The 255,410-nt window shown below is 43.0% G+C and overlaps 3 protein-coding genes and 1 pseudogene across 3 annotated transcripts; 1 reads left to right on the top strand and 3 right to left on the bottom strand.

Annotated features, from left to right (window-relative positions):
• Window positions 1-24,922: 24,922 nt before the first annotated feature.
• Window positions 24,923-80,262, bottom strand: LOC141147915 (uncharacterized). Its single transcript, XM_073635073.1, has 16 exons — window positions 80,218-80,262; window positions 80,110-80,133; window positions 79,822-79,876; window positions 77,014-77,043; window positions 74,598-74,732; window positions 70,320-70,570; window positions 70,120-70,242; window positions 68,235-68,416; window positions 63,937-63,958; window positions 62,567-62,596; window positions 59,369-59,386; window positions 50,108-50,210; window positions 47,638-47,652; window positions 35,894-36,706; window positions 35,660-35,791; window positions 24,923-25,011 (listed from the first exon to the last, which is right to left on the bottom strand). The coding sequence occupies exons 1-16, from the start codon at window positions 80,260-80,262 to the stop codon at window positions 24,923-24,925; spliced, it is 2,067 nt and encodes a 688-aa protein (XP_073491174.1).
• Window positions 80,263-82,128: 1,866 nt separating this feature from the next.
• Window positions 82,129-119,609, bottom strand: LOC141147914 (uncharacterized). Its single transcript, XM_073635072.1, has 10 exons — window positions 119,576-119,609; window positions 117,567-117,596; window positions 115,153-115,287; window positions 106,895-107,145; window positions 106,698-106,817; window positions 100,815-100,992; window positions 92,070-92,228; window positions 89,818-89,832; window positions 82,359-83,171; window positions 82,129-82,256 (listed from the first exon to the last, which is right to left on the bottom strand). The coding sequence occupies exons 1-10, from the start codon at window positions 119,607-119,609 to the stop codon at window positions 82,129-82,131; spliced, it is 1,863 nt and encodes a 620-aa protein (XP_073491173.1).
• A 1,229-nt stretch (window positions 119,610-120,838) lies between these two features.
• On the bottom strand, window positions 120,839-244,248 carry LOC141147913 (uncharacterized). The gene is made up of 14 exons (XM_073635071.1): window positions 244,230-244,248; window positions 239,855-240,076; window positions 198,606-198,629; window positions 189,127-189,156; window positions 186,298-186,432; window positions 182,012-182,262; window positions 181,812-181,934; window positions 180,280-180,457; window positions 163,246-163,404; window positions 160,795-160,809; window positions 126,341-127,153; window positions 126,107-126,238; window positions 121,640-121,663; window positions 120,839-120,864 (listed from the first exon to the last, which is right to left on the bottom strand). The coding sequence occupies exons 1-14, from the start codon at window positions 244,246-244,248 to the stop codon at window positions 120,839-120,841; spliced, it is 2,151 nt and encodes a 716-aa protein (XP_073491172.1).
• A 319-nt stretch (window positions 244,249-244,567) lies between these two features.
• On the top strand, window positions 244,568-246,682 carry LOC141147912 (olfactory receptor 5V1-like; annotated as a pseudogene).
• The last annotated feature ends 8,728 nt before the right edge of the window (window positions 246,683-255,410 follow it).

Here is a 255,410-nt window from a genome sequence, read left to right as displayed (position 1 = left end):
AGAAAGCTTTTGTAAGACATGTACTGTACACTGAAAAAAAAAGGCTGTACTAAAGTTAACCTTGCATTAAACCCCCTATGAAGAAAAGTGTAAGCAATGCAAAAATAAAACTTTGACAGAAAAATATAAAAACTACTAACTTCAAACCCTTTCTGTAGGTACTGCTTAAAACTCCAGGCCTTACCTCAGGATCACATGAAAGTTGAGAACCCCAAGGAAAGATTCTACAGCACGGTTAAGGGGTGTATTCTTATGGGATTTTGACAAAGGAGAAGGATATGACAAGGGCAAAATGGCTAATCAAAGGATTTTTTCTAGCCATGTCAATCCAGACTAATGTGTATTATGAGTATTTTTTTTTTTTTTTTACGTCTATCATGTTTTTGGGAACCATTATTTCATAGGAACTTTGGAATCTTGGAAATATTTGGGGTTGTACTTTTTTCCAGTTCCTTGCAATAAGATGTCCTGCAGCTAGAAGGATATGCATAGCTAAGGAGTGAGGGATACCTTTTATTAGGGTTGCACCGATACTAGTATCGGTATCTGTGCCGATACCGAGTATTTGCACAAGTATCGGTACTATACCTGAAACTGATACTTTCAGGTTTGGTTCTTTGAGCTGTCAATGGGTCTCCCCAGTGTTAAAGAAGTCTGGTAATTGGAGCTGTCAAAAAAAAAAAAAAAAAGCAGCCAGCAAAGTTTATTACCAACATTGCTCAGCCCTGAAACACTAAAATAAAAAAGAAACATTGTTTCTTTTTGTATATTTCTGTTTAGGGATGAACAAATGTTCCTCTGTTTAACTCCTTAATAACCCTTAATTTACTCGAATCAGCCTTAATTAACTCCCTAATCTCCTCCATTTAATTATTATTTTCCTGCTTTTTTTCTTTTGTTCACGTCCATTTTATAAACGATAAACAATTGAAACTTTTTTTTTGTTTGCTTTGTTACTGAATATTTTTACACATATATATCACCATATATTTACACATTTCACATTGAAAAAGCACTAAATTTCATCATAACTTTTCAATGCTTTGTACCATTGCTGAGAGCTGAAGTTAAAAAAAAACAGTTGCGGTAGGTATCGATAATGCCCCGTACACACGGTCGGACATTGTTCGGACATTCCGACAACAAAATCCTAGGATTTTTTCCGACGGATGTTGGCTCAAACTTGTCTTGCATACACACGGTCACACAAAGTTGTCGGAAATTCCGAACCTCAAGAAATTCTGAACGTCCGATCGACAAATTTTGTTGTCGGAAAATTTGAGAACCTGCTCTCAAACATTTGTTGTCGGAAAATCCGATCATTCTGAATGCGGTGACATAAAACACGTACATCGGGACTATAAACGGGGCAGTGGCCAATAGCTTTCATCTCTTTATTTATTCTGAGCATGCGTGGCACTTTGTGCGTCGGATTTGTGTACACACGATCAGAAATTCCGACAACGGATTTTGTTGCCGGAATATTTTATATCCTGCTCTCAAACTTTGTGTGTCGGAAAATCCGATGGAAAATGTGTGATGGAGCCCACACACGGTCGGAGTTTCCGACAACAAGGTCCTATCACACACTTTCCATCGGAAAATCTGACCGTGTGTACGGGGCATATTTGGTATCGGCGAGTACTAAAAAAAAAATATTGGTACTTGTACTCATTGTAAAAAAATGGTATATGCAGATATTCAGAAGAGCGAGTTGCAAATGGGACACAGAGAATGCAGTGGAGTCTAGAACCTGTTTCCAGAAATATATTTTACTCAATATCACCCAGGGCTTTACAAAAGAGGTTTAGAATCAATATTTTTAACTGGTCTATATTAGTGGTCCTGAAGGTCCTGGGTACCCCATGCAGCTTCCGATTCTATGGTCGATTTAGTATTTTAGTGGACTTGTCCTTTGGCTTCACTATATGTAGTGTTTAACCACTTGCTGACTGCTGCATGTACATATACGTCAGCAGAATGGCACGGACAGGCAAATGGGTGTACAGGTATGTCCCTTAAAATTTGCCACCGTGTGGTCGAGTGCGAGCTGCCAGCGGCATGCGCACGACCCTGCCGCGAGCTCCTTGAGTGTGACCGTGGGTCCCGTGGACTCAGTGTCCGTGGGGATACCCGCAATTGTCTCATGGAGAGGACGTACAGGGAAATGCTGATGTAAACAAGCATTTCCCCGTTCTGCCTAGTAACATTGACACTGAGCACAGCTCCCTGTGATCGGGAGTGGTGATCAGTGTCGTGTCACACGTAGCCCTTCCCCCCACAGTTAGAACACATCCCTAGGAGACACTTAACCCCTGCAGTGCCCCCTCCTGGTTAACCCCTTCACTGCCAGTCACATTTACACAGTAATCAATGCATTTTTAATCGCACTGATCGTTGTATAAATGTCAATGGTCCCAAAATAGCACCAAAATTGTCCGATGTGTCCGCCATAATGTCGCAGTCATGATAAAAATCGCTGATCTCCGCCATTACTGGTAAAAAAAAAAATTATTAATAAAAAATGCCATAAAACTATTCCCTATTTGTAGACGCTATAACTCTTGCGCAAACCAATCAATAAACGCTTATTGTGATTTTTTTTTACCAAAAATATGTAGAACAATTCATATCAGCCTAAACTGAGGAAAAAAAATGTTTTTTTATACATTTTTTGGGGATATTTTTAATAGCAAAAAGTAAAAAATAATGTTTTTTTTTTCAAAATTTTGGCTCTTTTTTTTGTTTATAGAGCAAAAAAAAAAAAAAAAATGCAGAGGTGATCAAATACCACCAAAAGAAAGCTCTATTTGTGGGGAGAAAAGGAAGTGAATTTTGCTTGGGAGCCACGTCGCACGACCACGCAATTGTCAGTTAAAGCGACGCAGTGTCGAAATCGCAAAAAGTGCTCTGGTCTTTGGCCAGCCAAATGGTCCGGGGCTGAAGTAGTTAATCAAAAAATTGTAAAGAAGGAGTTACATAATGGGATTGGAAAAGTGCAAAACATACAGTATATTGAATTTTTGGTAGGACAGAGATTTTGAAGGCTACGACCAGGACAGCTCTAATCAAACAAGTCACAAGATCGTAATGGACCATGTTTAATAAGGGGATGTCCCATAGTTGTTAGTTTGCATTATCGGGTCTACTCCCAGATTCAGAATGTATGCATTGACATCATTAGCTTTATGGTAAGAAACAGTACAGAATGTGTAAAGCACTTTACATAACTCCTGAAGGGGAACAGCCAAATTTGTAAGTAGTAAATTAAAGCGGACCTTCACTTATTTTTTTAACTTTCCATCTATTAAATCTTCTGCCCTTGTTGTTGTTTTAACTTTGGATAGAAATTTTTTTTTTTTTCTGCCAGTAAATCCTTTATACAGCCCACTTCCTGTTTCTTGTCTGGTCATTAGCCTAGGCTTATGACATCACGCAAAGCTCTCTCTCTCTCACTCTCGTGATAGTTTTCCAGGAAGGGAGGGTGGGTGAGTCATAAGAGGGCCAATGAGAGCTGGAGGGCTGCTGAGCTGGAGGCGTGCCTCTGTGTGTCTGTGTAAATCCAGGAAGTGATCCGGCAGCTGCTTCAGCTGCCCACAGCTAAAATAGATGCAGCCAGACTCAGTGGAGGGAGATTTTTGCAGCATATTTGGCAAGTACAGAATCACAGTATATATAAAATAATATGCAAAGTGGTTGGAGGGAAGCTTCAGAAAGGCAAAGATGTTTTTATTACAATTTATGTGAGCAGACTGCAGTTCCCTCTTTAACATCCTCTGCAAATAGGTTCATTTTGTGAGTTCTAGTCTTGATATAAAAAAAAAACAAAAAAAAAACGTTAATTTAGCTTCCATTATGAAAGGTAAATATTAACAGGAAAAGGGAGCACCTTCTGGTGATAAGGAAATCTGGTAACAGCATATTTTTTTACTTTTTGCTATAATAAATATCCCCCAATTATTTATTTTTTTTAACAAAATTTCTTGATCAGCTTAGGCCAATATATATTCTTCTACAAATTTTTGCAATAAGCGTATATTGATTGGTTTGTGCAAAAGTTATGGTGTCTACAAACTATGGGAAAGATTTATGGCATTTTTATTATTATTATTTTTTTTTTCACTAGTAATGGCAGTGATCTGCGATTTTTAGCAGTACTGCGGCACTGCGACAGACAGATCGGAGACTTTTGACACTTTTTTGGGACCATTGGCATTTATACAACGATCAGTGGTAAATAAAAAAAAAACAATTGATTACTGTGTAAATGTCACTGGCAGGGAAGAGGTTAACACTAGGGGGCGATCAAGGGATTAGTTGTGTGTTCCCTCAGTGTGTTCTAACTGTGGGCGGGGGATAGGATTTACTAGGAGAGAAGACATATCATTTTTCCTACTAGGTAGGAACAAACAATATGGCTCCTCTTCCCTGTTTACACACACAAATCCTTGTGCCAGTGAACACACTTGGCCAGCGGCGTTAGTGCCCGCCGGCCACGCGCATCGGGTCCCATGTCGTGCAGCCAGCGTGCCCCAAGGAAGCCATTCTGCCGCAGTATATGTGTGTGAGCTGGTCGGGAACCGGTTAACAGGGAATAAAGATATCATGTTTGTTTTCCCCTGTCCATGAGATGTATTACTGTTAAATAAATGAATTATCTTATGGATTTATGTGGTGGTGTAGGGATCATTCAAATACAGTATGTTAATTGTGAAGCATTTAGCTGAGGTAGGTAAATATTGTCAGGAAAGCTGTTAATATTATCTCTCATAGGTTGGGGAATATTGGCTTCTTTATTCAGATTGCAGAGAAAGCCATAGCATTATAAACCTCAGACATGAAATATGAACAAAGTGTATCACTCTATAATGTGTACCTGTCCTATTTATCCACTTCAGACCATTTGGCTGGCAAAAGACCAGAGCACTTTTTGCGATTCAGCACTGCGTCGATTTAACTGACAATTGCGTGGCCGTGTGACGTGGCTCCCAAACAAAAAAGAGGAGAGTGGGAGGTGAGCCCGCTGGCCAGTAAAACCAAGGGAGGGATTATCAGAAGAGGATCCGATTGTGCTATCTGATGCGCTCCTTCATCGGGGTGGACTCGATCCTATCGCTGAAGATTGCAAGTCGTGGGGTCGTCTGGAACCTTCCATCACAGACCGAGAACAGCTTTAACCTTACCGTATAAACAGTGAAAGCCTATATGACTCACCGCCAACGGCCTGTGAGTCCACCGCTTCTGGTAAGGGCACTTCATTTTATTTCCCCCTTACTGAATATAAGAAGAATCACTCTGGATATGAATATATATTGCTGTGTGACCCACATTCATGTCCTATGATCATCTTTGGGACTACGCTTAGATGAACTGTTTAATATCCCAGAGACTTGCTTTATATCTCATTTAAAGTTTAATGGTACACGTGTCTTTTTGTTCTCATGGGATTGTTTTGGCACTACCACACAGTCTAGAAGAAGGACTCTTACTGATTTTTGTGGTTCAATCTTTATTTTTTATTTTTTATTTTCTCCACAGGTGCTGTTATAAGGCCTTTTTTCTTTTTGTTTGATTGGCAGTACTGACTGCAAGTCCATACATGGGTGAATTACACTAAATGTTTACACTTATAATATAACGCTACACTTTTTGATTTTCCCTCCCAAACAAAATTGACGTCCTTTTTTCCCCACAAATAGAGCTTTCTTTTGGTGGTATTTGATCACCTCTGCGGTTTTTATTTTTTGCGCAAGCCACTTCTTAAAGGGCCTGTACGTGCCCTTCTGCCAGCGTATATCGGCGTGAGCTGATCGGCAAGCGGTTAGGAGCACTAAATGTCATTTCTGTCTGCTGGTGCATTCTTCTGCTATCAGCATGAGTCCCTTCTGACAAATTTTCCTGACACCAAGAGAAAAATGGTGACAGGGGAGGGACCTCCAGCAGATTGACAGCCTCAGCTCTGTTTCTGTGAGCTGTGTGAAGGAAACGTGTCTCTTCCACCACTCAGCTCTCAGAGCTCCCCTTACTGAGCATTGTAGTGTGTAATTTTAGCTTTCCTTCCCCTTTTCTCTGAACTCACAGACAAGCTTTGTAAATTTAGCATTTTGAACAGATGTAGAGATGAAAAAATATTATAAATGCAGCGCTCGTGATTAATCAAACCAAAAAAGTGAATGTATTACCGCTTTGATGACGCCCTGGAGGAGGGGCAAAACGCGTCGACACAACATCCGCCTCACGCTCAACCAGTGACGCTTCTTCCTGTTCCCGTGGAACGCACGCTTACAGCGGCGATCGCGGAAGTTTTTCTGATATGCCTGATTGCAACCATGCATCTTGTGAGTAGCGCTGTGGTGCGCAAGTGATCTCTTTCTCCACAATACTTCACCATATTGTTTTTCCTTGTCTTTTTTGGGTTTAATTCGATGGTCCACGCCTCTAAGTCTTTATCCTATTTACCACGATTTTAAGCCATCCATATTGCATCACATCAGAGGCATCATACTGCAGTACTTCAGGTGACTGACTGTCAGCATAGGTTGAAAAGATGCTATTTTCCAGTGAGGCCGCTATCAAGAGTCCTGTACACTAGTTCAGCTTATGGCACTTATCTGGGACTATTCACTGTTAGTGTATTATTAAATTACATTTTATAGCACATAACTTTTATTGTTTTATATATTTGGGATTAATCATTGTCACTTCAATAGCAATTGTCTTCTGTTAGCACGTATCCTTATATATATATCTCATATATTTAGCACTTTATTCTTAGTATGTATGGATTCATGATTTATAGGATCATTGCACAGTGCACTTTCTATCTAGTACCACATTTATGGTTTTAGGATTTAATTTGCCAGCGCTGTATGCGTTTGTTTTAGAATGTAGAGATGAGACAACTGCAGATAAACAGGTACAACTTATGCAGGAAGATTTGTTCCATCTTTGGGTATCACATGAAAATGCGACCGTGTGTATGCTCCATCGGACTTTTTCTGGCTGAATTCCAGCCAGCAAAAGATTGAGAGCATGTTCTCAATTTTTCGGTCGGAAAAAGTTCCTATCCGAAAATGCGTTAGTCTGTATGCATTTCGGACGCGCAAAAAAATCACGCATGCTCGGAAGCATTGAAATTCATTTTCTCGGCTCATCGTAGTGTTGTATGTCACTGCGTTCTTGACGGTCGAAAGTCCAGCGAACTTTCGTGTGACCGTGTGTATGCAAGGCAAGCTTGAGTGGAATTCCGTCAGAAAAACCTTCCAAGATTTTTCTGAAGGAAAATACGCTTGTGTGTACGCGGCATAAGGGTTAATAACTACTTTAACATGTCAGCAGCTTCTTGTGAGTTCAGAATATCATTTTTAGTAGTAGGGTGTATTAAGTATGCTAAAGAGTCGGATGTCTGTTGGAGATGCAATAAGAGTAGAGGAACTTTTCTTCATGTACGGTGGTGGTCTTGCATGTTGATCCAAACATACTGGAATCAGATCAAGAAATGGATAACACACATCCCCAATACTCAACTTAAACCAGACACAGCCTCTTACTTACTTCACATTAACAACTTCACCTACAAACAATGCAAAAAATCATTGACACCTCATCTCCTGAATGCAGTCAAGACACTAATACCACCATTATGGAAAACGTAAAATATTCCAACAAAAGAATGGCTTTTGAAAGTCAATTCTGTACATGAGTTGGAAAAAAACAATAGCTAAAAGAATAAAAAAAAAAAAAAAAGAATTCACAACACAGCTCCATAACATTTGGAAACCTTGTAACATTTTCACGCGTTCTGAGACCTACAAAAGCCTAACTTTTTAATAAATGTGTATTATAAATTATTAAACCTTTTGGCTCATAGCCTTTTGCCAACTTTATAAATTAGTAACAACTTCCTGGAACTTGTCCATCACTAATATATTACTATTACTCCTTCCCTTACCCTATTTACAACTTCCCAAATTTCTACTTACACTTTTCTAGTCAAGATAAGATACTGACCTTTTCAATAATTTTTTTTTGTACTTAACCTGCTTTATTAACCACAAATATGACTTTACCTACAAATAAATAGAATCTACGTGTTAAAAATGTAATATTTGATTTTTTTTTGTTTCATAAATTTTTATTGAGTGAACAAGCGAAAATCATACAACATTTCAATATAACATTTGAAAGCATTTAGGTACAATGAAAGAGATAAACAATCTACAAAAAGTAGGATAGTAATATTTAAGAGTCAGTTCATACTTTACTGAGATATGCATACTGTATTATTCATTTATATATTGATTTTGTGTTCTAGTTTTTAGATGTGAAATTAAAAATTTTTCTTACATTAGTAAAATGAGTTTAGAAAATGTTAATTTGTGCCTATTTTTGAAAAAATATTGCAGTGATATTAGTAAAAAAAAAAAGGGGGGGGGGTAGGGTGAGGGGATCTAATTATATCACAGTTTTTCCCTTTTCCTTATTCTTTTCTATTAATATAACCTGCGTTAAGCATATCATTGTTTATATATTTTGTATATTATTTTCTATGTTACAAATTTACAGATTTATTACAACTGTACAATAAACCTTTACTGAGAAAAAAATTATGCTATGTTAGATTTGTTTTGACATAGTTATAGCTTGTTTGACCAACAATTTTCTGCTCTACTTCCATTAGAATAATAGCCCAGTTTCTGTCTCTTAGGAGGCACACAAATAGAGGAGTGCTAATTGCATTGTACGAGTTCACTGGTATTTTGTGGTGTGGTTAGGATTTGTTTCCTTCCCCTAAGTCATTCATTTTGGCAAGAGACTTTTGTGTGCTGTGTTTATTTATTTTTTATGAAAACCCTATTTTTTTTTTTGTAATTCCTTTATGAGCCAAAGAGAGTTACATGTAACAGTTAAAAAAACAGTACGTACAGTATCTCAGGTAAATAACAAGTAGATAGGTAACCGGGGGCCGAGACCGAAAACAATATGCCCAGAGTTGTGCAGAGTATGCGGCCATAACAGCGTATACTTATTTGCGTATAATGCTCAACGCGCCACACTAGGGTGTCTAATATACATTTATATCAATGGACAAGGCACATACAGTATGCTTCGATGAGTGAAACATTGAGATAAACTATTATAACATGTGTAATATATGGTAGAACAAGGTAACTTAGCTTGGAATTTTCCAGGTAACGTAACGGAGGGTAGTACTCCGCTGGGGCCTAAATCAGTCCAGAGATGGGGCAACATGAAGGCAAAATATAAACCAGGATATACAGCATATCTGAAAAGCATATCCCATCACTGGGTTTCCAAATGGTAACTAAAAAGAGGGGGGGTGTAGGGCGGGGGGAACAGCCAGAGTGGGGAGTATGGGTTGAGGGTAGGAGTCCCAGCGTAGAGGAGGCTGGGTGTAGGGGAATGGAGGGAGAGAAAGAGAAGGCAAAGGAGGCCTCTCGCCCGGGAAGTAGAGGGGGGGGGGGCTAACTCGTATGTGCCATCTCTTTGAAAACCCTATTTTAAAAGGAACCACTTTGAACTTTGTTTCATGGCACAAACAGGTCCTGAACTGAGGAGGGCACACATATTAAAAAATGTTAATTTATTGCTGGGTCATTATACTGTTATAAGGTGTCCTCAATAAGAAGGGGATATAGATAGGTTTGTCCAGTGCGGCGGTCCTCCATAATTGGTATGGAAATAGAAGCATGGTCTGACCATACAGTATCTTTCTCTGACAACAAAGGAATAGTAAACTCAACCTGCATAGGCTCCCTCCAGAAATCCAAGCTTGTTTCAAAAAGGGGATCTTTTAAAAACAAAGCATATTCGTGTCAGAAGGGTGCATTCCTACAAATAACACTTTTCATCCTAAAAAAGTGTTTTCTCAAGTCCCTACTGACACCGGTATGCTTTATTTTTAAAAGATGAAATGAAGATTTTATTTATTCATGGTGTACTGATCATCTATTTTTGAATCAGCATGGCCTGACCATGTGATAGTTTTAAAAGAGAAGTTCAGGAGTTAAAAAAACAAACAAACCTTAATTCTCTCTTAAAAAGATACAGCCACTATTGAAGGCCTTTGTTCTTGCCAATATCCCTATGATATGGAACACAAACATAGAAGTACCCCCCAGTAAAATGGGACTTTAACGGTAAGTATACATATTACAGTATACAATATAAAATGTATTGATACATAAAGATAAAAACATTGGTGCATACATCACCATAAGTAACCATAATGCCCTGTACACACAATAGGATTTTCCGACAACAAATGTTGGATGTGAGCCTGTTGTCGGAAAGTCCGACCATGTGTATGCTCCATCGAACATTTGTTGTCGGAATTTCCGACAACAAATGTTTGAGAGCAGGTTCTCAAATTTTACGACAACAAAATTTGTCGATCGGACGTTCAGAATTTCTTGACGTTCGGAATTTCCGACAACATTTGTGTGACCGTGTGTATGCAAGACAAGTTTGAGCCAACATCCTTCGGAAAAAAAATCCACGGTTTTGTTGTCGCAAAATCCTATCATGTGTACAGGGCATTGCAGAACATGATACCGATGTGGCCCAGAACACTGAGCATATGGTGATGCACAATTCTCTTCCCATTGTACCCAATGCAACTGTGATGGGGATTACAGGAAACTAATATAAAAAAGATTCAGGCACTTATATGAGCTCTTTTAGAAAAAAAAAGAAAATTGTGATCTTTTCATGAAAACATAACTTCATTAGAACATGATTTACGATTGTATCCCTAAAGTTAAGCTTTAATCAACCACAGAATCCACATACTGTGGTTGCAATTGGTCAGTTATTAAAAAGGATAAGTTGCGGGAAACCTCAATGAAAATTTTGTATAGGTGGTACTACACCCCTGTGAAATTGTCTCGAATGTTCCTGACCCATTCTAGCAAATGTTGGAGAAATTGTGACACGGATGAACATATTTTCCATATGTGGTGGGCATGTCCGTCTATGGGTGCTTTCTGGACGGGCATCTCCACACTTATTCAGGATGTTACTAACCTAGCTATTAAGTTAACCCCACAAATGGCTCTCTTCGGACTAGGCCTTTCTAATTGGCCCTCAAAATTTCACCCCATCATCACACACATACTCATTGCTGCCCGGTTATCTATTGCCTGGCATTGGCAACAGGTGTGTCCACCTACTCTCCATAACACCATTGAACGACCACCTAACAATGGAATTTCTGTTTGCGAAGGCACAGCTGACACTTGATAACTTCTATCACCACTGGCAATTAGGGATGAGCTTCGTGTTCGAGTCGAACCCATGTTCGACTCGAACATCGGCTGTTCGATCGTTCGCCGAATTGCGAACGTTATGGGCCGTTCGCGCTAAATTCGTGTGGCGCGTCACGGCCCATAATTCACTGCGGCATCGCAGTGCATTGCTGGCTGATGATTGGCCAAGCATGCACTATGACCCGCATGCTTGGCCAATCACAGCGCTGTCAGTAGAGAGAGCTGTAATTGGCCAAAGCCAGGGTGGCTTTGGCCAATTACGGCTCAGGGCATTTAGTACACACCCCACACTATATAAGGCCGCCTGCACGGCGGCCCTGTGTAGTGTGTGTTCCGGTGTGCTGAGAGATAGAGAGAGAGAGAGACAGTGTCATTTGATTTGAGTTAGATAGATTAGGCAGAACAGTCAGTCAGTTAGCTGCACTTACAGTGTATTGTGTATATATATGCATCCCAGGTGTTGCATATATATATATACACTGTATTCAGTTTAGCTAGATCCGTTCCTGTTATCTTCTATCTAGACTATTTACATTTAATGCAGTGCGTCCTGCTCACAGTGTTCAGCTAGATCCGTTCCTGTTATCTTCTAGACTATTTACATTTAGTGCAGTGCGTCCTGCTCACAGTGTTCAGCTAGATCCGTTCCTGCTATTTACATTTAGTGCAGTGCGTCCTGCTCACAGTGTTCAGCTAGATCCGTTCCTGTTAAATTCCTACTGACCGGCAGGCTTGTCTGGTTACAGTATATAAAGCTACCTGAAGAAAATTACAGGTGTTCTATTTGATCCTATTAGTACCACGGTCAGGCAGCTAGACTATTTACATTTAGTACAGTGCGTCCTGCTCACAGTGTTCAGCTAGATCCGTTCCTGTTATCTTCCTACTGACAGGCAGGCTTGTCTGGTTACAGTATATAAAGCTACCTGAAGAAAATTACAGGTGTTCTATTTGATCCTATTAGTACCACGGTCAGGCAGCTAGACTATTTACATTTAGTACAGTGCGTCCTGCTCACAGTGTACAGCTAGATCCGTTCCTGTTATCTTCCTACTGACAGGCAGGCTTGTCTGGTTACAGTATATAAAGCTACCTGAAGAAAATTACAGGTGTTCTATTTGATCCTATTAGTACCACGGTCAGGCAGCTAGACTATTTACATTTAGTACAGTGCGTCCTGCTCACAGTGTACAGCTAGATCCGTTCCTGTTATCTTCCTACTGACAGGCAGGCTTGTCTGGTTACAGTATATAAAGCTACCTGAAGAAAATTACAGGTGTTCTATTTGATCCTATTAGTACCACGGTCAGGCAGCTAGACTATTTACATTTAGTACAGTGCGTCCTGCTCACAGTGTTCAGCTAGATCCGTTCCTGTTATCTTCCTACTGACAGGCAGGCTTGTCTGGTTACAGTATATAAAGCTACTTGAAGAAAATTACAGGTGTTCTATCCCAGCTTAGTGCAGCTACAGGCCATTAGTATGTCTGGAAGGCCAAGAAGGAGAGGCAGACAGTCACAAGCCAATAAGAGAGGGCAAGCAGGCTCTGTGTCTAGTGCTGGTCGTGGAGACGGTGCATCCTCATCAGCACGTGGCCATGGGACACGCTTGGCCTTTTTTTCGGCAGCTGGCCATGTTGAGCCGCAACATGCGGAAGACTTGGTCGAGTGGATGACCAAGCCGTCCTCATCCTCCTCATCCTCTCTCACCCATGCCCAGGGTGCTTTGTCTGGCAAAGCAGCGGCCTCTTCCCTCAGCTCAATGTCATCAGTGACTCCTTCCCTAGCTCCACCATGTCCTCATGAGGATTCCCTCGAACTGTTTGACCACAGTGTTGGGTACATGCTCCAGGAGGATGCCCAGCGTTTGGAAGGCTCTGATGACGATACTGAGCTCGATGAAGGCAGTAACATGAGCGCGGACAGAGGGGGTGCCCAAGAAGGACAGCAATCTGGCAGTCATGCTCCCCCTGCTGCAGCATACTGCCAGGTTTGCTCCAGTGATGAGGAGGGAGGGGATGATGAGGTCACTGACTCAACGTGGGTGCCTGATAGGAGAGAGGAGGAGGAGGAGGAGGAGGAGGAGGAGGAGGAGGAGGAGGCGGCAGCACATCACCAACGAGGCAGGATGCCCTCCAGGGGCCAGCCTAAGGGCAACACATTGACTGCATCACACCCCAAAGCTCCACATGTGCAGGGCGCTGCAGTCTCTGCGCGTTATTCAAAAAGTTCTTTGGTGTGGGCCTTTTTTGAGACGAGTGCATCAGATCGCACCGCTGCTATTTGCAACATATGTCTCAAGCGTATCTCGCGTGGCCAAAATATCTCCCGCTTGGGTACCACATGCTTGACCAGACATATGTTGACCTGCCATGCAGTTCGTTGGCAAGCGTATCTAAAAGACCCACACCAAAGAACAAAGAGGATCTCTCCTTGCTCCTCATCAGCTGAGATTTCCAACCCCACTAGACCTTCAGTCCTCTCTGAGACCTGCAGTGAGAGGAATGAAGGTGTAGAATTAGGTGTGTCACAGCCAAGTACTTGTGGGCAATCTGCTTTTGGTACACCGACGTCAGATTGTACCAGGCAAATTTCCCTGCCCCAGCTGCTGCACCGCCGAAAGAAGTTTGCTCCCAGCCATCCACATGCCCAGCGGTTGAATGCTAGCTTGGCAAAATTGCTAGCACTTCAACTGCTGCCTTTTCAGTTGGTAGACTCTGCCCCCTTCCGTGAGTTTGTGGAATGTGCGGTTCCTCAGTGGCAGGTACCCAAACGCCACTTTTTCTCACGGAAGGCGATTCCGGCTCTCTACCGGCATGTGGAAGGCAATGTCCATGCCTCGCTGGACAGGGCGGTCAGCGGTAAGGTGCATATTACCGCTGACTCATGGTCCAGCAGGCATGGACAGGGACGTTACCTAAGTTTCACGGCGCATTGGGTGACTCTGCTGGCAGCTGGGAAGGATGCAGGACAAGGTGCAGTAGTGTTGGAGGTTGTTCTGCCACCACGCCTCCAAAATGCTGATTGTGACACACCTCTCTCCTCCACCCCCTCCTCTTCTTCTTCCTCCATGGCCTCTTCCTCGGAACCAGCGGTGCTCCGTAGGCGTTCAAGGGGCTACGCAAGTACGCAGGCCAAAAGATGCCATGCGGTGCTTGAGCTGGTGTGCTTGGGGGACAGGAGCCACACTGGGGCAGAGGTTCTGTCAGCTCTGCAGGGGCAGGTTCAGAGGTGGTTGACGCCACGCCAACTTAAGGCAGGAATGGTGGTTTGCGACAATGGCACCAACCTCCTCTCTGCCCTCCGACAGGGACAAATGACCCATGTGCCCTGTTTGGCTCACGTCCTTAACTTGGTGGTGCAGCGGTTCTTGGGCAGGTACCCGGGCTTACAGGATGTCCTGAGGCAGGCCAGGAAAGTCTGTGTGCATTTCCGCCGGTCATATAATGCCAGTGCTCGGCTGACGGACCTCCAAAAGGAGTTTAACCTGCCCAAGAACCGCCTAATCTGTGACATGCCCACCAGGTGGAACTCAACGTTGGCCATGCTGCAGCGGCTGCACACGCAGCAGAGGGCCATCAATGAGTACCTGTGCGACTATGGCACCAGGACAGGGTCAGGGGAGCTTGGTTTTTTTTCCCCACGCCAGTGGGCCATGATCAGGGATGCATGCACTGTCCTGTCACCATTCGAGGAGGCCACGAGGATGGTGAGCAGTGACAGTGCATGCATCAGTGACACTGTCCCCCTTGTCCACCTGTTGGAGCACACGCTGCGTGGAATAATGGACAGGGCACTTGAGGCAGAACAGAGGCAGGAAGAGGAGGACTTCCTTAGCTCTCAAGGCCCCCTTTATCCAGACAGTGTTCCTGCGTGCCCGCCGATCACACAGGAAGAGGACGAGGAGGAAGAGGAGGAGGAGGAAGATTGTGTCAGTATGGAGGTGGAGCCTGGCACTCAGCATCAGCAGCAGTCTTTAAGGGATCAGTCCCAAGAAACACATGGACTTGTACGTGGCTGGGAGGAGGTGGCTGCGGACCATGTCGTTCTTAGTGACCCAGAGGACTCCGGACCGAATGCCTCAGCAAACCTACGCTGCATGGCCTCCCTGATCCTGCAAAGCCTGCGTAAGGATCCTCGTATTCGTGGTATCAAGGAGAAGGACCAATACTGGCTGGCAACCCTCCTTGATCCACGTTACAAGGGTAAGGTTGCGGACCTTATCTTGCCATCGCAGAGGGAGCAGAGGATGAAACATCTTCGGGAGGCCTTGCAGAAAGGTCTGTGCAACGCGTTCCCAGAGACTGGGAGGTTACAAACTCCTGTTTCTGGACAACGTGTTGCTGAGGCTTCGGTCAGTCAAAGAAGGAGCGGTGGAGAAGGTGGCCGTCTGACCGATGCGTTCAGACAATTTTTTGGTCCGCAGCCCCAAGGTATGATCGGTTCCAGCAACCATCGCCAGCGTCTGTTTTACATGGTGCAGGAATACCTAGGGGCAAGATCAGACTTGGACACCTTTCCCACCGAAAATCCTCTGGGTTACTGGGTCTTGAGGATGGATCACTGGCCAGAGCTTGCACAGTATGCAATTGAGCTACTGGCCTGTCCTGCATCCAGCGTTCTTTCGGAACGCACATTCAGTGCTGCTGGAGGCGTGGTAACCGATCACAGGGTGCGTCTGTCCACCGACTCGGTCGATCGGCTGACCTTCATAAAAATGAATGAGTCTTGGATCACCACCAGCTACCAAGCACCTGATGCTGATGTAACCGAATAATTTTTTTTGAAATCTCAGATCCCTTCAAAGACTGCCTATGCTGATGCTGAGTGACTATCCCTGAGTAATTATCCTCTTCCTCCTCAATCATCACGCTGATAGCTTGTAAGAACATTTTTGGTTCTGGGCGCCACCACCAGTGCCTAAGGCACAATTTTTCAGCCCCTGTTTAACAGGGGCGTGTAATTACAATTTTTGATGTAATACTTTGCAGCAGGGCTCGTTCCTGCATTCCAACTAGAGTGTCTGTGAGGGGTTGCAGTGTTGTGGCACCAGCACCAGTGCCTAGGGCCCAATTTTTCTGCCCCTGTCTAACAGGGGCGTGTAATTACAATTTTTGATGCAATACTTTGCAGCAGGGCTCGTTCCTGCGTTCCAACTAGAGTGTCTGTGAGGGGTTGCAGTGTTGTGGCACCAGCACCAGTGCCTAAGGCCCAATTTTTCTGCCCCTGTCTAACAGGGGCGTGTAATTACAATTTTTGATGCAATACTTTGCAGCAGGGCTCGTTCCTGCGTTCCAACTAGAGTGTCTGTGAGGGGTTGCAGTGTTGTGGCACCAGCACCAGTGCCTAAGGCCCAATTTTTCTGCCCCTGTCTAACAGGGGCGTGTAATTACAATTTTTGAAGCAATAATTTGCAGCAGGGCTCGTTCCTGCGTTCCAACTAGAGTGTCTGTGAGGGGTTGCAGTGTTGTGGCACCAGCACCAGTGCCTAAGGCCTAATTTTTCAGCTCCTGTTCAACAGGGGCATGTAATTACAATTCTTGATCTAATATTTCACAGCAGGGCCCTGTGAGGGCTTACAGTGTTGTGGCCACAGCAACACCTAAGGCCCAAATTTCTGCTGAGTATATAGGGCAGGACCCTACTTTCAAACATCTAACTTACAAACGACTCCTACTTGCAAACGGAAGGAGACAACAGGAAGTGAGATGAAATCTACCCCTAGGAAGGGAAATTCTCTCCTGTAAGAGTTAATATGGGAAAACAATTTCTCCTTTCCACTGATGCTTTCCAATCCTTGTTCCACAAAAAAAACCCAAATTTTCAAAAAACATTTTTCATTGGGACAAAAAAGTGAGGTGAAATCTTCTGAAGAGGAGGAAAGACAGCAAAACAAATGTCACAGGGGTGATAACCCTTCCCTATGTTTTCCAAAAAGCTTAGAAAAGATTTTTTGGCTGGAGCTAAACACGTTAAAAATGTTCAAAATTACAAACAGATTCTACTTAACAACAAACCTACAGTCCCTGTCTTGTTTGCACCGCCTGTATACTGCTGTTCAGAGTATATAGGGCCTGGTGGCCCCACACCTTTCCTTATTTTAATTTGGGTGCGGGGTTCCCCTTAATATCCATACAAGACCCAAAGGGCCTGGTAATGGACTGGGGGGTACCCATGCCGTTTGTCTCACTGATTTTCATCCATATTGCCATGACCCGACATGACATTAAACCCGCAAGCAGTTTTAAATGAGATTTTTTCCTTTAAAAATGACATTTGGTGCAGGGACTGTTCTAAACATGGGAAACACGCGTCACTTTACAGGCATACTATAGACACCCCCCAGGTACGATATTTAAAGGAATATTTCACTTTTTTTTTTTTACTTTAAGCATCATTAAAATCACTGCTCCCGAAAAAACGGCCGTTTTTAAAAGTTTTTTTTGCATTGATACATGTCCCCTGGGGTAGGACCCGGGTCCCCAAACCCTTTTTAGGACAATACCATGCAAATTAGCCTTTAAAATGAGCACTTTTGATTTCGAACGTTCGAGTCCCATAGACGTCAATGGGGTTCTAACGTTCGTGCGAACTTTCGGTCCGTTCGCGGGTTCTGGTGCGAACCGAACCGGGGGGTGTTCGGCTCATCCCTACTGGCAATTCTGGCTATCAGATCATAATGCTCTGCCTTGTCCTTGACTAAATTATCAGGTACCAACTATGACGGTCCATCTCCTGGAACGAACTGAGCCTTATGGGTTTGACTACTGATAAACTTACTATACTACTTCACCTTGTACTACTGAGCACTAGCCTTCTCATCATCTATCTTCTTTCTTCTCCCCCTCCTACTTCTTCTCCCCTTACCTACTCCTTCCTCTTTTTTTTATGCTGTCTTCTGTGGGTGCATACAAGAGGTCAGTACTACACATGCTAATATAAGCCAGGTACTGTAATTCCTACTTTTAATGTTGATGTCAATTGCCAATTATATTTGTCTTTCGAGTTACTGGACATCACCTTAATGCCTTTAACAATACAGAAATAATAAAAAAAAGGATAAATTGCTAACCCCCCAAATGGGATGTTTTCTAAATACACCTGACTATGCATGTATAAAACAAAGCTGCAGTAATGTACTTAGCATATGTGACACCAAATAATAGAAATGGCCATAAAAATATGTATATTGCAATAAATGTAGTGTACCCACACCAGTGGTCATTTTGATGCTGCTTATGTTGGTGATCAGTGGAGAAGGGCTCCTTTCATTAATGATTAGCTGAAAAGGACCCCTTTACATTAGTTGTCAGTGGAGAAGGACCTTTTTACATTGGTAATCAGTGGAGAAGGATGACTTCTATTGAAGGTTAGTTGAGAAAGACCCTTTTTCATTAGTGGCACTGGTCAGTGGAGAAGGACCCGATTATATTGGTGATCAGTGGAGAAGGACTTGCTTTCATTGGTTGTCAGTGGAGAAAGACCTACTTACATTAGCAGTCAGTGGAGAAGGTCCCACTTACACTGGTGGTCAGTGGAGAAGGACCCGCTAACACTGGTGGTCAATGGAGAAGGACCCGCTTACATTGGTGGTCCATGGGACCTTTCTTAACTAAAAAAAAGGTGATCAAATATTTGGGGTTTGATTACACTTTTTAGGTGAAACCAAAGAAAAGATGTGAGTTTTTGGTTACTAGTACAAAAAGACCTGAAAGTCCTGTTAAATATTTTATAAGTTGTAAAACTAAAGGGGTTGTATATATATGCTAGAATGTGTATGTGGCCTGCAGTATGTGGGCCACACTATGAGTATAGTATAGTTAGTTGGGCAGGAGAACTGGGGGAACATTTTATTTTATACTTACATTTTTACTGGGTGTGGTAGCTGTACTAGTTTCTTGTGTTTGGGGGATAGTGCAAAAGGGTCCATATGCCTGTTTATGGGCCACTCAGGCTTAAGGCCATGAAAGGCCCGTGTGGTCTGAGTGTCTGAAAATAACACCTGCAGGCCCTTTAAAGGTTTTTTATGCCGGGAGGTGGGGCAGGGCTTATGGTCATGTGACCTCCATGATTCCCTGTCACGGTGGCCACATCATTGGAAAGCTCCCAATCACAAGCCGGAACTGGAGCTTTCAGTTAGGGAGTGCAGGGCGTGTGCCCTCGGAACAGCTCTGCCGGCACTATTGCATGCAAATATGTGGCTGCTCGGCACCAAGGCCTAGTTGCTGAGAGGTTGCATGTTTGCATGCGCTTGGTGCCAGTGAGTTAAGTTGTCATTTTTTATAGCCAGAATTCACCATGTTCAATAAAGGATATCCGCTTGCTGATATTTTTTGAAGTGCCAGATTTTCTTTGAGTCTTAAAGGGGTTGTTAACACACAGTTCACAATACACACTATCCTCTCTATTTATTAATGCAATCTGCCCCAATCCCTGTGCCTTATAAAAAAAAATGCCGCTATATACCTGAGAGCAACGATTGGCGCTCAGGCAACTGTGGGCGCTCTCCTCTCTCAACCTGACAGCTGTAGTGGGGGGGTTTCCTCGCTGACGTCAATTAGGAGGGGAGGAGGAGAGAGCCGGCCAGTCACGTGAGTGCCAATCAGCGCTCTGAAATCAGGTATATAGCTACTTTGTTTTTATAAGGCACAGGTACTGGGGCAGATTACATTAATGAACAGAGAGGACAGTGTAAATTGTGAAATGCAATTTTAGCAGCAGGAGGGGGCGGGCATGGACACAGAGCTGACGGGCAGGAAGGGGAGGGGGGAGAGGACAGAGGAGGACAGGAGACATAGTGGATGGTGGAGGCACGTAAACTGACCACGGTGTCAGCACTCAGCAGCCATGATAAACTGTGGTCAGTTTATGAGGGGGAGGGCAGAACCAGGCAGGGTCAGCTAGTTATTTCAGGTGTTACAGAGGGCCGAATTGCATAAATTGTTATTCATGCTTTAACCACTTCAGCCCCGGAGAATTTTACCCCCTTCCGTGCCAGAGCACTTTTTGCGATTCGGCACTGCATCGCTTTAACTGACAATTGCATATATAATATATTGATTGGTTTGCGCAAAATTTATAGCGCCTACAAAATAGGGGATAGTTTTATGGCATTTTTATTTTTAATTTTTTTTATTAGTAATGGCGGCAAGCTGCAATTTTTATCGGGATTGCGACATTAAGGCGGACACATTGAACATTTTTTACACTATTTTGGGACCATTGTCATTTATATAGCGATCGATGCTATAAAAATGCATTAATTATTGTGTAACTGACACTGGCAGTGAAGGGGTTAACCACTAGGGGGCAGTGAAGGGGTTAAGTGTGTCCTAGGAAGTGATTCTAACTGTGAGGGGCTGGGATTTAACACACAGGATGGTGATCACTGCTCTTAATGACAGAGAGCTGTGATCTCTGTCCTGTCACTAGGCAGAACGGGAAAATGCTTTGTTTACAAAAGCATTTCCCCGTTCTTCCTTTCCGTGACACGTTCGCGGGCACCCGGCGGACATCGAGTCCGCGGAACCCACGGTCACGAAGACCACGGCGAGCGCACGCCCATGACACCGCTTCTTAAAGGGGACGTACCTGTACGCCCTTTTGCCTACCAGCGCCATTCTGTCAACATACATCGGCGTGCGCTGGTCGGCAAGCAGTTAAAAAACAGGATCCATTTGTTTTTAGGGTAACAAACGCTTTAAATAAAAAAAAACCTCCACATACAGAATCCTATACCCACAGTTAATACAGAGGAAGTCAATGATAAAAACCCTATAAAGTATGGTGCAATCTGCCCCAGTAGTACATTAATTCCTGATCCGCCAAGAGAGTCTCTGTATCAACAATCTCTGGCATTATTATAATTTGACATTTGTTATATCAGTTATATCCAGAAATATTACATTGAATTTAAGGCTGGGCTCCCACTATTGCGAATTGGATGGGGGGGGTGCCGATGCACGTGGCCGGCGGTCGTGATGACTGCCAGCCATGTGCGATCGCGGGCACGAAAGGCAGAACAGAAAGGTGTGTGTGTAAGTGCACACACCTCCCTGTTCTGTGAGGAGAGGAAAGGCAGATCGCAAGTTCCTACAAGCTAGGAACCAAGATCTGTCAATTCCTCCAGTCACTTCCATCCCCCATACAGTTAGAGCACACACTAGGGAACAGAGTTAACCCCTTGATCGCCCCCTAGTGTTAACCCCTTGCCTGCCAGTGACATTTACACAGTAATCAGTGCATTTTTATAGCACTGATCGCTGTATAAATGACAATGGTCCCAAAATAGTGTCAAAAGTGTCCGATGGGTCCGCCATAATGTCGCAGTCATGATAAAAATAGCAGATCGACTCCATTACTAAGTAAAAAAATAATAATAAAAATGCCATAAATCTATCACCTTTTTTGTAGACGCTATAACTTTTGCGCAAACCAATCAATATACGCTTATTGAGATTTTTATTACCAAAAATATGTATAAGAATACATATCGGCCTAAACTGAGAAAAAATGTGCTTTTAAAAAAAAAAAAATGGGGATATTTATTATAGCAAAAAGTACAAAATAATGCGTTTTTTTCAAAATTGGCGCTCTTTTTTTGTTTATAGCGCAAAAAATAAAAACCGCAGAGGCGATCAAATACCACCAAAAGTAATCTCTATTTGTGGGAAAAAAGGATGTCAATTTTGTTTGGGTGCAACCTCGCATGACTGCGCAATTGTCAGTTAAAGCGACGCAGTGCCGTATCACAAAAAATTACCCGGTCATCGAGCAGCCAAATCTTCCGGGGCTGAAGTGGTTAAGAAGGCCAGCTCAGGATGTGTTTGATTTTGTATTTAATTCTGACTTGCAAGTGTGTACAGTGAAAGGCAGATCTAAAGCATTATACAGTAAATTAATTTTGTGGTGTGATGGCGAAAAACATTATTCATAGAGAAAACAAAAAAAGAAACACTGGGTAAACATATTATTTCTCAGCAACACAAATTTAAATTGTAATTAATGCTACGGTGTTAGATTATTTTGAGACCTAAAATTAAAAAGGCAAAACATTGTCCCCCATATACATGTTTTTGTCAGTCAGGCTGAAGTTTTCCTAAATAAAAAAAGGAAGCAAAGAATGGTTGATTTTGTAGTGTGGAGCCAAAAAATGATTTATTGAATTATTTATCAATAACAAAACATGCATCCCCTATACCAACACCGACACAAAATAAAGGAACAGACAAAAATGATGAAGTAGATTGCAGTGTAAGGAAGGAGGTGTTCACATGATCGAACAATGTTTATACATGAAACATTTTCAATCACACAGAAATACAAATTTGCAAAACAATTGAAAGTGTTAACAGTGAATAAATAAAAAAAATTGCAGAATTATAGGATTATTAGCCCAGGTTCACATTTATGAGGGCGGGTTTCAAATCGTGCGAGTTCAGATGAATTCAAACCGGCAATGCAGTCCGACTTCAGGAGCTCAGTTGTCTATCAAGTTGCTAAAAGTAGTACAGGAACTACTTTTGGGAATCTGTGTGGCGTTGCAAAGTCGGCATCACACCGATTCAGACGGTGCAGTTGCCGGCAATTTGACATGTGAAAACGGCCCGATGTGAACGTGGGCTTAAGCAGCATTCAAGCAAATAAATGGACCTTTAAAGCACTGACAAAAATCAAACTGGCCCAAATATAACACAAAACCCATTGGATGGAATGAAAATCAATGCATGCATATAGGAGCAAGAGTAGAACTTTGCTCTCCATGAAGTATTTTATTTTTTTGCTCCATGACGGCTGAATTTTTTTTCTCCACTGGGACACCTCTTCAACTTCCCTGAAACAGAGAGCATGTATAAATGGAAATGAAAAAGTAGAAAATGTTATTTTTTAAATTACAAATGTAAAAAAACGAATGTTCATATTCATTTTTTTTGCAAAGCATTTCAGGTGATTTACTTTTATTATTATTATGGTTGCTGCTGCTCCTAATGCCCGGGTGCAACTGCAGAACTGCTTCATAATTTGAAATAATTGCTTACACATTTCTGCAAAAGCTTTGATGAATTCCAGAAGGCCCAAGTGCAGAGCCTTTGTGGTTGTGGTGTATATGCACATAGGCTTTACTAAATTGATCCCACTATGATATTTATAAGGGTCCTTTTACACAGACTGTCCAGTCAGGTCTGCCTGTCATTTTTTTAGGAGGACCTGAATGGACCTTCAAGTCTCCTCTATGGAGCAGCGGATGTCAGCACATACCCACCACCATCTGGTCCGATCCTGCCCGCAAAATCCAGTAGAATGGTGGCCTTACTTTCCATCCATCTGATGGATCGTGTTGGATAGGATTGGATGGAAACGGACAGGTGGTCCTTTTCCAACTGATTTCCCCATAGATGAGAGTAGGACTGTGTCCATGTCACAGTGAGTGGACACGGACCTGTCATCCGCCTGCTCAGCGGGGATCAGCAGATTGATCTCCCGCTGAGCAAGTGGAATCTGCCACACGGAGGTGCCCATGTGAAAGGGGCCTTAATGTGTTTTGAGGGTATTTTTACAGGTAGGCAACTAATATCCTTATCCTTCTATCCTCATATTGATTAGTGGTTCCAAATGAATAATAACTACTGTAGTAGGGAACAGACACAAAAAGATGCATCTTTCCAAAATAACTGTTCCTTACTGCAGTAGTTATTATTAATTTGGAATTACTAGTCAATATGATAATAGGAGTTGCCTATCTACAACATTTCCAGAACAAACTGGAGACAAAAGAAAACCACTGGTGTTAAATGAATATGTAGGAATCAGTTGCTGTGAGCCCAGTGCAGGACACACGCTCTGAAGACCCCGATAGTAGATTTTTTTGTAGATTTGATCCCGGTTTACACTGAGGATCAAATTGAGGATGGTAATACCCCTACTGAGTATGCAATTATCACCCAGAAGGACACTCTGTATTCAGAGTCATTGGATCCTTTTTCCCCAGCTCAAGAAGTAGAGCTCCATGCTTTAGCAAAGCCTGTGAGCAACTAAAAGGGTATACATTTATATAGATAGTAGATAATTAGAGTGCATGTTTTTGGTTCCATTTGAAGAGCCAGAAGGACTTTGGCAGGTAAACCAATCAAGCATGCTAAGTTAATTGATTGGCTGTCTTCAGCCTTCCAGCTTCTTGTTGCGGTAGCCATACTAGCATTAAAAATCACACATAGAAGCAGACCAGGTGACTAATGATGCTGCATTACAGACCTGGACACTTGCTGGATATGTGCAGCTCACAGATTCCACCCTAGTTCTGGCCCAGTATAGCTGGGATTAATAATTAAACTTTGAGGATCCCCAGAATGAGAAGAACAAGTGATCCACAGGTGGCAACTTCTTATGAAAAGGACTTTGGAAAAAGGTGATCTTTTATGTCTGCCAGACACTCTTTTCCCTCCAGCTTGACACATGGACCGTGTCATCAGTCACAAGCAATTATCGCTATCTTAGTAAATGAGTATGGGATAGTGCCAGGGTTCACCACAGCTGTTTTTATAATGATCACTTTTTGCTTTACCTGTTACCAAACGTGTTACCAAAAGCTGAACATCCCTTCCAGAGCTTCCAAAAAGAGACACCCAGATGTCCAAGTCAGGATCTAACAAGTAAGCATTTTGTCTGTATGGACATGTTTTCTGCATGGCCAGAAGTTTGGCCAGTGGCAAATGCTATTGCAAAGGCTGCAGTAAAAAACATTATCAGAAATAGTTTGTTTTTATAGAGTCACGGAATCTACAGAGAGTAACAGAGTAACATTTTTTTTGGGAGAGTCCTTACAAGAAGTTTTGAGGTTTCATTTGACACCCCCTACTGTCTACAATGTAGTGGAAAAAGTAGAGTAAGAAAAAAGAAAACTATTGTCTGAATGTTTGCTTATATTTTATGAAGCCCCTAAGGGGATATTGGACTCTCTCCCTATGAGATTTGGTTTCGGAGTGTGTTGCTCACTTGTTTATATATTTGTCTCAACAGCTGAAGTTCTTCACTCCTATCTCACAGAGAATTACTGACATGTGCAGTTTGTTTTGTTCCCGAATTTGTTTTTTTAATGTATTAAGACAAATTTGAACATTTTGAAAATTTGTAAATTTGTAAATTCAAAAATTCGTAATTCGAACATCCGAAAACCTGAAAATCCGAAAATCTGAAATAATAACTAACTATTAAATTATAAGTATTGGAATTTCCTTTCTAATTTGAACATAACAAATACGAATTTATCTGAAGTTACTAATTATCCAAAATAACAAATGCCATATCTAAACGAATGGAATGTAACGCATTAATAATAATAATAAATAATAATAATAAAAACATATTATTATTATTTATTATTAACTCGTTCCATTTCTTTAGATGCAGCATTCTTTATTTTGGATAATTCGTAACTTGGGATAAATTTGTATTCCTTACGTTTACTAACAGCCAAATTTGAAAGGAAATTCTAATACCTATAATTTAATAGTTAGTTATTATAAGTTAGTTAGTTAGTTAGTTAGTTAGTTAGTTAGTTAGTTAGTTAGCTAGCTAGCTAGTTAGTTAGTCAGTTAGTTAGTTAGTCAGTTAGTTTATTTTTATTTAGAATTTTCTGATTTTGTTCTTTAGATTTTTCTGATTTTCTTTCTTATTCTCAGATTTTCAAATTTTCAAATTTACGAATTTTAGAATTTATGAATTTTCTTATTTACCAATTTTTGAATTTACGAATTTACAAATTTACAAATTTTCAAATTTACGAATTTATGAATTTACAAATTGCCATCATAACGACTGACCCTAAAAACAAAACAAAAAAAAAACCAGAATGAAACGAAAATGAACAAATTGTTCGGCAGTGCACGTGTCTACAGAGAATGTTGCTGATCTCTTAAGGTTTTTGACAAACTAATTTCTGTGTGATCCTAACAGTTTGGAAGGATCTCATAAACTAAAGCCAGGTGACATGTGGATTGTTAAGAACCATTTATATACAAGGAAATGTTTGGAGACTCAATACAGAATCTATTCCATGTACAGTTGTGCAAAACTTGAAGGATAAGTCAGCTGGATCCACACCAGTCACTGCAAAAATTACTAAATGAAATGATTTCTATGTTTGATTTGTCTCCCTCTTGGAATCACAGTTTGGGGTACTATTTATTCACGTGCTTTAATTGTAAGGGATATATATATATATATATATATATATATATATATATATATATATATATATATATATATATATATATATATGCCATTTTGAAGTCATATTGTCTTTTATAAGTCTTCCATTTAATGCAGAATTGTCTGTGTTTACCTCAGCTGATAAGTCAGCATGTCCACAATTAATCTAGAAGACCATTCTGGCCACAGGAGTGTACAGCAAATTAATCTGTAAATATTTTGTATCAATCATTTGTTTTATGTATTTTTTTAGTCACAAGAAAAAGTCATTTTGTAATGAAAAAGTTGCTCTCAGCTATTATATTCTCCACAATGGAGTTTGCCTCTTTGGCCAGGACTACCTTCACTTAAGCTTGTGGAGGTTCCATGTGAAAGATGATAGCAGGTATAGTTAGTGATCAAAATATTGATCAAAAGAGGGGAGATTGTAAAGGAAATTTGTAATTTCTGTATAAAATTGTATTCTATTTTGTATGTATTGCACACTCCACTCACTCTAATTGCAGCACTAATAATGTTTTCATTACATGTTTGCATTCTTTCAAGTCCTGATTAGAGTTAGCCTGCCTACGTTACTCACCTGGTTACCAAAAAATTACATTTGTAATCCAATAAATGCATCGCTTCAAGATAGAAAAATCCGGATCCTCCGGGACCAGCTTCCTTTCTGGCATGCCTCAATACCCAGACCCAATTCAAACCCAAGTCAATCACACGTTATGTACTGCTCATCTGTATTGGTGGCACGATAATCCCACTGGTACCCTTGGGATGTCACCCTTGATGTTTAGACACTCTCTTATTGATGAAACATATTTTCTCTTCTCTTCTCTTTGCTATTTTAAGAGATGTACCCAACATATGCTCATTGGTTTATTTTTCCTTGTTACTTTATGTTCTTTTCTGTAAAATTTTTTGGACACTGTAAATTTCTGTTGCACTGACTTTTAAAACTCTCATTGTATGTTTAATACTTGAAATACAATAGACACTCCTGATTGAAAAAGTACAATTGTAATATTAATGTGATACCTACATAATCATGTGTATAAAAACCTTCAATTGTGTCAAATAAAACAGAACAGTTATTTGGAAAGATGCTAAGCGTATCTTTTTGTGTCTGTTCCCTACTGCAGTAGTTATTATTAATTTGAAACCACTAATCAATATGAGGATAGGAGTTGCCTATCTATTAAATTTACAGAACAAAACTAAACCCAGCAATAAACAGTGTCAGTAGAAAACACTATTAGCACTAATGACTAATCCCACAGTAACTCCTCAGCAACCAGTAGTCTATCATCACTTCAGAGTGCACTCTATATAGATAGTTGTATATCAATACATGTCCCTAGAGAAGTACCCCGGCTGTGAGTGATTAAGACAAAGTTCCGGGTGAAGCAGCTAGATGATAGGCAGTTCTTAGCTGTAAACCTTCAGCTGGCTAACGGTGGGGTCCAGTCTTTAAGGTGGTGTACATGAGTACTGTTCTTTTTAATTCTGCATGCAGTGATAGAAGACACTGAGCAAATGGACAATCTTTCTATAGTATCATTCTCTGCTAGCAGCAGTGAATCATTTACAGCAGGTGCCTCTCAGCAGTCAGAGTGATAAATGCAAACCTCAGTCCAGCTATCAGCAACCTTGGCAAATCAAAACCTTGTCAACTTCAGTTACAGCACACAGGTATTTGCATTCTAGTTCATAATCTCAGGATGCAGAGTTGTAGCAGGCAGGTGTACACACAAGAACACGGTACACACAATCCAGCCCCCTTGAAGCAAAAGAAAGTCCCCCAATCTACAGATCGGGAAAACAGATCTTTTCTGCTTGTAGTCTCCCTGGCTGGCCTGAGGTGGATAGTGTTACTTAATTTGGCATGATATTCCAGTGGGAGCACAGAGAGCAAATGCAGGACAGCATCCTAAATTGCTCTCTCTCTCTCTCTAGCCAAGTACCTGGCTACATACGGTTGAGATATCTATGGTGATTTCTGTTTAGATATGTGAGTACTGTGCTGCCAATTGTTAATATTTTTTGTTTAATATATTTTTATTAAAGTGAAGTATAACAAAGATATACATATATCTCAGAATGAATGCATTCTTGAAAACACAGCAACAAGAGTTTCAGCACTCACAGATTTCAATGAGTAGTTATAAGCTAACCCTCCAATAATTGGTTCAGAAGCTTAACAAAGTGTTAGTATAGCATAGGGTTAATACTTTGTGAGCACTTGAAACAAACCAAAATGAATATAAAAAGGAAAAAACCTTACTTTGGTATATAGAAACTGAGAGATAAATAAAAGCAGAAGAAATAAAATTAAGAGAAATTATATGAAAGAGGAGAGAGTAGGAGAATAAGAAAGGTAAGAAAACAGAGGGTAGGAGGGGGGTATGGGGGGGGGGGGTTGTTGCTGGCATGCATGTCTACACATCAAAAGGGAATGATATGTTAAGGTGTAGTTGGCTAAGCTTAGACTAGAGGTTTAAGAGGTTTGCGTTATAAGTTCCTTATAAGCAGATGTGGATTGAAATTTTTTCCAAGAATCCCAGGTTAGAGAATGTTTCTTAGAGATACCTCTAATGTCGTGGGTGCCAATTGTTAATATAATTATAAAGAGCTGTTGTAGCATTTTAGTGGTGAGGTCATAGGGGTGCGTACAGGGTGTGCCAGGTGTGCCTGGATACACCCTAGTCATCCTGTGTGGTGCTGATTCCCCCTACTTAATCTCTCCCCCCTGCAGTCCTGCCAGCATCCCTCCTCTCCTCACAGGAGCAGGGAAGAGGCTGGTAAATATTTATTTAACCAGCTCTTTTCTGAATGAACACAATGTGTGATCTGCACCGATCGCTCCTGTCTTCAGTCTTCAACTGAAGCATGGTAAACTATGTTTGCTGCAGGGAAGGGGAAAGGGGATTCTCTGTCCTCAGTTTCTTTCTCTGTCAAAAGTGAGACATCAGGGGTCTGTTTAGAAGAAAACATTTTGTAAAAAATAATTAAAAAAACAACCAACACGGTCCACTGCCCTACTAACACCAATATTAAAGAGGAAGTAAACTCTCCCACTCTGATGCTGCTTTTCAGTTAGTCCATTATAATAAGTAATTATCAAGCTATAGCCACTGTAATCCAGCCCAAATTGCATATTACTTACTGTTTAAAGAAACTTTAAAAAACTTGTTTCCAGGGGTTAGGCAGCGCCATCTTATGTATTGTTTTCTGAGTCCACAGTAGAGTGTATTTCCAACTTACATTGAGCACTTCCTGTACTGTTAACTAAGCCTTCTTCTCAATCCAATGTTTCTATGGCAACCCTGCTTCATTGCTCATAGTATTTCATAGTATTTACTTGTGCCTATTATCTATTGTTTGCCTGTGTCAGTCTTATCAGCTTCAGCTGATAAGGCTGCAGTAATGCTGTCTGATGCCCAAGTTTACACTCCATGTGATGTCACATGGTCACATGGGGTGTAGTAGGAAGCTCTGAGTGATTATGCAGTCTCGTGGGATTTCAGAGTTGTGCTGTAGGAAGATCTGATAATAGACAGACATGTACACTGGGCATGCTCAGTGAAGTCAGTCTAAAGAACAAAAAGGATTACAACAATACTAAGCAAGCAAGGAGATATCTACAAGCAGTGTGTCAGGTCACCAAGAGGCTGGGGGACAGATGCACACCGTTGGGATCAGGAGTGCACCGCAAGGTAGTGGACCCTACAGCTGACTGCTGCGGATTGAACCCTGGGAGGTTCAGGAAGCAGGTCTACTGGATCACTGACACAGATCCCACTGGGAGCTAGAGCATAGATTCCCCAGGGCGCGGAGTCTAAGAGCCAGCAGGTGTTCACCAGAGCCTTTAATTGTAAGGATGGACTGAGCTGCAGTCTGGCTCCAGGTCGCGGCCCCCAGGGTCTCACAGCTCACGCTCACGGTAGACTACAGGAGAAGAGGAAGGAGGCAGCAGGCTGGAACAACAAGGAAAGTAAGGGACAAGCCAAGGTCGGGGCCACAAGCAGACAAGGACAACAGAGTACACGCCAAGGTTCAGGGTCACAGGCAAACAGGGATGGTCGGGAACACGCCAAAGGTCAGGATCACGAGCAGACAGGAATAGTTAAGAACAGGCCAAAGTCGGTAACAGGAATCAGATGTAGGAAACACAGCAAGTACACACAGAGGCTAACACACAATGGTTGATCAGCACTGCTGGCTTGCAGTGCACAGGTTAATATAGGGTTCCCTGATAGGGCCTGGGGTGGGGCCATGCTTAAAGGAGAGGTTACAAAAGCAGTCAGGTGAGGGTCAGCTGGTCTCTAGAGATGAACACATGGAGACAGGTATGCTGATCGATAAACTCTATTTACATAACCCCCTCTTAAGACCTCCCCCTCCCCCGCCTGTGCCCAGGCTTAAAGGGAAACTCCAGATGGAACCTCCTCAATAGATGAGGAGCAAAGACCTCAAATGCAGTGTTCCAAGACCTCTCCTCAGGACCAAACCCTTTCCAATGTATGAGGTACTGAAGAATGCCTCTACGACACCGGGAATCGAGAACTTGACTAACCTCGTACTTAAGATTATCCTCAGAGACCGAAACCGAGGTAGGGAGAGGACAAGAGGACTTATTGAGGGCTAAAGGCTTCTTAGGAATGGGTAAAGGCATAAGAAGACCATCAGGAGTCTGAGCAGGGTCCCCCAGACCCTTAAAGATGAGCTGGACATCCAACACAGGATCATCAGACTGGGCAGAAGTCAGTGGATCCCTGAGGCCAGGTTGTTTAGAAAGTGATGTGTCACAGAAGTCAAGCTGCATAGCTTCACTGGGCATAGGCTGAATTGGTGCAGAGGCCGACTGAACAGCATTGCCAGGTGCAGCGACCACCAGAATCGCATCACAGGGCGTAGCGACTGTGGAACTGGTAGACGAATTAGCCTGGGTGTGTGCGTACAAGGGGGTCCAGGAACAGGCAAAGGTAAATGACCATGCAAACTGGAGTGAATGATCGGCTCAAGTTTACAGGTGGGCTCCTCATCCAGAGTGCCACATGACCCAGAGAGTGCCTCAGCCCGACTATTGCAGGAGACATTCCAGAAATCGCTATATGCAGTGGGAAGAACAGAAGATACTGGGATGGTGGCAACAGGAAGTTTCTCTTTTGGGGTAACCTTGAGTAGGTAGGAAGAGGAACAGGAGGAACTCCAAGCCAGGATCTGTCCGGCAGTCCAGTCAATGTGTGGAGAATGGAACCGTAACCAAGGAAGACCTAATATGATAGGAGATGAAGCTTTAGGCAAGACAAGGAAGGATATCCACTCCTGGTGGAGTGTCCCTACCAACATCTTAACAGGAAGGGTCTGGAAGCGGATAGAACCCCCTGGGAGAACAATGCCATCAATCGCCAAGACCACCAATGGCGTTGAAAGGGGCAAAAGGGTAAGTCTCATGGAAGATGCAGCTTCCCAATCCATGAAATTGCCAGCGGCTCCGGAATCCAGATGTGCCGAGACCGAACGAGAGGAAGCGCCGACATGAAGGAACACAGAAAGAAGAAGACAAGAAGGTGAAGGTGATACTTCAGGGTCTAATACTCCACCTTCCAGATGTATTAGCCCCGATTGTTTTTCCGGACAAAGAGAACAAGTGTCACGAAAATGGCCTTTGGCCCCACAATAGAGGCACAGGCCCAGAGTTCTGCGCCTAGCGTGTTCATGAGGAGACAACTTGGTCCAGCCCAGTTGCATAGGTTCCTCAGCGGGCAGGGGGTGCTCCTCGGACTGAAGAGAAGGGACTGGGAGCTCAAGCTGCCTAAGGAACGGGGAGTGCTGGGGTCTTTTTTCCAGGGCCCTCTCCTGAAAGCTAATATCGATCTGGTTACACAAGATGATGACACCGTCCAGATCAGCAGGAAGGGATCTTCCTGCTAATTCATCCTTCACTCTACCAGAGAGGCCATGTAAAAAAGGTTGCAACTAGGGCCTCATTATTCCAGCTCAATTCAGCTGTGGGGATACGGAACTGAAGAGCATACTGTCCCACAGAAGCAGACTCTTGACGGAGACGTAAAAGAGCGCTAGCTGCTGAGGAGACACGACCCGGTTCCTCGAAGATATTCCGAAAAAGTTTCAAGAAATCATCCAGGCTAGAAACCACTGGATCATTCAGTTCCCACAGAGGGGCAGCCCAAGCTAGCGCCTCGCCGGACAGAAGGGATATAATATAGGCTACTTTTGCCCTATCGGACAGGAAGTTTTGGGGCTGAAGTTCAAAATGAATCGTGCACTGGCTAAGGAACCCCCTGCAAGCCTTGGAGTCCCCAGAGAAACGGGCCGGAGCTGGCAGTTGTAATGAATGTGTGGCTGCGATCGGTGCGATAGGTGCAGCAGCAGATAGCGGTTGAGGTTGTTGAACCGGGAGTCCTAATGAGGCCTGAACCTGTTCAAAATGGGATGCCAAATCCTGAAGGAATCGCATCACTTGGGTCTGATGCGATTCCTGGGTCTCAAATCTGCGAACTAAGCCCGGCAACGGATCATCTGCGGGTAGCGGCACATCAGCCGGGTCCATGGCTGATCAAACTGTCAGGTCACCAAGAGGCTGGGTGACAGATGCACACCGTTGGGATCAGGAGTGCACCGCAAGGTAGTGGACCCTACGGCTGACTGCTGCGGATTGAACCCTGGGAGGTTCAGGAAGCAGGTCTACTGGATCACTGACACTGATCCCACTGGGAGCTAGAGCATAGATTCCCCAGGTCGTGGAGTCTAAGACCCAGCAGGTGTTCACCAGAGCCTTTAATGGTAAGGATGGACTGAGCTGCAGTCTGGCTCCAGGTCGCGGCCCCCAGGGTCTCACAGCTCACGCTCACGGTAGACTACAGGAGAAGAGGAAGGAGGCAGCAGGCTGGAACAACAAGGAAAGTAAGGGACAAGCCAAGGTTGGGGCCACAAGCAGACAAGGACAACAGAGTACACGCCAAGGTTCAGGGTCACAGGCAAACAGGGATGGTCGGGAACACGCCAAAGGTCTGGATCACGAGCAGACAGGAATAGTTAAGAACAGGCCAAAGTCGGTAACAGGAATCAGATGTAGGCTTGCAGTGCACAGGTTAATATAGGGTTCCCTGATAGGGCCTGGGGTGGGGCCATGCTTAGAGGAGAGGTTACAAAAGCAGTCAGGTGAGGGTCAGCTGGTCTCTAGAGATGAACACATGGAGACAGGTATGCTGATCGACAAACTCTATTGCATAACCATGACACAGTGTTCATTAGGGTTTTTATGTTGATTTACATGGGACAAAGTTGTCGGGGAGAGTTTACAACCACTTTAACTCTACTGACACCATCCACTGCTCTGCTGATATAGACGCATGTGTGTTTGTGCTCTGGGGTGCACACCCTAATGCAATAGGCTGCGCACACCAATGAGGGAGGTGTAGTACAGTTTTTTTCCACATTTGATATAATTGTCAATAATTGGTTATAATATAAAATAATATATAATATACAATAATATAATTGGTTTCGGTCTCTGAGGATAATATTAAATACGAGGTTAGTCAAGTTCTCGATTCCCGGCGCCGTAGAGGCATTCTTCAGTACTTCGTACATTGGAAAGGGTTTGGTCCTGAGGAGAGGTCTTGGATCACTGCATCTGAGGTCTTTGCTCCTCGTCTATTGAGGAGTTTCCATCTGAAATTTCCCTTTAAGCCTGGGCACAGTTGGGGAAGTTGGAGGTCTTAAGAGAGGGGGTACTGTCATGGTTATGCAATAGAGTTTGTCGATCAGCATACCTGTCTCCATGTGTTCATCTCTAGAGACCAGCTGACCCTCACCTGACTGCTTTTGTAACCTCTCCTCTAAGCATGGCCCCACCCCAGGCCCTATCAGGGAACCCTATATTAACCTGTGCACTGCAAGCCAGCAGTGCTGATCAACCATTGTGTGTTAGCCTCTGTGTGTACTTGCTGTGTTTCCTACGTCTGATTCCTGTTACCGACTTTGGCCAGTTCTTAACTATTCCTGTCTGCTCGTGACCCTGACCTTTGGCGTGTTCCCGACCATCCCTGTTTGCCTGTGACCCTGAACCTTGGCGTATACTCTGTTGTCCTTGTCTACTTGTGGCCCTGACCTTGGCTTGTCCCTTACTTTCCTTGTTGTTCCAGCCTGCTGCCTCCTTCCTCTTCTCCTGTAGTCTACCGTGAGAGTGAGCTGTGAGACCCTGGGGGCCGTGACCTGGAGCCAGACTGCAGCTCAGTCCATCCTTACCATTAAAGGCTCTGGTGAACACCTGCTGGCTCTTAGACTCCGCGCCCTGGGGAATCTATGCTCTAGCTCCCAGTGGGATCAGTGTCAGTGTTCCTGAGCCTCCCAGGGTTCAATCCGCAGCAGTCGGCCGTAGGGTCCACTACCTTGCGGTGCACTCCTGATCCCAACTGGGTGCATCTGTCACCTGGATACAGGTGACCTGACAATAATATTGGTTAGATAGCTCAGAGTCTTTTGTATATAAAGTATACCTTTAGGATTCTACACTCCATGGTTCCCTAAAAGATTTTTAACAGCTTTTTCTATATGTGAAATAGGGTGAATGTGACTATGGCAGGCCATATGAATGCCATTGACTACCACAAGATGAAAATGGCCCCAAAGCATTAACACATTTCCTAGTTAGTCCTTCATGAATAGAACCCTAATGTCCCGTACACACGATCGGAAATTCGGCCAGCAAAAGACCGATGAGAGCTTTTGGTTGGAAAATGCGACCATGTGTATACTCCATCAGTCTTTTTCTGACGGAATTCCAGCCAGCAAAAGATTGAGAGCAGGTTCTCAATTTTTCGGTTGGAAAATGTTCCTAGCCGAAAATGTGATTGTCTATACAAATTCCGATGCGCAAAATACCTGCGCATGCTCGGAAACAATTTGATGCATGCCCGGAAACATTGAACTTCATTTTCTCAGCTTGTCATAGTGTTGTACGTCACCGCGTTCTTGGCGGTCAAAATTTCAGAGAACTTTTGTGTGTCCGTGTGGATGCAAGGCAAGCTTGAGCGGAATTTCGTCGGAAAAAACTTGGATGGTTGAAAAATCCACTGGTGTGTACGGGGCATTAGAAAAGAGTCCCTTTCAACAGAAAACATCATTTGTTTTAAAACCTACTTGCTACATTTAGAGATTGCATCCCATCAGTAGTATTTGATGAATCTCTACAGTAACAGCCATGAACTCCGTCCACAATTCCACATTCCTCACCGGGAGCGCAGTCCAATCCTGAGCAACTATGATTCGATTCTGGATAAGAAGGAACACATAGAAGGTTTACCATTTATGAATCTATAATATTTTTTTAAATGAAAACAACATTCTGAATTACTTTTATGTGTCAGTACTTACCTGTACAATAGGCAGAATTCCAGGTTGGTGTACCCTGTAGCTTATACACATAAAATCCTTCTGGGCACATTTTTACAGAAATATTACAGGATTGTTCAAAGTAGGCATTACACCATATGGAACCAACTCTCCGATTAACAATGCCGTCACTGACTGTAGGGTGGGAGCCGTTCATCCAAATGGGGAAAATAGTCCCACAGCTGTTTTCTGCTACACAGTGCTCAGGGATTTGCTGGTCATATTCTCCTTTAAACCGATACCAGCCGGATAGTTTATAGTCAAAATGATACCAATCAAACTGATCACTAGAATCAGCTGTATTAGAAGTACTGCGCCAGGGATCATTAAGTATGGTGTGGTTGGAGCAAGGGTCATAACAGGAATAAGATCCAATGTACTTCATGCAGTCTTCATTAGAGCCACACGGTCTTCCTTGTTGGCATTCATTGACCTCACAGTGTCTTCCATCTCCGTAATATCCATAGGAACAAGTACAGGTGTAAGATCCAATATTATTTTTACATATAGCTAATGGGTCACAGTCATTAAGAAAGCTGTCCGCACACTCATCAATGTCTGCACAGCCAAATTCTGATATATATTTAAATCCAGGGAAACAATTGCAGGTGTAAGATCCGATAGTGTTCACACAGGAACCACCAATACAATTGTTGGTGTAATGGTCCTGACATTCATCTATATCATTACAAGTTATTCCGTTTCCAGAGAATCCCTCTTTACATGTGCACTCCCCGTATCCTCCAAACTCTGAACACGTGGCGTTTGGGTGGCAGTCAGAATCTGAACAATTCCCTATAAATAAATAAAATATTATCTCTTGAGGGTGTGGTGGGTTTTCTATATAACATAAACTTAAGGTGAATTTATGTCTTGAAAACCATATTCTTATAGGCTGGATGCCATAAAGCACTTTTTTTGGACAGTTACAATGGGAGATGCTATACATTCTGTGCACTCCTATTGACTCTTGTCACTCCACCTAACGGCCCCTCTGCCCAGCCTGCCTTCTGAGCTAAACATTAGGAAAGTATCTTTCCTGTAGCTGTCGCAATGGTCTCTGACCATAGGTCTGGTGGGTTGAAAAGCTCTGGGGTTTAACATACTATTAGCTTAGGATAGTGTTTCTCAACTCCAGTCCTCAAGGCGCCCCAACAGGTCACGTTTTCAGGCTTTCCTTTATTTTGCAGAGGTGATTTGATCAGTTTCACTGCCTCAGTAATTACCACAGCCATTTCATCTGAGGGAGATCCTGAAAACATGACCTATTGGGGTTCCTTGAGGAATGGAGTTGAGAAACACTGGCTTAGGATGTGGTATCACAGCACCAGATAAGAAGAGTAATAGGTGGACACAGGGTCAGAATGGGGGACACTGGATCAGTGCAGGAACACAGAGGGTCAGATCCAATACTGTTTTGAGATTCATCACCATTATAACCCATCTACCTACAACACTCCTAACCTGTGGCGGCTAGTGCATCACCGGTCAGGAGGGGAGTGGGGCGGCAGGCAAACCAGACATACCCCCCTCTCGCTCCAGCCTGCACCATTCCCCCCCTCACCAATTCGATTACCCTGTGCTGGCAGGCAGCAGGCGGCAGTGGCAGCTACCACCCTCATTCTCGCCGGGTCCAGGGACGCATCTCCTCCTCATAGGCCAATAGGATGGCTTCTCCTTTTGGCCAATCAGGAAATGGGTCTCATGACCCGCTTCCTGATTGACTGTGAGGAGAATCAGTGTGATAATAACGAATATTCATTCGCTATTGTCACACAACTGGGTGGACTCAGGACACAGTGCCTTTGGCCCACCCTCTGGCTCTAATCACGTGCTTCAAACCCCCCCATTGGAATCATGGTCCAGCGCCCTGTATGTAGATCAGCGGGCCAGACGCATGAATAGGGGGGGCGGCATTTGTGTGCCCCTAATGGATGGGCTGACACTGCTCCTAACAGAAACAATGGAGATATTTATCAATTCTTTTGCACAGCCAGACAATGCTAAACAGAATCAACTAGGCAAATGTGTGACAATTTGATAAAGATTTCTTATTCTTAAGCAGCTTCTTTCATAATTTTCTCCATGAGTTGCTCTAAATATTTTATTGGTTGAACTAGATGGACTTGTGTCTTTTTTTTCAACCTGACTAACTAAAAGTGCACTGTGCCCAAAAAATGACCCCCTGGCTACACTGAGTTGTCAGTGAGCAGTATAAAGTGGCAGAGTGTTCAGTGAGCAGTACAAAGTGACAGAGTGTTCAGTGAGCAGTACAAAGGGGCAGAGTGGTCAGTGATCAGTACAAAGTGGAAGAGTGGTCAGTGGTCAGTACAAAGTGGCAGAGTGTTTAGTGAGCAGTACAAAGTGACAGAGTGTTCAGTGAGCAGTAAAAAGTGGTAGGGTGTTCAGTGATCAGTACAATGTGGCAGAGTGGTCAATGATCAGTATAACGTGGCAGAGTGGTCAGTGATCAGTACAAAGTGGAAAAGTGGTCAGTGATCAGTAGAAAGTGGCAGAGTGGTCAGTGATCAGTACAAAGTGGCAGAGTGTTCAGTGATCAGTACAAAGTTGCAGAATGTTCAGTGATCAGTACAAAGTGCAGGGTGGTCAGTGATCAGTACAAAGTGGCAGATTGGTCAGTGATCAGTACAAAGTGGCAGAGTGGTCAGTGATCAGTACAAAGTGGCAGAGTGGTCAGTGATCAGTACAAACTGCAGAGTGGTCAGTGATCAGTACAAAGTGGCAGAATGTTCAGTGATCAGTACAAAGTGCAGAGTGGTGAGTGATCAGTACAAAGTGGCAGATTGGTCAGTGATCAGTACAAAGTGGCAGAGTGGTCAGTGAGCAGTATAAAGTGGTAGGGTGTTCAGTGATCAGTACAAAGTGGTAGAGTGGTCAGTGATCAGTACAAAGTGGCAGAGTGGTCAGTGATCAGTACAAAGTGGAAGAGTGTTCAGTGATCAGTACAAAGTGGCAGAGTGTTCAGTGATCAGTACAAAGTGCAGAGTAGTCAGTGATCAGTAGACAGTGGCAGAGTGGTCAGTGATCAGTACAAAGTGGCAGAGTGTTCAGTGATCAGTACAAAGTGGCAGAGTGTTCAGTGATCAGTACAAAGTGCAGAGTGGTCAGTGATCAGTACAAAGTGGCAGATTGGTCAGTGATCAGTACAAAGTTGCGGAGTGGTCAGTGATCAGTATAAAGTGGAAGAGTGGTCAGTGATCATTACAAAGTGGCAGAGTAGTCAGTGATCAGTACAAAGTGGCAGAATGGTCAGTGATCAGTACAAAGTGACAGAGTGGTCAGTGATCAGTACAAAGTGGCAGAGTGTTCAGTGATCAGTACAAACTGAAGAGTGGTCAGTGATCAGTACCAAGTCGCAGAGTGTTAAGTGAGCAGTATAAAGTGGCAGAGTGGTCAGTGATCAGTACAAAGGATCAGAGTGTTAAGTGAGCAGTACAAAGGAGCAGAGTGGTCAGTGATCAGTACAAAGTGGCAGAGTGTTCAGTGATCAGTACGAAGTGCAGAGTGGTTAGTGATCAGTACAAAGTGGCAGATTGGTCAATGATCAGTACAAAGTGGCAGAGTGGTCAGTGATCAGTATAAAGTGTCAGAGTGGTCAGTGATCAGTACAAAGTGGCAGAGTGGTCAGTGATCAGTACAAAGTGGCAGAGTGTTCAGTGATCAGTACAAAGTGGCAGAGTGGTCAGTGATCAGTACAAACTGCAGAGTGGTCAGTGATCAGTACAAAGTGGCAGATTGGTTAGTGATCAGTACAAAGTGGCAGAGTGTCAGTGAGCAGTATAAAGTGGTAGGGTGTTCAGTGATCGGTACAAAGTGGCAGAATGGTCAGTGATCAGTATAAAGTGGCAGAGTGGTCCGTGCTCAGTATAAAGTGGCAGAGTAGTCAGTGATCAGTACAAAGTGGCAGAATGGTCAGTGATCAGTACAAAGTGACAGAGTGGTCAGTGATCAGTACAAAGTGGTAGAGTGGTCAGTGATCAGTACAAAGTGGCAGATTGGTCAGTGATCAGTAGAAAGTGGCAGAGTGATCAGTGATCAGTACAAAGTGGCAGAGTGGTCAGTGATCAGTACAAAGTGCAGAGTGGTCAGTGAGTACTAAAAACTGGTAGGGTGTTCAGTGATCAGTACAAAGTGGCTGAGTGGTCAGTGATCAGTATAAAGTGGCAGAGTGATCAGTGATCATTATAAAGTGGCAGAGTGGTCAGAGATCAGTACAAAGTGGCGGAGTGGTCAGTGATCTGTATAAAGTGGACGAGTAGTCAGTGATCAGTACAAAGAGGCTGAGTGGTCAGTGATCAGTATAAAGTGGCAGAGTGGTCAGTGATCATTATAAAGTGGCAGAGTGGTCAGAGATCAGTACAAAGTGGCGGAGTGGTCAGTGATCAGTACAAAGTGTAAGAGTGTTCAGTGATCAGTACAAAGTGGCAGAGTGTTCAGTGATCAGCACAAAGTGCAGAGTGGTCAGTGGTCAGTGATCAGTACAAAGTGGCAGATTGGTCAGTGATCAGTACAAAGTGGCAGAGTGGTCAGTGAGCACTAAAAAGTGGTAGGGTGTTAAGTGATCAGTACAAAGTGGCAGAGTGGTCAGTGATCAGTATAAAGTGGCAGAGTGGTCAGTGATCAGTACAAAGTGGCAGAGTGGTCAGTGATCAGTACAAAGTAGAAGAGTGATCAGTGATCAGTACAAACTGCAGAGTGGTCAGTGATCAGTACAAAGTGGCAGATTGCTTAGTGACCAGTAGAAAGTGGCAGAGTGGTCAGTGATCAGTACAAAGTAGTAGAGTGGTCAGTGATCAGTGGAAACTGCAGAGTGGTCAGTGATCAGTACAAAGTAGCAGATTGGTTAGTGATCAGTACAAAGTGGTAGAGTGGTCAGAGATCAGTACAAAGTGGCAGAGTGGTCAGTGATCAGTACAAAGTGGCAGAGTGTTCAGTGATCAGTACAAAGTGCAGAGTGGTCAGTGATCAGTACAAAGTGGCAGATTGGTCAGTGATCAGTACAAAGTGGCAGAATGGTCAGTGAGCACTAAAAAGTGGTAGGGTGTTAAGTGATCAGTACAAAGTGGCAGAGTGGTCAGTGATCAGTATAAAGTGTCAGAGTGGTCAGTGATCAGTACAAAGTGGCAGAGTGGTCAGTGATCAGTACAAAGTGGCAGAGTGTTCAGTGATCAGTACAAAGTGGCAGAGTGGTCAGTGATCAGTACAAACTGCAGAGTGGTCAGTGATCAGTACAAAGTGGCAGATTGGTTAGTGATCAGTACAAAGTGGCAGAGTGTCAGTGAGCAGTATAAAGTGGTAGGGTGTTCAGTGATCGGTACAAAGTGGCAGAATGGTCAGTGATCAGTATAAAGTGGCAGAGTGGTCCGTGCTCAGTATAAAGTGGCAGAGTAGTCAGTGATCAGTACAAAGTGGTAGAGTGGTCAGTGATCAGTACAAAGTGGCAGAGTAGTCAGTGATCAGTACAAAGTGGCAGAATGGTCAGTGATCAGTACAAAGTGACAGAGTGGTCAGTGATCAGTACAAAGTGGTAGAGTGGTCAGTGATCAGTACAAAGTGGCAGATTGGTCAGTGTTCAGTAGAAAGTGGCAGAGTGGTCAGTGATCATTATAAAGTGGCAGAGTGGTCAGAGATCAGTACAAAGTGGCGGAGTGGTCAGTGATCAGTACAAAGTGTAAGAGTGTTCAGTGATCAGTACAAAGTGGCAGAGTGTTCAGTGATCAGTACAAAGTGCAGAGTGGTCAGTGGTCAGTGATCAGTACAAAGTGGCAGATTGGTCAGTGATCAGTACAAAGTGGCAGAGTGGTCAGTGAGCACTAAAAAGTGGTAAGGTGTTAAGTGATCAGTACAAAGTGGCAGAGTGGTCAGTGATCAGTATAAAGTGGCAGAGTGGTCAGTGATCAGTACAAAGTGGCAGAGTGGTCAGTGATCAGTACAAAGTGGAAGAGTGATCAGTGATCAGTACAAACTGCAGAGTGGTCAGTGATCAGTACAAAGTGGCAGATTGCTTAGTGACCAGTAGAAAGTGGCAGAGTGGTCAGTGATCAGTGCAAAGTAGTAGAGTGGTCAGTGATCAGTGGAAACTGCAGAGTGGTCAGTGATCAGTACAAAGTAGCAGATTGGTTAGTGATCAGTATAAAGTGGCAGAGTGGTCAGTGATCAGTACAAAGTGGTAGAGTGGTCAGAGATCAGTACAAAGTGGCAGAGTGGTCAGTGATCAGTACAAAGTGGAAGAGTGTTCAGTGATCAGTACAAAGTGGCAGAGTGTTCAGTGATCAGTACAAAGTGCAGAGTGGTCAGTGATCAGTACAAAGTGGCAGATTGGTCAGTGATCAGTACAAAGTGGCAGAATGGTCAGTGAGCACTAAAAAGTGGTAGGGTGTTAAGTGATCAGTACAAAGTGGCAGAGTGGTCAGTGATCAGTATAAAGTGGCAGATTGGTCAGCGATCAGTACAAAGTGGCAGAGTGGTCAGTGATCAGTACAAAGTGGAAGAGTGGTCAGTGATCAGTACAAACTGCAGAGTGGTCAGTGATCAGTACAAAGTGGCAGATTGGTTAGTGATCAGTAGAAAGTGGCAGAGTGGTCAGTGATCAGTACAAAGTAGCAGAGTGGTCAGTGATCAGTAGAAACTGCAGAGTGGTCAGTGATCAGTACAAAGTGGCAGATTGGTTAGTGATCAGTATAAAGTGGCAGAGTGGTCAGTGATCAGTACAAAGTGGCAGATTGGTTAGTGATCAGTACAAAGTGGCAGAGTGGTCAGTGAGCAGTATAAAGTGGTAGGGTGTTCAGTGATCAGTACAAAGTGGCAGAGTGGTCAGTGATCAGTAAAAAGTGGAAAAGTGGTCAGTGATCAGTACAAAGTGGCAGAGTGTTCAGTGATCAGTACAAACTGAAGAGTGGTCAGTGATCAGTACCCAGTCGCAGAGTGTTAAGTGAGCAGTATAAAGTGGCAGAGTGGTCAGTGATCAGTACAAAGGATCAGAGTGTTAAGTGAGCAGTACAAAGGGGCAGAGTGGTCAGTGATCAGTACAAAGTGGCAGAGTGGTCAGTGATCAGTACAAAGTGGCAGAGTGTTCAGTGATCAGTACAAACTGAAGAGTGGTCAGTATTCAGAACAAAGTGGCAGATTGGTCAGTGATCAGTAAAAAGTAGCAGAGTGGTCAGTGAGCACTAAAAAGTGGTAGGGTGTTCAGTGATCAGTACAAAGTGGCAGAGTGGTCAGTGATCAGTATAAAGTGGCAGAGTGGTCAGTGATCAGTACAAAATGGAAGAGTGGTCAGTGATCAGTACAGAGTGAAGATTGGTCAGTTATCAGTAAAAAGTGGCAGAGTGGTCAGTGATTAGCATAAAGTGGCAGAGTGGTCAGTGATCAGTACAAAGTGGCAGAATGTTCAGTGATCAGTACTAAGTGCAGAGTGGTTAGTGATCAGTACAAAGTGGCAGATTGGTCAATGATCAGTACAAAGTGGCAGAGTGGTCAGTGAGCACTAAAAAGTGGTAGGGTGTTCAGTGATCAGTACAAAGTGACAGAGTGGTCAGTGATCAGTATAAAGTGGCAGAGTGGTCAGTGATCAGTACAAAGTGGCAGAGTGGTCAGTGATCAGTACAAAGTGGCAGAGTGGTCAGTGATCAGTACAAAGTGGCAGAGTGTTCAGTGATCAGTACAAACTGAAGAGTGGTCAGTATTCAGTACAAAGTGGCAAATTGGTCAGTGATCAGTACAAAGTGGCAGATTGGTCAATGATCAGTACAAAGTGGCAGAGTGGTCAGTGAGCACTAAAAAGTGGTAATGTGTTCAGTGATCAGTACTAAGTGGCAGAGTGGTCAGTGATCAGTATAAAGTGGCAGAGTGGTCAGTGATCAGTACAAAATGGCAGAGTGGTCAGTGATCAGTACAGAGTGAAGATTGGTCAGTTATCAGTACAAAGTGGCAGAGTGGTCAGTGATCAGTACATAGTGAAGAGTGGTCAGTGATCAGTACAGAGTGAAGAGTGGTCAGTGATCAGAACAAAGTGGCAGATTGGTCAGTGATAAGTACAAAGTGGCAGAGTGGTCAGTGAGCAGTATAAAGTGGTAGGGTGTTCAGTGATCAGTACAATGTGGCAGAGTGGTCAATGATCAGTATAACATGGCAGAGTGATCAGTGATCAGTACAAAGTGGCAGAGTGATCAGTGTTCAGTATAAAGTGGCAGAGTTGTCAGCGATCAGTACAAAGTGCAGAGTGGTCAGTGATTAGTACAAAGTGGCAGAGTGGTCAGTGATCAGTACAAAGTTTCAGAGTGGTTAGTGATCAGTACAGAGTGAAGAGTGGTCAGTGATCAGTACAGAGTGAAGAGTGGTCAGTGATAAGTACAAAGTGGCAGAGTGGTCAGTGATCAGTACAAAGTGGCAGAGTTTTCAGTGATCAGTACAAAGTGGCAGAGTGGTCAGGGGTCAGTACAAAGTGGCAGAGTGTTCAGTGATCAGTACAAAGTGACAGAGTGTTCAGTGAGCAGTACAAAGTGGCAGAGTGTTCAGTGATCAGTACAAAGTGGCAGAATGTTCAGTGATCAGTACAAAGTGCAGAGTGATTAGTGATCAGTACAAAGTGGCAGATTGGTCAGTGATCAGTACAAAGTGGCAGAGTGGTCAGTGAGCATTAAAAAGTGGTAGGGTGTTCAGTGATCAGTACAAAGTGGCAGAGTGGTCATTGATCAGTATAAAGTGGCAGAGTGGTCAGTGATCAGTACAAAGTGGCAGAGTGGTCAGTGATCAGTACAAAGTGGCAGAGTGTTCAGTGATCAGTACAAACTGCAGAGTGGTCAGTGATCAGTACAAAGTGGCAGAGTGTTAAGTGAGCAGTATAAAGTGGCAGAGTGGTCAGTGATCAGTACAAAGGATCAGAGTGTTAAGTGAGCAGTACAAAGTGGTAGAGTGGTCAGTGAGCAGTATAAAGTGGCAGAGTGTTCAGTGAGCAGTACAAAGTGGCAGAGTGTTCAGTGAGCAGTACAATGTGGAAGAGTGGTCAGTGATCAGTAGAAAGTGGCAGAGTGGTCAGTGATCAGTACAAAGTGGCATAGTGTTCATTGATCAGTACAAAGTGGCAGAGTGTTCAGTGATCAGTACAAAGTGGCAGATTGGTCAGTGTTCAGTAGAAAGTGGCAGAGTGGTCAGTGATCATTATAAAGTGGCAGAGTGTTCAGTGATCAGTACAAAGTGGCAGAATGTTCAGTGATCAGTACAAAGTGCAGAGTGGTCAGTGATCAGTACAAAGTGGCAGATTGGTCAGTGATCAGTACAAAGTAGCAGAGTGGTCAGTGAGCACTAAAAAGTGGTAGGGTGTTCAGTGATCAGTACAAAGTGGCAGAGTGGTCAGTGATCAGTATAAAGTGGCAGAGTGGTCAGTGATCAGTACAAAGTGGCAGAGTGGTCAGTGATCAGTACAGAGTGAAGAGTGGTCAGGGATCAGTACAAAGTGGCAGATTGGTCAGTGATCAGTACAAAGTGGCAGAGTGGTCAGTGAACAGTATAAAGTGGTACGGTGTTCAGTGATCAGTACAATGTGGCAGAGTGGTCAATGATCAGTATAACGTGGCAGAGTGGTCAGTGATCAGTACAACGTGGCAGAGTGATCAGTGATCAGTATAAAGTGGCAGAGTGGTCAGTGATCAGTACAAAGTGCAGGGTGGTCAGTGATTAGTACAAAGTGGCAGAGTGGTCAGTGATCAGTACAAAGTGGCAGAGTGGTTAATTGATCAGTACAGAGTGAAGAGTGGTCAGTGATCAGTACAGAGTGAAGAGTGGTCAGTGATCAGTACAAAGTGGCAGATTGGTCAGTTATCAGTACAAAGTGGCAGAGTGGTCAGTGATCAGTACAGAGTGAAGAGTGGTCAGTGATCAGTACAGAGTGAAGATTGGTCAGTAATAAGTACAAAGTGGCAGAGTGGTCAGTTAGCAGTATAAAGTGGTAGGGTGTTCAGTGATCAGTACAAAGTGGCAGAGTGGTCAGTGATCAGTATAAAGTGGCAGAGTGGTCAGTGATCAGTACAAAGTGGCAGAGTGGTCAGTGATCAGTATAAAGTGGCAGAGTGGTCAGTACAAAGTGCAGAGTGGTCAGTGATCATTACAAAGTGGCAGAGTGGTCAGTGATCAGTACAAAGTGGCAGAGTGGTCAGTGAGCAGTATAAAGTGGTAAGGTGTTCAGTGATCAGTACAAAGTGCCCAGTAGATATGTGCATTCTTTTTCATCCGAATGCATGTCTATCAAAGACAAGTGGGTTGGGTACACCAGAGATGTATATGTCATACAGTGATACTTGCACACAACCTATTTGTCTTTGCATAGACATTTTATTGAATTGTATTCTGTTTTTGTAATAAAATGTATATATTTTTATACTATTTTGGTGTCCACGTCACCTTTAAGGGTCCTTTCACACTGGGGCGGGGGCGTTGTCGTCGGTAAAGTGCCGATATTGTAAGCGACGCTTTACCGTCTGTATGCAGCCAGCGGCCGAGAAAGGGTTAAACCCACCGCAAAGCGCCTCTGTAGAGGCGCTTTGCCGCCAGTATTGCCGCACCGTCCCATTAGTTTCAATGGGCAGGAGCGGTAAAGGAGCGGTATACACTCCGCTCCTTCACCGCTCCGAAGATGCTGCTGGCAGGACTTTTTTTTACCATCCTGCCAGCGCATCGCTCCAGTGTGAAAGCCCTCGGGGCTTTCACACTGGAATGAAAGCAGCAGCTGTTTCGGGTCGGTTTGCAGGCGCTATTATTAGCGCAATAGCGCCTGCAAACCGCCCCAGTGTGAAAGGGCTCTAAAAGTCCCGTCTCCAAAGGGGGTTATTCATTTGCATGGATTTCAATGTTTTATTATTTATTTTTTGAAGCACATGATTAAAGCCCGATGCCCTAATTGGCTTCCAAAAAGGATGGGCCCGGGGCACAGAGTACCCGAGCCCACCCACTTGTGTGATATGTGTGGCAGTAGTTGGAGCAGAGAGGAGGAGTAGAGGAGCGGAGGAGGAGGAGGAGGAGGTGGGGGAGGGCGCTTGGCGTCAGCCAATGAGTGTGCAGCCTCCTGTGTTCTGCCAAAACATCATGGGTGACATGCAGAGGCGGAGTCAAAGCAGGGAGAATAAAGATGGTGATTTCTATCTGGAGCATGCCGCAGCATGGCTCTGTCCACCTGGCTGCTCTCCTACTGTGATTGTGGATGGGGTAAGTGCGATCCCGGTGGGGTGGGTTTGTTTGCTGCCCCCCCCAAAAAATGGAGCACCAGCCGCCACTGTTTACTACTTTTTGATTCACAAGCCCCTCCAGCTTAGATCGTAAGCTTGCAGGAGCAGGTTCCTTCTGTATTTAATATTATTGTTGCTGTATTGTCTCTCTTTATATTGTAAAGTGCTGTGCAAACTGTTGGTGCTATATGCTGTAAATCATGTATAATAATAATATAATAATTGACCTATGCAAGAGTCACAAATAGAGGTGAAAACTACTGCACAGGCTTCGCTAACAGACAAGCCTGATTTGCATCCAAAATTTTCACTAATTTGCCTAAAAATATGTCCCTCAGTGAATGTCTCAGATAATCAGGATATAAAGGAATCATCCAAACCCCAAACAATATAATTAAGATTGATACATATAGGAGTAAGATTATGGAGCTGCAATATACTGTATACATATAAGGAAATCAAAATACCATCATGTGTCTTGCTCACCTGACTTGTCCAACCCTGCAAAAAATAAAAAAAATAAGAACATTAGTTTTCATTCCTCGGCATGTACAGTAATTCTTGCAATTAGCAAGTCATCGTTCTGTATGAGGAGACATTTTGTGCCCAGACTGTAATTTACACTCTGAAAAAAAAAAAAAAAACATTGCTAACACTGTACATGGTGCTGTTTGTGGTTAGCCATTGGGAAGTCCCCGTGCATAAGAGGGGGGCGGGGTCACCCGGGTTCATCACCGTGTGGCCCCGCCCTCAGTTATAAAAGAACTGTCATCGGGCTGTAGCGTCATAAGGCGGGTGCCTCCCATGGAGGCAGATCTTTTTTATTTATTTTTTCGATCCATCAGCGGAGCGAGATAAGAAGATGAAAGGACTTGTCCCAAGATGTGTCTGGTGGTTTTTTTAAATTTTGACACTTTTTTGTGAAATGGTACAGGTACAATGTACCCGTTACCATTTCAAATAGGGAGGGTGGGATCTGGGGGTCCCCTTGTTAAAGGGGGCTTCCAGATTCCAATAAGCCCCCTGCCCACAGACCCCCACAACCACCGGTCAAGGGCTGTGGGGATGAGGCCCTTGTCCCCATCAACATGGGGACAAGGTGCTTTGGGGGGCTACCCAAAGCACCCTCCCCATGTTGAGGGCATGTGGCCTGGTACGGTTCAGGAGGGGGGGATCTCTCATCCCCCTCTTTTCCTGTGGCCTGCTAGGTTGCATGCTCGGATAAGGGTCTGATATGAATTTTTGGGGGGACCCCATGCCATTTTTTTAAATTTTGGCACGGTGTTTACCTTAAAATCCATACCAGACCTGAAGGGTCTGGTATGGATTTGAGGGGGACCCCTACGCCATTTAAAAAAAAAATTGGCACAGGGTTCCCCTTAATATACATACCAGACCTGAAGGGCCTGGTATGGAATTTGGGGGGCCCCCATGCAATTTTTTTTAAATTTTGGTTCGGGTTTCCCCTTAATTTTCATACCAGACCCAAAGGGCCTGTTAATGGACTGGGGGGGATCCCATGCCGTTTTTTTCAATGACTTTTATCTGTATTGCCGAGACTCGACAATTCATTATAGCCGCTAGTAGTTTTAAATGACTTTTTTTCGTTTAGAAATGTCAATTTGTGCAGGGACTGTTCTAAACACAGGAAAAATGTGCCACTTTACAGGCATACTATAGACACCCCCCAGGTACGAAATTTAAAGGAATATTTCACTTTTATTGTTTCACTTTAAGCATTATTAAAATCACTGCTCCCGAAAAAAACTAACATTTTTAAAACTTTTTTTTGCATTGATACATGTCCCCTGGGGCAGGACCCAAGTCCCCAAACACTTTTTATAAAAATAACTTGCATATTGAACCTTAAAATTAGCACTTTTGATTTTTCATGTTCATGTCCCATAGACTTTAATGGTGTTTGCGTGTTCAAACTAATTTTTTGCCTGTTCGCATGTTCTGCTGCAAACCAAACCGGGGGGTGTTCGGCTCATCCCTAATCAGGGGTCAATATCTGCCAAAATATCTGCACTATGGTGCAACTGTTTTACTTTCTTTCACTGAAATTTCTGCAGCATGAGTGAGGCTTCTGTGACCATCAAAGCGAACCACCACCACCACAGTTGGATCCAAAGCTTATCAGAAGTAGCACCTCAAAGCCCATAAGTCAGTCTGAACATGTGTATGGTACAATCTCCATAAAGGTTAAAGTGGTTGTAAATCCTTAGGCTGGTCCGGTACGTCCCTGTTCACCATTTCAGGTCCGATTCCAGTCCAAATTTTTGGCTGAATTCTGACCTGAAATGGACCAGAAGATGCACAGACTCCTATGCAATTCGTTCCGCAGCTGTCCCGGAGCTGTTTGAACCATTTCTATTGAGAGCTGGTCACAGTCTCCTGACATGCGAATTGGATGCGGGGGAACCTGCATCTACAGTATTTCGCAATAGTGTAAACCCAGCCTCAAGGTTTTTCACCTTAATGCATTACATGCATTAAGATGAATAACCTTCTGTACTGCAGCTCCCCCCTTTTTCTCACCTGAGCCAGATCAGATTCAGCAATGTGCACGAGCCCAGCGACTTCAGTCACTCTCTCTTTCTCTTCATTGGACAGATTGATAAAAGCAGGAGCCATTGGCTCCTTCTGCTGTCAATCAAATCCTGTGACACAGGGACAGGGCTGAGTCCCGCTTTCTGTGTCAATGGATGCAGCAGTGGGACTCAGGAGTGAGCCCACACAGGTGCCCCCAGGGGAAGCAGCGTTCTGTGGGGGCACCCAATGAAGAGGAGGTGCCTGGAGGACTGGTGGGGTACCCCAGAATAAGAGAAACTAAATCCATGAAATGTTGTCTGAATTTAACAATATCCAAATGTTGGTATTCTATTAAACAAGTCATTGGAGAGGACCTGTGAGGTTAAGAATTATTCATATACAATGAGATAAAGTAACTTACCAGTAAATCCTACTATTTGAACAGAAAGTGATGAATTCCCCTGAACATTCAAAATCCAGAATCCCGCAGCCGGACTTTTAATCAAATTGGAATTTCGCATTTTCTGCATATTGTAGTAGAATTCATAATGGGTATATTTTTGAAAGGTAAATATTTTTCCTAAAAAATAAATAAAAAATAAATAAATGCACGTGTAACTAAATAAGTATGTTGAAAAAAAGGAAAGTAAAATAAATTGAATTTCTTTATCGTACATCACGGGACACAGAGCAGCCATAGTAATTACTATGTGGGTTATACGCCACCTATAGGTGAATGGACACTGGCAACCAAAAGACAGGAAGTTCCCCTCTATATAACCCCTCCTTCACAGGAAGCACATCAGTTTTTTCACCACTGTCTTCAAGGTGGATGGTCATGGATTACATGTGCTCTTGGAGCATACTTGGAGGTCTGGAAGGTTCTATTAAGAATCTTGGACTTAAATCGGATCCATTTGAAAAGGCTGTCAGCCTAAATGGATGGTGCCCGAGCCTCATTGGAAGGAGAGAAGATTCTTTGAGGTGGGAGTGTACCAGGGGAGTGGACCCCAGATTGAAGGGGGACCCAGTCTCTGAAGGTCTTTTTATGACAAAGCTCGCCGTGATGGGTGAAGATTGGACTCCTGTTATGTACAGAGTCCTGCGGCGGGAATGGTAAGTCTGCATTTGTTTGCAGTTTCTCTTTTAAAAATAGAGAGATCTGACTGTCTGTTCTCCTGGTGGCCACTGGGAGCGGTGTGCTGTTCAACAATGCTATGTACACCTTACTCATGCGGGCTGCTGTTTCTCCCACAGCCACTAGAGGGCACAGGTTTGCGCAAGTCTAGCCTATTATTATATAGGCAGGTAGTGGAAGGGCGGCCATGCCATGTGGCCTTTGGAGACATAGCGGCAGGCCGTGAGTGTGTGAGTGCTTGCTATGGGAGAATTGGGTGCAGAAAAGTCATGATTACATGCTGCATATTTACTGCCTATCTGAGGGGCCTGTACAACTGTACTGTAAGTAGATACACCCTTGGATGATTAGCAGTTCACTTTAAAGGTGTTATTAACTGCTTGTAGGCAGGAGCAGCGTAGTATACTTGCTTGCAAATTTGTTGCTTAAATGCATGTTTTAAAATACATGTTTGAAAAGACATGAGCATGGGTGCATTTTAAGGAGTTGTATCTCCAGTATAGTGCATATGTGCTTGGTATCCTGCAGGTCTAAATATGGGACCAACTGCAGTTGAGCAGGTGCCTGCTTACAAACTAGCTAAAACGCACAATTGCTGGAGCGCACAGTTGCTGGAGCGCACAGTTGCTGGAGCGCACAGTTGCTGGAGCGCACAGTTGCTGGAGCACACAGTTGCTGAAACGCACGGTTGCTGAAGATACATGTTTTTACAGGTTCACATAAATGTACATGGTTATACATGTTTGCATAAAAATACATGATCGTGGGTCTACAAAATGCATGTTTGGACATGTTTGTGTAAAAAATAAAAATGAAGAGAAGAAAAAACAAAACATGTTGATTGTTGATCACATAAAGATGCGTGATCGCATAAGGTGACAGGATCGCTTAAAGATATATGGTCACATAAAGATGCATGTTTTTGTTTGTATAGATATACATGGTTTTACATGGTCGCATAAAGATACAAGCTTATACATGGTTGCTTAAATATACATAGTTATTCATGATTGCATAAAGATGCTTGGTCGCATAAAAATGCTTGATCGCACAAGGATGCTTGATTGCACAGAGATGCTTAATCTTATAAGGATGCTTGATCACATAAGCATGCTTGATCGCATAAATATTTTGATTGCCTAAAGATACATGGTTGCAATAAGATGCATGTTACTACATGTTTGCTTAAATATACATGATTCCTCATGATCGCATAAGGATACATGGTTACATAAAAGTACTTGATGCATGATCGCAAAAAGATACATGATTACATATAGATGCATGTTTATTCATGTTTGCATAGATACATGTTGCGTAATGTTGCATAACATGCTTCATACACGCATGCTTGCTTATTGCAAAGAGGCTTGTTCCATGGGACATGTGTTACATAAATGCGTGTGTTCACTGCACACTTTTCATATTTTGCCTAAAAGCATATTTGTATGAACTCATGCTTCCATAAACACACGCTTCCGTAGAGGCATATTGCTTTAACACGTGCTGCATACATATGTTTATTTACATTAAACATACATATGAACTTGTTTTCTCTGGGACTATTTACCTATGTGTTTATTTGCATAGGACTACAGACATGCCTGAGGGTACATGTGTATGAGCTTATTGACCCTGTTCTGCATACATAAATGCATGAATGGCAAGAATACTTGTATACCTGCATGTTTGCATACCTAGGTACTTGCATACCTAAGGGGTTGCATAGAGCTAAACCAACACTGTTTTAGGCCTGCATCCTTGCAAGACTTTTATTAGGTTGAATAATGTGGTCGCTGCATTAGTTACCTGTTATACCAGCTAAACGGTTCCATAAAAAAAAGAAGAGGCCAGGGGCACAACTCTCAGGTTCAGGGATCTGGCGGTGTCCACCTCCCCCGATGGTGAGTGCATCTGAGCCACCGTGGGGTTTGGCATTGCAGGGTGTCCTGGCGCATTCATTTTTTTCAGACTGCGGCCCACCTTGTTCTTGCCTGATCTCGTTTGATCGAAGCCTGGTTAGTGTATAGATGGGAGACTGCCCAGGGATACCAGTTGCTGTAAGTTTCCCCACCGGAGTGAGGGAGGCATCTGTGGCTGCTGGGTTTTGAAACTTGGCCAGGTTATGTGCACCTCTTGGGAATGTCTGGGTCTGTCTCAAAGTCGTTAGTCTTTTGCCTTGCACTTGCTCTTGGAGCAGAAGTTATGGGCTCATTATCGTTAGACAATTAAATGGTAGCAGTTCCAAAGCCAAACAGGGACATGAGGTCAATATTAAGAGCTCAAGCCGCTGGACATCCTTCTGTTTTTCAGATAGGCTAGACTGTTCAGTGATGACCTCTCTGCAAGAGGTAGATTTCAGGGCCCAGGGGGTTTTTTCATAATCGTCTGTAAGCGCACATTTTCATGGGGCACTTTGATTACAGGCTCATCAAAGTTTTCTGTAATAGCAGTGGAAAGCCATTTTTTTTCTTTTGAAATCTTCCCTTTGGGTTGACCACAGCTCTAGAGGGTTCTCACAGCATTTAGCCCCAGTACTGGGCTTGCTGAAGACACCTCAATAATCTTTGCTCAAGAAGCAGTCAATTCCAGGGGTTCCTTCGATATATTTCTATAGGAGGAAGCTGTGTTTGGGTCAAAGCACGTTCTCTACATACAGCCCTACTTCATGCCTTGGTAGAGGTTCATTCTCGGTCTGGAACTTGAAGATCTAGGCCTTGCATTGCTGGAAGGCTCTGCTTCTGGGGAATACAGAGCGAAAATTGGTGCTTGATATTCTTCTTTTTTAGTCTCTCTAAGTTGACTTGAGGCTGGCTACAGTTCAATGGGCTTGGTCTCCACAGGGGAGAATACTGTCCAATAGCTTGTAATTTTTTGGACAGTATGCCTAGGATAGTGGCTAGGGGAACTCTGCAGGGGAATCTTCTAGATTCCAAATTCTGCAACAGTTTGGGACAGGTGTGTCCGGGACAAGAGACCCACTGTCAAAAAGGGTACATGTACCAGTAACACCTTAAGGTTTGGTTCTCCCTTATTAGATGTTTTTTTTTTTTCCTGTTTTGGATTCTGTCACATCCTTTGCGAAGAATCCGTAAGGTTGAACACTGATTTTAGTGTTGACCAAATTGGTACACATTTAAAGAAGTCCCAAGTGGGTATGTACCTAAAAACAGGGTGACACTGTAGGTACTGCTAAAATGGTGTGCCAACGTCCCTATAACATATAAATGGAGTATAGGAGCTAGAAAATTGGACTTTAGAGGCACACGAGTAGTTAGACTATAAAGGATAAAAATAGTTTTATTTTATTAAGTTTAAATTACAAAATTGAAGATAAATACTATAGTTGTTACATTATCCATATAAGGTATTATATATTTAATATTTCCTACTCTACATGCAATTTGAAACCCCACTTATTTATACAAATAATCAAACATCAGATGTATGTATACACCATATATACTTTATAATAGCTTCCCCAGTTACTTGGCTTTACCGTCTGCCCCCGGGTGACCATTTCGTTTATGGGGTTTTTCCATGTGATCATTATATTCGGTCGGAACATACTTTATCTCCCATTAAATGTTTGGTATTATATCTTAAAATATGTTTTGTGTCTATATTGTATATGTACTTATCGATGTATATTACATATATATTCAGCAGAACTATCCTTAGCTCCTGAAGAAGCATTATTTAGATGCGCAACATGTCGAGCAACTAAGAGAAAACCTACCCAAATCTGCAATTCAACCCACAACTCTCCTTCCTACATTCATAAGACAAGTAAAAAGGCGCAAAGCACAATTACCTTCAATAAAAAAACGATTAGTCCATAAACTTAAAATAGACGGGAAAGATGCATGTAAATGTTCATGCATATATGTTGGGAGTATATAAATGAAGGTCAGTCAGGGCAGCCACCGAAGGAGCCAAAAGCGGGATCCAGCAAGCTAGAACAACAACAAGGAGAGGGGCGCCTCTGAATATATATCATAAACACATTTTATTAAAACAGCAATATCCACTCACATAAAAGTTGGAGAAGTTGCATTCAGGTCTGTTGGCTGAGCCTGAAGAGATGCAGTAGAACTACAGGTCACAGTGGTTCCTGCAGGGCATATGAAGTCCAGAGAGGAAGGATGAGCTGGTGCAGCCAGATGCAATCTCTTGCAGTTATCAGTCCAACGCATATCCTGCTGTATAATCCTGGTGGTGTCCTGGATGTCAGGATAAGGGTTCCAAGTAGGAAAAAAACAGGGGAGGGGGGACGCCAGAGCAACTGTTCGGCCACGCTGCCGCTCACCACTATGTACTGATCACCGGGCGCCACGCTCTGTTTGCTCCCCAAGCCTCGTTGTGATTCTCCACACGGCTGGCCGTGTTCCAACTTAGAGGCTCTCAGTACATAGTGGTGAGCGGCAGCGCGGCCGAACGGTTGCTCTGGCGTCCCCCCCTCCCCTGTTTTTTCCTACTTGGAACACTTATCCTGACATCCAGGACACCACCAGGATTATACAGAAGGATATGCGTTGGACTGATAACTGCAAGAGATTGCATCTGGCTGCACCAGCTCATCCTTCCTCTCTGGACTTCATATGCCCTGCAGGAACCGCTGTGACCTGTAGTTCTACTGCATCTCTTCAAGCTCAGCCAACAGACCTGAATGCAACTTCTCCAACTTTTATGTGAGTGGATATTGCTGTTTTAATAAAATGTGTTTATGATATATATTCAGAGGCGCCCCTCTCCTTGTTGGTCTTCCTACATTCATAAATTGCAACCCTGTTTTGGGAATTTGTTCTCTATTTCTCACTGTTTGAATGTTTAATTATTTGTATAAATAAGTGGGGTTTCAAATTGCATGTAGGGTAGGAAATATCAAATATATAATACCTTATATGGATAATGTAACAACTATAGTATTTATCTTCAATTTTGTAATTTAAACTTAATAAAATAAAACTATTTTTATCCTTTATAGTCTAACTACTCGTGTGCCTCTAAAGTCCAATTGTCTAGCTCCCATACTCCTTTTACAAATTGGTACACAGGCATAACAGATCATGCGTGGGTTACTTCTTGGACACTCCTGGTCCAGCAGGACTTGATGGTCCTGTATCTTAGCACTGTTGAGCCCCTGGAAGCCAGCTTTGGGGAACTTCAATTACAGGACTTGAAAATATTTTTTTGCCTGGCGTGAAGCCAGGAAATGGCACCCACAGAAATATGTGGGTGGGAGATTTTCTGTTTTCTTTCTCCAGTCAGTAGAAAGGAGTTTGGCCTTAAGGGTCAGAGTTCGTCCCTATCCATTTTTTTCCAGGGGCCATTATACTCACTCCTTGTTTCAACCCTCATACAGCATGTAACTTGGACAGTCCCGCCTGTCAGGCCATTTTTTTGTGTCCTTGGGACTTGAATTCATTTGACTGTCCTTTTTTTGAACAAATCAAGAGATTCTGTTGGTCCTATTTATCTCAGAAGGTGGTTTCTTAGTTTGCTATCACTTCACGAAGTGGAGTGTCAGAGTTGGCGGCTCTTCATGTAAGGAGCCACTCTTGGTCTCGCATCATAAGGTAATGTTGCGTCCTCATCCATTTTTATTGCCTAAAGTGGTTTCCAGTTTTCACTTGAATCAGGACAGTGTCTTGCCTTTTATTTTTCACCTAATCCACAGTCGGCAGGAGAAAGATCGCTACCTACTCTAGAGGTAGTTCAGACACTCACAGTATACTTGAGTTGTCAGCACAAGTCAGGAATCCCGGTTGTGCTGCCAGAAGAGCCCAGGAAGGGCAGGCAGCATCCAGGTCGAATATTTAGCAGTGGATCTGCTAGTTTATCAATGATGCCTATGGTTTAAATGGCAAAGAAAAAAAAACATTTTTACTGGGGAGAGATTCTCTACCAGGTGTGGGAGTATTTTGGGCCACCCATCATTGGGTGTCAGTGACCCAGATGTTCAAGATCACTATTTGGTCTTTTGTTTATACATCTACAGGGTTTTTTACCAGGTTGATGTCAACCACGTTGCTTTGGGACATCCCACATAGTAATTACTATGGCTGCTCTGTGTCCCGTGATGTATGATAAAGCAAATAGGATTGGGGAGTGGCCTGGAGAGCAATGGAGTAGGGCACAGACTGTGAGAGCTTCACTGCCCAATACTCCTTTCCGACCATCCTGCGTGCATCTTGCCCATCTGCTACCATCCACTGCACCTGGGGACTTATCCTGCTTTCCCTGCTGCCCCTGGAGCCTGTCAGCGAATTTGATCGCCATCCGAGGCCACTGCGGCGTGTCTGTCCAGTTTAGTGCTGTCCCTAGGAAAGGGCCAGGCTTCGGCCTAGTCTCCGGAGCAGCGGCCATCTTGCTTCACCCGGTGGCGGCCAGGGCCAGCTTTCCGGGCCTCCCTGGCTACACAGAGACTGATCCTACTCTGGAACCACCTCTGGACTACCTGAGGCCACAATTACTGTGCATCCACGCCCTGTATCTACCTGGGGACAGGCTGTGGTGCCGGCCTACCTCCCGGAGCGGCGCCCATCTTGCTACACCCGGCTGTGGCCCTGGTGAGTTCTCCCAGCCTCCCTGACTGTATTTGCTATCCCCCCATCCTGGAGGGGCCTCCAGGCTGCCTGCAATCTCTGCTGAGTGAGCTCCGCCAGCATCTGAAGCTTTCCTCCCTCCTCCTGACGGCCGGAGTACACCCACAGAGGCAGTGGACATCTCCATGAGACGCTACTCATCCCGGACATCGAAAGGACGGGGTAAGAAGTATACTTTCCCTCCTGTACCGGAGGAATCCGTCTCGGTCCGCAGGGACCGCGTGGGGTCTAGAAGGCGCCCAGCCACGATCATGGCGTCCCAGGCAGAGAGCCAGGATCAGCCCTCGCTGCATGTAACCAGTCTTGCAGAGGTCCTGGCTGCCATTACAAATTGTCATGCCTCTGTCACCTCCCTAACCACTAAAGTAGATTCTGTGCAGCTTGATGTGGGGTTAATCAGGCAGGACATGGACAAAATGCGCTCCAGAATCCATACAGCAGAACAGCGCATAAGTCACGTAGAATACACGGTGGAGGGCCATACCACTGACCTGCAAATGCTGAACACTAAAATTAAAGCTCTTGAATACAAAGCAGAAGATGCCGAAAATCGCAATCGGAGAAACAACCTCCGCATTGTCGGCATGGCGGATGGTCTAGAGGGTTCACACCCGACTGAGCTTGCGGAAAATCTACTAAAAACCCTCCTGTCTCTGGCACAATTTTCACCCTTCTATGCAGTGGAACGTGTGCACCGCATCCCCCCTAAACCGGGCCCACTCGAAGCCCCACCGTGCACTTTTATACTCAAATTCCAGAGTACAGGGGGAACTGGCATATCAAAACAGCAAACATTTGATTTTGCCAGACTACTCAGTGGAAACGCAAAAAATGAGGCGCTCTTTTGACCAAGTAAAAGCTGCTTTGCGAGTAAAGGGCATTAAGTATAGTATCTTGTTCCCGGCAAGACTGCGGGTTCAAGATGGTGAAACCACTAGGTTTTTTTCTTCTCCCAGAGATGCTTCTGCCTGGCTAGAATCCCTCCCCCCGCACCGCTGATGGCTGCTGGTCTCCTCACATTTAAAAACCTCTTACCTCAGTATTACTGCCCCCCTCTTCTGTTCATAAACTACCTGACGGGAGGACCTTGGGGCGGATATCTTGGGGAGATCATCCTCCAGGTGTGAGGTTGCCTTCTACTTCTGTTGCACCTGTTGTGCCTGACCTACTTGTTTGCAACGTTTGAAGAAAGTGCCCCTGGACAGACCAGGTGATTATGTGCAGTTGTGCACACTCAGGTTTCTGTTCACCATTAAGTGCTCCGGATTTCATGGCTTATGCCAAAATGCTGTTTCCTGCTGCAGGGTTTGCCTTATATGTTGGGCGGGTTCCCCCCTCCTTATTTTTTTCCCCTGCACAGAGTCTCATTCCTCCTGCTGAAAAGTGCCCAAACTGGAAAGACTTCCTTCACACTAACTTCTGACTCACTGGCGGATTCTAGTGTCAGGTAAAAGGTACTGTAGCCCTGTACTTCTGTGAAGACTGTGAAATATTAATGCAGAAGGTTTATCCTCGGTCCTGATTAAAAGGACTGTTATTCAAGGGGATGGGATTGTTTTTCACTTGAGGTCTAATCGTCTGCTATCCCCCCCCCTCTCATGTTTAAATGCATAAAGGGTTTGAGTTTTATTATCTCTTGGTGCGCATTTGACAGATGGAGATGAAACCTAATAACTGTGTTGCTCCTCTCCTGCACTGGCGGTGGAGCCTCTCCCAGATATGCGGGGTCACTCCCCCCTCAGTGTATACTATAGGGGGCATATACTGGTACACGCCCCCTAGCATTGGGTGTATAATGTTTGGGGTTCTAAGCATTCCTAGGTTGGGGTTTGGGATGCGGGGAGGGGGAGGGTTAGGGAAAGGGTTGGGAATGTAAAAGGTGTTTTATTGTCACCTCAGGTGTTTTGTGATGTCTATACTTAAGGTAATTTGGTACAGTGTCATATGTGCTATAGTGTTTCTCATGCATGGCGCCAGGATGCTGCCCCGCGAGCCTTCTACCCCTACACTGATTTCTCCCATATACCTCACATGGCTCCAATTACAGTATTTTCTTGGAATGTTAGGGGCCTAAACTCAGCGCTTAAACGATCCCTGGTGTTCCGCTTTCTACAGAAACATAATCCTGACATTTGCATTTTACAAGAGACCCACCTTCAGGGCCATAAGACAATCTCCTTGAAAAGACCATGGGTGGGATTAAACTATCACACCACTTATTCTACATATGCTCGTGGGGTCAGCATCCTGGTTCTGAAATCCCTACCCTTTAGACCCATGACTATAAAGACAGATAAGGAGGGCAGGTATGTCATAGTACACGCAAACATTTATGATAGGGATATTGTACTGGTTGGGTTGTATCTTCCCCAGCCGGCATCGGTCCAAATCCTTCATGACATTATGCAGGAGGTAGTCCAGATGGACACCGGCTTGGTACTTTTGATGGGCGATTTTAATATGGTCCCATGCGCTGCTGTGGATAGGATGTGTGCATCAACTCGTGACTCTCCTCACCTCCGGCAGTGGGCGGACACGTTCGCCCTTATGGATGTGTGGAGACACACGCACCCGAAAGAAAGGGAATATAAAACACTATCTAGAATTGACCTGGCCTTTGGATCTAGCTCGGCCCTACAATGTGTCCAGGATGTCTGTATGCTTCCCAGAGGGATCTCTGACCACGCTCCCCTGTGTCTTTCTTTAACACTAATGCCGTGTACACACGAGCGGACTTTACGGCAGACTTTGCCCGACGGACTTTATGACAGACTTTCCGAATGAACAGACTTGCCTACACACAATCCACCAAAGTCCGTCGAATTCATACGTGATGACGTACGACCGGACTAAAACAAGGAAGTTCATAGCCAGTAGCCAATAGCTGCCCTAGCGTGGCTTTTTGTCCGTCGAACTAGCATACAGACAAGCGGACTTTTTGACCGGACTCTAGTTCGATGGATAGATTTAAAACATGTTTCAAATCTAAGTCCGTCCAACTTTTGAGAAAACAAAGTCCGCTGGAGCCCACACACGATCGAATTGTCTGACGAAATCCCGTCCGCCGGGCAAAGTCTGCCGTAAAGTCCACTCGTGTGTACTCGGCATTAGTGTTCCCTCTGGGTCCCACCTATGGCGACTTTCTAGCTACTGGGCAGCAGAGGAGAAGCTCCAGGAACCTTTTACAGCATCCATATGTAACTACTGGACTGAGAATACTGACTCAGCCCCTCCCTCAGTACTTTGGGATTCTTTTAAGGCCTGGGTTAGAGGAGAATTTATATCCAAGATATCACGCACTAAATGGCTCTTTCTTAACACATCCATAACACATGACAATCAAGGCACTAGGGTAATCGCCTCATTAGACGCTGAAAAGGCATTCGACTCTGTCGAATGGACCTATCTGTGGGAGGTCTTGCGTCGGTTTGGCTTCGGCCCTAAATTTATACATGGTATCCAGCTCCTATATCGGGCACCAAGGGCACAGGTTCGCACGAACAACTGTCTGTCAGAGCCATTCGTCCTTTTCCGTGGCACGAGACAGGGTTGCCCGCTCTCCCCGGGCCTCTTTGCCTTGGCCCTGGAGCCCCTGGCCACTTTGGTCAGGAATACTCCAGATGTGCTGGGCTTGCGGCTGGGTAAGCTGGAAGAGCGGCTGTCCCTGTACGTGGACGACGCATTATTATACCTTAATGACGCGGGCCCCTCTCTCTTGGCTGCCCTACATATTTTTGACACGTTTGGAGGTTACTTTGGTATAAGGATTAACTGGGCCAAGTCAATACTTTTCCCCCTAGATGAGGGAGCCATCCGTGGGGCGGCCTCCACTCCTCTCCGCTGGGTTGAAGAATTTCGTTATTTGGGGGTTCAGGTGACGAAACATCACTCGGACTTCTTGGGGAAAAATCTGATGCCTGTTTTGTCGACCCTTAGATCCAAGTGTTCAACATGGTCAAATTTGCCACTAAATTTGATAGGCCGCATAAACCTACTAAAAATGATCATATTACCCAAACTTAATTATCTATTCCGAAACTGCCCGATATGGATACCAGTCAGCTTCTTCAAAGAGATAAACAAATGCATAGGTTCCTTTATATGGAATGGGGCGGTACCGCGGTTGGCCAGATCCACGCTCTGGCTACCTGCTCACTTAGGTGGGTTAGCCCTACCCAATTTTCAAGTTTATTACTGGGCGGCGGTACTAGTGACAGTCCAGTGGTGGTACCAAGGGGATAGATCCAATGCGGCGGTATGCCTGGAGACAAACTGCTTGGGCTCCCTTGCTGGGCTCCACAGCTTTCCATACAGGGGTCCCAGGGCATAAGGGACAACACCGGGACCAACCAGGGTAACATGGCGGGTGTGGACCGTTGCCCGGCGGCGCTTTTTGCGGCCGGATCAGCGGTCTCCGGCGCAACCGTTGTGGGGCAATCCCACCCTATCACAACTTCGTTGCATTCCGGATCTACAGTTGTGGGCCAGGTTTGGCATCACGACACTGGACCACATTATGCCCCAGGGTACCCTATTGAAGTTTGTGGATCTGAAGGTTAAATATAATTTACCAACCTGGATGGCATTCAGATACCTACAACTCAAACATGCCACTGGAGCCCAATTCCCCCGGCCGATCACACTCAAAGCTGATCCTATAGAGGAACTGTTGGCTCCGGGTGATCTAACCAAGCCTCTTTCTACTCTGTATAGCGCGTTACTGGGCAATGAGTCCCGTTTGTGGGAAACATGGCACAGTGACATACCCTCACTAGATAGGGAAGGATGGGAGGACTGCCTGGAGTATGGCCCCAAATTAGTCATCTCCTCTAGAGATAAGTTAATACAGGTAAAATTTTTGCATAGGGTATATTATACGCTCCAAAGACTTCACAGGATGTACCCAGACAAAGACCCCGAGTGTCCCAGATGTAAAGCACATATAGGAACCTTCTTCCACATGTTCTGAGACTGTCCTGTCATTTCCACTTACTGGACGAAGGTCTTTAGGGAAGTTAATTCCAGACTGCAACTGACACTCCCAATGTCACCTGAGATGGCATTACTGGGAGTTCACGATGACGAGCAAAGACCACACCACTTAAAACTACTAATTGCATACCTATTATTTTATGCTAAAAAAGAAATCCTCCTTAAATGGATTCTACCAGACCCCCCCTCCATCTCCTCCTGGAAGGCACTGATCAAAGCTGCACTGCCCATGTATAGAATTACATATTTGAACAGAGGCTGTTAGTGGAAATATTAAAAAGTCTGGGCCCCATGGACCTCTGACTAACGTACTGGTGAGGATCTCATATCCTAAGATAGGTAACTGTAAAAGGTATACTACTAGACACTTACGCGGAATGTATTAACCTAGTCCACATGCTACCTGTATGCGAAATTTTGCTGCATGTTGTGCTTGTTCACTGTATTGTCTGGACCTGTATGTACACAAATGTATTCCATGTGATGATATGTACTGTACCTATGGATATGTTTTTATTCAACCTATATGACAACAATAAAACCTTTGTTTGTAAAAAAAAAGAAAATGTGATTTTTATTACAGCTTACCTGTAAAATCCTTTTCTTGGAGTACATCACAGGACACAGAGGTCCCTCCTCTCTTATTGGGATATACATTGCTTTGCTACAAAACTGATGTGCTTCCTGTGAAAGAGGGGTTATATTGAGGGGAACTTCCTGTCTTTTGGTTGCCAGCGTCCATTCACCTATAGGTGGCCTATAACCCACATAGTAATTACTTTGGCTGCTCTGTGTCCCGTGATGTACTCCAAGAAAAGGATTTTACAGGTACAGTAAGCTGTAATAAAAATCCTAGTATTCCATTCCAACATAACACATTCCAGAAGGAACGGCAGCAAAATCTGTTCTGCTTGAACAATTTCAGTTAGAAGTTTAAAATAATTGTTAAAAATGCAAAAGTCTGATCCCAAAAAATTGTATGTAGCGCCCCCCTGGGTCTACTGAAGGCAAGGAGGTACCTACATTTCCCCCTTCCTGCCCAGGCCAATTTTCAGCTTTTAGCGCTGTTACTTTTTAAATGAAAATTTCAGTCATGCTACACTGTACCCAAACACATTTCATTTTTTCCCACAAATAGAGCTTTCTTTTGGTGATATTTAATCACCACTGAGGTATTTCTTTTTTGCCGAACAAATAAAAAGAAGACTGAAAATTTAGAAAAAAAAAGGTTTTCTTTGTTTCTGTTATAAAATTTTGTAAATAAGTAAGTTTTCTCCTTCAGTGATGGCCACTGATGAGGCTGCACTGACGGGTACTGATAAGGCAGCACTGATGAGGTGATACCAATCAGGTGGCACTGATGGACACTGATGATGCGCACTAATGTGCAGCACCGATGGGCACTGATAGGCAGCACTGATATGCAGCACTAATGGGCATTGATAGATGGCACTGATAGGCACTCATAGGTGGCACTGATAGGTGACACTGATGGGCACTGGAAGGCTGCACTGATGGGTACTTATGGGTGGCACTGATGGGCAGCACTGATAGGTGGCACTGATGGACATTGATGTGTGGCACTGATAAAGAGGCACTGGCAGGCATTAGTGATGGGTACTAATTGGCATAATTTATGTGCACTGATTGGCATCATTTATATGCACTGATTGGCAACCCTGGTGGTCATGGTTGGCATACCTGGTGGTCATCAAAGGTGGGCATCCCTGGTGGTCCTGGGTGGGCATCCTTGGGGGGGCTTCGCTGATAATCAATAAGCGCAGACACCCCCTGTCAGGAAAGCAGCCAATCGGCTCTCCTTTACTCGCGTCTGTCAGATGCGATAGAGGAAAAGCCGATACATGGCTTTACCTGTTTACACAGTGATCAGCTGTGATTGGACACAGCTGATCACATGGTAAAGAGCCTCTGTCAGCCTGACACACAGCACCACCGATCACTGCGCTGCGTGCCCCCACGGGCGTGCGGTGGCTTGTTATCCTGAAAGACGTCATATGACGTCCAGTCAGGATAACGGAACCACCGACCGGGAGTCATTCTGCTATAGGCCGAGTGGGAAGTGGTTAAGCCAATCCGGCAACACTGTAAGCACATTTTAGATATACAGTATCTCACAAAAGTGAGTACACCCCTCACATTTTTGTAAATATATTATTATATCTTTTCATATGACAACACTGAAGAAGTGACACTTTGCTACAAGTAGTGAGTGTACAGCTTGTATAACAGTGTAAATTTGCTGTCCCCTCAAAATAACTCAACACAGCCATTAATGTCTAAACCGCTGGCAACAAAAGTGAAAATGTCCAAATTGGGCCCAATTAGCCATTTTCCCTCCCTGGTGTCATGTGATTCATTAGTGTTACAAGGTCTTAGGTGTGAATGGGGAGTAGGTGTATTAAATTTGGTGTTATCGCTCTCAGTCTCTCATACTGGTCAGTGGTAGTTCAAAATGGTTGCCAGCAATGGGGAGCTACAGTTCATTGAGGAAACTATGAATGCCAACATGTACTGTGACATACTGAAGCAGAGCATGATCCCCTCCATTCAGAGACTGGGCCACAGGGCAATATTCCAACATGATAACGACCCAAATTACACCTCCAAGATGACCACTGCCTTGCTAAAGAAGCTGAGGGTAAAGGTGATGGACTTGTTAAGCATGCCTCCAGACCTAAACCCTATTGAGCATCTGTGGAGCATCCTCAACTGAAAGGTGGAGGAGTGCAAGGTCTCTTTGGGCCCAAATTCAACATTTTCAATTAGGGGTGTACTCACTTTTGTTTCCAGCGGTTTAGACATTAATGGCTGTGTGTTGAGTTATTTTGAGGGGACAGCAAATTTACACTGTTATACAAGCTGTACACTCACTACTTTACATTGAAGCAAAGTGTCATTTCTTAAGTGTTGTCACATGAAGATAGAATAAAATATTTTCAAAAATGTGAGGGGTGTACTCACTTTTGTGAGATACTGTACATATTGTCTTAGAAATTCACTGAGGGACATTTTTATGCAAATTAGTGACATACAGTGGGGGCGGAAAGTATTCGGACCCCCTTAAATTTTTCACTCTTTGTTATATTGCAGCCAGTTAAGTTCATTTTTTTTCCTCATTAATGTACACACAGCACCCCATATTGACAGAAAAACACAGAATTGTTGACATTTTTGCAGATTTATTAAAAAAGGAAAACTGAAATATCACATGGTCCTAAGTATTCAGACCCTTTGCTGTGACACTCATATATTTAACTCAGGTGCTGTCCATTTCTAATGATCATCCTTGAGGTGGTTCTACACCTTCATTTGAGTACAGCTGTGTTTGATTATACTGATTGGACTTGATTAGGAAAGCCACACACCTGTCTATCTAAGACCTTACAGCTCACAGTGTATGTCAGAGCAAATGAGAATCATGAGGTCAAAGGAACTGCCTGAAGAGCTCAGAGACAGAATTGTGGCAAGGCACAGATCTGGCCAAGGTTACAAAAAATTTCTGCTGCGCTTAAGGTTCCTAAGAGCACAGTGTCCTCCATAATCCTTAAATGGAAGACGTTTGGGACGACCAGAACCCTTCCTAGAGCTGGCCGTCCGGCCAAACTGAGCTATCGGGGGAGAAGAGCCTTGGTGGTAAAGAAAAACCCCATAGATCACTGTGGCTGAGCTACAGAGATGCAGTCGGGAGATGGGAGAAAGTTGTAGAAAGTCAACCATCACTGCAGCCCTCCACCAGTCGGAGCTTTATGGCAGAGTGGCCCAACGGAAGCCTCTCCTCAGTGCAAGACACATGAAAGCCCACATGGAGTTTGCTAAAAAACACCTGAAGGACTCCAAGATGGTGAGAAATAAAATTCTCTGATCTGATGAGACCAAGATAGAACTTTTTGGCCTTAATTCTAAGCGGTATGTGTGGAGAAAACCAGGCACTGCTCATCACCTGTCCAATACAGTGAAGCATGGTGGTGGAAGCATCATGCTGTAGTGGTGTTTTTTAGATGCAGGGACAGGACGACTGGTTGTAATCGAGGGAAAGATGAATGTGGCCAAGTACAGGGATATCCTGGACGAAAACCTTCTCCAGAGTGCTCAGGACCTCAGAGCGGGCTGAAGGTTTCCCTTCCAACAAGACAATGACCCTAAGCACACAGCTAAAATAACGAAGGAGTGGCTTCACAACAACTCTGTGACTGTTCTTGAATGGTCCAGCCAGAGCCCTGACTTAAACCCAATTGAGCATCTCTGGAGAGACCTAAAAATGGCCGTCCACCAACGTTTACCATCCAACCTGACAGAACTGGAGAGGATCTGCAAGGAGGAATGGCAAAGGATCCCCAAATCCAGGTGTGACAAACTTGTTGCATCTTTCCCAAAAAGACTCATGGCTGTATTAGATCAAAAGGGTGCTTCTACTAAATACTGAGCAAAGGGTCTGAATACTTAGGACAATGTGATATTTCAGTTTTTCTTTTTTAATAAATCTGCAAAAATGTCAACAATTCTGTGGGTTTCTGTCAATATGGGGTGCTGTGTGTACATTAATGAGGAAAAGAATTAACTTAAATGATTTTAGCAAATGGCTGCAATATAACAAAGAGTGAAAAATTTAAGGGGGTCTGAATACTGTCCGTCCCCACTGTATATCCCGGTGGGAGCCGTAGGTCTATTCGTATTAACACAACAGGTGTTCAAAAAAACTCTCCTGCTTCTGCCTAAGCCATCCTGTCCCCTCCCCAACGTATGTCGACACAGGGAATCATGTGTCTTCCTCAGGGGGATTGCTACAGCCATTCACTAAAACTGGAAGAGAAGCAGTTTAACCTTAAACAGCGTAGAGGGTTCTTTACTGTCAGAGCAGTAGGCATGTGGAATTCTCTTCCACAAGCAGTGGTATCAGCAGGGAGCATCAATAGTTTCAAAAAACTATTACAGTGGCACCTTAATGACCACAACATAGAGGGATATACACACACACACACACGCACACATCACAGGTTTAACTGGATGGACTTTTTTCAACCGCACCAACTATGTAACTATGTAACTCAACCTCTCAATCATTCATCTCCCTGCTGGATTTTGTACTAAAGCTGAAAGCTAACAAGTGAAAACAGGAAAGAGTTCCTTGGTGAACCATGATAGTAGAGTGATGACTATGGTACTCACCCAACTTGCAGGAAATGTATAGACTGTGGGAAGTTTTTCACACAAACACAAGTAGAGCAAAGTGTAAAGTTTACTATAGCAGCAAGTTTACTAAGTTACTATAGCAGCAAAGGGACATTTCCAGGAGTCTATAAGGATCTGTGTGAATGGACTTTTGTTTGTTTCAAATTGGTTTAGCATCCCCATACAGACCTATGAAGCAGGACAAATGCAGGTCAGAAGAATGTCGACTGCGAGTCAAATTCACCATTCAATGTATTCTATACTCTCTGAAGCATTTATGACTGAAGTCAAAGTGAATCCATCAACACAAGCCCAAAGCCTGTCATCAAAGACCCTTAGAATGAACTGGAACCAGGTCTGCCAATGCATTGCTCACACCTCAAGTTTCTGGTGAACCAAGTAGAAAAGAATTCCCCTCTACTAGATTTGAAAAAATCTGATTATCTAAATAATGTGGTAGTGCATGAAACCCGCTGACTCACAAGACACTTCCCATGACAGGTGGAAGCAAAGACCTTTTTTGTAGATATGGAAGACATTGGATCTATGTTCTTAAGATTGATAGAAATAATGCAATATAAACATTCAGAAATTCTTGTTGTCATTTTACAACCATCAACTTACCGTTCGGATCAGTAAAGTTTAGCATCGCTTTTGCATCTCTTGTGATCAGTAAATATGATAAGGAAGTTGGCACACTAAACACTTCAGTATATTCGTCCGTGATATTTAGATGGATTTTCAGGAGGCGCACAGATGGATTAAGAGGCTTAGACAAAAGCAATTCAAATGAGTGCCATAGCTGCCAAAAATAATTAAAAAATAAATTATATTATTTGAATTAAACCCACAATAGTTATAAAAGGATGAATGTGTTAATGGGCCCATACCCTCTGCTATAAGTTATTGAAACACACATTTACTAAAACTATGTTTACGATGCTTCAGTTAATGAATGAAAAGGACCCTCTGTCTCCTCTCCATTCATCTTCAGTACAACTAAGGCTACAGAGAAAGGGACTGAGGAATTTCTGTCCTCAGCCCCTTTCCCTGTCTCAAAAGGGAGATGCCAGGGGTCTGTTAAATAAATAATATAAATAAATAAATAAATAAAATAAATAAATAATATAAATAATAAAAAAAATAATTATAATAAACAAATATTGAAAAGGTAAAATTGTGAAAATAATACAAAATAAAATAAAAAACACACTGACGCTATCCACAGATATAAATTGTAAAAAAAATAATACAAATAATACAAAAAAAATCCTAAAAATTGTAAAAAATAATACAAAAAAATAAATTGTAAAAAATAAAATTGTAAAAAAATACAAATAAAAAATACTGACACAGTCCACGATTCAACAGTACTTGAAAAAGGTATTGGTACTTGTACTTGGTCTTAAAAAAGTGGTATTGGTGTAACCCTATTTTATATAACATATCTGTGGGATCCCTCTAGAAGCTGGAAAATACTGTAGTTGACACTGCTACTATGCCTCTACTACAGTTATCTTCCAGATTCCAGGTCCAGTTCTTAGAGGCTGCACTGCTGCTTACTAAACACAGGGAGTCGACTGTTCAGCACAAGCACATTTCAGAGAATGCTTTTCATCCATGGTGTCACTGCTCTGACTCTCCACCTCATCCAATCAGAGAACACTTTTGCCCCGTACACACGGTTGGATTTTCCGATGGACAATGTCCGATCGGAGCGTGTTGTCGGAAATTCCGACCGTGTGTGGGCTCCATCGGACATTTTCCATCGGATTTTCCGACACACAAAGTTGGAGAGCAGGAGATAAAATTTTCCGACAACAAAATCCGTTGTCGGAAATTCCGATCGTGTGTACACAAATCCGACGGACAAAGTGCCACGCATGCTCAGAATAAATAAAGAGATGAAAGCTATTGGCCACTGCCCCGTTTATAGTCCCGACGTACGTGTTTTACGTCACCGCGTTTAGAACGATCGGATTTTCCGACAACTTTGTGCGACCGTGTGTAGACAAAACAAGTTTGAGCCAACATCCGTCGGAAAAAATCCTAGGATTTAGTTGTCGGAATGTCCGAACAAAGTCCGACCGTGTGTACGCCCTATTTGTATTCATTTAGAAAATGCAAAGCATTCAATAAATGGCACACATGCCAAGCTGCCACCCTCCTGTGTTCACAATGCCACTCGGTATGGGACCCAAATGCAAATTGAGAGAGTTGGAGTGGTAGTGTAGTAGTGTTGTCTATTACGGTGATTTCCTGCTTCTGGAGGCATACCACAGGTATGGAATATACGTAGTTCAAGTTAGAAACAACATAACTAGGTATAAAATGTCCAGACCTGGAATTCTTCTTTAATTTTTTTTTCTTGGGTTATAACCTCTAAAGCAGTCAACAGTATACAGTATAACTGAAATTCAGCCCAGTATATAAAAATGTTCCATCACCGTCAAAATAATGTTACCTTCACTAATACTATACTGTATATGCTTCTACGATTCTTACCTTATAATTATCAATATCTCCCATATCAATAAAATCTCCATAACTAAGAAATGAAATTTCATTGAACACATCTTCGTGGGAAGCTTTCATTGTACAATACCAGGAGAACCACAAAAAATAAACCTGTAGAGAAAAAACAATGTTTACCAAGAGATCAGAGATACGTAGACGATGTATGAATTTACATGGAGGGTTCTTACTTGGGACTTCTTCTCCTCCAACAATGTGTAAACATCAGATAGAAGCTGAGTGTCATTGTAATCTGCCATGCAGCCAATTGTAGGAACCAAAATGATGGACTCAGCCGGGGAAATCTCCAGAGCTCTCTTCAGCTCATAGAGGAGGGATTGATTGCAGATTAATATAGGTTCATAGTGATAACAATTTGCAGAATACCTTCTTATACTTTGAAAGAAATCACTCTTGTCATTGGTGACAACTTTATTTGTTTCTGAAAAAAATAAAACTGGTAGTAAATACTAATACTAACTACACTTAAAAGTGACCCCCACATATCCTGCATACCCTATATAAAAAAGGTTTGTGTTCTTACTTATTTTCAGTCTGCTCCAGTGTAGTCACATGATCCTGCAGCTCTGGCTACCCTGTGTAAGGGAAGGCTTGAAAATGACTACATTTTCAGAACCCTGACGTCACCTATAGGGACCTATTGCCCAGCCATTGTCGGCACTCCCTCCTCTCCCCTGTAGAAGCCTCTTACTGACATGTGCCGTGTGCTGCGTGAGGCCTACAGCAAACTGCTAACAGCAGCATAAAAAACCTTAAGAGATCAAAACCACCTATAAAAGTCTTGACGTCCTCAGTTTAGTAATCTAGTAAAAATACTGCACATAAAGAACCCCATCCTATCTGGTTGTAGTCTAGACTTCCAAATTTCACTCAGTCAGGAAGCCCCTGGTACAAAAGTTCATCTTGCTTAACTGTTTGCCTACTGGGAACTTTTACCCCTTTCCTGCCCAGGCCAATTTTCAGCTTTCAGCGTTGTTGCACTTTGAATGACAATTGCGCGGTCATGCAACACTGTATTTATACTGTACTTAGCATTTATTTTTACACAAATAGAGATTTCTTTTAGTGATATTTAACCACATGAAGACAGCCCCATGCAGATAAACTGCGGCAGGGCGACCCTACGTACCTGTGCCACTGGTGACCCCCTCCTGTTGTGATTGGACACAGGGGTAGTCAATCAGTGGGTCTGCTGGATGCAATGTCCACTGGGACCTTAACCCTTTGATTTCACCTGATGTTAACCCATTCACTGCCAGTGTCATTAGTACAGTGACAGTGCATGTTTTTTAGTGTCACTGGTCCCCAAAAAGTGTCAAAAGTGTCAGTTAGTGCCCGATTTGTATGTTGCAGTCCTGCTAAGAATCGCTGGTTGCCACCATTAATAGTAAAAATAAAATAAATAAAAATTCCATAAAAATATCCCACAGTTTGTAGACGATATAAGGTTTGCGCAAACCAATCAATATACGCTTATTGTGACTTTTTTTTACCAAAAATATGTAGAAGAATACATATTGACCTAAAATAAATGAAGAAATTAGATTTTTTTACATTTTTTTATTTAATGTTTTATAGCAGAAAGGAAAAAAATGTTGAGTTTTTTTCAAAATGGTCAGTCTTTTTTTGTTTATAACCCAAAAAATAAAAACTGCAGAGGTGATCAAATCAAAAGAAAGCTCTATTTGTAGGAAAAAAGGACATCAATTTTATTTAGGTTTAGTGTCACATGACTACGCAATTGTCAGTTAAAATAACGCAGTGCCGTATCGCAAAAAACGGCCTGGTCAGGTGGGGGGTGAACCTTCCGGGGGTTAAAGTGGTTAATTAAAGTTAATCAAAGTTTTCCCTAATTTCTGTTATAATATTTTGCAAATAAATAATCTTTCTTCATAAGATTAGGCCAAACTGTATTCTGCTACATTTCTTTGATGAAAATAACTCAAATCAGTGTTTATTGTTTAGTCTGTAGGAGAGTTATATTGTCCACAAACTATGGTACATATCTGAAAATTTACCAATCCTGATGTACTGACAGCTTATCTAATTTCTTGAGGCCCGAAAACACCACATCAGTTTGGGCCAAACATTTGCCTGTTCGGTTGTTCACCAAACACCCAAATCTGCAGGGTGTTCACCGGGTGTTCACCCAGACGAACACCCGGCAATGCACTGAGCACTGCACAGTGTATTCTGTGCCCTGATTGGGTAAAGCTATGCCCAATCAGGGGGCAGTGTAGGCTGGTTGTTACGAAGTGGGGTCGGTAAGCCGTAGGCGGCATCGTTAACAAATGATGAGTCATCATCTGTCAATGAGTTTCCCAATAACAATCTAGAACAATAAAAGAAAAGTGCCAGTAAAAAAAGAAAAGAAAAAAAAAAGCTGCGTGGGGTCCCCCCCAAAATCCATACCAGACCCTTATTCAGGCATGCAGCCTGGCAGGTCAGAAAAGGGGGGGATGACTGAGCACCCCCCTGAACTATACCAGGCCACATGCTCTCAACATGGGGGGGTGGGTGCTGTGGGGCAGGGGATGAGGGCAAGGGTCTGAGGGTGGGGGGATTATTGGAATCTGGGAGCCCCCTTAAACAAGGGGGAGTCCCCCATTTGAAGGAGTATTGGGTACCTAGTACCCCTACCCATTCACAAAAAAGTGGCAAAAAGCAATAAACACAATAGACAGTTGCTGACATTATACCTTTAATAAAAATAATGTCCCTCATTGTAAATCCATTGTCAATCATGCCGCCCGCCAACCTGAAAAATAAAAAAAACATGAAAAACACTCCACCTCCTGGGAGGCCTCCTGCCTCCTCTCGACTTTAACATTTCTTATATAGGTAAGGGGCAGGGCCGTGATGTCACACTCCCATCATGCACAAGTCTGTGATGTAAGAAGGGGGCAGGACCACTGGGTGATGTAGCTAGGTGGCCTCACCCCTTACCTATATAAGAAATGTCAAAGTCGAGAGGGGGCATTTGACATGAGGCTTCCCAGGAGGCAGAGCATTTTTCATTTTTTCTATTTTTCGGGGCAGTGAGTGGAATGATTGACAATGGATTTAAATTATTTATTAATTTTTTCCACTTTTTTGGTGAATGGTTAGGTGTACTATGTACCCGATACCCATTCATATGGGGGGGGTTCTGGAGGCCCCCTTTTTAAAGGTGGCTTCCAGATTCCTATAAGACCCCGACAACCACAGCCCCAGGGTTGTCGGGAAGAGACCCTTGTCCCTATCAACATTGGGGCAAGGTGCTTTTGGGTGGGAGGGGGCACCTACCCCCCATGTTGAGGGCATGTGGCCTGGAATGGTTTAGGAAGGGGGGTGCTTGCTTGTTCCCCCTCTTTCCTGACCTGCTAGGCTGCATGCTTGGATAGAGGTCTGGTATGAATTGGGGGGAGCACTGTTTTTTGTTTTTGTTTTTTTTAGTTTTTGGCTTGTGTTCCCCTCAAAATCCATACCAGGCCCTTCTCGTTTGGACTCCATGCCGTTTTCTTTATTTTTTCAATAACCGAGGCCGGCAATTGTAACTGTGAGTCATTTTAAATGGGATTTGACTTGTTTTTTTTCTTTAGAAATGTCATTTTTGCTGCTGCATGTTTTATGTATGCTACAGATGCGCCACTTTACAGGAACAGTAAGAGGACCCCCAGGCACTATATTTAAAGGAATTTTTCATTTTTATTGTCGCATTTTAAGCATAATTAAAATCACTGCTCCTGCAAAAGTGATCATTTTTAAAGAAAATGTTTTTATTGATACATGTCCCCCAGGGCAGTATCCGGAGCCCCCATATGACCAATTACTTTAATATAAGCCTTCAAAATGGGCACATTTGGTTTTTCCTGTTCGGCTCTTATAGACTTCAATGGAGTTCGCCGTTCGGGTTAGAACATTTCCCCTGTTCAGAAATTCTGCTACCAATCCTTAGTGTTTAGTAAGAGGCATGGCACATTTTTTATAAGTTGTAATTTTTTGTCACATTTTTTTTTTTTTAAAGAAAATAGTTTTTTACATTGTATAAAATGTTTTACATACTGTTACCAGTGCAGTACAGCATCATAATATAACTGGTGTGGCAGTGATCAGGGACACTGACTGGTGACCAAATGTATAAAAAAAAATATATGTATTTATTTTCTATTTTGTCTTTTTTTTTACCTTTTTATTTAACATACTGTGCCCAGAGTAATACAGTGCTACCATAATAACACCAGTTGATCAGGATTTTTTTTTTTTTGTGGCATTCTAACTTTTAAATGTCTTCCCCAGGAAACAGATTACACAAAGCTAGGGGAGTTGTTAGAAAAGAAAAAAAATCACAAACACATACATGCTATGAACTGGATGGATCTGTGTTTTTATTTCAACCTTATGACTATATATCTATAAAGTATAATTTTAAAATAAGAGAACAGTTATGGTGCTGATTTTGCATTTACCTGCATAGTCCAGGGTGGTATATTGTCGTGTAACACAGGGGAATCTGCGTGATACAGAATTCAGAGCTTTCTCCAAAAATAATGCAATTCGACAGGTCAGAGTTTTATCCATCAATACAGTAAGGGAGGTCCCCTCTATAACACAAATTATTCAGATAAAATAATGTTCTATTGAAACTTTAGAAAACACACTCAGGATCGCTGGTAATATTGTAACAATATCTCAATAAAATGTTAGTAAGGGATTCTTTACCTTAACATTAAAAGTCAACAGCTAAAAATACTGTAGCTGCTGACTTTTAATAAAAGGACACTTACCTGTCCAGGGATCCGGGGCCGTCCTCACCCAACCCCACTTTTCAGGTCCTCGGTGCTGGCATCTTTAGTGTGGGAAGCCAACTGTAACACCTTGAGGCTTCTCAACCAGCTCCCCACTGTGCATGCGTGAGCTATGCTTTGTTTTGTGAATGGTCCTGCAGCTTTGTGGGACCTGTGAGTAGTTCCAGAAGGCTGTGGGAGCAGGGGGGCAAACTTCCCCATGGATTGCCATGGTGACCTAGCCAGAAGTGGGAGCAGGTACCTGTCGAAACCAGGTACCCGCTCCAACCCCCCAAAAAAATGTAAAGTGCTGACACTTAAAGTGTTACTAAAAACCCACAACAGTAAAATCAGTCTGTATATGCAGTAAAACATGGGAGAAAGACAAGTAACACCTTAAACAGTTTAAATCAGTAGACCCCCAGCACCAGGTTGGTTTGAGTTGATTATAACATCTGCTCTGATCCTCAAAGTCTGAAGTAGTCAACGCTGGTCTGGGCCTAGAGACCCCAAAGTTCAGTTCCCAGAGACTGTGTGTTTTGAGGAGACATAGACTTGAATCCAAAGCAAGACCACTTCAAGGGTCCCCCAGGCACACGCCTCCCAAAGAGTAGTGTTCCCTTAAAAGTCAGAGCCCATAGTCAGTAGGCAAGAGGCTCTCCAAAAACCTCTGTCCTGGCAGGGTCTGTCAAACTATGTAACTGTATACGCAACATTTAGCCTCAGTTTACACTTGTGGATAGAGAGTGATTAAAAACTCACAGTTGACCCACATTTTTATGTTGTGTTGCAAAGCATTGTGGTGCCACAGAAACGATCTCCCCTTTATCTACCTACTGCTAAATGTGAACTGTTCAACTGAATGGAGAAAAAAAGGCCTCCAAGAAATGCTGGGACTTTGATGTGAGTTCATATAAAGTAGTCAGAGAATAAAAACATTTGGAGAGCTCATTGGCTCAGTTTTGGCTGCTCATAAAAGACAGGACTACCCTCCAGTGGAAATGCACCATAGTTTATACAAAAAACAGCCATTGTGTTTCAGGGTTCAGAAAAACTCCCCCTTATCAGGGTATCCTAAAACAGCCTTGATGAAGGAGGACTTTTTTCTGACCCCCTAAACACATTGACTGTTTTTAGTATAAGTGAATAAATTAGTTTGGACACTTTGGTCTTGTGCTCCTTCCATTGGTGCATGTTTTATTCTCTTCAACTGAATATGGCAGCGCTACAACACCACCACAACTGTGTGCAATGCTTGTGGTTGTGGCACTATGGTATGGGTCTTATGGGTTAAAACAGGTTGGGTCCCACCACCACTACCACCACAAGAAAAAAATAGGAAAAAAAAGTAAAATAGGTTAGGTGGTGATATGTCACCTCCTCAACATCTGTTAAACACCCTCCTAAAGCCCCATACACATCAGATTTTCTGCTGAGTTTTTCCTTAAGATTTACCAAAACCATATAATATTAGGTCAATCCTTAGGAGTTCCAATGTGTATGCAATCAGGCAGGCCCTTGCACTACATGGTTTTGGTAAATCTAAAGGAAAAACTCAGCAGAAAATATCATAGTGTGTATGGGGCTTAAGAGTGATTCACCATAGAGCACTCTTCAAAGGGCAAACATTATGTACACAAGTCCTCAAAGTGTATGTCGGTCTGCAGCCGACTGGCTCCTGATCAGCACTCCCAGCCAATTGCAGAAAGCGCTGATCGAAGCGTACTTGTGGGGGGGGTTGTCCCCTTGTCAGAACACAACAACAGCTCAGCGGGGAGATCACTGGACTAACCTCACATGGTTAGTCCAGTGCCTCCGAACCGGAGCCGACAGGTTTTTTTTGTGCAACCCTCGGGGTTGCATGAAAAAAAACTGTAGTGTGTACCCGGCTTAACTTTGTAATGTCTCCTCCTTTAGAAAATCAACCCCATTGATAGGATCTCTTGAAACCACATGTCTTCTGAAGACCTAAGATGGATAATTTCTACCCTAGGTAGTCTATAGCTCTATTGGATTTATGGAGGCCAATCAAATCAATATGTAGACCTCTTTGGCAGACAGAGTACTTCTATCACAGATTCCTCACGTGGTGACTTACCTCTCTGCTTACAATGGTAGCCTTTAGTACCTGAGGAAAAAAGCAAAATTATTATATTATTATCTTAACCACTTGCCGACCGGCTCATGCTGATATACATCGGAAGAATGGCACGGCTGCGCAAAGCAACATACCTGTACGTTGCTTCGAATTTGCCGCCGTGTGGGTGCGCACGCCACCGACAGTGCGAGCGTGTGCCCGCCACGTTCTCCGCGAGCATGCCCACGGATCACGTGAACTGTATGTCCGCTGGATGCCCGCGATCGTCTCACGGAGAGGCAGAACAGGGAGATGCCGATGTAAACAAGGCATTTCCCTGTTCTGCCTAGCAACATGACAGAGATCTAGTGCTCCCTGTCATTGGGAGCAGTGATCGCTGTCATGTGACTTGAAGCCCATCCCCCCACAGTTATAATCACTCCCTAGGACACACTTAACCCCTTGATCGCCCCCTCGTGTTAACCCCTTCCCTGCCAGTGTCATTTGCACAGTAATCGGTGCATTTTTATAGCACTGATCGCTGTATAAAGGACAATGGTCCCAAAATAGTGTCAATAGTGTCCGATGTGTCTGCCATAATGTCGCAGTCATGATAAAAATCACTAATTGCCGCTATTACTAATAAAAAAATAAATAAATAAAAATGCCATAAAACAATACCCTATTTTGTAGACGCTATAACTTTTGCGCAAACCAATCAATATACACTTGTTACAACTTTTTTTTGTTTTTACCAAAAATGTGTAGAAGAATACCTATCGGCCTAAACTGAGAAAGAAAGACATTTTTTTTATATATTTTTTGGGGATATTTAATATAGCAAAAAGTTAAAAATATTGCTTTTTTTTCAAAATTGTCTTTTTTTGTTTATAGTGCAAAAAATAAAAACCACAGAGGTGATCAAATACCACCAAAAGAAAGCTCTATTTGTGGGAAAAAAAGGAGATCAATTTTGTTTGGGTGCCACGTCGTATGACCGCTCAATTGTCAGTTAAAGTGACGCAGTGCCGAATTGCAAAAAGTGCAAGTCCTCTGGTCAGGAAGGGGGTACATTCTTCTGGGGCTGAAGTGGTTAATATTCCTAAATGTCAAAGGGGCAACAATCTAAACTATATTGTTTGCTTAAAGGTAACCCCCTCCCTAGAAAAATACACCATACTGAGTACATATACTCTACAGTATATTGGTAAAAGTATGAATCATATATATTTAAGGCACCGCCCTTAGAAACTTGCAGATATGTTTCCTATAAAATAATACAAGTTTTTATTACAATATCGTTAAAAATACAGCAATATAAAAAACTGTAATTATACATGTTCCATATCACTTATTTTACAACTCAACACTATCCACATGCTTGCTAAGGGATAGTAATTTTGGTAGTGGACAATGTATATAGTCCCTTATTGGCAACCTGCAGAAGTTCAGAGGTGGCAGTCACTTGACGCGTTTCGCAGATGATAACGCTGCCTCCTCAGGAGCTTATCATGGTGGAAGCTACTGCATTTATTTTTAATATATTCATATATAATCTCTACTAAATGGTATGCTTATTGTAGATTCCTACTTGGATAGCTCCGCTCGGGACTATGAGTGGAGCTGAAAGTGAACAAGAGCCGCCGGAAAGAGCCGAGGACCGGCTCTGTGTATTTTGGCGCCGGCGGCGCCATTTTCAAATCGCGGTCGGCGATTTTGAAGCCCAGGAAGCAGGGACAGGGGATCGAAGGCTGCACTGGGGCAAGGTTGCACTGGGGAAGGCTGCACTGACAAGGCTGCACTGGGGCAAGGCTGCACTAGGGAAGGCTGCACTGGGGCAAGGCTGCACTGGGGCAAGGCTGCACTGGGGCAAGGCTGCACTGGGGCAAGGCTGCACTGGGGAAGGCTGCACTGGGGAAGGCTGCACTGGGGAAGGCTGCACTGACATGGCTGCACTGACATGGCTGCACTGACATGGCTGCACTGGGGAAGGCTGCACTGGGGCAAGGCTGCACTGAGAAGGCTGCAATGATGGGCATTTAAATGTAAGTTTTTTCCCTTCAACTTCCCTCCTAAAAGTTTTTTTTCCTTAAAATTCCCTCCTAAATTGGGGTGCGTGTTATACGCCGATAAATACGGTATATATATTGTATACACACAGTATATATATATATATATATATATATATATATATATATATATATATATATATATATATATATATATATATATATATATATATATATATATATAAATATATAACATTTGAAAGCATCAAAAAAGATCTTTCTTTGGCTGATACCCTAGAAAAAATGCTTAACCTGCCACAATATTAACAATACCTAAAAACAAACAATGACATTAGGTCATGTTATTGAGACAAAAAACACAAAAAAAAATCCTAAAGCGCTAAACCATGGAACAAAACAATTGACCTGAATTAGGTCATGGGTACAGTAAGTGACTGAGCCCAGTGCTGCTAACCGGAACACATCTTGGAGATGTAACTTGCAGAGAAATTAGAAAAGATCAGCGCTCAATGGGTTATAAGTGAAAAAGTTTAACCCAAAAATTTTCCAAATTTGATTGGAACTTCCTCAGAAACTTTCATTGCATCACCAATAAATGTCATTTTTATAATTTGGGATTCTATTGACTTGGTATTATCGTTTCACTTTTAACCCATTGAGCGCTGGCCTTTTCCAATTTCTCATGTTATCGAGAGTCAATCAACTCAATCTTTCAATATATAAAAAATGTACCAAATTTGTATATATCAGGTAAGTAGAACTAGAAAAGCTATATAAAACAATCATTCAGATGTCTTACAGTAGGTGGTACCGACAGCAAAACATTTCTTGACAGTGAAGGTGATTGCAATTGTCTACATAAATACCCATAAAAAAAAATGCATACAATAGTTATGTACTACAAAAAGTATTGCATATGATACAACAAATATGGTAGCTGGTATAACACAGATTAAATAAGCCAGTCCCACCGTATAAGGTATACAAGCAAAGTTTTACAAGATTTTCAATCTAACTATATATGAATATGTGAGACTATGTACAGAAATAGAACACAGAAAGACGATTACAATCTGAGATCACTTACCAGGGCTTGGAGAGTTGCTGGTTTCTAGAAAAAGAACAGAAAGTAAGACTGGGTTATGAAGTTAATGTAATAATAAAGAACTAAATAAGAAATTACTTGGTAAGTTACCACTTCTTCCTGGAGTGTTAACTCTTTGTCCCTTCCATTGCTCATGAAGAAAATTGGTTAGCCCTGCAGAGCAAATCTTTAATCTGGGATGAACACCCACATGGAGCAGATCAGAGTCTGAGCTCAGATGGGGCAGATTGTAAAACCCAATAGAAAAATAGAAAAAATAAAAAACTGCGCTTGGAAAAATAGAATAAAGTAAAAGCTGCGGTTATAAGTGAGGCACACCAATACAAAAATAAAAACAAAAAAAACGCGCTACAAGGTATTATAAACAGTCATGAAAGTGTATAGTCCCATACAAAAAAAAAAGGGTCCAACAACCATAAGTGAGTGACGTGAAATTCTTCAATAGTTCATATGTTGTAGGGTGATGATTCACATGAAACACATCTATGTGGTGAAATGCTTACCAGAAGTAAGCCAAAATTGGGCGAGTGGCTTAAACCCAGCCTGGGCCTTTAGAAAACGATCCCAATGCGACAGGATAGGTCACACTCGTACCGTCTATTCAGATCCACAAAGGATTACCCAAAAAAATTTATAGCAAAGACATAGCGTAATACTGATACCATAAAAAACTCAAAGAAAGAAAATAGTGCAACACTCAGAAAAAATTAAATCATATATATTCATAAAAACATCCAGTGTCATAAACAACATAGGATAGTGTGTTTTCCTTAAATGGAAAAAATTATATGAGAGCCTTACAAAGAATCTGCTTACCAGATATTAAAGGCAAGTGAGCGTATAACTATCACCCAGATAAAAGACATGGAAGGAAATCCCACTAGGTGCAGCAAGCCACATATAAAACCTGCTTACCAGATGCCAAACTAGTGTAAGCAGACTCCACACAGCTGAAGACTTAACACCATAAGGGGTGACATAGGGTATGAAATTCCAGCGAACCTTTTGAAAATCCTGCTTACCAGATGTCAAATATAGGTGAGCAGATTAACATAAGCACAGACCGAACTTCCTGACAGGAACAGCGTGGATACGTCTTGGCAATCTCGGTCTGTACAGATTGCCAGGACGTATCCATGCTGTTCCTGTCAGGAAGCACGTGATGTATCACTATGTATCACAGACCCCTGAAGGGTCTGGTATGAATTTTGAGGGGGACCCCTACGTCATTTTTTTTTTTACATTTTGGCGCGGGGTTCCCCTTAATATCCATACCTGAAGGGCCTGGTATGGAATTTAGGGGGCCCCCCACACCAGTTTTTTTTTTAATTTTGGGTTCGACTGTGGGGAAATCCCATGCAGTTTTTATCAATGAACTTTTGTGTGTATTGTCAGACCGGCTATTCATTAATAGCCGCGAGTAGTTTTAAATGACTTTTTTCCTTTGAAATTTAATTTTGCTGTCAGACTGTTCTAAACATGGGAAACATGCGCCCCTTTACAGGCATACTATAGATACCCCCCAGGTACGAAATTTAAAGGAATATTATACTTTTATTGTTTGACTTTAAGCATTATTAAAATCACTGCTCCTGAAAAAACAGCCATTTTTAAAACTTTTTTTTGCATTGATACATGTCCCCTGGGGCAGGACCCAGGTCCCCAAACACTTTTTATGTCAATACCATACATATAAGCTTTTAAAATTAGCACTTTTGATTTCTCCCATAGACTTTTAAAGGGTGTTTCGCGGCTTTTGAATTTGCCGCTAACACCCCAAATTGGGCGAACTGGTGAACAGCCGATGTTTGAGTCGAACATGAGTTCGACTCAAACTCGAAGCTCATTCCTAGTGACCATGTGTATGCAAGGCAAGCTTGAGTGGAATTCCGTCGGAAAAACCATCCAAGTTTTTTCGGATGGAAAATCCGCTGGTGTGTACGGGGCATTAGAAAAAAGTCCCTTTCAACAGAAAACACCATTTGTTTTAAAACCTACTCGCTACATTAGCGATTGAATCCCATCGGTAGTATTTGATGAATCTCTACAGTAACAGCCATGAACTCCGTCCACAATTCCACATTCCTCATTGGGAACACAGTCTAATCCTGAGCAGCTATGATTTGATTTTGGAAGAGAAGGAACACGTAGAAGGTTTAACCATTTATGAATCTATAATATTTTTTAAATGAAAACAACATTCTGAATTACTTTTATGTGTCAGTACTTACCTGTACAATAGGCAGAGTGCCGGGTTGGTGTACCCTGTAGCTTATACACATAAAATCCTTCTGGGCACATTTTTACAGAAATATTATTAGGTATTGTACAGCATCCGGCATACCAGTTGGAACAAGCTGTCCGATTAACAATGCCGTCCCTGACTGTAGGGTGGGAGCCGTTCATCCAGATTGAGTGAACAGTGCCACAGCTGTTTTTTGCTACACAGTGCTCAGGGATTTGCTGGTCATATTCTCCTTTAAACCGATACCAGCCGGATAGTTTATAGTCAGAATGATACCAGTCATACCGATCATTAGAATCAGCTGTATTAGAAGTACTGCGCCAGGGATCATTAAGTACGGTGTGGTTGGAACAAGGGTCATAACAGGAATAAGATCCAATGTACTTCATGCAGTCTTCATTAGAGCCACACGGTGTTCCTTGTTGGCATTCATTGACCTCACAGTGTCTTCCATCTCCGTAATATCCATAGGAACAAGTACAGGTGTAAGATCCAATATTATTTTTACATATAGCTAATGGGTCACAGTCATTAAGAAAGCTGTCCGCACACTCATCAATGTCAACACAGCCAAATTCTGATATATATTTAAATCCAGGGGAACAATTGCAGGTGTAAGATCCGATAGTGTTCACACAGGAATCACCAATACAATTGTTGGTGTAAAAGTTCTGACATTCATCTATATCATTACAAGTTATTCCGTCTCCAGCAAATCCCTCTTTACATGTGCACTCCCCGTATCCTCCAAACTCTGAACACGTGGCGTTTGGGTGGCAGTCAGAATCTGAACAATTCCCTATAAAAAAATAAAATATTATCTCTTGAGGGTGTGGTGGGTTTTCTATATAACATAAACTTAAGGTGAACTTATGTCTGGAAAACCATATTCTTATAGGCTGGATGCCATAAAGCACTTTTTTTGGACAGTTACAATGGGAGATGCTATACATTCTGTGCACTCCCAATGACTCTTGTCACTCCACCTAACGGCCCCTCTGCCCAGCCTGCCTTCTGAGCTAAACATTAGGAAAGTATCTTTCCTGTAGCTGTTGCAATGGTCTCTGACCACAGGTCTGGTGGGTTGAAATGCTCTGGGGTTTAACACACTATTAGCTTAGGATAGCGTTTCTCAACTCCAGTCCCCAAAGCGCCCCAACAGGTCATGTTTTCAGGCTTACCTTTATTTTGCAGAGGAGATTTGATCAGTTTCACTGCCTCAGTAATTACCACAGCCATTTCATCTGAGGGAGATCCTGAAAACATGACCTATTGGGGTTCCTTGAGGAATGGAGTTGAGAAACACTGGCTTAGGATGTGGTATCACAGCACCAGATAAGAAGAGTAATAGGTGGACACAGGGTCAGGATGGGGGACACTGGATCAGTGCAGGAACACAGAGGGTCAGATCCAATACTGTTTTGAGATTCATCACCATTATATCCCATCCACCTACAACACTCCTAACCTGTGGTGGCTAGTGCATCAACAGGCGGGAGGGGGGGTGGGTTCGGCAGACAGACCAGACAAATCCCCCTCTCGCTCCAGCCTGCACCATCCCCCCCCTCGCCAACTCACTTACCCTGTGCTGGCAGGTGGCAGGCGGCAGTGGCGGCTACCCCCCTCATTCTCTCCGGGTCCAGGAATGCATCTCCTCCTCATAGGCCAATAGGATGGCTTCTCCTTTCGGCCAATCAGGAAATGGGTCTCACAACCCGCTTCCTGATTGGCTGTGAGGAGAATCAGTGTGATAATAGTGAATATTCATTCGCTATTGTCACACAACTGGGTGGACTCAGGACACAGTGCCTCTGGCCCACCCTCTGGCTCTAATCACGTGCTTCAAACCCCCCCATTGGAATCATGGTCCAGCTCCCTGTATGTAAATCAGGGGGCCAGACGCATGAATAGGGGGGGGCATTCGTGTGCCCCTAATAGATGGGCTGACACTGCTCCTAACAGAAACAATGGAGATATGTATCAATTCTTTTGCACAGCCAGACAATGCTAAACAGAATCAACTAGGCAAATGTGTTACAATTTGATAAAGATTTCTTATTCTTAAGCAGTTTCTTTCATAATTTCCTCCATCAGTTGCTCGAAATATTTTATTGGTTGAACTAGATGGTCTTTTTTTTTTTTCAACCTGACTAACTAAAAGTGCACTGTGCCCAAAAAAAATTACCCCCTGGCTACTTCTTAAAGTGAACATTCAGCTTTTAACAAAAAATAATAAATGCACATTTTTTTGCAGATAAAAAAATGTGCATTTAGTTTTAGGAGTCTGTAAAGTATTGTACCAGCGATCAGCAGATCTCTGATGTCATGCAGGTCTCCTGCAGACCATGGGTGTAACATGTAACACATTGCAAAAGATGAACTTATTCTTTAAAGCTAAACTTCAGGTTTACTATGTGTTAATGTCTTTAAATAGTTCTTTTGGGCCAAGCTGGCCCAAAGGAACAATTTCCTTGACTAACACAAAAACCCACTGGGATCTCTGTATAAACTGTATGTTACATCATCTACATACAGTATATATATATATATATAACAATGTGTTCCAGCAACATTACATGAACTTCCTGTCCCGCTCCTGAAACAAAATTTGAGTTGGGCTGAGTGCTGCTCAGCCACTCACGGAATGCTTTACATTTTATAAATGAATACAAGGTTTCCTCTGAATGACTAAGGGGGAGATTGTGATGTCATCCAAACACCTCTCCAGCTCAGACCATGTCAGAATAATATAAACAAACAAACTAGCGCTGATGGAATGAAGAGTAAAATAAAAAATATGGAAACCACAGCAGCTATAAGCAAAGGTGCTAAAACCTTATGAGATAAGTGTACAAATATTAACAGCGCTAGTGGAGTGACGTTAAATGTGCAGTTTCTTAGTGCCAGCAGTACTTCACTATGTTATATCTCTCTCCTTTTCTATACATGTGATCCTCCGCGGTCCATATGGTCCGTATGGAAATCGTTTGTGGTAGCCTTATTATCTTTTTTGGTCTATACCCCAATCATCTGGAAAAGCCTCTCCAAGTTCTGGTTTCATTTCATCATAACCCCATTAAGCGTTTTTGAACCCCGGACTGCAAAGCTCAGGGTCCATGATTTCCGGTGAGTGGGGTCACCAACAATTTGCTGTCACCAACAATTGTTTTACTTTATAATTTGATGTATCATTATTGCACTAGTGCACTTTATATTGTGATCCTTATATGTTTAAGCGCTATTAATATTTGTACACTCATGTCATAATAAGCCTTGTATTCATTTATAAATATATTAGGATTCATTTGAATGGTTGAGCTGTGCTCAGCCGAACTCATTTTTCTTCCAGGGACAGGGTGGGAAATACTTGTACAATGGTGGGAACATAGAACTGTATACTGTATGTAGCTGATGTTCCATACAGTTAATACAGCACTGACAGCGAGTGTATTTGTTAGTGAAGGAAATAGTTACCTTGGGCAAGCTTAGCAGGGTGATCAATGAGCAGTATAAAGTAGCAGAGTGGTCAGTGATCAGTACAAAGTGGGAGAGTGGTCAGTGATCCGTATAAAGTGGCAGAGTGGTCAGTGATCATAATAAAGTAGCAGAGTGGTCAGTATAAAGTGGCAGAGTGGTCAGTGATCAGTATAAAGTGGCAGAGTGGTCAGTGATCAGTATAAAGTGGCAGAGTGGTCAGTGATCAGTATAAAGTGGCAGAGTGGTCAGTGATCAGTGTAAAGTGGCAGAGTGGTCAGTGATCAGTATAAATTGGCAGAGTGGTCAGTGATCAGTATAAAGTGCCAGAGTGGTCAGTGATCAGTATAAAGTGGCAGAGTGGTCAGTGATCAGTATAAAGTGGCAGAGTGGTCAGTGATCAGTATAAAGTGCCAGAGTGGTCAGTGATCAGTATAAAGTGGCAGAGTGGTCAGTGATCAGTATAAAGTGGCAGAGTGGCCAGTGATCAGTATAAAGTGGCAGAGTGGCCAGTGATCAGTATAAAGTGGCAGAGTGGTCAATGATCAGTATAAAGTAGCAGAGTGGTCAGTGATCAGTACAAAGTGGCAGAGTGGTCAGTGATCAGTACAAAGTGGCAGAGTGGTCAGTGATCAGTACAAAGTGGCAGAGTGGTCAGTTATCAGAATAAAGTGGGGCAGAGTGGTCAGTGATCAGTATAAAGTGGCAGAGTGGTCAGTAATCAGTACAAAGTGCAGAGTGGTCAGTTATCAGAATAAAGTGGGGCAGAGTGGTCAGTGATCAGTACAAAGTGGAAGAGTGGTCAGTGATCAGTACAAAGTGGCAGAGTGGTCAGTGATCAGTACAAAGTGGCAGAGTGGTCAGTGATCAGTACAAAGTGGCAGAGTGGTCAGTGATCAGTACAAAGTGGCAGAGTGGTCAGTTATCAGAATAAAGTGGGGCAGAGTGGTCAGTGATCAGTACAAAGTGGAAGAGTGGTCAGTGATCAGTACAAAGTGGCAGAGTGGTCAGTGATCAGTACAAAGTGGCAGAGTGGTCAGTTATCAGAATAAAGTGGGGCAGAGTGGTCAGTGATCAGTATAAAGTGGCAGAGTGGTCAGTAATCAGTACAAAGTGCAGAGTGGTCAGTGATCAGTACAAAGTGGCAAATTGGTCAGTGATCAGTACAAAGTGGCAGAGTGGTCAGTGATCAGTACAAAGTGGCAAATTGGTCAGTGATCAGTACAAAGTGGCAGAGTGGTCAGTGATCAGTACAAAGTGGCAGAGTGGTCAGTGATCAGTACAAAGTGCAGAGTGGTCAGTGAGCAGTACAAAGTGACAGAGTGTTCAGTGAGCAGTACAAAGTGGCAGAGTGGTCAGTGATTAGTACAAAGTGGCAGAGTGGTTAGTGATCAGTACAAAGTGCGGAGTGGTCAGTGATCAGTACAAAGTGGCAGAGTCGTCAGTCAGCAGTATAAAGTGGTAGGGTGTTCAGTGATCAGTACAAAGTGCTCAGTAGACATGTGCATTCATTTTCAACCAAATGCATTGAATCCAAAATGTGAAAGATCCGAAATAAAAAATGCTTTATTTTTGTTTCGTTGCGACAACAGTTCGATATAATTAGAAGATTCAACATGATGGTGACAATAGCGATCTGCGTCTATCGAACTTGCAGTTGAATGTGCCTAACCTAACTCTATTAGTCCAAGATTATTCGACATAGAGAGAAAAGATTCAACATTATAGAGACATGAAGATTCGACAAAGCAGCTAAAAACATACGATTGTCGCGAGCGGACATTTACGGTCAAATGCACCGCCTATAGGCTATAGAAGAATTCTAATGTTGGTTGACTAGTAATAATAATTAATAAATATAATTGCTAGTCATACAACATTAGAATTCTACTATAGCTTGTGGGTGGAGCATTTGACCGGAAATGTACGATCACGGCATCGTACAGTATAGCTGCTTTGTCAAATCTTCTTAGAACATCCGACAGACACCATAAGCCCTCAATTGACAGATTTGACCTTAATTCAGATTTTCGGACTAATGCATTTTTTAATGAAGCAAAACAAATAAAAACAAGTTTTGGGAGTAACTAAATAAATGTATTTTTCGGACAAAACTGAAATTCTGAAACAAAATATTTCAGTGTGCACATGTCTAGTAATCAGTACAAAGTGGTAGCGTGGTCAGTGAGCAGTGTAAATTGGCAGAGTGTTCAGTGAGCAGTAAAAAGTGGCAGAGCAGTATATGAGCAATATGTCATAGCGGGGTGGTCAACGAGCAGCTTGGCCCAAATGAACATAGTAAACCTGGAGTTAGGCTTTAATTTTACATATGTTGAGTAAAAATCCATTGACCTACATCAGCAATCTTATCTCCAAATATCACCCAAACCGTCCTCTTCGCTCCTCCCAAGACCTTCTGCTTTCTAGCTTTTTTGTCTCCACCTCCCATGTTCATCTCCAGGACCTCTCCCATCCTCTGGAACTCACTACCCCAATCTGTCCATTTATCTCCTACTTTGTCCCCTTTTAGGTGATCCCTGAAAACTCATCTCTTCAGGGAGGCCTATCCTGCCTCCAGCTAACAACCAAATATTCTACTTCCCTCATCAGTTCATCCCTCATAGTTACTACCAGTGGCGGCTGCTCATTAGGGGTGGAGCGGTGCCCCCCCCCCCCTGGTTCCATGCATCCATGAATCTGCATACAGGGCTGCGGATGCATGGATTTCAATGGAAAAAGATTCCACCATTAACAGAACCAAGTGTCCTATCACCGCACCCCAATGATATCAACACAAATGAATAACCCCCCTAGGAGATGGGACTTTTAAAGGTGACATGGACACCAAAATAGTATAAAAAATATACATTTTATTACAAAAGAGAATACAATTCAATAAAATGTCTATGCAAACACAAGTGGGTTGGGTACACCAGAGATGTATATGTCGTACAGTAATTCATGCACACAACCTATTTGTCTTTGCATAGACATTTTATTGAATTGTATTCTGTTTTTGTAATAAAATTTATATATTTTTATACTATTTTGGTGTCCATGTCACCTTTAAAAATCCCATCTCCAAAGGGGGTTATACATTTGCATGGATTTCAATGTTTTTTTTTTTTGTTTTGTTTTTAAGCACACGATTAAAGCCAGAGGCCCTAATTGGCTTCAAAAAAAGGGCGGGCCTGGGGCACAGAGTAACCAAGCCCACCCACTTGTGTGATATGTGTGGCAGTGGTTGGAGCAGAGAGGGGGAGTAGAGGAGTGGAGGAGGAGGAGGAGGTGGGGGGCGCTTGGCGGCAGCCAATGAGTGTGCAGCCTCCTGTGTTCTGCCAAAACATCATTGGTGATGTGCAGAGGTGGAGTCAAAGCAGGGAGAATAAAGATGGTGATTTCTATCTGGAGCATGCCGCAGCATGGCTCTGTCCACCTGGCTGCTCTCCTACTGTGATTGTGGATGGGGTAAGTGCGATCCCGGTGGGGTGGGTTTGTTTGCTGCCCCCCCCCCAAAAAATGGAGCACCAGCCACCACTAGTTACTACCTTTTGATTCACAAGCCCCTCCCGCTTAGATCGTAAGCTTGCAGAAGCAGGGTCCTTCTGTATTGAATTGTATTGTTGCTGTATTGTCTCTCTTTATATTGTAAAGTGCTGTGCAAACTGTTGGTGCTATATACTGTAATTCATTTATAATAATAATATAATAATTGACCTATGCAGGGGTCACAAATACAGGTGAAAACTACTGCACAGGCTTCGCTAACAGACAAGTCTGATTTGCATTCAAAATTTTCACTAATTTGCCTAAAAATATGTCCCTCAGTGAATGTCTCAGATAATCAGGATATAAAGGAAACATCCAAACCCCAAACAATATAATCAAGATTGATACGTATTGGAGTAAGATTATGGAGCTGCAATGTATACATATAACCAAATCAAAATACCATCATGTGTCATGCTTACCTGACTTGTCCAACCCTGCAAAAAATAAAAAAAATAAGAACATTAGTTTTCATTCCTCGGCATGTACTGTACAGTAATTCTTGCAATTAGCAAATCGTCATTCTGTATGAGGAGACATTTTTGTGTCCAGATTGTAATTTACACTGCTAACACTGTACATGGGCTGTTTATGGTTAGCCATTGGGAAGTCGCTGAGCATCAGAGGGGCGCGGGGTCACCCGGGTCCGTCACCGTGTGGCCCCGCTCTCAATTATAAAAGAACTGTCATCGGGCTGAAGCGTCATAAGGCGGGTGCCTCCCATGGAGGCGGATCTTTTTTATTTATTTTTTCGGTCCGTCGGCGGAGCGAGAGAAGAAGATGAATGGACTTTGTGGGACATTTTTATTTTTTTAGTTTTTAATAAAGGACTTGTCCCAAGATGTGTCTTGTGTTTTTTTTTAACATTTTGACACTTTTTTTGTGAAATAGTACGGGTACAATGTACCCGTTACCATTTTAAACAGGGAGGTCCAGGATCTGGGGGTCCCCTTGTTAAAGGGGGCTTCCAGATTCTGATAAGCCCCCTGCCCACAGACCCCCACAACCACCGGGCAAGTGTTGTGGGAATGAGGCCCTTGTCCCCATGAACATGGGGACAAGGTGCTTTGGGGGCTACTCAAAGAACCCCCCCTATGTTGAGGGCATGTGGCCTGGTACGGTTCAGGAGGGGGGGATCTCTCATCCCCCCTCTTTTCCTGCGGCCTGCTAGGTTGTGTCCTCAGATAATGGTCTGGTATGGATTTTTGGGGGGACCCCCACGCCATTTTTTTATATTTTGGCACGGGGTTTACCTTAAAATCCATACCAGACCTGAAGAGTCTGGTATGGATTTTTAGAGGGACACCTACGCAATTTTTTTAAAATTTGGCACAGGGTTCACCTTAATATACCTACCAGATCTGAAGGGCCTGGTATAGAATTTGGGGGGGCCCCATGCAATTTTTTTTCTTTAATTTTGGTTCGGGGTTCCCCTTAATATTCATACCAGACCCAAAGGGAATGGTAATGGACTGGGGGGGATCCTATGCAGTTTTTTTCAATGACTTTTATCTGTATTGCCAAGACCCGACAATTCATTATAACCGCTAGTAGTTTTAAGTGACTTTTTTTTTGTTTAGAAATGTCATTTTGTGCAGGGACTGTCATTTTTGTGCCACTTTACAGGCATACTATAGACACTCCCAGGTACGAAATTTAAAGGAATATTTCACTTTTATTGTTTCACTTTAAGCATTATTAAAATCACTGCTCTCGAAAAAACGGCCGTTTTAAAAATTTTTTTTGCATTGATACATGTCCCATGGTGCAGGATCCAAGTCCCCAAACACTTTTTATGAAAATAACTTGCACATTAACTCTTAAGATTAGCACCTTTGATTTTTCACGTTCGTGAAAGACTTTAACGGTGTTTGCGCGTTCAAACTAATTTTTTGCCTGTTCGCATGTTCTGCTGCAAACCGAACCGGGGGGTGTTCGGCTCATCCCTAATCAGGGGTCAATATCTGCCAAAATATCTGCACTAAGGTGCAACTGTGTCACTTTGTTTCACTGAAATTTCCACAGAATGAGTGAGGCTTCTGTGACCATCAAAGTGAACCACCACCACAGTTGGATCCAAAGCTTATCAGAAGTAGCACCTCAAAGCCTAGAGGTCAATCTGAACATGTGTATGGTACAATCTCCATACAGGTTAAAGTGGTTGTAAAGCCTTAGGCTGGGTTCACACTGTTGTGTGGAGTGGCACACAACAAGGGTCTGGTACGTCCCTGTTTCAGGTCTGATTCCGGTCCAAATTCTTGGCTGAATTCTGACCGGAAATGGACCAGAAAATGCACAGACTCCTATGCAATTCGTTCCGCAGCTGTCCCGGAGCTGTTTGATAAAAGCAGGAGCCATTGGCTCCCTCTGCTGTCAATCAAATCCTGTGACACAGGGACAGGGCTGAGTCCTGCTGTCTGTGTCAATGGATGCAGCAGTGGGACTCAGGAGCGAGCCCACACAGGTGCCCCCAGGGGAAGCAGCTTTCTGTGGGGGCACCCAATGAAGAGGAGGGGCCTGGAGGACTGGTGGGGCCCAGAATAAGAGAAACTAGATCCATGAAATGTTGTCTGAATTTAACAATATCCAAATGTTGGTATTCTATTAAACAAGTCATTAGAGAGGACCTGTGAGGTTAAGAATTATTCATATACAATGAGATGATGTAACTTACCAGTAAATCCTACTATTTGAACAGAAAGTGATGAATTCCCCTGAACATTCAAAATCCAGGATCCCGCAGCCGGACTTTTTATCAAGTTAGAACTTCGTATTTTCTTTGTATAGTAGTAGAATTTATTATAGATATATTTGTGAAATTCAAATGTTTTTCCTAAAAAATAAATAAAAAATAAATAAATGCACGTGTAACTAAATAAGTATGTTGAAAAAATGAAAATAAAATAAATTGAATTTCTTTATCGTACATTGCGGGACACAGAGCAGCCATAGTAATTACTATGTGAGTTATACACCACTTATAGGTGATGGACACTGGCAACCAAAAGACAGGAAGTTCCCCTCTATATAACCCCTCCTTCACAGGAAGCACATCAGTTTTTTCACCACTGTCTTCAAGGTGGATGGTCATGGATTACATGTGCTCTTGGAGCATACTTGGAGGTCTGGACGGTTCTAATAAGAATCATAGACTTCAATTGGATCCATTCGAAAAGGCTGTCAGTCTAAATGGATGCTAACCAAGCCTCGTTGGAAGGAGAGAAGATTCTTTGAGGTGGGAGTGGACCAGGGGAGTGGACCAGGGGAGTGGACCCCAGATTGAAGGGGGACCCAGTCTCTAAAGGTCTTTTTATGACAAAGCTCGCCAAGATGGGTGAAGATTGGACTCCTGTTATGTACAGAGTCCTGCAGAGGGAATGGTAAGTTTGTTTGCAGTTTCTCTTTTAAAAAAAGAGAGAGAGATCTCACTGCCTGTTCTTCTGGTGGCCACTGGGAGCAGTGTGCTGTTCAACCATGCTATGTACACCTTACTCATGCGGGCTGCTGTTTCTCCCCCAGCCACTAGAGGGCGCAGGTTCGCTCAAGTCTAGCCTATTTTTATATAGGCAGGAAGTGGAAGGGCGGCCATGCCATGTGGCCTTTTGAGACTGTAACCGAACACAAAGGCAGCTACCGAACACTTTAATCAGCCGAACAAGAAACCCATACGAATAATTCTCCCCAAAATACGAGACAAGATGCTCTGTCTTCAGGTTCAAGCAGGAATGAATCTTTATTCAAACAAATGTTATACAGATCCCACTTTGAAACATTTCCCCCCCACCCTTGGAAAATAGGACGGGTTAAACTGTCCAATAACAATGGACACACAAGCCAGGTGTGCTTAACTTCTCATCAGTAAACAGTCTTAACAGGGGGGCTGCTGGAGAAATCCCCCCTCCTTTTTTCCTCACAGAAAGACCATGATAGTTGAGGCAGACAGCCACAATAGACAATGGAATACAGTCACACCCCAACCATCACAGCAAAGAGTCCACAACAGGATGAGACAGCACACATCACACACATATACAGCACCGAGTCCGACAAGCACAGATCATAGTGGGGTTGTCATTCACCCTGTGCCCCTATTAGTGACTCCCGTCACAGAGACATAGTGGCAGCCTGTTAGTGTGTGAGTGCTTGCTATGGGAGAACTGGGTGCAGACAAGTCATGATTACATGCTGCATATTTACTGCCTATCCGAGGGGCCTGTACAACTGTAAGTAGATACACCCCTGGATGATTATCAGTTCATTTTAAAGGTGTTAATAACTGCTTGTAGGCAGGAGCAGCGTAGTATACTTGCTTGCAAATTTGTTGCTTAAATGCATGTTTTAAAATACATATTTGAAAAGACATGAGCATGGGTGCATTTTAAGGAGTTGTGTCTCCAGTATAGTGCATATGTGCTTGGTATCCTGCAGGTCTAAGTATGGGACCAACTGCAGTTGAGCAGGTGCTTGCTTACAAACTAGCTAAAACGCACGATTGCTGGAGCGCACAGTTGCTGGAGCGCACAGTTGCTGGAGCGCACAGTTGCTGGAGCGCACAGTTGCTGGAGCACACAGTTGGTGGAACGCACAGTTGCTGAAACGCACGGTTGCTGAAACGCACGGTTGCTGAAGATACATGTTTTTACAGGTTCACATAAATGTACATGGTTATACATGTTTGCACAAAAATACATGATCATGGGTGTACAAAATGCATGTTTGGACATGTTTGTGTACAAAAATTAAAAATGAAGAGAAGGAAAAACAAAAAACAAAACATGTTTATTGTTGATCACATGAAGATGCGTGGTCGCATAAGGTGACAGGATCGCTTAAAGATATATGGTCACATAAAGATGCGTGGTTGCATAAAGATGCATGTTTTTGTTTGTATAGATATACATGATTTTACATGGTCACATAAAGATACATGCTTATACATGGTTGCTTGAATATACATAGTTATTCATGATCGCATAAAGATGCTTGGTCGCATAAAAATGCTTGATCGCACAAGGATGCTTGATTGCACAGAGATGCACAGATACATGTTGCGTAATGTTGCATAACATGTTTCATAAACGCATGTTTGCTTATTGCAAAGAGGCTTGTTCCATGGGACACATGTTACATGAATGCTTGTGCACAGTGCACACTTTTCATATTTTGCCTAAAAGCATATTTGTATGAACTCATGCTTCCATAAACACACGCTTTAACACGTGCTGCATACATATGTTTATTTACATTAAACATACATATGAACTTGTTTTTTCTGGGACTATTTACCTATGTGTTTATTTGCATAGGACTACAGACGTGCCTGAGGGTACATGTGTAAGAGCTTATTGACCCTGTTCTGCATACATAAATGCATGAATGGCAAGAATACTTGTATACCTGCATGTTTGCACACCTAGGTACTTGCATACCTAAGGGGTTGCATAGAGCTAAACCAACATTGTTTTAGGCCTGCACCCTTGCAGGACTTTTATTAGGTTGGATAATGTGGTCGCTGCATTAGTTACCTGTTATACCAGCTAAACTGTTCCATAAAAAAAGAAGAGGCCAGGGGCACCACTCTCAGGTTCAGGGATCTGGCGGTGTCCACATTCCCCGTTGGCGAGTGCATCTGAGCCACCGTGGGGTTTGGCATTGCCGGGTGTCCTGGCGCATTCATTTTTTTCAGACTGCGGCCCACCTTGTTCATGCCTGTTCTCGTTTGATCGAAGCCTAGTTAGTGTATAGATGGGAGACTGCCCGGGAATACCAGATGCTGTAAGTTTCCCCACCGGAGTGAGGGAGGCATCTGGGGCTGCTGGGTTTTGAGAGTATCTCAGGCCAGAAACCTGGTAGGTTATGTGCACCTCTTGGGACTGTCTGGGTCTGTCTGGTTGACCACAGCTCTGGAGGGTTCTCAAAGCATTTAGCCCCAGTACTGGGCTTGCTGAAGACACCTCAATAATCTTTGCTCAAGAAGCAGTCAATTCCAGGGGTTCCTTCGATATATTTCTATAGGAGGAAGCTGTGTTTGAGTCAAAGCATGTTCTTTACATACAGCCCTACTCCATGTCTTGGTAGAGGTTCATTCTTGGTCTGGAACTTGAAGATCTAGGCCTTGCATTACTGGAAGGCTCTGCTTCTGGGGAATACAGACCAAAAATTGGTGCTTGATATTCTTCTTTTTCAGGAATTTTGAAAATTATAGTCACTGATGACAGTCTCTCTAAGTTGACTTGAGGCTGGCTACAGTTCAGTGGACTTGGTCTCCACAGGGGAGAATACTGTCCAATAGCTTTTAATTTTTTGGCGGTATGCCTAGGATAGTGGCTAGGGGAACTCTGCAGGGGAATCTTCTAGATTCCAAATTCTGCAACAGTTTTGGACAGGTGTGTCCCGGACAAGAGTCCCACTGCCAATACGGGTACATGTACTAGTAACACCTTAAGGTTTGGTTCTCCCTTATTGACGTTTTTTTCCCTGTTTTGGATTCTGCCACATCCTTTGCAAAGAATCCGTAAGGTTGAACACTGATATTAGTGTTGACCAAATTGGTACACAGGCATAACAGGTCCTGTGGGGGTTACTTCTTGGACACTCCCAGTCCAGCAGCACCTGATGGTCCTGTATCTTAGCACTGTTCAGCCCCTGGAAGCCAGCTTCGGGGGAACTTCAATTACAGGACTTGAAAATATTTTTTTGCCTGGCGTGAAGCCAGGAAGTGGCAGCCACAGAAATATGTGGGTGGGAGATTTTCTGTTTTTCTTCTCCAGTCAGTGGAAAGGAGTTTGGCCTTAAGGGTCAGAGTTCGTCCCCATCCATTTTTTTCCAGGGGCCGTTATACTCACTCCTTGTTTCAACCCTCATACAGCATGTAACTTGGACAGTCCCGCCTATCAGGCCATTTTTTTGTGTCCTTGGGACTTGAATTGATTTGACTGTCCTTTTTTGAACCAATCAAGAGATTCTGTTGGTCCTTTTTATCTCAGAAGGTGGTTTCTTTGGTTGCTATCACTTCACGAAGTGGAGTGTCAGAGTTGGCGGCTCTTCATGTAAGGAGCCATTCTTGGTCTCGCATCATAAGGTGATGTTGCGTCCTCGTCCATTTTTATTGCCTAAAGTGGTTTCCAGTTTTCACTTGAATCAGGACAGTGTCTTGCCTTTTATTTTTCACCTAATCCACAGTCGGCAGGAGAAAGATTGCTACCTACTCTAGAGGTAGTTCAGACATTCAGAGTCTACTTGAGTTGTCAGCACAAGTCAGGAATCCCGGTTGTGCTGCCAGAAGAGCCCAGGAAGGGCAGGCAGCATCCAGAATATTTAGCAGTGGATCTGCTAGTTTATCAATGATGCCTATGGTTTAAATGGCAAAGAAAAAAAAACATTTTTACTGGGGAGAGATTCTCTACCAGGTGTGGGAGTATTTTGGGCCACCCATCATTGGGTGTCAGTGGCCCAGATGTTCAAGATCACTATTTGGTCTTTTTTTTTATACATCTACAGGGTTTTTTACCAGGTCGATGTCAACCACATAGATGATGCTGCCTTGGCCTCAGCGTATTACAAATAGTAGAGTAGGTCCTTCTTTGATGGCAGTTTCTATGATGGTGTCTCCCTCCCCTCAGGGACATTGCTTTGGGACATCCCACATAGTAATTACTATGGCTGCTCTGTGTCCCGTGATGTACGATAAAGCAAATAGGATTTTTATTACAGCTTTAAAACCTGTAAAATTCTTTTTCTTGGAGTACATCACAGGACACAGAGGTCCCTCCTCTCTTATTGGAATATACATTGCTTTGCTACAAAACTGATGTGCTTCCTGTGAAGGAGGGGTTATATTGAGGGGAACTTCCTGTCTTTTGTTTTCCAGCGTCCATTCACCTATAGGTGACCTATAACCCACATAGTAATTACTATGGCTGTTCTGTGTCCCAAGATGTACTCCAAGAAAAGGATTTTACAGGTAAGCTGTAATGAAAATCCTATTATTCCATTCCAACATAACACATTCCAGAAGGAAAGGCAGCAAAAATTGTTCTGGTTGAAGAATTTCAGATAGAAGATTCTAGATTTAAAATAATTATTAGAAATGCAAAAGTCTGATTCCAAAAAATTGTATGTAGCGCCCCCCTGGGTCTACTGAAGGCAAGGAGGTACCTACATTCCCCCCTTCCTGCCCAGGCCAATTTTCAGCTTTAAGCGCTGTTGCTTTTTAAATGAAAATTTCACATTCATGCTACACTGTATCCAACACATTTCATTTTTTCCCACAAATAGAGCTTTCTTTTGGTGGTATTTGATCACCACTGGGGTATTTCTTTTTTGCTGAACAAATAGAAAGAAGACTGAAAATTTTGAAAAAAAAAGTTTTTCTTTGTTTCTGTTATAAAATTTTGTAAATAAGTTTTCTCCTTCAGTGATGGGCACTGATGAGGCTGCACTGACTGGCACTGATAAGGCAGCACTGACGGGCACTGATGAGATGACACCAATGAGGTGGCACTGATGGCCACTGATAATGCGCACTAATGTGCAGCACTGATGGGCACTGATATGCAGCACTGATGGGCACTAATATGCAGCACTGATGGGCATTGATAGATTGCACTGATGGGCACTCATAGGTGACACTGATAGGTGACACTGATGGGCACTGGAAGGCTGCACTCATGGGTACTTATGGGTGGCACTGATGGGCACTGATAGGCAGCACTGATGGACACTGATGTGTGGCACTGATACAGAGGCACTGGCAGGCATTAGTGATGGGCACTGATTGGCATCATTTATATGCACTGATTTGCATCCCTGGTGGTCATGGGTGGCATACCTGGTGGGCATACCTGGTGGTCATCAAAGGTGGGCATCCCTGGTGGTCCTGGGTGGGCATCCTTGGGGGGGCTTTGCTGATAATCAAACAGCGCAGACACCCCCTGTCAGGAAAGCAGCCAATCGGCTCTCCTTTACTCGCATCTGTCAGATGCGATAGAGGAAAAGCTGATACATGGCTTTACCTGTTTACACAGTGATCAGCTGTGATTGGACACAGCTGATCACATGGTAAAGAGCCTCTGTCAGACTGACACACAGCACCACCGGTTGCCGCGCTGCGCGCCCCCACAGGCGTGCGGTGGCTTGTTATCCTGAAAGACGTCATATGACGTCCAATCAGGATAACGGAACCACCGACCAGCCGTCATTCTGCTATAGGCCGAGTGGGAAGTGGTTAAGCCAATCCGGCAACACTGTAAGCACATTTTAGATATACAGTATCTCACAAAAGTGAGTACACCCCTCACATTTTTGTAAATATATTATTATATCTTTTCATGTGACAACACTGAAGAAATGACACTTTGCTACAATGTAAATTAGTGAGTGTACAGCTTGTATAACAGTGTAAATTTGCTGTCCCCTCAAAATAACTCAACACACAGCCATTAATGTCTAAACCGCTGGCAACAAAAGTGAGCACACCCCTAAGTGAAAATGTCCAAATTGGGCCCAATTAACCATTTTCCCTACCTGGTGTCATGTGACTCATTAGTGTTACAAGGTCTCAGGTGTGAATGGGGAGCAGGTGTATTAAATTTGGTGTTATCGCTCTGACTCTCTCATACTGGTCAGTGGAAGTTCAAAATGGTTGCCGGCACTGGGGAGCTACAGTTCATTGAGGGAACCATGAATGCCAACATGTACTGTGACATACTGAAGCAGAGCATGATCCCCTCCCTTCAGAGACTGGGCCACAGGGCAGTATTCCAACATGATAACGACCCCAAACACACCTCCAAGACGACCACTGCCTTGCTAAAGAAGCTGAGGGTAAAGGTGATGGACTGGCCAAGCATGCCTCCAGACCTAAACCCTATTGAGCATCTGTGGAGCATCCTCAAACGAAAGGTGGAGGAGTGCAAGGTCTCTTTGGGCCCAAATTCAACATTTTCAGTTAGAGGTGTACTCACTATTGTTACCAGCGGTTTAGACATTAATGGCTGTGTGTTGAGTTATTTTGAGGGGACAGCAAATTTACACTGTTATACAAGCTGTACACTCACTACTTTACATTGAAGCAAAGTGTCATTTCTTAAGTGTTGTGACATGAAAAGATAGAAAAAAATATTTAAAAAAATGTGAGGGGTGTACTCACTTGAGTGAGATACTGTATATATTGTCTTAGAAATTCACTGAGGGACATTTTTATGCAAATTAGTGACATACAGTATATCCCGGTGGGAGCTGTAGGTCTATTCGTATTAACACAGCAGGTGTTCAAAAAAACTCTCCTGCTTCTGCCTAAGCCATCCTGTCCCCTCCCCAACGTGTGTCGACACAGGGAATCATGTGTCTTCCTCAGGGGGATTGCTACAGCCATTCACTAAAACTGGAAGAGAAGCAGTTTAACCTTAAACAGTGCAGAGGGTTCTTTACTGTCAGAGCAGTAAGCATGTGGAATTCTCTTCCACAAGCAGTGGTATCAGCAGGGAGCATCAATAGTTTAAAAAAACTATTAGAGTGGCACCTTAATGACCACAACATAGAGGGATATACAATGTACCATTGACATAACAACATACAAACAAACACACGCATACACACACACACACGCACACATCACAGGTTTAACTGGATGGACTTTTTTCAACCGCACCAACTATGTAACTATGTAACTCAACCACTCAATCATTCATCTCCCTGCTAGATTTTGTACTAAAGCTGAAAGCTAACAAGTGAAAACAGGAAAGAGTTCCTTGGTAAACCATGATAGTAGAGTGATGACTATGGTACTCACCCAACTTGCAAGAAATGTATAGACTGTGGGAAGTTTTTTACACAAACACAAGTAGAGCAAAGTGTAAAGTTTACCATAGCAGCAAGTTTACTAAGTTACTATAGCAGCAAAAGGAAATTTCCAGGAGTCTATAAGGATCTGTATGAATGGGCTTTTGTTTGTTTCAAATTGGTTTAGCATCCTCATACAGATCTATGAAGCAGGACAAATGCAGGTCAGAAGAATGTCGACTGCGAGTCAAATTCACCATTCAATGTATTCTATACTCTCTGAAGCATTTATGACTGAAGTCAAAGTGAAGCCATCAACACAAGCCCAAAGCCTGTCAACAAAGGCCCTTAGAATGAACTGGAACCAGGGCTGCCAATGCATTGCTCACACCTCAGGTTTCTGGTGAACCAAGTAGAAAAGAATTCCCCTCTACTAGATTTGAGAAAATCTGATTATCTAAATAATGTGGTAGTGCATGAAACCCGCTGACTCACAAGACACTTCCCATGAGAGGTGGCAGCAAAGACCTTTTTTGTAGATATGGAAGACATTGGATCTATGTTCTTAAGATTGATAGAAATAATGCAATATAAACATTCAGAAATTCTTGTTGTCATTTTACAACCATCAACTTACCGTTCGGATCAGTAAATTTTAGCATCGCTTTTGCATCTCTTGTGATCAGTAAATATGATAAGGAAGTTGGCACACTAAACACTTCAGTATATTCGTCCGTGATATTTAGATGGATTTTCAGGAGGCGCACAGATGAATTAAGAGGCTTAGACAAAAGCAATTCAAATGAGTGCAAAAGCTGCCAAAAAGAATTAAAAAATAAATTATATTATTTGAATGAAACCCACAAAAGTTATAAAAGGGTGAATGTGTTAATGGGCCCATACCCTCTGCTATAAGTTATTGAAACACACATTTACTAAAACTATGTTTACGATGCTTCAGTTTATGAATGAAAAGGACCCTCTGTCTCCTCTCCATTCATCTTCAGTGCAACTGAGGCTACAGAGAAAGGGACTGGGGAATCTGTCCTCAGCCCCTCTCCCTGCCTCACTGTGCCTCCACAACACAGAACACTCGGGACAGGGATCCCATCACAGACTTCCCCACAGCAGACAGACCGGTGTCAGACACCATGATGAATGGGACATGCTGCTGTCCCTGAGATCGTCCCTGCAAGCTGACATGGTCAGAGGGATAAATGACTGCAAGAGGGAGGTGCAAGCCTTAGGCCACAGAGTGCATCAGGTAGAGCACAAGATGGAGGAATACACCTCATCCTATAATGTAATGGTGGAGGCCCACACAGCTCAGGGGGAAGACATTGCATGGATAAAGGACAAGCTGGCGGACCTTGAGGACAGGTCCAGGAGGAACAACCTCAAATTGAGGAGTATACCTGAAGCAGTTCCCCCCATTAGCTATTGCAATTCGCCCAGACCCTATTCTCCACTTTAATGCCAGCAGCAACTGCACAAGATCTTCTTGTGGATAGGATTCACAGGGTCCCCACACCATCCCTTCTCCCTGCTGACACACCCAGGGATTTACTGCTGAGAGTACATTATTATCACATAAAGGATCAAATATTGCAAGTCTCACGTAAACCAGAAAACATCCCACAACAATATGTGGACATCAGATTACTCCCTGATCTGTCCAGACACACCCTACAATGCCGTCGCAACCTGATGACAATCACAAAGACACTGAGGAACCATAAAATCCTCCACAAATGGAAATACCCGGCAACGCTTTCCATTATCCACAACTGGGCCACCATTACAGTATCCACATTAGAAGAGGGGCTTGCTGCCCTGCGGAGATGGAATATACTCCCTGATCAAACCACCCTCCATTCACTCCCTGCAGGGCCGCCTATTATACAAAATTAATGGTAAATTGTAACCCACAAGCGCTCTTCAAAGAAGAACACCGGTGGAAGCTCATAGCAATGACCTGTAAGCATAACACTATCTCTGGAGAAAAGCTTCTTTATTGAACACTCTTCAACACCCCTACACCATCTGTAGCAGTTACGTCTGCACTAGGATCAGTTTTTTCTTTCAGATCCATTTATTATGATACCTGTGTTGATTTTTCTTTTTTTTTTTCTGTTGTTCTTCTTTTTATTGTTTACCTTGAAATACACAGTTCAGTTCGAAGTAACCTCAACCTTTCTACTGACATGGAAGATCCACATCTGCTCTTTTCCAGGAGCATGGCAGCTGCAACCTACCAAATACGTGGTCACAGTGAGTACCCACACCACAATGCCTTACCAAACATACTACGATCCTTACAATGATGATCAAATGCTTGTCGATTAACGCCCGTGATCTAAACCACCCGGCAAAAAGATTTTCTCTATGGAAGGAAGCTAACAAACAAAAGGCAGACATTCTCTGCGTCCAAGAAACGCATTTTCAAACCGATTACAACCCACACTGTAAGCATAAGGATTATCCGTTCATATACCTGGCCTGCACACCAAACCATAAGAAAGGAGGTGTCATGTTAGCCATTAAAAACTCCCTCTCATTCCAACCCAAGAATATTGTTCTTGATGACGGAGGCAGATACATCATTGTAACTGGGGATATCAACTCTAAACCATACACCCTGGTCACGATATATGCACCAAATTCACACCAAATTCGGTTCATAAAGAAGGTTATCCACAAAGTGAACTCAATGAAATATGGCAATGTCCTGATCTGCGGAGATTTCAACGTGACATCTGATCCAGTATTTGACACCCCATCAGGCAAACCCAAGGGTACCCCACCACTTCAAACACTTCTTCACAAAGAGGAACTGTTCGACGCATGGAGATGCCTCCATGCCAATGAAAGAGATTACACCTTTTTCTTCAATAGGCATTGCTCATACTCCCGTATAGATATGTTTTTGACGGACAAGTGGCTTCTACAAAATGTGGAGACCACAAATATACATGACATAACGTGGTCAGACCACGCTGCCATATCTATGTCTATAATAGAACGGGGAGTCTCCTCCTCACCCCCCCATCTGGCGCTGCAACATTAAACTACTCCAGGAATCACACGCCTCTAAATCAATTTCCCAGCACCTAAACAATTTCTTTGCAGACAATGTAGGCTCAGTAAACGACCCATACATTTTATGGAATTCCCATAAGGCCTACATGAGAGGCATTCTCATACGACTAGGGGCTAATGAAAAAAAAAGGCGGACTCAGCAGCTTAATGACATTCTAAAATCAATTCATGATTTAGAATCCAAAAACAAGATAGCACCTACATTACCACTATCTGACACTCTGAATAGCCTCAGAGAGAAACTTAGAGAACTACTGTCTCAACAATACGATAAACATCTTAGGTGCCTACGTCTAACCCACTACACAAACGCCAACAGAGCAGGCAAATACCTAGCAAATAGACTTAAGGCAATCCGTTCAAAGACAAGGATTACATACCCTAAACATCCTACGTTATCCCACAAAATTACAAATCCACAATGTTGTAATATGTTGTAATGTTCACCGATTTATGTGGGACATTGTTGTGTGTATGTACACATGCAGTCAATGTTGACCGAATGGTTGATTTGTCCAACTGAATTTTAACAGCTGAAGACTCTTTGATGTGTTAATCTTATGCAAGTCTATTTGAACATTTCAAAGGGTATTCAGGTGGTATGTTAATCTAATCTAATTACATATATCTAAAGGGGACTTGTTGATGTTGATATGCGGGAGTGCAAATTGGGGCGGTTTATGACTGCAACTGTTCACGGCTGGGAGTTGTTGTCTGTTTGAAAGACAAAAGCTAATCAAAGTCCTAAATTGAAATGGCCAATCAAATTGCTCAGCCATTCAATATTTAGTGAATATAACACGGCATTCAGTCTATAGGTTTGGTAAGTGAGGCTTGTCTGTATGGGGAAGTGAGGCTTGTCTGTGTATGAGGGAGGCTTGTCTGTGCATGGCTGGGAAGACTGAATTATATGGGAAGACTGAATAATATGGGTCTCTGAATTATATTTCCTCTGTCGGATTTCTTTGTCATCTGTGGACTTTGGACTTTGTTCTGTGTTGGAAGTCAATAAAGTGCATCTCTCTGGAAGAATTGGGTTGCTGCGGAAGAGTACTTACATCATCATTATATAATAACCTAAATATTAATTATCTATACACCCAATATTAATTAATATAGACCCGATCACTACACACAAGACATAGCGAATAAATTTGCTGATTACTACAGCTCATTGTATAACCTAAATAACAATCCCACAACACCCCAACCGACCGCAGAACACATTCAAACATTCTTGCAGAACATAAACCTACCTACTCTCACTGAGCACCAACCTGAAACCTTAAATGCACCAATTACAACCCAGGAAATAGAACTAACTATTAACACGCTTCCAAACAGGAAATCTCCTGGACCTGATGGGTTTTCTAACAAATATTTTAAACTATTTAAATGCACCCTCTCTCCACATCTCTCCACAGTATATAACAAAGCTGTTGAGTCTGCCACCTTACCTCAAGAAATGCTGAAGGCACACATAGTCACCATACCGAAACCAGGCAAAGAATCCAACACTCCGGCCAACCTTAGGCCCATTTCCCTTCTCAACTCGGATATCAAAATTTATGCCAAACTCTTAGCCAAAAGACTAACAAATATTATCCCCACAATTATAAAGCGCGACCAGATGGGTTTTGTGAGGGGGAGACAAACCTCTGATGCAACCAGGAGAATTGTTAATGTGATACATTGTGCTGAGAAAAATCGAACGCCTTCTCTGCTGCTATCCTTGGACCAACTCAAGCACTGGTTCCAAAAACCTGATGTACCACTGTGGGTGGACATAGAAACAACATTAGCACCGACCAACAACCTGACATGCCTAACTATGAGCGACAGGTGGATACCATGGGATACAAAACAAATGTCACCCCCTATGCAGATATCCTTAAGAGCCTGGAGATTTCTACTGGAACATAACCACACAGACAAGACTGACACAAAATATGATCTACCTTTAACTCTACTAAACTCAATGATACCCATGATGAACGTCAAAGACCTAGTGCAAAAAGGTATAACACATATCCCTGACTTCTACATAGGAACCAAAACCAAGTCTGTAGAACAAGTTAAGACACAATACAACCTTTCTAACGACAGCCTATTCACATGCATAAGGATCATACACTTCTTAAAATCGCATTCTCACCCAACAACTTCCCTTCCATACAAAATATGGCAATTCTACTCTAAGAGCAAACAAGACACGAAAGGAATATCTTTTTTCTACAACGTCATCAAAGACAAACATACATTTACTAAAATTACAGCTATGACAAAATGGGAAAAAAGATCTAAACACTACCTTCACAGAAGAACAATGGCAATGCACATTTAAAGAAATGCATAGAGCATCCCATTGTGTTAACCACTGGGAAATAACAATTAAATTAGCAAACAGATGGCACTACACACCATACAGAATCTCAACTTACTTCCCTGGGTCATCACCACACTGCTGGAGGGCTTGCGGTCAAATTGGGAACCTTCTTCACATGCTTTGGCATTGCCCTACAGTTAAAAGTCTATGGAACCAGGTATTCCAATTAATATCATGCCTAACAGGAATGCTTACGGCCCCAGATCCAGCTCTAGCAATTCTTCACTTAAATATAGACAAATTCCACGTAGATTTCAGACCAGTCATAACCCACATATTAATAGAGACGAGATTACCAATACTGCACAACTTGAAGTTTACAAAAGCCATAAACCTATCAGACATTACCAAAAATGTGCAAAAATAAGTATCGGTAATCGGTATCTGTGAGTACTTGAAAAAGGTATCGTACTTGTACTTGGTCTTAAATACCAAAAAAATACACTAGTAGACACTGCTACTATGCCACTACTACAGTTATCTTCCAGATTCCAGGTCCAGTTCTTAGAGGCTTCACTGCTGCTTACTGAACACAGGGAGTCGACTGTTCAGCACAAGCACCTTTCAGAGAATGCTTTTCATCCATGGTGTCACTGCTCTGACTCTCCACCTCATCCAATCAGAGAACACTTTGTATTCATTTAGATAATGCAAAGCATTCCCTGAATGGCACACATGCCAAGCTGCCACCCTCCTGTGTTCACAATGCCACTCGGTATGGGACCCAAAAGCAAATTGAGAGAGTTGGAGTGGTAGTGTAGTAGTGTTGTCTATTACGGTGATTCCCTGCTTCTGGAGGGATCTCACAGGTCTGGAATATACGTAGTTACATTGGTTCAAGTTAGAAACAACATAACTAGGTATAAAATGTCCAGACCTGGAATTCTTCTTTAATTTCTTGGGTTATAACCTCTAAAGCAGTCAACAGTATACAGTATAACTGAAATTCAGCCCAGTATATAAAAATGTTCCATTAGCAACAAAATAATGTTACCTTCACTAATACTATACTGTATATGCTTCTACGATTCTTACCTTATTATGAATATCCCCCACATCAATAAAGTCTCCATAACTAAGAGATGAAATTTCATTGAACACATCTTTGTGGGAAGCTTTCATTGTACAATACAAGGAGCACAAAAAAAAATAAACCTGTAGAGAAAAAACAATGTTTACCTAGGGATCAGAGATACGTAGACGATGTATGACTTTACATGGAGGGTTCTTACTTGGGACTTCTTCTCCTCCAACAATGTGTAAACATCAGACAGGAGCTGAGTGTCATTGTAATCTGCCATGCAGCCAATTGTAGGAACCAAAATGATGGACTCAGCCGGGGAAATCTCCAGAGCTCTCTTCAGCCCATAGAGGAGGGATTGATTGCAGATTAATATAGGTTTATAGTAATAGTAATTTGCAGAATACCTTCTTATACTTTGAAAGAAATCACTCTTGTCATTGGTGACAACTTTATTTGTTTCTGAAAAAAAAATTGTTTCATTGAAAAGTAGAAAGTTAAAGATAAAAGTGGTAGTAAATACTCATACTAACTACTCTTAAAAGTGACCCCCCACATATCCTGCATACCCTATATAAAAAAGATTTGTGTTCTTACTTATTTTCAGTCTGCTCCAGTGTAGTCACATGATCCTGCAGCTCTGACTACCCTGTGTAAGGCAAGGCTTGACAATGACAGTAAATTTTCAGAGCCCTGACGTCACCTATAGGGACCTATTGCCCAGTAGGGATGAGCCGAACACCCCCTGGTTCGGTTCGCACCAGAACTTGCGAACAGACCAAAACTTTGCACGAATGTTAGAACCCCATTCAAGTCTATGGGACTCAAACGTTCAAAATCAAAAGTGCTAATTTTAAAGGCTAATTTGCATGGTATTGTCCTAAAAAGGGTTTGGGGACCTGGGTCCTGACCCAGGGGACATGTATCAATGCAAAAAAAAGTTTTAATAACGTCAGTTTTTTCGGGAGCAGTGATTTTAATAATGCTTAAAGTGAAACAATAAATGTGTAATATTCCTTTCAATTTCGTACCTGGGGGGGTGTCTATAGTATGCCTGTAAAGGGGCGCATGTTTGCCGTGTTTAGAACAGTCTGACAGCAAAATGACATTTCAAAGGAAAATAGTCATTTAAAACTACTCGCGGCTATTAATGAATTGCTGGTCCGACAATACACATAAAAGTTTGTTGATAAAAACTGCATGGGATTTCCCCACAGGGGAACCCCGAACCAAAATTTAAAAAAAAACTGGCGTGGGGGTCCCCCTAAATTCCATACCAGGCCCTTCAGGTCTGGTATGGATATTAAGGGGAACCCCGTACCCAAATTTTTAAAAAAAATGACGTAGGGGTCCCCTTCAAAATTCATACCAGACCCTTCAGGTCTGGTATGGATTTTAAGGGGAACCCTGCGCCAAATTTTTTTAAAAAATTGGCGTGGGGTCCCCCCAAAAATCCATACCAGACCCTTATCCAAGCACGCAACCTGGCAGGCCGCAGGAAAAGAGGGGGGACGAGAGGGCGCACCCCTCCTGAACCGTACCAGGCCACATGCCCTCAACATTGAGAGGGTGCTTTGGGGTAGCAGCCCCCAAAACACATTGTCCCCATGTTGATGAGGACAAGGGCCTCATCTCCACAACCCTTGGCCAGTGGTTGTGGGGGTCTGCGGGCGGGGGGTTTATCAGAATCTGGAAGCCCCCTTTAACAAGGGGACCCCCAGATCCTGTCCCCCCCTGTGTGAAATGGTAATGGGGTACAAAAGTACCCCTACTATTTCACAAAAAAACTGTCAAAAATGTTAAAAATGACAAGAGACAGTTTTTGACAATTCCTTTATTTAAAGTCTTCTTTTTTCCATCTTCTTTCTTCTATCTTCTTTCGGTTTCTTCCTCCATCTTCTTCTTCCTCCGCTCCTCTGCTTATTTCTCCGGTGTTCTCGTCCGACATCTTCCGTAATGGGTGACCCCTCTGACATCACGGGGAATGCCACAGGGAAGTCCCCGTCAAGTCCCTGTGTGTCAGAGGGGGGCGGGGTCACTGGGTGACCCCGCCCTCCATTATTTAAGAACCATCAGAAGACAAGATGCGTCACACAGCGGGAGCCTCCCATGGATGCGGAGCGGCCCAAAAAGAAGATGAAGAGAAGAAGATGAAGAGAAAAAGATGAAGAGAAGAAGATGAAGAAAAAAGATGAAGAGAAAAAGATGAAGAGAAGAAGACGCCGCAGAGGAAGATGCCGGACGAGAACACCAGAGAAAGAAGCAGAGGATCGGAGGAAGAAGAAGATGGAGGAAGAAACCGAAGGAAAATAGAGAAAGAAGAAAGAAGATAGAAAAAAGAAGACTTTAAATAAAGGAATTGTCAAAAACTGTCTCTTGTCATTTTTAACATTTTTGACAGTTTTTTGTGAAATAGTAGGGGTACTTTTGTACCCCATTACCATTTCACAAGGGGGGGCTGGGATCTGGGGGTCCCCTTGTTAAAGGTGGCTTCCAGATTCTGTTAAGCCCCCCGTGCCCGCAGACCCTCACAACCACCGGCCAAGGGTTGTGGGGATGAGGCCCTTGTCCTCATCAACATCAACATGGGGACAAGGTGTTTTGGGGGGCTGTTACCCCAAAGCACCCTCCCAATGTTGAGGGCATGTGGCCTGGTACAGTTCAGGAGGGGGGGCCTCTCTCGCCCCCTCCTCTTTTCCTGCGGACTGCCAGGTTGCGTGCTCGGATAAGGGTATGGTATGGATTTTTGAGGGAACCCCACGCCAATTTTTTTTTTAAATTTTGGCGCGGGGTTCCCCTTAATATCCATACCAGACTTGAAGGGCCTGGTATGGAATTTAGGGGGACCCCCACGCCATGTTTTTTTAATTCTGGTTTGGGGTTCCCATGTGGGGAAATCCCATGCAGTTTTTATCAATGAACTCTTATGTGTGTTGTCGGACTGGCAATTCATTAATAGCCGCGAGTAGTTTTAAATGACTTTTTTTCCTTTGAAATGTCATTTTGCTGTTAGACTGTTCTAAACACCAGAAACATGCGCCCCTTTACAGGCATACTATAGACACCCCTCAGGTACGAAATTTAAAGGAATATTACACTTTTATTGTTTCACTTTAAGCATTATTAAAATGACTGCTCCCGAAAAAACGGTAATTTTTAAAACTTTTTTTGCATTGATACATGTCCCCTGGGGCAGGACCTGGGTCCCCAAACACTTTTTATGACAATAACTTGCATATAAGCCTTTAAAATTAGCACTTTTGTTTTCTCCCATAGACTTTTAAAGGGTGTTCCGCGGCTTTCGAATTTGCCACGAACACCCCAAATTGTTCGCTGTTCGGCGAACTGGCGAACAGCCGATGTCATGTTCTACTCGAACTCAAAGCTCATCCCTATTGCCCAGTCATTGTCGGCACTCCCTCCTCTCCCCTGTAGAAGCCTCTTACTGACATGTGCCGTGTGCTGCATGAGGCCTAAAGCAAACTGCTAACAGCAGCATAAAAAACCTTAAGAGATCAAAACCACCTATAAAAGTCTTGACGTCCTCAGTTTAGTAATCTAGTAAAAATACTGCACATAAAGAACCCCATCCTATCTGGTTGTAGTCTAGACTTCCAAATTTCACTCAGTCAGGAAGCCCCTGGTACAAAAGTTCATCTTGCTTAACTGTTTGCCTACTGGGATCTTTTACCCTTTTCCTGCCCAGGCCAGCTTTCAGCGCTGTTGCACTTTGAATGACAATTGCGCTGTCATGCAACACTGTACTTATACTGTACTTAGCATTTATTTTTACATAAATAGAGATTTCTTTTAGTGATATTCAACCACGTGAAGACAGCCCCATGCAGATAAACTGCGGCAGGGCGACCCTACTGAGCGAAATCACGTACCTGTGCCACTGGTGACCCCCTCCTGTTGTGATTGGATACAGGGGTAGTCAATCAGTGGGTCTTCTGGACGCAATGTCCACCGGGACCTGATGAACATTCTGAGGAGAGGCAGGACGCCGGTCTGCCTATGTAAACAAGGCAGATCGCTGTTCTGTCAGAGGGGAAAATGGAGATCTTGTGTTTCTGCCAAGCAGAAACACAGATCTCTGTTTTCCCTCAGTCAAAGCATCCCCACACAGTTATAAAGCACCCCTAGGGACAGGCTTAACCCTTTGATCTCACCTGATGTTTACCCATTCACTGCCAGTGTCATTAGTACAGTGCATGTTTTTTAGTGTCACTGGTCCCCAAAAAGTGTCAAAAGTGTCAGTTAGTGCCCAATTTGTATGTTGAAGTCCTACTAAAAATTGCTGGTCGCCACCATTAATAGTAAAAATAAAATAAATAAAAATTCCATAAAAATATCCCACAGTTTGTAGATATAAGGTTTGCGCAAACCAATCAATATACACTTATTGTGACTTTTTTTTACCAAAAATATGTAGAAGAATACATATTGACCTAAATTGATGAAGAAATTTGATTTTTTTACATTTTTTTTTTATTTAATGTTTTATAGCAGAAAGGAAAAAATATTCAGTTTTTTTCAAAATGATCAGTCTTTTTTTGTTTATAACCCAAAAAATAAAAACCGCAGAGGTGATCAAATACCACCAAAAGAAAGCTCTATTTGTAGGAAAAAAGGACATCAATTTTGGGTTTAGTGTCAGTTAAAATAACGCAGTGCCGTATCGCAAAAAATGGCCTGGTCAGGTGGGGGGTGAACCTTCTGGGGGTTAAAGTGGGTAATTAAAGTTAATCAAAGTTTTCCCTAATTTCTGTTATAATATTTTCCAAATAAATCATCTTTCTTCATAAGTTTAGGCCAAACTGTATTCTGCTACATGTCTTTGGTGAAAATAACCCAAATCAGTGTTCATTGTTTAGTCTGTAGGAGAGTTAGAGTCCACAAACTATGGTACGTATCTGAAAATTTACCAATCCTGATGTACTGACAGCTTATCTAATTTCTTGAGGCCCAAAAACACCACATCAGTTCGGGCCAAACATTTGCCTGTTCGGTTGTTCACCAAACACCCAAATTTGCAGGGTGTTTGCCAGGTGATTACTCAGATGAACACCCGGCAATGTATTCTGTGCCATGATTGGGTAAAGCTATGCCCAATCAGGGGGAAGTGTAGGCTGGTTGTTAAGAAGCGGGGTCGGTAAGCCGGTTGCGGCATCGTTAACAAATGATGAGTCATCATCTGTCAATGAGTTTCCCAATAACAATATAGAACAATAAAAGAAAAGTGCCAGTAAAAAAAAAGAAAAAAAAATGCTGCGTGGGGCCCCCCCCAAAATCCGTACCAGACCCTTATTTAGGCATGCAGCCTAGCAGGTCAGAAAAGGGGGGATGACCGAGCACCCCCCTGAACTATACCAGGCCACATACCCTCAACATGGGGGGGTGGGTGCTTTGGGGCAGGGGATGAGGGCAAGGGTCTGTGGGTGGGGGGATTATTGGAATCTGGGAGCCCCCTTAAACAAGGGGGAGCCCCCCATTTGAAGGAGTATTGGGTACCTAGTACCCCTACCCATTCGCAAAAAAGTGGCAAAAAGCAATAAACACAATAGACACTTGCTGACATTATACCTTTAATGTAAATCCATTGTCAATCACGCCACCCGCCAACCCGAAAAATAAAAAAACATTAAAAACACTCCACCTTCTGGGAGGCCTCCTGCCTCCTCTCCACTTTGACAATTCTTATATAGGTAAGGGGCAGGGCCGTAACGTCACATTCCCATCATGCACAAGTCCATGATGTCAGAAGGGGGCAGGGCCACTGGGTAACGTAGCTAGGTGGCCCCACCCCTTACCTATATAAGAAATGTCAAAGTGGAGAGGGGGCATTTGACATGAGGCTTCCCAGGAGGCAGAGCATTTTTCATTTTTTCTATTTTTCGGGGCAGTGGGCAGAATGATTGACAATGGATTTACATTATTTATTAATTTTTACCACTTTTTTGGTGAATGGGTAGGTGTACTATGTACCCGATACCCATTCACATGGGGGGGGGATCTGGAGGCCCCCTTGTTAAAGGTGGCTTCCAGATTTTTATAAGCCCCCATCTGCAGACCCCAACAACTACACCCCCCCGGTTGTCGGGAAGAGACCCTTGTCCCTATCAACATTGGGGCAAGGTGCTTTTGGGTGGGAGGGGGCACCTACCCCCCATGTTGAGGGCATGTGGCCTGGTATGGTTCATGAAGGTGGGTGCTTGCTTGTGCCCCCTCTTTCCTGCCAGGCTGTATGCTCGGATAGAGGTCTGGTATGAATTGGGGGGGCACACTGTTTTTTTTTTTAATTTTTGGCTTGGGTTCCCCTCAAAATCCATAACAGACCCAAAGGGCCTGGTATGGACTCGGGGGGGTGTGGTCCCCATGCCATTTTTCTCTTGATTTGACTCGTTTTTTTTCTTTAGAAATGTCATTTTTGCTGCAGCATATTTAATGCGTGCTACAGATGCGCCACTTTACAGGAATAGTAAGAGGACCCCCCAGGCACTATATTTAAAGGAATTTGTCATTTTTATTGTGGCATTTTAAGCATAATTAAAAACACTAAACAAAAAAGATAAATGGCGCAAGAACACACATCAAACATGAATGGACATGATACACATAAACATAAAACAAGTCCGGGATAAGACGGGCAGTGTGACTAATAACCCCGGATATGCAAAATCAAAAGTATAAAAATATATGTAGACTCTGCCACAAACATCCAGAGAGTAAAGATAATGGTCAATGAAAAAAATATATATAAAAGTCAATGAAATATATAGTTCAAAGGAATCTGATACTGTGCACCAGCGGCAGCTCACTTGAGAGTGGAAGCAAACAACTCTGAAAGATAATGTAGGAAAAAAGGCAAGAAGCGCCAATCTAAGTGCAGTATCATTAAAAACTTTAATTTAGATTATAAAAACAACAGCCAAATGGCTACTCACAAGGACAGGATTAATATAGGCAAGGACATTTAGTGGGTCCAGGGACGTCCTCCTCAGATGTTGTAAAGGTGCATAGTGCAGGTTTCGGTGGAGGTGCTGTCAGCGGTATGATGTACGGGTGGTCTGTGGGGTCTCTGCTGTGGGTGCTGAGCTGCAAGGAAGATGGAAGTGTCCGCAAGGAGAGCTGTTATCTACTAGGACATAGGAGCCAGGACCGTAGCTGCCCCTTTCTATTTGACAGACACCCTACCTAACCCCAAGGCTCAGAAAACAGAACCAACCACCAGATTCATTACTCAGTTCCATGCTAGTCACAAAAGAATGGAACGGATCATAAAAAAACATTGGTCGATCTTAGCTCAAGATCCCCATTTAGCACCTTCCTTACCCACTGTTCCTCAGTTTGCTTACCGGAGGGCCCCCAACGTGAAGACAAAGATTGCTCCTAGTAAAATCCCAGTTCAGAAAAAATCCTTTATATCCAAACAACTTACCCTCATTCCACTAGTAGGTATGTACCGGTGCAAGAAGGCATTATGCCTCACCTGTTCTCATGTCACACATGGCAAAAAAACTTTTAACACCAATGGGAATCAATATACCTTAAAGTCATTTTTCAATTGTTCAACCACCTATGTCATATACTGTATCTCCTGTCCCTGTGGGCTGTTGTATGTAGGCAGAACCATCAGGACCCTGCGTGCCAGGTTCGGGGAACACAGAAGAGCAGTACAGGCGAACAATCCTGTTGTTTTTATAATCTAAATTAAAGTTTTTAATGATACTGCATTTAGATTGGCGCTTCTTGCCTTTTTTCCTACATAATTAAAAACACTGCTCCTGCAAAAGCGATCATTTTTAAAGAAAATGTTTTTACTGATACATGTCCCCCAGGGCAGTACTCGGAGCCCTCATACCCTTTTCATGACCAATTACTTTAATATAATCCTTCAAAATGGGCACTTTTGTTTTTTTGTTAAAACATTTCCCCTGTTCAGGAGATCTGCTACCAATCCTTAGTGTTTAGTAAGAGGCATGGCACATTTTTTATAAGTTGTAATTTTTTGTCACTTTTTTTTTTAAAGAAAATAGTTTTTTCACATTTTATAAAATGTTTTACATACTGTTACCAGTGCTGTACAGCGTCATAATATAACTGGTGTGGCAGTGACCAGGGACACTGACTGGTGACCAAATGTAAAAAAATATATATGTATTTATTTTCTATTTTGTCTTTTTTTTTTTACCTTTTATTTAACATACTGTGCCCAGAGTTCTACAGTGCTACCATAGTAACACCAGTTGATCAGGATTTTTTTTGTGGCATTCTAACTTTTAAATGTCTTCCCCAGGAAACAGATTACACAAAGCTAGGGGAGTTGTTAGAGAACAAAAAAAATCACAAACACATACATGCTATGAACTGGATGGATCTGTGTTTTTATTTCAACCTTATGACTATATATCTATAAAGCATCATTTTAAAATAAGAGAACAGTTATGGTGCTGATTTTGCATTTACCTGCATAGTCCAGGGTGGTATATTGTCGTGTAACACAGGGGAATCTGAGTGATACAGAATTCAGAGCTTTCTCCAAAAATAATGCAATTCGCCTGGTCAGAGTTTTATCCATCAATACAGTAAGGGAGGTCCCCTCTATAACACAAATTATTCAGATGAAATAATGTTCTACTGATACTTTAGAAAACACACTCAGGATCGCTGGTAATATTGTAACAATATCTCAATAAAATGTTAGTAAGAGATTCCCTACCTTAACATTAAAAGTCAACAGCTACAAATACTGCAGCTGCTGACTTTTAATAAAAGGACACTTACCTGTCCAGGGATCCAGGGCCGTCCTCACCCAACCCCACTCTTCAGGTCCTCGGTGCTGGCATCTTTAGTGTGGGAAGCCAACTGTAACACCTTGAGGCTTCTCAACCAGCTCCCCACTGTGCATGCGTGAGCTATGCTTTGTTTTGTGAATGGTCCTGCAGCTTTGTGGGACCTGTGAGTAGTCCCAGAAGGCTGTGGGAGCAGGGGGGCAAACTTCCCCATGGATTGCCATGGTGACCTAGCCAGAAGTGGGAGCAGGTACCTGTCGAAACCAGGTACCCACTCCAACCCCCCAAAAAAATGTAAAGTGCTGACACTTAAAGTGTTACTAAAAACCCACAACAGTAAAATCAGTCTGTATATGCAGTAAAACATGAGAGAAAGACAAGTAACACCTTAAACAGTTTAAATCAGTAGACCCCCAGCACCAGGTTGGTTTGAGTTGATTATAACATCTGCTCTGATCCTCAAAGTCTGAAGTAGTCAACGCTGGTCTGGGCCTAGAGACCCCAAATTTCAGTTCCCAGAGACTGTGTGTTTTGAGGAGACATAGACTTGAATCCAAAGCAAGACCACTTCAAGGGTCCCCCAGGCACACGCCTCCCAAAGAGTAGTGTTCTCTTAAAAGTCAGAGCCCATAGTCAGTAGGCAAGAGGCTCTCCAAAAACCTCTGTCCTGGCAGGGTCTGTCAAACTATGTAACTGTATACGCAACATTTAGCCTCAGTTTACACTTGTGGATAGAGAGTGATTAAAAACTCACAGTTGACCCACATTTTTATGTTGTGTTGCAAAGCATTGTGGTGCCACAGAAACGATCTCCCCTTTATCTACCTACTGCTAAATGTGAACTGTTCAACTGAATGGAGAAAAAAAGGCCTCCAAGAAATGCTGGGACTTTGATGTGAGTTCATATAAAGTAGTCAGAGAATAAAAACATTTGGAGAGCTCATTGGCTCAGTTTTGGCTGCTCATAAAAGACAGGACTACCCTCCAGTGGAAATGCACCATAGTTTATACAAAAAACAGCCATTGTGTTTCAGGGTTCAGAAAAACTCCCCCTTATCAGGGTATCCTAAAACAGCCTTGATGAAGGAGGACTTTTTTCTGACCCCCTAAACACATTGACTGTTTTTAGTATAAGTGAATAAATTAGTTTGGACACTTTGGTCTTGTGCTCCTTCCATTGGTGCATGTTTTATTCTCTTCAACTGAATATGGCAGCACTACAACACCCCCACAACTGTGTGCAATGCATGTGGTTGTGGCACTATGGTATGGGTCTTATGGGTTAAAACAGGTTGGGTCCCACCACCACTACCACCACAAGAAAAAAATAGGAAAAAAGTAAAATAGGTTAGGTGGTGATATGTCACCTCCTCAACATCTGTTAAACACCCTCCTAAAGCCCCATACACATCAGATTTTCTGCTGAGTTTTTCCTTAAGATTTACCAAAACCATATAATAAGAGGTCAATCCTTAGGAGTTTCAATGTATATGCAATCAGGCAGGCCCTTGCACTACATGGTTTTGGTAAATCTGAAGGAAAAACTCAGCAGAAAATATCATAGTGTGTATGGGGCTTAAGAGTGATTCACCACAGAGCACTCTTCAAAGGGCAAACATTATGTACACAAGTCCTCAAAGTGTATGTCGGTCTGCAGCCGACTGGCTCCTGATCAGCACTCCCAGCCAATTGCAGAAAGCGCTGATCGAAGCGTACTTGTGGGGGGGTTGTCCCCTTGTCAGAACACAACAACAGCTCAGCGGGGGAGATCACTGGACTAACCTCACATGGTTAGTCCAGTGTCTCCGAACCAGAGCTGACAGGTTTTTTTTGTGCAACCCTCGGGGTTGCATGAAAAAAAACTGTAGTGTGTACCCGGCTTAACTTTGTAATGTCTCCTCCTTTAGAAAATCAACCCCATTGATAGGATCTCTTGAGACCACATGTCTTCTGAAGACCTAAGATGGATAATTTCTACCCTAGGTAGTCTATAGCTCTATTGGATTTATGGAGGCCAATCAAATCAATATGTAGACCTCTTTGGCAGACAGAGTACTTCTATCACAGATTCCTCACGTGGTGACTTACCTCTCTGCTTACAATGGTAGCCTTTAGTACCTGAGGAAAAAAGCAAAATTATTATATTATTATCTTAACCACTTGCCGACCGGCTCATGCTGATATACATCGGAAGAATGGCACGGCTGCGCAAAGCAACATACCTGTACGTTGCTTCGAATTTGCCGCCGTGTGGGTGCGCACGCCACCGACAGTATCACATGGACTGTATGTCCGCTGGATGCCCGTGATCGTCTCACGGAGAGGCAGAACAGGGAGATGCCGATGTAAACAAGGCATTTCCCTGTTCTGCCTAGCAACATGACAGAGATCTACTGCTCCCTGTCATTGGGAGCAGTGATCGCTGTCATGTGACTTGAAGCCCATCCCCCCACAGTTAGAATCACTCCTTAGGACACACTTAACCCCTTGATTGCCCCCTCGTGTTAACCCCTTCCCTGCCAGTGTCATTTGCACAGTAATCGGTGCATTTTTATAGCACTGATCGCTGTATAAAGGACAATAGTCCCAAAATAGTGTCAATAGTGTCCGATGTGTCCGCCATAATGTCGCAGTCATGATAAAAATCGCTGATTGCCGCTATTACTAATAAAGAAAAAATTATAAAAATGCCATAAAACAATACCCTATTTTGTAGACACTATAACTTTTGCGCAAACCAATCAATATACACTTGTTACAACTTTTTTTTTTTTACCAAAAATGTGTAGAAGAATACCTATCGGCCTAAACTGAGAAAGAAAGACATTTTTTTTTATATATTTTTTGGGGATATTTATTATAGCAAAAAGTTAAAAATATTGCTTTTTTTTCAAAATTGTCTTTTTTTGTTTATAGTGCAAAAAATAAAAACCGCAGAGGTGATCAAATACCCCCAAAAGAAAGCTCTATTTGTGGGAAAAAAAGGACATCAATTTTGTTTGGGTGCAACATCGTACAACCGCTCAATTGTCAGTTAAAGTGACGCAGTGCCGAATTGCAAAAAGTGCTCTGGTCAGGAAGGGGGTAAATTCTTCTGGGGCTGAAGTGGTTAATATTCCTAAATGTCAAAGGGGCAACAATCTAAACTATATTGTTTGCTTAAAGGTAACCCCCTCCCTAGAAAAATACACCATACTGAGTACATATACTCTACAGTATATTGGTAAAAGTATGAATCATAGATTTTTAAGGCACCGCCCTTAGAAACTTGCAGATATGTTTCCTATAAAAATAATACAAGTTTTTATTACAATATCGTTAAAAATACAGCAATATAAAAAAAGTGTAATTATACATGTTCCATATCACTTATTTTACAACTCAACACTATCCACATGCTTGCTAAGGGATAGTAATTTTGGTAGTGGACAATGTATATAGTCCCTTATTGGCAACCTGCAGAAGTTCAGAGGTGGCAGTCACTTGACGCGTTTCGCAGATGATAACGCTGCCTCCTCAGGAGCTTATCATGGTGGAATCTACAATAAGCATACCATTTAGTAGAGATTATATATGAATATATTAAAAATAAATGCAGTAAACAATTATTTACAACCAGTAATATAGTGTTATGTAACAAAAATCAATGTCAGTAAACTACTTACCACAACTCGCATTGGTTCGGGAACTACTTAGAATGGCAGACTATGTTACTGGCTGTATATAACTTTTGCCTGGATTTAATGCAAGTAACAGCAAGCCACAATTATATCATGATATTAAAAAACACATAAATCTTGTTTATATATTTCATACATTGTGTTTTTATAGCATCCACCACAACTCCTATTAGAAAATAAACATTTCATGTTTTTATAAAGGCAAAACTTTATTTTTTTCTTCATTTTTAGTGGCAAGGAATTATCTACCACATCAGGTTTTTATTACTATTTATGAAAAAAAGGATTATTTAATAAAAAAAATACTATATGCAAAGAAAATAATTTCATGTTTCTTAGTTTATATTTTCCTTTATTCTACATGCAAACCATGTCCATCAGTAGTGAGAGGGGTTTGGGGTAAACTATAACGCTTACAGTAGAAGCTATAACAGTCGTCGTTTTTTCCCATGGTTTACTTTTTCTTTAAAGTTTACTGCAGTCGCTTTGGCAGTGTTAGAATTTGATTTGCCCTTTTCACTGTTACCACACAGATTTACCTTCATTTAAATTATAATTAAAGATATGTTATCTAATTCTATCCTTATGCGGATTAGCCTCATATAGCTTATAAAGTACAAACATTTTGTAATATTTGTCATCTCTCTTATTTTACTTTTAGTGTTTTCATTATCGAGAAAAAAATCCTTTGGTTGAACTAGTTGTAATTTTTCAATATACCGTATTTATCGGCGTATAACACGCACTTTTTTCCCCTTAAAATCAGGGGAAAGTCGCAGGTGCGTGTTATACGCCGATCCCCTACGATCCCGAGCTGTCAAAATTTCAAAATCGCCGACCGCGATTTGAAAATGGCGCCGCCGGCGCCGAAATACGCAGAGCCGGTCCTCGGCTCTTTCCGGCGGCTCTCGTTTACTTTCGGCTCCACTCGTAGTCCCGAGTGGACCTATCCGAACCTACTCGGATAGCTCCGCTCGGGACTACGAGTGGAGCCGAAAGTGAACGAGAGCCGCCGGAAAGAGCCGAGGACCGGCTCTGTGTATTTCGGCGCCGGCGGCGCCATTTTCAAATCGCGGTCGGAGATTTTGAAGCCCAGGAAGCAGGGACAGGGGATTGAAGGCTGCACTGGGGAAGGCTGCACTGGGGCAAGGCTGCACTAGGGAAGGCTGCACTGGGGCAAGGCTGCACTAGGGAAGACTGCACTGGGGAAGGCTGCACTGACAAGGCTGCACTGACAAGGCTGCACTGAGAAGGCTGCACTGACAAGGCTGCACTGACATGGCTGCACTGGGGCAAGGCTGCACTGACAAGGCTGCACTGAGAAGGCTGCACTGACATGGCTGCACTGACATGGCTGCACTGGGGAAGGCTGCACTGACAAGGCTGCACTGACATGGCTGCACTGACATGGCTGCACTGGGGCAAGGCTGCACTGAGAAGGCTGCAATGATGGGCATTTAAATGTAAGTTTTTGTCCCTTCAACTTCCCTCCTAAAAGTTTTTTTTCCTTAAAATTCCCTCCTAAATTGGGGTGCGTGTTATACGCCGGTGCGTGTTATACGCCGATAAATACGGTATATATATTGTATACACACAGTATATATATATATATATATATATATAAAACATTTGAAAGCATCAAAAAAGATCTTTCTTTGGCTGATACCCTAGAAAAAATGCTTAACCTGCCACAATATTAACAATACCTAAAAACAAACAATGACATTAGGTCATGTTATTAAGACAAAAAACACAAAAAAAAATCCTAAAGCGCTAAACCATGGAACAAAACAATTGACCTGAATTAGGCCATGGGTACAGTAAGTGACTGAGCCCAGTGCTGCTAACCAGAACACATCTTGGAGATGTAACTTGCAGAGAAATTAGAAAAGATCAGCGCTCAATGGGTTATAAGTGAAAAAGTTTAACCCAAAAATTTTCCAAATTTGATTGGAACTTCCTCAGAAACTTTCATTGCATCACCAATAAATGTCATTTTTATATTTTGGGATTCTATTGACTTGGTATTATCGTTTCACTTTTAACCCATTGAGCGCTGGCCTTTTCCAATTTCTCATGTTATCGAGAGTCAATCAACACAATCTTTCAATATATAAAAAATGTATCAAATTTGTATATATCAGGTAAGTAGAACTAGAAAAGCTATATAAAACAATCATTCAGATGTCTTACAGTAGGTGGTACCGACAGCAAAACATTTCTTGATAGTGAAGGTGATTGCAATTGTCTACATAAATACCCATAAAAAAAAATGCATACAATAGTTATGTACTACAAAAAGTATTGCATATGATACAACAAATATGTTAGCTGGTATAACACAGATTAAATAAGCCAGTCCCACCATATAAGGTATACAAGCAAAGTTTTACAACATTTTCAATCTAACTATATATGAATATGTAGGACTATGTACAGAAATAGAACACAGAAAGACGATTACAATCTGAGATCACTTACCAGGGCTTGGAGAGTTGCTGGTTTCTAGAAAAAGAACAGAAAGTAAGACTGGGTTATGAAGTTAATGTAATAATAAAGAACTAAATAAGAATTTACTTGGTAAGTCAGCACTTCTTCCTGGAGTGTTAACTCTTTGTCCCTTTCATTGCTCATGGAGAAAATTGATTAGCCCTGCAGAGCAAATCTTTAATCTGGGATTAACACCCACATGGAGCAGATCAGAGTCTGAGCTCAGATGGGGCAGATTGTAAAACCCAATAGAAAAATAGAAAAAATAAAAAACTGCGCTTGGAAAAATAGAATAAAGTAAAAGCTGCGGTTATAAGTGAGGCACACCAATACAAAAATAAAAACAAAAAAAACACGCTACAAGGTATTATAAACAGGCATGAAAGTGTATAGTCCCATACAAAAAAAAGGGTCCAACAACCATAAGTGAGTGACGTGAAATTCTTCAATAGTTCATATGTTGTAGGGTGATGATTCACATGAAACACATCTATGTGGTGAAATGCTTACCAGAAGTAAGCCAAAATTGGGCGAGTGGCTTAAACCCAGCCTGGGCCTTTAGAAAACGATCCCAATGCGACAGGATAGGTCACACTCGTACCGTGTATTCAGATCCACAAAGGATTACCCAAAAAAATATATAGCAAAGACATAGCGTAATACTGATACCATAAAAAACTCAAAGAAAGAAAATAGTGCAACACTCAGAAAAAATAAAATCATATATATTCATAAAAACATCCAGTGTCATAAACAACATAGGATAGTGTGTTTTCCTTACACCACCATATGGGGTGACATATGTCACCACCATAAGGGGTGACATAGGGTATGAAATTCCAGCGAACCTTTTGAAAATCCTGCTTACCACATGTGAAATATAGGTGAGCAGATTAACATAAGCACAGACCGAACTTCCTGACAGGAACAGCGTGGATACGTCCTGGCAATCTCGGTCTGTACAGATTGCCAGGACGTATCCACGCTGTTCCTGTCAGGAAGTTCGGTTTGTGCTTATGTTAATCTGCTCACCTATATTTGACATCTGGTAAGCAGGATTTTCAAAAGGTTCGCTGGAATTTCATACCCTATGTCACCCCTTATGGTGTTAAGTCTTCAGCTGTGTGGAGTCTGCTTACACTAGTTTGGCATCTGGTAAGCAGGTTTTATATGTGGCTTGCTGCACCTAGTGGGATTTCCTTCCATGTCTTTTATCTGGGTGATAGTTATACGCTCACTTCCCTTTAATATCTGGTAAGCAGATTCTTTGTAAGGCTCTCATATAATTTTTTCCATTTAAGGAAAACACACTATCCTATGTTGTTTATGACACTGGATGTTTTTATGAATATATATGATTTTATTTTTTCTGAGTGTTGCACTATTTTCTTTCTTTGAGTTTTTTATGGTATCAGTATTACGCTATGTCTTTGCTATATATTTTTTTGGGTAATCCTTTGTGGATCTGAATACATGGTACGAGTGTGACCTATCCTGTCGCATTGGGTTCGTTTTCTAAAGGCCCAGGCTGGGTTTAAGCCACTCGCCCAATATAAAACTGTTGTAACCAAAAGGTCCTTATAACCTTTAAAAAGGGGAGGGTTGGCCAAAAAAAGTTTCCTATTGTATTTAAAATATCACCAAATGCAAATAACAAGTCACTGCATAAAAAAAACCCCAGCGTCCCTTCCCCATGTAGTAACAGGTACTTCTATAGAGCATTTATGAGTTTACGTGTTTGGTATAGCTTGTCCATGGAGTTCAAATAGTATTACATGGGAACTTTAAAAAGCAGGAGAAGGAACTTTCATCTTATCTAAGCAATACTAAAGGGGAGATTCTTCTGTGTCAGGGCTGGCCCTATTATGGGTCCCGGTGGGTCCATTGGTCCCAGGTGGTACTCTGGGAGGGGAGGCCGTGGCAACAGGGGTGGACTATCGCTTTGTCCTGGGGAGTGCAGCGAAAGGAATCTAGGATCACTAAACTGCCGTCTGTGTTGGGGGGTGGGCACATCAATATTGACAACAACTCCCTCCCTCTAGTGCAGTGTCATCCTTGCATGTCGTCCTGCTGGGGAGCGGAGCGGGCGGACAGGAGGGTAATGTGGGAAGAGGGCGCAGTTTGCCAGGTACAATCATGCCAAGCACAGAGTATGCTGTTGAATGCCCGGTGCCTGCACCATGCACTGTACTAGTTCCTCATCCTCAGCAAGAGTAGAGTGGAACAGGCGGGGCACATGAGGTTGGGAAGGCATCGGCTATCAGTGCTTTCTTGAGTGATTCTAGATGCACAAAACTTTCCTGCTCCTCTGCTTGCCTTCTCCCTCCCCTCTCTATTTATTTCTATCACTCCTATTTTCTCTTTCAGAGTGTCCTGATGTCTGTGTGACATCACCAGCCCCACCCCTTAGCCTCCTGTTTTTTTTTTCCTCTCCCTGCTCTGGATGATCTCAGTGCCAATTCCTTGTCTGTGACCTCTCCTCCTGTGTCATTTCCCTCTGACCCTCTCCTCTTCAGCCCTACTGCCAAGCTGAGTGGTGCTCTCTCCTCTGTCTCTGTGCTGCTGAGGCTGACACTTACTTATCAGCGAACAGGCAACACACTTTCAGGCTTCATATCACTGATATAGCTGTGGAGACAACTGTTCTTTCAGATTCTATTTTTAGTAAGTGTGCATTCACAAGAGGTGCAAACATGTGTCTCCCATGCAGGGCTGTCTTTTATCAGCACAGGGTACATAGGTGTTGCGCACATCCCCATGCCAGCAACCCAATCATTTCTACTGGGACATGAAGCTGCATGGACACAGCCACTGTATTCTAATATGACATACAGGTGCGTGTTCTAATAGAAATGAATGGGGCGTTGGCACAGAGATGCACGCAATGCATGTTCATCCCCATGCTGATAAAAGAGAGCTCTGCGCAGAACAAACATGTCTGTGCCACGTGTGTGGGAAATTACCTTTAAGTGCATGGGGGTGCCATTAAGAGTCACCCCTTCTGACGCCCGCCCTCCGTTATTTAAGAAGTGTCAGAAGACGAGAAGCATCACACAGCGGGAGCCTCCCATGGATGCAGAGTGGCCCAAGAACAAAGAATAGAAGAAGATGCCGCGGAGGAAGATGCCGGACGAGAACACCGGAGGAAGAACCAGAAGAAGAAGAAGATGGAAGAAGAAACCGAAGGAAGATAGAAGATAGAAGAAAGAAGATGGAAATAAGAAGCATTTAAATAAAGGAATTGTCAAAAACTGTCTCTTGTCATTTTTAACATTTTTGACAGTTTTTTTGTGAAATGGTAGGGGGAACTTTTGTATCCCCTTACCATTTCACACGGGGGGGGCGGGATCTGGGGGTCCCCTTGATAAAGGGGGCTTCCAGATTCCGATAAGCCCCCCTGCCCGCAGATCCCCACAACCACCGGCCAAGGGTTGTGGGGATGAGGCCCTTGTCCTCATCAACATGGGGACAAGGTGCTTTGGGGGGGACCCCAAAGCACCCTCCCAATGTTGAGGGCATGTGGCCTGGTCCGGTTCAGGAGGGGAGGGGGGCGCTCTATTGTCCCCCCTCTTTTCCTGCGGCCTGCCAGGTTGCATGCTTGCGGGGTTCCCCTTAAAATCCATACCAGACCTGAAGGGTCTGGTATGAATTTTGAGGGGGACCCCTACGTCATTTTTTTTTTACATTTTGGCGCGGGGTTCCCCTTAATATCCATACCTGAAGGGCCTGGTATGGAATTTAGGGGGTCCCCCACGCCAGTTTTTTTTTAAATTTTGGTTTGGGGTTCGACTGTGGGGAAATCCCATGCAGTTTTTATCAATTAACTTTTATGTGTATTGTCAGACCGGCTATTCATTAATAGCCACGAGTAGTTTTAAATGACTTTTTTTCCTTTGAAATTTAATTTTGCTGTCAGACTGTTCTAAACATGGGAAACATGCGCCCCTTTACAGGCATACTATAGATACCCCCCAGGTACGAAATTTAAAGGAATATTATACTTTTATTGTTTGACTTTAAGCATTATTAAAATCACTGCTCCCGAAAAAACAGCCGTTTTTAAAACTTTTTTTTGCATTGATACATGTCCCCTGGGGCAGGGCCCGGGTCCCCAAACCCTTTTTATGTCAATACCATACATATAAGCCTTTAAAATTAGCACTTTTGATTTCTCCCATAGACTTTTAAAGGGTGTTCAGCGGCTTTCGAATTTGCCGCTAACACCCCAAATTGTTTGCTGTTCGGTGAACTGGTGAACAGCCGATGTTCGAGTCGAACATGAGTTCGACTCAAACTCGAAGCTCATTCCTAGTGACCATGTGTATGCAAGGCAAGCTTGAGCGGAATTCCGTCGGAAAAACCATCCAAGTTTTTTCCGATGGAAAATCCGCTGGTGTGTACGGGGCATTAGAAAAAAAGTCCCTTTCAACAGAAAACACCATTTGTTTTAAAACCTACTCGCTACATTTAGCAATTGCATCCCATCCGTAGTATATGATGAATCTCTACAGTAACAGCCACGAACTCCATCCACAATTCCACATTCCTCATTGGGAACGCAGTCTAATCCTGAGCAGCTATGATTTGATTTTGGAAGAGAAGGAACATGTAGAACGTTTAACCATTTATGAATCTATAATATTTTTTAAATGAAAACAACATTCTGAATTACTTTCATGTGTCAGTACTTACCTGTACAATAGGCAGAGTGCCGGGTTGGTGTACCCTGTAGCTTATACACATAAAATCCTTCTGGGCACATTTTTACAGAAATATTATTAGTTATTGTACAGCATTCGGCATACCAGTTGGAACAAGCTGTCCGATTAACAATGCCGTCCCTGACTGTAGGGTGGGAGCCGTTCATCCAGATGGAGAGAACAGTGCCACAGCTGTTTTCTGCTACACAGTGCTCAGGGATTTGCTGGTCATATTCTCCTTTAAACCGATACCAGCCGGATAGTTTATAGTCAGAATGATACCAGTCATACCGATCACTAGAATCAGCTGTATTAGAAGTACTGCGCCAGGGATCATTAAGTACGGTGTGGTTGGAGCAAGGGTCATAACAGGAATAAGATCCAATGTACTTCAAGCAGTCTTCATTAGAGCCACACGGTGTTCCTTGTTGGCATTCATTGACCTCACAGTGTCTTCCATCTCCGTAATATCCATAGGAACAAGTACAGGTGTAAGATCCAATATTATTTTTACATATAGCTAATGGGTCACAGTCATTAAGAAAGCTGTCCGCACACTCATCAATGTCTGCACAGCCAAATTCTGATATATATTTAAATCCAGGGAAACAATTGCAGGTGTAAGATCCGATAGTGTTCACACAGGAACCACCAATACAATTATGGGTGTAATGGTCCTGACATTCATCTATATCATTGCAAGTTATTCCGTCTCCAGAAAATCCCTCTTTACATGTGCACTCCCCGTATCCTCCAAACTCTGAACACGTGGCGTTTGGGTGGCAGTCAGAATCTGAACAATTCCCTATAAATAAATAAAATATTATCTCATGAGGGGGTGGTGGGTTTTCTATATAACATAAACTTAAGGTGAATTTATGTCTGGAAAACCATATTCTTATAGGCTGGATGCCATAAAGCACTTTTTTTGGACAGTTACAGTGGGAGATGCTATACATTCTGTGCACTCCCATTGACTATTGTCACTCCCTGCCCCTCTGCCCAGCCTGCCTTCTGAGCTAAACATTAGGAAAGTATCTTTCCTGTAGCTGTCGCAATGGTCTCTGACCACAGGTCTGGTGGGTTGAAAAGCTCTGGGGTTTAACATACTATTAGCTTAGGATAGCGTTTCTCAACTCCAGTCCTCAAGGCGTCCCAACAGGTCATGTTTTCAGGCTTTCCTTTATTTTGCAGAGATGATTTGATCAGTTTCACTGCCTCAGTAATTACCACAGTCATTTCTTCTGAGGGAGATCCTGAAAACATGACCTATTGGGGTTCCTTGAGGAATGGAGTTGAGAAACACTGGCTTAGGATGTGGTATCACAGCACCAGATAAGAAGAGTAATAGGTGGACACAGGGTCAGGATGGGGGACACTGGATCAGATCAGAGGGTCAGATCCAATACTGTTTTGAGATTCATCACCATTATAACCCATCTACCTACAACACTCCTAACCTGTGGCGGCTAGTGCATCACCGGTCAGGAGGGGGGGTGGGGCGGCAGGCAGACCAGACATACCCCGCCTCTCGCTCCAGCCTGCACCATTCCCCCCTTACCAATTCGATTACCCTGTGCTGGCAGGCAGCAGGCAGCAGTGGCAGCTACCCCCCTCATTCTCGCCGGGTCTGGGGACGCATCTCCTCCTCAAAGGCCAATAGGATGGCTTCTCCTTTCGGCCAATCAGGAAATGGATCTCATGACCCGCTTCCTGATTGGCTGTGAGAAGAATCAGTGTGATAATAGCGAATATTCATTCACTATTGTCACACAACTGGGTGGACTCAGGGCACAGTGCCTCTGGCCCACCCTCTGGCTCTAATCACGTGCTTCAAACCCCCCCATTGGAATCATGGTCCAGCGCCCTGTATGTAGATCAGCGGGCCAGACGCATGAATAGGGGGGGCGGCATTTGTGTGCCCCTAATGGATGGGCTGACACTGCTCCTAACAGAAACAATGGAGATATTTATCAATTCTTTTGCACAGCCAGACAATGCTAAACAGAATCAACTAGGCAAATGTGTGACAATTTGATAAAGATTTCTTATTCTTAAGCAGCTTCTTTCATAATTTTCTCCATGAGTTGTTCTAAATATTTTATTGGTTGAACTAGATGGACTTGTGTCTTTTTTTTCAACCTAACTAAAAGTGCACTGTGCCCAAAAAATGACCCCCTGGCAACACTGAGTTGTCAGTGAGCAGTATAAAGTGGCAGATTGTTCAGTGAGCAGTACAAAGTGACAGAGTGTTCAGTGAGCAGTAAAAAGTGGAAAAGTGGTCAGTGATCAGTAGAAAATGGCAGAGTGGTCAGCGATCAGTACAAAGTGGCAGAGTGTTCGGTGATCAGTACAAAGTGGCAGAATGTTCAGTGATCAGTACAAAGTGCAGAGTGGTCAGTGATCAGTACAAAGTGGCAGATTGGTCAGTGATCAGTACAAAGTGGCAGAGTGGTCAGTGATCAGTATAAAGTGGAAGAGTGGTCAGTGATCAGTACAAAGTGGCAGAGTGGTCAGTGATCAGTACAAAGTGGCAGAGTGGTCAGTGATCAGTACAAACTGCAAAGTGGTAAGTGATCAGTACAAAGTGGCAGATTGGTTAGTGATCAGTACTAAGTGGCAGAGTGGTCAGTGAGCAGTATAAAGTGGTAGGGTGTTCAGTGATCAGTACAAAGTGGTAGAGTGGTCAGTGATCAGTACAAAGTGGTAGAGTGGTCAGTGATCAGTACAAAGTGGCAGAGTGGTCAGTGATCAGTACAAAGTGGAAGAGTGTTCAGTGATCAGTACAAAGTGGCAGAGTGTTCAGTGATCAGTACAAAGTGCACAGAGGTCAGTGATCAGTAGAAAGTGGCAGAGTGGTCAGTGATCAGTACAAAGTGGCAGAGTGTTCAGTGATCAGTACAAAGTGCACAGTGGTCAGTGATCAGTAGAAAGTGGCAGAGTGTTCAGTGATCAGTACAAAGTGCAGAGTGGTCAGTGATCAGTACAAAGTGGCAGAGTGGTCAGTGATCAGCACAAACTGCAGAGTGGTCAGTGATCAGTACAAAGTGGCAGAGTGGTCAGTGAGCAGTATAAAGTGGTAGGGTGTTCAGTGATCAGTACAAAGTGGTAGAGTGGACAGTGATCAGTACAAAGTGGTAGAGTGGTCAGTGATCAGTACAAAGTGGCAGAGTGGTCAGTGATCAGTACAAAGTGGAAGAGTGTTCAGTGATCAGTACAAAGTGGCAGAGTGTTCAATGATCAGTACAAAGTGCACAGTGGTCAGTGATCAGTAGAAAGTGGCAGAGTGGTCAGTGAGCAGTATAAAGTGGTAGGGTGTTCAGTGATCAGTACAAAGTGGTAGAGTGGTCAGTGATCAGTACAAAGTGGTAGAGTGGTCAGTGATCAGTACAAAGTGGCAGAGTGGTCAGTGATCAGTACAAAGTGGAAGAGTGTTCAGTGATCAGTACAAAGTGGCAGAGTGTTCAGTGATCAGTACAAAGTGCACAGAGGTCAGTGATCAGTAGAAAGTGGCAGAGTGGTCAGTGATCAGTACAAAGTGGCAGAGTGTTCAGTGATCAGTACAAAGTGCACAGTGGTCAGTGATCAGTAGAAAGTGGCAGAGTGTTCAGTGATCAGTACAAAGTGCAGAGTGGTCAGTGATCAGTACAAAGTGGCAGAGTGGTCAGTGATCAGCACAAACTGCAGAGTGGTCAGTGATCAGTACAAAGTGGCAGAGTGGTCAGTGAGCAGTATAAAGTGGTAGGGTGTTCAGTGATCAGTACAAAGTGGTAGAGTGGACAGTGATCAGTACAAAGTGGTAGAGTGGTCAGTGATCAGTACAAAGTGGCAGAGTGGTCAGTGATCAGTACAAAGTGGAAGAGTGTTCAGTGATCAGTACAAAGTGGCAGAGTGTTCAATGAACAGTACAAAGTGCACAGTGGTCAGTGATCAGTAGAAAGTGACAGAGTGGTCAGTGATCAGTACAAAGTGGCAGAGTGTTCAGTGATCAGTACAAAGTGGCAGAGTGTTCAGTGATCAGTACAAAATGCAGAGTGGTCAGTGATCAGTACAAAGTGTCAGATTGGTCAGTGATCAGTACAAAGTGGCAGAGTGGTCGGTGAGCACTAAAAAGTTGTAGGGTGTTCAGTGATCAGTACAAGGTGGCAGAGTGGTCAGTGATCAGTATAAAGTGGAAAAGTGGTCAGTGATCAGTACAAAGTGGCAGAGTGATCAGTGATCAGTATAAAGAGGCAGAGTGGTCAGTGATCATTATAAAGTGGCAGAGTGGTCAGTGATCAGTACAAAGTGGTAGAGTTGTCAGAGATCAGTACAAAGTGGCAGAGTGGTCAGTGAGCACTAAAAAGTGATAGGGTGTTAAGTGATCAGTATAAAGTGGCAGAGTGGTCAGTGATCAGTACAAAGTGGCAGAGTGGTCAGTGATCAGTACAAAGTGGAAGAGTGGTCAGTGATCAGTACAAACTGCAGAGTGGTCAGTGATCAGTACAAAGTGGCAGATTGCTTAGTGACCAGTAGAAAGTGGCAGAGTGGTCAGTGATCAGTACAAAGTAGTAGAGTGGTCAGTGATCAGTGGAAACTGCAGAGTGGTCAGTCATCAGTACAAAGTGGCAGATTGGTTAGTGATCAGTATAAAGTGGCAGAGTGGTCAGTGATCAGTACAAAGTGGTAGAGTGGTCAGAGATCAGTACAAAGTGGCAGAGTGGTCAGTGATCAGTACAAAGTGGAAGAGTGTTCAGTGATCAGTACAAAGTGGCAGAGTGTTCAGTGATCAGTATAAAGTGGCAGAGTGGTCAGTGATCAGTACAAAGTGCAGAGTGGTCAGTGATCAGTACAAAGTGGCAGATTGGTCAGTGATCAGTACAAAGTGGCAGAGTGGTCAGTGAGCACTAAAAAGTGGTAGGGTGTTAAGTGATCAGTACAAAGTGGCAGAGTTGTCAGTGATCAGTATAAAGTGGCAGAATGGTCAGTGATCAGTACAAAGTGGCAGAATGGTCAGTGATCAGTACAAAGTGGCAGAGTGGTCAATGATCAGTACAAAGTGGAAGAGTGGTCAGTGATCAGTACAAACTGCAGAGTGGTCAGTGATCAGTACAAATTGGCAGATTGGTTAGTGATCAGTAGAAAGTGGCAGAGTGGTCAGTGATCAGTACAAAGTAGCAGAGTGGTTAGTGATCAGTACAAAGTGGCAGAGTGGTCAGTGATCAGTACAAAGTGGCAGATTGGTTAATGATCAGTACAAAGTGGCAGAGTGGTCAGTGAGCATTATAAAGTGGTAGGGTGTTCAGTAATCAGTAAAAAGTGGCAGAGTGGTCAGTGATCAGTACAAAGTGGCAGAGTGGTCAGTGAGCACTAAAAAGTGGTAGGGTGTTCAGTGATCAGTACAAAGTGGTAGAGTGGTCAGTGATCAGTACAAAGTGGCAGAGTAGTCAGTGATCAGTACAAAGTGGCAGAGTGGTCAATGATCAGTACAAAGTGGCAGAGTGGTCAGTGATCAGTACAAAGTGGCAGAGTGATCAGTGATCAGTACAAAGTGGCAGAGTGGTCAGGGATCAGTACAAAGTGCAGAGTGGTCAGTGAGCACAAAAAAGTGGTAGGGTGTTTAGTGATCAGTACAAAGTGGCAGAGTGGTCAGTGATCAGTATAAAGTGGAAGAGTAGTCAGTGATCAGTACAAAGAGGCTGAGTGATCAGTATAAAGAGGCAGAGTGGTCAGTGATCATTATAAAGTGGCAGAGTGGTCAGTGATCAGTACAAAGTGGTAGATTGGTCAGAGATCAGTACAAAGTGGCAGAGTGGTCAGTGATCAGTACAAAGTGTAAGAGTGTTCAGTGATCAGTACAAAGTGTCAAAGTGTTCAGTGATCAGTATAAAGTGGCAGATTGGTCAGTAATCAGTACAAAGTGGCAGAGTGGTCAGTGAGCACTAAAAAGTGATAGGGTGTTAAGTGATCAGTACAAAGTGGCAGAGTGGTCAGTGATCAGTATAAAGTGGCAGAGTGGTCAGTGATCAGTACAAAGTGGCAGAGTGGCCAGTGATCAGTACAAAGTGGAAGAGTGGTCAGTGATCAGTACAAACTGCAGAGTGGTCAGTGATCAGTACAAAGTGGCAGATTGCTTAGTGACCAGTAGAAAGTGGCAGAGTGGTCAGTGATCAGTACAAAGTAGTAGAGTGGTCAGTGATCAGTGGAAACTGCAGAGTGGTCAGTCATCAGTACAAAGTGGCAGATTGGTTAGTGATCAGTATAAAGTGGCAGAGTGGTCAGTGATCAGTACAAAGTGGTAGAGTGGTCACAGTTCAGTACAAAGTGGCAGAGTGGTCTGTGATCAGTACAAAGTGGAAGAGTGTTCAGTGATCAGTACAAAGTGGCAGAGTGTTCAGTGATCAGTATAAAGTGGCAGAGTGGTCAGTGATCAGTACAAAGTGCAGATTGGTCAGTGATCAGTACAAAGTGGCAGAGTGGTCAGTGAGCACTAAAAAGTGGTAGGGTATTAAGTGATCAGTACAAAGTGGCAGAGTGGTCAGTGATCAGTATAAAGTGGCAGAGTAGTCAGTGATCAGTACAAAGTGGCAGAGTGGTCAGTGATCAGTACAAAGTGGCAGAGTGGTCAATGATCAGTACAAAGTGGAAGAGTGGTCAGTGATCAGTACAAACTGCAGAGTGGTCAGTGATCAGTACAAAGTGGCAGATTGGTTAGTGATCAGTAGAAAGTGGCAGAGTGGTCAGTGATCAGTAGAAAGTAGCAGAGTGGTAAGTGATCAGTAGAAACTGCAGAGTGGTCAGTGATCAGTACAAAGTGGCAGATTGGTTAGTGATCAGTACAAAGTGGCAGAGTGGTCAGTGATCAGTACAAAGTGGCAGATTGGTTAATGATCAGTACAAAGTGGCAGAGTGGTCAGTGATCAGTATAAAGTGGCAGAGTGGTCAGTGATCAGTAAAAAGTAGAAGAGTGGTCAGTGATCAGTAGAAAGTGGCAGAGTGGTCAGTGATCAGTACAAAGTGGCAGAATGTTCAGTGATCAGTATAAAGTGGCAGAATGTTCAGTGATCAGTACAAAGTGCAGAGCAGTCAGTGATCAGTACAAAGTGGCAGATTGGTCAGTGATAAGTACAAAGTGGCAGAATGGTCAGTGAGCACTAAAAAGTGGTAGGGTGTTCAGTGATCAGTACGAAGTGGCAGAGTGGTCAGTGATCAGTATAAAGTGGATGAGTGGTCAGTGATCAGTACAAAGTGGCAGAGTAGTCAGTGATCAGTACAAAGTGGCAGAGTGGTCAGTGATCAGTACAAACTGCAGAGTGGTCAGTGATCAGTACAAAGTGGCAGAGTGGTCAGTGGGCAGTATAAAGTGGTAGGGTGTTCAGTGATCAGTACAAAGTGGTCAGTGATCAGTATAAAGTGGTAGAGTGGTCAGAGATCAGTACAAAGTGGCAAAGTGGTTAGTGATCAGTACAAAGTCTAAGAGTGTTCAGTGATCAGTACAAAGTGGCAGAGTGTTCAGTGATCAGTAGACATGTGCATTCGTTTTCGTCCGAATTTCAGGTATTTTCGTTATCGTTTTAACAAACGATAACGAAAGTGCAGAGTCCGAAAAACGAAAGATCCGACATAAACAAATGCTTTATTTTCGTTTTCATTGCTACAACAGTTCGATATAGATAGGAGATTCGACATGATGATGACAATAACAATCTGTGTCCATCAAACCTGTGGTCGAATTTGCCTAACCTTAGCTCTATTAGTCCAAGATTATTCTACATAGAGAGAAAAGATTCAACATAGAGAGAAAAGATTCGACGTAGGGGAGGAAAGATTTGACGTAGGGGAGGAAAGATTTGACGTAGGGGAGGAAAGATTCGACGTAGGGGAGGAAAGATTCGACGTAGGAGAGAAAAGATTTGACGTAGGGGAGAAAAGATAAATAAAAATAATGATGATGATGAATGTTATTGGCTGATTGTAACCAAAGAGGAGGAGCAGTAAAATAGCTAGAACTAAGTACACATGTACTTTGGCTTATGGTGTCTGTTGAAAGTTCTAAGAAGATTCGACGGAGCAGGTAAACTATACGGCGTTATACAGTTTAGCTGCTCCGTCGAATCTTCTTTGAACATTCGACAGACACCATAAGCCTTCAATGACAGATTCGACCTTAATTTGGATTTTCGGACTAATGCAATTTTTAACGAAAAACAAAATAAATAAAAACGAATTTCGGGAGTAACTAAATAAATTTATTTTTCAGACGAAAACGAAATTCCGAAACGAAATATTTCAGTGTGCACATGTCTAGTGATCAGTACAAAGTGCAGAGTGGTCAGTGATCAGTACAAAGTGCAGAGTGGTCAGAGATCAGTACAAAGTGGCAGAGTGGTCAATGAGCACTAAAAAGTGGTAGGGTGTTAAGTGATCAGTATAAAGTGGCAGAGTGGTAAGTATAAAGTGGCAGAGTGGTCAGTGATCAGTACAAAGTGGCAGAGTGGTCAGTGATCAGTACAAAGTGGAAGAGTGGTCAGTGATCAGTACAAACTGCAGAGTGGTCAGTGATCAGTACAAAGTGGCAGATTGGTTAGTGATCAGTACAAACTGCAGAGTGGTCAGTGATTAGTACAAAGTGGCAGATTGGTTAGTGATCAGTACAAAGTGGCAGAATGTTCAGTGATCAGTACAAAGTGCAGAGTGGTCAGTGATCAGTACAAAGTGGGAGATTGGTCAGTGATCAGTACAATGTGGCAGAGTGGTCAGTGATCATTACAAAGTGGCAGATTGGTTAGTGATCAGTACAAAGTGGCAGAGTGGTCTGTGAGCAGTATAAAGTGGTAGGGTGTTCAGTGCTCAGTACAAAGTGGTAGAGTGGACAGTGATCAGTACAAAGTGGTAGAGTGGTCAGTGATCAGTACAAAGTGGCAGAGTGGTCAGTGATCAGTACAAAGTGGAAGAGTGTTCAGTGATCAGTACAAAGTGGCAGAGTGCTCAGTGATCAGTACAAAGTGGAAGATTGTTCAGTGATCAGTACAAAGTGGCAGAGTGTTCAGTGATCAGTACAAAGTGCACAGTGGTCAGTGATCAGTAGAAAGTGGCAGAGTGGTCCGTGATCAGTACACAGTGGCAGAGTGTTCAGTGATCAGTACAAAGTGGCAGAGTGTTCAGTGATCAGTACAAAGTGCAGAGTGGTCAGTGATCAGTACAAAGTGGCAGATTGGTCAGTGATCAGTACAAAGTGGCAGAGTGGTCAGGGATCAGTACAAAGTGCAGAGTGGTCAGTGAGCACAAAAAAGTGGTAGGGTGTTCAGTGATCAGTACAAAGTGGCAGAGTGGTCAGTGATCAGTACAAAGTGGCAGAGTGGTCAGTGATCAGTACAAAGTGGCAGAGTGGTCAGTGAGCAGTATAAAGTGGTAGGGTGTTCAGTGATCGGTACAAAGTGGCAGAATGGTCAGTGATCAGTATAAAGTGGCAGAGTGGTCAGTGATCAGTATAAAGTGGCAGAGTAGTCAGTGATCAGTACAAAGTGGTAGAGTGGTCAGTGATCAGTACAAAGTGTTAGAGTGGTCAGTGATCAGTACAAAGTGGCAGAGTGGTCAGTGATCAGTACAAACTGCAGAGTGGTCAGTGATCAGTACAAAGTGGCAGATTGATTAGTGATCAGTACAAAGTGGCAGAGTGGTCAGTGAGCAGTATAAAGTGGTAGGGTGTTCAGTGATCAGTACAAAGTGGTAGAGTGTCAGTGATCAGAACAAAGTGGTAGAGTGGTCAGTGATCAGTACAAAGTGGCAGAGTGGTCAGTGATCAGTACAAAGTGGCAGAGTGGTCAGTGATCAGTACAAACTGCAGAGTGGTCAGTGATCATTACAAAGTGGCAGATTGGTTAGTGATCAGTACAAAGGGGCAGAGTGGTCTGTGAGCAGTATAAAGTGGTAGGGTGTTCAGTGCTCAGTACAAAGTGGTAGAGTGGACAGTGATCAGTACAAAGTGGTAGAGTGGTCAGTGATCAGTACAAAGTGGCAGAGTGGTCAGTGATCAGTACAAAGTGGAAGAGTGTTCAGTGATCAGTACAAAGTGGCAGAGTGCTCAGTGATCAGTACAAAGTGGAAGATTGTTCAGTGATCAGTACAAAGTGGCAGAGTGTTCAGTGATCAGTACAAAGTGCACAGTGGTCCGTGATCAGTACAAAGTGGCAGAGTGGTCCGTGATCAGTACAAAGTGGCAGAGTGTTCAGTGATCAGTACAAAGTGGCAGAGTGTTCAGTGATCAGTACAAAGTGCAGAGTGGTCAGTGATCAGTACAAAGTGGCAGATTGGTCAGTGATCAGTACAAAGTGGCAGAGTGGTCAGGGATCAGTACAAAGTGCAGAGTGGTCAGTGAGCACAAAAAAGTGGTAGGGTGTTCAGTGATCAGTACAAAGTGGCAGAGTGGTCAGTGATCAGTACAAAGTGGCAGAGTGGTCAGTGATCAGTACAAAGTGGCAGAGTGGTCAGTGAGCAGTATAAAGTGGTAGGGTGTTCAGTGATCGGTACAAAGTGGCAGAATGGTCAGTGATCAGTATAAAGTGGCAGAGTGGTCAGTGATCAGTATAAAGTGGCAGAGTAGTCAGTGATCAGTACAAAGTGGTAGAGTGGTCAGTGATCAGTACAAAGTGTTAGAGTGGTCAGTGATCAGTACAAAGTGGCAGAGTGGTCAGTGATCAGTACAAAGTGGCAGAGTGGTCAGTGATCAGTACAAACTGCAGAGTGGTCAGTGATCAGTACAAAGTGGCAGATTGATTAGTGATCAGTACAAAGTGGCAGAGTGGTCAGTGAGCAGTATAAAGTGGTAGGGTGTTCAGTGATCAGTACAAAGTGGTAGAGTGTCAGTGATCAGAACAAAGTGGTAGAGTGGTCAGTGATCAGTACAAAGTGGCAGAGTGGTCAGTGATCAGTACAAAGTGGCAGAGTGGTCAGTGATCAGTACAAACTGCAGAGTGGTCAGTGATCATTACAAAGTGGCAGATTGGTTAGTGATCAGTACAAAGTGGCAGAGTGGTCTGTGAGCAGTATAAAGTGGTAGGGTGTTCAGTGCTCAGTACAAAGTGGTAGAGTGGACAGTGATCAGTACAAAGTGGTAGAGTGTTCAGTGATCAGTACAAAGTGGCAGAGTGGTCAGTGATCAGTACAAAGTGGAAGAGTGTTCAGTGATCAGTACAAAGTGGCAGAGTGCTCAGTGATCAGTACAAAGTGGAAGATTGTTCAGTGATCAGTACAAAGTGGCAGAGTGTTCAGTGATCAGTACAAAGTGCACAGTGGTCAGTGATCAGTAGAAAGTGGCAGAGTGGTCCGTGATCAGTACAAAGTGGCAGAGTGTTCAGTGATCAGTACAAAGTGGCAGAGTGTTCAGTGATCAGTACAAAGTGCAGAGTGGTCAGTGATCAGTACAAAGTGGCAGATTGGTCAGTGATCAGTACAAAGTGGCAGAGTGGTCAGGGATCAGTACAAAGTGCAGAGTGGTCAGTGAGCACAAAAAAGTGGTAGGGTGTTCAGTGATCAGTACAAAGTGGCAGAGTGGTCAGTGATCAGTACAAAGTGGCAGAGTGGTCAGTGATCAGTACAAAGTGGCAGAGTGGTCAGTGAGCAGTATAAAGTGGTAGGGTGTTCAGTGATCGGTACAAAGTGGCAGAATGGTCAGTGATCAGTATAAAGTGGCAGAGTGGTCAGTGATCAGTATAAAGTGGCAGAGTAGTCAGTGATCAGTACAAAGTGGTAGAGTGGTCAGTGATCAGTACAAAGTGGCAGAGTACTCAGTGATCAGTACAAAGTGGCAGAGTGGTCAGTGTTCAGTACAAAGTGGCAGATTGGTCAGTGATCAGTACAAAGTGGCAGAGTGATCAGTGATCAGTACAAAGTGGCAGAGTGGTCAGGGATCAGTACAAAGTACACAGAGTGGTCAGTGAGCACAAAAAAGTGGTAGGGTGTTCAGTGATCAGTACAAAGTGGCAGAGTGGTCAGTGATCAGTATAAAGTGGAAGAGTAGTCAGTGATCAGTAAAAAGAGGCTGAGTGGTCAGTGATCAGTATAAAGAGGCAGAGTGGTCAGTGATCATTATAAAGTGGCAGAGTGGTCAGTGATCAGTACAAAGTGGTAGAGAGGTCAGAGATCAGTACAAATTGGCAGAGTGGTCAATGATCAGTACAAAGTGTAAGAGTGTTCAGTGATCAGTACAAAGTGCAGAGTGGTCAGTGATCAGTACAAAGTGGCAGATTGGTCAGTGATCAGTACAAAGTGGCAGAGTGGTCAGTGAGCACTAAAAAGTGATAGGGTGTTAAGTGATCAGTACAAAGTGGCAGAGTGGTCAGTGATCAGTATAAAGTGGCAGAGTGGTCAGTGATCAGTACAAAGTGGCAGAGTGGTCAGTGATCAGTACAAAGTGGAAGAGTGGTCAGTGATCAGTACAAAGTGGAAGAGTGGTCAGTGATCAGTGCAAACTGCAGAGTGGTCAGTGATCAGTACAAAGTGGCAGATTGCTTAGTGACCAGTAGATAGTGGCAGAGTGGTCAGTGATCAGTACAAAGTAGTAGAGTGGTCAGTGATCAGTGGAAACTGCAGAGTGGTCAGTGATCAGTACAACGTGGCAGATTGGTTAGTGATCAGTACAAAGTGGCAGAGTGTTCAGTGATCAGTACAAAGTGCAGAGTGGTCAGTGATCAGTACAAAGTGGCAGATTGGTCAGTGATCAGTACAAAGTGGCAGAGTGGTCAGGGATCAGTACAAAGTGCAGAGTGGTCAGTGAGCACAAAAAAGTGGTAGGGTGTTCAGTGATCAGTACAAAGTGGCAGAGTGGTCAGTGATCAGTACAAAGTGGCAGAGTGGTCAGTGATCAGTACAAAGTGGCAGAGTGGTCAGTGAGCAGTATAAAGTGGTAGGGTGTTCAGTGATCGGTACAAAGTGGCAGAATGGTCAGTGATCAGTATAAAGTGGCAGAGTGGTCAGTGATCAGTATAAAGTGGCAGAGTAGTCAGTGATCAGTACAAAGTGGTAGAGTGGTCAGTGATCAGTACAAAGTGGCAGAGTACTCAGTGATCAGTACAAAGTGGCAGAGTGGTCAGTGTTCAGTACAAAGTGGCAGATTGGTCAGTGATCAGTACAAAGTGGCAGAGTGATCAGTGATCAGTACAAAGTGGCAGAGTGGTCAGGGATCAGTACAAAGTACACAGAGTGGTCAGTGAGCACAAAAAAGTGGTAGGGTGTTCAGTGATCAGTACAAAGTGGCAGAGTGGTCAGTGATCAGTATAAAGTGGAAGAGTAGTCAGTGATCAGTAAAAAGAGGCTGAGTGGTCAGTGATCAGTATAAAGAGGCAGAGTGGTCAGTGATCATTATAAAGTGGCAGAGTGGTCAGTGATCAGTACAAAGTGGTAGAGAGGTCAGAGATCAGTACAAATTGGCAGAGTGGTCAATGATCAGTACAAAGTGTAAGAGTGTTCAGTGATCAGTACAAAGTGCAGAGTGGTCAGTGATCAGTACAAAGTGGCAGATTGGTCAGTGATCAGTACAAAGTGGCAGAGTGGTCAGTGAGCACTAAAAAGTGATAGGGTGTTAAGTGATCAGTACAAAGTGGCAGAGTGGTCAGTGATCAGTATAAAGTGGCAGAGTGGTCAGTGATCAGTACAAAGTGGCAGAGTGGTCAGTGATCAGTACAAAGTGGAAGAGTGGTCAGTGATCAGTGCAAACTGCAGAGTGGTCAGTGATCAGTACAAAGTGGCAGATTGCTTAGTGACCAGTAGATAGTGGCAGAGTGGTCAGTGATCAGTACAAAGTAGTAGAGTGGTCAGTGATCAGTGGAAACTGCAGAGTGGTCAGTGATCAGTACAACGTGGCAGATTGGTTAGTGATCAGTACAAAGTGGCAGAGTGTTCAGTGATCAGTACAAAGTGCAGAGTGGTCAGTGATCAGTACAAAGTGGCAGATTGGTCAGTGATCAGTACAAAGTGGCAAAGTGGTCAGTGATCAGTATAAAGTGGAAGAGTGGTCAGTGATCAGTATAAAGTGGTCAGTGATCAGTGTAAAGTGGCAGAGTGGTCAGTGATCAGTACAAAGTGGCAGAGTGTTCAGTGATCAGTACAAAGTGCAGAGTGGTCAGTGATCAGTTCAAAGTGGCAGCGTGGTCAGTGATCAGTATAAAGTGGCAAAGTGGTCAGTGATCAGTATAAAGTGGAAGAGTGGTCAGTGATCAGTATAAAGTGGTCAGTGATCAGTATAAAGTGGCAGAGTGGTCAGTGATCAGTATAAAGTGGAAGAGTGGTCAGTGATCAGTACAAAGTGGTCAGTGATCAGTATAAAGTGGCAGAGTGGTCAGTAATCAGTAAAAAATGGTAGAGTGGTCAGAGATCAGTACAACCTGGCAGAGTGGTCAGTGATCAGTACGAAGTGGAAGAGTGTTCAGTGATCAGTACAAAGTGGAAGAGTGTTCAGTGATCAGTATAAAGTGGCAGAGTGTTCAGTGATCAGTACAAAGTGCAGAGTGGTCAGTGATCAGTACAAAGTGGCAGATTGGTCAGTGATCAGGACAAAGTGGCAGAGTGGTCAGTGAGCACTAAAAAGTGGTAGGGTGTTAAGTGATCAGTACAACGTGGCAGAGTGGTCAGTATAAAGTTTCAGAGTGGTCAGTGATCAGTACAAAGAGGCAGAGTGGTCAGTGATCAGTACAAAGTGGAAGAGTGGTCAGTGATCAGTACAAACTGCAGAGTGGTCAGTGATCAGTACAAAGTGGCAGATTGGTTAGTGATCAGTAGAAAGTGGCAGAGTGGTCAGTGATCAGTACAAAGTAGCAGAGTGGTCAGTGATCAGTACAAACTGCAGAATGGTCAGTGATCAGTACAAAGTGGAAGATTGGTTAGTGATCAGCACAAAGTGGCAGAGTGGTCAGTGGGCAGTATAAAGTGGTAGGGTGTTCAGTGATCAGTACAAAGTGGTCAGTGATCAGTATAAAGTGGCAGAGTGGTCATTGATCAGTAAAAAGTGGTAGAGAGATCAGAGATCAGTACAAAGTGGCAGAGTGGTAAGTGATCAGTACAAAGTGGAAGAGTGTTTAGTGATCAGTACAAAGTGGCAGAGTGTTCAGTGATCAGTACAAAGTGCAGAGTGGTCAGTGATCAGTACAAAGCGGCAGAGTGGTCAGTGATCAGTACAAAGTGACAGAGTGATCAGTGAGCACTAAAAAGTGGTAGGGTGTTAAGTGATCAGTACAAAGTGGCAGAGTGGTCAGTATAAAGTGGCAGAGTGGTCAATGATCAGTACAAAGTGGCAGAGTGGTCAGTGATCATTACAAAGTGGAAGAGTGGTCAGTGATCAATACAAACTGCAGAGTGGTCAGTGATCAGTACAAAGTGGCAGATTAGTTAGTGATCAGTAGAAAGTGGTAGAGTGGTCAGTGATCAGTACAAAGTGGCAGATTGGTTAGTGATCAGTACAAAGTGGCAGAGTGGTCAGTGAGCAGTATAAAGTGGTAGGGTGTTCAGTGATCAGTACAAAGTGGTAGAGTGGACAGTGATCAGTACAAAGTGGTAGAGTGGTCAGTGATCAGTACAAAGTGGCAGAGTGGTCAGTGATCAGTACAAAGTGGCAGAGTGGTCAGTGATCAGTACAAAGTGGCAGAATGTTCAGTGATCAGTACAAAGTGCAGAGTGATTAGTGATCAGTACAAAGTGGCAGATTGGTCAGTGATCAGTACAAAGTGGCAGAGTGGTCAGTGAGCACTAAAAAGTGGTAAGGTGTGCAGTGATCAGTACAAAGTGGCAGAGTGGTCAGTGATCAGTAGAAAGTGGCAGATTGGTCAGTGATCAGTACAAAGTGGCAGAGTGGTCAGTGATCAGTACAGAGTGGCAGAGTGTTCAGTGATCAGTACAAAGTGGCAGAGTGTTCAGTGATCAGTACAAAGTGCAGAGTGGTCAGTGATCAGTACAAAGTGGCAGATTGGTCAGTGATCAGTACAAAGTGGCAGAGTGGTCAGTGATCAGTATAAAGTGGCAGAGTGATCAGTGATCAGTACAAAGTGTTAGAGTGGTCAGTGATCAGTACAAACTGGAAGAGTGGTCAGTGATCAGAACAAAGTGGCAGATTGGTTAGTGATCAGTACAAAGTGGCAGAGTGGTCAATGGGCAGTATAAAGTGGTAGGGTGTTCAGTGATCAGTACAAAGTGGTCAGTGATCAGTATAAAGTGGCAGAGTGATCAGTACAAAGTGGTAGAGTGGTCAAAGATGAGTACAAAGTGTCAGAGTGGTCAGTGATCAGTACAGAGTGGCAGAGTGTTCAATGATCAGTACAAATGGCAGAGTGTTCAGTGATCAGTACAAAGTGCAGAGTGGTCAGTGATCAGTACAAAGTGGCAGATTGGTCAGTGATCAGTACAAAGTGGCAGAGTGGTCAGGGATCAGTACAAAGTGCAGAGTGGTCAGTGAGCACAAAAAAGTGGTAGGGTGTTCAGTGATCAGTACAAAGTGGCAGAGTGGTCAGTGATCAGTACAAAGTGGCAGAGTGGTCAGTGATCAGTACAAAGTGGCAGAGTGGTCAGTGAGCAGTATAAAGTGGTAGGGTGTTCAGTGATCAGTACAAAGTGGCAGAGTGGTCAGTGATCAGTACAAAGTGGCAGAGTGGTCAGTGATCAGTACAAAGTGGCAGAGTGGTCAGTGATCGGTACAAAGTGGCAGAATGGTCAGTGATCAGTATAAAGTGGCAGAGTGGTCAGTGATCAGTATAAAGTGGCAGAGTAGTCAGTGATCAGTACAAAGTGGTAGAGTGGTCAGTGATCAGTACAAAGTGGCAGAGTAGTCAGTGATCAGTACAAAGTGGCAGAGTGGTCAGTGATCAGTACAAAGTGGCAGATTGGTCAGTGATCAGTACAAAGTGGCAGAGTGATCAGTGATCAGTACAAAGTGGCAGAGTGGTCAGGGATCAGTACAAAGTACACAGAGTGGTCAGTGAGCACAAAAAAGTGGTAGGCTGTTCAGTGATCAGTACAAAGTGGCAGAGTGGTCAGTGATCAGTATAAAGTGGAAGAGTAGTCAGTGATCAGTAAAAAGAGGCTGAGTGGTCAGTGATCAGTATAAAGAGGCAGAGTGGTCAGTGATCATTATAAAGTGGCAGAGTGGTCAGTGATCAGTACAAAGTGGTAGAGAGGTCAGAGATCAGTACAAATTGGCAGAGTGGTCAATGATCAGTACAAAGTGTAAGAGTGTTCAGTGATCAGTACAAAGTGCAGAGTGGTCAGTGATCAGTACAAAGTGGCAGATTGGTCAGTGATCAGTACAAAGTGGCAGAGTGGTCAGTGAGCACTAAAAAGTGATAGGGTGTTAAGTGATCAGTACAAAGTGGCAGAGTGGTCAGTGATCAGTATAAAGTGGCAGAGTGGTCAGTGATCAGTACAAAGTGGCAGAGTGGTCAGTGATCAGTACAAAGTGGAAGAGTGGTCAGTGATCAGTGCAAACTGCAGAGTGGTCAGTGATCAGTACAAAGTGGCAGATTTCTTAGTGACCAGTAGATAGTGGCAGAGTGGTCAGTGATCAGTACAAAGTAGTAGAGTGGTCAGTGATCAGTGGAAACTGCAGAGTGGTCAGTGATCAGTACAAAGTGGCAGATTGGTTAGTGATCAGTACAAAGTGGCAGAGTGTTCAGTGATCAGTACAAAGTGCAGAGTGGTCAGTGATCAGTACAAAGTGGGAGAGTGGTCAGTGAGCACTAAAAAGTGGTAGGGTGTTAAGTGATCAGTTCAAAGTGGCAGCGTGGTCAGTGATCAGTATAAAGTGGCAGAGTGGTCAGTGATCAGTATAAAGTGGAAGAGTGGTCAGTGATCAGTATAAAGTGGCAGAGTGGTCAGTGATCAGTATAAAGTGGAAGAGTGGTCAGTGATCAGTACAAAGTGGTCAGTGATCAGTATAAAGTGGCAGAGTGGTCAGTAATCAGTAAAAAATGGTAGAGTGGTCAGAGATCAGTACAACCTGGCAGAGTGGTCAGTGATCAGTACGAAGTGGAAGAGTGTTCAGTGATCAGTACAAAGTGGAAGAGTGTTCAGTGATCAGTATAAAGTGGCAGAGTGTTCAGTGATCAGTACAAAGTGCAGAGTGGTCAGTGATCAGTACAAAGTGGCAGATTGGTCAGTGATCAGGACAAAGTGGCAGAGTGGTCAGTGAGCACTAAAAAGTGGTAGGGTGTTAAGTGATCAGTACAACGTGGCAGAGTGGTCAGTATAAAGTTTCAGAGTGGTCAGTGATCAGTACAAAGAGGCAGAGTGGTCAGTGATCAGTACAAAGTGGAAGAGTGGTCAGTGATCAGTACAAACTGCAGAGTGGTCAGTGATCAGTACAAAGTGGCAGATTGGTTAGTGATCAGTAGAAAGTGGCAGAGTGGTCAGTGATCAGTACAAAGTAGCAGAGTGGTCAGTGATCAGTACAAACTGCAGAGTGGTCAGTGATCAGTACAAAGTGGAAGATTGGTTAGTGATCAGCACAAAGTGGCAGAGTGGTCAGTGGGCAGTATAAAGTGGTAGGGTGTTCAGTGATCAGTACAAAGTGGTCAGTGATCAGTATAAAGTGGCAGAGTGGTCATTGATCAGTAAAAAGTGGTAGAGAGATCAGAGATCAGTACAAAGTGGCAGAGTGGTAAGTGATCAGTACAAAGTGGAAGAGTGTTCAGTGATCAGTACAAAGTGACAGAGTGATCAGTGAGCACTAAAAAGTGGTAGGGTGTTAAGTGATCAGTACAAAGTGGCAGAGTGGTCAGTATAAAGTGGCAGAGTGGTCAATGATCAGTACAAAGTGGCAGAGTGGTCAGTGATCATTACAAAGTGGAAGAGTGGTCAGTGATCAATACAAACTGCAGAGTGGTCAGTGATCAGTACAAAGTGGCAGATTAGTTAGTGATCAGTAGAAAGTGGCAGAGTGGTCGGTGATCAGTACAAAGTGGCAGATTGGTTAGTGATCAGTACAAAGTGGCAGAGTGGTCAGTGAGCAGTATAAAGTGGTAGGGTGTTCAGTGATCAGTACAAAGTGGTAGAGTGGTCAGTGATCAGTACAAAGTGGCAGAGTGGTCAGTGATCAGTACAAAGTGGCAGAATGTTCAGTGATCAGTACAAAGTGCAGAGTGATTAGTGATCAGTACAAAGTGGCAGATTGGTCAGTGATCAGTACAAAGTGGCAGAGTGGTCAGTGAGCACTAAAAAGTGGTAAGGTGTGCAGTGATCAGTACAAAGTGGCAGAGTGGTCAGTGATCAGTAGAAAGTGGCAGATTGGTCAGTGATCAGTACAAAGTGGCAGAGTGGTCAGTGATCAGTACAGAGTGGCAGAGTGTTCAGTGATCAGTACAAAGTGGCAGAGTGTTCAGTGATCAGTACAAAGTGCAGAGTGGTCAGTGATCAGTACAAAGTGGCAGATTGGTCAGTGATCAGAACAAAGTGGCAGAGTGGTCAGTGATCAGTATAAAGTGGCAGAGTGATCAGTGATCAGTACAAAGTGTTAGAGTGGTCAGTGATCAGTACAAACTGGAAGAGTGGTCAGTGATCAGAACAAAGTGGCAGATTGGTTAGTGATCAGTACAAAGTGGCAGAGTGGTCAATGGGCAGTATAAAGTGGTAGGGTGTTCAGTGATCAGTACAAAGTGGTCAGTGATCAGTATAAAGTGGCAGAGTGATCAGTACAAAGTGGTAGAGTGGTCAAAGATGAGTACAAAGTGTCAGAGTGGTCAGTGATCAGTACAGAGTGGCAGAGTGTTCAATGATCAGTACAAATGGCAGAGTGTTCAGTGATCAGTACAAAGTGCAGAGTGGTCAGTGATCAGTACAAAGTGGCAGATTGGTCAGTGATCAGTACAAAGTGGCAGAGTGGTCAGTGAGCTCTAAAAAGTGGTAGGGTGTTAAGTGATAAGTACAAAGTGGCAGAGTGGTCAGTGATTAGTATAAAGTGGCAGAGTGGTCAGTGATCAGTACAAACTGCAGAGTGGTCAGTGATCAGTACAAAGTGGCAGATTGGTTAGTGATCAGTACAAAGTGGAAGAGTGGTCAGTGATCAGAACAAAGTGGCAGATTGGTTAGTGATCAGTACAAAGTGGCAGAGTGGTCAATGGGCAGTATAAAGAGGTAGGGTGGTCAGTGATCAGTACAAAGTGGTCAGTGATCAGTATAAAGTGGCAGAGTGATCAGTACAAAGTGGTAGAGTGGTCAGAGATGAGTACAAAGTGTCAGAGTGGTCAGTGATCAGTACAGAGTGGCAGAGTGTTCAATGATCAGTACAAATGGCAGAGTGTTCAGTGATCAGTACAAAGTGCAGAGTGGTCAGTGATCAGTACAAAGTGGCAGATTGGTCAGTGATCAGTACAAAGTGGCAGAGTGGTCAGTGAGCTCTAAAAAGTGGTAGGGTGTTAAGTGATCAGTACAAAGTGGCAGAGTGGTCAGTGATCAGTATAAAGTGGCAGAGTGGTCAGTGATCAGTAAAAAGTGGAAGAGCGGTCGGTGATCAGTACAAACTGCAGAGTAGTCAGTGATCAGTACAAAGTGGCAGATTGGTTAGAGATCAGTACAATATGGCAGAGTGGTCAGTGAGCAGTATAAAGTGGTAGGGTGTTCAGTGATCAGTACAAAGTGGTAGAGTGTCAGTGATCAGTACAAAGTGGTAGAGTGGTCAGTGATCAGTACAAAGTAGCAGAGTGGCCACTAATCAGTAGAAACTGCAGAGTGGTCAGTGATCAGTACAAAGTGGCAGATTGGTTAGTGATCAGTACAAAGTGGCAGAGTGGTCAGTGAGCAGTATAAAGTGGCAGAGTGGTCAGTGATCAGTAAAAAGTGGAACAGTGGTCAGTGATCAGTAGAAAGTGGCAGAGTGGTCAGTGATCAGTAAAAAGTGGAAGAGTGGTCAGTGATCAGTAGAAAGTGGTAGAGTGGTCAGTGATCAGTACAAAGTGGCAGAGTAGTCAGTGATCAGTACAAAGTGGCAGAGTGTTCAGTGATCAGTACAAAGTGCAGAGCCGTCAGTGATCAGTACAAAGTGGCAGATTGGTCAGTGATCAGTACAAAGTAGCAGAGTGGTCAGTGAGCACTAAGAAGTGGTAGGGTGTTCATTGATCAGTACAAAGTGGCAGAGTGGTCAGTGATCAGTATAAAGTGGAAGAATGGTCAGTGATCAGTATAAAGTGGAAGAATGGTCAGTGATCAGTAGAAAGTGGCAGATTGGTCAGTGATCAGTACAAAGTGGCAGAGTGGTCAGTGATCAGTACAGAGTGGCAGAGTGTTCAGTGATCAGTACAAAGTGGCAGAGTGTTCAGTGATCAATACAAAGTGCAGAGTGGTCAGTGATCAGTACAAAGTGGCAGATTGGTCAGTGATCAGTACAAAGTGGCAGAGTGGTCAGTGATCAGAACAAAGTGGCAGATTGGTTAGTGATCAGTACAAAGTGGCAGAGTGGTCAATGGGCAATATAAAGTGGTAGGGTGTTCAGTGATCAGTACAAAGTGGTCAGTGATCAGTATAAAGTGGCAGAGTGATCAGTTCAAAGTGGTAGAGTGGTCAGAGATGAGTACAAAGTGTCAGAGTGGTCAGTGATCAGTACAGAGTGGCAGAGTGTTCAATGATCAGTATAAATGGCAGAGTGTTCAGTGATCAGTACAAAGAGCAGAGTGGTCAGGGATCAGAACAAAGTGGCAGATTGGTCAGTGATCAGTACAAGTGGCAGAGTGGTCAGTGAGCACTAAAAAGTGGTAGGGTGTTAAGTGATCAGTACAAAGTGGCAGAGTGGTCAGTGATCAGTATAAAGTGGCAGAGTGGTCAGTGATCAGTAAAAAGTGGCAGAGTGGTCAGTGATCAGTACAAAGTGGAAGAGCGGTCAGTGATCAGTACAAACTGCAGAGTGATCAGTGATCAGTACAAAGTGGCAGATTGGTTAGTGATCAGTAGAAAATGGCAGAGTGGTCAGTGATCAGTACAAAGTAGCAGAGTGGTCACTAATCAGTAGAAACTGCAGAGTGGTCAGTGATCAGTAAAAAGTGGCAGATTGGTTAGTGATCAGTACAAAGTGGCAGAGTGGTCAGTGATCAGTACAAAGTGGCAGATTGGTTAGTGATCAGTACAAAGTGGCAGAGTGGTCAGTGAGCAGTATAAAGTGGCAGGGTGTTCAGTGATCAGTACAAAGTGGCAGAGTGGTCGGTGATCAGTATAAAGTGGCAGAGTGGTCATTGATCAGTAAAAAGTGGAAGAGTGGTCAGTGATCAGTACAAAGTGGCAGAGTGGTCAGTGATCAGTACAAAGTGGCAGATTGGTTAGTGTTCAGTACAAAGTGGCAGAGTGGTCAGTGAGCAGTATAAAGTGGTAGGGTGTTCAGTGATCAGTATAAAGTGGCAGAGTGGTAGGTGATCAGTATAAAGTGGCAGAGTGGTCAGTGATCAGTAAAAAGTGGAAGAGTTGTCAGTGATCAGTAGAAAGTGGCAGAATGGTCAATGATCAGTACAAAGTGGCAGAATATTCAGTGATCAGTACAAAGTGGCAGATTGTTCAGTGATCAGTACAAAGTGCAGAGTGGTCAGTGATCAGTACAAAGTGGCAGATTGGTCAGTGATCAGTACAAAGTAGCAGTGTGGTCAGTGAGCACTAAAAAGTGGTAGGGTGTTCATTGATCAGTACAAAGTGGCAGAGTGGTCAGTGATCAGTATAAAGTGGAAGAGTGGTCAGTGATCAGTACAAAGTGGCAGAGTGGTCAGTGATCAGTACAAAGTGGCAGAGTGTTCAGTGACCAGTACAAAGTGCAGAGTGGTCAGTGATCAGTAGAAAGTGGCAGAGTGGTCAGTGATCAGTACAAAGTGGCAGAGTGTTAAGTGAATAGTATAAAGTGGCAGAGTGGTCAGTGATCAGTACAAAGGGGCAGAGTGATAAGTGAGCAGTACAAAGGGTCAGAGTGGTCAGTGAGCAGTATAACGTGGCAGAGTGTTCAGTGAGCAGTACAAAGTGGCAAAGCGTTCAGTGAGCAGTACAAAAGGGCAGAGTGGTTAGTGATCAGTACAAAGTGGCAGAGTGGTCAGTGGTCAGTACAAATTGCAGAGTGGTCAGTGATCAGTACAAAGTGGCAGATTGGTCAGTGATCAGTATACAGTGGCAGAGTGGTCAGTGAGCACTAAAAAGTGGTAGGGTGTCAAGTGATCAGTACAAAGTGGCAGAGTGGTCAGGGGTCAGTTCAAAGTGGCAGAGTGTTCAGTGATCACTACAAAGTGACAGAGTGTTCAGTGAGCAGTACAATGTGGAAGAGTGGTCAGTGATCAGTAGAAAGTGGCAGAGTGGTCAGTGATCAGAACAAAGTGGCAGAGTGTTCAGTGATCAGTACAATGTGGCAGAGTGTTCAGTGATCAGTACAAAGTGGCAGAGTGTTCAGTGATCAGTACAAAGTGGCAGAGTGTTCAGTGATCAGTACAAAGTGGCAGAGTGTTCAGTGATCAGTACAAAGTGGCAGAATGTTCAGTGATCAGTACAAAGTGCAGAGTGATTAGTGATCAGTACAAAGTGGCAGATTGGTCAGTGATCAGTACAAAGTGGCAGAGTGGTCAGTGAGCACTAAAAAGTGGTAAGGTGTGCAGTGATCAGTACAAAGTGGCAGAGTGGTCAGTGATCAGTATAAAGTGGCAGAGTGGTCAGTGATCAGTACAAAGTGGCAGAGTGGTCAGTGATCAGTACAAAGTGGCAGAGTGGTCAGTGATCAGTACAAAGTGGCAGAGTGTTCAGTGATCAGTACAAACTGAAGAGTGGTCAGTGATCAGTACCAAGTCGCAGAGTGTTAAGTGAGCAGTATAAAGTGGCAGAGTGGTCAGTGATCAGTACAAAGGATCAGAGTGTTAAGTGAGCAGTACAAAGGGGCAGAGTGGTCAGTGATCAGTACAAAGTGGCAGAGTGTTCAGTGATCAGTACAAAGTGGCAGAATGTTCAGTGATCAGTACGAAGTGCAGAGTGGTTAGTGATCAGTACAAAGTGGCAGATTGGTCAATGATCAGTACAAAGTGGCAGAGTGGTCAGTGAGCACTAAAAAGTGGTAGGGTGTTCAGTGATCAGTACAAAGTGGCAGAGTGGTCATTGATCAGTATAAAGTAACAGAGTGGTCAGTGATCAGTACAAGGTGGCAGAGTGTTCTGTGACCAGTACAAAGTGCAAAGTGGTCAGTGATCAGTAGAAAGTGGCAGAGTGGTCAGTGATCAGTACAAAGTGGCAGAGTGTTAAGTGAGCAGTATAAAGTGGCAGAGTGGTCAGTGATCTGTACAAAGGGGCAGAGTGATAAGTGAGCAGTACAAAGGGGTAGAGTGGCCAGTGATCAGTATAAAGTGGCAGAGTGGTCATTGAGCAGTATAACGTGGCAGAGTGTTCAGTGATCAATACAAAGTGGCAGAGTGTTCAGTGATCAGTACAAAGTGGCAGAGTGTTCAGTGATCAGTACAAAGTGGCAGAATGTTCAGTGATCAGTACAAAGTGCAGAGTGATTAGTGATCAGTACAAAGTGGCAGATTGGTCAGTGATCAGTACAAAGTGGCAGAGTGGTCAGTGAGCACTAAAAAGTGGTAAGGTGTGCAGTGATCAGTACAAAGTGGCAGAGTGGTCAGTGATCAGTATAAAGTGGCAGAGTGGTCAGTGATCAGTACAAAGTGGCAGAGTGGTCAGTGATCAGTAAAAAGTGGCAGAGTGGTCAGTGTTCAGTACAAAGTGACAGAGTGTTCAGTGATCAGTACAAACTAAAGAGTGGTCAGTGATCAGTACCAAGTCGCAGAGTGTTAAGTGAGCAGTATAAAGTGGCAGAGTGGTCAGTGATCAGTACAAAGGATCAGAGTGTTAAGTGAGCAGTACAAAGGGACAGAGTGGTCAGTGATCAGTACAAAGTGGCAGAGTGTTCAGTGATCAGTACAAAGTGGCAGAATGTTCAGTGATTAGTACGAAGTGCAGAGTGGTTAGTGATCAGTACAAAGTGGCAGATTGGTCAATGATCAGTACAAAGTGGCAGAGTGGTCAGTGAGCACTAAAAAGTGGTAGGGTGTTCAGTGATCAGTACAAAGTGGCAGAGTGGTCAGTGATCAGTATAAAGTGGCAGAGTGGTCAGTGATCAGTACAAGGTGGCAGAGTGTTCTGTGACCAGTACAAAGTGCAGAGTGGTCAGTGATCAGTAGAAAGTGGCATAGTGGTCAGTGATCAGTACAAAGTGGCAGAGTGTTAAGTGAGCAGTATAAAGAGGCAGAGTGGCCAGTGATCAGTATAAAGTGGCAGAGTGGTCAGTGAGCAGTATAACGTGGCAGAGTGTTCAGTGAGCAGTACAAAGTGGCAAAGCGTTCAGTGAGCAGTACAAAAGGGCAGAGTGATCAGTGATCAGTACAAAGTGGCAGAGTGGTCAGTGGTCAGTACAAATTGCAGAGTGGTCAGTGATCAGTACAAAGTGGCAGATTGGTCAGTGATCAGTACAAAGTGGCAGAGTGGTCAGTGAGCACTAAAAAGTGGTAGGGTGTCAAGTGATCAGTACAAAGTGGCAGAGTGGTCAGTGATCAGTATAAAGTGGCAGAGTGGTCAGTGATCAGTACAAAGTGGCAGAGTGGTCAGGGGTCAGTTCAAAGTGGCAGAGTGTTCAGTGATCAGTAGAAAAGTGACAGAGTGTTCAGTGAGCAGTACAATGTGGATGAGTGGTCAGTGATCAGTAGAAAGTGGCAGAGTGGTCAGTGATCAGTAGAAAGGGGCAGAGTGGTCAGTGATCAGTACTAAGTGGCAGAGTGTTCAGTGATCAGTACAAAGTGGCAGAGTGTTCAGTGATCAGTACAAAGTGGCAGAGTGTTCAGTGATCAGTACAAAGTGGCAGAGTGTTCAGTGATCAGTACAAAGTGGCAGAATGTTCAGTGATCAGTACAAAGTGCAGAGTGATTAGTGATCAGTACAAAGTGGCAGATTGGTCAGTGATCAGTACAAAGTGGCAGAGTGGTCAGTGAGCACTAAAAAGTGGTAAGGTGTGTAGTTATCAGTACAAAGTGGCAGAGTGGTCAGTGATCAGTACAAAGTGGCAGAGTGGTCAGTGATCAGTACAAAGTGGCAGAGTGGTCAGTGATCAGTACAAAGTGGCAGAGTGTTCAGTGATCAGTACAAACTGAAGAGTGGTCAGTGATCAGTACCAAGTCGCAGAGTGTTAAGTGAGCAGTATAAAGTGGCAGAGTGGTCAGTGATCAGTACAAAGGATCAGAGTGTTAAGTGAGCAGTACAAAGGGGCAGAGTGGTCAGTGATCAGTACAAAGTGGCAGAGTGTTCAGTGATCAGTACAAAGTGGCTCAATGTTCAGTGATCAGTATGAAGTGCAGAGTGGTTAGTGATCAGTACAAAGTGGCAGATTGGTCAATGATCAGTACAAAGTGGCAGAGTGGTCAGTGAGCGCTAAAAAGTGGTAGGGTGTTCAGTGATCAGTACAAAGTGGCAGATTGGTCAGTGATCAGTATAAAGTGGCAGAGTGGTCAGTGATCAGTACAAAGTGGCAGAGTGGTCAGTGATCAGTACAAAGTGGCAGAGTGGTCAGTGATCAGTACAAAGTGGCAAAGTGTTCAGTGATCAGTACAAACTGAAGAGTGGTCAGTGATCAGTACAAAGTGGCAGCTTGGTTAGTGATCAGTACAAAGTAGCAGAGTGGTCAGTGAGCACTAAAAAGTGGTAGGGTGTTCATTGATCAGTACAAAGTGGCAGAGTGGTCAGTGATCAGTATAAAGTGGCAGAGAGGTCAGTGATCAGTACAAAATGGCAGAGTGGACAGTGATCAGTACAGAGTGAAGATTGGTCAGTTATCAGTACAAAGTGGCAGAGTGGTCAGTGATCAGTACAGAGTGTAGAGTGGTCAGTGATCAGTACAGAGTGAAGAGTGGTCAGTGATCAGAACAAAGTGGCAGATTGGTCAGTGATAAGTACAAAGTGGCAGAGTGGTCAGTGAGCAGTATAAAGTGGTAGGGTGTTCAGTGATCAGTACAATGTGGCAGAGTGGTCAATGATCAGTATAACGTGGCAGAGTGGTCAGTGATCAGTACAAAGTGGCAGAGTGATCAGTGATCAGTATAAAGTGGCAGAGTGATCAGTGATCAGTATAAAGTGGCAGAATGGTCAGTGATCAGTACAAAGTGCAGAGTGGTCAGTGATTAGTACAAAGTGGCAGAGTGGTCAGTGATCAGTACAAAGTGGCAGAGTGGTTAGTGATCAGTACAGAGTGAAGAGTGGTCAGTTATCAGTACAGAGTGAAGGGTGGTCAGTGATCAGTACAAAATGGCAGATTGGTCAGTTATCAGTACAAAGTGGCAGAGTGGTCAGTGATCAGTACAGAGTGAAGAGTGGTCAGTGATCTGTACAGAGTGAAGAGTGGTCAGTGATCAGTACAAAGCGGCAGAGTGTTCAGTGACCAGTACAAAGTGCAGAGTGGTCAGTGATCAGTAGAAAGTGGCAGAGTGGTCAGTGATCAGTACAAAGTGGCAGAGTGTTAAGTGAGCAGTATAAATTGGCAGAGTGGTCAGTGATCAGTACAAAGGGGCAGAGTGATAAGTGAGCAGTACAAAGGGGCAGAGTGGTCCGTGATCAGTACAAAATGGCAGAGTGGTCAGTGAGCAGTATAAAGTGGCAGAGTGTTCAGTGAGCAGTACAAAGTGGCAAAGCGTTAAGTGAGCAGTACAAAGGGGCAGAGTGGTCAGTGATCAGTACAAAGTGGCAGAGTGGTTAGTGGTCAGTACAAGTGCAGAGTGGTCAGTGATCAGTACAAAGTGGCAGATTGGGCAGTGATCAGTACAAAGTGGCAGAGTGGTCAGTGAGCACTAAAAAGTGGTAGGGTGTTCAGTGATCAGTACAGAGTGGCAGAGTGGTCAGTGATCAGTATAAAGTGGCAGAGTGGTCAGTGATCAGTATAAAGTGGCAGAGTGGTCAGTGATCAGTACAAAGTGGCAGAGTGTTCAGTGATCAGTACAAACTGAAGAGTGGTCAGTGATCAGTACCAAGTCGCAGTGTTAAGTGAGCAGTATAAAGTGGCAGAGTGGTCAGTGATCAGTACAAAGGATCAGAGTGTTAAGTGAGCAGTATAAAGGGTCAGAGTGGTCAGTGATCAGTACAAAGTGGCAGAGTGTTCAGTGATCAGTACAAAGTGGCAGAATGTTCAGTGATCAGTACGAAGTGCAGAGTGGTTAGTGATCAGTACAAAGTGGCAGATTGGTCAATGATCAGTACAAAGTGGCAGAGTGGTCAGTGAGCACTAAAAAGTGGTAGGGTGTTCAGTGATCAGTACAAAGTGGCAGAGTGGTCAGTGATCAGTATAAAGTGGCAGAGTGGTCAGTGATCAGTACAAAGTGGCAGAGTGGTCAGTGATCAGTACAAAGTGGCAGATTGGTCAGTGATCAGTACAAAGTGGCAGAGTGTTCAGTGATCAGTACAAAGTGGCAGAATGTTCAGTGATCAGTACGAAGTGCAGAGTGGTTAGTGATCAGTACAAAGTGGCAGATTGGTCAATGATCAGTACAAAGTGGCAGAGTGATCAGTGAGCACTAAAAAGTGGTAGGGTGTTCAGTGATCAGTACAAAGTGGCAGAGTGGTCAGTGATCAGTATAAAGTGGCAGAGTGGTCAGTGATCAGTACAAAGTGGCAGAGTGGTCAGTGATCAGTACAAAGTGGCAGAGTGTTCAGTGATCAGTACAAACTTAAGAGTGGTCAGTGATCAGTACAAAGTGGCAGATTGGTCAGTGATCAGTACAAAGTGGCAGAGTGGTCAGTGAGCACTAAAAAGTGGTAAGGTGTGTAGTGATCAGTACAAAGTGGCAGAGTGGTCAGTGATCAGTACAAAGTGGCAGAGTGGTCAGTGATCAGTACAATGTGGCAGAGTGGTCAGTGATCAGTATAAAGTGGCAGAGTGGTCAGTGATCAGTACAAAATGGCAGAGTGGTCAGTGATCAGTACAGAGTGAAGATTGGTCAGTTATCAGTACAAAGTGGCAGAGTGGTCAGTGATCAGTACAGAGTGAAGAGTGGTCAGTGATCAGTACAGAGTGAAGAGTGGTCAGTGATCAGAACAAAGTGGCAGATTGGTCAGTGATAAGTACAAAGTGGCAGAGTGGTCAGTGAGCACTAAAAAGTGGTAGGGTGTTCAGTGATCAGTACAGAGTGGCAGAGTGGTCAGTGATCAGTATAAAGTGGCAGAGTGGTCAGTGATCAGTATAAAGTGGCAGAGTGGTCAGTGATCAGTACAAAGTGGCAGAGTGTTCAGTGATCAGTACAAACTGAAGAGTGGTCAGTGATCAGTACCAAGTCGCAGTGTTAAGTGAGCAGTATAAAGTGGCAGAGTGGTCAGTGATCAGTACAAAGGATCAGAGTGTTAAGTGAGCAGTACAAAGGGTCAGAGTGGTCAGTGATCAGTACAAAGTGGCAGAGTGTTCAGTGATCAGTACAAAGTGGCAGAATGTTCAGTGATCAGTACGAAGTGCAGAGTGGTTAGTGATCAGTACAAAGTGGCAGATTGGTCAATGATCAGTACAAAGTGGCAGAGTGGTCAGTGAGCACTAAAAAGTGGTAGGGTGTTCAGTGATCAGTACAAAGTGGCAGAGTGGTCAGTGATCAGTACAAAGTGGCAGAGTGGTCAGTGATCAGTACAAAGTGGCAGAGTGGTCAGTGATCAGTACAAAGTGGCAGAGTGGTCAGTGATCAGTACAAAGTGGCAGAGTGTTCAGTGATCAGTACAAACTTAAGAGTGGTCAGTGATCAGTACAAAGTGGCAGATTGGTCAGTGATCAGTACAAAGTAGCAGAGTGGTCAGTGAGCACTAAAAAGTGGTAGGGTGTTCAGTGATCAGTACAATGTGGCAGAGTGGTCAGTGATCAGTATAAAGTGGCAGAGTGGTCAGTGATCAGTACAAAATGGCAGAGTGGTCAGTGATCAGTACAGAGTGAAGATTGGTCAGTTATCAGTACAAAGTGGCAGAGTGGTCAGTGATCAGTACAGAGTGAAGAGTGGTCAGTGATCAGTACAGAGTGAAGAGTGGTCAGTGATCAGAACAAAGTGGCAGATTGGTCAGTGATCAGTACAAAGTGGCAGAGTGGTCAGTGAGCAGTATAAAGTGGTATGGTTTTCAGTGATCAGTACAAGGTGGCAGAGTGGTCAATGATCAGTATAACGTGGCAGAGTGGTCAGTGATCAGTACAAAGTGGCAGAGTGATCAGTGATCAGTATAAAGTGGCAGAGTGGTCAGTGATCAGTACAAAGTGCAGAGTGGTCAGTGATTAGTACAAAGTGGCAGAGTGGTCAGTGATCACTACAAGGTGGCAGAGTGGTTAGTGATCAGTACAGAGTGAAGAGTGGTCAGTGATCAGTACAGAGTGAAGAGTGGTCAGTGATCAGTACAAAGTGGCAGATTGGTCAGTTATCAGTACAAAGTGGCAGAGTGGTCAGTGATCAGTACAAAGTGGCAGAGTGTTCAGTGATCAGTACAAACTGAAGAGTGGTCAGTGATCAGTACCAAGTCGCAGTGTTAAGTGAGCAGTATAAAGTGGCAGAGTGGTCAGTGATCAGTACAAAGGATCAGAGTGTTAAGTGAGCAGTACAAAGGGTCAGAGTGGTCAGTGATCAGTACAAAGTGGCAGAGTGTTCAGTGATCATTACAAAGTGGCAGAATGTTCAGTGATCAGTACGAAGTGCAGAGTGGTTAGTGATCAGTACAAAGTGGCAGATTGGTCAATGATCAGTACAAAGTGGCAGAGTGGTCAGTGAGCACTAAAAAGTGGTAATGTGTTCAGTGATCAGTACAAAGTGGCAGAGTGGTCAGTGATCAGTATAAAGTGGCAGAGTGGTCAGTGATCAGTACAAAGTGGCAGAGTGGTCAGTGATCAGTACAAAGTGGCAGAGTGTTCAGTGATCAGTACAAACTTAAGAGTGGTCAGTGATCAGTACAAAGTGGCAGATTGGTCAGTGATCAGTACAAAGTAGCAGAGTGGTCAGTGAGCACTAAAAAGTGGTAGGGTGTTCAGTGATCAGTACAATGTGGCAGAGTGGTCAGTGATCAGTATAAAGTGGCAGAGTGGTCAGTGATCAGTACAAAATGGCAGAGTGGTCAGTGATCAGTACAGAGTGAAGATTGGTCAGTTATCAGTACAAAGTGGCAGAGTGGTCAGTGATCAGTACAGAGTGAAGAGTGGTCAGTGATCAGTACAGAGTGAAGAGTGGTCAGTGATCAGAACAAAGTGGCAGATTGGTCAGTGATAAGTACAAAGTGGCAGAGTGGTCAGTGAGCAGTATAAAGTGGTAGGGTTTTCAGTGATCAGTACAATGTGGCAGAGTGGTCAATGATCAGTATAACGTGGCAGAGTGGTCAGTGATCAGTACAAAGTGGCAGAGTGATCAGTGATCAGTATAAAGTGGCAGAGTGGTCAGTGATCAGTACAAAGTGCAGAGTGGTCAGTGATCAGTACAAAGTGGCAGAGTGATCAGTGATCAGTATAAAGTGTCAGAGTGGTCAGTGATCAGTACAAAGTGCAGAGTGGTCAGTGATTAGTACAAAGTGGCAGAGTGGTCAGTGATCAGTACAAAGTGGCAGAGTGGTTAGTGATCAGTACAGAGTGAAGAGTGGTCAGTGATCAGTACAGAGTGAAGAGTGGTCAGTACAAAGTGGCAGATTGGTCAGTTATCAGTTCAAGGTGGCAGAATGGTCAGTGATCAGTACAGAGTGAAGAGTGGTCAGTGATCAGTACAGAGTGAAGAGTGGTCAGTGATAAGTACAAAGTGGCAGAGTGGTCAGTGATCAGTACAAAGTGGCAGAGTGTTCAGTGATCAGTGCAAAGTGGCAGAGTGTTCAGTGATCAGTACAAAGTGGCAGAATGTTCAGTGATCAGTACAAAGTGCAGAGTGATTAGTGATCAGTACAAAGTGGCAGATTGGTCAGTGATCAGTACAAAGTGGCAGAGTGGTCAGTGAGCACTAAAAAGTGGTAGGGTGTTCAGTGATCAGTACAAAGTGGCAGAGTGGTCATTGATCAGTATAAAGTGGCAGAGTGGTCAGTGATCAGTACAAAGTGGCAGAGTGGTCAGTGATCAGTACAAAGTGGCAGAGTGTTCAGTGATCAGTACAAACTGCACAGTGGTCAGTGATCAGTACAAAGTGGCAGAGTGTTAAGTGAGCAGTATAAAGTGGCAGAGTGGTCAGTGATCAGTACAAAGGATCAGAGTGTTAAGTGAGCAGTACAAAGGGGCAGAATGGTCAGTGATCAGTACAAAGTGGTAGAGTGGTCAGTGAGCAGTATAAAGTGGCAGAGTGTTCAGTGAGCAGTACAACGTGGCAGAGTGTTCAGTGAGCAGTACAAAGGCGCATAGTGGTCAGTGGTCAGGGGTCAGTACAAAGTGGCAGAGTGTTCAGTGATCAGTACAAAGTGACAGAGTGTTCAGTGAGCAGTACAATGTGGAAGAGTGGTCAGTGATCAGTAGAAAGTGGCAGAGTGGTGAGTGATCAGTACAAAGTGGCAGAGTGGTCAGTGATCAGTACAAAGTGGCAGAGTGTTCATTGATCAGTACAAAGTGGCAGAGTGTTCATTGATCAGTACAAAGTGGCAGAGTGTTCAGTGATCAGTAGAAAGTGGCAGAATGTTCAGTGATCAGTACAAAGTGCAGAGTGGTCAGTGATCAGTACAAAGTGGCAGAGTGGTCAGTTAGCAGTATAAAGTGGTAGGGTGTTCAGTGATCAGTACAATGTGGCAGAGTGGTCAGTGATCAGTATAAAGTGGCAAAGTGGTCAGTGATCAGTACAAAGTGGCAGAGTGGTCAGTGATCAGTATAAAGTGGCAGAGTGGTCAGTGATCAGTATAAAGTGCAGAGTGGTCAGTGATCATTACAAAGTGGCAGAGTGGTCATTGATCAGCACAAAGTGGCAGAGTGGTCAGTGAGCAGTATAAAGTGGTAAGGTGTTCAGTGATCAGTACAAAGTGCCCAGTAGATATGTGCATTCTTTTTCATCCGAATGCATGTCTATCAAAGACAAGTGGGTTGGGTACACCAGAGATGTATATGTCATACAGTGATACTTGCACACAACCTATTTGTCTTTGCATAGACATTTTATTGAATTGTATTCTGTTTTTGTAATAAAATTTATATATTTTTATACTATTTTGGTCTCCATGTCACCTTTAAGGGTCCTTTCACACTGGGGCGGGGGTGTTGTTGGTGGTAAAGCGCCGCTATTGTAAGCGGTGCTTTACCGTCTGTATGCAGCAGCTAGCAGGGCAGTTTTACCCCCCTGCTAGCGGCCGAGAAAGGGTTAAAACCACCGCAAAGTGCCTCTGCAGAGGCGCTTTGCCGGCGGTATAGCCGCACCGTCCCATTGATTTCAATGGGCAGGAGCGGTAAAGGAGCGGTATACACTCCGCTCCTTCTCCGCTCCGAAGTTGCTGCTGGCAGGACTTTTTTTTACCATCCTGCCAGCGCATCGCTCCAGTGTGAAAGCCCTCGGGGCTTTCACACTGGAATGAAAGCAGCGGCTGTTTCGGGTCGGTTTGCAGGCGCTATTATTAGCGCAATAGCGCCTGCAAACCGCCCCAGTGTGAAAGGGCTCTAAAAGTCCCGTCTCCAAAGGGGGTTATTCATTTGCATGGATTTCAATGTTTTATTATTTATTTTTTGAAGCACATGATTAAAGCCTGATGCCCTAATTGGCTTCCAAAAAGGATGGGCCCGGGGCACAGAGTACCCGAGCCCACCCACTTGTGTGATATGTGTGGCAGTAGTTGGAGCAGAGAGGAGGAGTAGAGGAGCGGAGGAGGAGGAGGAGGTGGGGGGGCGCTTGGCGTCAGCCAATGAGTGTGCAGCCTCCTGTGTTCTGCCAAAACATCATTGGTGACATGCAGAGGCGGAGTCAAAGCAGGGAGAATAAAGATGGTGATTTCTATCTGGAGCATGCCGCAGCATGGCTCTGTCCACCTGGCTGCTCTCCTACTGTGATTGTGGATGGGGTAAGTGTGATCCCGGTGGGGTGGGTTTGTTTGCTGTCCCCCCCAAAAAAATGGAGCACCAGCCGCCACTGTTTACTACTTTTTGATTCACAAGCCCCTCCAGCTTAGATTGTAAGCTTGCAGGAGCAGGATCCTTCTGTATTTAATAGTATTGTTGCTGTATTGTCTCTCTTTATATTGTAAAGTCCTGTGCAAACTGTTGGTGCTATATGCTGTAAATCATGTATAATAATAATATAATAATTGACCTATGCAAGAGTCACAAATACAGGTGAAAACTACTGCACAGGCTTCGCTAACAGACAAGTCTGATTTGCATCCAAAATTTTCACTAATTTGCCTAAAAATATGTCCCTCAGTGAATGTCTCAGATAATCAGGATATAAAGGAAACATCCAAACCCCAAACAATATAATTAAGATTGATACATATAGGAGTAAGATTATGGAGCTGCAATATACTGTATACATATAAGGAAATCAAAATACCATCATGTGTCTTGCTTACCTGACTTGTCCAACCCTGCAAAAAATAAAAAAAATAAGAACATTAGTTTTCATTCCTCGGCATGTACAGTAATTCTTGCAATTAGCAAGTCATCGTTCTGTATGAGGAGACATTTTGTGCCCAGACTGTAATTTACACTCTGAAAAAAAAAAAAAAACATTGCTAACACTGTACATGGTGCTGTTTGTGGTTAGCCATTGGGAAGTCCCCGTGCATAAGAGGGGGGCGGGGTCACCCGGGTCCATCACCGTGTGGCCCCGCCCTCAGTTATAAAAGAACTGTCATCGGGCTGTAGCGTCATAAGGCGGGTGCCTCCCATGAAGGCAGATCTTTTTTATTTATTTTTTTGATCCATCAGCGGAGCGAGATAAGAAGATGAAAGGACTTGGTTTTTTTAAAATTTTGACACTTTTTTGTGAAATGGTACAGGTACAATGTACCCGTTACCATTTCAAATAGGGAGGGCGGGATCTGGGGGTCCCCTTGTTAAAGGGGGCTTCCAGATTCCAATAAGCTCCCTGCCCACAGACCCCCACAACCACCGGTCAAGGGCTGTGGGGATGAGGCCCTTGTCCCCATCAACATGGGGACAAGGTACTTTGGGGGGGCTACCCAAAGCACCCTCCCCATGTTGAGGGCATGTGGCCTGGTACGGTTCAGGAGGGGGGGATCTCTCATCCCCCTCTTTTCCTGTGGCCTGCTAGGTTGCATGCTCGGATAAGGGTCTGATATGGATTTTTGGGGGGACCCCCATGCCATTTTTTTAAATTTTGACACGGTGTTTACCTTAAAATCCATACCAGACCTGAAGGGTATGGATTTGAGGGGGACCCCTATGCCATTTAAAAAAAAAAATTGGCACAGGGTTCCCCTTAATATATATACCAGACCTGAAGGGCCTGGTATGGAATTTGGGGGGCCCCCATGCATTTTTTTTTTTTAATTTTGGTTCGGGTTTCCCCTTAATTTTCATACCAGACCCAAAGGGCCTGTTAATGGACTGGGGGGGATCCCATGCCGTTTTTTTTCGATAACTTTTATCTGTATTGCCGAGACTCGACAATTCATTATAGCCGCTAGTAGTTTTAAATGACTTTTTTTCATTTAGAAATGTCATTTTGTGCAGGGACTGTTCTAAACACAGAAAAAATGTGCCACTTTACAGGCATACTATAGACACCCCCCAGGTATAAAATTTAAAGGAATGTTTCACTTTTATTGTTTCACTTTAAGCATTATTAAAATCACTGCTCCCGAAAAAACTAACATTTTTAAAACTTTTTTTTGCATTGATACATGTCCCCTGGGGCAGGACCCAAGTCCCCAAACACTTTTTATAAAAATAACTTGCATATTGAACCTTAAAATTAGCACTTTTGATTTTTCACGTTCATGTCCCATAGACTTTAATGGTGTTTGCGTGTTCAAACTAATTTTTTGCCTGTTCGCATGTTCTGCTGCAAACCAAACTGGGGGGTGTTCGGCTCATCCCTAATCAGGGGTCAATATCTGCCAAAATATCTGCACTATGGTGCAACTGTTTGACTTTCTTTCACTGAAATTTCCGCAGCATGAGTGAGGCTTCTGTGACCATCAAAGCGAATCACCACCACCACAGTTGGATCCAAAGCTTATCAGAAGTAGCACCTCAAAGCCCAGAGGTCAGTCTGAACATGTGTATGGTACAATCTCCATAAAGGTTAAAGTGGTTGTAAATCCTTAGGCTGGTCCGGTACGTCCCTGTTCACCATTTCAGGTCCGATTCCAGTCCAAATTTTTGGCTGAATTCTGACCTGAAATGGACCAGAAGATGCACAGACTCCTATGCAATTTGTTCCACAGCTGTCCCGGAGCTGTTTGAACCATTTCTATTGAGAGCTGGTCACAGTCTCCTGACATGCGAATTGGATGCGGTGGAACCTGCATCTACAGTATTTCGCAATAGTGTAAACCCAGCCTCAAGGTTTTTCACCTTAATGCATTACATGCATTAAGATGAATAACCTTCTGTACTGCAGCTCCCCCCTTTTTCTCACCTGAGCCAGATAAGATTCAGCAATGTGCACAAGCCCATCGACTTCAGCCACTCTCTCTTTCTCTTCATTGGACAGATTGATAAAAGCAGGAGCCATTGGCTCCTTCTGCTGTCAATCAAATCCTGTGACACAGGGACAGGGCTGAGTCCCGCTTTCTGTGTCAATGGATGCAGCAGTGGGACTCAGGAGTGAGCCCACACAGGTGCCCCCAGGGGAAGCAGCTTTCTGTGGGGGCACCCAATGAAGAGGAGGGGCCTGGAGGACTGGTGGGGTACCCCAGAATAAGAGAAACTAAATCCATGAAATGTTGTCTGAATTTAACAATATCCAAATGTTGGTATTCTATTAAACAAGTCATTGGAGAGGACCTGTGAGGTTAAGAATTATTCATATACAATGAGATGATGTAACTTACCAGTAAATCCTACTATTTGAACAGAAAGTGATGAATTCCCCTGAACATTCAAAATCCAGAATCCCGCAGCCGGACTTTTAATCAAATTGGAATTTCGCATTTTCTGCATATCGTAGTAGAATTCATAATGGGTATATTTTTGAAAGGTAAATATTTTTCCTAAAAAATAAATAAAAAATAAATAAATACACGTGTAACTAAATAAGTATGTTGAAAAAAAGGAAAGTAAAATAAATTGAATTTCTTTATCGTACATCACGGGACACAGAGCAGCCATAGTAATTACTATGTGGGTTATACGCCACCTATAGGTGAATGGACACTGGCAACCAAAAGACAGGAAGTTCCCCTCTATATAACCCCTCCTTCACAGGAAGCACATCAGTTTTTTCACCAGTGTCTTCAAGGTGGATGGTCATGGATTACATGTGCTCTTGGAGCATACTTGGAGGTCTGGAAGGTTCTATTAAGAATCTTGGACTTAAATCGGATCCATTTGAAAAGGCTGTCAGCCTAAATGGATGGTGCCCAAGCCTCATTGGAAGGAGAGAAGATTCTTTGAGGTGGGAGTGGACCAGGGGAGTGGACCCCAGATTGAAGGGGGACCCAGTCTCTGAAGGTCTTTTTATGACAAAGCTCGCCGTGATGGGTGAAGATTGGACTCCTGTTATGTACAGAGTCCTGCGGCGGGAATGGTAAGTCTGCATTTGTTTGCAGTTTCTCTTTTAAAAATAGAGAGAGAGATCTGACTGTCTGTTCTCCTGGTGGCCACTGAGAGCGGTGTGCTGTTCAACCATGCTATGTACACCTTACTCATGCGGGCTGCTGTTTCTCCCACAGCCACTAGAGGGCACAGGTTTGCGCAAGTCTAGCCTATTTTTATATAGGCAGGTAGTGGAAGGGCGGCCATGCCATGTGGCCTTTGGAGACATAGCGGCAGCCCGTGAGTGTGTGAGTGCTTGAGTGCTTGCTATGGGAGAATTGGGTGCAGAAAAGTCATGATTACATGCTGCATATTTACTGCCTATCTGAGGGGCCTGTACAACTGTACTGTAAGTAGATACACCCTTGGATGATTAGCAGTTCACTTTAACGGTGTTATTAACTGCTTGTAGGCAGGAGCAGCGTAGTATACTTGCTTGCAAATTTGTTGCTTAAATGCATGTTTTAAAATACATGTTTGAAAAGACATGAGCATGGGTGCATTTTAAGGAGTTGTATCTCCAGTATAGTGCATATGTGCTTGGTATCCTGCAGGTCTAAATATGGGACCAACTGCAGTTGAGCAGGTGCCTGCTTACAAACTAGCTAAAACGCACAATTGCTGGAGCGCACAATTGCTGGAGCGCACAGTTGCTGGAGCACACAGTTGCTGAAACGCATGGTTGCTGAAGATACATGTTTTTACAGGTTCACATAAATGTACATGGTTATACATGTTTGCATAAAAATACATGATCGTGGGTCTACAAAATGCATGTTTGGACATGTTTGTGTAAAAAATAAAAATGAAGAGAAGGAAAAACAAAACATGTTTATTGTTGATCACATGAAGATGCGTGATCGCATAAGGTGACAGGATCGCTTAAAGATATATGGTCACATAAAGATGCATGGTTGCATAAAGATGCATGTTTTTGTTTGTATAGATATACATGGTTTTACATGGTCGCATAAAGATACATGCTTATACATGGTTGCTTAAATATACATAGTTATTCATGATTGCATAAAGATGCTTGGTCGCATAAAAATGCTTGATCGCACAAGGATGCTTGATTGCACAGAGATGCTTAATCTCATAAGGATGCTTGATCGCATAAGCATGCTTGATCGCATAAATATTTTGATTGCCTAAAGATACATGGTTGCAATAAGATGCATGTTACTACATGTTTGCTTAAATATACATGATTCCTCATGATCGCATAAGGATACATGGTTACATAAAAGTACTTGATGCATGATCGCAAAAAGATACATGATTACATATAGATGCATGTTTATTCATGTTTGCATAGATACATGCTGCGTAATGTTGCATAACATGTTTCATACACGCATGCTTGCTTATTGCAAAGAGGCTTGTTCCATGGGACATGTGTTACATGAATGCGTGTGTACAGTGCACACTTTTCATATTTTGCCTAAAAGCATATTTGTATGAACTCATGCTTCCATAAACACACGCTTCCGTAGAGGCATATTGCTTTAACACGTGCTGCATACATATGTTTATTCACATTAAACATACATATGAACTTGTTTTCTCTGGGACTATTTACCTATGAGTTTATTTGCATAGGACTACAGACGTGCCTGAGGGTACATGTGTATGAGCTTATTGACCCTGTTCTGCATACATAAATGCATGAATGGCAAGAATATTTGTATACCTGCATGTTTGCATACCTAGGTACTTGCATACCTAAGGGGTTGCATAGAGCTAAACCAACACTGTTTTAGGCCTGCATCCTTGCAAGACTTTTATTAGGTTGAATAATGTGGTCGCTGCATTAGTTACCTGTTATACCAGCTAAACGGTTCCATAAAAAAAAGAAGAGGCCAGGGGCACCACTCTCAGGTTCAGGGATCTGGCAGTGTCCACCTCCCCTGATGGTGAGTGCATCTGAGCCACCGTGGGGTTTGGCATTGCAGGGCGTCCTGGCGCATTCATTTTTTTCAGACTGCGGCCCACCTTGTTCTTGCCTGATCTCGTTTGATTGAAGCTTGGTTAGTGTATAGATGGGAGATTGCCCAGGGATACCAGTTGCTGTAAGTTTCCCCACCGGAGTGAGGGAGGCATCTGGGGCTGCTGGGTTTTGAGAGTATCTCAGGCCAGAAACCTGGTAGGTTATGTGCACCTCTTGGGACCGTCTGGGTCTGTCTCAAAGTTGCCAGTCTTTTGCCTTGCACTTGCTCTTGGAGCAGAAGTTATGGGCTCATTATTGTGAGATAATTAAATGGTAGCAGTTCCAAAGCCAAACAGGGTCATGAGGTCAATATTAAGAGCTCAAGCTGCTGGACATCCTTCTGTTTTTCAGATAGGCTAGACTGTTCAGTGATGACCTCTCTGCAAGAGGTAGATTTCAGGGCCCAGGGGGGCTTTTCATAATCGTCTGTAAGCGCACATTTTCATGGGGCACTTTGATTACAGGCTCATCAAAGTTTTCTGTAATAGCAGTGGAAAGCCGTTTTTTTTCTTTTGAAATCTTCCCTTTGGGTTGACCACAGCTCTAGAGGGTTCTCAGAGCATTTAGCCCCAGTACTGGGCTTGCTGAAGACACCTCAATAATCTTTGCTCAAGAAGCAGTCAATTCCAGGGGTTCCTTCGATATATTTCTATAGGAAGAAGCTGTGTTTGGGTCAAAGCACGTTCTCTACATACAGCCCTACTTCATGCCTTGGTAGAGGTTCATTCTCGGTCTGGAATTTGAAGATCTAGGCCTTGCTTCTGGGGAATACAGAGCGAAAATTTAGTCTCTCTAAGTTGACTTGAGGCTGGCTACAGTCCAATGGGCTTGGTCTCCACAGGGGAGAATACTGTCCAATAGCTTGTAATTTTTTGGCCAGTATGCCTAGGATAGTGGCTAGGGGAACTCTGCAGGGGAATCTTCTAGATTCCAAATTCTGCAACAGTTTGAGACAGGTGTGTCCGGGACAAGAGACCCACTGCCAAAAAGGGTACATATACCAGTAACACCTTAAGGTTTGGTTCTCCCTTATTTGAAGTTTTTTTTTCCCTGTTTTGGATTCTGTCACATTCTTTGTGAAGAATCCGTAAGGTTGAACACTGATATTAGTGTTGGCCAAATTGGTACACATTTAAAGAAGTCCCAAGTGGGTATATACCTAAAAACAGGGTGACACTGTAGGTACTGCTAAAATGGTGTGCCAACGTCCCTATAACATATAAATGGAGTATAGGAGGTAGAAAATTGGACTTTAGAGGCACACGAGTAGTTAGACTATAAAGGATAAAAATAGTTTTATTTTATTAAGTTTAAATTACAAAATTGAAGATAAATACTATAGTTGTTACATTATCCATATAAGGTATTATATATTTGATATTTCCTACTCTACATGCAATTTGAAACCCCACTTATTTATACAAATAATCATTATAATAGCTTCCCCAGTTACTTGGCTTTACCATCTGCCCCCGGGTGACCATTTCCTTTATGGGTTTTTTCCATGTGATCATTATATTCGGTCGGAACATACTTTATCTCCCATTAAATGTTTGGTATTATATCTTAAAATATGTTTTGTGTCTATATTGTATATGTACTTATCGATGTATATTACATATATATTCAGCAGAACTATCCTTAGCTCCTGAAGAAGCATTATTTAGATGCGCAACATGTCGAGCAACTAAGAGAAGACCTACCCGAATCTGCAATTCAACCCACAACTCTCCTTCCTACATTCATAAATTGCAACCCTGTTTTGGGAATTTGTTCTCTATTTCTCACTGTTTGAATGTTTGATTATTTGTATAAATAAGTGGGGTTTCAAATTGCATGTAGGGTAGGAAATATCAAATATATAATACCTTATATGGATAATGTAACAACTATAGTATTTATCTTCAATTTTGTAATTTAAACTTAATAAAATAAAACTATTTTTATCCTTTATAGTCTAACTACTCGTGTGCCTCTAAAGTCCAATTGTCTAGCTCCTATACTCCATTTACAAATTGGTACACAGGCATAACAGATCATGCGTGGGTTATTTCTTGGACACTCCCAGTCCAGCAGGACTTGATGGTCCTGTATCTTAGCACTGTTGAGCCCCTGGAAGCCAGCTTTGGGGAACTTCAATTACAGGACTTGAAAATATTTTTTTGCCTGGCGTGATGCCAGGAAGTGGCACCCACAGAAATATGTGGGTGGGAGATTTTCTGTTTTCTTTCTCCAGTCAGTAGAAAGGAGTTTGGCCTTAAGGGTCAGAGTTCGTCCCTATCCATTTTTTTCCAGGGGCCATTATACTCACTCCTTGTTTCAACCCTCATACTGCATGTAACTTGGACAGTCCCGCCTGTCAGGCCATTTTTTTGTGTCCTTGGGACTTGAATTCATTTGACTGTCCTTTTTTTGAACAAATCAAGAGATTCGGTTGGTCCTGTTTATCTCAGAAGGTGGTTTCTTTGTTTGCTATCACTTCACAAAGTGGAGTGTCAGAGTTGGCGGTTCTTCATGTAAGGAGCCACTCTTGGTCTCGCATCATAAGGTGATGTTGCGTCCTCGTCCATTTTTATTGCCTAAAGTGGTTTCCAGTTTTCACTTGAATCAGGACAGTGTCTTGCCTTTTATTTTTCACCTAATCCACAGTCGGCAGGAGAAAGATCGCTACCTACACTAGAGGTAGTTCAGACACTCAGAGTCTACTTGAGTTGTCAGCACAAGTCAGGAATCCCGGTTGTGCTGCCAGAAGAGCCCAGGAAGGGCAGGCAGCATCCAGGTCGAATATTTAGCAGTGGATCTGCTAGTTTATCAATGATGCCTATGGTTTAAATGGCAAAGAAAAAAAAAACATTTTTACTGGGGAGAGATTCTCTACCAGGTGTGGGAGTATTTTGGGCCACCCATCATTGGGTGTCAGTGACCCAGATGTTCAAGATCACTATTTGGTCTTTTGTTTATACATCTACAGGGTTTTTTACCAGGTTGATGTCAACCACGTCTTTTGTTTATACATCTACAAGTTTTTTTACCAGGTTGATGTCAACTACGTTGCTTTGGGACATCCCACATAGTAATTACTATGGCTGCTCTGTGTCCCGTGATGTACGATAAAGCAAATAGGATTGGGGGCGTGGCCTGGAGAGCAATGGAGTAGGGCACAGACTGTGAGAGCTCCACTGCCCAATACTCCTTTCTGACCATTCTGCGTGCATCTTGCCCATCTGCTACCATCCACTGCACCTGGGGACTTATCCTGCTTTCCCTGCTGCCCCTGGAGCCTGTCAGCGAATTTGAATGCTGTCCGAGGCCACTGTGGTGTGTCTGTCCAGTTCAGTGCTGTCCCTAGGAAAGGGCCCGGCTTCGGCCTAGTCTCCGGAGCGGCGGCCATCTTGCTTCACCCGGTGGCGGCCAGGGCCAGCTTTCCGGGCCTCCCTGGCTACACAGAGACTGATCCTACTCTGGAACCACCGCTGGACTACCTGAGGCCACAATTACTGTGCATCCACTCCCTGTATCTACCTGGGGACAGGCTGTGGTGCCGGCCTACATCCCGGAACGGCGGCATCTTGCTACACCCGGCTGTGGCCCTGGTGAGTTCTCCCAGCCTCCCTGACTGTATTTGCAATCCCCCCATCCTGGAGGGGCCTCCAGGCTGCCTGCGAACTCTGCTGAGTGAGCTCCGCCAGCATCTGAAGCTTTCCTCCCTCCTCCTGACGGCCGGAGTACACCCACAGAGGCAGTGGACATCTCCATGAGACACTACTCATCCCGGACATCGAAAGGATGTGGTAAGAAGTATACTTTCCCCCCTGTACCGGAGGAATCCGTCCCGGTCCGCAGGGACCGCGTGGGGTCTAGCAGGCGCCCATCCACGATCATGGCGTCCCAGGCGGAGAGCCAGGATCAGCCCTCGCTGCATGTAACCAGTCTTGCAGAGGTCCTGGCTGCCATTACAAATTGTCATGCCTCTGTCACCTCCCTAACCACTAAAGTAGATTCTGTGCAGCTTGATGTGGGGTTAATCAGGCAGGACATGGACAAAATGCGCTCCAGAATCCATACAGCAGAACAGCGCATAAGTCATGTAGAAGACACGGTGGAGGGCCATAACACTGACCTGCAAATGCTGAACACTAAAATTAAAGCTCTTGAATACAAAGCAGGAGATGGCGAAAATTGCAATCGGAAAAACAACCTCCACATTGTCGGCATGGCGGATGGTCTAGAGGGTTCACACCCGACTGAGTTTGTGGAAAATCTACTAAAAACCCTCCTGCCTCTGGCACAATTTTCACCCTTCTATGCAGTGGAACGTGCGCACCAAATCCCCCCTAAACCGGGCCCACCCGGAGCCCCACCGCACACTTTTATACTCAAATTCCAGAGTACAGGGGGAACTGGCATATCAAAACAGCAAACTTTTGATTTTCCCAGACTACTCAGTGGAAACGCAAAAAATGAGGCGCTCTTTTGACCAAGTAAAAGCTGCTTTGCGAGTAAAAGGCATTAAGTATAGTATCCTGTTCCCGGCAAGACTATGGGTTCAAGATGGTGAAACCACTAGGTTTTTTACTTCTCCCAGAGATGCTTCTGCCTGGCTAGAATTCTTCCCCCCGCACCACTGATGGCTGCTGGTCTCCTCACATTTAACAACCTCTTACCTCAGTATTACTGCCCCCCTCTAACTGTTCAAAAACTACCTGACGGGAGGACCTTGGGGCGGATATCTTGGGGAGATCATCCTCCAGGTGTGAGGTTGCCTTCTACTTCTGTTGCACCTGTTGTGCCTGACCTACTTGTTTGCAACGTTTGAAGAAAGTGCCCCTGGACAGACCAGGTGATTATGTGCAATTGTGCACACTCAGGTTTCTGTTCACCATTAAGTGCTCCGGATTTCATGGCTTATGTCAAAATGCTGTTTCCTGCTGCATGGTTTGCCTTATATGTTGGGGGGTTCCCCCCCCTCTTTTTTCCCCTGCACAGTCTCATTCCTCCTGCTGAAAAGTGCCCAAACTGGAAAGACTTCCTTCACACTAACTTCTGACTCACTGGCGGATTCTAGTGTCAGGTAAAAGGTACTGTAGCCCTGTACTTCTGTGAAGACTGTGAAATATTAAGAAGGTTTATCCTCGGTCCTGATTAAAAGGACTGTTATTCAAGGGGATGGGATTGTTTTTCTCTTGAGGTCTAATCGTCTGCTATTCCCCCCCTCTCATGTTTAAATGCATAAAGGGTTTGAGTTTTATAATCTCTTAGTGCGCATTTGACAGATGGAGATGAAACCCAATAACTGTGTTGCTTCTCTCCTGCACTGGCGGTGGAGCCTCTCCAGATCTGCGGGGTCACTCCCCCCTCAGTGTATATATACGCCCACTGGTACACGCCCCCTAGCATTGGGTGTATAATGTTTGGGGTTCTAAGCATTCTTAGGTTGGGGTTTGAGATGCAGGGAGGGGGAGGGTTAGGGAAAGGGTTTGGAATGTTAAAGGTGTTTTTTTGTCACCTCAGGTGTTTTGTGATGTCTATACTTAAGGTAATTTGGTACAGTGTCATATGTGCTACAGTGTTTCTCATGCATGGCGCCAGGATGCTGCCCCGTGAGCCTTCTACCCCTACACTGATTTCTCCCATATACCTCAAATGGCTCCAATTACAGTAATTTCTTGGAATGTTAGGGGCCTAAACTCAGCGGTTAAACGATCCCTGGTGTTCCGCTTTCTACAGAAACATAATCCTGACATTTGCATTTTACAAGAGACCCACCTTCAGGGCCATAAGACAATCTCCTTGAAAAGACCATGGGTGGGATTAAACTATCACACCACTTATTCTACATATGCTCGTGGGGTCAGCACCATGGTTCGGAAATCCCTACCCTTTAGACCCATTACTATAAAGACAGATAAGGAGGGCAGGTATGTCATAGTACACGCAAACATTTATGATAGGGATATTGTACTGGTTGGGTTGTATCTTTCCCCGCTGGCATCAGTCCAAATCCTTCATGACATTATGCAGGAGGTAGTCCAGATGGACACCGGCTTTGTACTTCTGATGGGCGATTTTAATATGGTCCCATGCGCTGCTGTGGATAGGATGTGTGCATCGACTCATGACTCTCCTCACCTCCGGCAGTGGGCGGACACGTTCGCCCTTACGGATGTGTGGAGACACACGCACCCGAAAGAAAGGGAATATACCTGCCACTCCTCCACCTATAAAACACTATCTGGAATTGACCTGGCGTTTGGATCTAGCTCGACCCTACAATGTGTCCAGGATGTCTGTATGCTTCCCAGAGGGATCTCTAACCATGCTCCCCTGTGTCTTTCTTTAACGCTAATGCCGCGTACACACGAGCGGACTTTACGGCAGACTTTGCCCGGCGGACTTTTCGACGGACTTTATGACGAACTTTCCGAATGAACGGACTTGCCTACACACAATCCATCAAAGTCCATCAAATTTATACGTGATGACGTACGACTGGACTAAAACAAGGAAGTTCATAGCCAGTAGCCAATAGCTGTCCTAGCATGGCTTTTTGTCCGTCGAACTAGCATACAGACGAGCGGACTTTTTGACCGGACTCGAGTTCGACGGATAGATTTAAAACATGTTTCAAATCTAAGTCCGTCCAACTTTTGAGAAAACAAAGTCCGCTGGAGCCCACACACGATCGAATTGTCTGACGAAATCCCGTCCGCCGGGCAAAGTCTGCCATAAAGTCCGCTCGTGTGTACGCGGCATTAGTGTTCCCTCTGGGTCCCACCTATGGCGACTTTCTAGCTACTGGGCAGCAGAGGAGAAGCTCCAGGAACCTATTACAGCATCCATATGTAACTACTGGACTGAGAATAATGACTCAGCCCCTCCCCCAGTACTTTGGGATTCTTTTAAGGCCTGGGTTAGAGGAGAATTTATATCGAAGATATCACGCACTAAATGGCTCTTTCTTAACACATCCATAACACATGACAATCAAGGCACTAGGGTAATCGCCTCATTAGACGCTGAAAAGGCATTCAACTCTGTCGAATGGACCTATCTGTGGGAGGTCTTGCGTCGGTTTGGCTTTGACCCTAAATTTATACATGGTATCCAGCTCCTATATCGGGCACCAAGGGTACAGGTTCGCACGAACAACTGTCTGTTAGAGCCATTCGTCCTTTTCCGTGGCACGAGACAGGGTTGCCCGCTCTCCCCAGGCCTCTTTGCCTTGGCCCTGGAGCCCCTGGCCATTTTGGTCAGGAAGGCTCCAGATGTGCTGGGCTTGTGGCTGGGTAAGCTGGAAGAGCGGCTGTCCCTGTACGCGGACGACGCATTATTATACCTTAATGACGCGGGCCCCTCGCTCTTGGCTGCCCTACATATTTTTGACACGTTTGGAGGTTACTCTGGTATAAGGATTAACTGGGCCAAGTCAATACTTTCCCCCTAGATGAGGGAGCCATCCACGGGGCGGCCTCCACTCCTCTCCACTGGGTTGAAGAATTTCGTTATTTGGGGGTTCAGGTAACGAAACATCACTCGGACTTCTTGGAGAAAAATCTGATGCCTGTTTTGTCGACCCTTAGATCCAAGTGTTCAACATGGTCAAATTTGCCACTAAATTTGATAAGCCGCATAAACCTACTAAAAATGATCATATTACCCAAACTTAATTATCTATTCCGAAACTGCCCGATATGGATACCAGTCAGCTTCTTCAAAGAGATTAACAAATGCATAGGTTCCTTTATATGGAATGGGGCGGTACCGCGGTTGGCCAGATCCACGCTCTGGCTACCTGCTTACTTGGGTGGGTTAGCCCTACCCAATTTTCAAGTTTATTACTGGGCAGCGGTACTAGTGACAGTCCAGTGGTGGTACCAAGGGGATAGATCCAATGCGGTGGTATGCCTGGAGACGAACTGCTTGGGCTCCCTTGCTGGGCTCCGCAGCTTTCCATACAGGGGTCCCGGGGCATATGGGACAACACCGGGACCAACCAGGGTAACATGGCGGGTGTGGACCGCTGCCCAGCGGCGCTTTTTGCGGCCGGATCAGTGGTCTCCAGCACAACCGTTGTGGGGCGATCCCACCCTATCACAACTTTGTTCCATTCCGGATCCATAGTTGTGGGCCAGGTTTGGCATCACGACACTGGACCACATTATGCCCCAGGGTACCCTATTGAAGTTTGTGGATCTGAAGGTTAAATATAATTTACCAACCTGGATGGCATTCAGATACCTACAACTCAAACATGCCACTGGAGTCCAATTCCCCCGGCCGATCACACTCAAAGCTGATCCTATAGAGGAACTGTTGGCTCCGGGTGATCTAACCAAGCCTCTTTCTACTCTGTATAGCACGTTACTGGGCGATGAGTCCCCAAAAATATAACACACTTCACAGGATGTACCCAGACAAAGACCCAGAGTGTCCCAGATGTAAAGCACATGTAGGAACCTTCTTCCACATATTCTGAGACTGTCCTGTCATTTCCACTTACTGGACAAAGGTCTTTAGGGAAGTTAATTCCAGACTGCAACTGACACTCCCAATGTCACCTGAGATGCCATTACTGGGAGTTCACGATGATGAGCAAAGACCACACTACTTAAAACTACTAATTGCATACCTATTCTTTTATGCTAAAAATGAAATCCTCCTCAAATGGATCCTACCAGACCCCCCCTCCATCTCCTCCTGGAAGGCACTGATCAGAGCTGCACTGCCAATGTATAGAATTACATATTTGAACAGAGGCTGTTAGTGGAAATATTAAAAGTCTGGGCCCCATGGACCTCTGACTAACGTACTGGTGAGGATCTCATATCCTAAGATAGGTAACTGTAAAAGGTATACTACTAGACACTTACGCGGAATGTATTAACCTAGTCCACATGCTACCTGTATGCAAACTTTTGCTGCATGTTGTGCTTGTTCACTGTATTGTCTGGACCTGTATGTACACAAATGTATTCCATGTGATTATATGTACTGTACCTATGGATATGTTTTTATTCAACCTATATGACAACAATAAAACACCTTTGTTTGTAAAAAAAAAAAAGAAAATAGGATTTTTTTTACAGCTTACCTGTAAAATCCTTTTCTTGGAGTACATCACAGGACACAGAGGTCCCTCCTCTCTTATTGGGATATACATTGCTTTGCTACAAAACTGATGTGCTTCCTGTGAAGGAGGGGTTATATTGAGGGGAACTTCCTGTCTTTTGGTTGCCAGCGTCCATTCACCTATAGGGGGCCTATAACCCACATAGTAATTACTATGGCTGCTCTGTGTCCCGTGATGTATTCCAAGAAAAGGATTTTACAGGTAAGCTGTAATAAAAATCCTATTATTCCATTTCAACATAACACATTCCAGAAGGAACGGCAGCAAAAATTGTTCTGGTTGAAGAATTTCAGATAGAAGTTTAAAAATGCAAAAGTCTGATCCCAAAAAATTGTATGTAGCGCCCCCCCTGGGTCTACCGAAGGCAAGGAGGTACCTACATTCCCCCCTTCCTGCCCAGGCCAATTTTCAGCTTTTAGCACTTATGCTTTTTAAATGAAAATTTCACATTCATGCTACACTGTACCCAAACACATTGAATTTTTTCCCACAAATAGAGCTTTCTTTTGGTGGTATTTGATCACCATTGGGGTATTTCTTTTTTGCCGAACAAATAAAAAGAAGACTGAAAATTTTGAAAAAAAACGTTTTTCTTTGTTTCTGTTATAAAATTTTGTAAATAAGTAAGTTTTCTCCTTCAGTGATGGGCACTGATGAGGCTGCACTGATGGGTACTGATAAGGCAGCACTGATTAGGTGACACCAATGAGGTGGCACTGATGGACACTGATGATGCGCACTAATGTGCAGCACTAATGTGCAGCACTGATGGGCACTGATAGGCAGCACTAATATGCAGCACTAATGGGCATTGATAGATGGCACTGATGGACACTCATAGGTGGCACTGATAGGTGACACTGATGGGCACTGGAAGGCTGCCCTGATGGGTACTTATGGGTGGCACTGATGGGCACTGATAGGCAGCACTGATAGGTGGCACTGATGGACACTGATGTGTGGCACTGATACAGAGGCACTGGCAGACATTAGTGATGGGTACTAATTGGCATAATTTATGGGCACTGATTGGCATTATTTATATGCACTGATTGGCATCCCTGGTGTTCATGGTTGGCATACCTGGTGGGCATACCTGGTGGTCATCAAAGGTGGGCATCCCTGGTGGTCCAGGGTGGGCATCCTTGGGGGGGCTTCGCTGATAATCAATAAGCGCAGACACCCCCTGTCAGGAAAGCAGCCAATCGGCTCTCCTTTACTCGCGTCTGTCAGATGCGATAGAGGAAAAGCCGATACATGGCTTTACCTGTTTACACAGTGATCAGCTGTGATTGGACACAGCTGATCACATGGTAAAGAGACTCTGTCAGACTGACACACAGCACCACCGATCACTGCGCTGCGTGCCCCCACGGGCTTGTTATCCTGAAAGACGTCATATGACGTCCAGTCAGGATAACGGAACCACCGACCGGGAGTCATTCTGCTATAGGCCGAGTGGGAAGTGGTTAAGCCAATCCAGCAACACTGTAAGCATATTTTAGATATACAGTATCTCACAAAAGTGAGTACACCCCTCACATTTTTGTAAATATATTATTATATCTTTTCATGTGACAACACTGAAGAAGTGACACTTTGCTACAAGTAGTGAGTGTACAGCTTGTATAACAGTGTAAATTTGCTGTCCCCTCAAAATAACTCAACACAGCCATTAATGTCTAAACCGCTGGCAACAAAAGTGAGCACACCCTTAAGTGAAAATGTCCAAATTGGGCCCAATTAGCAATTTTCCCTCCCTGGTGTCATGTGACTCATTAGTATTACAAGGTCTTAGGTGTGAATGGGGAGTAGGTGTATTAAATTTGGTGTTATCGCTCTCACTCTCTCATACTGGTCAGTGGAAGTTCAAAATGGTTGCCGGAACAGGGGAGCTACAGTTCATTGAGGAAACTATGAATGCCAACATGTACTGTGACATACTGAAGCAGAGCATGATCCCCTCCGTTCAGAGACTGGGCCACAGGGCAAAATTCCAACATGATAACGACCCAAATTACACCTCCAAGATGACCACTGCCTTGCTAAAGAAGCTGAGGGTAAAGGTGATGGACTTGTCAAGCATGCCTCCAGACCTAAACCCTATTGAGCATCTGTGGAGCATCCTCAAACAAAAGGTGGAGGAGTGCAAGGTCTCTTTGGGCCCAAATTCGACATTTTCACTTAGGGGTGTACTCACTTTTGTTTCCAGCGGTTTAGACATTAATGGCTGTGTGTTGAGTTATTTTGAGGGGACAGCAAATTTACACTGTTATACAAGCTGTACACTCACTACTTTACATTGAAGCAAAGTGTCATTTCTTAAGTGTTGTCACATGAAAAGATAGAATAAAATATTTTCAAAAATGTGAGGGGTGTACTCACTTTTGTGAGATACTGTACATATTGTCTTAGAAATTCACTGAGGGACATTTTTATGCAAATTAGTGACATACAGTGGGGGCGGAAAGTATTCAGACCCCCTTAAATTTTTCACTCTTTGTTATATTGCAGCCATTTGCTAAAATCATTTAAGTTCATTTTTTTCCTCATTAATGTACACACAGCACCCCATATTGACAGAAAAACACAGAATTGTTGCCATTTTTGCAGATTTATTAAAAAAGGAAAGCTGAAATATCACATAGTCCTAAGTATTCAGACCCTTTGCTGTGACACTCATATATTTAACTCAGGTGCTGTCCATTTCTACTGATCATCCTTGAGATGGTTCTACGCCTTCATTTGAGTCCAGCTGTGTTTGATTATACTGATTGGACTTGATTAGGAAAGCCACACACCTGTCTATCTAAGACCTTACAGCTCACAGTGCGTGTCAGAGCAAATGAGAATCATGAGGTCAAAGGAACTGCCTGAAGAGCTCAGAGACAGAATTGTGGCAAGGCACAGATCTGGCCAAGGTTACAAAAAATTTCTGCTGCACTTAAGGTTCCTAAGAGCACAGTGTCCTCCATAATCCTTAAATGGAAGACGTTTGGGACGACCAGAACCCTTCCTAGAGCTGGCCGTCTGGCCAAACTGAGCTATCGGGGGAGAAGAGCCTTGGTGGTAAAGAAAAACCCCATAGATCACTGTGGCTGAGCTCCAGAGATGCAGTCGGGAGATGGGAGAAAGTTGTAGAAAGTCAACCATCACTGCAGCCCTCCACCAGTCTGAGCTTTATGGCAGAGTGGCCCAACGGAAGCCTCTCCTCAGTGCAAGACACATGAAAGCCCACATGGAGTTTGCTAAAAAACACCTGAAGGACTCCAAGATGGTGAGAAAAAAAATTCTCTGATCTGATGAGACCAAGATAGAACTTTTTGGCCTTAATTCTAAGCGGTATGTGTGGAGAAAACCAGGCACTGCTCATCACCTGTCCAATACAGTGAAGCATAGTGGTGGAAGCATCATGCTGTAGTGGTGTTTTTTAGATGCAGGGACAGGACGACTGGTTGCAATTGAGGGAAAGATGTATGTGGCCAAGTACAAGGATATCCTGGATGAAAACCTTCTCCAGAGTGCTCAGGACCTCAGGCCGAAGGTTTCCCTTCCAACAAGACAATGACCCTAAGCACACAGCTAAAATAACGAAGGAGTGGCTTCACAACAACTCTGTGACTGTTCTTGAATGGCCAGCCAGAGCCCTGACTTAAACCCAATTGAGCATCTCTGGAGAGACCTAAAAATGGCCGTCCACCAACGTTTACCATCCAACCTGACAGAACTGGAGAGGATCTGCAATGAGGAATGGCAAAGGATCCCCAAATCCAGGTGTGACAAACTTGTTGCATCTTTCCCAAAAAGACTCATGGCTGTATTAGATCAAAAGGGTGCTTCTACTAAATACTGAGCAAAGGGTCTGAATACTTAGGACCATGTGATATTTCAGTTTTTCTTTTTTAATAAATCTGCAAAAATGTCAACAATTCTGTGGGTTTCTGTCAAAATGGGGTGCTGTGTGTACATTAATGAGGAAAAAAATTAACTTAAATGATTTTAGCAAACAGCTGCAATATAACAAAGAGTGAAAAATTTCAGGGGGTCTGAATACTGTCCGTCCCCACTGTATATCCCGGTGGGAGCCGTAGGTCTATTCGTATTAACACAACAGGTGTTCAAAAAAACTCTCCTGTTTCTGCCTAAGCCATCCTGTCCCCTCCCCAACGTGTGTCGACACAGGGAATCATGTGTCTTCCTCAGGGGGATTGCTACAGCCATTCACTAAAACTGGAAGAGAAGCAGTTTAACCTTAAACAGCGTAGAGGGTTCTTTACTGTCAGAGCAGTAAGCATGTGGAATTCTCTTCCACAAGCAGTGGTATCAGCAGGGAGCATCAATAGTTTCAAAAAACTATTACAGTGGCACCTTAATGACCACAACATAGAGGGATATACACACGCACACATCACAGGTTTAACTGAATGGACTTTTTTCAACCGCACCAACTATGTAACTAGGTAACTCAACCTCTCAATCATTCATCTCCCTGCTGGATTTTGTACTAAAGCTGAAAGCTAACAAGTGAAAACAGGAAAGAGTTCCTTGGTGAACCATGATAGTAGAGTGATGACTATGGTACTCACCCAACTTGCAGGAAATGTATAGACTGTGGGAAGTTTTTCACACAAACACAAGTAGAGCAAAGTGTAAAGTTTACTATAGCAGCAAGTTTACTAAGTTACTATAGCAGCAAAGGGAAATTTCTAGGAGTCTATAAGGATCTGTGTGAATGGACTTTTGTTTGTTTCAAATTGGTTTAGCATCCCCATACAGATCTATGAAGCAGGACAAATGCAGGTCAGAAGAATGTCGACTGCGAGTCAAATTCACCATTCAATGTATTCTATACTCTCTGAAGCATTTATGACTGAAGTCAAAGTGAAGCCATCAACACAAGCCCAAAGCCTGTCAACAAAGGCCCTTAGAATGAACTGGAACCAGGGCTGCCAATGCTATGCTCACACCTCAGGTTTCTGGTGAACCAAGTAGAAAAGAATTCCCCTCTACTAGATTTGAGAAAATCTGATTATCTAAACAATGTGGTAGTGCATGAAACCTGCTCACTCACAAGACACATCCCATGACAGGTGGCAGCAAAGACCTTTTTTTGTAGATATTGAAGACATTGGATCTATGTTCTTAAGATTGATAGAAATAATGCAATATAAACATTTAGAAATTCTTGTCATTTTACAAACATCAACTTACCATTTGGATCAGTAAATTTTAGCATCGCTTTTGCATCTCTTGTGATCAGTAAATATGATAAGGAAGTTGGCACACTAAACACTTCAGTATATTCGTCCGTGATATTTAGATGGATTTTCAGGAGGCGCACAGATGGATTAAGAGGCTTAGACAAAAGCAATTCAAATGAGTGCCATAGCTGCCAAAAAGAATTAAAAAATAAATTATATTATTTGAATTAAACCCACAATAGTTATAAAAGGATGAATGTGTTAATGGGCCCATACCCTCTGCTATAAGTTATTGAAACACACATTTACTAAAACTATGTTTACGATGCTTCAGTTTATGAATGAAAAGGACCCTCTGTCTCCTCTGCATTCATCTTCAGTGCAACTGAGGCTACAGAGAAAGGGACTGGGGAATTTCGGTCCTCAGCCCCTTTCCCTGTCTCAAAAGGGAGATGCCAGGGGTCTGTTAAATAATACAAATAAATAAATAAATAAATAAATAAAATAAATAATAAATAAATAAAATAAATAATATAAATAAATAATAAAAAAAATAATTGTAATAAACAAATATTGAAAAGGTAAAATTGTGAAAATAATACAAAATAAAATAAACACACTGACACTATCCACAGATATAAACTGTAAAAAAATAAAACAAATAATACAAAAAAATCGTAAAAATTGTAAAAAATAATACAAAAAAATAAATTGTAAACAATAAAATTGTAAAAAAAACAAATAAAAACTACTGACACAGTCCACGAATCAACAGTGCTGCATATTAGTGCCACTGTCACATGACATTAAAGTAAGTATCGGTAATCGGTATCTGCGAGTACTTGAAAAAGGTATCGGTACTTGTACTTGGTCTTAAAAAAGTGATATTGGTGCAACCCTATTCTATATAACATATCTTTGGGATCCCTCTAGAAGCTGGGAAATACTGTAGTAGACACTGCTACTATGCCACTACTACAGTTATCTTCCAGATTCCAGGTCCAGTTTTTAGAGGCTGCACTGCTGCTTACTAAACACAGGGAGTTGACTGTTCAGCACAAGCACCTTTCAGAGAATGCTTTTCATCCATGGTGTCACTGCTCTGACTCTCCACCTCATCCAATCAGAGAACACTTTGTATTTATTTAGAAAATGCAAAGCATTCAATGAATGGCACACATGCCAAGCTGCCACCCTCCTGTGTTCACAATGCCACTCGGTATGGGACCCAAATGCAAATTGAGAAAGTTGCAGTGGTAGTGTAGTAGTGTTGTCTATTGTGATTTCCTGCTTCTGGAGGGATCCCACAGGTATGGAATATACGTAGTTACATTGGTTCAAGTTAGAAACAACATAACTAGGTATAAAATGTCCAGACCTGGAATTCTTCTTTAATTTTTTTTTCTTGGGTTATAACCTCTAAAGCAGTCAACAGTATACAGTATAACTGAAATTCAGCCCAGTATATAAAAATGTTCAATCATCATCAAAATAATGTTACCTTCACTAATACTATACTGTATATGCTTCTACGATTCTTACCTTATAATTATCAATATCTCCCATATCAATAAAATCTCCATAACTAAGAGATGAAATTTCATTGAACACATCTTCATGGGAAGCTTTCATTGTACAATACCAGGAGAACCACAAAAAATAAACCTGTAGAGAAAAAACAATGTTTACCTAGGGATCAGAGATACGTAGACGATGTATGACTTTACATGGAGGGTTCTTACTTGGGACTTCTTCTCCTCCAACAATGTGTAAACATCAGACAGAAGCTGAGTGTCATTGTAATCTGCCATGCAGCCGATTGTAGGAACCAAAATGATGGACTCAGCCGGGGAAATCTCCAGAGCTCTCTTCAGCTCATAGAGGAGGGATTGATTGCAGATTAATATAGGTTCATAGTGATAACAATTTGCAGAATACCTTCTTATACTTTGAAAGAAATCACTCTTGTCATTGGTGACAACTTTACTTGTTTCTGAAAAAAATAAAACTGGTAGTAAACACTAATACTAACTACACTTAAAAGTGACCCCCCCACATATCCTGCATACCCTATATAAAAAAGGTTTGTGTTCTTACTTATTTTCAGTCTGCTCCAGTGTAGTCACATGATCCTGCAGCTCTGGCTACCCTGTGTAAGGGAAGGCTTGAAAATGACTAAATTTTCAGAACCCTGACGTCACCTATAGGGACCTATTGCCCAGCCATTGTCGGCACTCCCTCCTCTCCCCTGTAGAAGCCTCTTATGGACATGTGCCGTGTGCTGCGTGAGGCCTACAGCAAACTGCTAACAGCAGCATAAAAAACCTTAAGAGATCAAAACCACCTATAAAAGTCTTGACGTCCTCAGTTTAGTAATCTAGTAAAAATACTGCACATAAAGAACCCCATCCTATCTGGTTGTAGTCTAGACTTCCAAATTTCACTCAGTCAGGAAGCCCCTGGTACAAAAGTTCATCTTGCTTAACTGTTTGCCTACTGGGAACTTTTACCCCTTTCCTGCCCAGGCCAATTTTCAGCTTTCAGCGTTGTTGCACTTTGAATGACAATTGCGCGGTCATGCAACACTGTACTTATACTGTACTTAGCATTTATTTTTACACAAATAGAGATTTCTTTTAGTGATATTTAACCATGTGAAGACAGCCCCATGCAGATAAACTGCGACAGGGCGACCCTACGTACCTGTGCCACTGGTGACCCCCTCCTGTTGTGATTGGACACAGGGGTAGTCAATCAGTGGGTCTGCTGGACGCAATTTCCACTGGGACCTTAACCCTTTGATCTCACCTGATGTTAACCCATTCACTGCCAGTGTCATTAGTACAGTGACAGTGCATGTTTTTTAGTGTCACTGGTCCCCAAAAAGTGTCAAAAGTGTCAGTTAGTGCCCGATTTGTATGTTGCAGTCCTGCTAAAAAATCGCTGGTTGCCACCATTAATATTAAAAATAAAATAAATAAAAATTCCATAAAAATATCCCACAGTTTGTAGGCGATATAAGGTTTGCGCAAACCAATCAATATAAGCTTATTGTGACTTTTTTTACCAAAAATATGTAGAAGAATACATATTGACCTAAATTGATGAAGAAATTTGATTTTTTTACATTTTTTTTTAATTTAATGTTTTATAGCAGAAAGGAAAAAAATATTGAGTTTTTTTCAAAATGGTCAGTCTTTTTTTGTTTATAACCCAAAAAATAAAAACAGCAGAGGTGATCAAATACCACCAAAAGAAAGCTCTATTTGTAGGATAAAGGACATCAATTTTATTTGGGTTTAGTGTCACATGACCACGCAATTGTCAGTTAAAATAACGCAGTGCCGTATCGCAAAAAATGGCCTGGGCAGGTGGGGGGTGAACCTTCTGGGGGTTAAAGTGGTTAATTAAAGTTAATCAAAGTTTTCCCTAATTTCTGTTATAATATTTTCCAAATAAATAATCTTTCTTCATAAGTTTAGGCCAAACTGTATTCTGCTACATTTCTTTGATGAAAATAACTCAAATCAGTGTTTATTGTTTAGTCTGTAGGAGAGTTATATTGTCCACAAGCTATGGTACATATCTGAAAATTTACCAATCCTGATGTACTGACAGCTTATCTAATTTCTTGAGGCCCGAAAACACCACATCAGTTTGGGCCAAACATTTGCCTATTCGGTTGTTCACCAAACACCCAAATCTGCAGGGTGTTCGCCGGGTGTTCACCCAGACGAACACCCGGCAATGCACTGAGCACTGCACAGTGTATTCTGTGCCCTGATTGGGTAAAGCTATGCCCAATCAGGGGGCAGTGTAGGCTCTTTGTTACGAAGTGGGGTCGGTAAGCCGGTGGCGGCATCGTTAACAAATGATGAGTCATCATCTGTCAATGAGTTTCCCAATAAGAATAACAATCTAGAACACTAAGAGAAAACTGCCAGTAAAAAAAAAAGAAAAAAAAAAGCTGCGTGGGGTCCCCCCCAAAATCCATACCAGACCCTTATTCAGGCATGCAGCCTGGCAGGTCAGAAAAGGGCGGGGATGACTGAGCACCCCCCTGAACTATACCAGGCCACATGCCCTCAACATGGGGGGGTGGGTGCTGTGGGGCAGGGGATGAGGGCAAGGGTCTGTGGGTGGGGTGATTATTGGAATCTGGGACCCCCTTAAACAAGGGGGAGCCCCCCATTTGATGGAGTATTGGTTACCTAGTACCCCTACCCATTCACAAAAAAGTGGCAAAAAGCAATAAACACAATAGACAGTTGCTGACATTATACCTTTAATAAAAAATAATGTTCCTCATTGTAAATCCATTGTCAATCATGCCGCCCGCCAACCTGAAAAATAAAAAAACATGAAAAACACTCCACCTCCTGGGAGGCCTCCTGCCTCCTCTCGACTTTAACATTTCTTATATAGGTAAGGGGCAGGGCCGTGATGTCACACTCCCATCATGCACAAGTCTGTGATGTAAGCAGGGGGCAGGGCCACTGGGTGATGTAGCTAGGTGGCCTCACCCCTTACCTATATAAGAAATGTCAAAGTCGAGAGGGGGCATTTGACATGAGGCTTCCCAGGAGGCAGAGCTTTTTTCATTTTTTCTATTTTTCTGGGCAGTGAGTGGAATGATTGACAATGGATTTAAATTATTTATTAATTTTTGCCACTTTTTTGGTGAATGGGTAGGTGTACTATGTACCCGATACCCATTCATATGGAGGGGGGGGATCTGGAGGCCCCCTTTTAAAGGTGGCTTCCAGATTCCTATAAGACCCCAACAACCACAGTCCCAGGGTTGTCGGGAAGAGACCCTTGTCCCTATCAACATGGGGGCAAGGTGCTTTTGGGTGGGAGGGGGCACCTACCCCCCATGTTGAGGGCATGTGGCCTAGAATGGCTCAGGAAGGGGGGTGCTTGCTTGTGCCCCCTCTTTCCTGACCTGCTAGGCTGCATGCTTGGATAGAGGTCTGGTATGAATTGGGGGGAGCACTGTTTTTTTTTTTTTTTTAATTTTTGGCTTGTTTTCCCCTCAAAATCCATACCAGGCCCTTCTGGTATGGACTCCATGCCGTTTTTCTCTTTATTTTTTCAATAGCCGGGTGCCGGCAATTGTAACTGCGAGTCATTTTAAATGGGATTTGACTCGTTTTTTTTCTTTAGAAATGTCATTTTTGCTGCAGCATGTTTTATGCATGCTACAGATGCGCCACTTTACAGGAACAGTAAGAGGACCCCCAGGCACTATATTTAAAGAAATTTTTCATTTTTATTGTCGCATTTTAAGCATAATTAAAATCACTGCTCCTGCAAAAGCGATCATTTTTAAAGAAAATGTTTTTATTGATACATGTCCCCCAGGGCAGTATCCGGAGCCCCCATATGACCAATTACTTTAATATAAGCCTTCAAAATGGGCACATTTGGTTTTTCCTGTTCGGCTCTTATAGACTTCAATGGAGTTCGCCGTTCGGGTTAGAACATTTCCCCTCTTCAGGAGATCTGCTACCAATCCTTAGTGTTTAGTAAGAGGCATGGCACATTTTTTATAAGTTGTAATTTTTTGTCACATTTTTTTTTTTAAAGAAAATAGTTTTTTCACATTGTATAAAATATTTTACATACTGTTACCAGTGCAGTACAGCGTCATAATATAACTGGTGTGGCAGTGACCAGGGACACTGACTGGTGACCAAATGTAAAAAAAAAAAATATATGTATTTATTTTCTATTTTGTCTTTTTTTTACCTTATATTTAACATACTGTGCCCAGAGTAATACAGTGCTACCATAGTAACACCAGTTGATCAGGATTTTTTTCTTGTGGCATTCTAACTTTTAAATGTCTTCCCCAGGAAACAGATTACACAAAGCTAGGGGAGTTGTTAGAAAAGAAAAAAAATCACAAACACATACATGCTATGAACTGGATGGATCTGTGTTTTTATTTCAACCTTATGACTATATATCTATAAAGTATAATTTTAAAATAAGAGAACAGTTATGGTGCTGATTTTGCATTTACCTGCATAGTCCAGGGTGGTATATTGTCGTGTAACACAGGGGAATCTGAGTGATACAGAATTCAGAGCTTTCTCCAAAAATAATGCAATTCGACAGGTCAGAGTTTTATCCATCAATACAGTAAGGGAGGTCCCCTCTATAACACAAATTATTCAGATAAAATAATGTTCTATTGAAACTTTAGAAAACATACTCAGGATCGCTGGTAATATTGTAACAATATCTCAATAAAATGTTAGTAAGGGATTCTTTACCTTAACATTAAAAGTCAACAGCTACAAATACTGTAGCTGCTGACTTTTAATAAAAGGACACTTACCTGTCCAGGGATCCAGGGCCGTCCTCACCCAACCCCACTCTTCAGGTCCTCAGTGCTGGCATCTTTAGTGTGGGAAGCCAACTGTAACACCTTGAGGCTTCTCAACCAGCTCCCCACTGTGCATGCGTGAGCTATGCTTTGCTTTGTGAATGGTCCTGCAGCTTTGTGGGACCTGTGAGTAGTCCCAGAAGGCTGTGGGAGCAGGAGGGCAAACTTCCCCTTGTATTGCCATGGTGACCTAGCCAGAAGTGGGAGCAGGTACCTGTCGAAACCAGGTACCCGCTCCAACCCCCCATAAAATGTAAAGTGCCGACACTTAAAGTGTTACTAAAAACCCACAACAGTAAAATCAGTCTGTATATGCAGTAAAACATGAGAGAAAGACAAGTAACACCTTAAACAGTTTAAATCAGGAGACCCCCAGCACCAGGTTGGTTTGAGTTGATGATTATAACATCTGCTCTGAGCCTCAAAGTCTGAAGTAGTCATCGCTGGTCTGAGCCTAGAGACCCCAAATTTCAGTTCCCAGAGTCTGTGTGTTTTGAGGAGACATGGACTTGAATCCAAAGCAAGACCACTTCAAGGGTCCCCCAGGCACACGCCTCCCAAAGAGTAGTGTTCCCTTAAAAGTCAGATCCCATAGTCAGTAGGCAAGAGGCTCTCCAAAAACCTCTGTCCTGGCAGGGTCTGTCAAACTATGTAACTGTATATGCAACATTTAGCCTTAGTTTACACTTGTGGATAGAGAGTGATTAAAAACTCAGTTAAACCACAAATTTTATGTTGTGTTGCAAAGCATTGTGGTGCCACAGAAATGATCTCCCCATTATCTACCTACTGCTAAATGTGAACTGTTCAACTGAATGGAGAAAAAAAGGCCTCCAAGAAATGCTGGGACTTTGATGTGAGTTCATATAAAGTAGTCAGAGAATAAAAACATTTGGAGAGCTCATTGGCTCAGTTTTGGCTGCTCATAAAAGACAGGACTACCCTCCAGTGGAAATGCACCATAATTAGTTTATACAAAAAACAGCCATTGTGTTTCAGGGGTTAGAAAAACTCCCCCTTTATCAGGATATCCTAAAACAGCCTTGATGAAGGAGGACTATTTTCTGACCCCCGAAACACATTGACTGTTTTTAGTATAAGTGGATAAATTAGTTTGGACACTTTGGTCTTGTGCTCCTTCCATTGGTGCATATTTTATTCTCTTCAACTGAATATGGCAGCGCTACAACACCACCACAACTGTGTGCAATGCATGTGGTTGTGGCACTATGGTATGGGTCTTATGCCCCGTACACACGGTCGGATTTTCCGATGGAAAATGTCCGATCGGAGCGTGTTGTCGGAAATTCCGACCGTGTGTGGGCTCCATCGGACATTTTCCATCGGATTTTCCGACACACAAAGTTGGAGAGCAGGAGATAAAATTTTCCGACAACAAAATCCGTTGTCAGAAATTCCGATTGTGTGTACACAAATCCGACGGACAAAGTGCCACGCATGCCCAGAATAAATAAAGAGATGAAAGCTATTGGCCACTGCCCCGTTTATAGTCCCGACGTACGTGTTTTACGTCACCGCGTTTAGAACGATCGGATTTTCCGACAACTTTGTGTGACCGTGTGTATGCAAGACAAGTTTGAGCCAACATCCGTCGGAAAAAAGGATTTTGTTGTCGGAATGTCCGAACAATGTCCGACCGTGTGTACGGGGCATTAGGGGTTAAAACAGGTTGGGTCCCACAACCACGACCACCACAAGAAAAAAATAGGAAAAAAAAAAACAGGTTAGGTGGTGATATGTCACCTCCTGTTAAACACCCTCCTAAAGCCCCATACACATCATATTTTCTGCTGAGTTTTTCCTTCAGATTTACCAAAACCATATAATATGAGGTCAAGCCTTAGGAGTTTCAATGTGTATGCCATCAGGCAGGCCCTTGCACTACATGGTTTTGGTAAATCTGAAGGAAAAACTCAGCAGAAAATCTCATTGTGTGTATGGGGCTTAAGAGTGATTCACCACAGAGCACTCTTCAAAGGGCACACATTATGTACACAAGTCCTTAAAGTGTATGTCGGTCTGCAGCCAACTGGCACCCGATCAGCACTCCGAGCCAATTGCAGAAAGTGCTGATCGAAGTGTACTGGTGGGGGGGTTGTCCCCCTGTCAGAACACAACAACAGCTCAGCGGGGAAGATCACTGGACTAACCTTACATGGTTAGTCCAGTGTCTCCGAACTGTAGCCGACAGGTTTTTTTGTGCAACCCTCGGGGTTGCATGAAAAAAAACTGTAGTGTGTACCCGTCTTAACTTTGTAATGTCTCCTCCTTTAGAAAATCAACCCTCTTGAGACCACATGTCTTCTGAAGACCTAAGATGGATAATTTCTACCCTAGGCAGTCTATAGCTCTATTGGATTTATGGAGGCCAATCAAATCAATATGTAGACCTCTTTGGCAGACAGAGTACTTCTATCAGAGATTCCTCATGTGGTGACTTACCTCTCTGCTTACAATGGTAGCCTTCAATACCTGAGGAAAAAAGCAAAATTATTATATTATTATCTTAACCACTTGCCGACCGGCTCATGTCGATATATGTCGGAAGAATGGCACGGCTGCGCAAAGCAACATACCTGTACGTTGCTTCAAATTTGCCGCCGTGTGGGCGCGCATGCCACCAACAGCGCAAGCGTGTGCCCGCCACATTCTCCGCGAGCATTCCCGCGGATCCCGCGGACTGTATGTCCGCCAGTTGCCCGCGATCGTCTCACGGAGAGGCAGAACAGGGAGATGCCGATGTATACAAGGCATTTCCCTGTTCTGCCTAGCAACATGACAGAGATCTACTGCTCCCTGTCATCGGAAGCAGTGATTGCAGTCATGTGACTTGAAGCCCATCCCCCACAGTTAGAATCACTCCCTAGGACACACTTAACCCCTTGATCGCCACCTAGTGTTAACCCCTTCCCTGCCAGTGTCATTTGCACAGTAATCGGTGCATTTTTATAGCACTGATCACTGTATAAAGGACAATGGTCCCAAAATAGTGTCAAAAGTGTCAAATGTGTCCGCCATAATGTTGCAGTCACGATAAAAATCGCTGATTGCCGCTATTACTAATAAAAAAAAATAATAATAAAAATGCCATAAAACAATCCCCTATTTTGTAGACGCTATAACTTTTACGCAAACCCATCAATATATGCTTGTTGCAATTTTTGTTTTTACCAAAAATGTGTAGAAGAATACATATCAGCCTAAACTGAGGAAGAAATTTGTTTTTTTTTTAATATTTTTGGGGGATATTTATTATAGCAAAAAGTTAAAAATATTGCATTTTTTTCAAAATTGTCGCTCTTTTTTTGTTTCTAGTGCAAAAAATAAAAACAGCAGAGGTCATCAAAACCACCAAAAGAAATCTCCATTTGTGGGAAAAAAAGGACGTCAATTTTGTTTGGGTACAACGTTGCACGACTGCGCAATTGTCAGTTAAAGCGGCGCAGTGCCGAATTGCAAAAAGTGCTCTGGTCAGGAAGGGGGTAAATTCTTCCGGGGCTGAAGTGGTTAATATTACTAAATGTCAAAGGAGCAACAATCTTAACTATGTTGTCTGCTTAACCACTTGCCGACCGCCTAAGGACGATATACGTCGGCAGAATGGCACGGGCAGGCAAAATCACGTACCTGGTACGTGATTGCCTTCCCGCGGGCAGGGGGTCCGATCGGACCCCCCCTGGTGCCCGAGGCGGTCGGCTTTGGTCTGGCAGCAATCAGAGATGAGGGGGAGGCCATCCATTCATGGCCCCCCCCTCGCGATCGCTCCCAGCCAATGAGAATCGTCCCCTGCCTCTGTGTAGTACACAGAGGCAGGGGATGTGATGTCATCTCTCCTCGGCTCTGCAGTTTCCATTCCGGCGCCTAGGAGAGAAGACTGAAATGTGACTTGCACAACACAACACACACAGTAGAACATGCCAGGCATACTTTACACCCCCAATTCCCCCCCCCCCCCCCGTCACACTGACACCAAGCAGTTTTTTTTTTTTTTTTCTGATTACTGCATGGTGTCAGTTTGTGACAGTTAGTGTGTTAGGGCAGTGAGTATTAGGCCCCCTTTAGGTCTAGGATACCCCCCTAACCCCCCTAATAAAGTTTTAACCCCTTGATCACCCCCGTCACCAGTGTCACTAAGCGATCATTTTTCTGATCGCTGTATTAGTGTCACTGGTGACGCTAGTTAGGGAGGTATATATTTAGGTTCGCCGTCAGAGTTTTATAGCGACAGGGACCCCCATATACTTTCTAATAAAGGTTTTAACCCCTTGATTGCCCCCTAGTTAACCCTTTCACCACTGATCACCGTATAACCGTTACGGGTGACACTTGTTTGTTCGTTTATTTTTTATAGTGTCAGGGCACCCACCGTTTATTACCAAATAAAGGTTTAGCCCCCTGATAACTCGGCGGTGATATGCGTTGCTCCAGGCAGCGTCAGATTAGCGCCAGTACTGCAGCATACGCCTCCCTTAGTGGTATAGTAGCTGAACGGATCAATATCTGATCCGATCAGATCTATACTAGCATCCCCAGCAGTTTAGGGTTCCCAAAAACGTAGTGTTAGCGGGATCAGCCCAGATACCTGCTAGCACCTGCATTTTGCCCCTCCGCCCGGCCCAGCCCAGCCCACCCAAGTGCAGTATCGATCGATCACTGTCACTTACAAAACACTAAACGCATAACTACAGTGTTCGCAGAGTCAGGCCTGATCCCTGTGATCGCTAACAGTTTTTTTGGTAGCGTTTTGGTGAACTGGCAAGCACCAGCGGCCTAGTACACCCCGGTCATAGTCAAACCAGCACTGCAGTGACACTTGGTGACGTGGCGAGTTCCATAAGTGCAGTTCAAGCTGGTGAGGTGGCAAGCACAAATAGTGTCCCGCTGCCACCAAAAAGACAAACACAGGCCCGTCGTGCCCATAATGCCCTTCCTGCTGCATTCGCCAATCCTAATTGGGAACCCACCGCTTCTGCAGTGCCCGTACTTCCCCCATTCACATCCCCAACCAAATGCAGTCAGCTGAATGAGAGGCATTGTTTATTTATGTCCTCTCGAGTACCCCTACCCAACGAACCCCCCAAAAAAAGATGTTGTGTCGGCAGCAAGCACGGATATAGGCGTGACACCCACTATTATTGTCCCTCCTGTCCTGACAATCCTGGTCTTTGCATTGGTGAATGTTTTCAACGCTACCATTCACTAGTTGAGTATTAGCGTAGGGTACAGCATTGCACAGACTAGGCACACTTTCACAGGGTCTCCCAAGATGCCATCGCATTTTGAGAGACCCGAACCTGGAACCGGTTACAGTTATAAAAGTTACAGTTACAAAAAAAAGTGTAAAAAAAAAAAAAAAACCACAAACAAAAATATAAAATAAAAAAAAATAGTTGTCGTTTTATTGTTCTCTCTCTCTCTATTCTCTCTCTATTGTTCTGCTCTTTTTTACTGTATTCTATTCTGCAAAGTTTTTTATTGTTATTATGTTTTATCATGTTTGCTTTTCAGGTATGCAATTTTTTTATACTTTACCGTTTACTGGGCTTTATTGTTAACCATTTTTTTGTCTTCAGGTACGCCATTCACGACTTTGAGTGGTTATACCAGAATGATGCCTGCAGGTTTAGGTATCATCTTGGTATCATTCTTTTCAGCCAGCGGTCGGCTTTCATGTAAAAGCAATCCTAGCGGCTAATTAGCCTCTAGACTGCTTTTACAAGCAGTGGGAGGGAATGCCCCCCCCCCACCGTCTTCCGTGTTTTTCTCTGGCTCTCCTGTCTCAACAGGGAACCTGAGAATGCAGCCGGTGATTCAGCCAGCTGACCATAGAGCTGATCAGAGACCAGAGTGGCTCCAAACATCTCTATGGCCTAAGAAACCGGAAGCTACGAGCATTTTATGACTTAGATTTCGTCGGATGTAAACAGCGCCATTGGGAAATTGGGGAAGCATTTTATCACACCGATCTTGGTGTGGTCAGATGCTTTAAGGGCAGAGGAGAAATCTAGGGTCTAATAAACCCCAATTTTTTCAACAAAGAGTACCTGTCACTACCTATTGCTATCATAGGGGATATTTACATTCCCTGAGATAACAATAAAAATGATTAAAAAAAAAAATAAATAAAAGGAACAGTTTGAAAATAAGATAAAAAAGCAAAAAATCAATAAAAAAAAAAAAAAAAAAAAAAGCACCCCTGTCCCCCCTGCTCTCGCGCTAAGGCAAACCCAAGCGTCGGTCTATCATCAAATGTAAACTGCAATTGCACCATGCATGTGAGGTATCACTGCAAAGGTCAGATCGAGGGCAGTAATTTTAGCAGTAGACCTCCTCTGTAAATCTAAAGTGGTAACCTGTAAAGGCTTTTAAAAGCTTTCAAAAATGTATTAATTTTGTTGCCACTGCACGATTGTGCGCAATTTTAAAGCATGTCATGTTTGGTATCCATGTACTCGGCCTAAGATCATCTTTTTTATTTCATCAAACATTTGGGCAATATAGTGTGTTTTAGTGCATTAAAATTTAAAAAAGTGTGTTTTTTCCCAAAAAAATGCGTTTGAAAAATCGCTGCGCAAATACTGTGTGAAAAAAAATGAAACACCCACCATTTTAATCTGTAGGGCATTTGCTTTAAAAAAATATATAATGTTTGGGGGTTCAAAGTAATTTTCTTGCAAAAAAAAATAATTTTTTCATGTAATCAAAAAATGTCAGAAAGGGCTTTGTCTTCAAGTGGTTAGAAGAGTGGGTGATGTGTGACATAAGCTTCTAAATGTTGTGCATAAAATGCCAGGACAGTTCAACCCCCCCAAATGACCCCATTTTGGAAAGTAGACACCCCATGCTATTTGCTGAGAGGCATGTCGAGTCCATGGAATATTTTATATTGTGACACAAGTTGTGGGAAAGAGACCAATTTTTTTTTTTTTTTACACAAAGTTGTCACTAAATGATATATTGCTCAAACATGCCATGGGAATATGTGAAATTACACCCCAAAATACATTCTGTTGCTTCTCCTGAGTATGGGGATACCACATGTGTGGGACTTTTTGGGAGCCTAGCCGTGCACGGGACCCTGAAAACCAAGCACCGCCGTCAAGCTTTCTAAGGGCGTAAATTTTTGATTTCACTCTTCACTGCCTATCACAGTTTCAGAGGCCATGGAATGCCCAGGTGGCAAACCCCCCCCAAATGACCCCATTTTGGAAAGTAGACACCCCAAGCTATTTGCTGAGAGGTATAGTGAGTATTTTGCAGACCTCACTTTTTGTCACAAAGTTTTGAAAATTGAAAAAAAAAAAAAAAATTTTCTTGTCTTTCTTCATTTTCAAAAACAAATGAGAGCTTGAAAATACTCACCATGCCTCTCAGCAAATAGCTTGGGGTGTCTACTTCCCAAAATGGAGTCATTTGGGGGGGTTTGTGCCACCTGGGCATTCCATGGCCTCCGAAACTGTGATAGGCAGTGACGAGTGAAATAAAAAATTTACACCCTTAGAAATCCTGAAGGCTGTGATTGGTTTTCGGGGCCCCGTACGCGGCTAGGTTCCTAAAAAGTCCCACACATGTGGTATCCCCATACTCAGGAGAAGCAGCTAAATGTATTTTGGGATGCAATTCCACATATGCCCATAGCCTGTGTGAGCAATATATCATTTAGTGACAACTTTCTGTAATTTTTTTTTTTTTTGTGTCATTCAATCACTTGGGACAAATAAAATGAATATTCAATGAGCTCAACATGCCTCTTAGCAATTTCCTTGGGGTATCTACTTTCCAAAATTGGGTCATTTGTGGGGGTTTTGTACTGCCCTGCCATTTTAGCACCTCAAGAAATGACAGAGGCAGTCATAAATTAAAGTGTGTGTAAATTCCAGAAAATGGAAAGGGGGAACCTCCAGGAATTTGAAAAAATGTGGAAGCCATGGTTGGATAGGGTGGTCGGATTAAGGGGTAAACTTGGAATGTAAGGGATCAGATTGATAATCCAGATATACACGCACTAGAGGAATATAGAATAGGGTGGATACACGAAGAAAATTAGGGTCATTAGAGGTTGGATATAGCTAGGTATTATTAGGGAACACTTAACCTTGTAGATAGGTAGGTTTTCATATGGGAAGGTCATGGGAATAGAGGGGGGGCGTAGGGGAAGGGGTAGGGGGTTAGTATAAATATTATAAAATATCTAAAAGCCCACTATTAGTACTAATAAGGGGCTTTGGGGGTGGGGACCCCATAAGCCCAGCTCTTTATAAGCGGTCTTCTCCTAGCTCTCATTTATTGTGTTTCTTGTTTCTCCCTCTCCTCTGTATGTAGCCCTGCAGGCGCCAATGATACTTTTGATATCCTAGAGAGGGAGGAACAGGACCTATACAACCCGTTCGGCTTAAGAGGGGTTTTTTAAGTAGCCTGAGGTTAATTTGGGTGAAGAATTAATTTGGGAGAGTACTTAACAAAGATATATATGTATACCTGTATTACAATTGATGAAAGTTTTGGGAAAAAAAAAAAAAAAGAAGGGGGAAGAAAACCACAATGATGTAAATCCAAGTCAGCGACAATAAATGATCACTACGCTGATTAAGCCAAGTGGCGACGATTGCTGAAGTGGTAAAAAAAAAAAAGAATTCCAGAAAATGTACCCTAGTTTGTAGGCGCTATAACTTTTGTGCAAACCAATAAATATACACTTATTGACATTTTTTTACCAAAGACATGTGGCCGAATACATTTTGGCCTAAATGTATGACTAAAATTGAGTTTATTGGATTTTTTTTATAACAAAAAGTAGAAAATATCATTTTTTTTCAAAATTTTCAGTCTTTTTCCGTGTATAGCGCAAAAAATAAAAATGGCAGAGGTGATCAAATTCCATCAAAAGAAAGCTCTATTTGTGGAAAGAAAAGGACGCAAATTTCGTTTGGGTACAGCATTGCATGACCGCGCAATTAGCAGTTTAAGCGACGCAGTGCCAAATTGTAAAAAGTGCTCTGGTCAGGAAGGGGGTAAATCCTTCCGGGGCTGAAGTGGTTAAAGGTAACCCCCTCCATAGAAAAATACATCATACTGAGTACATATACTCTACAGTATATTGGTAAAAGTATGAATCATAGATTTTTAAGGCATCGCCCTTAGAAACTTGCAGATATGTTTCCTATAAAAATAATACTTTAAAAATAAAGTTTTTTTACAATATCGTTAAAAATACAGCAATATAAAAAAGTGTAAATATACATGTTCCATATCACTTATTTTACAACTCAACACTATCCACATGCTTGCTAAGGGATAGTAATTTTGGTAGTGGACAATGTATATAGTCCCCCATTAGCAACCTGCAGAAGTTCAGAGGTGGCAGTCACTTGACGCATTTCACAGATGATAACGCTGCCTCCTCAGGAGCTTATCATGGTGGAATCTACAATAGGCATACCATTTAGTAGAGATTATATATGAATATATTAAAAATAAATGCAGTAAACAATTATTTACAACCAGTAATATAGTGTTATGGTAACAAAAAAGCAATGTCAGTAAACTACTTACCACAACTCGTATTGGTTCGGGAACTACTTAGAATGGCAGACTATGTTACTGGCTGTATATAACTTTTGGATTTAACGCAAGTAAAAGCAAGCAACAATTATATCATGATATTAAAAAAACACATAAATCTTGTTTATATATTTCATACATTGTGTTTTTATAGTATCCACCACAACTCCTATTAGAAAATAAACATTTCATGTTTTTATAAAGGCAAAACTTTATTTTTTTCTTCATTTTTAGTGGCAAGGAAATATCTACCACATCAGGTTTTTATTACTATTTATGAAAAAAGGATTATTTAATAAAAAAAAATACTATATGCAAATAAAATTATTTCATGTTCCTTAGTTTATATTTTCCTTTATTCTACATGCAAACCATGTCCATCAGTAGTGAGAGGGGTTTGGGGTAAACTATAATGCTTACAGTAGAAGCTATAACAGTCGTTGTTTTTTCCCATGGTTTACTTTTTTTTTTTAAAGTTTCCTGCAGTCGCTTTGGCAGTGTTATGCAGCGTACACACGACCGGACTTTCTGGGAAACTAGGTCCGACGGTCTTCCCGCCGGACTTCCGACGGACTTTCTGAATAAACGGACTTGCCTACACATGACCGGACTTTCCAGCAGACTAGGTCCACCGGTCTTCCCGACGGACTTTCAACGAAATTACGGCGGACTTTCCAAATGAACGGACTTGCCCACACATGGACAAGTCCATTCATTTTGAACGTGACTCGGATACGACGGGACTAGAAAAGGAAGTCAATCTTGCTGCTTTTATCAGTGAGATTAACACCTTGCAAGCCCCATCACGGGGCATACCAGGCCCTTAGGTCTGGTATGAATTTTCAGGGGACCCCCTACGCCGAAAAACCGGTGTGGGGTCCCCCCAAAATCCATACAAGACCTCTATCCGAGCACGCAGCCCGGCCAGTCAGGAAGGGGGGTGGGGACGAGCGAGCACCCCCCCTCCTGCACCGTACCAAGCTGCATGCCCTCAACATGGGGGGGTGGGTGCTTTGGGGGAGGTCGCGCCCTGCGGCCCCCACCCACCCCAAAGCACCTTGTCCCCATGTTAATGAGGACAAGGGCCTCTTCCCGACAACCCTGGCCGTTGGTTGCGAGATGCAGTACCCTGCCCTTGCGTCGTATCTGGTCCGTCGGACCAGCATACAGACGAACGGGCTTTCCGTCAGGAACTGAGTCCGGCGGAGTTACGACGTAAAAATTTAAAGCAGGCTTCAAATCTAATGTACGTCGGATTTCCGACCGTAACGGTCGGTCGGAAGTCCAATGCAGACCACACACGGTCGAATTGTCCGCCGGATTTGGTCCGTCGGACCAGTCCGGTTGGAAGGTCCGCCCGTGTGTACACAGCATTAGAATTTGATTTGCCCTTTTCACTGTTACCACACAGATTTACCTTCATTTAAATTATAGTTAAAGATATGTTATCTAATTCTATCCTTATGCGGATTAGCCTCATATAGTTTATAAAGTACAAACATTTTGTAATATTTGCCATCTCTCTCATTTTACTTTTAGTGTTTTCATTATCGAGAAAAAAATCCTTTGGTTGAACTAGTTGTAATTTTTCAAGCTAATAAGTTGCTGCATCAATAAAGAGCTGCAGGTGTCTCTCCATAAACAAAACAAAACAAAACAAAACCAAAAAAAAAAAAAATATATATATATATATATATATATATATATATATATATATATATATATATATATATATATATATATATATATATACACACACATGTGTATATGTGTGTGTGTATGTATGGGTTATAAGTGAAAAAGTTTAACCCAAAAAGTTTCCAAATTTGATTGGAACTTCCTCAGAAACTTTTATTGCATCACCAATAAATGTCATTTTTATATTTTGGTATTCTATTGATTTGGTATTATTGTTTCACTTTTAACCCATTGAGCGCTGACCTTTTCCAATTTCTCATGTTATCGAGAGTCAATCAACACAATCTTTTAATATATAAAAAATGTACCAAATTTGTATATATCAGGTAAGTAGAACTAGAAAAGCTATATAAAACAATCATTCAGATGTCTTACAGTAGGTGGTACCGACAGCAAAACATTTCTTGGTAGTGAAGGTGATTGCAATTGCCTACATAAATACCCATAAAAAAAATGCATACAATAGTTATGTATTACAAAAAGTATTGCATATGATACAACAAATATGATGGCTGGTATAACACAGATTAAATAAGCCAGTCCCACCATATAAGGTATACAAGCAAAGTTTTACAACATTTTCAATCTAACTATATATGAATATGTAGGACTATGTACAGAAATAGAACACAGAAAGACGATTACAATCTGAGATCACTTACCAGGGCTTGGAGAGTTGCTGGTTTCTAGAAAAAGAACAGAAAGTAAGACTGGGTTATGAAGTTAATGTAATAATAAAGAACTAAATAAGAATTTACTTGGTAAGTCAGCACTTCTTCCTGGAGTGTTAACTCTTTGTCCCTTCCATTGCTCATGGAGAAAATTGGTTAGCCCTGCAGAGCAAATCTTTAATTTGGGATGAACACCCACATGGAGCAGATCAGAGTCTGAGCTCAGATGGGGCAGATTGTAAAAACCAATATAAAAATGTTCTAACCGAAAGGTTCTTATAACCTTTAAAAAGGGGAGGGTTGGCCAAAAAAAGTTTCCTATTGTATTTAACATATCACCAAATGCAAAAAACAAGTCACTGCATAAAAAAATCCCCCAGCGTCCCTTCCCCATGTAGTAACAGGTACTTCTATAGAGCATTTATGAGTTTACGTGTTTGGTATAGCTTGTCCATGGAGTTCCAATAGTATTACATGGGAACTTTAAAAAGCAGGATAAGGAACTTTCAGCTTATCAAAGCAATACTAAAGGGGAGATTCTTCTGTGTCAGGGCTGGCCCTATTATGGGTCCCGGTGGGTCCATTGGTCCCAGGTGGTACTCTGGGAGGGGCAGCCGTGGCAACAGGGGTGGACTATCACTTTGTCCTGGAGAGTGCAGCGAAAGGAATCTAGGATCACTAAACTGCCTTCTGTGTTGGGGGGTGGGCACATCAATATTGACAACAACTCCCTCCCTCTAGTGCAGTGTCATCCTTGCATGTCGTCCTGCTGGGGAGCGGAGCGGGGCGGACAGGAGGGTAATGTGGGAAGAGGGCACAGTTTTCTGGGTACAATCATGCCAAGCACAGAGTATGCTGTTGAGTGCCCTGTGCCTACACCATGCACTGTACTAGTTCCTCAGCAAGAGTAGAGTGGAACAGGTGGGGCACATGAGGTTGGGAAGGCATTGGCTATTAGTGCTTTCTTGAGCGATTCTAGATGCACAAAACTTTCCTGCTCCTCTGCTTGCCTTCTCCCTCCCCTCTCTATTTATTTCTATCACTCCTACTTTCTCTTTCAGAGTGTCCTGATGTCTGTGTGACATCACCAGCCCCACCCCTTAGCCTCCTGTTTTTTTTTTTTCCTCTCCCTGCTCCGGACGATCTCAGTGCCAATTCCTTGTCTGTGCAGTGACCTCTCCTCCTGTGTCATTTCCCTCTGACCCTCTCCTCTCCAGCCCTACTGCCAAGCTGAGTGGTGCTCTCTCCTCTGCCTCTGTGCTGCTGAGGCTGACACTAACTTATCAGCAAACAGGTAACACACTTTCAGGCTTCATATCACTGATATAGCTGTGGAAACAACTGTTCTTTCAGATTCTATTTTTAGTAAGTGTGCATTCACAAGAGGTGCAAATATGTGTCTCCCATGCAGGGCTGGCTTTTATCAGCACAGGGTACATAGGTGTTGCACACATCCCCATGCCAGCAACCCAATCATTTCTACTGGGACATGAAGTTGCATGGACACAGTCACTGTATTCTAATATGACATACAGGTGCGGGTTCTAATAGAAATGAATGGGGCGCTGGCACAGGGATGCACGTAATTCCTGTGCATCCCCATGCTGATAAAAGAGAGCTCTGCACAGAACACACATGTCTGTGCCACGTGTGTGGGAAATTACCTTTAAGTGCATGGGGGTGCCTCTAAGAGTTAATGGCATCCCCATGTGTTTTCTTAAAGCAGCGTGTTTTTTTGTGGGTGTTGGAACGCACTGACACCCGCATCCACACTGATGTGAACCTAGCCAAATTTTTGGTGGACGTGATTTTTTTTTTTTTGAGGGGGGGGCAGCATTTCATGCTCGGTCCCAGGCAGCACAATGTCTTGGGCCAACCCTGTTCTGTGTAATGATATAGATTGATCGGAAGTGCCTTGTTATAGTTGGAAAACTACTTTTAAGGAGCATCATACCTAAAAGAAAAGTCAAATGCCCTGTACACATGATAGGATTTTCCTGACAACAAATGTTGGATGTGAGCTTGTTGTCAGAAAGTCCGACCGTGTGTATGCTCCATAGAACTTTTGTTGTCGGAATTTCCGCCAACAAATGTTTGAGGGCAGGTTCTCAAATTTTCCGACAACAAAACTTGTCAGAAATTCCGAGCGTGTGTTCCACGACACACAAAAGTCCACGTATGCTCAGAATCAAGCAGAAGAGCCGCCGTCGTACGTGTTGTATGTCACCGCATTCTTGAAGTTTGGAATTTCCGACAGCATTCGTGTGTATGCAAGACAAGTTTGAGCCAACATCCTTCGGAAAAAAATCCACGGAAAATTGTTGTCGGAAAATCCTATCGTGTGTACAGGGCATAAGTAGTGTACATATACACATACTTTTTGCCAGTGTTATTATTTATGAATTGCCCAGGTAGGACAGTAATTAATTAAAAATATAAATGTTGACCAAGTGAAAGAAACAGTAAGATATCATGCCACCTGGACATTAATTAACTTTAAGTACAAACAGATTCTTAACAAAGCATTAATACACAGCAAATACATTACAGAATATAAGTATCAATAAATTTAATTTATTTGGTGAATTAGTATGACTGAATAGTATGATGCATATTACTAAAAGATACATGTTTCATGTAGCTTGGGATTAAGCAGCTTTCTCAGGTATGTCTAAAGATCAGTGAAATTTCCCAGGAGAACTCCAAGGTGTTTCTCTACAACTCATTGGTTATCCATCTTTATCACCCATTTTGTGAAAAGATTATTTGTAATTCTCCACCACATCAGAACTAAGAATTAGAAGTTGAGTATAAAGTAATAATGTTTGACTTTAAAAAATCTGTGATAAGTTCCCAGGAAAAATGATTCTGGTGATATTTGGAAGATTGCATTGGTATACAATGAATGTGTTGAGAGATCTATTTTTCAACAGTTTAAAAATTATGGTGAAAGGGACCCAACAAAAAGATAAGTTCCTATATTGGAGGAATGTCTTCACAGTTGGTGAAGATTTACCAAAGTGAAGTAAACCCATATCCATGGTATAGAGACAAGTTAGAACAATTCACATTTTTAAATAAGTTGTTTTGCGCCCACAGTTAATTTTTTTTCAATTCACTTACTGCAGTGATACACAGCACTGCCAGACAAGGGACTCTACAACACGACTAACACCATATTAGCTCATGGCCTTCACCTTCTCCTGTATATGGGTCATTGTCTAGATTAATCTAGAGTTGGAAACCTCCTTCTCCATTAGTTTACTTTCTTAATTTTGATTCTTATAGAAGGTGAGTAGTTGATGCTTCTCCAAAGTATATACCAACCCCCTTCCTCAACACACAAATTTCGGGTACACATAGAGAAATTCAGAGGAATACTTACGTGTTAATCCATCAGAAGCACACAGCAGGGCCAGGAGGAAGGAGAGGGATATTCGGCCTCTCATCATGGAATTCTACTTTCTGTATTGATTCCTCCCTACCATAAACTGCCCCCAACACCCTCTGTTCACAGATGATATAGGTCAGCTTTTCTCCCTTCTTTTTATAACGTTTCAAACACACAATGCACCCTTTGGCACAGGCCAAGGAAACTTTCAAATGTACTTTCTCATATTATTTTTTGTCTATAATCCCATAGAAATGTAAATGATATTGCCTGAATCAAGAAGGGCTTATGCATATCCTTAGCAATCACGTTTTTTTTCACATCTTTGATATACATAGAAGAACAATGTAATCTTTTTAAATACAATGTGTGTATTTTGTTTTGATGTTGTTTTATTGCTGATAGATTTATATTTATATTACTGCTAGGTATCGTCTATCTCCATTGACGTATGCAACAAACCTATTTAAAATGTTAAGTAAACAAAGCTTTTGTAAGACATGTACACTAAGTAAAAATGCTGTACTAAAGTTGACTGTGCATTAAACCCCCTATGAAAAAAAAGTTCAAACAATGAAAAAATAAAACTTTGAAAATATGACTAGTCATATCAATCCAAAAAATTTGTTGAGACCAGAATAATGGGTGTGCACTGACGAAAAATTTGGTTGTTTTAGTTTCATTTGTTTTTTGTTTTTTTTGTTGTTTTTTGGGTCATTTGTTATGATCGCAATTCGTAAATTTGTAAGTTCGTAAATTTGAAAATTCATAAATTCTTAAAAAAACCTAAATTCAAAATTTTGAAAATCTGAAAATAAGAAAGAAATTCCAAAAATTTGAAAGAACGAAAATCCAAAAATTATAAATAATGACTAACTAACAATTAAAGCATGTGAATAAATAGTACCCCAAACTGTGATTGCAAGAGGAAAACAAATCAAACATAGAAATAGTTTTATTTAGTAATTTTTGCAGTGACTGGTGTGGATCCAGGTGACTTTTTCTTCAAGTTTTGCAAACTGTACATGAAATAGACTCTGTATTGAGTCTCCAAACATTTCCTTGTATATAAATGTCTCTTATCAATCCACATGTCACCTGGCTTTAGTTTATGAGATCCTTCCAAACTGTTAGGATCGCACAGAAATTAGTTTGTCAAAAACTTTAATGCCGCGTACACACGGTCGGACTTTTCGTCTACAAAAGTCCGACAGCCTGTCCGACAGACTTCCGGCGGACTTTCCGCGGACTTGCAGCAGACTTTCTAACGAACGGACTTGCCTACACACGACCACACAAAAGTCCGACGGATTCGTACGTGATGACGTACACCGGACTAAAATAAGGAAGTTCATAGCCAGTAGCCAATAGCTGCCCTAGCATGGGTTTTTGTCCGTCGGACTAGCACACAGACGAGCGGATTTCGGGGTCCGTCATAGTTACGACGTAAAGATTTGAAGCATGTTTCAAATCTAAAGTCCGTCGGATTTGAGGCTGAAAAAGTCTGCTGAAAGTCCGGAGAAGCCCACACACGATCGGATTACCAGCCAGCTTTAGTCCGTCGGCGTCCGTTGAACTTTTGTAGACGAAAAGTCCGACCGTGTGTACGCGGCATAAGAGATCAGCAACATTCTCTGTAGACATGTGCACTGCCGAACAATTTGTTCGTATTCGTTTCATTCTGTTTTTTTTTTTTTTAGCTTTGTTTTTAGGGTCAGTCGTTATGATCACAATTTGTAAGTTCATAAATTCGTAAATTTGAAAATTTGTAAATAAGAAAATTCATAACTTCTAAAATTCGTTATTTGAAAATTTGAAAATCTGAAAATAAATAAGAAAGAAAATCAGAAATATCGAAAGAAAAAAATCCGAAAATTCTTAATAATAACTAACCAACTAATAATAACTACCTATTACATTATAGGTATTGGAATTTCCTTTCAAATTTCTCTGAAGTTACGAATTACTCAAAATAACAAATGCTGCATCTAAACAAATGGAATGGATCTAATTAAAAGTAAATAATAATAATAATAACTTTTTTATTATTATTAGTTATTAGTTAGTTATTATTTCAGATTTTCTAATTTTTGGTTTTTCAAATTTCCGAGTTTTAGGAATTCTCAAATTTTTGAATTTACGAATTTTAGAATCTTACAATTTTAGAATTTACGAATTTACAAATTTGTTAACCACTTGCCGACCGCCTCACGCAGATATACTGCGGCAGAATGGCATGGGCAGGCAGAATCACGTACCTGTACATCATCTGCGTGTTTAGCTTCAGCCAAAAAATCTATTTTAAGCTTTTTGGAAAACATAGGGAAGAGTTATCACCCCTGTGACATTTGTTTTGCTGTCTGTGCTCCTCTTCAGAAGATTTCACCTCACTTTTTTTCCCAATGACAAATGTTTTTTGAAAATTTGGGTTTTTTTGTGAAACAAGGATTGGTGATAAAGCATCAGTGGAAAGGAGAAATGTTTTTCCCATATTAACTCTTACAGGAGAGAATTTCCCTTCCTAGTGGTAGATTTCATCTCACTTCCTGTTGTCTCCTTCCATTTGCAAGTAGGAGTCATTTGTAAGTTGGATGTTTGAAAGTAGGGGCCTGCCCTATATACTCAGCAGAAATTTGGGCCTTAGGTGTTGTTGTGGCCACAATACTGTAAGCCCTCACAGGGCCCTGCTGTGGAATATTAGATCAAAAATTGTAATTACATGCCCCTGTTGAACAGGGGCAGAAAAATTGAGCCTTTGGTGGTGGTGGTGCTGGTGCCACAACATTGTAAGTCCTCACTCACTCTTGGTGGGCGCAGAAATGGGCCCTTCTGTGAAATATTAGATCAAGAATTGTAATTACATGCCCCTGTTGAACAGGGGCTGAAAAATTGAGCCTTCGGCACTGGTGCTGGTGCCACAACACTGCAACCCCTTACAGATACTCTAGTTGAAACGCAGGAACGAGCCCTGCTGCAAAGTATTGCATCAAAAATTGTAATTACACGCCCCTGTTACACAGGGGCTGAAAAATTGGGCCTTAGGCACTGGTGCTGGTGCCACAACACTGCAACCCCTCACAGAAACTCTAGTTGGAATGCAGGAATGAGCCCTTCTGCAAAGTATTGCATCAAAAATTGTAATTACACGCCCCTGTTAAACAGGAGCTGAAAAATTTTGCCTTAAGCACTGGTGCTGGTGCCACAACACTGCAACCCCTCACAGATACTCTAGTTGGAACGCAGGAACGAGCCCTGCTGCAAAGTATTGCATCAAAAATTGTAATTACACGCCCCTGTTAAACAGGGGCTGAAAAATTGTGCCTTAGGCACTGGTGGCGGCGCCCAGAACCAAAAATGTTCTTACAAGCTATCAGCGTGATCATTGAGGAGGAAGAGGATTATTACTCAGGATAGTCACTCAGCATCAGCATAGGCAGTCTTTGAAGGGATCTGAGATTTCAAAAAAAATTATTCGGTTACATCAGCATCAGGTGCTTGGTAGCTGGTGGTGATCCAAGACAGATTCATTTTTAGAAAGGTCAGTCAATCGACCGAGTCGGTGGACAGACGCACCCCGTGATCTGTTACAAAGCCTCCAGCAGCACTAAATGTGCTGATAAGATAAGGTCCGCAACCATACCCTTGTAACGTGGATGAAGGAGGGTTGCCAGCCAGTATTGGTCCTTCTCCTTGATACCACGAATACGAGGATCCTTACGCAGGCTTTGCGGGATCACGGAGGCCATGCAGCGTAGGTTTGCTGAGGCATTCGGTCCGGAGTCCTCTGGGTCACTAAGGATGACATGGTCCGCAGCCACCTCCTCCCAGCCACGTACAAGTCCATGTGTTTCTTGGGACTGATCCCTTAAAGACTGCTGCTGATGCTGAGTGCCAGGCTCCACCTCCATACTGACACAATCCTCCTCCTCCTCATCCTCTTCCTGTGTGATTGGCGGGCACGCAGGAACACTGTCTGGATAAAGGGGGCCTTGAGAGCTAAGGAAGTAGTCCTCTTCCTGCCTCTGTTCTGCCTCAAGTGCCCTGTCCATTATTCCACGCAGCTCCAACAGGTGGACAAGGGGGACAGTGTCACTGATGCATGCACTGTCACTGCTCACCATCCTCGTGGCCTCCTCAAATGGTGACAGGACAGTGCATGCATCCCTGATCATGGCCCACTGGCGTGGGGAAAAAAAAAACAAGCTCCCTTGACCCTGTCCTGGTGCCATAGTCGCACAGGTACTCATTGATGGCCCTCTGCTGTGTATTCAGCCGTTGCAGCATGTCCAACGTTGAGTTCCACCTGGTGGGCATGTCACAGATTAGGCGGTTCTTGGGCAGGTTAAACTCCTTTTGGAGGTCCGCCAGCCGAGCACTGGCATTATATGACCGGCGGAAATGCACACAGACTTTCCTGGCTTGCCTCAGGATATCCTGTAAGCCCGGGTACCTGCCCAAGAACCGCTGCACCACCAAGTTAGGGACGTGAGCCAAATAGGGCACATGGGTCATTTGTCCCTGTTAGAGGGCAGAGAGGAGGTTGGTGCCATTGTCGCAAACCACCATTCCTGCCTTAAGTTGGCATGGCGTCAACCACCTCTGAACCTGCCCCTGTAGAGCTGACAGAACCTCTGCCCCAGTGTGGCTCCTGTCCACCAAGCACACCAGCTCAAGCACCACATGGCATGTTTTGGCCTGCATACTTGCGTAGCTCCTTGAACGCCTACGGAGCACCGCTGGTTCAGAGGACAAAGCACAGGAAGAGGCCATGGAGGAAGAAGAAGAGGAGGGAGTGGAGGAGAGGAGTGTCTCACAATCATTAGTAGTGGCATTTTGGAGGCGTGGTGGCGAAACAACCTCCAACACTACTGCACCTTGTCCTGCATCCTTCCTAGCTGCCAGCAGAGTCAACCAATGCGCAGTGAAACTTAGGTAACGTCCCTGTCCATGCCTGCTGGACCATGAGTCAGTGGTAATATGCACCTTACCGCTGACCGCCCTGTCCAGCGAGGCATGGATATTGCCTTCCACATGCCGGTAGAGAGCCGGAATCACCTTCCATAAGAAAAAGTGGCGTTTGGGTACCTGCCACTGAGGAACCGCACATTCCACAAACTCACGGAAGGGGGCAGAGTCTACTAACTGAAAAGGCAGCAGTTGAAGTGCTAGCAATTTTGCCAAGCTAGCATGTGGATGGCTGGGAGCGAACTTCTTTTGGCGGTGCAGCAGCTGGGGCAGGGAAATTTGCCTGGTACAATCTGATGTCAGTGTACCGAAAGCAGATTGCCCACAAGTACTTGGCTGTGACACACCTAATTCTACACCTTCATTCCTCTCAGTGCAGGTCTCAGAGAGGACTGAAGGTATAGTGGGGTTGGAGATCTCAGCTGATGAGGAGCAAGGAGAGGTCCTCTTTGTTCTTTGGTGTGGGTATTTTAGATACGCTTGCCAACGAACTGCATGGCAGGTCAACATATGTCTGGTCAAGCATGTGGTGCCCAAGCGGGAGATGTTTTGGCCACGCGAGATACGTTTGAGACATATGTTGCAAATAGCAGCCGTGCGATCTGATGCACTCATCTCCAAAAAGGCCCACACCAAAGGACTTTTTGAATAACGCGCAGAGACTGCAGCGCCCTGCACATGTGGAGCTTTGGGGTGTGATGCAGTCAGTGTGCTGCCCTTAGGCTGGCCCCTGGAGGGCATCCTGCCTCGTTGGTGATGTGCTTGCTCCTCCTCTCTCCTATCAGGCACCCACGTTGAGTCAGTGACCTCATCATCCCCTCCCTCCTCATCACTGGAGCAAACCTGGCAGTATGCTGCAGCAGGGGGAGCATGACTGCCAGATTGCTGTCCTTCTTGGGCACCCCCTCTGTCCGTGCTTACGTTACTGCCTTCATCTAGCTCAGTATCATCATCAGAGCCTTCCAAATGCTGGGCATCCTCCTGAGGAGCATGTACCCAACACTGTGGTCAAACAGTTCAAGGGAGTCCTCAGGAGGACATGGTGGGGCTAGGGAAGGAGTCACTGATGCCATTGAGCCGAGGGAAGAGGCCGGGTTGGCAGCTGCTTTTCCAAACAAAGTACCCTGAGCCTGGGTGAGAGAGGATGGGGAGGATGAGGACGGCTTGGTCATCCACTCGACCAAGTCTTCTGCATGTTGCGGCTCAACACGGCCAGCTGCCAAAAAAAAGGCCAAGCGTGTCCCACGGCCACGTGCTGATGAGGATGCACCGTCTCCATGACCAGCACTGTTGCCTCTAGATACAGAGCCTGCTTGCCCTCTTTTATTGGCTTGTGACTGTCTGCTTCTCCTTGTTGGCCTTCCAGACATACTAATGGCCTGCAGTGAGATGTAGCTGCACAAAGCTGGGATATATATATATATATATATATATATATATATATATATATATATATATATATATACTGATACTGCAGCTAGCAAAATCAACTGCCTGCCTGTAGTATGAGAACACCACCAACCTTCTACAGGTAGCTTTAGGTGAACACTGTGCAGAGCTCGCAAAGAAATAACTTGTAGCTTATTTAGCTGCCTGCGGTAGTGATAGGATCAGGAAAACACCACCAATCTTCTACAGGTAGCTTTAGGTGAACACTGTGCAGAGCTCGCAAAAAACTAACTTGTAGCTTATTTAGCTGCCTGCGGTAGTGATAGGATCAGGAAAACACCACCAATCTTCTACAGGTAGCTTTAGCTGAACACTGTGCAGAGGTCACACTACACTAATGCCCCGTACACACGGTCGGACTTTGTCCGGACATTCCGACAACAAAATCCATTGATTTTTTCCGACGGATGTTGGCTCAAACTTGTCTTGCATACACACGGTCACACAAAGTTGTCGGAAAATCCGATCGTTCTAAACGCGGTGACGTAAAACACGTGCATCGGGACTATAAACGGGGCAGTGGCCAACAGCTTTCATCTCTTTTTATTTATTCTGAGCATGCGTGGCACTTAGTCTGTCGGATTTGTGTACACACGATGGGAATTTCTGACAACGGATTTTGTTGTCGGAAAATTTTATATCCTGCTCTCAAACTTTGTGTGTCGGAAAATCCGATGAATAATGTCCGATGGAGCCCACACACAGTCGGAATTTCCGACAACACGCTCTGATCGGACATTTTCCATCGGAAAATCCGACCATGTGTATGGGGCATAACTTGTAGTTTTAGCTGAACACTGTGAGGAGGACGCACTACACTAACTTGTAGTTTTAGCTGAACACTATGAGGAGGACGCACTACACTAACTTGTAGCTTTAGCTGAACACTGTGCAGAGGTCACACTAAACTAACTTGTAGCTTTAGCTGAACACTGTGCAGAGGTCGCACTATGCTAACTTGTAGTTTTAGCTGAACACTGTGAGGAGGACGCACTACACCAACATGTAGCTTTAGCTGAACACTGTGAGGAGGACGCACTACCCTAACTTGTAGCTTTAGCTGAACACTGTGCAGAGGTCACACTAAACTAACTTGTAGCTTTAGCTGAACACTGTGAGGAGGATGCACTACCCTAACTTGTAGCTTTAGCTGAACACTGTGCAGAGGTCACACTAAACTAACTTGTAGCTTTAGCTGAACACTGTTAGGAGGACGCACTACCCTAACTTGTAGCTTTAGCTGAACGCACTACCCTAACTTGTAGCTTTAGCTGAACACTGTGCAGAGGTCACACTAAACTAACTTGTAGCTTTAGCTGAACACTGTGAGAAGGACGCACTACACTAACTTGTAGTTTTAGCTGAACACTGTGCAGAGGTCACACTAAACTAACTTGTAGTTTTAACTGAACACTGTGAGGAGGACGCACTACACTAACTGTAAATAGTCTAGCTGCCTGACTGTGGTACTAATAGGATCAAAAGAACACCAGCAATTTTCTTCAGGTAGCTGTAAATACTGTAACAAGACAAGCCTGAATACAGTGTGTATATATATATATATATATATATATATATATATAACACCTGGGATGGATATATATACACAATACACTGTACAGTAAGTGCAGCTAACTCACTGACTGTCCTGCCTAATCTAGCTAACTCAAATGAAATAACACTGTCTCTCTCTCTCTCTAAGCACGCCGGAACACACTACGTGTAGGCGGCCTTATATAGTGTGGGGTGTGTTCTAAACCCCCTGAGCCATAATTGGCCAAAGCCACCCTGGCTTTGGCCAATTACTGCTCTCTCTACCGACGGCGCTGTGATTGGCCAAGCATGCGGGTCGTAGTGCATGCTTGGCCAATCATCAGCCAGCAATGCACTGCGATGCTGCAGTGAATTATGGGCCGTTATGCGCCACACGAATTTGGTGCGAATGGCCCATATCGTTCGCAATTCGGCGAACAGGCGAACAGACGATGTTCGAGTCGAACATGGGTTCGACTCGAACACGAAGCTCATTCCTAGTCACTATCCTTGGTAACTACATGCAGGGCCCTGCAATGAAAGAGATAGTCTTGACGTCTTCAGTCTTCGCTAGCTAAGAATTTGTAATTGTAATCCACAAGGGGTTCCTCTTGAGTGTTGCGCAGTGTAAGGTAATACACTAAGGCAGTTATAATCCAGCAGACTGATTAAGTGTTCTTATGTAAAGAAGACAAACATCTAACATCCGTTCTTGAATACTGAAGTCTATGCAGATGTAATGTTCTCCAACTTAACTGGTTCCATGGGACTATCAGTCCCAGCAACACTCTGTAACAGTTCTAAGTGTGTGTGTAATATTAAACAAACTTCCGGGTGTTAACCCTCTCACCACACGGAATCCAGGCAGATGGATGTCCCCGTTTCAGCAGTTCTCAGTCCGTATGGAGGCACCACCACGCCGTCACACTGTTCCGTTCACTAACGACCAGGAGTCCTCGGTTACCTCCTCCGCGTTTCTCCGGAACGATCACTTCTGCTGCTCCAGCACACTGTGATATGATGGAAGGATCCTTGCTGCTGCTCCGCTCCTTCACAAGGTAGGTCGCAACCCTGTGGGGCACACACACCTACAGAGTTCTGCTGGCAGCCCACGCATCCCAGGAACAAGAGACTTAAGATGGCCGCTCCCAGCCCTTTTATATCCTCCTACAATGCAGTTCAGTTCTCATCTTGTCCAGGAGCATTGTGGGTGAGTCACAGCTAAAGTTCCAAAGTAAATAATCAATCACTTCCATGTCACTTCTCTTAATCATGAAACGTATAAGTATTGTACCTTTTTCAATTGTCCACAAGATGACAGTATAACAACTTATGTCCTGTATAACACACATAAGGCTAAAAACAAAAGTTGTCAGTGCTACATAAGTTTTTAGGGTCAGATAGGGTCTGCGTTGCCCCAGGCAGCATCAGGTTAGCGCCAGTACCACTAACACCAACGCACGCAGCATACACCTTCATTAGTGGTATAGTATCTGAACGGATCAATATCTGATCCGATCAGATCTATGCTAGTTCTATGCAGTTTAGGGTTCCCAAAAATGCAGTGCTAGTGGGATCAGCCCAGATACCTGCTAGCACCTGCGTTTTGCCCCTCCGCCTGGCCCAGCCCAGCCCACCCAAGTGCAGTATCGATCGATCACTGTCACTTACAAAACACTAAACGCATAACTGCAGTGTTTGCAGAGTCAGGCCTGATCCCTGCAATCGCTAACAGTTTTTTTGGTAGCGTTTTGGTGAACTGGCAAGCACCAGCGGCCTAGTACACCCCGGTCGTAGTCAAACCAGCACTGCAGTAACACTTGGTGACGTGGCGAGTCCAATAAGTGCAGTTCAAGCTGGTGAGGTGGCAAGCACAAGTAGTGTCTCACTGCCACCAAGAAGAAGACAAACACAGGCCCATCGTGCCCATAATGCTGCATTCGCCAATCCTAATTGGGAACCCACCACTTCTGCAGCACCGTACTTCCCCCATTCACATCCCCAACCAAATGCAGTCGGCTGCATGAGAGGCATTTTCTTTATGTCCTCCCGAGTACCCCTACCCAAGAAACCCCCCAAAAAAGATGTTGTGTCTGCAGCAAGCGCAGATATAGGCAAGACAACCGCTATTATTTTCCCTCCTGTCCTGACAATCCTGGTCTTTGCATTGGTGAATGTTTTGAACGCTACCATACACTAGTTGAGTATTAGCGTACAGCATTGCACAGACTAGGCACATTTTCACAGGGTCTCCCAAGATGCCATTGCATTTTGAGAGACCCGAACCTGGAACCGGTTACAGTTACAAAAGTTACAGTTACAAAAAAAAAGTGTAAAAAAAAAAAAACCCCACAAAAAATATATAAAATTTTAAAAAATAGTTGTCGTTTTATTGTTCTCTCTCTATTCTCTCTCTATTGTTCGGCTCTTTTTTACTGTATTCTATTCTGAAATGTTTTATTGTTATTATGTTTTATCATGTTTGCTTTTCATGTATGCAATTTTTTATACTTTACTGTTTACTGTGTTTTATTGTTAACCATTTTTTTGTCTTCAGGTACACCATTCAGCTGCATCGCGGATTTATTTATCTTGACAGCAACAGCGTTTGCTCCCACGGTATAAAAAGCCGTGACTTCAGCGGAGGTGATATATGCCGAAGCATGGGGGCAGCAGGGGTGGAGGAGCGATTTGCTCCTACCTTTTGCGGAAGGATGCCCCCATGCTTCGGCATATATAAATGGTGCATGTATGCCCATCATTAGAAGTGGGTGGATGAAGGGAGGTATTCTAATGGTGGGCTTACCCACCAATCAATCTCTTTTTTTCATTCAGCCCACAAGCTGCATGAAAAAATAGATTACAACATATGCCCAACAAGGACCAGCAACATACTGGTATGTTGCTGGACTTTGAGTGGTTATACCAGAATGATGCCTGCAGGTTTAGGTATCATCTTGGTATCTATTCTTTTCAGCCAGCGGTCGGCTTTCATGTAAAAGCAATCCTAGCGGCTAATTAGCCTCTAGACTGCTTTTACAAGCAGTGGGAGGGAATAACCCGCCACCGTCTTCCATGTTTTTTTCTGGCTCTCTTGTCCCAACAGGGAACCTGAGAATGCAGCCGGTGATTCAGCCAGCTGACCATAGAGCTGATCAGAGACCAGAGTGGCTCCAAACATCTCTATGGCCTAAGAAACCGGAAGCTACGAGCATTTCATGACTTCGATTTTGCCGAATGTAAACAGCGCCATTGGGAAATTGAGAAGGCATTTTATCACACCGATCTTGGTGTGGTCAGATGCTTTGAGGGCAGAGGAGAGATCTAGGTTCTAATAGACCCCAATTTTTTCAAAAAAGAGTACCTGTCACTACCTATTGCTATCATAGGGGATATTTACATTCCCTGAGATAACAATAAAAATGATAAAAAAAAAATGAAAGGAACAGTTTAAAAGTAAGATAAAAAGCAAAAAAATAATAAAGAAAAAAAAAAAAAGCACCCCTGTCCCCCCCTGCTCTCACGCAAAGGTGAACACAAGCGTTGGTCTGGCGTCAAATGTAAACAGCAATTGCACCATGCATGTGAGGTATCACCGCAAAGGTCAGATCGACGGCAGTAATTTTAGCAGTAAACCTCCTCTGTAAATCTAAAGTGATAACCTGTAAAGGCTTTTAAAGGCTTTTAAAAATGTATTAAGTTTGTCGCCACTGCATGTTTGTGCGCAATTTTAAAGCATGTCATGTTTGGTATCCATGTACTCGGGCTAAGATCAACTTTTTTATCTCATCAAACATTTGGGCAATATAGTGTGTTTTAGTGCATTAAAATTTAAAAAAGTGTGTTTTTTCCCAAAAAAATGCGTTTTAAAAACCGCTGCGCAAATACTGTGTGAAAAAAAAAATGAAACACCCACCATTTTAATCTGTAGGGCATTTGCTTTAAAAAAATATATAATGTTTGGGGGTTCAAAGTAATTTTCTTGCAAAAAAAAAAAAAAATTTCATGTAAACAAAAAGTGTCAGAAAGGGCTTTGTCTTCAAGTGGTTAGAAGAGTCGGTGATGTGTGACATAAGCTTCTAAATGTTGTGCATAAAATGACAGGACAGTTCAAACCCCCCCCAAATGACCCAATTTTGGAAAGTAGACACCCCAAGCTATTTGTTGAGAGGCATGTCGAGTCCATGGAATATTTTATATTGTGACACAAGTTGCCGGAAAAAGACAATTTTTTTTTGCACAAAGTTGTCACTAAATGATATATTGCTCAAACATGCCATGGGAATATGTGAAATTACACCCCAAAACACATTCTGTTTCTTCTCCTGAGTTTGGGGATACCACATGTGTGAGACTTTTTGGGAGCTTAGCCGCGTACAGTACCCCAAAAACCAAGCACCGCCTTCAGGCTTTCTAAGGGCGTAAATTTTTGATTTCACTCTTCACTGCCTATCACAGTTTCGGAGGCCATGGAATGCCCAGGTGGCACAAAACCTCCCAAAATGACCCTATTTTGGAAAGTAGACACCCCAAGCTATTTTGAGTATTTTGCAGACCTTTCTTTTTGTCACAAAGTTTTGAAAATTGAAAAAAGAAAAAAAAATGTTTTTTTCTTGTCTTTCTTCATTTTCAAAAACAAATGAGAGCTGCAAAATACTTACCATGCCTCTCAGCAAATAGCTTGGGGTGTCTACTTTCCAAAATGGGGTCATTTGGGGGTGTTTGTGCCACCTGGGCATTCCATGGCCTCCGAAACCGTGATAGGCAGTGAAGCGTGAAATCAAAAATTTACGCCCTTAGAAATCCTGAAGGCGGTGATTGGTTTTTGGGGCCCTGTTCGCGGCTAGGCTCCCAAAAAGTCCCACACATGTGTTATCCCCATACTTAGGAGAAGCAGCTAAATGTATTTTGGGGTGCAATTCCACATATGCTTATGGCCTGTGTGAGCAATATATCATTTAGTGACAACTTTGTGCAAAAAAAAAAAAATGTCACTTTACCGCAACTTGTGTAAAAATATAAAATATTCCATGGACTCAACATGCCTCTCAGCAAATAGCTTGGGGTGTCTACTTTCCAAAATGGGGTCATTGGGGGGGGGTGCCATCTTGGCATTTTATGGCCTTCAAAACTGTGATAGGTAGTGAGGAGTGAAATCAAAAATTTACGCCCTTACAAATCCTGAAGGTTTTCAGGGCCCCGTACACGGCTAGGCTCCCAAAAAGTCCCAATTTTTTTTTGTCATTATTCCATCACTTGGGAAAAAAAAAAATAATATTCAATGGGCTCAACATGCCTCTCAGCAATTTCCTTGGGGTGTCTACTTTCCAAAGTGGGGTCATTTGGGGGGGGGGGGTTGTACTGCCCTGCCATTTTAGCACCTCAAGAAATGACATAGGCAGTCATAAACTAAAAGCTGTGTAAATTCCAGAAAATGTACCCTAGTTTGTAGACACTATAACTTTTGCGCAAACCAATAAATATACGCTTATTGACATTTTTTTTACCAAAGACATGTGGCTGAATACATTTTGGCCTAAATGAATGAATAAAATTGAGTTTATTGGATTTTTTTTATAACAAAAAGTAGAAAATATCATTTCGGTCTTTTTCCATTTATAGCACAAAAAACAAAAACCGCAGAGGTGATAAAATACCATCAAAAGAAAGCTCTATTTGTGGGAAGAAAAGGACGCAAATTTCGTTTGGGTACAGCATTGCATGACCGCGCAATTAGCAGTTAAAGCGATGCAGTGCCAAATTGTAAAAAGTGCTCTGGTCAGGAAGGGGGTAAATACTTCCAGGGGTGAAGTGGTTAAAGGTAACCCCCTCCATAGAAAAATACATCATACTGAGTACATATACTCTACAGTATATTGGTAATTGTTAATTTGGATGTTTCCGAATTAACAAATTTGTTGAAATTTGATCAAAAAACTAATTCGGAACAAAACTAATTGCATATGTCTAGTATTTTGTAAAGAGGGTAGAATATTACTTTTAACATAATAGAACTATGTGTTCCACCCACAAAATGTTTTCATTGCCTTTCATTTTTTTTGCAATCATTTTTACGTGGAAACATTGCATTGTTTGTATATATAATCTTGGAAATATTGGGGGCTGTACTATTTTCCAGTTCCTTTCAATAATCTGTCCTACAGCAAGAATGATATGTGTGACTAAGGAGCGAGGAATACCTTTTTATGACAATATTCAGAAGGGAAAGTTTAGGGGAATGTGGACACAAAGAATCGAGTGGAGTCATAGATGATTTGGAACGTGGTTCCAGAAACTACATTTCACTCAATATCACACCAGAGCTTCACAGATGAAGTTTGTAACCAATATTTTCACAGGTCTATATTAGTGGTCTTGAAGGTCCAGGGTACCCCATGCAGCCTCCGATTCTATGGTTGATTAAGGGCTTTAGTGGATCTTGCCCTTTGACTTCAAAATATGTATTGTTTAACCAAAAAGTTGAGTGATGTAAAGAAGGAGTTACAGTACTTAATGAAATTGGGAGAGTGCATAACATATAGAATTTTTTGGTAGGACAAGGATTTTGAAGGCTATACATCTTTACGACCCAGACAGCTCCTATCAAACAAGTCAATGAGGTCTCTTCTGTTCTACTGTTTAAGTTTTTAGTTTTTTGGATGTAGGAAGCCTGAGCCGGAGCACCTGGAGTGGGTGTGTTGCAGCTAAATTGCTTCACATTCGAGCTTCACAGTTCAGAGCAGTGTTCGCTTTGTGTTTGTTATGCTACATGAGGCCTTAATGGACCATATTTAATAAGGGGACCTGCCATAGTTGTTTGATTACATTATCTGGTCTACTCCTGGATTCAGAATGTATAAGGTGCTTTCATTAGCTTTATAGTAAGAAACAACATGGAATGTGTAAATAACTTGGGGTAACTCCTGTAGGGGATCAGCCAGATCTGTATGTAGTAGATTAACATCCTCTGCAGATAGGTTGATTTTGAGGGTCTATTATTGATATAAAAACCTTTAATTTCTTTGGTTGCTAATAGCTTCCATTATGAAAGGTAAATATTAGTAAGGAAGGGACACCTGAAGATAGGCTGCTCTGTGGACATACTGGATGTATAAATTTCAGCATTGGATGGGGTGTATAAGGTCATAATGGCAAACACATATTAACAGTAAAGCTTAATTTCTGAAGTACCCTCAAGAGATGGTGCAAACTGATTCTTTCAATATAATTTGCATCCGGGACAAGGAGCAGAGAAGTTACTTATTTGGTTTCAACATATCTATGATGTAAACAATTCTTCTTGTTTCATTAGTGTCTTTCATTAATAATGCCCACTTGATCCTCCAATGAGTTAAGAGGGAATGTCTAGAACATGAATAAATATGTATGTCTGAATTTAATAGAAAGCAATTTGTAGGGGGACACCAGTTCCTTCTCTTGTTTTGGTAATGTGACTTGTTTCGGTAATGTCACATTTTTTTCAGGAAGGATAGAAACCAGCAGATGCAGCTTTGTTATACACCGGTAGTGTAGGAATCATTCAGATGCAGTATGTTAATTTTGAATTATTAAGCTACGGTGGGTAAATACTGTCAGGAAAGTTTCTAATTTTATCTATTGTAGGTTGGGGGATATTGGTTTCTTTATTCAGATTGTAAAGTACAGTATGGAATTTAACAAACATGTCAGAAATTCCTTGTGGGTTCAGAATATTATTTTTTCATTATATAATTTAATGATTTTTATTGGAGAAAATGATGCAATTACAATTGGTGTACAACAAGAAAATATTTGCGTTATCGCAGCCGCCTTACGTCTGGTGGTTTCATAGTTCACCATCTATATAAGACCCCTTTCACACTGGGGCGCTTTGCAGGTGCTACAGTGCTAAAAATAGCACCTGAAAAGCGCGCTGAAAGAGCTGCTCCTGTCTCTCTAATGGGACAACCCCGAGGGCTTTCACACTGGAACGGTGCACTGGCAGGACGCTAAAAAAAGTCCTGCTAGCAGCATGTTTGAAGCAGTGAAGGAGCACTGTGCGGGTGGTTTTAACCCTTTTTCGTTTGCTAGCGGGGGTTAAAAGCGTCCCACTAGCGGCCGAATACCTCTTTAAATACGATGGTAAAACGCAGCTAAAAATAGCGTGTATTTACCACTGACACGGCCGATGCTCCGGTGTGAAAGGGGCCTAATAGTAATTGGAAAAAGAAAAATACCAAAAGTCACATTCCATTGGGGCTATACCACCTGTGACAGACAAGATATACATTTACACACCTATGCAGTTTGCTTTTGATCCGTTTTTGCAGCGCTTTTTGCAGTGCGTTTTGAATTCTTGCACACACGTTGTTGATGTGTTTTCCTGTGTTTTTTTATGCTTTTTTGTTGGACAATTTGCTGTTGAGCAGATTAAAAAAACGGAAAATTGTATACTCACCTTTCCATAATTTTCCTTTCCTGTCGCATCTTCATGGCAGCATACACGTTGGGTTGTGACTCCGCCTCCACAACCTGATAGGACCACATAGCTATAAATTAGAGAGTAGACACCTGCCCCAGTTTTCTCTGTAAATATATACACATGTCACCTCAGAGGGTGGGTGATTTATGCTGCCATGAAGATGCGACAGGAAAGGAAAATTACGGAAAGGTTTTCCATTTTCCTGTCGCATCATGGCAGCATACAAGTTGGGGAGTAACTCGCCAAACTGGGTGGGAATGCAAAATTAAATTTATTGATAAGAAACAGAAGAATTGGCCTGTATGATGGCCCTCCCAAATTCAACTGCTGCTAAGCGTGCAGCGTCTATTCTATAATGGGAAAGGTGTTTCTCGAAGACCAAGTGGCCGCTCTACAAATGGTTTCCGCTGAAACTTTACAGTAAGCTGCCCATGAAGTAGCCATTGCCCTGGTGGAATGCGCTCTTAGATCTTCCGGAATCTGCAAGGTGCTTAAGGAGTAGGCCTTCTTGATAGCTTTCATGAACCATGAGGCGATGGTACGGCAGAAGCTGCCTGGCCCTTCCTGAACCCATGTGGGATGACTAAAAGGTTCTCGTATTTTCTGAATGACTTGGTTACCGAGAGGTAATGCAGAATGTTGCCCTTGACATTCAGGGGATGAGGGATGCCCTGATCCGTGATCAAAGCCGGGAGGTCAATCTCCTGGTTAAAGTGGAACGAAGAGGAGACTTTTAGGATAAACCTGTCTGAAGGCTTCAGGGTTAGCCTGTCTGGGTAAACAATCAGATACGGTTCCTTGATCAGCAAAGCTTGCATTTCTGAGACCCTCTTCGCCGATGTGATGGCAATTAGGAATGATACCTTTAGAGTCAGGTCCCAGAGGGAGGTATCCTCAAGTGTGGAGAATGGCCCTCCGGATAAAACCTCTAGGACAGTTGATAGATCCCATGTTGGAAATGAAGGTTTTCTGGGAGGTCTTAGCTTCAGGCAGGCTCTTTGAAATTGTACCACCAGAGGGTTAAGTGCCCACTTAACCCCTGTCAAAGCAGAGATGGCAGAGACTTGGACTTTCAGGGTGCTGGACCTAAGGCCTTTGTCTAGACCTGACTGGAGGAACTCAAGCACTTGTATTGCTGATGGGGAAGAAGGGTCCCAACCTTGTTCCTGAGCAAAGGAAGAGAACTTTCCCCAGATTCTCTCGTAGGTGCTATTCGTATAGGATTTCCTGGCTTGAAGCAGGGTATCGACTACCTTCTGAGAATGATCCTTGATCTAGGAACCTAGACCTTTCAGTCTCCAGGCTGCTAGGTGCAATCTCTCTGGATTCGGATGTAGTAGCTGGCCCTGGGTTAGTAGATCCGTTGTCACCGGGAGTGGAAGTGGATCCGCTGTGCTCTGTTGCAGGAGGGTGGTGAACCAAGGCCTCTGTGGCCAAAAGGGAATCACAGCCAGTACTAGAGCTGTTGAATGTTTGAGCCTCAGAAGGAACTTGGCTATCAGTGGGGTCGGTGGAAAAATGTAGCCTAGGGAAAAGTTCCAGGCGTGCTGGAGACAATCCATACCCTGAGGGGAAGGGGTTCCTTGACAGAAACCTCTGACACTTCTTGTTCTCTGGTGTTGCTGCGAGGTCTATGTCTGGATGACCCCATGTCTGGCATTTGAGGGCAAAGGCCTGTGGGCTTAGACACCACTCGTTATTGGAAACGAATGTTCTGCTGAGAGAATCCACCAGTAGGTTTTGAACCACAGAGCCCAGCAGATGGGCAGAGATACTGGTAGGAGAGGGGGAAAGAGGGGGAGGAGACCGCTGCACACAACTAAGCCTGTTTAAGGGTTATTTTATGAGGCCACACAGAAGCTTCCCTGGCCATTCCTCCAGCAAGCCTGTTTAAGGCTTTTGTGGGCTGCTGCACTTGAAGCCTGTTTAAGGCTTATATTGTGGTCAGACAGCTGAGTGAGATGAGAGAGTGCCCCTGAGATCACCAGAGTGGGGCTCCTTCCATTTAGCTCGTTTAGAGGCTGTACAAGAAGGACTTCCACCCAGGAGAGGCTAGAACCTGGCTGGGGCGAAGCGGTAAGGGGGTGCTTATCCGTGCGTCCTGACAGGTGAGGAAAAATAAGAGAATACTGGGGCAGGTGTCTACTCTCTAATTTATAGCTATGTGGTCCTATCAGGTTGTGGAGGCAGAGTCACAACCCAACGTGTATGCTGCCATGATGCGACAGGAAACGCAAATTGTGGCAAAACTGTGGCAAAACTACATGCTTTTCTGCAGCTTTTCCATTGAAGTCTATGGAACCACTAATATGCACTGTTTTGCGTTTAACCACTTCAGCCCCAGGAGATTTACCCCTCTTCATGACCACGCCATTTTTTGCGATATGGCACTGTGTTACTTTAACTGACATTTGCGCGGTCGTGCGACGCTGTACCCAAATTTGTGTTCCTTTTTTCCCACAAATAGAGCTTCCTTTTGGTGGTATTTGATCACCTCTGGGGTTTTTATTTTAGCAATATAAACAAAAAAAGGCCGGCAAATTTAGAAAAAAAAAAAACAATATTTTCCCAATAAGCGTATATTGATTGGTTTGCAGAAAAGTGATAGCTTCTACAAAAGTATAGGATTTTTTTTTTAATGTTTTTTGTTATATTTTTTTTTTTACTAGTAATGGAGGCGATCAGTGACTCATAGTGAGACTGCGATATTGCGGTGGACCAATCAGACACCTAACTGACACATTTTGGGGACCAGTGACAGTAATACAGTGATCAGTGCTACAAAAAATGCACTGTCACTGTACTAATGACAATGGCTGGGAATGTGGGGGAGGGGCTTTGACTAGGGGAAGGCAAAGATCCGTGTTCCTGCTTTGAGGAACCACAGGATCCATGCCTTCCCTTCTAACAGAATGGTGTCTGTGTCCTGTGTAATCAGTGGGCGCTGGTGGACATTGAGTCCACTGTACGCGACGCTGGGCGCTCGCTGTGTATAATCACAGTGGGAGCGGGTCGCTGGCAGCACGCACGCATCCCAGACTCGGAAGAGGCAGATCACGTACTGATCTGCCACAGATCGGCTGCCCTGCCGGAGTAAATGTATGGTGAGTGATTCACAAGCAGTTAAAAAAGTCCCTGACCCTTTCCAAAAATGCAGCAGCTGAAAAAAGCGAAGTTATTGCGTCCCAAAGGAAACCTGTCCTAAATGGACTGTAGTACATCTCTGAAAAAAAGCAAAAAGCACTAAAAAAACGCATAGGTGTGTACCAGGCCTTATATGGGGGTACAAAATGACTATAGGATTAATAACCACTTCTTCTTTATACACACAAATCCCCACGCGTTCACGTGTAGCCAGCAGTGATCGTGCCTGGCGGCCACGCATATCGGGTCCCCTGCTGTGCCATGCGGGCACGCCCTCTGGTGGCCGAAAAAGGAAAGGACGCACCTGTACGGGATTTCACCCAGGGGTGCCATTCTGCCGTAGTATATCTGCGTGAGCTGGTAGGAAACCAGTTAATAATATCAACAGAGAAAAAAAATTACTCATAATCATCGTGGGTATGTCAAATTCAACAAGATTAATTTCCAGCATTTTAATAGGATGACCAAGATTTCCATTCGCGATCAAAAACATGCATGGTATCCATGATGCTATTGTGAATTCTTTCCATGGGTTTTATAGCCGCCATACCAGAATATTATTTTTAGTAGGGTGTATTAACCCTCTCAAGGTCAAAACAAACCTTAAAGTGATATTAAAGCTTTGTTTTTTGTCTTTTGAAAGTCAATTTCCCTGGGGGCATCCATGGGAGTTCACTCCCGAGCCACCCAGTCTGCTTCTACTGACAAAGACTGGACAACTTGCCCCGCCCCCCCACTCCCTCGTCACAGCCAATGGCTGCCGCTGATATCAATCTGCTCAATGAAGAGGGAGATAGCGGTGAGAGCTGCTGTTCTCATGCACTTTGCTGGATCAGATTGGGCTTAGGCAATAATAAGGGGGGGGGGCTGGTGGCACAGAAGGTTTTTTTACCTTAATGCATAGAATGGACTTGCATTTGGTGATAAATGGTAACCACTTGAAGACCAGGCCTTTTCTGGAATTTTTTATTTAAACATTTAAAACAGCATTTTTTGCTAGAAAATTACTTAGAACCCCCAAACGTTATATATCTTTTTTAACAGGGACCCTAGAGCAGTGTTTCTCAACTCCAGTCCTCAAGGCGCCCCATCAGGTCATGTTTTCAGGATTTCCCTCAGATGAAACGGCTGTGGTAATTACTAAGGCAGTGAAACTGATCAAATTACCAGTGAACAATAATGGAAATCCTGAAAATATCACTTGTTGGGGCGCCCTGAAGACTGGAGTTGAGAAACACTACCCTAGAAAATAAAATGGGGATCATTGCAATTTTTTATATCACACAGTATTTGTGCAGCCATCTTTAAAACGCAATTTTTTGGGGCAAAAAATACAATCTAACGAATAAAAAAAACCCCACAATATTTACCCCAATTTTTTGTATAATGCAGAGCCCCCCCTGCCCCAAAGCACCAATCCCGCCCATGTTGAGGACATGTGGCCTGGTATGGTTCAGGAGGGGGGGGGGCGCTCTCTCGTCCCCCCTCTTTTCCTGTGGCCTGCCAGGTTGCGTGCTTGGATAAGCGTCTGGTATGGATTTTTGGGGGGACCCCTACACCATTTTTTTTTAATTTTCAGCCCAAGGTTCCCCTTAATATCCATACCAGACTTGATTTTGGTTTGGGGTTCCCATTAATATTCATACCAGACCCAAAGGGCCTGGTAATGGACTGGTGGGGGGAACCCATGCCGTTTCAATGACTTATCTGTATTGCCGAGACCCGACAATTCATTACAGCCGCAATCAGTTTTTAATGACTTGTTTTCCTTTAGAAATGTCATTTTGTGCAGGGACTGTTCTAAACACGGGAAATACGCGACACTTTACAGGCATACTATAGACATCTCCCAGGCACGAAATTTAAAGGAATATTACATTTTTATTGTTTCACTTTAACCATTATTAAAATCACTGCTCCTGAAAAAACAGCCATTTTTAAAACTTTTTTTTGCATTGATACATGTCACCTGGGGCAGGACCCAGGTCCCCAAACACTTTTTATGACAATAACTTGCATATAAGCCTTTAAAACGAGCATTTTTGATTTTTCATGTTTGTGTCCCATAGACTTTAACGGTGTTCGCGTGTTCTAACAAATGTTTTGCCTATTCGCAAGTTCTGGTGTGAATGGAACTGGGGGGGTGTTCAGCTCATCCTTACAAATTAATAATAATAAAAAAAAACCAAATACCACCGAAAGAAAGCTCTATTTGTGTAAAAAAAAAGATATATCAATTTAATTTGGGTACAGTATTGCATCGCCCAATTACCAGTTATAGTAGTGCAGTGCTAAATAGCAAAAAAAAATTGCCTAGTCATGAAGGGGGTAAAACCTTCCAGAGCTGAGGTGGTTAACTTGTTTGACCAAAAATTTTCTGCTCCACTACCATTAGAATAATAGTCCAGTTTCAGTCTCCTAGGAGGAGTGCCAACTGCACTGCACATGTTCACTGATATTTTGTGGTGTGATTAGAGCTTTGTTTCATTCCTCGAAGGTCAGTTATTTTGGCTAAAGAAGAATTAGTCATTTGTGTCCTGTGTTTTTTTTTCAAAGAAATCAATCAGGTGAACTTTATCACGGCACAAACAGTTCCTCAATTGAGAAGGGCATAGAAATAATTCTGGGTAATTTTAATTCTTGGTAATTTTACTGTTATAAAGTATTTACACAAAGAAGGTGATATTGTGCCATAGATAGGTTTGTCTGGTGTGGAGGTCCTCCATAATTGATATGGAAATAGACCAGTGTTTCTCAACCTTTTTTCAATCAACCCTTTAAAAATGATGGACAATCTTAGGGAATCCTTTAACTCAGCTCCGTGAGGTTTTACCCACTTCCTGACCAGGCCATTTTTCGTGATACAGCACTGGGTTGCGTTAACTGACAATTGCGCAGTCCTGTGATGTTGTACCCAAATAAAATGGATGTCCTTTTTTCCACAAATAGAACTTTCTTTTGGTGGTATTTAATCACCTCTGTGGTTTTTATTCGTTGTGCTGTAAACAAAAAAAGACAGACAATTTTGAATAAAAAACAATATTTTTTTACTTTCTGCTATAAAACATTCCCAATAAAAAAATGTAAAAAAAATCAAATTTCTTCATCAGTTTAGGCCAATGTGTATTCTGCTATATATTTTTGGTGAAAAAATCCCAATAAGCGTATATTGATTGGTTTGCGAAAAAGTTATAGCGTCTACAAAATAGGAGATAGATTTATAGACTTTTAATTTTTTTTATTGTTTTTACTAGTAATGGCGGCGATCAGCGACTTTTAGCAGGACTGCAACATTGCAGCAAACAAATTGGACAATGAAGATCAGATCATCAATATACAGAAAATATGCAGTGATAGAGTCTCTATAAGGGTTGCGTGTATTATAAACAAATTCTTCCTCCCACCACCCCATGTATAAATTAGCATAGGTGGGGGAGAATCTAGCGCCCATGGAGGCCCCTTGCTTTTGAATATACCATTTCACATCAAATAGCTCAGGGGGGTATTCTGTATAAAGATTCATACAATGTTTGAATGATTATTATCCTAAAGTGTGGGATATACTGGGATAAAGGGATCTGACATCACATTTTTTATTCTCATTCCAAGGATGACCCTTGAATACTTGGATTGTGTGTTTAGTATCATGTACGTATGAGGGATTCTGTCGACTAAATGCTGCAACAAAGTATCCATTAAATTGCCTAGTGGTTTAAAAAAATCTTAGCAAATAGGCTGCTGCCCAATATCCCTCAACTTGTTCATTGTGATCAGGCAGGATTCATCCCCCAGAGAGATGCCAGGGACAATACCACAAGGACAATTGACTTGCTCCACTCTGCCCACTTGTAGTGCACTGGGAACAAAATTAGAGATGTTTTGGATACATTCTGGTGTCACTTTGACTTTGGATAGAAGTAATGGGTGCGTAAAAATTGGTCTTTGGGTGTAGGTGGCGCCATCCCACCGTAACCCTATAGAGGTACTCTTGATGAAAGCAAGAATTGGCCATGCTGTAAAAAATTACAATGATTTACACCCGTCAAACAGGTGCAGAATAATTATTTTTTGGGTGTCAGTGGCGTCTCCCCACCGTAACCCTATAGAGGTACTCTTGATGAAAGCAAGAATTGGCCTTGAAATGTATAGTTATTCCAGCGCTACCATGTAAATGAAGGGCAATGAACGGTGAACTGCTGCAAGCACCGAATATAGGTCAAACTCAGGACATACAGCAATAGAAACAAGGTATGTAAAATTTGTAAAGCAAAAATGTATGTAGAAAGTGGGACTTTAAAGGTACACCCAATATATGGAAAAACACTATCAATTAAAAAATTATACCAATATTTAAATAGACAGTTTTACAAAAAGAAGCAATAAAATGTGAAAACAGTTTTACATTCATAGTCAAAGGTAAACATCCTCAACCTAGTATTGACAAATGAAGAGAAAGAACTGTAATCACAAAGATTGTAATCATAACCACGTCCGCAAATTATTCATATTTTTTGTTTCTTTTCTATACATCCAAGGTTGTTCTTATCATGTGTATTGTCGTTGAATAGTCAAAAATCCTCGTTCATATTCCTGATGAAGCCTTCCTGGCGAAACAGTTCTTTCTCTTCATTTGTCAATACTAGGTTGAGGTTGTTTACCTTTGACTATGAATGTAAAACTGTTTTCACATTTTTTTGCTTCTTTTTGTAAAACTGTCTTAATAAATATTGGTATAATTTTTTAATTGATAGTGTTTTTCCATATATTGGGTGTACCTTTAAAGTCCCACTTTCTACATACATTTTTGCTTTACTATTTTCAGGGATGTTGGTACATAAAACATGTTTCCAGTACTTCTGGAAAACTGATCTCTACCCATTTTGCTCGTATGTAAAATTTGGTGATGCACTGTTCTTTAAAAAAAAAAAAAAAACCTTCGCTGCTAGAGGTAGTAGTACAAAGGCAAGTGAACACGTAAAATGATATAAACATATAAAAAACCAGAAACAATATAAGAATAAGTACAATCAATATAGAGCACTTCTATACCCAATAGGTGCAGTGTGATATTCCACAATAATCGGTGGTAATAGCAAAGTGCAAGAAAATCATTCAACAAAGACTTAAGGCTAGGGATGAGCCGAACACCCCCCGGTTCGGTTCGCACCAGAACCCGCAAACGGACCGAAAGTTCGCACGAACGTTAGAACCCCATTGACGTCTATAGGACTCGAACGTTCGAAATCAAAAGTGCTCATTTTAAAAGCTAATTTGCATGGTATTGTCCTAAAAAGGGTTTGGGGACCCGGGTCCTACCCCAGGGGACATGTATCAATGCAAAAAAAACTTTTAAAAACTGCCGTTTTTTCGGGAGCAGTGATTTTAATGATGCTTAAAGTAAAAAAAAAAAAAAGTGAAATATTCCTTTAAATATCGTACCTGGGGGGTGTCTATAGTATGCCTGTAAAGTGACACGTGTTTCCCATGTTTAGAACAGTCCCTGCACCAAATGTCATTTTTAAAGGAAAAAATCTCATTTAAAACTGCTTGCGGGTTTAATGTCATGTCGGGTCATGGCAATATGGATGAAAATCAGTGAGACAAACGGCATGGGTACCCCCCAGTCCATTACCAGACCCTTTGGGTCTTGTATGGATATTAAGGGGAACCCCGCACCCAAATTAAAATAAGGAAAGGTGTGGGGCCACCAGGCCCTATATACTCTGAACAGCAGTATACAGGCGGTGCAAACAAGACAGGGACTGTAGGTTTGTTGTTAAGTAGAATCTGTTTGTAATTTTGAACATTTTTAACGTGTTTAGCTCCAGCCAAAAAATCTTTTCTAAGCTTTTTGGAAAACATAGGGAAGGGTTATCACCCCTGTGACATTTGTTTTGCTGTCTTTCCTCCTCTTCAGAAGATTTCACCTCACTTTTTTGTCCCAATGAAAAATGTTTTTTGAAAATTTGGGTTTTTTTGTGGAACAAGGATTGGAAAGCATCAGTGGAAAGGAGAAATTGTTTTCCCATATTAACTCTTACAGGAGAGAATTTCCCTTCCTAGGGGTAGATTTCATCTCACTTCCTGTTGTCTCCTTCCGTTTGCAAGTAGGAGTCGTTTGTAAGTTAGATGTTTGAAAGTAGGGTCCTGCCCTATATACTCAGCAGAAATTTGGGCCTTAGGTGTTGCTGTGGCCACAACACTGTAAGCCCTCACAGGGCCCTGCTGTGAAATATTAGATCAAGAATTGTAATTACATGCCCCTGTTGAACAGGAGCTGAAAAATTAGGCCTTAGGCACTGGTGCTGGTGCCACAACACTGCAACCCCTCACAGACACTCTAGTTGGAACGCAGGAACGAGCCCTGCTGCAAAGTATTGCTTCAAAAATTGTAATTACACGCCCCTGTTAGACAGGGGCAGAAAAATTGGGCCTTAGGCACTGGTGCTGGTGCCACAACACTGCAACCCCTCACAGACACTCTAGTTGGAACGCAGGAACGAGCCCTGCTGCAAAGTATTGCATCAAAAATTGTAATTACACGCCCCTGTTAAACAGGGGCTGAAAAATTGTGCCTTAGGCACTGGTGGTGGCGCCCAGAACCAAAAATGTTCTTACAAGCTATCAGCGTGATGATTGAGGAGGAAGAGGATAATTACTCAGGGATAGTCACTCAGCATCAGCATAGGCAGTCTTTGAAGGGATCTGAGATTTCAAAAAAAATTATTCGGTTACATCAGCATCAGGTGCTTGGTAGCTGGTGGTGATCCAAGACTCATTCATTTTTATGAAGGTCAGCCGATCGACCGAGTCGGTGGACAGACGCACCCTGTGATCGGTTACCACGCCTCCAGCAGCACTGAATGTGCGTTCCGAAAGAACGCTGGATGCAGGACAGGCCAGTAGCTCAATTGCATACTGTGCAAGCTCTGGCCAGTGATCCATCCTCAAGACCCAGTAACCCAGAGGATTTTCGGTGGGAAAGGTGTCCAAGTCTGATCTTGCCCCTAGGTATTCCTGCATCATGTAAAACAGACGCTGGCGATGGTTGCTGGAACCGATCATACCTTGGGGCTGCGGACCAAAAAATTGTCTGAACGCATCGGTCAGACGGCCACCTTCTCCACCGCTCCTTCTTTGACTGACCGAAGCCTCAGCAACACGTTGTCCAGAAACAGGAGTTTGTAACCTCCCAGTCTCTGGGAACGCGTTGCACAGACCTTTCTGCAAGGCCTCCCGAAGATGTTTCATCCTCTGCTCCCTCTGCGATGGCAAGATAAGGTCCGCAACCTTACCCTTGTAACGTGGATCAAGGAGGGTTGCCAGCCAGTATTGGTCCTTCTCCTTGATACCACGAATACGAGGATCCTTACGCAGGCTTTGCAGGATCAGGGAGGCCATGCAGCGTAGGTTTGCTGAGGCATTCGGTCCGGAGTCCTCTGGGTCACTAAGAACGACATGGTCCGCAGCCACCTCCTCCCAGCCACGTACAAGTCCATGTGTTTCTTGGGACTGATCCCTTAAAGACTGCTGCTGATGCTGAGTGCCAGGCTCCACCTCCATACTGACACAATCTTCCTCCTCCTCCTCTTCCTCCTCGTCCTCTTCCTGTGTGATCGGCGGGCACGCAGGAACACTGTCTGGATAAAGGGGGCCTTGAGAGCTAAGGAAGTCCTCCTCTTCCTGCCTCTGTTCTGCCTCAAGTGCCCTGTCCATTATTCCACGCAGCGTGTGCTCCAACAGGTGGACAAGGGGGACAGTGTCACTGATGCATGCACTGTCAGTGCTCACCATCCTCGTGGCCTCCTCGAATGGTGACAGGACAGTGCATGCATCCCTGATCATGGCCCACTGGCGTGGGGAAAAAAAACCAAGCTCCCCTGACCCTGTCCTGGTGCCATAGTCGCACAGGTACTCATTGATGGCCCTCTGCTGCGTGTGCAGCCGCTGCAGCATGGCCAATGTTGAGTTCCACCTGGTGGGCATGTCACAGATTAGGCGGTTCTTGGGCAGGTTAAACTCCTTTTGGAGGTCCGTCAGCCGAGCACTGGCATTATATGACCGGCGGAAATGCACACAGACTTTCCTGGCCTGCCTCAGGACATCCTGTAAGCCCGGGTACCTGCCCAAGAACCGCTGCACCACCAAGTTAAGGACGTGAGCCAAACAGGGCACATGGGTCATTTGTCCCTGTCGGAGGGCAGAGAGGAGGTTGGTGCCATTGTCGCAAACCACCATTCCTGCCTTAAGTTGGCGTGGCGTCAACCACCTCTGAACCTGCCCCTGCAGAGCTGACAGAACCTCTGCCCCAGTGTGGCTCCTGTCCCCCAAGCACACCAGCTCAAGCACCGCATGGCATCTTTTGGCCTGCGTACTTGCGTAGCCCCTTGAACGCCTACGGAGCACCGCTGGTTCCGAGGAAGAGGCCATGGAGGAAGAAGAAGAGGAGGGGGTGGAGGAGAGAGGTGTGTCACAATCAGCATTTTGGAGGCGTGGTGGCGGAACAACCTCCAACACTACTGCACCTTGTCCTGCATCCTTCCCAGCTGCCAGCAGAGTCACCCAATGCGCCGTGAAACTTAGGTAACATCCCTGTCCATGCCTGCTGGACCATGAGTCAGCGGTAATATGCACCTTACCGCTGACCGCCCTGTCCAGCGAGGCATGGACATTGCCTTCCACATGCCGGTAGAGAGCCGGAATCGCCTTCCGTGAGAAAAAGTGGCGTTTGGGTACCTGCCACTGAGGAACTGCACATTCCACAAACTCACGGAAGGGGGCAGAGTCTACCAACTGAAAAGGCAGCAGTTGAAGTGCTAGCAATTTTGCCAAGCTAGCATTCAACCGCTGGGCATGTGGATGGCTGGGAGCAAACTTCTTTCGGCGGTGCAGCAGCTGGGGCAGGGAAATTTGCCTGGTACAATCTGACGTCGGTGTACCAAAAGCAGATTGCCCACAAGTACTTGGCTGTGACACACCTAATTCTACACCTTCATTCCTCTCACTGCAGGTCTCAGAGAGGACTGAAGGTCTAGTGGGGTTGGAAATCTCAGCTGATGAGGAGCAAGGAGAGATCCTCTTTGTTCTTTGGTGTGGGTCTTTTAGATACGCTTGCCAACGAACTGCATGGCAGGTCAACATATGTCTGGTCAAGCATGTGGTACCCAAGCGGGAGATGTTTTGGCCACGCGAGATACGCTTGAGACATATGTTGCAAATAGCAGCGGTGCGATCTGATGCACTCGTCTCAAAAAAGGCCCACACCAAAGAACTTTTTGAATAACGCGCAGAGACTGCAGCGCCCTGCACATGTGGAGCTTTGGGGTGTGATGCAGTCAATGTGCTGCCCTTAGGCTGGCCCCTGGAGGGCATCCTGCCTCGTTGGTGATGTGCCGCCGCCTCCTCCTCCTCCTCCTCCTCCTCCTCCTCCTCTCTCCTATCAGGCACCCACGTTGCGTCAGTGACCTCATCATCCCCTCCCTCCTCATCACTGGAGCAAACCTGGCAGTATGCTGCAGCAGGGGGAGCATGACTGCCAGATTGCTGTCCTTCTTGGGCACCCCCTCTGTCCGTGCTCATGTTACTGCCTTCATCGAGCTTAGTATCGTCATCAGAGCCTTCCAAACGCTGGGCATCCTCCTGGAGCATGTACCCAACACTGTGGTCAAACAGTTCGAGGGAATCCTCATGAGGACATGGTGGAGCTAGGGAAGGAGTCACTGATGACATTGAGCTGAGGGAAGAGGCCGCTGCTTTGCCAGACAAAGCACCCTGGGCATGGGTGAGAGAGGATGAGGAGGATGAGGACGGCTTGGTCATCCACTCGACCAAGTCTTCCGCATGTTGCGGCTCAACACGGCCAGCTGCCAAAAAAAAGGCCAAGCGTGTCCCATGGCCACGTGCTGATGAGGATGCACCGTCTCCACGACCAGCACTAGACACAGAGCCTGCTTGCCCTCTCTTATTGGCTTGTGACTGTCTGCCTCTCCTTCTTGGCCTTCCAGACATACTAATGGCCTGTAGCTGCACTAAGCTGGGATAGAACACCTGTAATTTTCTTCAAGTAGCTTTATATACTGTAACCAGACAAGCCTGCCTGTCAGTAGGAAGATAACAGGAACGGATCTAGCTGAACACTGTGAGCAGGACGCACTGTACTAAATGTAAATAGTCTAGCTGCCTGACCGTGGTACTAATAGGATCAAATAGAACACCTGTAATTTTCTTCAGGTAGCTTTATATACTGTAACCAGCCAAGCCTGCCTGTCAGTAGGAATTTAACAGGAACGGATCTAGCTGAACACTGTGAGCAGGACGCACTGCACTAAATGTAAATAGTCTAGAAGATAACAGGAACGGATCTAGCTGAACACTGTGAGCAGGACGCACTGCACTAAATGTAAATAGTCTAGAAGATAACAGGAACGGATCTAGCTGAACACTGTGAGCAGGACGCACTGCACTAAATGTAAATAGTCTAGAAGATAACAGGAACGGATCTAGCTGAACACTGTGAGCAGGACGCACTGCACTAAATGTAAATAGCAGGAACGGATCTAGCTGAACACTGTGAGCAGGACGCACTGCACTAAATGTAAATAGTCTAGAAGATAACAGGAACGGATCTAGCTGAACACTGTGAGCAGGACGCACTGCACTAAATGTAAATAGCAGGAACGGCTCTAGCTGAACACTGTGAGCAGGACGCACTGCACTAAATGTAAATAGCAGGAACGGATCTAGCTGAACACTGTGAGCAGGACGCACTGCACTAAATGTAAATAGTCTAGAAGATAACAGGAACGGATCTAGCTGAACACCGTGAGCAGGACGCACTGCACTAAATGTAAATAGCAGGAACGGATCTAGCTGAACACTGTGAGCAGGACGCACTGCACTAAATGTAAATAACAGGAACGGATCTAGCTGAACACTGTGAGCAGGACGCACTGCACTAAATGTAAATAGCAGGAACGGATCTAGCTGAACACTGTGAGCAGGACGCACTGCACTAAATGTAAATAGCAGGAACGGATCTAGCTGAACACTGTGAGCAGGACGCACTGCACTAAATGTAAATTGCAGGAACGGATCTAGCTGAACACTGTGAGCAGGACGCACTGCACTAAATGTAAATAGCAGGAACGGATCTAGCTGAACACTGTGAGCAGGACGCACTGCACTAAATGTAAATAGTCTAGAAGATAACAGGAACGGATCTAGCTGAACACTGTGAGCAGGACGCACTGCACTAAATGTAAATAGCAGGAACGGATCTAGCTGAACACTGTGAGCAGGACGCACTGCATTAAATGTAAATAGTCTAGATAGAAGATAACAGGAATGGATCTAGCTAAACTGAATACAGTGTATATATATATATGCAACACCTGGGATGCATATATATACACAATACACTGTAAGTGCAGCTAACTGACTGACTGTTCTGCCTAATCTATCTAACTCAAATCAAATGACACTGTCTCTCTCTCTCTCTCTATCTCTCAGCACACCGGAACACACACTACACAGGGCCGCCGTGCAGGCGGCCTTATATAGTGTGGGGTGTGTACTAAATCCCCTGAGCCATAATTGGCCAAAGCCACCCTGGCTTTGGCCAATTACAGCTCTCTCTACTGACGGCGCTGTGATTGGCCAAGCATGCGGGTCATAGTGCATGCTTGGCCAATCATCAGCCAGCAATGCACTGCGATGCCGCAGTGAATTATGGGCCGTGACGCGCCACACGAATTTAGCGCAAACGGCCCATAACGTTCGCAATTCGGCGAACGATCGAACAGCCGATGTTCGAGTCGAACATGGGTTCGACTCGAACACGAAGCTCATCCCTACTTAAGGCCAAATAATAAATAAAATGATAAGTATCTTACTGGAAACACTAAAATCAATATACAATCACTAAAAACCTCAAAGGATCATGCAAGTAGGCAAAAAACATTGTGCAAAAAACAGCAATTAAAAAAATTAAATGTGCAATCAATATGTGCAAAAATCGCAAATGAAGTGTATAATAAACATATAACCAAAAAATCAATATACAATCACTAAAAACCTCAATGGATCGTGCAAGTAGGCAAAAAACATTGTGCAAAAAACAGCAATTTATACATTAAATGTGCAACGTGCAATCAATATGTGCACAAGTCGCAAAAATAGCGAATGCAGTGTATAATAAACATATAAACAAAATAAGTCCACTGCAGAACTTGTGAAAATTCAAACAAAGGCAAACATTGGGTTTTTTTCTGATTTGATGTATATATTTTGTGTTTTTTTTTTATGTGTGATGTCTATTAAGGCCACTTTTGTATATATATATATATATATATATATATATATATATATATATTGTGCTTTTCCATTTCTCTGCCTCTTTATGTGGGTTTCTGTCTGGACTGGCGGTCGACAGCACGTGCTTTTTGCACCACTTTTGTGGGTCTCTTTTCATTCCACCCGGCGCACAAAGGCCCCCCGTTTTATATGGGGGGCTTTTGTTTGCAGCCCGATTCGCAGCCTCACGTCTTTGGCGTCTTTTGGCGCTAGGTCTGCTGTCATCGACCGTTGTTTGCACTGGTGGGTGGCACCTGCAGGACGATGTTTTCACATGGCGGGCCCTTTCGGTTTGTCTCTGTGGGGGGTGCCCTTGCAGTTATCACCCAGGGTCCCCATGGTGGCAGTTTTGGTGTACTCCTGACTGTTAAATGATAGGACAGGACCTTTGTCTTATTTGCATTCTTTTTGGCATGCACAAAGCAGGGTTTTTGTTTTAGGCTCTTTTTTACTCTTTTGTTTACCGGTTGCCATGGCAATCGGTGTGTACATTCTTCTAACTCCTTTCTGCATGCTCACGCTGTGAGAGCATTGAGGTTTGGCTGCTGGTATGGTGGCGTCATGCTCGTTGCTATGGTGCCGCGATGCACAGTGATGTCATCACGCCAAACGCTACCTCTGTATCCCATATAAAGCCGACGTCAGCAGTGTATGCACTGTCACTGCCGGCGATGACGGGTGCATGCATCAAACGCTACAGGATCCGCACTGAGGGAGTCTTATCATATGTTTGATCTCCTGAACTATACATCGAAAGGTATGCTGTCTGCTTTACTAAGCCCTTGATGGGCTAATTGCCTTGTTACCCTTCACAGCAGAGTTCATGTCTGTAGAGGATGATCTCCCCTGATATGATCTGGAACTAATAGTGGTTGGTTACTAGGAGATGTCTTCTTTTTTTTATAGATTTATATCTAAATCTGAAGATTGACATATGACTTTATACCTCTGATTACTGCGGCTCTTTTGCTTTATTCCTGCTATGGATTATATTAGGTATGATGTTGTCTATGTAGAATTATACTTGGTTCCCTTACTTTTTATTTTTATTTTTCCTACCCATGTCCATATAAGGGACCAATTCTCCTAGACATGGTTTAGTTTGATAAATACCTTATATATACAAAATATCTTCTTATTCCTTCTTTGTTAGATTGTACACTTTGGAGCACTTTTTTCCATAAAAGCAGAAGTATACATTCACTTGTGCGCCACTCTTTGCTGCCTCAGTGTGGGACTTGTGTGAATGATTGGTGAAGCACTCGGTACATCTGTCTCCTTGTGACATCCTTGGTGTATGTCTGCGACGTCATATATGCCCCCAGTCCAGCAGTACAACTACATGATGACCTTTGATGGTATGCCTTTATGCGATTTTTATGCTGTATGTCCTATGATACAAAAACATTTTTGAAAACATTGCTACTCATTCATGTATTTGATTTCTATACAGTGTGATTCCTTCCTGACTATTGCCCCTGACGAAGGGACGCTCGTGTCCTGAAACGTGTCGGACTGTCTGGACCCTATGGGAACTCATCATTAGTTTCATCTAATTTTTAGTGGTTTGATATTTCTAATTTGTATATATGTATATTTGTTTATATATTGTATTTTTGTACTCCATTGCTGTTAAAGTCCCAGTTTCTTGGGGGGTATCAACTTTTCCAAATTTATTGCACAAGGAATGTTGGCAGCCCCAAGTGGTATGGTTGGATGTTCTCTGTTTTATGTTTATTTTAAACAGGATGGTCAGGGCCTCCTGGACAAGGCCTCTATGGAAGGAAGAGGATGAAGACACCGATCCTTCATTTGTAGAAGGCATTTCTCCTGAACATTCATTGGTAATATCTGCAACTTGAAAACAGTCTGCACTAAATACACCATGTCAGAGCAGTTCTCATTGAAAGGACTTGCAAAGTCTAGCTTGCTCCACAGACACTACATCATACACACGTTGCTCAAGGGTAAAACAGTTTTTGTTTTTGACCAAAAATGTTATACACAGTGATTTACTGACTTTCATTGACTAATAAAAACAATGTTTGGTCTTATACCAGACCACCTGCACTTCTTTACTCTTTAGATGTGACATAAGTGGAGTCCCATAAACCGAGGGCACTGTTCCTAAAGCTCTATGTTAACAGTCACTGGGCTCTTCATTATTCCAAATGCCCCTCGGAGAATCCTTACAAAAAATCTATTCTCCAGACAAACTCTTAAGAGTGTGGATGGATGGAATCTCTGTCCTCTTTCTGGTTATTCTGACTTTAGTTTGGCCAGAGGAAATGACCCATAGCTGCACCCAGAAAAATGAAAAATTACAGGATTAATTTTAATACTTACATTTGGAATATAAAAAATAGTTTTTTTTAAAGTGCTGTATTTTCTCTTTTTACTTTTTAAACACTAATGAAGGAGTTGGATATTACAGGACCACACAGGAGTAGGCTTTACTACTTCACCTGTTGATAGACATGTTGGTGTTGGTTGGTGTTAGTACAGCAGGGGTCCAACCACTCTCTATGAGGGGATCATATGTTGTTCTCTAATTAACATCTTTAAAAGTATACAAAAAGTTTAGAAATGGTTCTGGATATCTTACAGAATATAAGTGTGACTGCAAATGGTACCAATATCACGGTCCAGATATATTAAAAAAAAATATTTTCCTTAGAGTAATGATGGAACATAACAGAAGTAATGCCGGACCATGCAGTCCCATTCTTTCTCCTGTTTGTAATATTGTATGGGATAAACTTACTTGAGTTAACACTTGAAATTAGCTTTTTAATTTAGCTACCTTTTGTGATTGATCAAAACACCAAAACATTTCCCTTTTGCATGGGACAATAACACTTGGAATGTCATGTTTGGGGTACAGTATATGGCACAGAATCTTGTGACACCAGGTCCCATCTATATGAGCTGCGATACATAATCTTTACCTATGATGATTCTAGGAGAATACATCTTTGTTTAATCACTTGCTGGCCATGCTAGAGCCGAATGACAGCTACAGTGTGGCCGGCTAGTTCTGAGAGGCTGTCAAAGGGGCGCGCAGCCTGACATGTTTATGATGGCTGGGTCCTCGGAACCTAGCGTATTATGGATCAGGGTAAAGGGCCAATCACAATGGCCCTTTATCACATGATTCCAATGAGGGAGCGATCACTTGTCAACAAACCAGCGTTATGGCCGGTTCAGCTCTTGCTGCTGCGGGGCTTCTCTCTCTTCTCCTCATATGATTTATTGGTGTAAGGAGATGAAAGAGAAACACTGCAGCAGCGCGATCCACAGAGCTCATACAATGCCAACAGTGTGCATCAGTGCCCAAACAGTGCTCATCAGTGCCCAAACAGTGCTTATCAGTGTCAATAGTGCTCATCAGTGCCCAAACAGTGCTCATCAGTGCCCAAACAGTGCTTATCAGTGTCAATAGTGCTCATCAGTGCCCAAACAGTGCTCATCAGTGTCAACAGTGCTCATCAGTGTCAACAGTGCTCATCAGTGGCCGAACAGTGCTCATAAGTGTCAACAGTGCTTATCAGTGCCCATACAGTGCCAACAGTGCTCATTAGTGCCCATACAATGCCAACAATGCCCTATGGTGCCACTACAGTGCCCTATTAGTACTTATCAGTGCCCATCCGTGAGTGCTCATCAGTGTCACCCTATCAGTGGATCCTCATTAGCACCAGTCAGTGTCATAAAAATGTGTAAAATATGAGTTTTTATTTTCTTGAAAGCTAAAAATTGGCCTGGTTAGGAAGGGTCTGTTCTGTCATAAAATCCTTACCTGTCAAGGTTTTTTTTTTTTCTTATGTGAGTTTAATTTTGATTTTTTTAGGCAAAAGGTTTTTTATCTTAATACAGCCAATCAGGAGAGAGAGGGGACAGGGCCAGGCCTGGGATATGTGTCTGAATGGACACAGGGAGCTGTGACTGGGCTCGGGTGCCCCCTTAGCAAGCTGCTTGCTCTGGGGAGACTCAGCAGGAGGAAGGGGCCAGGATCATAGAAGAGGGACCCGAGAAGAGGAGGATCTGGGCTGCTCTGTGCAAATCCACTGCAACAGAACAGGTAATATAAACAGGGCCATGGATAAATCCATGGGAAAAAAACAAGTTTACTTACCGACCAGCTTGCAGACAAGCAATTAAACCTGCCTAACAGTATGCGTTAAAAACAGGGGTTTAGTCCGCACGCATTTGCAAATACATGCGTAAGCCACAGAGTCTCCCCACGGCACCCTGGTATCTGTGGTACCTAACACTAACTTATAAGTGTCCCCACAATGGACATTTGCAAATGCGTGCGGACTAAACCCCTGTTTTTAACGCACACTGTTAGACAGGTTTAATTGGTTGTCTGAGAGCTGGTCGGTAAGTAAGCTTGTTTTTTTCCCATGGATTTATCCATGGCCCTGTTTATATCTCATGTAGCCTTCCAATGCTGCTTACTGCCATGGCCAGCTATAGACAAAGAAAAGTAAGGGAGTCAGGTGATGGAAGTGGGCATTATGTTATAAACACTGTAAAGTGGTCACTTATACTGGCTGGGCTTAGCTCCCCCACTTCCCCTTAATCTCCTCCTTTTTTGGAGGCCCCCAGCCAGATATTATGCTTTATTTTGTTCTACACTTATTTTTTTCCAGATGTCTTCAGGCAAGTCACATGACATGCTGTGTCCTCTTCCTCTTTGGATCTCCTTCAACAGTAAGCAGTCTTTCATGATGCAGAAAACTGCACTCACAGGATCTCCTCAGTCTTGCAGATTGAATGATGCTGAGAGACATGTACTGTAACTCAAAAGACTGAAGATATCTTTTGGTGAGAAGGGATTACTGAAAATAACAGCATCTGATTGAATTGGAGTATTGCAGCTTGAGCTGCTTTTTCTTTTTCTTTTTTTTCTTTTTTTTTAGAGAGAGAAAGTCTGAAAAAACAAACTCTACTCTTTTGCTACAAACTATGGGTACAATATATACTGTATAGTGGTATTAGGGAGAATATAGTCATGTGGCAGCTGCGTTTCCAATGAGTTGCACCAGTCAAACTGCATTTAAGGGCATGGCAGCCCTATTTTTTTTAAATAAAATGGACATCAGTTGCCCACGCAGGGGTTCTTCCACATCAATATGAACAAATGCAAATACTGAGCCACCTGGCTCTCTTGTTGTACCACTGCTCTTCCTTTGGTTCTATAAGCATTTAGTCACAGCTCTCTGCTGCACAGCCCAATCCTGGCCTAGATAGGGGTTCTCCTGACACCCTGATAGGAGCCAACCTGACTCCTAGAATGAAACCTCCGGTTTCCTGGCTGCTAGTTGGGGCGCCTCTGACCCCTGGGTGAGACCTCCTGTCTCTTGGCTGCTGATTGGGGCACCTCTGACCCCTGGGTGAGACCTCCTGGCTGCTGGCTGGAGCACCTCTGACCCCTGTGAGAGACTCCTGGCTGCTGGCTTTGGCACCTCTGACCCCTGGGTAAGACCTCCTGTCTCTTGGCTGCTGGTTGGGGCACCTCTGACCCCTGGGTGAGACCTCCTGTTTTTGGGCTCTTAGCAGGAGCACCTCTGACCCCTGGGAGAGACCTCCTGGCTGCTGTCTTGGGCACCTCTGACCCCTGGGTGACAACTCCTGTGTTTTGGCCTACTGGCTGGAGCTTCTCTGACCCTTGGGTCAGACCTGCCTCTTGGCTTCTGGATGAGGCTTCTTTGACCCTTGGGTAAGACCTCCTGGCTGCTGGCTTGGGCACTTCTAAACTTGGATGTGACCTACTGTGTTTTGGGCTCCTATCTGGGGCACCTCTGACCCCTAGGTGAAACACCCTGTCTCTTGGCTCCTAGATGGGGCTCCTCTGACTCTTGGGTGAGACCTCCTGGCTGCTGTTTTGGGCACCTCAGACCCCTGCATGAGACCTGTGTTTTTGGCTCCTGGCTGAAGTACCTGTGACCCCTGGGTAAAACCTCCTGTCTTTGACTCCTGGATGGGGCTCCTCTGACCCCTGGGTGAGACCTTCTGTCTCCCACAATGGAAGCTGTCTCCAAATCAAAAGCTCTGAGCGATCCTCAGGCTTGAGTATATAACGACCCTGCACACCTGTGTACTCAGACATGCTGCAGTCACCTGGTAAAATCTGGACACAAGATTTAATGTTCCAATTCAGAACTACAGAATCCAGAGAAAGACAAACACACAGCTTTCTCTGCTCAGAAATGATAGTCTGGAATCTTGCAATAACCCTTAAAGCAAATTCTGTATCAAAATGTTTATCAGAGTGGAAACATGATTATCTGGGAACATAACATTAGATATTGAGGAACATAGGGACCCAGCTCTGCACTTTCCATCAAACCTTTCTGCATACAACTGTTTTGAGAGTGTTGGATGCCTGTATCTCCTTCCCCTGTCCTATAGGACAGTGATCATCAACCCTGTCCTTAGGGCCCATAGTTTATCCCCAGCTAAATCACTAGCCTACTCTCAAAATACCAACCTAATCATTCTCTTTGTTCCTCTCAAGACCTCCTGCTCTCTAGTTACCTCATCACCTCTTCCTATGCTCGCCTCCAAGATTTTTCCAGAGCTTCTCCAATGTAAGGTATTGCCGTGTGCGTTATGCCCCGTACACGCGATAGGTTTTTCTGATGGAAAATGTGTGATAGGACCTTGTTGTTGGAAATTCCGACTGTGTGTAGGCTCCATCACACATTTTCCATAGGAATTTCTGTTACACAAAATTTGAGATCTGGTTCTCAAATTTTCCGACAACAAAATCCGTGTTGTTGTCAGAAATTCCGAGTGTGTGTACACAATTCCGATGCACAAAGTGCCACGCATGCTCGGGATCAAGCAGAAGAGCAGCACTGGCTATTGAACTTCATTTTTCTCGGCTCGTCATACGTGTTGTACGTCACCGCGTTCTTGACGTTCGGAATTTCCGACCAACTTTGTGTGACCGTGTGTATGCAAGACAAGTTTGAGCCAACATCCGTCGGCAATAAATCCATGGATTTTGTTGTCGGAATGTGCGATCGTGTGTATGCGGCATTAGGGTGAGATCAATAATTCTAGCACTAGACCTCCTCTGTAACTCAAAACTGGTAACCTGCAAAAAATTTTGAAAGCGTCACCTATGGAGATTTGTAAGTACCAAGGCTTGGCGCCATTCCCCAAGTGTGCACAGTTTTAAAGCGTGACAGGTATCTATTTACTCGGCGTAACATCATCTTTTATATTATACAAAACAATTGGGCTAACGTTACTGTTTTGTTATTGTTTAATTCATGAAACAGTTTTTTCCAAAAAAAGCATTTGAAAATTTTTTGTGCAAATACCGTGTGACATAACATGTAGTAGCGACCACCATTTTATTCCCTAGGGTGTCTGCTAAAACAATATATATATAATGTTTGTGGGTTCTGAGTAATTTTCTAGCAAACAAATTATGAATTTTTACAGGTAGGAGAGAAGTGTCAGAATAGGCCTGGTATGTAAGTGATTAACCACTTAAGCCCCGGACCATTTGGCTGCCCAAAGACCAGAGCACTTTTTGCGATTTGGCACTACGTTGCTTTAACTGACAATTGCGCGGACGTGCGACGTGGCTCTCAAACAAAATTGACGTCCTTTTTTTCCCACAAATAGAGCTTTCTTTTGGTGGTATTTGATCACCTCTGCGTTTTTTAAACAAAACAAGAGCGACAATTTGGAAAAAAAACGCATTATTTTTTACTTTTTGCTATAATAAATATCCCCCAAAAATATATAAAAAACATTTTTTTCCTCAGTTTAGGCCGATACGTATTCTTCTACATATTTTTGGTAAAAAAAAAAATCGCAATAAGCGTTTATTGATTGGTTTGCGCAAAAGTTATAGCGTTTACAAAATAGGGGATAGTTTTATGGCATTTTTATTAATAATTTTTTTTTAATAGTTTTGGCGGCGATCAGCGATTTTTATTGTGACTGCGACATTATGGTGGACACATCGGACATTTTTGACACATTTTTGGGACCATTGTCATTTATACAGCAATCAGTGCTATAAAAATGCATTGATTCCTGTGTAAATGACACTGGCAGCGAAGAGGCTAACCACTAGGGGGCGGGGAGGGGTTAAGTCAGTACTAGGGAGGTGTTTCTAACTGTAGGGGGTTGGGCTGTGTGTGTCAGTACACTGATCTCTGCTCCCGATGACAGGGAGCAGAGATCGAGTGACAGTGTCACTAGGCAGAACGGGGAGATGCTGATGTTCCTGCTCTCTGTGAGACCATCGCGGGTATCCCCGCGGTGATCGAGTCAGCGGGACCCGCGGCCCAACTCACCGAGCTCCCGGCCAGCGCGCACGCCGCCGGCGGCGCGCACGCAATGGCACGGCGGGGAATTAAAAAGGACATACAGATACGCCCTTTTGCCCAGCCGTGCCATTCTGCCAACGTAAATACTCGTGTGCCGGTCGGGAAGCGGTTAAACTGTAAAAAAATGTACTTACACCCAAGCACATTTTTCTGACTTCGTACTTTGTAGAGGAGAGAAAACTGCAGGTAAACAGGTAGAACCTATGTAGGGGGAGCTCTGATCTTCTAGGTAAATGCAATATTGTCACATGATAGATAAACTCACTAACTTGTAATACGCCCAGAAATATTAGATATGGTATTCTTGTGCAGTTATATGTTTAATAAAAGGAACACTAAAGGGCGCCAACTAATTGTAGCAATGGGAAGCTTTTATTAAATAAAAACCCAATTGGCAACTCACTCAACAGGATGACAGTCAGCGCTCATCATGAACCTCTTCAGGCGTCCAGCTCAGCTGTGCCCCAGGAGTCAGTTATTCCAGAACAGAATGTTCTGTAACAGCCGGGTGATAAGGAGACACCAGGAAGTCTCTGAGACCTGGAAGTGCAACCACCATGGAGTGCAGTGCCAGACCAGAAATGACACCATATGCTGATCAGCCGTACAGAGGGCGTGGGTACGTGGTTTTGCCCAGCTCCTCTGTCAAGCCTTTTTGTTTGGATGTAATGGCGCTTTTTATACCCCTGGGCAAGTTTAACCCTTACAGAACATGTACTATGGCAAAACACAGATGGAATGCTGGGAAGCAGAATACATAAATATCAATATATAAAAGGCATTAAACATCTGAGTAAAAAAAGAGGTATAGTTATAGGAATGTGTAATTAAATATAAAAAAATATATAAAAATATGAATTTATTACAGTGTGTATAAATACATGATTTAAAATAAGCAATCAGAAGTTTGGCTCCAGAACAAAAGTTAAAAATGAATGTAAATTCACATACCCATAAGATCCTAAGAACATATAAATATAATGTTTTAAAAATAAAATTGCTTATCAATAAGTCATTATATCTCGCTGGATTGGAAAACGAATCTAAAATAACCATTTGTCATACCCCAAATAAACCACAAGATGGAGTCAACATTCACTCCTAAGACCTACTTGTCTAAAAGTACACACATACAGTATATACATGTATATATGTGTGTACTTGTAGACAAGTAGGTCTTAGGAGTGAATGTTGACTTCATCTTGTGGTCTATTTGAGGTATGACACATGGTTATTTTCCATATATTATTTTTCCAGTCCATAGGGATACTATGTATCATTGATAAGCAATCTTACAAAAAAAAAAGATTTATATATTCTTAGGCTCACCATTGTGCACATATATATGACATTTGGTTACACATAAAAAGTTAAAACATAAAAAAACAAAACAAAAGACATGAGTAAACAAAAAAATCACTGTCATCTGTCTTTTTTTGTTAAGAGAAAAAAAACATAAAATAAAGCATTTCAAGAAAAAATAAAATAAAATAACAATAAAATACAAAATAAATAAAATATAGAAAAAAACAGTAGAAAAATTAAATACAACTGTACAAACTACCTTATGCCATCCAAACATAGATGTAACTGAAGTGAATGATATTTATTTTGCTAATAAACAATGTATCTCAAACAACTGCCATTTTTTTCCTTTAAAAAATACTGAGGATACTCAGTTTGGGAGTAACCACCACACAGTGAACTGTATTCATCTTATAACTTGAAATTTGATTTTTCAAGTAGATACAGCAATGAACTGATATGAGAGGCAAAAATACCAGCACAGTATTATTTGACTCACGAATACAGACACAGGTGGAGTGCTTCCATAGAGAGGTGGTGGGACTGCTGGCTGGTACTGTTGGTGCAGGTTCCTTCTGGAAGAGGCACTCCAAAAATCCTGTTCTGGGTACCATAATGTAGTTACATTCTGCAAAGGAACCCAGTTCTCTTCTCACCGTGAACCTCTTCCTGCATTTCACCTATTCTGTTTCTAGCCAAAAGGGCTTCTTGACTTACGCCCACTGAAGGCACACCCAAAAAACAAGGAGCACCCTTTTATTTATCTTCCTGTCAAGATAGCTTCCTGAAAATCTTGCAGGATTTTAGTGTCCAATCAGATAGCTTTCTTCCCCACAAGTGGAACCAATTCCCATTATCGAATACCTCTCCACCTCACCTGTAGCAGCAGCACAGTGCCACCTAAAGATTGGAAGAATGTACTGCAGCCTCTATGTGCCTACACCCCCCCCTCTTAGAGAATGCAGTCCTTGGCATACAAGTAGCCAAACCCGTAATGAAAAACAGCAGTACAACTAGCATATATCGTAAGTAACAGTGCATGAACAAGGAATTAATATTTCAAATAATCATTTGAGCCCTCTAGTTCTTCACCCAGGCAGAAAAGACTCCACACCCAAAAACTGTCTAATCCTCAAAAGAAAAATCAGGATGCTGTCAATTTTAAACAGGATGGTCAGAGCCTCCTGGACAAGGCCTCTATGGAAAGAAGAGGATGAAGACACTGATCCTTCATTTGTAAAAGGCATTTCTCCTGAACGTTCATTGGTAATATCTGCAACTTGAAAACAGTCTGCACCGAATACACCATGTCAGAGCAGTATGAGTATCATGCCCATAATCTTTGACTATATTCTGTTGTGTGCCTGGTGTTTCTGTGACTGAATATTAATTTACGTTTATGTGCGGCCCTTTGGTGATGTCAAAGGCCACACCTGAGGCCCCCATATCAAGAGAGTTGACCACCACTGGCTTAGATAGTAAGGTTAATCTGTGTTCAGTTCAATCATACAATCATAGGCAATAATACACCCTGTTTTTATACTATCATGTTTCATTAAATAGATTTTTTAATCTTCTTTATGAAAAAAATGGTGCAATTTTATTCAGCAACTGCCAATGGAAGACCTTTGAGTTCAAAGACTAGAACACTGCAAATTTGCCTGCTCTTTGCACAGTATAAAGAAAAACTAAGTCACTGTAAGGCATGAATGTTATATTTTCTTGTATAAACTGAGACTTATGAAAACATAAAAATGCCAAAAATATTAACAAATAAATGACATTTACAAATAAATAAATAAATAAACAGTATCCTCGCTAAGAACGGGCAGTTCTCGTGCAATTTGTCGACGTCTGCTCGTGGACTATTCAGACTGAGGCTGTCAGTTCGCTTCACATCCAGCTTGGATTTCTGGACTTAAGAGAGCAACCACAGCCTCTATAGATACGCTTGTTTTTATCAACACAATGTGAGTGTACACTATTCATTTGTCTATATCTTATTTAATAAATGGTGTCACACTAGGGCCGGTGCGCTCTCTCTTTTACTCTTGTATTTTCAGCTGTCAGTATTCCCGCTGGTTGATGGAGCGGCACGGCTAAACCTATGTTACACCCTACTGATTTAACCCCTACTATTAGGATCTCAACGGTTCCTTTTTCATACATATACATTATTGACAGATTCTTGTGGAACTGTTTTGGCTTTTATATCCATCTTGCTATCAGCTTATTGCCTTCATTTGATTGATTTTCTGGACTTCAACGCTTTTGGTGTTTTTTTATTCTTTTTTACTTTCAGACGTCAAAGTGTTGCACTTCTGTGTCCTTCTTCTCCTCTACCTTCTAACACTAGCAGGTAACACAGTCATCATTCTATTGTCCTATCTGGATAGACACCTACACAAGCCAATGTACTCCTTTTTGGGCAATTTAACTTTCCTAGACATCTGTTATCCATCAACCACAATGCCCAAAATATTACAGGTTCTTCCAGCCAAGACAGTCAACCACATTTATTGGCTGTTTGACTCAGTTATATTTATTTGTGGCATTTGTGGGCACTGAACATGTCCTTCTTTTGATAATGTCCTATGACAGATTTTTAGCTGTATGTCAACCTCTCCGATATATGGTCATGATGAGCCAAAGCGTTTGTATCGGCTTGGTCTTTGTGTGCTGGTTTACCGGCATTGTGTACTCTTCGGTTCATACCGCTTCACATTTCACCTTGACTTTTGTAGAACCAAGAAGATCAATTTTATTTTTGTGACATCCCACCACTGCTTTCTCTTTCTTGCGACAATACATCTATAAATGAGGTTCCCTTGCTCTCCATTTGGGGTTTTCTTCGGGTGGGCACCATTCCTGAGCATTATCATTTCTTATACATACATACTGTAATTGTTACAATAATGAAGATCAAATCCGAAGAAGGAAGACAAAAAGCATTTTCTACGTGTGCTTCCGATTTACTGTCATCATCCTGTATTATGGAAGTGCTGTTTTCAATTATGTGAGACTTATTTCCACATATTCTTTAAGTAAGGATCGAATGATTTCAGTCCTGTATAGTATGGTGATTCCAATGTTGAACCCGGTGATATAAACCAAAGACACCATCAGTAGACAGTTCTTTCAAAGAAGGATACTCCAATCTTGTAAATCTGTAAAGTAGAAATTCAAAAACATGTTACAAAATAAAGAATGTGTTGTATCAAATTTTTCTATCTATTCAATTATTTCACTAAATTGACTTGCAAGTCTCTCTATTGGGAATTCCTTATACTCCCCATTGCCTCTTCTCCCAAAATGTATTGTAAAATATTTTTTAAAAATAAAAATGGCTGAATCATTTTGCCACAAAGTATAAAAATTAGGCTATCTGGATTTATCAAATTGACATGCTCCTAGCTAAATTCAAGTATGCATGAATTGCATCTCTAAATATTATAGAACTATTATAGAACGGGAGGCGTCCCACTGACTGCTATCTTTTCGCAGTGACAGCTGTTATATAGGCAAGTGCGTGACCCCGCCCCCCTCATGACTGTAAGCAGTCTTATATAGTGTGGGGCATGGACTTAGTCCCCCTGAGCCATGGTTGGCCAAAGGAACCCTGCCTTTGGCCAATTATGGCTCTCGCAGCAGAGCACACTGTGATTGGCCAAAGCATGCAGATCAGGTGCATGCTTTGGCCAATCATCAGATGTCAATGCACTGTGATCTCGCAGTGAATTATGGGGTGTTAGGTCGCGCTTGAATTTCCTGAGAACGCCCCAGATGTTTGGATCGTTTGTGAGAAAACACCCAATGTTCGAGTCAAACATACGTTTGACTCGAACTGCAGGCTCATCCCTAGTCTTATCCAACCAGCAGCCTTTGATTGGACAATGAAAAATAAAATATCACATTGACAAATTCATCTCTTTGTCAATCTTCTCCTATTGGCATGTCTCATATTAGCAGCAGCACAACTGCTTGGCTCCTCATGCTGCTTCTCCTTTTGCCAGTCTGAGCTTGTGTTCTACATGGATTACAAGAAGCTGGAAACAGGTCAAAAATAAGTATCTTTAAAACCTTGAATGCGTCCTGAAGAAGCCTAATGGTGAAATGCGTCGATGCACAAGGGCTCACTGTATACTTTGTATCATGATATATGATTTTTAATTCTCGAATGCTTCATTGATGTTATATGTATTTTTTCAATAAATATTGTTATTTTTTCATGCTTCACTATTGTTCCTTATGCCTTTAAAGTCCGATTTAGGGATACCTAGTTAGTGTCCCTTTCCTTTTTTGTTCCCTAGGTCAAAAATAAGGTATTCAATCTGCGAATATTACAAAAATACATTGAATAATGCATTTTAAAATATACATTTAATGATGTATAAATACAGAACTGAATTAATTGAGTTTTCTGTATCTGTCTGGAGTTCAACTTTAAAACAAAATGTAGTAAAATTTATTTCAAACCATAATACATATACCTAAATAGATACAATAGTATATGTACAATGTAATGAAAAATATCAAGATTGTTTTATTACTTTGATTAGCTTTGATTGTCTTGGTTTCAGGCAGTCTGGTTCTTTTCTCCTTTCCATTTTTGTTTGCTTATTTTTGACTGATGAGGTTGTCCCATAAAACAGCAGACATCGGGGAACATTGTGTGCTCCACAGTTTTAGATTGTATCGTCATCACATGAATTTGAAATAAGAAAAAAAAAAATATAGTTTGTAATTAAAACTACACGGTAGATGTACTATGTACAGTATGTGCTGTTATAAGGGTTGGGGGTATTTATGTTATGTTACACAGTTTGGAGGCCCTGGATGTAATGTAAACTACTTAACCAGTTCCAGCCCAGGCCAATTCTGGCATTTCTCTCCTACATGTAAAAATCATCATTTCATCATTTTTGCTAGAAAATTACTCAGAACCCCCATACATTATATATGTTTTTAGCCAAGGCCCTAGAGAATAAAATGGTGGCCATTGCAATGTGCTCTGTCACAGGATATTTGCTCAGCAATTTTTAAAATACAATTTTTTGGGGAAAAATACACTTTGATGAATTTTAATGCAAAAAACCCCCCACAATATATAACTAAATTTATGGTAAAATTTTAAATTGTACACACTCGTGAAATGGCGCCAAACTTTGCCACTCAAAAATCTCCATAGGCTACTCTTTAAAAATGTTTACAGGTTACCAGTTTAGAATTGATGCTCTTGCTCTAACGTTCGCAGTGAAACTTCACATGTGTGGTGCAAACACTGTTTACATATGCAAGCACAACCTACATATGCGTTTGCTTCTGCTTGCGAGCACAAGGGGACGGTGCCACGTTACATTTTTTTTTATTCCATTTTAATTTTTTTTTTCACTGTCCCTATATTTTTTTGATCACTTTTATTCCTATTTCAAGAAATATAAACATCCCTTGAAATAGGAATAAGGCATGACAGGTCCTCTTTATTGAGACATCTGGGGTCAATAAGATCCCAGATATCTCCTCTACCCTGGAAAGCATTAGATCAAAAAAAATAAAAATAAAAATTTATCTCTGTTTTCCAGGGGGAAAAAAACAGGCAGTGTTTACATCTGCCAGAGTCGGTAGTGAAGTCATGACGTCACTTCCGGCCTCCCAGGGTGCCAGGGCCTCCCAGGGCCTCCCATTAGGTCCATGGCCAGCTCTATGGTAATCTGCTGCTGCTTCCGGCGCCGCATGGAGAGGAGCTAGGAGATCTCTGCTCCCAGTGCTCCTCTGTAATTCTGTTCCCAAGCTAACCCCAAGGTACTCCCCCCTATTGCCTCCCCTCCTCCCCAGGAGACATCCATGGATCGCTTTGTGTAGCGATCCTTGCACTGCTCGTCCCCGGCTCCCTTCCCCGGCTCCCTGCTCAGCCACCAGAGATATGGCCCTCAATTCGGCCAGCTTGGCGCCCGCACCTATCGCAGAGCCCTCGCCTCCTGCATCCTGCCTGCAGTCCCAGCCTTACCATCCTGTGGCTCCCACGTGAGGAGTTGATTTTTTTTTCAAAATCATACTTATATAGATGGATGCCTAGTACCAGTCCAATGCTGAGAACCAAGTGATCAAAGACTGGCGAACCCTTGATTCTCAGAGCTCTGTGAGCAAAGAGCTGGTGACTGTCAGTTACCGGCTCTCTGCTCCCCCCATGCTTGCTGGAGCGCTGGGCTATGGAGGAGGCAGGAGCTTCTGGCTCAGGCTTTTAGCGGCTCGCTGAAAGCCTGAGCCAGGTGGCAGTCTAAGGTTTTTGGGTGGATCCCGACATTATTGTCGCAAGCTTGCCCCAACCTGGACCGGCTCTGTGATGTCAGCCGTCAGCGGGCCTTTTGTAACCCTTTTACCAAACTCATAAACATGACTTAAAATTGCAATTGTTGCAACCTCAAATTACAACTATCATCATATAACTACAGTTAAGATAATGGGACAGCTTGTCCAAAAATACATTTTGAATATAATTAGCAGAACTCTTACCTGATTGAGCACCAGGCTTAAATATGAACTGCTGCACTCCCTGGCCCTGCTCCCTGCTCCCTCATTACAAGCTTGGATTGACAACACTGGGAGCCAAAGGCTTCAGGTGCCCCAGCAAGACCCCAAAAGTGAGGGGAGAGAAGAGCTGCAGACATGAACATCACTGGATCGAATGAGAGCTCAGGTGAGTAAAAGGGGGGGGGTGCTGATGCCTAACATTTTGAACCTTAATGCAAGGAATGCATTAGGATAAAAATTGCTTAGGCCTTAGAACCACTTTAATCCTCACAATGCCACGGGACGGCTAGACCCTTTGCAGCTTCCACCTGGCACTCTTAAGTGAGCTCTCCAGACCAGGTTCCTAGGCAAAATCCCTTGACTAGCTCCAGAAAAGTATTTTTGAAATAGGCCCCCCAGGTATGCCACAGCTGGGACCTGGATGAACATGCAGAAAACTTCAGCAATCTGCCAAGAAGTGCAAAGAGCTGGGGAGTTCTCCTGCAGGACTAAACCCAGAACGTAGACCCAGGGCTTGCCACACTAAGCTGCTCCAGGCCTCTGACAATGAATGTGCTCTTCAGCCACCTACTGGGCACACCTTCCTAGGGATTGGCCGAAGTCCCATAAATATTCAGACTGCTCATTTGACTTTCCAACCAACTGTGATTCTAGATTCATCCAGAATAGAGGGTGAAACAATTATGCCTGCAGCCTGTGAAGCGCCCAAATCAATCAAAAACTGCTCCATTGATTACAGAAGAGCCAAAAATAATATTTTCCATTAAAACCCAGCAACATAACCAAGGAGGGTGCTACACTCAAAAATACAATCTCTCTACAAACTAAAAAAAATGATTTTTTATTTTTTTTTTTACAGCATAGTAGATATGAGATGAGAAGTTCAGAACTTACACTGAGCGATTCTTTACGTGCATTCAGGATACATTACGGATGTCTATTCCTTAGACTGATGTGTAGATCAAGGCAGATTCTCACGAATAACGCAACAAGATATCCTTGGTATTCTTGGTCCATTTATTTTGTTACGCTCCAAGAATTTGTTTATTTATTTATTTATTTTGTCATGCTCCAATGATAATGTGCACTAGATTTGCTGCAGTAAAACTCACACATTGATTAGTTTTCAGAGAGAAGCAATCTGAGCCAACTTTAAGCTGCAGTGGAACAATGGTGACACAACTACAAGTCTATTACTAAGCAAAACTAATCTACACCAACAAAATAGCAAAACTCCTAATAAAAGAAAGTAAAAAAAATAAATAATAATGAACAGAAATTTGCCAGATTCTATGAACCAAAATAATAAAAATAAATCAATCCTGTAATGCCCCGTACACACGGTCGGATTTTCCGATGGAAAATGTGTGATAGGGCCTTGTTGTCGGAAATTCCGACCGTGTGTGGGCTCCATCACACATTTTCCATCGTATTTTCCGACACACAAAGTTTGAGAGCAGGATATATAAAATTTTCCGACAACAAAATCCGTTGTCGGAAATTCCGATCATGTGTACACAAATCCGACGGACAAAGTGCCACGCATGCTCAGAATAAATAAAGAGATGAAAGCTATTGGCCACTGCCCCGTTTATAGTCCCGACGTACGTGTTTTACGTCACCGCGTTCAGAACAATCAGATTTTCCGACAACTTTGTGTGACCGTGTGTATGCAAGACAAGTTTGAGCCAACATCCGTGCAAATGCAACTGGTGGCACTTTTTAAAGTAAATGTCAGAAGTTAAACTACAGTGAGTATGTAAGTAAGCTGTATGTTTCTCCTATTACTAATGTTGTAAGTAATGCTAAATTTAAAAACAATTGACATTTTCCATAAGTGTATACTTTCTTAACTATGTACATAAAAAGGACATAGCTGTTCGCACAGGGTGTGCCAGGTGTGCCCAGGCACACCCTAGTCACCTTGTGCAGCACAGAATTCCCCCTACTGCCCTGCCCCCCACCTTCCCCCCACAGCGCTGCCAGCTTCCCTTCTCTCCTCTCCCACTGGCTGTTGCTAAGGGGATGTTTTAGAAAGAGTGGGGGAAGGGGCCAGTAAATATGTAATTTACCGGCCCCTTCACTTTCTGAATGAACATTGTGAGTGATCGTTAGTGTGTGTTTGAGCTTTGGGGTGCACACCCTAATGCAATAGGCTGGGCACACCTTTGAAGAAGGACATTGCTGTAAGAGTCAAACACATATAATTAGCACTTTAAATACATTGATTTCATCCTTACCTCAGGCCATAGGAATGGAAATTAATTTTAAACTGTTGTATAAATAAACTTTTAATGTGACTGTTGAATTTTGTGCTTGTATAAGGATTGTGTTTCTGTGATCAATGACCACATCTCTAAATAAAACTCTTTTTTTTTTTTGCTTATTTCTTCACATAAAGACCTTAGTGCTCAGAAAGAAAACCAAGGGCAGGCACAAAAAAAAAATCACAAACACCAACAGCATGAACTTTCCACCTAATTTTCTTTCAAAATATTGCATTTGATAATAATTACTTAATATAATAATTAACAAAATGTGTATCAACAGATGCTGTCACTTTTTAAATGCACCATATATTTTATGAACCACTTTAAGCAAATATTTTAACAGGAACACAACAAAAAAAATAAATAAATAGCTAGGCAAAAGTTTGCATATTTTTTATAAATTAGTAACTGGAAAAAAATACTGTTATACAATTGTATTTAAATAAATTGGTTTTATCATGTTTTATGAAGCATTATGAAGCATTATTTATTTTTTTTAACATTTTTATTTATAAATTTCTTTTATGAAGCATTATTTCTGAAATGAATTGTAGGGTTTATTGTGAAATGAATTATAGGTGTCATCATGAGTTGTAGGTGTTATCAAGAAATGAATATACTGTAGGTGTGAATTGTAAATGTTGGAATCAGGTTATGTCACCACCCTTTCCTTCACAAAAAAAACAAGGCAATTTGTAAATGGACAAGGGGAGATCCTGCCATTGACCCAATTCTTCTCATCCAATCACAGAATTCCCTTTATTCAGTGAATAGAATGCAAGGCTGTATGTGAATGGACACAAGGAGAGGGAGGGGAGAGTATATGTTCCTATGTATTATATCAGTGATGGCGAACCTTGGCACCGCAGATGTTTTGGAAGTACATTTCCCATGATGCTTCATGCGCTCTGCAATGTAGTATCCAGCTAGAGTGAATCTATCATTTTCACAGTAAGAATACGCACTAAAGACGCAGGATTGTCATCATGTTTACGGAGCATATTTCAAAAAATATTTTTTTCCTGAAGTCTAATTTTAATTAAATGTTATATTTTATATGTATTTATATGTAATTTAATAGCTTGAGTATTTTCTTTGAGCTGTTTATTAAACAATATATATGTTTATTTTTTAAATGTAATATTATTATCATTAATTATCATCATTATAATCCTTGTCAATATCATCATCCTCCATCATCTTCACTCATCCTTCATCATCATCCTCCATCATCTTCACTCATCCTTCATCATCATCCTCCATCATCTTCACTCATCCTTCATCATCATCCTCCATCATCTTCACTCATCCTTCATCATCATCCTCCATCATCTTCACTCATCCTTCATCATCATCATCACTCATCTTCACTCATCCTTCATCATCATCCTCCATCATCTTCACTCATCCTTCATCATCATCCTCCATCATCTTCACTCATCCTTCATCATCATCCTCCATCATCTTCACTCATCCTTCATCATCATCCTCCATCATCTTCACTCATCCTTCATCATCATCATCACTCATCTTCACTCATCCTTCATCATCATCCTCCATCATCTTTACTCATCCTTCATCATCATCCTCCATCATCTTCACTCATCCTTCATCATCATCCTCCATCATCTTTACTCATCCTTCATCATCATCCTCCATCATCTTCACTCATCCTTCATCATCATCATCACTCATCCATCATCATCATCATCTCCAATCATCCTTCATCATCATCATCATCATTCATCATCACATGTTTACATTTTTTTTTTCATAATCATAGTATATTTTTGTAACCAGCCATTAGGATGATTGTGGTTTTGTGGTCTTTCTGTATGTTGTGCATTGTAATTCTAACAATCCATATAGTGTGTTTTATGCTACCTGTATATAATGAAGATAATCAATATCATTGGTTAGTAACTTATCATTTATATAATAACATACAAAATTGAATACATTAAAAAAACAAAAAAAAAAAACAAAAAAAAAATGAACTTAAAGAATGACGATGTTTTGTTTCTGAATGCATTTATGTTTAGTACTTTGTAGGAAATTGCATAAATATAAATAAAAAAAGATAAAATGTTACCCTTAATAAATAGAGGGCCCATTGTTAAATTGGTGATGTCCGTCCCACTGTCCATTTTTGCAGGGTTTGTTTGGGAACAATTCTGTAAATGGTGTAAGAGGGTAGACATTTAAATTGGGCATGCTAATGTTTTAAGGCCAGTTCACATCATAGAAACGCAGTCCGGAATGCGTTCCAGATGCTTTTCTGCATGCAAGTTTTTGAAGCGTTTTTCCAGTACGTTTTTGATGCAGTCCAGTGCATTCTCCCCCCCTCCTTTCTTCTTAACCTAAAATAAGGACATGTGTGTTCCAGTGCATTTAGATGCGTTCCAGTGCGTTTTTATTTTCAATCGTTTTTCATCAGAGAAATATAACAATACAGTAAAATCAAATGATACATTCGCAATGATCAGATAGACATTGTAGCTGGTCTCATAGTGGTAAGAAGAATGTTGGTTATTACTAGGGATGAGCTTCGTGTTCGAGTCAAACCCATGTTCGACTCGAACATCGTCTGTTCGGTCGTTTGCCGAATTGCGAACGTTATGGGCCGTTCGCGCCAAATTCGAGTGGCACGTCACGGCCCATAATTCACTGCGGCATCGCAGTGTATTGCTGGCTGATGATTGGCCAAGCATGCACTATGACCCGCATGCTTGGCCAATCACAGCGCCGTCTGTACAGAGAGCTGTAATTGGCCAAAGCCAGGGTGACTTTGGCCAATTATGGCTCAGGGGATTTAGTACACGCCCCACACTATAAAAGGCCGCCTGCACATCGGCCCTGTGTAGTGTGTGTTCCGGCATTGAGAGACAGTGTCATTTGATTTAAGTTTGATAGATTAGGCAAAACAGTCAGTGAGTTAGCTGCACTTACAGTGTATTGTGTATATATATGCATCCCAGGTGTTGTGTGTATATATATATATATATATATATATATATATACATACACTGTATTCAG

This window comes from Aquarana catesbeiana, linkage group LG06 (assembly GCF_042186555.1).
Source record: "Aquarana catesbeiana isolate 2022-GZ linkage group LG06, ASM4218655v1, whole genome shotgun sequence".
NCBI classification, from domain to species: Eukaryota; Metazoa; Chordata; class Amphibia; order Anura; family Ranidae; genus Aquarana; species Aquarana catesbeiana.
This window is presented reverse-complemented; position numbering and strand designations above follow the sequence as displayed.

Excerpts from the sequence above, each read along its gene's own strand:
- LOC141147915 (XM_073635073.1), bottom strand. The coding sequence starts at position 80,262 with ATGAGCAATGGAAGGGACAAAGAGTTAACACTCCAGGAAGAAGTG. Across the intron at positions 70,571-74,597 it reads TACCACCCTGGACTATGCAG|AAACAAATAAAGTTGTCACC; the intron begins GTAAATGCAAAA and ends TATTTTTTTCAG. Across the intron at positions 63,959-68,234 it reads TTTACTGATCCGAACGGTAA|TGCCACCCATAAGTACCCAT; the intron begins GTTGATGGTTGT and ends GCTGCCCATCAG.
- LOC141147914 (XM_073635072.1), bottom strand. The coding sequence starts at position 119,609 with ATGGGAAAAAACGACGACTGTTATAGCTTCTACT. Across the intron at positions 106,818-106,894 it reads TGGAGGAGAAGAAGTCCCAA|GTTTATTTTTTTTTGTGCTC; the intron begins GTAAGAACCCTC and ends TTTTCTCTACAG. Across the intron at positions 92,229-100,814 it reads AAAATTTACTGATCCGAACG|GAAAAACATTTGAATTTCAC; the intron begins GTAAGTTGATGG and ends TTTATTTTTTAG.
- LOC141147913 (XM_073635071.1), bottom strand. Across the intron at positions 163,405-180,279 it reads AAAATTTACTGATCCAAATG|GAAAAATATTTACCTTTCAA; the intron begins GTAAGTTGATGT and ends TTTATTTTTTAG. Across the intron at positions 126,239-126,340 it reads GCACTCTGCCTATTGTACAG|AATCAAATCATAGCTGCTCA; the intron begins GTAAGTACTGAC and ends CTTCTCTTCCAA.